We start from the raw sequence: 247,057 nt of genomic DNA on the forward strand, positions 1-247,057 counted from the left end.
GAGGTGAAGCGTTTTACCCCTCCTTCCCACCATTCCTGCTCTTAAATCTGAGCAGGCTTTGTGACTAGCTTTAACTAATACGTAGAATGTTCTGGAACTTCTATGGTACCTCAGGCTTTAAAACTGTTAGCTTTCACAGTGTGCTTCTTACCTAGCTACCATGCTATGAAAACTACAGGGCTCATAGAAGAATCCTGAGACAGGCCCAGCTGAGCTCTCAACTGACAGCACTAATTACCAACCAGAGAAGTGGGCCATCTTGAATGTTCCAATCCAGTAGCACCCACAAATTACGATAGTCTTAACTGGTGTCATATGTAGCAGAGAATTGCCCAGATGAATCTAGTCAACTCAAAGAAACGTTAAAAGAACATGACTGTTGTTTGGGAATAAATTCCACTAAATTTTAGAACAACTGTGTGTCAACAGAAAACCAAATCAGTCAATGCAATGCTTCTCTAATTAAAAGTGTTAGCAGTCAGTTAAAACCAATACTGTTTGTCCAATAAAAAACTTCTGTTGACCTTATATAATCTAAGGTTGCAAGTTTACACTGTGTCCCAGGGCATTTCACAGGCAATGTCTCATGGGACCCTATGAGGTAGTACTCTGATTTTACCTACTTTGAAATGTGGGAACAAGCTCAAGGCAGTTTCATGGTTTAGTCAGCTTTACTGACTGCTCAGTGATAAAGTCAACATTTGCTCTCAGGCAGTCTTAACTCCAAAGCCTATTTTTTAAACTTAAAGTTTTATAGCAGAAAAGGGATTTTTATGAAAAAGAGGTGGGGTATCATAATCAGAACTGGGTAAGGTTAGAGACTAGGTTTGGAAGCTACACAGCCAAGAACCTCACCTAAAAGCCTGCTCCAGAAGTGGTCCAGTGAAAACAGCAGTCACTGCAGCTTGCAGTGCTGACACAGGGACGCTGCACAGGGTCTGGACACTGGCACCAAGCCAACTTGTGCCAGAATGGAGAAAGTCATTACCTAAGAGTCAGAGCTCTGGGCTGAGTACTTCTAATAAACATGGCCTGGGTCATGTTCCCATGCTGGTCAGAGGCGGCTGGGAAAGCAAATACTTTGTCATTCATTGAATTTTATTAAGCTTCTAGTAGTTTGGCCACCTCATGCGAAGAGTTGACTCATTGGAAAAGACTCTGATGCTGGGAGGGATTGGGGGCAGGAGAAGAAGGGGACGACAGAGGATGAGATGGCTGGATGGCATCACTGACTCGATGGACGTGAGTCGCAGTGAACTCCGGGAGTTGGTGGACAGGGAGGCCTGGTGTGCTGCGATTCATGGGGTCGCAAAGAGTCGGACACGACTGAGCGACTGATCTGATCTGATCTGATGAGGCAGGCACTTCTAGATGCTAGGGAAACAGAAGCACAAGTAGTATAGGTCAACCTTTCCTCTACTCATCAAAGTTTCCATTCTAGAAAGGGGCAGACAGACAATAAGCAAATAAACAAGCAGAACATAAAATTTATCAAATGGTGAGGAGTGCTATGAAAAATAACTAAATAAAGCCAGGGGCCAGGGATTAAGCCCTATTACGGGTTCTGGGCGGTCCTTCTGGATAAGGTAAGGACATTTGAGCAGAGACCCAAATGATGTGTAGAAACTGCATCTTCAGCTTGTGTTTGTGTGTGTTTGTGTGTATGTGTGCCCACATTTTAAGTAGAGACCCTGCCTCCATTTCCCACCCATTGTGAGGCCACCGCTATTCTGTCCTTCAAGCTCTGTGAGGTACAGGAGAAGTTCTGGGACAAGTTTTCTATGCCCAGAGAAAGGAGGTCTAGTCTTAACTCTGCAACTACAGCAGTGACTGGCTACCTGGCCATGCACGTGGGAATCTGGAGGAAATTTTAGTGGGAAAGAGACGGGACTAATGAAAGAGGGTGATTCTGAGATGAGACATACATAGGCACTTGCTTCCATCAGTCAGTGATTTCTAAACTTCTTTGTGTATCCACAGTGGTAAAAATCTTGTGCCTCCCCATAAGTCTTTGTATTTATTTTAAAATCACATACATGTACTATTGATTAGTGTAGAATATATATTTAAAACATGCACAAAGTAGAAATAAAATTTTTTAAAATGAAAAACAGTATTTTGAAAACATTTTTGTTATTTATTAACAGTAAAAAACAAAGTCCTAATTTCTCTCAGTAAAGAAAGATGAACATACTTTATTGAAAATGCAGTGTAATACATTTTATTATTTTTAAAATCTTGGTCTAACACATTTGGGGCAACAAGATCACATAGTGATAAACATTTCTAAACATCCATTTTCAAATTTCTCTCTTCATTGCATGAGCTTCTTTTAAAAAGGCAGTCACTTACAGTTTTAAAAAATTACTTTTAACTTAAAGGGAACCTTTAAATATGTTCATTTCTTTCAGAAGATCAGCTAGGCAGTTGTATCCATCAGGGAAGAATCAGAAAAAGAGAAACAACTGCAGGCTTTTCAAGCAGAAAGCAGTCAAGTGCAGGGCACTGAGATGCCCGATGGCGCTATTAGAGGACCTGCAGGAGCCAGGGGAAGTCGCTACTCACATTCAGCAGTTCAGAGTATCAGGAGGTTGCTGCTCTTACATAGGTCAGAAAATAACAGGGAACCCCCCCAGTGCTGATCAGAGCTGCTCACCCCACCCCCAAGTACTCATATAGGAGCTGACAGGAGATTACATGTGAGCTGCGGAGAACTTTTAAGTCTCCCACGGATGGCCCATTTTGCTAGGCGCTGCCGCTTTTCCCTCCCATCCACAAAATAGCCTATGAATACATCTGGCAGAAAGAAATCACATCCAGAACCTGGAAGGCAAGGAGTTTGGGAAATGTTTCCATAATTCTAATCCCTGTGATACATAAAAGGATGTAGGAATGAATGCTGGCTGCCAAAAACCAGGCTGTAGCCCACACAGCAGCATACTCCTGAGCCTCTGGTCATCACAGAAAGGGACAGCAAGTGAGAAACACTCGCCCCTATCGTATAAGAAAAATAGGTAAATTTTAAGTTAGACAGCTCTTGTAAATCCTTTTAAGCAAGCTAATCACTGCATCAGTGTAGCTTATGTATTTTTATGTAGTCTACTTCCCATTACATGGTAGTTTCTGCTTTTTAAAGGTCTTACTTTAAACATTAACCTTACCAATAACATCCTGTAGCATATAGACTGCAGTATGTTATAACACTCAGAAGCAAAGGTGCCTATTAACCAGCAAGCCAGACTTGCTAGATGTAAGCAGAATGCAATTTATCCCTCCCACCACTGCTGCTCATGGACTTCTTCCTCTCTGGCATGAAATCCTGGGTGGTTCACATAGCTTTTCCAGGGAATAACAGGCAGTTGGCTTTTTTTTTTTTCCCTCCCCTCCCCCCACTGACCCTGCTTTGGTTTTTTAAAAAATTCAACCTGTTTAACATTAAAACTCCAAACTTGTTTCCATAAAACTTTTCCCCGTTGTCAGCTGCGGCTGCCACAGGCTGAAGGTGAGCAGTTAGGACTGCAGGATGGAGCTGACTTCTCCATCTCCCCTGAACTACTCTCCCACTCTTCAAATGTAACCTCTTCCTGGAACAAGCTGGATTTGTATAAACAGAAAGCAAGTTGTTTTCTCAGGAGTGCCCCTACACACTTGCTGTAATGATTTGTTATGCTTGGATGAAATTCATGGCTTTTTTTCTTTTAGGTGACAAACAGGTTAAAGAGTTATCATTTTAAAAACAGTCTTCTTTTTAGGTATGAACCAGTCTCATCCAGTATCAGATCAAAACTGCAAACGCCAGTTTTGATTTAACATTTCTCTCCTCCTCCAGCCTGGAAATGTGAAGAGAAGGGGGACCAGGGTCAGTGTCATTTCTGTTTCTCACCCCCTCTTGCCTCCTTGCTGGCTGCTGTTGCAGCAGCAGTTGCAGCAAGGGAGAGAAGAGATGAGGTTTCTTTCCGTTGGTAGAGAGATAAGCTGGTGTCTGTGACCTCTAGGAGCAGCAGATTGCAGCGTTGCTTCTTTTTTTATAGCTCAATAGTTCCTCTTTCTCTGGGGATCTCTCAGCTGCAGTCCCTTGTGGGCCGTGTCCTCTAGTTACTCAGGATGCCTGCACCCGCCGCTTAGTTTCCAGGATCCGCCCCTCCACTGAAGTCATTTCATCCATCCAGGTGTTCCCTTTGGCTGGGTTCCTTCTTAAAATGAGCAAATCTGATTCCCTTTCTTGAGAACCACATCGGACCCACAGGAACTCAGGAACTTTGGCATGCAGTCATGCCACACTCCCCATGCAGCCTTCTCTCCTCTAATGTCTTCTCCAGGAGCTAATCACCTACTCCTCACTTGTCTTTAGACTTTAAGGAGTAAGTCAGACTCCTATGTCCCTCAGATTCCACTGGAGATGGGTCAAGCCCTCCAAACAGTCCTGTGGAGGGGCCCCCTCATTTGGCACGAGTTGAAGAGGAAGCACCCTGACCCTCTCCTGCTTGGGCAGCAGAAGGGAAACGTCCAGCATATTGACAACTGCTTCCAGAGGAATCTTCTCACATTTTCTCATGGAGCCTGGAGGCAGGTGCCAAGCCAGCTCATCCGTCCCAGCACTGAGCTAGTGCTTCCCAGGATCCGCTTCACAGTCTCTTAGCACGTGGTGCACAGGTAATCTAGTTCCCTTTCCCTTTAGAACGTGGATGGACTTGGCACCTACTGTTTTGTTCTCGGCCTTTGGGGTTTCTGGTGAAACTGACACAGAGAGAGTCCCACTTTAGTAAATGAAGGTACCATTGTCAGACCTTCCTTATGGAACCCCTGTTCTTTCATCAGGATGCCTGAGGCACTGCAGGCAACACGACTAGTGAACTAGACTGCCTGAATGTACAGTTAATACAGAACTATTAATACTTGTCTTTTCGTTTTAGTGACTAAGTCATGTCCAACTCTTTTGTGACCCAATGGACTGTTACCCACCAGGCTTCTCTATCCATGGGGTTTCCCAGCAAGAATATTGGAGTGGGGATTGCCATTCCCTTTTCCAGGGGATCTTCCTGACTGAGAAATTGGACCCGTGTCTCCTGCATTGCAGGCAGTTTCTTTGCCCTTACATATTAATTATTAAGTATATCTTATTGACTTGTTAAATTTCAATATTATATATGTTTATGGGGCTTCCCAGGTGGTGCAGTGGTAAAGAATCCACCTGCCAGTGCAGGAGACGCAAAAGGTGTGGGTTAAATCCCTGCATCAGGAAGATGCCCTGAAGAAGGAAATGGCAACCCATTCCAGTATTCCTGCCTGGAGAATCCCATGGACAGAGGAACCTGGCGGGCTACAGTCCATGGGGTCGCAAAGAATCAGACACGACTGAGGACAGGGACCTTGACCTTAACATATGTTTATATAGAGAGATAGCTATTTTTATGAAAACTATGTATAAGACTTCTTTTTTGCGATATGAAATCATACCTTTAATCTCATCATGAAAACGTCTTAAAAATATCCTTATAAAAATTCTCCATAAATATAATTTAGAAGGAATTTTATTAATACTTCCTTTATTGTTGGATATTTATGAACTCTTTCTTGATTAAACACAGTGCTGGTGTGAAAATCTTTGTGCAAAGGTATTAGCTGACATTCTGAAATATTTCCTAGAAGTTGAAAATTACTGTAAGACTCGTTTTTCACATTGTGGAAGATTAGATGTGCAGAGAAATCTCAATATAAGACACCTTAAAGTGCTGGGTGAAATTTCCATACACATAAAAATATTTTTTCAACGTGGGAATGAGTAAAAGAAGCCAGAATAACCACAAGTCAAAAAGGAAGAAAGGGAACAATAAAAGTAGCATTTACCCTGAGGGATAATCCTGGTGGCCTGCTATCCCTGGTGGCCTAGAGTGTGGATTTTAATTTGCCTTAGTTAAAGTCACTTAGTCGTGTCTGACTTTTTGGGACGCCATGGACTATATACAGTCCATGGAATTCTCCAGGCCAGAATACTGGAGTGGGTAGCCTTCCTCTTCTCCAGAAGATCTTCCTAACCCAGGAATTGAACCGGGGTCTCTTGTATTGCAGGCGGATTCTTTACCAGCTGAGCCACAAGGGAAGCTCTAATTTGCCTTAGGCAGTCCAAAAAAAAGAGAAAGCCTCAGATCACCTTGGTGGGAGGTCAGATCATGTTGCTATGCTCCTCAGTCGTGTCCAATTCTTTGGGACCTCACAGACTGTAGCCTGCCAGGCTCCTCTGTCCATGGGATTCTCCAAGCTAGAATGCTGGAGTGGGTTACCATTTCCTTCCTCCAGGGTATCTTCCTGACCCAGGGATTGAACCTATATCTCCTGCATTGGCAGGCAGTCCTTTACCACAGATCCACCAGGGAAGCCCAAGTCAGATCATAAACTCTTACAAAATGATGGCACCCCCAACAATTAACCTTATTGCTGGGAATGAAAACAATATCCCCTGACCTCACCGAGAGGAGACTTTTCTGTCTCAGCTCAGGGCTGGGTGGCACGTGGGGAAAAGCTTCTATACAAGAATTCTTAACGACCAGCAGTAACCACTCATATACATCTGTGGCTGGAAAGTTATCCTATCTCTGTGGCCTTGAAATCCTTAAGCTGAACATTTAGTTTGAAATGGTCTTGGATTAGCAATGTCCCTAGAAACCTGGAAGCAGCAAACTCAAATACTCTTTAGAGGAACACACTTTAAATCCAGGCCTCAAAGAATGCACAAAGTCAAAGTGCAGGGGAGCATTAAAAAAAGAAGAAGAAGAAATCACCAAACACATGCAGAAATAAGCCAGTATAAGCAAGTTAGTAGAAAAACTGTAGGACTGGACCTACAGTTGGTTCAAGATCTTACTCTGGTGTCTAGAACTTTATGGGTCTGATGCTCCCAACCCACTAAGCACATGCTAGGGCCCTGACCTTGGTCTCTCTCTTTAGTACACTTTATGGGTCTGATGCTCCCAACCCACTAAGCACATGCTAGGGCCCTGACCTTGGTCTCTCTCTTTAGTACACTTCACCAGCTAAGAATACTGCTAAACCCAGGAAAAAATAAGCTCATTTTTTTGAAAATGAGATATTTGAGGAGTATAATCACAACAGAGACAATAAATGCAACATACCGTGCTAGACAAACCAGAATGGAACAACACTGATCAAAAACTTGAGCATAATAAAAGTCCTCACAAACAGGATAACAGTAAGAAACAAGCAATTATGTAGAACTAAATGGAAATATATATGAAATATGTAATAGCTGAACAAACCCAATACAGTGGATAAAAACAATGGCTACCTAGCTGAAAAATGAATAATAATCTAGATCAGCTCAAGGAATTTTCTTAGAAAGTATTGGAAAGGGATGGAAAATGTGAAAGAACATTTAAGAAATAATAATAAGTCAATATCTGAACAACATGAATCCCACCCAGAAAGAGAGAAAATGGATTTAGGGAAGAGATCTTAAATCATAAGTAAGAACTTTCAAAAATTAAAGATAAAAAGGACTCTAAAGGTCTCATGGAGCACCAAATAGAAGAATTATGGAAAAATCAAAATTTTGACATATTACATGATATTTAAGAATATAAGAGGGAGGGGATATGTATATACTTATGGCTGGTTCCCATCGTTGGACAGCAAAAACCAACACAACATTGTAAAGGAATTATTCTCCAATTAAAAATAAAAATTTTTTAAAAGACAAAATGCTAAAAGCTTCTGGAGAGAAGAAGCAGAAAGCTCACAAAAGCTTAAGAATTAGATTTATACTAGTCTTCCTAAGAAATACAATGGAGACAAGAAAACTGGTGAAGTGAATTCTAAGTGAATATAGAATATATTTTCCTAAGGAAAATAACCTAAGAGTATTATATCCAGCTAAACTATTACTTAAATGTAAGGACAGAAAGATATATTCAGACATACAGAAAGATATATTCAGACATACAGGGCCTTAGAAAATTTACAGCACAAAAAGTCTCTTTGAAAGCCCTCCTGCTTAAGTGAGATGAGTCAGAGAAAGACAGAAACTGTATAATATCACTTACATATGAAATTTAAAATATACAGCAAAATTGTGTATTATAAGGAAGCAGACTCAACAGATACAGAGAACAAACTAGTGGTTACAAGTGGGGAGAGGGAAGTGGGTAGAGTACAAACTTAGGTATAAAATAAGCTACAAGGATATACTATACAACATGGGGAATATAGTCAATATTTTATAATAATGAATATAACCTTTAAAAATTATGACTCACTATATTGTATACTATAATATACAGTATTTTACATCAGCTGGGAATGTAAAATGGTCCAGCTCCTGTGGGAAACAGTTTGATGTTTCCTCAAAAAAATGAAACATAAAGTTACCATATGACCCAGGAATACCATTCCTTGGTATATATACAAAAGAACTGAAGACATATACTCCACAAAAGCTTGTACACAAATGTTCATAGCAGCATTATTCATAATATTAAAAAAGTGGAAACAGCCCAAGTATCTATACTAATAAATGGATATATAAAAATGTAATACATTCATACAAAATACTATTCGGGATATAGATAGCTTGGATATTAAATTTAATATTAGGGCCAAATATAAAGAAAGATAAGCAACATTATATATTGTTGAAAAGAAAAATATATCAAAAAGATATAACCAAAACAAATACAACATTGTAAATCAACTATACCTCAATTGAAAAAAAAAAGAAAAAATAGATATAACCATAATGAACATATATTCACTCAATATATGCCAAGACCGAAGGAAAAGGAAGAAGATGCACATAAACAAAAACAGAGAATGAGAGCAGGAAAACAAGTACAGATGCAACAGAGATTATATAATAAAAATATTTTTAATACACTTCTAAGAAATTGTCTACAAGTGGATTGATTGTATATAGGTGCTATAGGACAAGCAATTGACATAATTCAACTCATACTTAACAAGATTTCCAGAAAATTAGGAATAGAATTTTAACTTCATAAAAACTATATACCAAAAATATAGAATAAATGCTATACTTAAAAGAGAAAATTTTCCCATTAAAATAAGAAACAAAGATGGGGACCCTGGCTGCCCAGTGGCTAGGACTTGGCACTTTCACTACGTGGGCCCAGGTTCAATACCTGAGGAGGGAGCAAAGATCCTACAAGCCACATGGCATGACCAAAAAAAAAGTGAAAAAATTGGAAGAGGAAATTAACGTGCCATTATTTATAATTATATGATCAACTCAGTTAAAAAATTAATAATCAGACAAGTAATTAGAAGAGAATAAAGCTGCTGGATTACTAACTCAATTTGTGAAATCAAAAGCATTGATCCCAAGAAAACCACTAGAAAATAGATTAACATAACCATTTCTAAAAACAACAAATCTAAAGTACCTAGAAATCAATACATAAACAATACCTTTACAGAGAAAATTTAAAAGGTTTACTAGAAGACATGAAAGAGGATTTTTAAAAATGAAGAACAAGAAGCGGAACAAGAAGCAAAACTAAGGGTGGGTACCTTTGGGATAGAGGGAGTGGGGAAGTAAGAAAGGAAGGAGAAACCTAATTTATCATAAAATGAGGAAACGAGAGCTTCTATTAAGAGATGAAAACCATGCGCTATGGATTAAGGCACACAATTAATGCACTGCTTTGCATTTGCGGTACAGTAAAGCAGAAATGAACTATATACAACACATACTGACACACAGTTTGAAAATGCAGCAGCAAACTATGATGGGAGAGGCAGTAGTTGTCAGAGGGTTACATGTGAAACCTGACACTTTGAGTGCAAGGGCAGAGACAGAGGTGAAACTGAATCACTGGATAAAGCTTTATTTCTCTTCATGGCTTCACGTCAAGCTTTACTTCTCTCCAATACAAGCGGAAAAAGTGGAAGTGGTGATTTGGACTCCAATCAGTGTGGACGGTGAGAAGCTATGACAAAATTAGACAGCGTATTAAAAAGCAGAGACATCACTTTGCTGACAAAGGTCTGTATAGTCAAACCTACTTTTTCCAGTAGTCATGTATGGATGTGAGAGTTGGACAGTAAAGAAAGCTGAGTGCCGAAGAATTGATGCTTTTGAATTGTGATGCTGGAGAAGACTCTTAAGAGTCCCTTGGATACCAAGATCAAACTAGTCAATCCTAAAGGAAATCAACCCTGAATTTTCACTGGAAGAACTGATGCTGAAGCTCCAATACTTTGGCCGCCTGATGGGAAGAGGTAACTCACTGGAAAAGACCCTGATCCTGGGAAAGATTGAAGGCAAAAGGAGAAGGGGGTGGCAGAGGATGAGATAGATAACATCACTGACTCAATAGACATGAATTTGAGCAAAATCTGGGAGACAGTGAAGGACAGAGGAGCCTGGCATGCTGCAGTCCATGGGGTTGCAAAGAGAATGACACAACTTAGCAAATGAACAGCAACAAAGCTAGGTTTACCTCTAGACTGCTCATTACATGAACCAAAAGATTCCCTTAATTGTTTTGCTTAACAGACTTTTAGAGCAGTCTCCCTTTACTTTATATGCCAAGGGACTGACACCTGTGATGGAAGAAATCTTAACTGGTATTTATCCACTCTTGTACTTTTAAATATATATTTTTTAAGATTTTTAAAAGTACTGGTTTCACTTATATATTTGGGAATATTAGAGCAAGAGGAAGCATGAATTTATGCAGGGGAGAAAAAAGAGGCAGAAGAGACAGAATAACAGTAGCCACCCTGTATTAGTTCTCATGTGCTAGGCACTATGCTAGGTGCTTTCCATACCTTGTCTCTTAATTCAACAACAAAACCCTCCACTGGGAATCATCCCTGCAGAAATGAGGAGGCTGAACGGAAAGCCACATCTTGTCTGAAGTGCCACCTTCATAAAGGGGACCTCAGAGCCCAAGTCTGATGTCAGCCTGTTCTGCACACTGTGCCATCCTAGTACAGAAACGATAGTGGGGAAATAGTGAAGGGACAGACACAGGGACACAGACGAGGTAAATATACACAGAGACAGAAAAAAAAACAAGCCACATCAGGGCACGTTCCGATGAGGAAGAACTACCGTATGAGCCAATACCCGTCACTGCCCTTTGAAAAGCTCGTGCCCTCACCTGCAATGTAATGCAATCCTTCGAGCACCCAGAATCAGCTCTTCTGCTTTTACTTCCAATTTTCAAAACTCTTTAAAAAATATTTATTTTCTCAAATATTCCTTAAAGCTTTACATGGATATGAAGCAATGTTGCAGATTCAGACACTGAGTTTCAAATCTGAATGTCAGGCCTATTACAAAACAAACGTGCGACTGCCGGTTTGGTTATGCAAACAGACACCAAATACCTAAAGGACAGCACAGTTAGACCTGTCATAGCTAGCTAACCGCTCATCAATAACTGTGCTACTGTAGCTATGCAATACTATATGAACTGTCAACAAGTAAAGACAGATCTCTATGTACTGAGGTGGAATAACCTCCAAGATAATGTTAAAAAGCTGGATACATGTTTATGCTTTTAACTGGAGAACTTGGTGGCAGTAGTTGGTCTGGGGAGAAAAAGGGGGACAAGGGTAGGAAAGATGCTTTGCACTCACTGTCAATCATGTATTTGGTGTTTTTTTTCTTCTACCCAAGTGCAAGAATGATCTTTCCCCCTAAAATCTTTATATCAAGCTGTTCAGTTGTGTCTTCCCTCTAAACCAGATCCAGTTTTGGGGTCTGAGTGGGAAGAAATAAATTATTTATTTCCCCTCTCCAAGTGATTAGATAGCAAGAGGCTCCTTCCCATTTTTTTCCCCTTTTCTCCAACTAAACCCACCTCTTTGTTTCTTTACAAAACTCCCAAACCAAAAACTTACTCACGGTATCCACGTTCATTGAAAACCCGTTTATGTAAAAAGATAAAGCATTTCTCTCACCACTCTGTATTTTGCAGTGTACGTCCATTTTCTTTCTGTGCATATGCATGTGCATGAGCAGTTATTAGCTCACACTTTTCTGCACTAAAGCTAAGGTTGGAGATGATTTCTTGACTACATGGACAAGTATAAAACACACTTGCTGCTTCAGTTTTCTGTATTCCTGTGAACCAACTCCTCTGGACATCTGTCCCTCATTCAATTCAGCCTCAGAGAACAGGCTGCATCTCGTGTTTAATTCTTGGCTCTAAATTGACTTGGTTAGTCTGAAATCCTTAACTCCTTGGGCCATGTTTTTTCTTCTTAAAAACTTCATATATATATATATATATATATATACACACACACACACATACATACACACACACCATACAATCAATAACAACACAGAACTAGTATAAATGATAATAAAAGCTAACATTTATCTAGTACTCACTATGAGTCACTGTACTAAGTGCTTCACATGCCTTATATATAATTTAATGTTAATCAAAGTTACATGAAAAAAAGTATTCCACAGTCGAAGCTTGAGGAAATTATGGCTTTAAAAAATCCTATTTAACAATGGCAGCTTTAATACGTTAATCCACATTTGCAAGATGGTAGTCAGATTACTTAGCTACAAATTTGAGGGGCTGTTACTCCCAAAAACACACTTTTGCAAAACTACTAGTTTTTCGTAAAAGCACTTGCAGCCTACCCTCTCCTGCCTGAGGACCATGTCTTTAAACTTCTTCATCTTAATGACAGTGCATTGAAAATACACTTAAATACCAGGACTGTTTATATTTGAGGGCATATGTTCTTTTCTGTATCTTATATGCACATATACAGTTATAAATGACGAAACTGTTCGATTTCTCTCACAAATTGCTACCTTTTCACCCTCTTTCCCAGTCCCTACCTGGATTTCTAAGGTTAAATTCTTTTTTTCACTTTTTTCTCATGCCAATATTTTCCCTAAAGAAGTCCTCTACAAGTAAGACTAAAAGATGCTCACTTATGCAACTAGGTGAGCATCCTGCATCTACAACTGCAAGCCCTGACCCTGGAGGCAGGCATACGCCTACACAGGCACACACCCTCTAATCTGAAGGAAGAACCTAGTAAGCCTGCGTTCCAGGACTCACACAGTCTGGCTTCCTCTAGTCACCCCAGCACCCACCTCACACCAGCCTGGCCGCCTTCCTGTTTCTTCCTGAGTCTGCTCAGGATGCTCCCTTTTCCTCCTTCCCAGTCAAATCCCATTTATCCGTGGAGGCCCAGTTCAAATGTCATCAACCTGACAAGGTCTCCTCAGATCTTTCCAGCCTATTTTCTCCCCTGCTCTGAACTCAAGTGGCAGGTGGCCATGGACCACACCTTTGTGACACATTTTGAACTGTAACTTGTCATATGATTGCAGACTCTTTGTAAATACATGGAGGGTAGGTAGGTAAATACATGCCTCTGATTTCTGTATCCCATAACACCCAGCACAGTGTGTTACAAGCAAGAGATACTTCAGCACCACTGAAAGAATGAGATATTAAAATTCAAGTTAACTCAATGATACAACAGACACAAGAATAATATGTACATTCCTCTTTATTTAATACAACAACACGTAACACATACAAAAAGAAAAAACACTCATGTAAAAGGCCCTGTCGCAAAGGATAGACAGGAAACATCTACACAATCAAATAAGGCTCCTGCTTTAAAACAGGGGTTTGCTTAGCTACACTTGGAATATGAGCAAGGCTGTTGCGAAAAAAAGAAAAAAAAAATCCCTGCACTGAAGGAGTATATATATCAATGGGGTCAATTTACTAAATTCACAGATCCACATCTAGGAATGTTTAAATCCTCTCACATATCCAAAAGTCATCAGGGTTTTATGAAATGTGATTTTTTTGGGGGGTTAAAAAATTTTACCTGTCCTCCTCTGTCTTTAGAAAATAGTGACAAGAGCTCTCTAAAAACTAGAGACCAGCAAACCACCCAAAGTTTGGAAAACTTTACCATTAAAGTCCAAAAAGTGTGTAGAACTGAGAATTCAAAGGCAAGATGGCAGTGGGAAGAAGAATTTAACTTAGTCATTTCCTGATCAGTCACTAGGAAACACAATGGAAACATCTAGGCTTAGTGCAGGGTTCGGTAGCAGCAGTTTTGTCCATATTCCTGCTCTTATTAGAGCCGGAAATTAAACAAGCACCAGTTCATCTCAAAAGAGCCTTATACAAACATACACACATACATACCCACACCCATTCACATCTCATCACCACCCCCTTTTATTTAAATTTATTATTATTATTTTTTTACTAAAATAATACAAAAAAGGGAGACAGGTATATTTACAAAAATCCATGGCTGGTACAGTACATAATTTTTAAGACACACTAAATGCTACAATCTTTCAGGTCCTGAGATTATTACAAATATCAACTCAAAGCTGTGTTCAGGTCCAGTTTTAAAGGAGGAAAAAAAAATTCCCAAAATATTAAGTCACACATTTATTTAAATTTAAAATACAGCATATCCCTTCAAGTTAGCAAAAACACACCTCCCTAAAAACAACTGCAATATGGTAGTCAGGGCCGTTCACCCAGAGGAGCAGCAATTATTTAGGCTCCTTCCTTCAAGATGCATTATAAAACCTGTTGGCATCTATATAAAGCGGGGAGGTGGCTCAAGAAAGAAGATGCTGTGTAACCAGAGGGACATTCCTCTATACAGTGAGCATTCACTGTATAAATAAGTCCCGTTTTTCCTTCTGTTACCAAACAAAAGTCTTTCCTTTATCAAAATTCATACTGCAAGAGTTGGAAATATGTGCTTACCCAGACTAAAAATCAGAATCCTTATTTCCAATCAGTTATAGCAAATCGGTCTGCAGTCCCACGATAATTTTTACAACTGCAAATAAATTTTCTTGCTTGTAATAAACGAGAAAACACTCATCATTTGGTTACCTTGGGAGACTTTGATTAACTTATTGTTTGGGGCACAAAATTTTCACCAGCCAGAGATTTCCTTTCCTTTCCTTTCCTTTTCAGCTTGCCAGTGTTTAGCAAGCAACAGATAAGGAAGGGCAAGCTCTAAGATTTACATACTCTTAAGAACAATTAGATATTTTTGATACATTCTGTAATATAATTTTTCAAAGACAGCCAACAATAGAGCAGTACAAAGCTTGAATCCCTTCTCTGGAGGCTGGCCAAAAAAATTGTGTGTATGTTGGAAACCTACCTCTACTGGTGCAAGGGCCCCTTGCTTATCTACAAGTCTCAGAAGGTCTATGTAATTAATTATGTAAGCATAGCCAGGATTTTAAAAGTTGGCCAAACTTGGTCAACTTTCCGACCACCTATATAAAACAGTAATAACTCTGTCAACTGAGAATAATTTCTCTTTTAATGCCTCTGGCCAAAATTGGGGGTAATTCTTGGTAATTTCACAGGTACAAGAAAGAAAACCCAATATGCTGGCACAGGGCACACTACTCCTGCAAACAGATGAGAGAAGCGAAAAAGGAGGGAAGTTTATAGCCAGAAGGCCATGAAATGTAATATAGCAGGCTGTCACATAGAAGAATATGCCACTTGGCTAGTCTTGGTTACTGCCAACTCCTAAATGTGCTTGGAGGGTAGATGGAACTGTTAAATTAAAAAACAGTACCTCCACATTATCTAAGGTAATAGTCACCTTGCTTGTGTTTCAATTAAGTTTCTGTTAGTGCTTTGTTATAAAATATTTTAAAACTAGACAAGATAAAATAGGATTATATTATTATTGGCAAAACAGTAACAAATAATATATCAAGAGTTTTCTGAGGAACCTAAAATTGGTACTAAGGATTCATATGGCCTTTCTGACGCAGAACTTTGTAAAGTAGGTTTATTCCAGAGGAATTAATGAAAAGAAGCAAGGCAGACTATTATGTGAAATAGAAGCCCAACAAATAATAAAAACAAATAAGAGTTCTCTTTTGAATAACCTTGAAAAGTATCAAGAAGAGGCCATGCAATGTAGCTACTACTATATTATATAGTAGAGAAATCTATTTAACACAAAGGAGAAGAGAAAAAAAAATTCAGGTCACCAGTGATGATTCTAAGTCCTGGACATATAGACCCCCTTAATTATACTACTGAGATTTATTTATTTATTTATTAAGTATTCTTGACCTGTTTGGGTAACAGTTCGGAAAAGTGTCCAAAATTTAAGTACTAACCTGCTCTAAAATGGACATATGAAAGAAAGTCTGAAAAGCATAAGTATTACATATTACAGTATGAGGAAATTAAATAAAGATCGCAAATAGCTACTTTCAAGCAAATGGTACTTTGGGAATATCTGAGAAAAATATCAAGTTTTTCAAAGGCAGCCTGATTAAAATCCTACCAGTCCCTGTCTGAGTGTGCTGGGATGTAAACAGTCTCCTACAACATGCCTGTAGTCTTTACTTTCAAATTCAGTGGGGACCCAGCGTAGATGACCAATGTGAATGAGAAAAGGAGGTGAAAGTTTAACCTTTCCTCCCCAGACTCTTAGCAACTTTTATTCTAGTGTAGCCACTGGTTGATGAAATGGTTGAGAGCTCAGACTAGAGAAAAGAAGAATGAAAACTAAAGAAAGTGAAGAAAGAATGAGAATCTGACATTAATATTTAATGCCACTTTATAATGATAGTCTGACCATCTGTTTATTAGCTCCACAAACCTGAACACTGTGCCAGAGAATCTAAAACTTTCTCAGAATTGAACACTGGGATGGTTTTATCTTAACAACCCGAAGACATTCCATGATTCTAACTACAGTGTGCACCAGAATCTGTACTTAGTTTTTGAATATAAAGTTCACATTTTAGGACAGATGGACACACAAAATATCTCTATTTTTATGTTTCCATTAATTTTCCCGAGAGGAACAAACACACATTCAACAAAACCCTTATGCCTTATTTCTTTGGGTAGAAGTCTTAATTAACATCTGTTATTTAAAGAATGAAAAAAAGAGGAAGAATGTGGAAAACATGTATATTTATCTGCATAGTTGATATTTAGAGGCTACTAACTAAGGCTTTATCTGGAAAACACAACAAAAAACCAAAAAGTGACTTTTAAGGAAAAACATCCTATCACTAGAGAGGGCCTCAGCCAGTTCTGGGAATTAACTCAGAGGCTTTGTCTTCTTGGGCCTGGGGCCTTCTCCCGACTCACTCAACACTGGATCATTTGTTCCTAATCACCTGACATTCTCTTTCCTGACCCTGAATATGTGCTACAAAATCTACACACATGTCCTCACAAATGGTGCTCAGCATCTAGCTCTAACAGAGAAGCAGCATCCAATGTTTCCTGTTGTTATTGTTTTAAATGATAAAAGGAAAATTCTATGTATTACTGCTTCATATACCCGATGGAGGGAGGGTAGGATAAGATGACCTTCCTCTCGTCCCTGGAGCCGGGCAAAATATATTTCTTTGTACCCCGACCCTTCCCATGGCTGCCCCAGCTAGGAAGAGAAACCTGCCTCCTCTCTCCCATTTTTCTACAACCTGAGCAGTTGATGGCTCCAACTCTTTCACGTTAAAGAAGCATAAATGACAAAGGTAGACTGGCTAAAGTACACCTAGCAGACTGTGTAGTGCTTGCCCCTTCAGTGCAAAGCTGGATAAACCTATGGTTACAGGAATAGTACACAATCTCTACAAGGAGACCCCCATTCATTCTTAGAAAGTTAAAACCTTAGCTATATTCATCACTGAACAAGTAATATAAGGAAATTAGGCTGAGAACATGGCAAAGTGAGGCAGATAAAACATTTGGGATCATTAATCAACTCTAGTAACCAATCATTCACACTTTAGCTAGCTTCAGCTCCACAATCTTGGCAAAAATCACACATGTAATAATACCATAAACAGCTTAAAAAAAACAAAAAAACTACTTATAATTAGGAAACTTAGTGTTATTTACCCCCTCCCCTCTTATTAACCTGAAACTAAGCATTTTATCCAACCACAAATATAATATGTTTAAATAACACATATGTATCTAAATTAGAATTCCAGTGATTTTTTTTTAAACCTAAAAATCATATGGTGCTTTTTATACCCATCATAGGGAAACATTTTTTTAGCCTCTGCAGGAAGATGATAATACTTTTTTAAATTATATAGGACATTTTAGAAAAACTCAAAATATTTTTGAAAAAGTCTCTGATATCCCTGGGAGGTAGGTGAATATTATTATACCCAATTTTCTAATGGGTAATCTGAGGCACAAAGGTTAAACAATATTCCCCCTAAACACAATAATTCAAGAGTAACATGACTGAACTGAGGCCACCTGATAACAGTCTTGCTATCAAGTAACACTGCCAGGAGCCTCTGCTTTCTCCTTTTTGGCCACCAGTCTCCTCAGTTAAAATGTATTTAAAAGGGGGCATTTATTAGATATATTTATACTGGGTTTTGAGGATTGGTTCAACTTAGTCTCCCTTCACATGTCACATCTGTTTTCAACAAGAAACAGATGAACACTAATTACTGATATTATGTTATTTTGCTCAAGGGAGAAACATAAATAACCATTAAATCATATTAAGCCAAATGTAATTATTTGGCAAATGAGAAAACTGAAGCTCTCTCAAGAATGCCATGGGTTATATGAGTGTTTCCCTCCATATCTGAAGTCCTTCTGCTTCTAAGTTTATTACCCTTTTAACAGATACGCAGCTATATGAATTCTTCAAAACCCATTTTCCAGAAGAGTATATGGTGCATTTTTAATATGGACAAAGTTGCTAACTTGCTTCGAAACTCAGAAACAATACCATGGTTCTAACTCTAGCTCTCCTGTGTCTTTAGTCTTGCCTGACATCAGGTACCTTATCAACTTGACCTGGAAAGACTCTTGTTATTCCAATGCTTTCTCTAGTATTACACATGCCAAGTCTGAAGGGCACAGACCAGTGGATTACATCCAGGAGCAGCCAATGAGCCCACTAAATTTATTTTAGTTATAGTAACTGACTTGTTTTATATGTAGTTGTTGTTCCTATTAACTTCTACAAACAGATATTCAAAGGGCGAACACAGTATCTTGTGAGAAGACAATTTCCCAATCTACCCATTCAAATCAACTAAAGGCAATGGAATAAACAAGGCAAAAATTTTGCAAACATTAAAAGGGGAGTGCTTGGAAAGGATGCAATGGTACAGCAGCTACCAGTTATATATATATATATATATATATATATTACATATGTATACAAATATACACACATATATATGTATGCATGTATGTGTGTATCTTACACATATATCCATATACATATAAAGAAAAAGAAGAATATTACAGCATGACATGATCTTGGCAACTCTGAGATTCTTCCTCCTGAATCCCCTGACGTTATTAGCCTTCACTTTAGGGTATCTGAGAATAGTTTCCAAAGAGGGGAAAAAAGAAAGCAAAAAAGGCACTTAACAAAGACAAAGGCCTGAATTGAATATGCTTTAGAGGAGTAGTATAAGCCATTTTACCAGAGCTAAGAAATGATTTACAGAGTTAAACCTTTCCTCTTAAATTTTATAAAATAAAACTGTCTAACATGTTTCTAATCATTTACCTACTACTGCATTTGTCTTCTGCATCATTATTAGAAAAACAAAAGCCCCCTAAAAGCAAAAACCAAAACAACAAACAAACAAAAACAACCATACATACACAACAGCAAGTAAAAGTGCCCTTCTGAGAACGTAAAGTCAGCAGAAACTGCAGCGCTGCAGCACGGGGGCAAGGTCTCAAGTTTGGCCCGACTGCAGATTTCTCTCACTCTTCTAATTTAAAACAGGACAAAATGAACATCGACCAACAAAAAGAGCAAACAAAAATCCAAAACCTCAATGATGAAAAGAATACAAGGACCAGTGTGCTTTTATGGTACACCCTTAAAGTATCCTAGTTCTACACATGGGTCAAATTATATGACAAAGCCTCCCAGAAATAAAGAAATGTAAATTGAAGTTGAACATTACAGGCAAAGTTCATTTTACAAATGTAGCAGCAAATCTGATAGATTAATTGGAGTGCTAAGAGATGATCCCAAGGGACACAGTATTCGCGTAATCAATGGTAGTTTGAATAACAGTAGAATTCCATTTCAGAAAATGTCTTGAACCAAGTAGAGGTGGAAAGGGGGTGTGGTAGAGGGCAACGATAGGAGAAAGATTAGAGGTGTCTGCCCTTTCCAAACCTGGGTAGTAAACAATTTAAATCTGCTTTGGGGGTCGGGGGGAAATCCTGGGTTAAATATCTTTTCGTAGAAGTTGTTTTCATACAGGTGTCAAACCCACAGCATTCAAACAGGTGTGTGCCCGGTTCTTCCGTCTAGCTGGGTGATATGATAAACCCTATTCAGCTTCTATGATGTTAAAAAAAAAAAGAAAGAAAGAAATTTGGGCTAACAACATCCATCAAAGGGGTGGCAGGCATGAAGGAATGTGCTGACACAATGCTCTGAGTCCCTCAAAATCAAGATTTGGGGACCTCAGATGAACTTCACTTCTTCCCCCAATACTTAATCTCTTCAGTTGGTTTTAAAATCATGATTTCTTTTACCCTCTGATCTCAGAAGCAGATGAGAAAGACTTATAACCAACTGGTAATGAAATTATTGCTTACATCGATTGTGGAGGCTCTGAATGAGCTTGACACTTTGCTCTCAGTCTCCAGCCGAGGCTCAGCACTGCTATCTCTGGAGACAGCTCTGCTGATCATTCATTATTGCTTGTGAATACTGAGGATTAACTTGTATGTACAGTAACAGCTTATACGTCAGCGAAGGCAATTTAAAATACAAGACCGTTGAAAATAGCTTCCTTTTCCTGAATCAAGAATCCCATGGCATGGGATGTAACTGTGCTGATTACTTTTACACTGGGATGCTGCTAATGCTCTTCAGAAAAGACACATTGCTCTATAGCCTTTCCAATTACTCCCCACTTTAAAAAATAACATAATTTGATTTTCAAGTGCAAAAATAGAATATGAGTTGCAAGCCTCTGTGCTAAAAAATAACTGATTTGTATGTATGTTTTTAGTAAGAAAAGCTGTAAAAATAGGTGACCGTACAGTATGGACACCATTTTCAATGTTATGATCTAGGAAAGAAACAGGTATTTACATGCAGTAACTCTCTGATCATACTTTTTAAGAAATATAAGGATGTTTATTTGATTTGTACAACATAAACGGGCAGTCTGATTGAAATGGATGAAGGTAATGAAAATGTGATGGGGGTGAGGCAGCAGTTCTCACAGAATCAGGATTGAAGAGAACAGAATAAAATCTCCACAGAGGAGGCCTCAGAGCCCAGAGCCCTCAGGTGTTTCGATATGGGGGAGGAACTGATAATCCCACTCTTCTCGAATGAAGACAGAATCATGGGGGGTCTTCATATGGTGTGACTGAGTTGATGGGTTTAACAAAGTTGTCATTCCTCAACTTAAACTACCACTGAACTCATCTATCGATAAATATATGTGTACAAAAATACACACACAGATGAATACACGCACCACTCTCCACCAGAAGAGAGATGAATCTGCATTGTGTTCTCTCCTTGTTCAGGGAAGTAAAATGAAGGTGGCTTCTCAAAGGAAAATTCCTAAAGATTAGCAGACTTTTTTCCCTCTCTAAATTAGATAAAAGCAAGAGGTATGCTACATTGGAAGAACTCAAGAACTGGATAAGCTTCCCTAGTTAAAAAAACCGAACAAACTTTAATCAAACATTCTCCATTCAAGTCAAACCTATCTGCAACATCCCAGTATCCTTCCAAAGTATCTACTAGGGTTGACAGGACATTCTTATTTGCTTTACTGATTAACTAAATTCTTAGAGGCAAGTAATTATATCAATGATTCCTTTGAAATAACCCTTTCCCCTTATTGTAACAAGTTCTTGGAACTAAAGTTTTCAGTTATTAACTTTTTTTTCCACTGTAAAGTAAGCCAATATGACTCTGAAGTCAAAATATGGGCTTACAGATCTAAAGCATTGTGTTAATTTATTCAGTCCTAAAGCCTATTTGCAACTTTTGCTTATGAAAGTAAAAAAGGGCCCGATTAATACCCTTATCTGGATAAATATTAATGGTACTGGGGGACTTGTAATGAAAACATATGTAAGAAATCTTGCTACTACCAATCTGGTGCAGTTTTTTTAGGTGTCTGGCATTATTAATGGACCAAGCTTACACCATTCTTGTGAACAGTTTGAAAACATTCGGAAGCCTAAACAGGAAGAAAAAGACTAGAACAATGATGAGGTGAAAAAAGTCAACAAAATGTATCTAAACACTATAAATCTCTCCCTTAACATCCTTTGTTGAACATGCAATTTGCATGAGGAAGCTCTAGTAACGGAGTTTTATTATCTGCAGGTTTACTCATATATCAATACTCTAAGTATTAGTAAAACTTTAAAATCTCAAATGCTCCAAATCAGTTTCACTACAATGGATATAGGGAGTAAAAATACACTATGATTGTTATAAAAATAATCCCCTGTACACAATGATCCTAATTTAATTCCTCCCTTTAAAATACCATCTTCAAAATTCCCCCCAAATACATATATGCCATTTGAATGACCAATGAAGAAGCACTGCAATACACACTTATACCTGTTTATATCAATAGTTAATAATCACCTGAAATACCACTAGCTAAAAGAACAGAAGGAGAGGTTGTGAACTAAAGTGATGTTGGGGGAAATTGACAGTTCATACTGGCAGGCCTGCAAAGGCTAAGTGGACCAAAGCTGCAGTCCTACAACAAAGATCCCCATTTCTCAAGAGGAAAATGTGAACACAAGTCACATTTTAACATCAAGAATGGAAATAAGAATTAACCAGTCAACACCAGATGCACAAATCACCTGAAGAAGAGAGTTAAGTACCTGCTTCTGAATGGAAGATGTAATTGACCCTTTTACAAAAAGGGGACATCTAAGTTTCATCTGTTATGAGCAACAGGCTCAATTTTTTGACTTAAAAAAATGTAATATATATCACTGTGCTAAAATAACTTTCCTGAAACATCTTTAGTCCACTGATTTACACAGGAGTTGCTACACACTGGAGAAGATTCAAGTTTGTTCAGGATTTTTGAGGGTACATGATTTATACTCAGCTATTGTCTGCATCAGACATAGGGCCATTAAATATTTTTTGTGGCAAATTAGCTGCATAGTCCACTCAGACATGACCATTACTCCTGACAAACGCCTAATTTGGGGTATACTGCCTTTTATTATGCAACTATGTCTACAAGTGTTCAGATCCAACCCCCAGGATGGATGGAGTTTACCCAAATCCTCAATTTCCTTCTTCCTGCCCAGGGAAAAATCAAATTTGTATTTCTGTGGGTTTGACAACTGAGTCTCTTTCAAGTCAGTTAATATGGTAACTTTGTCTTTCTTTAGAAGAGACTAAAGGTCACACTTAACTTTGCACAAAAGTATTTCTTCCTCCTGCACCTGGCTTTACTCAAGTAATGTTTTCTTTTCTTTTTCCTCCTCACCACAGTGCTTGGGACGAGAGAATGTAAACATCGACAGAACAGCAGCCCTATGACCACACGAGTACTTTCCCATCAGGTAGGTTCCAACAGCCAGCCAAGTGTGTCATCTCCTTCGCTTGCTGGGAAGTCACTGAGATTTCCGTGGTAATTTAGTGTCCCCTTTACTTTGGCCTCCATCTGAGAAAAGAGGTGTTTAATCAGTATGGGTCGGCATGTCATAAAAAATAAAAGCATATGAAGCAAAACATACAATTAACTTCTAATTTTCACGTGGATGACGACATTGCTAGAAAGATAACCTTTAGTACCTTACATGTTACAACACAGAGAAGTTGACATATAAAGAAGAATGATTCTCTTATCTCAAAATGACTATGGTTTAACTGGTTTCCAGTGTCCTACAAATACTATTTCAACAAGTATTTGTTATCTACCTTATAGTCAACTGTGTCAAATGCTGCGAGGATTATAAAGAAACGCAAAAACACAATCAGTCCCCCTCCTTCAAGGAACTTATCACATTTTTTGATTCCCTTAGAAAACAAGGTCAACTTCAAGGTCGATTTCATTTTCATGCAGGTGAAAATTTCTTGCCATGACATAGTAATTAATAACTCTCAATTATTTATGTAAATGATTGGACCACACTGGGAGTGAAAACTCCAGCTGCATCTTTTAGTCCTAACCTGGCAAACATTGTAAAAGGTAGGAAAGCCTGCTATGGGAAGAATGATTTTTCTAGTTTTACATATGGCTATGTAACTTATATTGGGAAAATGCTAATCACTCTACTTAAACTGGACAAGAGTAGGACTGGGTGACCTCGAGGGCCCAAAAAAAATGTAGAAAATCTCTTATCATTTGTTGCCTTATCAAGGAAAATTAAGCTCCACCAGGCCTGAGTATTCTTGCCTGGAGAATCCCATGAACAGAGGAGTCTGGCAGGCTATAGTCCATGGGGTCACAAAGAGTCGGACACGACCGAGCGACTCACACTTTGTTCCCACGCTGGCACAACTATGGTCCTGTGTTCATTCTCTCAAGGAGTTAGTCTGGGGCAGCTCAACACTCGGGTGTCTTAGAGCATTTAGTACAACCTACTGCCTCATGATTGCTCTGAAGCTCCCATTTCCACTTTGTGGTCAGCTGTAAACTTGCTCAACAACCATTTTAAATGCAGTGGCCAAAAAGAACAGTGAGGCCCTAGTCAGCTTTCAAAGTTAAGAGAGCAGCTGAGCTGCTCAAAGATGCTGAAAATGGCCCTCAAAATAGTTTCAGCATTTTACTGGGGTCAGCTGCTGATGAGAGCGAGAATCTGGAGGCCAGGGTTGGGTGCAGTGTCCACTGTCCAACTCCAGATCTCAGAGAATCTAGATGGGCTGCAAGTATATAACACAGAGAGTCTGAAATCACATTGGTTTAATCAGGGCTAAGACGCAGAGAAGAGTGATAGTTAAGGATACAGGCCATGGAGTCAGACTTCCTGGATTTGTATCTCAGATTAAACACTTATTATCCCATCAACTTGGGCAAGTTGCTTACCTCTGATTCCATTTCCTGATCTGTAAAATGGGAACTGTGATCTCATTCACAGGTTTATTTTAAGGATTAAATTAACTAATATGTGTGTCACAAGACTATCTGGCACTTTGGAAAATTTCTATAAAGGTCAAGTGTGATTAACTACTGGACATGATTTTTGTATACTGTCTTATGAATCCTATTCTTTGTCCTCATTCCCATATAACAAACACCTTCAAAAAGGCTCTCTGCACATGTAACAAAAGATCTCCTTTACCTGTTTCCTTTCTCTGAAAAGGCGTTTGTTGCCGATGAGGATTTGCTCATATGAAAATTACTTTTTCCAATCTTTGTCATTCTCTCACATTGTTTTCAGGAAAGATTTAATATATTGGTAAATCTGTATAAATATTAGATAGAGGAAGAAACGGGGGGCTCTCTTACCATTAAATGTTTGCTGTACATGTGTAGGCAGAGGTGCGTGGGAAAGCGCTGCTGCGTGCTGAGCTCCTGGCTGTAAACCCTTTAGTAAATCTGGGGGAAGAACACACTTGTCAGTGATCTTCTTCAAACTAAGACCTGAGCACTCTTAGATACAAAAATAAAAATAATTTATCCAATGCAAGCACAGGCCTCGACTTCAAAGGTTTTTTTAAACTAGAGCACATACATTATGTGTATAAATATAAATGTGCATGCAAATAACCCAGGAAATCTGACTTTCTCTTACTATAAATTTCATTAAGATAGAAATGTGGAATAGCCAGTTCACTTTAGAAACTATAAAAAAATTTCAGAGTCCAGTAATTCCACTTATTTTATATATACACAAGAAATAAACTGGATTTCTTTTAAAAAGAAATTCTATAATCTCCACTAACTCCAACTAGACTGCTCTCAATTAGTATAAATTTGTAAGGTTTCCTGTTCTCTCAAGACTAGGCAGCCATGTAAGAAAAAGAGCCCCACTTACTCTGAGTTAGGCTATGGTGGAAAGCGGCTGAGGTAGATCCCGAGGTGGTTGTCACTCCAGCTGTGTCCGTTCCAAAGCCAAGTAGCTCCAAGGGAAACTGGAAGGGCATGGTCACTGGAACAAGGCCACCCAGCATCCCAAAAGGAGTCACATTTTGATTTGTTACAGACAAAGGTGATGTCATGAGAGTCAGAGGTGAGGCATTAGCCAATAATGATGCTCCTGCTGTGGACTGCAGAAACCAGGGGTCAAAATACATAAGAAATCAAGTCTTTAACCTGAATTGATTTATTTTACTTAATATCCTCATGAATGTGAGACTGTGTCTTACGTCTACTCTAACACAAACTCTGGGAGACAGAAATGAAGGCTGAAGTGTAAATTACATTTCAAAGAGTGACCAATACTGGCTTTGGAAATACTTCTACGTTTCAGCACCAGTTAAGCTTCCTTAACTGTTATTGCAATGTCTGTATTAACACCCATTCCTCTCTTAATTTCTAAACTTGGATTTCCACTTTTGCTCTTATCTCTACATCTGACACAGGGAATTAATTCCATATAATTTCAATTCGGTCTCTGATCTGTAATTTAACTGTCTTTCTGGGCACAATCTCTGCAGCTTCTGTTCTAGACTATTACTCTCTCAGATCCCTCAACTCAGTACCCTGTACGTTCATCGTTAATGGCCATCCGTGTTTTCCTCTTCAAAAGCTTTATCTGCCTCTTCCTCAAAAGCTAACCACCTGACCTATGCCATGAATACCACCCCTGCAGAACTTTCTGTCACAGATGTCAACCAAGCACTGCACCTTCTCTGCATTTCCTCTGCTTTTGCATATACAGAGACTGCTGACATATCTTAAAACCAACTGTCTTACAACCAACCATTACTCTTCCCTAACCCCTAGCAACAACCTGACTTATGTATCTTTCTTTTATTATCAAACTTATTGAATGGCAACCTTCATTTTCCACACTATCTCATCTCTTCTTAACCCCTGAAAGCTGATTTTCAATTCCACTACATTTCTGAACTCAGACTCCTAAGGCAAAAGGTAAATTACAGAGTGTTTTGACACTCCCCAACTTGGGCTTTGATGCCATCATTATGAAGAAAAACACTTCAAAACATGCCAGCACTGATAAGCTTTCATTGAGAAATTACTGAAATATACTTTATAAAGCTAATTTAGTTCTTTGAACAATTTCCTATACAGCAAGTAGACATTTTTTTCCATTCCGACTTTTTTTGTGTACTTAATAAAGATTATAACCAAAATTTCTCAGTATCAGATATTACCAACTACATCTGCAATTGTGAGCTTTTTTTTATAGCCTTATTTTATCAACTCCAAATTTCTGTGGTAAAAAATTTTCACAGTTCGAAGTTTGGTCAAGAAAACTGAATTCTCTGAATATTTGTTAATCAATAACAAGCATTAGCAATTGTTACTTTTATTTTGTATACTGATGATTTCTACCAGTAAATATTATTAATAAAGGGCTGGTCATTTTATTTCTCAGTTAATCTATAGGGAAAATGTAGGTGATTTTCCCATGCAAAAATGCCACATCATCTCACATATTTATACACTCAATGGTCCACACCACTGCTGAATGAAAAAATGAAAAACATTCTTAAAAAGCTTTCTATTGTTTTTTCACTAGTTCTCCAATTGCCTTCCCTTACCTCCTTTATTTATGTGTCAAATTTGTACCTATAGTTCTGACCTCTCACCTCAGTTGCAATCCTGTTTAGCTAATGGTTTAGTGAAGAATTCCACTTGGATATCTAACCTCACCAAATTGGTATGCCCAGAATTGAACTCATCATCTGTTACAATCATTTCCCTCCCATATATGTTAACTGCTAAGATCAGTAGTTTCAATTCTTTCCCACCACTCAAGGCTTGAAACCTTAGTTTTTAAGCAACACAAAATGAAAGACAAGATGATCTCATATTCAACATATCCTTTTTTTTTTTTAATCACAACTTTCTCCCACATTTAAGTGCAAATCTTTACAAATTTACACTTGGACTTAACTGTTTTTCTTACTTGCCAGTTGTTCCCCTCTACTGTGCCAACCATGATATTAAAAATGGGTGATTTGGGAACAAATTACTGACTTAGAAACAACAGTGGTTTGAAGCAAAAAAAAAAGGATCAGTATCAAGAGTTAACAAGGGTTTTCTCTTCTTTTTTCATCAACATTCTACTACTGTCTCAGGATAATATGGGGAACACACTCTAAAACCATGTTCCCCAAGCAGAGCCCTCCTGGTGAGGAACATTAAATACTGCTAATAAGGAGAACTCTTATGCTTTTCTGGAGCAGGTTCACTGAAGCATTAAAGCTGACAGAAAATGTAAATTAGGGCAACTTCCAAAATTAAGTTATGTGTATTAGCAAAAGAAAAAAATGGCACCAGGTCCTAACTGTCTGACATTTTATACTTATAAAAACCTTCCATATCCACTTTTGTTTACAAAACTAAAATCAAACACCAGATTATCTAAATGTTACATCGCAGTTATAATTTTCTCTCACAGAAGATGGAGACCTTTTAAAAGCGGGGTATCCCATTGTTGGTATTATTCAGAAACATTACAGGAGAAGCTATCAACATGAAGCAGGCAAACAGTTCAGGATAATGCCCCATAATCAGAAATATTTTCCATGACCTCCACATTTCATTCCCAGGGGAAAATATAAAGGAACACCTTGCTCTTCGTGGTGGGCATTAGACTTCTTTTTAAGGACATGTTTCATTTTGGTGAGTACATCTGCCCCCCACATTCTCTATAACACCCAGGGTGGTTTTTTGAAATGTGTATCAGACCATACCACTCCCCTCCAACGGCTTCCCACTGAACACGAAGTAAAAGCCCAAGTCCTTATTGTAGCCCCCAAGGTCCCCAGTCACATGGTCTGGAGTTGTTTTTTGACCTGTCACCCCCCATCTTTCCCAACTGTCCAGCCCTGTCAGGCTCTTTCCTATCTCAGTGTCTTCACATCTACCTTCCCTTTCTTGCCTGGGCTGTTTGCTCTTCTCTCCAAAAGGCTTGGTCCTAGTCATTCAATTATCAGCTCAAACGTTGCCTCTTCCAAGAGGCTTTCTCCATCTCCCTTATCCATGTTAGCAGCAATCGCACTTTATCATATTATTCTGTTTTTATTTTTATAGCACAAAGTATTTTTAAATACTGTGTTTTGCTTATCTTCGTCCTAGAATATATGCCCCATGAGAGGGGGCATATATTGATCTTGACTCACCCCAATTTTCCCAGCACCTAGAAGAGTGCCTGGCACATATTAAACACTTAGTAAATATTTGCTTAGTGAATTATTTTGGAAATTATAGAGTGGCAAAGACTGGATTCACAGAAAATCAATAAGCTGAAGGGCAAGAAAGAACAAGAAAGCCTTCAGTGCAAAGTTATTAAATACAAAGCAGGTAGAGATCAATCTGAACCTATAAAGACTTTAACTTTGGCTAACCTCAGGACCTGTCATTTTCACATCTGCACACAGCTAAAGACATCTTTCAGAGGCAAGTGGAATATTTTACAGACATAGATAGGAAATCTGTTTTTCGTGTTGGCTAGCTTTAGAAAGACAGGATCTAGGGGCCACAGGGTAGCTGATAAGACATCAATAAGATGTTCTGTTAAAAAAGAGAACAAAAGTTAGGAATAACCTTATTCAATTACTGATCTTTTCTTCAGTCAAACCAATAAGAAAGACAAAAAGGATCAGATATGAGGCAGGAACATTAAGGTCTCCAAATCATAAAGCCATTTTGGAGAGGAAGAAATCAGAAGGAAGGAGTTACATTTTAGAAACACAAATTTTGCCATGTAGCTTCCTTGATAAGAAACTAACCGGTAAACAATAAACCAAATTGTTCTTTTGGGATAAATGATCAACTGTAGGAAGTTTTCCAGGGTCGGGGTGGGGGTGGGGGGGCGTGGGGAACAGAACTGATAGATTCTGGAGATGATAAAAGACAGAGGGAGATTTAACTTTAAAGAAAACAAAGTAAGTGAAAGAAAAAAACAAGCAAATTTTAACTCCAGGAAACAAGCCAAAAATTTATGACTGAAACCACAGTTCACAATAGATAGCTCAACTAGACAATCTTTTACAAAGTCACAGATTTAACCAAAAGTTGTCATTTTAGTCTCTGAAGAGAATGGGAGAAGTATAAGACAGTTAAAAGCCTTATTTATCACAATGAGAAGCTGAAAGATAACACTAAAAGAGACTTCCATTCATTCTTATTTTTAAAAAACACAAGAGAAAAAGCTAACAGTTAAAGTAGTTGACAATAGGAAGGAGGATATGGGCCATGGAACTGTCATTTTGGTTATAATCCTCTCATCAAATTAAATCAAACTAAAGATTGATTTCAAAAGCAGTCAATATTTTAACAAAGATAATAAAATAAGAATGCAGACGAACTCCTAGACCTTAGTTATAACTTAAATTTTAACATACGATCCCTAGGGGTTTTTTTGGCTATTTTCTTATTTCTGATAAAAGCAAAATCATATGGCTAAAATATCTATAAATCCTAGATTCAATTAATGAAGTGTCAGTTAATGGAATTTTGTTCTATATTAGAATTTTAGAATTCATTCATTCCTAAGCCTATAGTAGAGGCAGAGTGATGATCTGGGTTTTAGGTGTACATTGAATACCAACACTTAGCTTGTACTGAACAGCAGGAAATCTCTCAGATACCATGGGGAAACTTACTTCATTAGATGTTCCTATTCCACATAAATAAGATGCAGTACAAAGTTAGAGCACTTTCTTAGACAACAGAGTTTCATAAATAAGTCGTATTTTCAAAGAATAATTGAGAAGCTAAGAAATAACATCATAAAATGCTATTTTTAGAAAAGCTTATGAAACATACTATTATATAAAATCTACTTTCTTGAAGAGTCTAAAAAAAGTATCTGGAAAACATCAACACTGGTGAGATGATACATGACTTTTCTTTCTTTTTTAATTTTTTTCTGAATTTTACCAACTGTGAACATGGATTATGTTTCAAGGGAGAGGGGAAAAAGTTAAAGAAACCAAATGAGTAAAGTGAAGAACAAATCTGAGAAAACCTCAGAATACAAATACGTGGTGGATAGATGAAAATAATAACAGAAAAGATGACATGAAAGGCAGAGAGATGAAATATATGAGCAATAGAGCTCTCAAAAACCTAGGCAAATGGATCAGAAATGATAAGCAGGCCCATAATAGAATAAAATATTCTTGAGCTGAAAAAATGGGTGGGTCAGAGACTGAAAGATGTTACTATTTTCTAAGTACAAAATTACTGAAAACTATCTAGATAAACCTAGCCATTATCTGGGAACACTTGATTTTCAAGGAAAAAGATAAAATGTGATTAGCATTTAGGCAGAGAAAATATGTTACTTATAAGGGAACAAATGTCAGAATGGCCTCAAACTTTTTTATAACCTTAAATAGTAAGGGTCAGTGGAGCAGTATTTATAAAATCTGGAGTGAGACACTTAGTGACCCAAGAAGTCTATCTATTCAAGTGTGACAGAAATCATCAGGTATATAAGTGCTGAAGTAGAACAACTTTCACATTAGCCTTTCTGAAAAGATTCCTTGAATTAGGTACTCCTGTTAACTGAGAGAGAAATTTAAATGAAAAACTCATGAATGGGGAAAGTATGGTATAAACAGACTACTGATACTAATTTGACAGATAATTATACATGAACAACTGCAAAATTTATAAAAAATAAAAATTTTATTCAAAAAGACGCAGTTAAAGGAAAAAAATAATATGAATGTATAAATTTGATTTTAAAAGTTATGAAAGTTGACAGGAGAAAGGGACAAGGACAGGGAAGAGAAGAGACAAGCGAAGGTATGTTAAAATCATAAGTGATGATTTTGTTCTGGACTTTGATAAGATACAGTTTTAAATTGTGTTTTTCAAAAATTTTGAAAGCAAACATGTGATTAAAAAAACACACCCCAACAAAAGTTTTGTCCCCAAGATTATCCATCACTGTGATGTCAACATCCATAAGTTATAAATTATAAACAATTGACACATTATAATAAGATCATTAAATGGAGAGAAATTACACCACCTTAACGTTTTCATCACGTAAGTGCATCTAACATACATACCTGCACACTGGCTGCTACCACTGAAGACCCTGAGGCAGAGGATGGTCTATGTGGAGTAGACAACGGTTTAGTAGCACCCTGTGTTCCACTTCCTGTTCCCCCAGATAGACTAGTCCTATTAGCTCCGCTTGAGTTAAGGTTGCTACCTCTGCTGGCAGGTACATTCATTGCAATTCCACTCAAGCTATTCTTCCCAACAGTTCCAGTGGATGGTGAGTTTGTTAGCTTTGAAGGGGCCTGAAGATTTTTTGTAGACGGAAGGCCTGAAGTGCGATTCAAGGGCAATAAATTCAAGGTGGGAGACTGTCTGCTGATGTTCATTCCACTGGGCTGTTTATGGACTGGGTTGTTACTGCTTGAGTGGCTACTCTGGGCCACTAGTGCATTTGGACTGGAAGAACTTGGGGATACAGTAGGTTTGGGAGTTGGGTTGGATTTAGAAATAAGTTTAGTTGATACTGAAGGCTTAGCTGACTGAGAGGGCTTGGGTGAGGCAGAAGGCTTAGGTGAGGGCAAGGGTTTAGGAGACGTGGCGGGTTTTGGAGATGAGGCAAGTTTTGGGGATGCAGCCATTGAGAAGGGGGACTTGAAACCCTGCGTGGAGATTTGTGACACCATCGCCTTGGCTAAATAGTTAGTGGAGGTAGTGGTGCTAGGTACTGTCCTAGAAACCAGGGAGTGGGACCCTTGAGAACCATTTCCAGGTGGGGGTGTAGATAAGGGAAGGCGGTACATAAGTGGCTTGTCTGAAGTCTTAGTAAGTGGGGATGAACAGGAAAGCTGGGGATTATTACTTAACTTCACCACTGGGTTGGTCTGTGATTTACTAATAGTCGCTTGTAATGGAGACACATAGTTCTGCTGGACAGCTGAATGCTGGTGCACCTTTGTTACTTGTGTTAACGGAGAAGCGTCTTGGGCCTCTGATGTTCCCAGAGTATGAGAAGAGGCAGCAACTTGGGCTTGGGAAGAGGAGGAGACATGGGTCTGTGAAGAGGAAGAAGCATGAATCTGGCTTGACCTCTGTAGTCCTTGCTGAAGCAGCCTGGCTGGCAAAGGTTCTAAGGAAACTTTTGGGTTCTGAATTGAAGAACCAGCAATAAGGCCTGAAGAGATGCCAGTATGAGCTAAATCCTGGGGTTTCTTTGGTACTGGCCCCGTGTGGCCAGCAATGAGACTCGACGAATGTGCAGTCTGAGTAGAATCTAGTTTTTTGGGTGTAGCCAGTGGCAGTTTACTCATGATACTTGCTAATTTTTCTTCTCTCAGTCCTGGACGAGGTTTTGCAGTTGGCATACTTATCCTTGAGCCAGCTGGAGGGCCCTTGTTCCCATTGTTGATAACAGCTAAGGCTTCAGAAACAAGATCCAGTGCAGGGGGATGAAAGGAAAGCTCTTCATCTAGTGAGTCATCGAGGCAGATGGTCTCCTGCACTGGCGTGGAGCCAGAACTGGTAGAGGCCACAGCCGATGTGCTAGAGCTTGTTGAAGGACCACCAACTGAAGCCACTGAGGATGCAGGAGTTTTCTGGTCCTTTTTTGGACTACACTCCTAGCATAAGAAGCATTATATTGGAAAAATAAAAACAATTAATCAAAATTTACACAGTATTAGTTTTTAAAGCATTAGAATTTTCATAATTAAAATTCTACAGGTCTCTTTGCCTTTATCTTAGGATTTTACGCATCTTATGTAGTATAGTTTGCGATGATACAGACCATCACTCCCTGCTTCCTTGCATTTTGGCCTCTTTGTATGCCTGTCTTACAGCTACCTACAGACAGTACATAGAGAAACCGGTACATCAAACTGGTAGATGATTCAATTCAAGCACACTTAAATTATGTTTTCTATTCATTATGGTAGAAGTCATTCATAATTTATTTCATATATATTCACTATGAGCAAGGTACTATGCTCAGAAAACAAGAGTATTAGAAATTAAAACTCTAAATACCTAAGAGAGAATTAATAATTTAACCTTCTTAAAATTCAAGGAAGAGATAGAATTAGAGCAGTTTAAAATACTTAAAGAGCGAAAGCATTAAAAAAGTGTCTTTCTCAAGAAAAATATGAAGTACTTGACATTTTATTTTTATAATTAAGAAGAAAGAAAACTACATAAAAATCATTTCAAAGTTTCAATTAGTTTTTAAAAAAGAGACAAATCCAAATAAAACCAAAGCCTTATCTATTAATTTATACCACCATAGCACTTACCTTAACTATAGTGGGGAAAGCATGGAGAAAAAGAGTCTCTACCATCTACCTTCTAAGGTTTTATGATAACAATAAATAGGAATAGTAAATTCTTATTTCTCTTAAGAATGCCACTGCACTCTAACTTTCTTAGCAATTTCTCTAAAACTTCTAAACAGCCCTGACTGAAAGCCTCAGTGCCTTTCAGCAGTCTGAAGTGTAGCTACATTAAGGCCAAGCCTGTCTGCTAAGACGAAATGCAGATGAGGCACGATGGCATTGACATACCAAAAACTCCATCACTATAAAGAGGACAGAAACTGAGAGTGAGGGAGGGTATCAAAATAATATTGGTAGTGTTACCAGTATAAAACTGCCATTTTAAAGTAAGTTCTTTAATATTTTTCTTTATAAAAATAACATTTAATCCACCCGAGAGTACTGTGTAGATTTATACTGGCAAATTGTTTAGGATATATATTTGAGTGGAAAAAACATGTTATTCCTTTTATATAAAATGTTAATTCAATCTGGATAAATCAATGACTGGATGGGCAGATGGATTCAGAAGGAAGGAGGGGAGGCAAGGACAGAGGGCAGATGTGTACCAGAAAGTAAGAAGCTTTTTTTCCCTCTGTGTGAGCAGAAATTTCAGGATACTTTTACTTTCCTCCTTCACTTTTCTATATTGTTTGCATTTTCTCCTGTAAGCATTCCTTGTATTACCTTTATAACTGAAATAGGTATTGAAGGGGCATTAGAGCAGGAAAGAAAAAACAAATCAGAATACAGTTTTTTCCATTTGGGGAAAAGAAAAGGTAAATTCATCCAAAGATGAACAAAACAGAACTACCCTGGTGGTTCAGTGGTTAAGAATATGCCTGCCAATGCAGAGGACATGGGTTTGATTCCTGGCCTGGGAAGATCTGACATGCCTTGGGGGCAACTAAGCCCATGCCCTACAATTACTAGCATTAACTACTGAGCCCTTGTGCCCAGAGCCTGTGCTCTGCAATGAGAAGCCATAGCAATGAAAAGCCCGCATACCGCAATGAAGAGTACCCCCACTCAAAGCTACTAGAGAAAGCCCGTGCACAGCAACAAAGACCCAGTGCAGCCAAAAATAAATTAAAAAAAATTTTTTTTAAGATGAACATAACGGACAATCCCACTGTACCATCCCAACACACCCGTTATCGGAGTTCTGGTAAATTCAATTGTATGTTTAAATAGATGTATCAAAATTTAACCAACTCTTTATGGTGGGTATTAGGAGTTTAAAAATAAGTCAAATGTCAAAACAAAGCATGAACCAATAGATTTAATCAAATACTGGCTCAATATTATTTGGATCAGAAGTTAAAAGAAGGTTAACCAAGAAAAAGAAGACTACTTCATCTGTATTCAAAAAGCCTCTGACACTATTAAGTTAAGAAGACCATAGAGTAGCAAATACAGATCTTCTGGCCATAACCTCACAAGCAAAGAAACTCTATGCAAAGAGTGAAGGCTATGGGAAAAGTCTGAAATCTAAAAGGTGTGGGCTTTCATTACAATTTTAATTTCAAATGATTATAGTTTTCACTTCTAAAGGTTATTGTGGGTTGGCCAAAAGGTTCATTAGGTTTTTTCCATAACAGCCTACAGAAAAACTCAAACTTTCTGGCCAACCCAATACTTGGTTCAACTCTGCCTTGTCTATTTTGATGTTTTTCCCCCCGCTTCTACATTTTTAAATATTAAATAACTTAAGTTATTTTATGTCCTATACATAATAAATTCATCACTTGCTGTTCTCAGACAACCAATTCTATTGGTTGTCTCTGCTGACCCACTCATAGGAACACTTCCTCACAATTTTCTCACGTATCCCATATTTTCAGATGTTTGACACAGTATATACAGTGACTAGGATTTGGCGCTTTCACCACCATGGTCTGGGTTCGTTTCCCAGTCAGGGAAACCTTTCTTTGGGCTTTCCCAGCAGCTTAGCTAATAAATAATCCTCCTGCAATGCAGGAGACCCCAGTTTGATTCCTGGGTCTGGAGGTTCCCCTGGAGAAGGGATAGGCTGCCCACTTCAGTATTTTGGGGCTTCCCTGGTGGCTCAGATGCTAAAGAATCTGCCTGTAATGTGGGAGACTTGGGTTTGATCCCTGGGTTGGGAAGATTTACTGGAGGAAGGCATGGCAATACACTCCAGTATTCTTGCCTGGAGAATTCCCTTGGACAGAGGAGCCTAGCAGGCTAGAGTCCATGGGGTCGCAAAGAGTGGGATATGACTCAGCAACTAAGCACATATGTAATAAGCCTTTGAGGTCTGGGATGAGGGTACGTTATTCCAGAAAGAATGTGATTTGCCAGTGTCCTGGGTTAATACTAATCTAACAACTTTTAAGTTAAGGTTTTCCTAGATCACGCAGGTTGTATAAACTAATCCATGGAAAATTTTCAGGAAAGACTTTCTTTCCCTAATTCAGAACCAAGGCCAAAACACAAATTTCTTAATCTTTCTACTGGTGAATGGATTCCTTTTCTAGTCCTTTTACTAAAAATGTCATCCTCTCAGAGTCCCAGGTTTATGGAGAGCTTCATTCCAATTCCCAATCTATTTAAGTCTAAGAAAATCTTATCAGCTGTGCTGTGAAAGGTGACAGAAACCAGCAAATGCACCTAAGGGCAACTGAAGTTTCAGTGACAGATTAACTTTCTGGCAGCTTCTCCTTTGTTTTGAGACATGGATTTCACTCATTCAAGATCCCAGCCATGCTTTTAAAAGCTATTTATCATATTAATATTTTATTCAACATTTCTAAGTAGTACTAAGCCTTAGAATTCAATTAATGTATATAAACCTCCCATCGCCACAGTCATCTGTTCTCCCAAATACAATGGTTCCAGGATTTTTACAATGCTTAAAAATACCCATCTTAAGAGAACAGTACCTAAATCTATGCTAAATGCCATATAACCTTTTCATCATAAGAACATATTTCAATAGTCACCAATTATCACTAACTAAAGATTTGGTTCAATACTTACCTTCACTTTGGGTTTAGGTGCAGGAATCACCTTTTTCTTTGCCCTAAGAGAAAAGATTAAAAAGGAGGTTATCTCAGTAGCAGTTAAGTCACTCATTAGGAAATGGTAACACATAATCTCATATGTAAGTATTCAGTTTATATGTGAATATACACCAATATTTTTACTAATCTCAATTAACTACAATAAAGGTCAAACCATTAGTAAAATGTAGATAATAAAATTTTTTTAATCAAATATAATTACTAAAAATAAAAATTAAAACTCAAAACAGGGTAATGAAGGTGCCTAAAGGAGACTTATTTCAAAGAATTGGTAGGAATTTGTAATTATTTATAGAAAAGAGCTTCAAGGAACTTCAAGCTCAAATGAAACCATGCTAAGAGGTTATAAACGAGATACTATTTAAAAAACAAAACAAAAAAATCCTCAAGTTTTTTAAGAAAGTTATTTTTAACATAATAGTTCAAATAAAAAATTTCAAAGCTGACAGAAAAAGGGCAATAAAAAAATACCATGGACGCTTAGAACATTTGTGAACCAGTGTGAAAAAGTGAAAAGATTAAAAAACTCTTACAGGTTCTTCAGCACAAGAAAGTACTCATATGTTTGCTGAATAATTAAAGGGTTGTAAAGCTAAAACTGTCTGAATATTTCTACTTCACTAAGTTAAATTAACAAATGTCTTAATTAAAAGTTTACAGTCAATCTACAACTTCATTAAGTTAACAGTAATATTCATGACTTCCAGGCCTACATTACCACACAGATTCCTACTTTCTGATACAAAACAAAACAAAAAGTTAGCCATAATAATGAGGTTACTAAAAAAAAAAAAAAGACAAAAAAATGAGGGAAAGGATCTATGTAAATTCTATGTTTTAGAATTAAAGAAATAAATTATTTCTATACTTAAATTGTAATGGGATTTTAGGACTATAGGGAAATTAAAGGCCTAGAATACTGACATAAATACACCTAAGTGCATAAAAAAATACATTTACACTGACCCTAGGATATGTAAATCACCTGCAACAAAGTAAACCTATAACAAATAAAACCAAACTACTCCAAATTTATACCCCAAAAAAACAAAAATAGCAAGATCTGAAAACCAAAACCAACTTCAATATATCTACCATAGTATACTAACAAAGTGTCCTTCCTAAAAGCTGTAAAAAAATTCTATCTACTACAATTATATATAAGGAGAGGGGGAATTTTGTAACACTACCCAGATGTTATCCAGACCTCTTAATGGAGTACTGAACTAGAGTTGTTCAGTAACTTCTCAGTGACCTGATAATTTTATATTTTATTAACCCTTAACACTACACTTCTAGGCTATAGAGAAGGAGCCTTAAGTTGTAACTAAAAATAGAATCCTTGTCAAGATAACCAGTATTCACCCAAAAATATAACCACAGAAAAATCTGCCTTTTTACTAGAGACCTTTCTTTAGTAATTACATCACTAATGAAAAGATCCACTTTGGGACAGAAGGAAGGACATGAAGAGTACATAAATCTTGTGGAATAAAACACTCTGCAAGGCAAGGCTAGGTAGGATATATACAGAACTGTAGTGGAAAGCAGGAGGCTAACAGATGACCTTTGTAGATGGTCATTAAGAGGACAAGAAAAAGGATACAGAAGAACTGGAGGGCAGACTGTCCAGGAACAAAGGAAACCACTGAAGCCTTCCTATTTAAATGGCTTCTCACCACCAGATTTCAAGCCAATATGTTACATTATGGATTCAAGTTTTTAGAGACTAGCCTGAGAAGTTTTTTAATAGAGAAATGTGTCCTTAGGTCTAGAGAGTCAACAGTTAAAATGGTTTTTTTAAGCTGTGTTAAGACAGATTGTATGTTTAAGTCTTATTTTACCTAGCATTTAATGAATATTTTGTTTTCTAAATATCATAATGTGAATAAAAATAAACGAAGAAATCTAGGGTCTGCATTTACTCACGGAGCAGAAGTAAGATGATTATGTACACTCCGACTTTCCTTAAAAAGCATTCTGGAAAAATTAAAAAAAAAAAACAGTTATTTTCCATAGCAGACAATAACAGGATAATCATTTTGTCATTTTAATCATTTGATACTCAATAGGCTACTACTTGCTATTTACCAAATAAAGACTTACAATGGTACAGTAAATTCAATAACCTATATTATGCAAAATTTTATATTACCTCTTTATTTAAATATTTTGACAGATTTCTGTTGATTTAAGATGAACACTTTAGGATGACAGGTTGAGACAACCAGGCCTATTGATTTTAACATTCTATATTTAACTCTTTAAACTGAGCTACCCTTAGTTTTTGAGATACCACTCTACACTGACTATATTTTCAACAGAACTAAGGCTGTGCCTCTTTTTTTGCAGTCTAAATCTTGTATTCAGTTACTTATCTTCAAGATATCCATATAAAGTCCCCCTCCCAAAGTTCATAACCTTCTTCCCCCCTCCATTTTTCTCTATTAGGAAGATTTAGGTGCAAAAAACAAAAAGTGGTCGGTTAAAGAGAATCACTTTTATGTGTATCTCTATGTCCATATGACATTTTTCTTTTAAGTGAGTGAAGCTTTCAGAGTAGGCATCATCTGAGATGACTTACAGAATGTTAAACACACTAGGTTCTTAGGAAAATCAATGTAATGTGTGTGTATATATGTGTCTTTAACAACGGCAATAAGAGAGTAAAATAAAATCTAGGATGTCACATTTCTTACCTTGCCTGCATCCAGCCCTTAGGCCACAATGGTTTCACCTCTGTCTCCATAAAGGATTTAAGATAATCCTCAGCAGACTGGCTTTTATTTGGCTCTAACTCATAGCATCCCAATTTGATCTCAACAAGGTTACATAACAAAGTTCTAAACAGATTAAAAATATATATTTATATATAAATCTGACTGCAAATTGTAGAAAATTAAGCTTGAAACAGATTTTTTTTAAAGCACACAAATCTGACAGCAATAATAAAGAATATTATCTGAAGAATTCAGAAGATGACATGAAGATAAATAATTTCTAACATACATCATTCAGTGTACTATAGCCAAATCCCCAGTATGAGATAATTCCCTTCGGTACCTTTAATCCAGGCACCAAAGTTTAAAAGGAGTAGTCCTACAACTAAACCCTCTACTCGGAGTACAGAAATACTGGTAAGAAAGATGATGCGTTACACAAACATATTGAGTACTTCACCTCTCAAACCAGTATAACTTACTCAATAATAAGATTGGTTTATGAAAAGTACTATATGAAAATAAAAGTGATAGAACTGTATGGATATTAGAACCAAATTAATTTCTCTTGAATAAAATTTTCCTACACACTAACTTTTGGTTGCTTCTAATCGAATTTTCCATTTACTATAGAGTCTTTTTTAATGAGAAACCGTAAACACTGTACTTCTGCATTATCTATTTGGTTGAAAATGAAGGTTTTCGTTAAACCTTACCTAATAGTGTCATCCCAGTGGAATTTCTTCCTTGGTCCTATGACACGTTTCCCTGGTTTCTCCTCGTCATCTTCCTCGGACCCATTTTTTTCTCGTTCTTCATCTGTCTGAAACCTAAAAATGGAAAACATTTTATGCAGTAAAGTTTTAACCCAACATTGCTATAATATGTTCCTTGGATACTTGTTGAATTGCTTCAAAGACAGGGTAAATAAGGAATTTAACTTTCCACATAATACTTTGAATTTGAAGTGCATTATATAGCACTCTGGTAAATAAGATCTTCAAATTCTAATATAAAGGCATGAACACTTATCTTTTGTATCCAACTGCAACCAGTCAAGTAGGTCAACCTGTGAAATGTCTTACCAGTGTCAGCTTTAGCTTTGATCACACACATACACAACATCAAAAGATCTTTTGCCTTTTACCCCAAAGCAACTGAGTGGGAAGTGATTTACCATTTAGAAAATATTCAATTATACCACTCTAGTGGTTTAGGTGGATTTCTACCTAAGACCAATCCCTAACAGCAACAAGTATTTCTCAAGTGCAAAAGCCAGTCCAAATAGAAGAGGTACATACTTGGCACACTTAGCCTGATTACGAGCCTGGCAGTCCTCCTGGTATTTGAATAGCTGTTCAGGCATGACATTGCTGACAGCCAGTTTCAGCTTTTGCAGAGGTTCTCTTAAACGATCATCCTGAGGGAAAAAAAACTAAAAGTTTTTTCAAGCATATTTACATAGCCTATTTTGTAAGCAGATCCTCAAAAGATGAAATCTGGGTTTTAGATATTGATCACACAATTGAAATGTTAGCATACTCAAACATTTCTTCTACAACGCTGACTTTTCATAATGTACATTAGATATAAAATTAGGATAACCATACTTCTCAGACAGCCAGACAGAGTCCCAGTTTTTGCCTGTTCAGTTCAGTTCAGTTCAGTTGCTCAGTCGTGTCCAACTCTTTGCGACCCCATGAACCGCAGCACACCAGGCCTCCCTGTCCATCACCAACTCCCAGAGTCCACCCAAACTCATGTCCACTGAGTCGATGATGCCATTCAACCATCTCATCCTCTGTCGTCCCCTTCTCCTCCTGCCCCTAATCTTTCCCAGCATCAGGGTCTTTTCCAGTGAGTCAGCTTATCGCATCAGGTGGCCAAAGTATTTGAGTTTCAGCTTCAACATCAGTCTTTCCAATGAACACCCAGGACTGATCTCCCTTACGATGGACTGGTTGGATTTCCTTGCAGTCCAAGGGACTCTCAAGAGTCTCCTCCAACACCACAGTTCAAAAGCATCAATTATTTGACGCCCAACTTTCTTTATAGTCCAACTCTCACATCCATACGTGACCACTGGAAAAACCACAGCCTTGACTAGACGGACCTTTGTTGGCAAAGTAATGTTTCTGCTTTGTAATATGCTGTCTAGGTTGGTCGTAACTTTCCTTCCATTTGCCTGTTGCCTCAGCATAATTAATAGTGTTCAATTACATTCTTAAAAATACTCCATGTTTGGGCAGTAAATTATATGGACACTTTAACAGTAATAAAATGATTAAATAGAGACCAAAATCTAATAAAAATAAAACACAAATATTACTAACAAGCATTTTACTTATTTCATGCATACTAATTAACATTGCAGCACACATGACAGTGTTTGCTATAAAATACCATTCTTAAAAATGCAAATCCAGTATCATGGTTTCTTGATGATCTTAAGAATTATATAGTTGAGACTATCTGCCTGGGAAAACGTCAAGTATCCATCAACAGTTAAATAAATAAATTAACTGAAATATATTCATATAATGGAACACTGTACACACATCAGTAAAAATAAGAGTCCCACTACACGTAAAGACAGATAAACCTGAAATGCATAATGTTGAGTGTAAATTAGCAAGCTGAAGAAGAAAACAGACACTCTTTCTCCATTTATATGAAGGTCAAAAACATGCAAACCACATAATATGTTTAGGGATACAAAGGTACATAATTATACCACATGAAGAAAAGCAAGGGTTAGATAAATGTCTTCTTCCATAGCTAACACTCCACAGTCCAGGAAATCTGCGACCTCGAATAAATTTCATTTGTTCATTAACCTGCTTGAACTGAGAAAGAATTGAATTGTTTCTCAATTCAAAAGAACTATTTTATTAATGGAAGTATACAACCTGTAACACAGAATTCCATGCCAAAAGCAGAATTAGGGTCGAAAGGAGGGAAAGGACTTGGATCTGGCCCAGTGTATGGAAGAACTTCCTGATATTGTAATGAAACACTTAGAGGGGTTGTAGTGGAAAAGAACCTAGCAAAACAACGATGATCACAATGAATAACCTTTGAGTTTACATGCAACCCTGTGATTCTTTCCACTGGTCTTCATACCTGTGTGAGTGAGTATATCTATACAGGTCCATTTCAGGAATAAGAAAATTGAGTGACACATGTCAGATTATTTGTTGAGGATAAAGTTGTGTCACCTGTGGAATGAAGTTATTTACCTCATCCAGGAAGCATCAGAAAACATTATTTCTGACTGAAACTTACCGATTGTTGAAAAGCAATTGTATCCCAGGCCTTAAAAAGAACATTCTATGCTTATTAAATACATATACTATGACTATAAAGCAATTAATATGCAAAAGCAGCAAACAGAAACCAGTCTCCTTACAGGTTCTAAAACCCCAGATGCAGCTGTTATTGTTCCTCCTCTTACCTGGACATTGAGATGTAACTTCTTCAGACGTTTTACCAGTGTTTCTTTATTGCATGGCACGAAAGCTTCAAGGTGGGAGTAGACACCACTACGAATGACAGGGCCTAGTTCCTGCAGCTGTAACTCAATGCTGACCAAAAACAATAACAAATATGTAGCAGAGAATTTCTTTTAGGTAGTAACAAACAGGCAAGGAGACAGAGGCAGATTCTTTTCTCATTTTATACTTCCCTGATTTCCCAGACAGCATTGTTCAAGTAAAAAAACAAAAAAACCAACATAAATAACAATGCTATAAAAAATTTTCAATGAATCTAGTTTAAGAGTAGAATTTATAACCCTAAACAAGATAGCAAATAATTTGCTTTCCTTTTTTAAATTGAAATATAGCCATTTACGATATTGTGTTAGTTTCAGTTATACAGGAAAGTGATTTAGTTTTATATATATACTTTTTCAGATTCTTTTCAACTATAGGTTATTATGAGATATTTAATATAGTCCCCTGTGCTATACAGTATCTTTATCTATTTTATGTATCATCTTCATGTTAGTCACTCAGCTGTGTCTGACTCTTTGCAACTCCATGGACTGTAACCTGCCAGGCAAAGAATTCTCCTTGGGACTATAGCCAGCAAGGCATGGAATTCTCCAGGCAAGAATACTGGAGTAGGCAGCCATTCCTTTCTCCAAGAGATCGTCCCAACCCAGTGACTGAACCCAGGTCTCCTGCACTGCAAGCATATTCTCTACCATACAGCAGTGTGTATCTGTTAACCCCTAAATTCCTGGAAATTCTCTGGTAGTCCAGTGGTTAGAGCTCCATGCTTCCATTGCAGGGGGCAAAAGTTTGACCCCTGGTTGGGATCCTAACATCCCGCAAGCCACGCAACATGGCCAGAAAAAAAGTCCTTAACTCCTAATTTACTCCCCTTCCGTGCAAATAATTTTTGGGGGGGTCTTTTACTTTTAATTGGAGAATAACTGCTTTACAACATTATGTTGGTTTCTGCTGTACACCACCACCACGTGAATCAGCTATAACCAGATAATTTCCTAATGACAGGGATAAAGTCTCCATTTTTGCATAAAGCACAGGAACTCCACTATTAACCAAAAACTCATTTCATCAAAGAGATTTCATAATTCCCCTCACCACCCTGCAGCCGCTATACTAGAGTTACAATTTCTGTAAGTTCTCAGAGTAAATTTTCCTTAAAGGTGTTTGAAAAAATTATAGATTCAGAAGAGGCTACACACACAGATCATTTTATCCATCTTTTATTGGCCTTATTGTGCCTCCACTGCACAAACTAGGTATTTATTAGTTTATTCAATATATTCTAATTCTCCAGCTCCTAAAGGTTATTTAGCCAAATAGTTGCTTAAAAAAAAAAAAAAGATTTTGTAACAGCCACCATATTCTTAGCAGGACAGGTCTATAATAAATAGTTGAGGTTTCTTTAAGATGGAAGACATTATATCTGGCAGCTGCTACTGTAGAAAGGTGAGAACAGATTTTAATTTGAAGGCCAAGACCAAACTGGGGCCCTTGGTAGCAAATTATGTCCAAATCATCATGTTCTTCTATAGAAGGTGCTGACAGACTTAAATACTTTCACAAATGTAGGTGCATCCAAAGATTCAATTAACAGCTTTTGGAGAAAAAAAGAAACCAGAATCCCTGCCAGATCAAATGTACCTAACACTTAAAATATACACTGCAATTTCAGAAACAATGAAATGTGGAAAACTAACTATACGCCTTAAAATCGACAGTATAAAATTTTCAGTATTAGAGAAGCCAACCCAATAAAGAAATAAACGAACAAAAGTTTAAGACCTACTAGAGCCAGAGGGTCAAATGCAGAGGAGGTACATATGGAAGATAATCACTATGGTCATGAGTTCTGTGTATAAACATCTGGTTAAATAATGTGGTTAGAACTTATTAAAAGTCTAGACTCTGAGTAGGAGGCATTTTAGGCTTGTCCCATCATAAAAGGTTAGTTAAAGCTGAAAATAAAATAGAAACTTCAAATAGTAAGAGAGTCCAAGTAAGAACAGATTAAATCAATGACCTACTTATAAAAATTAGTGGTTTCCAAAGAGGGGGTAACTCAGAAAGCACTGACTCTGCTCCCAAGCCCCTATTAGGCAAAAATTAGAGAAAAGGATTAACCCTAGAGGTTTCTGACTGTATTGGTCTATCCCAAATAGATACAAATTCGTATCTGAGAGCAGTTTAAGTACACATCCCTCACATATATACTTTAATATTTTTTTCTAATAATTCCAGTCTTTTAGTATATGCTGCTGCTAAGTCACCTCAGTCGTGTCCAACTCTGTGCGACCCCATAGACGGCAGCCCACCAGGCTCCCCCGTCCCTAGGATTCTCTAGGCAAGAACACTGGAGTGGGTTGCCATTTCCTTCTCCAATGCAGGAAAGTGAAAAGTGAAAGTGAAGTCGCTCAGTCATGTCCGACTCTTAGCGACCCCATGGACTGCAGCCCACCAGGCTCCTCCATCCATGGGATTTTCCAGGCAAGAGTACTGGAGTTGGGGTGCCATTGCCTTCTCTGCTTTTAGTATATGGGGATGACTAAAATTTATCTGAAAAAATTCATGGAATTACTACCCCAAATAATCGTGTATCATATGCCCTTAGACAATCAACTCAGTACAGAGAAATAAGGGATTGTTTGTTCAGGAAAGTGTAAGAAGACAAGAGAGCGTAAGAAAGTTACTAAAAGGGAAAAAAATTCAAAGCCTGAACACTAAGGCTTGTAGAATTACAGGCACACTCTCTGTCACAGTAAAAAGACCTAATCTAGTAAACTTGGGCTATTAGGTAAAAAGAAAAAGAGCTAGTTAGATCCCTGATCCTGGAATCTGGGGCAGCTCTGATGATTAATGGTTACACTGGTTGTTGAATCTAAGGTTTAGAGGAGAGCTAGGTAAAAGGAGGTGGCACTGACAGGAAGCATTTGCAAGCAAACTGAGTAAATCTGAAAACCCCTGGCTAAAATAAATAATAGGAACAAGAAATTCCTCTGTCTCCATGCTAGCAGCATACTAGGTTATGTGTTTTATGAGTCCATGGGACCAAAATGATTTTTTTAAGTACTTCAGGAAAAAGAGAGAATGTATTATTTAAAATAGTTATCAAAACCAGTAAACCAACTCATCCTTTATATCTCATGAGAAACTATCTCCATTATACATTTAAAAGACAGGAATCACAGTATTGGAAACATTGCCTCGTTTCTGTATATATGATGCTACTAAACCACCAAAAGTAGGCATACATTATTTTCATCAGAAAGGAATTTACTGCTTTCCCCAGGACCACTTCTCTTTTGCCCATTCCTGCCTGTAGCCAATTATATACTCAATTTCTGGAACCATGGTCAAAATTTATAAGCCAATAGGTTTATAAATACAGCTTATTTGACCACAATCTTAGAACCTGCAATTTCATTAACATCAAATTCTACCTAAGGGTGAAGATTATCACTAATTTAAATACTGTTTGCATCATACAGCAGCTTTTACCCTTTCCTTTCCAACTGAACATCTGTCGTCTCTACACTGCTCCACTCTATCCCATAACAATGATTCTTCGTTAAACCATACTTTCCATTTGGATATAAAATGTTTGTGTGAATTTTAATGTAAACAATCAGAGATGTCTCAAAAAGATATCTTCATATAACATGACAAAGAATGCATTTAAAAGTAGGATAACATTCAACCCATACAGTGGTCACTTGCTCTGGCGGTTTTCACATTGGAAGCTTTGATTATACTAAGGGGTCACTGTACACAGACACATAGTTTTGCTAAGAAACTTTATCACACATGTCGTGAGGCCAAAAGGAAAGAGCTAAGGCCTGAGACTAACCAAGCAAGCAGCATCTGCACCTCAAAGGTCTACAATATTTCTCAAAGAATTCTTACAGTTTTTTAATCAAAGAAGAAAATTACTTACTCCAGAAGAATATTATTCATATCCTGTGTAAAGAATTTTTTCCTTCCTTCTTCATCAAAAAGTTTGGCAGCCTACAGAAACACAAGATTGTCAATATAACTCTCAATAAACACATTTGTTTCCATATCTATTTACTTTAGAATAAGCTCCTTGAGGGCAGGGCTAGGATTAGTTTCACTTCACATCCCAGCTATTACCTGGCATGACAGGCAATTAAAGGGTGCTGAAACAAAATTTAGCATACATAACATTCTTTCCTAATTTTATGTCTATATTTCATTTTTCTGAATTTTCCCAAATTCAATAAGTTTTACATATAAGATTTTTTAGTGCTATGGGTGTCTTGTGTATTTTGAATATCTGTTAGTTTTATTAATTCTTTCTGTTATCTCTAAGATAACAGAAAGCAGCTGTCTCACTTTTTACTAGACAATACTGTCTAACAATATGTCTGATATTCTATATACTGTACACATTACCATGTGTAATCTTCATAACAGCCAATGACACTGGTATTATAGCTCCCATTTTACAAACAAGGAACCTAAATCTTACAGAAATTACGTGATATGCCCCCAAATCACACTGCTAGTAAGTGGTGGATCCAAGACTCAGACCAGAAGCTTTCTGACTTCAACTGTATAACACTGTGACTCTATACAAAGATACTCAGCTTCTGCAGCCGGTCTGTGAAGTGAAAGTCACTCAGTCATGTCCGACTCTTTGTGACCCCATGGACTATACAGTCCATGGAATTCTCCAGGCTTGAATACTGGAGTGGGTAACCTTTCCCTTCTCCAGGGCATCTTCCCAAGCCAGGGATTGAACCAAGATCTCCCCTATTGCAGGCGGATTCTTTACCATCTGAGCCACAAGGGAAGCCCCGCAGCCAGTCTGGGTTCCACTTAATTACTAACAATGAAAAAACTGGCCACGGTCATTACCAAGGAATAAACGAAAATCAATTCAACAAGGATAAGAATGATATTTTCATCACTGTGTCTCTTAACCAGTTTACCAGAAACAAAGAGTATGCAAACCAATACACTACCATAAGTAAAATTTACTGGGGAAATCACAAAAGACAGTTTATCTTAAGACACCCAAGATGTAAAACATCCTGATCCAATAATCTGAGCAAGAAATATGCTGACTCTGTCAACTTTGTTGATAATTTTACACTGTTTGACGACCTCAAATGCTATAAATAGATGAACACAATTTGGGGGATGTGCCTCAGCATTTCTTAGAAAGGAAGAAGACTGGGTATGTGTAGGGAGAAGAAATATAGAAAGAAAGCCAGAATGAAAACTAAACTTTCCAGAGGCTGAACAGTGGAAGAATGTTACAAAGTGAGAAAAGAGCTACAAGAAGAAAGTCCTTATCAGACAGAGGTGAGCACTGCAGGCAATGATGAATCCTTACTTTATGAGGAAAAATACTATGTCCTATTTGAAAGAGAAAAATATGGAGAATTTACAGATACTAGCAAATGAAATTAACCTTCTTACTGATCACTTCCTAAGAGGTTAGGAAGTAGGTGTTTCAGTCCTGCCATGGCTACTACAGAGAGTTTTATATGACAGCACCTGACAAAACTGAAGCACACTCACTGCTAATCAGTTTTGTTTATTCAGTGGGAAAGAATGGCACACAACACAGTGGGCAGAGTGCAAGTTATATAAAGCTTGATGGGCCTCCCTTTCAATTCTGACTTTGCATCACAGCTTAGCCACTTCCACTCAGGGCACTGTCTCCTCAACAGTAAGTGGGCTCCTGTGAAGTTGTGGGTCCCAGGAGCACTACACTCAGTGGACAGTATAGTTATTTGCTAATAACTATTTGCTATTTCTTAATAATAATAGCTGTTATTATTAATTACATGTTGAAAAACCTGGATTACATCCCTAGCACTTTTATATTTAAACCATCAAAGAAACTAAAGATTTTAGGAGCCATATGGGATAGGAAAAAGCACATACCTTGGAGACAGGTGAACCCTTGTGTTTAAATTAGGGCTCCACCGCTTACTAGTTGTGGGACCTGACCAAGCTACTTAATCTACCTCCACTTAAGTTTGTTAACTATAAAAAGGAAACAATACCTGTACTTCATACACTGGTTAAGAAGATTAAATAAAAAAACTATATGATGATAAGCACAGAAAATAGCAAGAGTGAAAAACAAAAGAGGGGGAGGGAATAAAACAGAATATAAAAGAAAATGACAGAATAAAGATTATGTCATTATCATTGTAACAGCTGTAAGTAAGATAAAATCTTAATGAGAATCTTAAACAAATGAACTCAAAAAAGAGCTAAAATGAAGGGAAATGATGGGAAAAGCTATTCCATGCAAAAATAAAGAGAAAGGAATCCACAGTAAAATCAGACAATACTGAATTTGCGGTAAGAGACATTAATAGCACAGACAGGGCCATCTTCAAATGATACACATCACAACAGAGACCTAGCCAGCAAGAACCGTATGGGCCAACAAATAACACAGCATAGACATAAAGCAAAAATTACGGTAATACAAGCCATAAGCTAAAAAACACTGGCAATGAGATACTTGAACACACTTCTGTAAGTCCTGAACTAACAAATTACCTTAAAATAAGTAAAAATTTTAGGGAATTTAATAAGTGATGAGCTCAGAAGAAATGCTAAAGAACAAAAAATAGAAAAAAAATAAAATTGATAATTAAAACCATGAGTCACCTGTTGGAAAAATTAGATAGATCTCTTGCTCCCCTAATCAGATACTTAAAATTTAGAAAGAGTTAAGAGAAATAAATACAACATGGAGATGATTAATAAATTTACAATGTGATTTAAATGGCTACTATAACCTTAGAAGAAACAAGTTATAGAATATACTTCTGTTAACAGTAATTAATAATTTTAATAATCACAATAATTATTTTTAATAACATATTTGCAAATGCATGAAATAAAATCCAGAAAAATAAGTAGTTTAACTTATTTTTAAATTAAAATTTAAATATAAATTTTGGGTTGTCCCATACTGGAGGTGGAAAATGTCTGATTATCGGGCATGTTTCCCTCCCTAAGTGAAAAATACAACTTATATTGAATATATAACTTCTGTAATCAGGGGGGGAAAAAAAGAGGACTAAAAACATGGCATGGGTTTAGACAAACATGCCAAAGGAGTAACAAAGGGGGGGGGGGCATTTTAAGCTATGTTTGGAACATTTTAAGTCAAAATAATATCTCCCTGAGATTAAAGGAAAAAGTGTACTCACATACCTGAACCTGCAGCTAAACAAAGATTATGTATCCAAGTCAATCGGCAGAGGAATCCACTGTGAAATGCTAAAAGCTCAACTCTTAAAAGTTTGTCTAGTGAGAACACAATGTGTGCTTACTAAAGCTGATTAGTGGGTCAGGACTAGCTGGTAAAATCAACTGTAGAATAACTAGTCAACAAAGTTGGACCAAGTTCAGGTACAGTTATTTGTTCCTACCTTCCCTGTATTTTCTTTACCAGGCTATGTAAGCCAATAAAAATTATATTTATGAAAATTATACAGAAAAATAAGATGAAGTGAGGTAATAAAACAGTGAACTATATCCATGTCATGTGTGCATTTGTGTTCAATCACTTCCGACTCTTTGCAATGCCCTGGACTGTAGCCCACCAGGTGCCCCTGTCTATGGTATTTTCCAGGCAAGAATACTGGAGTGGGTTGCCATTCCCATGTTATAACTATACTTAAAAAGCCTATGCACAGATCCAATGCTTAAAAGGAAATATAGAAAATAAAGTTACTTAAAAGTATGTTAGGATTACAGGTTATTATTTTTGCTTGAAAATAAGTATTTATTGCTATGTTTATGCAGTAAATAAAAAAAAAGAGAATTATCCCACTTACTACACGGAGGTCTTCAATACGTTTTTCAAGGAGGACAGGCAGACCCTCTGGGAGTGTAGGTACCACCTTGGGCATAACTTGAGAGGCATAGGTTGGCTGGGTGGTGTTTCCATTCTCTCCCCCTGACTCCGAGAGGGGGCTACCATTAGAAGCAGCATCCAGTAATCTGTCAAAGTCGAAATCATCTAGCATCTCCAGGGCATTTTCAGCTTCCTGAAATAGTTCATGTTCGTTTGTGCTAACAAAGATGGGGAGGTCCGGATCAGCACTGGTCAGATTCAGGTCTGAGACATCATTTCCCAACGCTACAGCAGCAGAGGGGGGTTTATTCAGAGAGGAGGTTGAGAAGTTCAGTGGGGTTTTAGGGTTAGATTCCTTCTTTAATGCATCCTTCTCTTTCTGAAATTTTCTTATCATGGCAGCTAGAGAAAGAGAATCTTTATAACGTTTCTTCTTTTTTTCAGATTTGTGTGAATTTAGAGCCATAACTCTGTGAAGAAAATAGTGATCAGTTAGGCTATGTATGATTTCATAGGTTAAAACCTCATGGAAATAAGGAGGCATAGACTTAAAGGAACATCATCTTCATCATCTGGACTGTCATTTATGAAAGGCAGATGGGTAAATGGCCATTAGAGTGAATAAAATGAAAGGGATAAAGTCAACAGAAATAAACAACACTGAATAGAGCTCTGGTTTATTAAGTACACAAAGTTAGGGAAGTCCCTCTGGTCTAGTGGTTAGGACTCTGCGCTTTCACTGCCAAGGGTGCAGGTTTGATCCCTTGTCAGGGAATTGAGATCCCGCAAGTCAAAAAAAAAAAAAAAAAAGTAAAGTATATGAACTTAAACTTCTACACCTTTTGGAATGTTCTTTCTTTGCCACATCTATAAAGTAGTCACCTAAAGAATTAATGAAGTAAAGAATTGCACTTTTGCTGAAAACAGAGCTGACTTTAATCACAACCAGAGAAGCCTACATAGTATACCTTCAAACTGGTACCCCAGGTGGTTCGTGCTACAAACTGCCAAAGGAATGCAAAATCCTCTGTGTCAATCTGTGAGCCTTCATTCATCACCATGTCATCTATCCAGATCTCATTCTGTCTGCTACTACCTTCTGATACTTCTTCACTTTCCATTCTCTCCGAGGGTGTCGGATAGATACATGTAATTTTCAGTGACAACTTTCTCTCTGTGGGGATTATAAGGCAAGGGTGGTCTTGGTTTAGCCATCAGTTTCTCTAAAAAATCTTTTCTAATTTCATTGGCTTATATGCTTCTATGGGCACTACAGAAACTAAAAATGATGATTAGTGCTTTGAAGGTAGGCCAGTGTTTCATTTCATACTATTATATATCCAAAACCCAGACAGTGTCTGGTATGCAGGAAGTGTGTTTGTCGCTCAGTCGTGTCCGACTCTTTTGTGACCCCACCAACTGTAGCCTGCCTGGCTCCTGTGTCCATGGGATTTCCCAGGCAAGAATACTGGAGTGGGTTGCCACTTCCTCCTGTAGGAGATCTTCCTGACCCAGGGACTGAACCTGTGTCTCCTGCATTGGCAGGTGGATTCTTTACCACTGCGCCACCTGAGGGGCTAAATATGTTCTTATATTAACTCTTGGGATTTTGAGAGTCTCAAATTCAGATGTACCTCTTCCTCTGCTAAGGAGGGGAGAAAAATCCAGCCTCTCACAAGTTTTTGTCCCTGGGCTCTATTTAAAAAAGCCATAGAGAAGTAGGGACAACTGGTAGTTTCATAATTGCAAGGTACATTTTATTCTTATGACTTTTTATTCCATTTCTCTCCCTCGCTCTCCTTTTTTTTTTTTTTTTTTTTTTTTTTGTGGCTGTGCCTCTCGATGTACAGGATCTTAGTTTCTAACCAGAGATTGCATCCAGGCCCTGGCAGTGAAAGCACCAAGTCCTAACCACTGGACTGCCAAGGAATTCCCTCTTATGACTTGTGACCAGCATTTAGAATAGCTAAATAAAATGAGTGACTTTTAAAAAAATATTAAAACGACCATCAATCATTAACACAAAGACTACTGCCAATTCTCAGACCCCGGGTATTTGTTTTAGTGCAAAAAATTAAGAAAACGTGTTCCATTTTTCAAACTGGTTCTTGTTGATAAAATGTTGTAATGAGCAAAATACTTCATGAACAAATATGTAAATCTGATCTAAAACACCTAAAGTCTCTAAGATGACTGCTACTTAATAATAAATACTAAAATATAAGTTAATAGGTCACTGACATTTATAAATACTGTATTAAATTAGATCCAGCTAAGTTGAACTAATTAATGTTAAATATATCTTTCTAAAAAAGAGTGCTTGTCATGCTACAATACTAGTTCCCTCATTACGTCTATTTTCACTTACCCCAGTTGTTTGGGTACTTTTTTTCTTGGCTTCTTCTCCTTTTCCCCTTCCTCTTTCCGCTTCCTCTTCTTCATCTCAATATCATCTTCTTTTATTTTGGGAATCTATAAAATGATAAAGTACATCACTTACCTAAGTATTACTGCTTTACTCTTTGATGGTATCAATCCAGCATCCAGGGAAAATGGTTTTACTCAAATTTAGGGGTGCATTAGAATTACTTATTAAAAATGCAAATTCTTTGGGTCCATGAGAATTCCCAAACCTTGGTTTTGGTTATCTGGGGGACAGCCTTTTAATCTGCATTTTTAACAAACATTTTGATAATTCTGGTGAAAATATGTCTTTGGCTCACATTTCAGGAAACATCTAAAGACATTTTAGTCATTTCTTAAATACAATATACATATTCTATAAAATTTGCTTTACATCATAGAACAAGCAACTGCTAAACCAGTCATTTCCATATTAAGTCTTAAGCTATCCTAGAACCACAACCTTATCCAGAAATAGTGGATTATTAGACTAGATATGGAGAGAGAAGTTTTAACAGAAAATATAACTTATTATGATATAAAAATATATTTCCCCATATTTATATAATTTTACTTTAAAGCATGTAATTAACTATAAATTCATTAAAAAATGATTAGCATTTTACTTTTCCTTATATTCACAGCTGTAAAGCACAAGTAAAATTCAAAAACCACATCTTTTTAATTGAATCCTCTCATTGCTGTTGCAGTATTGGATAAACTCACTTTGGGTGGCTTGTGCTTTTGGTTGTCTGTGGTATCGTCTTCTTCAGTATCTGAAGCTTGGCGAAACTGGAGAGTGCCAGTATTTATATAAAAGCCTCCATATTTTGTTGTTAGAGAAGCAGGAACTAATTCGTCATACTAGATTGAAAAAAATTTTTCAGATGTATCTTACTATCTTTAATTCTATAAATACGTCAAAGAAATTCAATCCTGTCAGCATCTTCCTTACATCTTAACTACAAAACTAACTGCAATGAAGATGTCTGTGAATAAACTTAGAAAAAGTTAGTATCTGGAACAGAAATGAGCTCTGATCATCATTCAGTATTTGTCAAAAAAAGAAACTTCTCAACACTGAAGCTAATTCTAAATATATTGTCTGCTGAGAAAAACTTAACAATCACTGCTATTCTTAATGACAAATGGTTCTGCTCAGAAATCAAAACAAGTTAAAAAAGACTAAATGGCCAGACGACAAATGAACTTCATTTCTTACCAATATTGGTATTAATATATAATTTTATTCATAGATAGATTGTAAAAATTAAAGGTTATTTCTTCTGCCTTAGTTCTAAGCTTTTAAGTAAGGAATATTTTTTAAATATATAAAACAAAAATAAGTTTTAAAGGGAAGTAGAAAAAGAACTGTCCTGTTCAGTAAGCATACACTGAGAATCCAGGTACTGCTTTGAAAAAAAGATTCAAATTGTATAAATCAATATGAAGATCTGGTCTAGAATATCACAGTAAGCTGATGTCCTCTAAGCTTCAATTTTTTAAAATGTTATGTATGTATGTATTTATGGCTGCACTCGGTCTTTCGTTGCTACATGGGCTTTCTCTAGTTGTGGAAGTCTGGATTTCAAGGTTTATCTTATCTCACCTGAAGAAGAAAAAACAAGCATTAAATGGAAGGTCAATCTTAAGTAAATGAAGGTGTTCATGGCAAAAGAGAAAAAAAGGAACTACTTGTCTAACAGAAGCAAGATACCCGCTACCTGAGGTCCCCAGAACTCTACTTAAGGGTTCTCTTCATATTATATAATTAGTCTTTAAGAAAGTCGTATTTGTAAGGAAAATTTTTTCGCCACGGGCAAAAAATATACATAACATATTTGTTAAACATATTAAGGCTAAGTACAAAACTTGTGATTTTAAACTGTATCCTCTTAAGTTACATGGAGAATGGAGAAAGACTGTACATTTAATGATTTTGAACCAAAACTGAATGATGTTAGAAAAAGAAAAAAGGAATGCACTCCTTTCTTGTTGCTCCACTTGAGGGGTTACTACAAAGACCTACAGCTAAGACCTTCTGATAGGGCCCAGTACTATCTGTAAGTAAAGGAGTGATGTGAGGAGTAAAGAATTAAAAGTGAAAAGATCAGACTTCCATGGTGGTTCAGTGGTTAGGAATCTCCACATTTATCTGGAGAAAAATATGATCCTAAAGAATATATGCACCCCAATGGTCACTGTAGCGCTGTTTACAAAAGCCAAGGCATTGAAACAACCTAAATGGCCAACAGAGGAATGGATAAAGAAGATGCGGTACAAACGAGAAGGCACTGCAATGGGAAGCCTATGCACTGCAACTAGAGAGGTGCCCCGGCTTGCTCCAAGTAGATAAAGCCCACGCATAGCAATGAAGACCCAGAGCAGACAAAAATAAATAAATTTTTTTAAAAAGTGAAAAGTGTCTGTAGTAATTATTTTGAAAATGTGTAATTGTGATAATATAAATACACCTGCACTTTTTGCTTACATAAACTTGTATAATGCTTTACAATTTTTAGCTTCCTCATATAAATTATTTCACTTGGTTCCCCTGATCCCCTTTTGAGGCAAGGAAGGCAAATATTACTCCCATTTTATAAGTGAAAACCAAATTCAGAGAGGTTAAGAACTTTGCCACAGTAACTGTATTGGTTTATGGCAGTGTCACTGACTTTTCCCAACCTATCCATTATAGTAAGCAGCATCTCGCGTTAGAAACACACTCATCACCAGGCTACCGGACAATGTGGAGGTGCTCAGTGCCTATCTTCTGCAGTATTCTGCTGAGCTTTCCCTATCAAAACACTCTTCAGGAGAACAAACTCTTTATGGATATTTTATTTAGCCTTTTTTAAAAAATATAACCAGGTGGACTACAGTTGTGTTTGATAAACCTGGCAACCATACTAAAATGACACAAGCAACGTGACAGAGCAAGGATTAATACACAGCTTCTACTGCACTGTGAGTTATAAACATGCCAAGCATTTTTTTTTTCTTGAAAGGTACAGGATATATTCTGGGGTTGTTTTTGTTAAGGTAACACTCGTTTATAACCTTACATAAGTTTCATGAGTATGTGACATTTCTACTTCTGCAATAATTTTAGCCTTTTAAGTACAATGTATTAAGAGGCAATGGATCACTGAACCTGCAAACCACACTTATTAGATCCTTTGCCAACAGAGATGCCTAGCTATTGTGACCCAGAATAAATCACTTCACATCAATACTTTGCAGCTGTAAAAAAGATTCAGTATTACTTACTTCACTAAGTTCTAGAGAAATTTAAAAGACATAACCGAAATAAAACCATTAATCATGTCTGGTATTATTTCAACAATAAAAAGATTTCCCTTGTTTTTTAAAAATTTGGCAGCATGCTTGTTAGACTAAAAATAATCTTCAAAAGCATTTATTTTCAGATATTACAGTAGTAAGTATTAATAGTACACAATTCTTAAAGTGAATCAGAACCAGATTATTTTTAATCCCTATTGAATAATATACAAACAGAGAAAGCCTACTAGTGGGAATTTCCTAGCAGTCCAGTTGTTATGACTCTGAACTTTCACTTCCAAGGGCCCAGGTTCAATTTCCAGTCAGGGAACTAAGATCCCATGAAGGTGACTCAAAGGGAAAAAAAAAAAGCCTATAGGCAATATACCCATTGAAAAAAAACAAGAAAATCATTTGGTTGGCTCATAAGTGTTTTATGTTTGAATCACTGAATTATTTCATGTAAAAATGAAATAATCTGTTAAAGAAAATGATGCAAAATTATTTTGCAAGTCAATAAACAACCTGTGCTTTAGTTCAATTTCCTCCTATAAAATAGGGACCAAAATTGTCCTATAAATGTCAGTAACTGTGTAAGTTATATACACATATATATAACAAATATATATATATATAACAACAACTTATACCTACAAAAGTTATCCTCATTTATTAAAGCAGTGGCTTGCAAATTTTCTTCACCAGCCCAAGTGGAAAATACACTACCCATCAAAACCCAGTGCATGTGTATAAACACACACACATAATAAAAACTGCATAACGTATCAGTGGATTACTATAACACCTCCTACTCTTATTTCATTCTCTTTGAAAATGCTGGCCAGTCTTTAAATCGATACATAAAGAAATTACAGTTCGCAAAAATCAGTTTGAAAAACACTTTTATTCAAATATTTGGAATGCTACAAAAGGAAAATACTAAAAATGCTCTTTATGAAAGGCTACATACCATGTGATTCTAACTGTATGACGCTGGAGAAGAGGCAAAACTATGAAGACAATAAAAAGATTAGTGGTTGCAGGTGTTAGGGAGGGATGACTAGGTAGAGGATTTTTTTTTAGGGCAGTGAAACTATCTTGTATGACAGTATAACAGTGGATACATGTCATTATACATTTGTTAAAATCCATAGAACGTACAACACCAAGAGTGAATCTGAGGTCAACTGTGGACTCTGGGTGATGATGTGTTGATGCAGATTTTCCCCCTGTGACTAGTATACCACTCTGGTGGGGGAACACTGATAATGGGGGAAGCAGTGCATGTTGTGAGGGCAAGGAGTATATGGGCAATTTCTGCACCTTCCATTCAATTTTCCTGTGAACCTCAAACTGCTCTAAAAAAATTAGGTTTACTAATTAAACTCAAACAAGGGCTCTGTATCAACTGGGGGCGGGGATGGGGAGGGACATGGGAGGGAAGTTCAAAAGGGAGGGGATATATGTATTCCTATTGCTGATTCATGTTGAGGTTTGACAGAAAACAACAAAATCCAGTAAAGCAATTATCCTTCAATAAAAAAAATTAATTAAAAAAATTTTAAATGCTATTTATGTAAGCCTGAGTACATGCAATATTCATTTATATATGGCCATGGCTGAGTTTCCTCTTGGGTTATTTAGAATTGAAAATCTACTTTACATAGAGTGTTAACATCAGTACCGTTGCTTTATACTTGCTTTATGCTTTTCGATGGGCCTCCCTGGTGGCACACTGGTAAAGAATCCACCTGCAGGAGCAGTAGGAGAGATGAGTTCGATCCCTGGGTTGGGAAAATCCCCTGGAGAAGGAAACGGCAAACCCCTCCAATATTCTTGCCTATGAAATCCTATGGACAGGGGAACGTGATGGGCTACACGGTCCATGGGATCGCAACAAGCTGGGCACAAATGAAGCGACTGAGCACCTACGCAGGCTTTGCAGCATGTCATTATCTTGAGTCTCAGAGTACATAATTGTGCTGGGCAAGTCAGTCGTAACAGAGAAAACTGGGTGATGCTAAAATAAAAGACTTGCTCCTGGTCCATAGTGAATTAGAAAACAAGTGGAGTCTAGAATCTAGGACTTTTGACTTCAATGTCAAATCAAGGTCAAAACTCTTTGAGACCATTCCATGCCCGAACCTACAAAAAGGCTGACAACCTTTTTGGTAACACAAAGTCCTCTCAACTCCAAAGGATACTGTCAACATTTTACTCCTACAGAGTAGGCTTGCAAACCAGTTTATGTCAGGAAACCAAAGTAACATAGGAGTATGACAGGGTATGTACGCCTCATGCTGGAAGTCCTTCCTATCACTTCCCTACCACTACACGCCTTGTCATCCGCTACACAACCAAGCACTGTAGTAACAGGAAAAAGAGGTACGAATTTGTGGGTAGTCCAACGGCCACCTTACTGTCACTTTCTGTATATTCTAAGCAGTCACTACACAGTGCAGGGGATATCATAATGCAGGGATTAGATTATTCCAGCACGCTGAGAAGAATGTAAGAACATACAACTTACCAACCCCTAAACATGACATGCCTTTATTTATTTGCTATGTGACCAATGCACTGTTGTAGTTGTGAAATGCTCTCCTGAATTCCTCTTCCTTTATAAGAGAAAGAAGATTCCAGGGGGAAAGCTGTAGGGCTTCATCAAAACAGACTGTGATGAAGGACAGCATTCAACTATCACCACTGTAGTAAGGATTGGCAGCAATAAAACCATGAAGCACAATTTCAAGGTATTTGCCAGATTAACTACAACCCAGCAGCCCCAGTCTTCAAAATCTCATGGTTCTGATCTGGAAGGCGTTTCAAAACACACCTGCCCCTGGGAACGTCGATTAAAAACTCAAGATGGAAATACTCTCTGATCAATAAATCCCACTACTAGAAACTTAACCTATACATATAATTTTAACTATAATTATATTACATGCATACTCAAGTACACAAAGAGAAATGTATATTACTGATGGCTCAATTACTTATAAGCACATAAAACTGGAAACTTATTTTTTTCTTTGGCTACACCATGCAGCTTTTGGGATTTTAGTTTCCCAACCAAGGATCGAACCCAGGCTCCGACCAAGAAAGCACCGCATGCTAAGCAGTGGAATGCCAGGGAATTACCCAAACTGTAACTGATTTAGACATACATCAAAAGGGAATTAGTAAAAACACTTGCTGAAACATTTACTTTAACTTTGAATTCCACTACCCAAATAAACAAAGAAGTGCTATTATATTAAAGACAAATTACTCACAGCCTCTGAGTTATCAATAAACGGATCTGTCTCATCATAGCCAAAGCCTATATCGATTAAATCTTGTAGCCGATCCCTCCGGTGTTTACGGGGCTTCCCACCCTGTGAAGAACAGATATGTTAGACTGAATCAGTACTCATGTTGTTTCCATTAAATTATAAAATACCTGTCAGAAGAATCTGCAAATGACTTCTGTAAATAATACCCCTCAGGAGGTTGAATTTAAATCCCCTCACATCTTGAACGAAAGCTGTACTTAGGGACTCACTTTCAAAGTAAGTTTGCAGTGAAAAACCTGGCTAACGTTACTCAGCCACATGATCAAGGTCGACACCAACAGTATAAGTCATACTGATATAGCGTTACTCTTGACACGATGCGACACAAATGGCACTGAAACTTTGCAGTCTTCCTCTCAAAAGCCTGTCGCCTCAGTTATCGGTAAACCGTGAGATAAACATCATGACAAACAGAACCACAAGAAAAACACCAAACTCAACTGAGGGACATTCTTATAAGCAACCAGTATTTGAGGAATTCTTACAAGTATTCCTCAAAGTGGTCAAGATTATAAAAAACAAGAAAAATCTGAAAAAATGTCATAGTCTAGACAAGCTTAGATAGAAAAACGAAATGTGATCTGCTCTCCTGCCTGGCGTGCAGGCACTAAAAAAGGACACTGGGGGAAATAAGCAAATCTTGAATAAACTGCAACATCGATTAATAGTGATGTACCAAAGTTGGTTTGTTAGTTGTAACAAGTCTGCTATAGAATCATAAGATGTTATAGGGGAGAGTGGGTGAAAACTATATGAAAATTCTTTGTATTTTCTTTTCAACTTTTCTGTAAATCCAAACTATTCTTAAAAGTATTTTTAATGTCCTAGAGTTAATTATACACATAGACATACAAGAAAATAAAAAATGAATGCATGGAGAAACTGGTGAAATCTGAGTAAAGTCTGTAGTCTAGTTAACTGGACTGTGCCAATGCCAATTTCCTAGTTTTGGTAACTATAGTTAAGTCACTACTGAGAAAAACCACGTCAAACCTGCTGTGAAGCAGGAGTCAGGAAAAGAAGGCTCAGAAAGCAGAGAGAAAACCAACAGTGCTAAGGGTACTGCCTGCCCACATGCCACCACTGAGTGCGAACGAGCCCTGTAGAGGCTGTAATACATGAGACCTAACTCTCCTATGGCTTATATTTCCACAGTGCATGTGTCTCTCAATGCACAGTTCATTTCACCATTTCTTCCACCGGTGAAAGATGGCTGAGTTTTTTGCAACATGGCTCTCAAATGAAAGCAAATTACTTCATCTATTTCCACGTGAAGAAATGGGGATCTCTTCCAGTGTTCACATTAAAAAAAAAATTATGACAAACTTACTGAGAAATGTCTCCAACATAAAATATTTCCTTTTTAGGTAATTTTGTAAGGTAATTCTGAGTAAATGCTTTGTTTGTATTGCATATTAATGTTAAAAAGAACCTACCCCCCATAACTATGACTTCATTGTATGCTTTTCATTGAATAAAACCATTACAATACCATCACCAGCAAGAGTGTCATTTTGGTGTGAGATAAAGTAGTTGCTCACGTTTCAAGATTTTCAGTTCAGTTCAGTCGCTCAGTCGTGTCTGACTCTTTGCGACCCCGTGAATCGCAGCACGCCAGGCTTCCCTGTCCATCACAAACTCCTGGAGTTCACTCAAACTCAAGTCCATCGAGTGAGTGATGCTATCCAGCCATCTCATCCTCTGGCGTCCCCTTCTCCTCCTGCCCCCAATCCCTCCCAGCATCAGAGTCTTTTCCAATGAGTCAACTCTTTGCATGAGGTGGCCAAAGTACTGGAGTTTCAGCTTCAGCATCATTCCCTCCAAAGAAATCCCAGGGCTGATCTCCTTCAGAATGGACTGGTTGGATCTCCTTGCAGTCCAAGGGACTCTCAAGAGTCTTCTCCAACACCACACTTCAAAAGCATCAATTCTTCGGTGCTCAGCCTTCTTCACAATCCAACTCTCACATCCATACATGACCACAGGAAAAACCATAGCCTTGACTAGACGGACCTTTGTTGGCAAAGTAATGTCTCTGCTTTTGAATATGCTATCTAGGTTGGTCATAACTTTCCTTCCAAGGAGTAAGCGTCTTTTAATTTCATGGCTGCAGTCACCATCCGCAGTGATTCTGGAGCCCAAAAAGATAAAGTCTGACACTGTTTCCACTGTTTCCCCATCTACTTCCCATGAAGTGATGGGACTGGATGCCATGATCTTCATTTTCTGAATGTTGAGCTTTAAGCCAACTTTTTCACTCTTCACTTTCACTTTCATCAAGAGGCTTTTGAGTTCCTCTTCACTTTCTGCCATACCAACACAGAGTGGAAACCCTTTTATTTTGCTGGATAAGATGACTGAGTTCAGTTCAGTACAGTCGCTCACTTGTGTCCAACTCTTTGCGACCCCATGGACTCCAGCATGCCAGGCTTCCCTGTCCATCACCAACTCCTGGAGCTTGCTCAAACTCACATCCATTGAGTCAGTGATGCCATCCAACCATCTCATCCTCTGTCGTCTCCGTTTCCTCCCACCTTCAATCTTTCCCAGCATAACGGTCTCTTCAAACGAGTCCGTTCTTCACACCAGGTGGCCAAAGTGTTGAATCTTCAGCTTCAGCATCAGTCCTTCCAATGAATATTCAAGAGTGATTTCCTTTAGAACTGACTGGTTTGATCTCCTTGCAGTCCAAGGAATTCTCAAGAGTCTACTCCAACACCACAGTTCAAAAGCATCCGTTCTTCAGTGCTCAGCTTTGTTTATGGTCCAACTCTCACATCCATACATGACCACTGGAAAATCTACAGTTTGACTAGATGGACCTTTGTCATCAAAGTAATGTCTCTGCTTTTTAATATGCTATTTAGGTTTGTCAGAGCTTTTCTTCCACGAAGCGAACGTCTTTTAATTTCATGGCTGACAGTCACCATCTGCAGTGATTTTGGAGCCCAAGAAAATAAAGTCTGTCACTGTTCCCATTGTTTCCCCATCTATTTACCATGAAGTGATGGGACCAGATACCATGATCTTCATTTTCTGAATGTTGAGTTTTAAGCCAGCTTTCTCACTCTCCTCTTTCACTTTCATCAAGAGGCTCTTTAGTTCTTCCTCGCTTTCAGCCGTAAGGGTGCTTTCATCTGCATATCTGAGGTTATTGATACTTCTCCTGGCAATCTTGATTCCACCTTGTGCTTCATCCAGCCTGGCATTTCTTATGATGTACTCTGCATATAAGTTAAATAAGCAGAGTGACAATATACAGCCTTGATATACTCCTTTTCCAATTCAGAACCAGTCTGTTGTTCCATGTCCACTTCTAACTATTGCTTCTTGACCTGCATACAGATTTCTCAGTACAAACAGTATGTACAGTATGAAAAGGCAAAAAGACAGGACACTGAAAGATGAATTCCCCAGGTCAACAGGTGCCCAATATGCTACTGAAGACCAGTGGAGAAATAACTTCAGAAAGAATGAAGAGATGGAGCCAAAGCAAAAACAACAACCAGTTGAGGATGTGACTGGTGATGGAAGTAAAGTACGATGCTATAAAGAGCAATACTGCATCAGTCAGTAAGTTCAGTCGCTCAGTTATGTCCGACTCTTTGCAACCCCATGTACTGCAGCATGCCAGCCCTCCCTGTCCATCACCAACTCCCAGGGTTTATTCAAACTCATGTCCACTGAGTCAGTGATGCCATCCAACCATCTCATCCTCTGTTGTCCCCTTCTCTTTATGCCTTCAATCTTTCCTAGCATCAGCGTCTTTTCAAATGACTCAGTTCTTCACATCAGGTGGCCAAAGTATTAGAGTTTCAGCTTCAGCATCAGTCCTTCCAATGAATATTCAGAACTGATTTCCTTTAGGATGGACTGGTTGGATCTCCTTGCAGTCCAATGGACTCTTGGAGTCTTCTTCAACACCATAGTTCAAAAGCATTAATTTTTCTACACTCAGCTTTCTTTATAGTCCAACTCTCAGATCCATACATGACTACTGGAAAAACCATAGCCTTAACTAGACGGACCTTTGTTGGCAAAGTAATGTCTCTGCTTTTTAATATGCTGTCTAGGTTGGTAATAGGAACCTGGAATGTTAGGTTCATGAATCAAGGCAAACTGGTAGTGGTCAAACAGGAGATGACAAGAGTGAACATCGACATTATAGGAATCAGTAAATTAAAATGGACTGGAATGGGTGAATTTAACTCAGATGACCATTATATCTACGACTGTGGGCAATCCCTGAGAGGAAATGGAGTAGTCATCCTGGTCAACAAAAGAGTCCGAAATGCAGTACTTGGATGCAATCTCAAAAATGACAGAAGGATCTCTGTTCCTTTCCAAGGCAAACCATTCAATGTCACAATAATCCAAGTCTGGGCACCAATCAGTAACGCTGAAGAAGCTGAAGTTGAACGCTTCTATGAAGGCCTACAAGACCTTCTAGAACTAACACCCAAAAAAGATGTCCTTTTCATTATAGGGGACTGGAATGCAAAAGTAGGAAGTCAAGAGATACCTGGCCTAACGGGCAAGTTTGACCTTGGAGACCAAAATGAAGTAGGCCAAAGGCTAACAGAGTTTTGCCAAGAGAACATACTGGTCATAGCAAACACCCTCTTCCAACAACATAAGAGAAGACTCTATACATGGACATCACCAGATGGTCAATACCAAAAGCAGATTGATTATATTCTTAGTAGGCTTCAGCAATATGTGAACCATGAACTTCCAGATGCTCAAGCTGGTTTTAGAAAAGGCAGAGGAACCAGAGATCAAATTGCCAACATCCACTGGATCATCGAAAAAGCAAGAGAGTTCCAGAAAAACATCTATTTCTGCTTTATTGACTATGCCAAAGCCTTTGCCTGTGTGGATCACAATAAACTATGGAAAATTCTGAAAGAGATGGGAATACCAGACCACCTGACCTGCCTCTTGAGAAACCTATATGCAGGTCAGGAAGCAACAGTTAGAACTGGACATGGAACAACAGACTGGTTCCAAATACGAAAAGGAATACGTCAAGGCTGTATATTGTCACCCTGCTTATTTAACTTATATGCAGAGTATATCACGAGAAACGCTGGGCTGGAAGAAGCACAAGCTGGAATCAAGATTGCCGGGAGAAATATCAATAACCTCAGATATGCAGATGACACCACCCTTATGGCAGAAAGTGAAGAGGAACTAAAAAGCCTCCTGATGAAAAGTGGAAGAGGAGAGTGAAAAATCTGGCTTAAAGCTCAACATTCAGAAAATGAAGATCATGGCATCCAGTCCCATCACTTCATGGGAAATAGATGGGGCAAGAGTGGAAACAGTGGCAGACTTTATTTTTTGGGGCTCCAAAATCACTGTAGATGGTGACTGCAGCCATGAAATTAAAAGATGCTTACTCCTTGGAAGGAAAGTTATGACCAACCTAGATAGCATATTGAAAAGCAGAGACATTATTTTGCCAACAAAGGTCCGTCTAGTCAAAGCTATGGTTCTTCCAGTGGTCATGTATGGATGTGAGAGTTGGACTGTGAAGAAGGCTGAGAGCCGAAGAATTGATGCTTTTGAACTGTGGTGTTGGAGAAGACTCTTGAGAGTCCCTTGGACTGCAAGGAGATCCAACCAGTCAATCCTAAAGGAGATCAGTTCTGGGTGTTCACTGGAAGGACTGATGCTGAAGCTGAAACTCCAATAGTTTGGCCACCTCATGCGAAGAGCTGACTCATTGGAAAAGACCCTGATGCTGGGAGGGATTGAAGGCAGGAGGAGAAGGGGACGCCAGAGGATGAAATGGCTGGATGACATCACTGACTCGATGGACATGAATTTGAGTGAACTCCAGGAGTTGCTGATGGACAGGGAGGCCTGGCGTGCTGTGATTCATGGGATTGCAAAGAGTCAGACATGACTGAGCAACTGAACTGAACTGAGTCCCAGCCATGTGGGTTCAAGTCCCAAGCACGGTTCTGGTTGAGTTTGAGTCACAGCCATGTGGATTTGAGTCCCAAACTGGGTTTTGGCTGGGTTCAAGTCCCAGTACATGGGTTCAAGTCCCAATCTGTGATAAATGGTTTCAAGAGTATACCAATAAAACTCTTGGAAAGCAATCGAAAAGAATCTGCAAAGATTCTTCCATACTCTTAGCTCTGGCTGCAGTAGACCTAGGACATGCAGCTATACCCACCACAGAGCTGCTGAGCAGATGACCCACAAACTGCAGAACAATTATATCAAAGATATTCTCACACTGTTAAGAAAATTCTAGGACCCACAACAGATTTCCCAAACTGGGGATCTGGCAAAGGAACTGAGAACCCCCAGGGAATCTGACTTTGGAGGCCAGTGGGATTTGATTACACAACTTGCACCGGACTGGGGAAACAGACTCTTGGAGGGCACAAACAAAACCTTGTGTGCACCAGTAGCCAGGAGAAAGGAGCAGTGTTCCCAAAAGAGACTGAGTCAGACTTGCCTAAGAGTGTCCAGGAGTCTCCAGTGGAGGCACGGGTCCACAGTTTGGCCTCAAGCCAAACAAGAAGGATGGAACACAGTTCCACCCATCAACAGAAAATTGGATTAAAGATTTACTGAGCAAGGCCCTACCCATCAGAACAAGACCCAGTTTCCCCCTCAGTCAGTGTCCCCATCAGGAAGCTTCCATAAGGCTCTTATCCTTATTCATCAGAGGGCAGACAGAATGAAAACCACAATCACAGAAAACTAATCAAACTGATCACATGAACCACAGCCTTCTCTAACTCAATGAAACTATGACCCATGCTATGTAGGGTCACCCAAGATGAACAGGTCATGGTGGAGAGTTCTGACAAAACATGGTCCACTGGAGAAAAGAATGGCAAACCACTTCAGTATTCTTGCCTTGAAAACCCCCTGAACAGGATGAAAAGGCAAAAAGATATGACACTGAAAGATGAAGTCCCAGGTCAGTAGGTGCCCAATATGTTACTGGAGAAGAGTGGAGAATAACACCAGAATGAATGAAGAGATGGAGCCAAAGCAAAGACAATGCCCAGTTGTGGATGTGACTGGTGATGGAAGTAAAGTCTGATGCTGTAAAGAACAATACTGCATAGGAACCTGGGATGTTAGGTCCATGAATCAGGATAAATTGGAAGTGGTCAAACAGAAGATGGCAAGAATGAACATTGACATTTTAGGAATCAGTGAACTAAAATGGATTGGAATGGGCGAATTTAATTCAGATGACCATTATATACACTACTGTGGGCAAGAATCCCTTAAAAGAAATGCAGTAGCCCTCAGAGTCAACAAAACAGTCTGAAATGCAGTACTTGGGTGCAACCTCAAAGATAACAGAATAATCTCTGTTCGTTTCCAAGGCAAACCATTCAATATCACAGTAATCCAAGCCTATGCCCCAACCACTAATGCTGAAGAAGCTGAAGTTGAACAGTTCTATGATGGCCTACAAGACCTTCTAGAAATAAAACCGAAAAAAATATGTCCTTTTCATCATAGGGGACTGGAATGCAAAAGTAGGAAGTCAAGAGATACCTGAAGTAATAAGCAAGTTTGACCTTGGAGTACAAAACAAAGCAGGGCAAAAGCTAACAAGAGTTTTCCCAACAGAATGCACTGATCTTAGCAAACACCCTCTTCCAACAACACAAGAAATGACTCTACACATGGACATCACCAATGATCAATACCAAATCAGACTGATTATATATTTGCAGCCAAAGATGGAGAAGCTCTATACGGTCAGACTCAGAGCTGACTGTGGCTCAGATCGTGAACTCCTTATTGCAAAATGCACACTGAAATTGAAGAAAGTAGGGAAAACCACTAGACCATTCAGGTACGACCTAAATAAAATCCCTTATGATTATACAGTGGAAGTGACAAATAGATTCAAGGGATTAGATCTGATAGGTGGCTCAGATGGTAAAGCATCTGTCTACAATGCAGGAGACCTGGGTTCGATCCCTGGGTTGGGAAGATCCCCTGGAGAAGAAAATGGCAATCCACTCTAGTACTATTGCCTGGAAAATCTCATGGACAGAGGAGCCTGGTAGGCTATAGTCCATGGGGTCGCAAAGAGTCAGACACGACTGAGCAACTTCACTTTTCACTTTCAGAGTGCCTGATGAACCATGAACAGTGGTTCATGACATTGTAGAGGAGTCAGTGATTGAGACCATTCCCAAGAAAAACAAATGCAAAAAGGCAAAATGGTTGTCTGAGGAGGCCTTACAAACAGCTGAGAAAAAAAAGAGATGCTAAAGGCAAATGAAAAAAGAAAAGATATACCCATCATAATGCAGAATTCCAAAGAACAGCAAGGAGAGATATGAAAGCGTTCCTAAGTGATCAATGCAAAGAAATAGAGGAAAACAATAGAATGGGAAAGACTAGAGATCTCTTCAAGAAAATTAGCGATATCAAGGGAACATTTCATGCAAAGATGGGCACAATAAAGGACAGAAACGGTATGGAACTAACAGAAGCAGAAGCTATTAAGAAGAGGTGGCAAAATACATGGAAGAACTGTACAAAAAGGATCTTCACGACCAAGATAATCACGATGGTGTGATCACTCACTAGAGCCAGCCATCTTGGAGTGCAAAGTCAAGTGGGCCTTAAGAAGCATCACTATGAACAAAGGTAGTAGAGGTGATGGAATTCCAGCTGAGCTATTTCAAGTCCTAAAAGATGATGCTGTGAAAGTGCTGCACTCCATAGGCAAGCAAATTTGGAAAACTCACCAGTGGTCATAGGACTGGAAAAGGTGAGTTCTCATTCCAAAGAAAGGCAATGCCAAACAATGTTCAAACTACTGCACAACTGCACTCATCTCAAACGCTAGCAAGGTAATGGTCAAAATTCTCCAAGCCAGGCTTCAACAGTATGTGAACCGAGAACTTTCAGATGTTCAAGCTGGTCTTAGAAAAGGCAGAGGACTATCTGACATACATCACAACAGGATCCTCTATGACCCACCTCCCAGAATATTGGAAATAAAAGCAAAAATAAACAAATGGGACCTAATTAACCTTAAAAGCTTCTGCACATCAAAGGAAACTATCAGCAAGGTGACAAGACAGCCTTCAGAATGGGAGAAAATAATAGCAAATGAAGCAACTGACAAACAACTAATCTCAAAAATATATAAGCAACTCCTACAGCTCAACTCCAGAAAAATAAATGACCCAATCAAAAAATGGGCCAAAGAACTAAATAGACATTTCTCCAAAGAAGACATACAGAGGGCTAACAAACACATGAAAAGATGCTCAACATCACTCATTATCAGAGAAATGCAAATCAAAACCACTATGAGGTACCATTTCATACCAGTCAGAATAGCTGCGATCCAGAAGTCTACAAATAATAAATGCTGGAGAGGGTGTGGAGAAAAGGGAACCCTCTTACACTGTTGGTGGGAATGCAAACTAGTACAGCCACTATGGAGAACAGTGTGGAGATTCCTTAAAAAACTGGAAATAGAACTGCCTTATGACCCAGCAATCCCACTGCTAGGCATACACACTGAGGAAACCAGAAGGGAAAGAGACACGTGTACCCCAATGTTCATAACAGCACTGTTTATAATAGCCAGGACATGGAAGCAACCTAGATGTCCACCAGCAGATGAATGGATAAGAAAGCTATGGTACATATACACAATGGAGTATTACTCAGCCATTAAAAAGAATACATTTGAATCAGTTCTAATGAGGTGGATGAAACTGGAGCCTATTATACAGAGTGAAGTAAGCCAGAAGGAAAAACACCAATACAGTATACTAACGCATATATATGGAATTTAGAAAGATGGTAACAATAACCCTGTGTACGAGACAGCAAGAGACACTGATGTATAGAACAGTCTTATGGACTCTGTGGGAGAGGGAGAGGGTGGGAAGATTTGGGAGAATGGCATTGAAACATGTAAAATATCATGTATGAAATGAGATGCCAGTCCAGGTTCGATGCACGATACTGGATGAGTGGGGCTAGAGCACTGGGATGACTCAGAGGGATGGTATGGGGAGGGAGGAGGGTTCAGGATGGGGAACACATGTATACCTGTGGCGTATTCATTTTGATATTTGGCAAAACTAATACAATTATGTAAAGTTTAAAAATAAAAATTAAAAAAAAAAAAGAAAGAAAAGGCAAAGGAACCAGAGATCAAATTGCTACCATCCACTGGATCATCAAAAAAGCAAGAGAGTTCCAGAAAAACATCTACTTCTGCTTTATTGACTCTGCCAAAGCCTTTGACTATGTGGATCATGACAAACTGTGGAAAATTCAAGAGATGGGAATACCAGACCACCTTACTTGCCTCCTGAGATATCTGTACACAGGTCAAGAAGCACCAGTTAGAACTGGACATGGAACAACAGGCTGGTTCCAAATTGGGAAAGCAGTACATCGAGGCCGTATGTTGTCACCCTGCTTATTTAACTTATATGCAGAGTACATAATGTGAAATGGCAGGATGGATGAAACACCAGCTGGAATCAAGATTGCTGGGAGAAATATCAGTAACCTGAGATATGCAGATGACACCACCCTTATGGCATAAAGCAAAGAGGAATGGAAGAGCCTGTTGATGAAAGTGAAAGAGGAGAATGAAAAGGCTGGCTTAAAATTAAACATTCAAAAAATGAAGATTATGGTACCGGTCCCATCACTTCATGGCAAATAGATCAGGAAACAAGAGGAACAGTGACAGACGTTATTTTGTTGGGCTCCAACGTCACTGCAGATGGTGACTGCCGCCATGAAATTAAAACACGTTTGCTCTTTGGAAGAAAAGCTACGACAAGCCTAAACAGCATATTAAAAAGCAGAGACATTACTTTGATGACAAAGGTCCATCTAGTCAAAGCTATAATTTTTCCAGTAGTCATGTATGGATGTGACAGTTGGACCATAAACAAAGCTGAGCACCAAAGAATTGATACTTTTGAACTGTGGTGTTGGAGAAGACTCTCAAGAGTCCCTTGCACAGCAAGGAGATCAAACCAGTCAATCCTAAAGGAAATCAGTTCTGAATATTCATTGGAAGGAATGATGCTGAAGCTCCAATACTTTGGCCACCTGGTGTGAAGAACTGACTCATTGGAAAAGACCCTGATGTTGGGAAAGATTGAAGATGGGAGGAAAAGGGGACGACAGAGGATGAGATGGTTGGATGGCATCACCGACTCAATGGACATGAGTTTGAGCAGGCTCTGGGAGTTGGTGATGGACAGGGAGGCCTGGCATGCTGCAGTCCATGGGATCACAAAGAGTCAGACAGGAATGAGCTACTGAACTGAGAACTAAAGTTTTAAAACTTCATATTTGACTTGATAATTCAACTTACTCTGAACCACTAGTTAGATCCAAAAGTATCAGATAAAAGTGCATGGTATGGAAAGAAACATGTAATCTACAGATGCAATGGAGTTCCTATCATAACCAACAGCATTTTCCATAAAATTAGAGCAAAAGATTTTACAATTTTTATGTAAACACAAAAGACCCTGAATAGCCATAGCAATATTGAGAAAAACAGAGCTGAATCAATTAGGATTTCTGACCTCAGACTATACTACAAAACTACAGTCATCAAAACAGTATGGTACTGCCATAAAACTCCAGCGATAAATACACGCACATATGGTCACCTAATCTGTGACAAAAGCGACAAGAATATATCAATATGGAAAAAAGACAGTATCTTTAATAAGTAGTACTAGAAAACTGGACAGCTACATGTTAAAGAATGAAATTAGAAAATTTTCTAACACCATACAAAAAATAAACTCAAAATGGATTAAAGATCTAAATGTAAGACTGGATACTATAAATCCCTAAGAGGAAAACACAGGCTAAACACTCTCTGACATAAATCACAGCTAGGTCTTTTTTGATCTACTTCCCAGAGTAATGAAGATAAAAACAAAAATAAATAAATGGAACCTAATTAAACTTAAAAGCTCTTGCACAGCAAAGGAAACCACAAGCAGGATGAAAAGGCAACCCTGAGAATAAGAGAAAATATTTGCAAACAAAGTATTAATCTCTAAAATACACAAACAGCTCATGCAGCTCAGTATCAAAAAAATAAAAAACCAAAGAACCCAATCAAAGAATGGGCAGAAATTCTAAACAAACAGTCCTCCAAAGAAAACATACAGATGGCTAAGAAACACATGAAAAGATTCACAACATCACCAATTATCAGATCAGATCAGATCAGATCAGTCACTCAGTTATGTCCGACTCTTTGCGACCCCATGAATTGCGGCACGCCAGGCCTCCCTGTCCATCACCAACTCCCAGAGTTCACCAAGACTCACGTCCATCAAGTCAGCGATGTCATCCAGCCATCTCATCCTCTGGCATCCCCTTCTCCTCCTGCCCCCAATCCCTCCCAGCATCAGAGTCTTTTCCAATGAGTCAACTTTTCCCATGAGGTGGCCAAAGTACTGGAGTTTCTACTTTAGCATCATTCCTTCCAAAGAAATCCCAGGGCTGATCTCCTTCAGAATGGACTGGCTGGATCTCCTTGCAGTCCAAGAGACTCTCAAGAGTCTTCTCCAACACCACACTTCAAAAGCATCAATTCTTCGGTGCTCAGCCTTCTTCACAGTCCAACTCTCACATCCATACATGACCACAGGAAAAACCATAGCCTTGACTAGACGGACCTTGGTTGGCAAAGTAATGTCTCTGCTTTTGAATATGCTATCTAGGTTGGTCATAACTTTCCTTCCAAGGAGTAAGCGTCTTTTAATTTCATGGCTGCAGTCACCATCCGCAGTGATTCTGGAGCCCAGAAAAATAAAGTCTGACACTGTTTCCACTGTTTCCCCATCTATTTCCCATGAAGTGATGGGACCGGTTGCCATGATCTTCGTTTTCTGAATGTTGAGCTTTAAGCCAACTTTTTCACTCTCCACTTTCAGAGGCATGCAAATCAAAACTACAATGAGGTTATCACCTCACACTGGTCAGAATGGCCATCATCAAAATATCTACAAACAGAAAATGCTGGAAAGCGTGTGGAGAAAAGTGAACCCTCCTACTCTGTTTATGAGAATATAAACTGGTAGAAGCAATATGGAGAAGAGTATGAAGGTTCTTCAAAAAAAACTAAAAATGGAGCTGGCATATGATCTAGCAATCTCCCTTCTAGGCATATAACCAGAGAAAAACCATAATTTGAAAAGGTACATGTACCCAGATATTCATTTCACCACTGTTTACAATAGCCAAGACATGAAACAGTTATACATATACACAATGGAATACTACTCAGCCATTAAAAAAGAACAAAATAATGCCATCTGCAGCAACATGGATGGATCTAGAGATCACCATACTGAGTGAAGTCAGACATAAAAAGACAAATACTATATGTTATCACTTATATGTGTAATCTAAGGAAATGGTATAAATGAACCTATTTACAAAAGAGAAATAAAGTCACAGATATAGAAAACAAACTATGGTTACCCAAAGGGGAAAGGCTGAGGGGGCAGGGATAAACTGGGAGACTGGGATTGACATACACACATTACTATGTATAAAATAGGTAACTAATAAAAACCTACTGAATATCACAGGGAACTCTACTCAATAGTCTATAATGACCTATATTGGAACAGAATCTAAAAAAAGGTGAATACATGTATAACTGATTCACTTTACTGTACAGCAGAAACTAATACAACATTACAAATAAACTATACCTTAATTATTTAAGAAAAAATAATTTTAAAAAAAGAAGAAAGCAGGGCTTCCCTGGTGGCTCAGTCGTAAAGAATGCACCTGCCAATGCAGGAGACACAAGTTCGATCCTTGATCCAGGAAGATTCCCACATGCCATGGAGCAACTAAGCCTGGGTCCCAGAACCACTATGCCTGTGCTCTAGAGCCAGGGAGCCACAACCACTGATGCCCCCCTGCCCTAGAGTTTGCTCTGCAACAAGAGAAGTCACCACAATGAGAAACCCGTGCACCGCAACTAGAGAGTAGCCCCTGCTCACCACAACTAGAGAAAAGCCTATGAAGCAACAAAGACCCAGCACAGCCAAAATAAATAAAATTTCTCTTAAAAAGTGAGTATATATTAAAAAAAAAAAAACAATGTTAGACGTCAGAAGGACCTTAGGTTTAAGTAAGAAGTCTTTGTCCTGAAAGAACCTGAAAATAATCTCAACAAATTAACTGAGCACCTATCAAATGCCAGCCTTCATGGATTTTATAGTATTGTGGAGAAGAGAAAGATAAATAAATGATAAATAGGAAAATATAAGTAGTACTGGGTTTTTTTCTTAACAGAAGACAAAATCAAGCCTTTCCTGAGATATTTATGCCCAGACAAGGATAAGAGGAAGTAATCACTTGTGGAAGCCCAGTTCACTTGGGAAGTAACCAGTTCACTTGGAACTGGGAAATAACCTAGAAAGATCAGTGCTTTAACAAAATCACTCTGGCCACAGTGGTGGGGAATGAACACAGTTGAGGAGATCAATTAGGAAAGAAAAACTGCAGAGATTTGCAAGAAAGTCACAAGTTACTGGGGGCATAAAATATATACTTAAGTACCAATCATGATAAAGACGATGGCCACCATCCACTGAGTGCTAACTTGCATCAGCACCGACACTAAGTACAACTGTGTATTATTTCACATTTAACAAATGGGAAAAACTAAAGATTGGAGAAGATAAATAACTTGTCCAAGATCATAGAGAAAGTAATAGAGTCAATGTTCAAACTCATGACCATCTGACTCTAAAGTATTATTCTATTAAAAGTTCTGTAAGAAAAGGAGGGGGCATATGTATACCTATGGCTCATTCATGTTGATGTATAGCAGACACTAATACAGTATTGTAAAGCAATTATCCTCCAATTAAAAATAAAGTTTTTTTTTAAAAGTTCTGTAAGAGAAGTTATAGAACCTCTGGGTCATTTTTCCACTCAGAGACACATAAAACTCAATACAAAACACCAGTGTTCCTACCGTCAATCATCTCCAAATTAGCTTCCCCACTAGACGTTCCATTTTATTCTTCTATTTTTCTGCCTTAAAGTTTCATTATTAACTAAAATTACACAATTTGATGACACTGGGATGTTTATTATTAACAAGGATGTGGAACAATTCAAACCCTCGTGGCTGGTGCAAAATGATACACCCACTTTGGAAAAGTTTGACAGTTTCTTATCAAGTTAAACACACACTTATCATATGACCTAACAATTCCTCTCTTACTATTTCCTCAAGAGAAATGAAGACATATGTTCACACACACACACTTATGTTCCAATGTTAGAGCAGCTTTACTTTTAGCAACCACAATCTGGAAACCACCCAGTGCCCATCACCCAGTGTTACATCCACATGCTTTGCACCAATAAAAATAACTACTGATAACATGCAACACTTGGATGCACTTCAGAAGCATTATACCACGTTAAAGAAACCATATACAAAAAACTGTAAGAGGACATTTATAGGAAACACTAGAAAAGAAAAAACAAAACCCGAAAATCTATAGTAACACAAAATAAATCAGAGGTTGCCAGGGGCCAGGGCTGGAGGGGAGAGGGTTATCTGTAGAGAGGTAGAAGTGAACTTTCTGGGATGTTGAAACTGTTCTGTATCATCATTGCTGTAGTGGTTATAGGACAGCATACATTTATCAAAATTCACCAAACTGTATATTTAAATGAATGAATTGTATCTAAATTATACTCCAATAACAATTTTTAAAAACTCTTCATTAATACTTCTACTTCAACTCTTTCTCCCCACAAACCTTTGTTCATATAATTATTCACATCTACAGTTTCTTCTCCATTCTAACTGCCATTGCTTATAATCCTGGCCATTGTTTTCACTTAAATGTAATGAAAACCTTAACTAGCATCTCCTTCCTCATATTAAGGGGTTTCCCTGATAGTTCAGATGGTAAAGAATCTGCCTGTGATGAGGGAGACCCAGGTTCAATCTCTGGGTGAGGAAGATCCCCTGGGGAAGGGAATAGCAACCCACTCCAGTATGCTTGCCTGAGAATTCCAAAGAGTCTGGCAGGCTACAGTGCATGGAGTTGTAAAGGGTCAGACATGACTGAGCGACTGACTACTAATACAACACTTACTAAACCACTGATACTTCCTGTATAATAGTAGAAGTTCCATCTCAAAGTCTGTTGTATCAGCCCTTCAGAGAAATAAAGATTCTGCTCATTGACATACTGACAGGGGCTTTGGGAAGCTAGTCATATATACAGAATCAGTGCTTGTCTCACAGTTCCCATTGATGAGGTTTACATTAGAGTGTGTTCAGTGCGGTTCATCAAACATTTTATTTCCCCATTCAGTTCAGTTCAGTTACTTTGTGAGCCCGTGGACTGCAGCATGCCAGGCTTCCCTGTCCATCACCAACTCCAGGTGATGTCAAACTCATGTCCATTGAGTCCGTGATGTCATCCAACCATCTCATCCTCTGTTGTCCCCTTCTCTTCCTCCCTTCAATCTTTACCAGCATCAGGGTCTTTTCCAATGAGTCAGTTCTTCTCATCAGAAGGCCAAAGTATTGGAGCTTCAGCTTCAGCATCAGTCCTTCCAATGGAATATTCAGAACTGATTTCCTTTAGGATTGACTGGTTTGATCTCCTTGCAGTCCAAGGGACTCTCAAGAGTCCTCTCCAACACAGTTCAAAAGCATCAATTCTTCAGCGCTCAGCTTTGTTTATGGTTCAACTCTCACATCCATACATGACTACTGGAAAAACCATAGCTTTTGTCCGCAAAGTAATGTCTCTGCTTTTTAATATGCTGCCTAGTTTTGTCACGTTATTTCCTCATATTAATCCTTCATTCATCCTGCTTAATATCATTTAACATTTCTAAAATATCATTTCATATTCATTTCCTTGCTCAAAATACTTCAGAAGCATCGTATTACAAAATAAATCCAAAACTCTTACTATGGCATTAATTAAATGCCTTCTACATGCTAACTCAAAACTACCTTTCCAACTTTTTTTTCACTTGAGCACTTTAATCCATTCAGTTTATATACCCACTCTCCTCCCAAACATGCTGGCTTATCTTTCCTCATGCTTTCCCCTTATTTGGAATAATCTCTTACTCCTCTCTGAATACTCCCACCCTTTACAACTTAGCCCAAGTTGTAAAGCTTTTCTCCTAGATGTTTTCCACTCAAAATCACAATGATCTTTTTCTGCTCTCCTAATGTATTTTTTTGTCTAGGCACAATTATTTGCCTATAAAAGATTTATCCAGGGAAATCTTGAAAAACAAATAGGTTCTATTTTAATGAGCACAATGAGACTTATGCATAAGTCTAGTAACTTACACATAAGTAGAGAGATTTAGGAACATTTAAGTCTAGTCAAAGATACCAGTAATTACCAATGGAAATGATAGCGCTGAATCCCTATTATATTCAGTAAAATGGTTAAATAAGGAAATGTGACACTTGTCAATGATAGCAACCAAAATGGCTAATTCTTTACCTAAGAGTATTAATCAAACTAAAATGCCTCTAAAAATAGGATCTTAGAAGTATAAGGATTTTCCCAAGCTCATATCAATTATAGCACCATAACAATGATAAAGGTATAAATTATACTATGACAAACCTATTCAATATTAACAGCCATTTTAAAACAATGTGGTAGAAGACTATTCAATAATATAGAAGGTAACAAGAACAATTTACCAAGTGTTATGTATAGTTCAGGCTATTCACAGAAAAACTAATACTGATATTCACTAAGTATCTGGAAGTGCTCAACCTAACTGGTAATCACAGAGACAACATTAAAAATAACAAGTTGTTTATTCAACTATCATACAAACAGAAGGATTTCATTTAAGAAAAACACAACAATATACATCTATAGCTATATATATAGCTTTATATATATAAAGCTCAAAGAATTATAACCAGTGGATAACCATGGTTATTACCAGTGTGGAAGGGATATAATTGGAAGTAGCAGTGAAGGGAGACTTTGGCTGGCAGGATCTCAGTTCCCCAACCAGGGACTGAATCCAGAACTACAGCAAAGAAAGTCTGGAATCCTGACCTCTAGGCCACCAGTGAAATTTCTTTTTTTTTTAATCTAAAAATATTAAATTCACCTAAAGAAACTCAAGACAGATTGGCAAAGGACTGTATTATCATGTCTTTCCTACTAGGCCTATTTTGAGCTGCTCTCTTGTCCAGTATCTTTAGCAAAAATACTTCTCAGTAGCATCAAACCCTTACCTGATAAATTGTCTGGCCTCCTGCAATTATTGATATTATAGTTTACACAGTAAATGCATCTTAAAGCAATGCAAATTTTATTTTCCAAATTTTAAAAGCCTTTGAATTTTGCTACATATAAGATGAAGAAATCCCTTTAAATCTATTCCTAGAGGGCACTAGTTCACATACCATGACTCAGAAAAAAATGGCTTACCGAGTCATTAGTACTTAACCTGATAATCAGTGTTTCAAGCCAATGAAGTCTAATTATACTGGAACACCAAAATGGAAAACAAACTTACAGAACCACCTATTGCCTCCAAGTTATAATAACCCTAAACTAATAACCAACTTTCATTGATCACCTACGGAAGACAGAAGCATGACACTGCCAAAACTCCAGTTTGATAACCAAGAAGAAAATATCTACTGGTCATACAGATAGTTGCTGCAGCCCTATCACAACCTTATCTTCCACCTTTACTAATTTCCTTAACCTACCAACAGAAAAAGGCAGAGATTTAAGTCAGTGGAAAGTCAGTCAAGAGCTGACTTAACAACAAAGAAACAGTATACTCAGATTTCTATAATCACCACTTATGGATACAGAACCTTCCTCCCAAATACCCTAAAACTGCTGATTCTCAACTGTTCCTATGGGATTTAAAGAAGATGAAGAGAAATTTATTTAGCTTAAAGAGGCCAAGGACTTAAAAAGGCATGTCATGGCAAGCAATTAGAATTGTTAACTGCAATAAAGAAACTATTATTTGAGGGGACAATTCTCTCTTGCCCTTTGAAAAACCACACCCATCAGACTGCTTTAAAAGGCTATTATTTTACATTTTTATTGTATTTGCAGTACCACACTATTACTGGTCAACAGAAGTTAAATATACATGTGCTTTTTAAGTAGAATTCATTTTGTGGTAGTATTAACAAGCTGGCCCAAACTGCTTTACCAAGTTGATTCTTAGGGACAAGATTTAGTATAAGGCCAAAACAAATAGAGGAAAACCAGCCCAGGAAGTTCTCTGCTGCTGCTGCTGCTGCTGCTAAGTCACTTCAGTTGTGTCTGACTCTGTGCGACCCCACAGACGGCAGTCCACCAGGCTCCCTCGTCCCTGGGATTCTCCAGGCAAGAACACTGGAGTGGGTTGCCATTTCCTTCTCCAATGCATGAAAGTGAAAAGTGAAAGTGAAGTTGCTCAGCTGTGTCCGACTCTTAGCAACCCCATGGACTGCAGCCTACTAGGCTCCGCTGTCCATGGGATTTTCCAGGCAAGAGTACTGGAGTGGGGTGCCAGTGCCTTCTCCCAGGAAGTTCTCAAGGAAGCTCAAATGCCTCAGCAAGTGTGGATGATGATCTAATAATATGAAGAGCAGACAGAATCCTTAAAATTCCCAGACAGGGCACATAAATGCTTTCTGATATCCACTTACATCACTCTCACATTTGAGGACACTTTTCAAACAATTTACAATTATTTTAAGTACAAAAATATATTTCCTTTCAACTCAGTTTAGTATATACTATGAAGAAGCCAATTTCATTGAAAATTAGTTATGCCAAGACATTGCCATTCTTTAAAACATAATTGAACAAAATCAGTTTTAAAAGCCATACCAAAAGAATGACTTTTTATATACTTTTTTACTAAAAAGTGTTAACTCAACTCCATCAAATGCCTTACTTATAAGACTGCTCATAACTTTTACACCATCAAATCTACCCCTATCCTCTCTTTTAAAATAAATATGAAGCCACTTAAGGGTTCAGAAAGTCCAAAATCAAAGCACTAGAGGTGGGTTCAAAATCTTTGTGGTATAATAAGCAGATTTTAAAGTCACAATGTGACTTTATAAAGGCTAATAAATGCCTGGAAGAATACATGTCTTCCTGTTTAGAGAGTCATTGAGATTCAAACAGTTTTAACTGCAAGGTATCAGATATTGGGTTAAGCACTTCCCTTTAGATTATTGAAGTTATATCCAGTTCTAGGACAGCATGATCTTTCAAGATGCTGGGGTAAGAAAGTGAGAAAAATCACTAAAACAAATCTTCCAACCATCACATGTCATCCTATGGCCTCGCAGGCTTAGAGAACAAGTCTACACCCATCAAACCAAACTTCATTACATGCTCTAATCTAGAGTATACATGGCCTCAGAAAAACATACACAATCCAGAAATATCTAAAAACTGAACTGGGAAGTACTATACATATTTAGCCTCAACATGTGGAGTCTTAAGACTGGGAATGAGGAAGTTATGGTGGTCTCTTTAAACTGTATTCTACTTCCTGCCTACAATAACCAACACGACAAATGTCAAATGTCAAAACTTGGACTTAACTATTTATCATGAGTGTACAACAACCATTTTGATATATTCTAGGTAGAAGTAAGTGCTGAATACCTATATCGCTCTTTTTCCAAAAAATAATTTAGCAACTGATGCTGAATGCATACCGTCACATACTGAGGAAATACATACTGTGGAAAATTCTTCAAGAGATGGGACTACCCAGAGCACCTGACCTGCCTCCAGAGAAATCTGCATGCAGGTGAAGAAGCAACAGTTAGAACTGGACATGGAACAACAGACTGGTTCTAAATTAGGAAAGCAGTATGTCAAGGCTGTATATTGTCACCCTGCTTATTTAACTTATATGCTGAGTACATCATGCAAAATGGCGGGATGGATGAAGCACAAGCTGGAATCAAGACTGCCTGGAGAAATCAGTAACCTGAGATATGCAGATGACACCACCCTTATGGCCTAAAACGAAGAGAAACTGAAGAGCCTCTTGATGAAAGTGAAAGAGGAGAATGAAGAAGCTGCTTAAAACTCAACATTCAGAAAACTAAGATCATGGCATCTGGTCCCATCACTTCATGGCAAATAGATGGGCAAACAATGGGAACAGTGACAAACTTTATTTTCTTGGGCTCCAAAATCACTGCAGATGGTGACTGCAGCCATGAAACTAGAGGATGCCTGCTTCTTGGAAGAAAAGTTATGACCAACCTAGACAGCATATTAAAAAGCAGAGACATTACTTTGCTGACAAAGGTCCATCTAATCAAGGCTATGGTTTTTCCAGTAGTCATGTATGGATGTGAGAGTCGCAAACAGTTGGACATGACTGAGCAACTGAACTGAACTGACACACTGTCACATTATTTGACAAGTAATGTAACAGGAAATACAACAGACAATAAAAATAGGACAGAAGGGGGGAAAAACACAAACCAATCATTCAATACAGGGTTCTATATGCCCCATAATTTGTTATCACTGGTTTTCAACTACCAAAGCTGTCTTAGTCCTTCTATCCACAAGCAACGGCAGCAGGATAAAGTGCATCCTATACGCCACAGGCAGTCTTCCTTTCTCCCTTAGGTGGTCACCTGCTCCCCCTTCACATAACTCCTCTCCAGCATAAGTAACAGCTATATATACAAAAAGCCCACAAACTGGCCTCACAGGCTTTCCAACAAATCACAGAATTTATCACTAACATCTCTCTTGGACCCAGCCACATCTCAATGCATCCTATTTTTCTCCTTATCTGGAAATCCCCAACTGAGTTTAGCTTGCCCAGTTCTCTGAATCTTCATACAAATGCATGCTCCATCACAGTAGAAATGGTATAGGCCCCCACACGTACCACCAGCCACCCTGCTCACAGAAGAGAAAAGGCAGAATGTAAAAAGTAGATGAACTGACAAGTTAAATGTATTAGGGAAAAAAAAAAAGGTGAACCAAGTATACAGAGGTCTCAAACAAAAGCTTGAGAGCCAAATACGGCCCTCAGATATATTTTGGCCAGCCCAGGAGGTGTTTTAGTTAGAAGCCAACATTTAAAAGTAAGAATAATAGAGTAAAATGCAGATTTCAGCATTCTTTTGAGAAATGGAAAGATTTGGCAACCCTAAGGCCAAATTCCTGCAAAGTTAACAAAGGCTGGAACCGAGCAGCAGTGTCCCCTTCAGACAGGGCATGTGCTGTCTGTCTTCCGTTTGGAAGAATCCCCCACTTTCAGTGTCCATCAGACTTGCTTCACTGATTGATCAGTGCACAACTGAGGACATCTGAATTTGCTACTCCTGAATTTCAAACACTAAAATAACTACAGGACAGTATAAACTATAGGGCAATAATATCCCCATTTGTTGTTTAACCGTACTCTTTTTTGTGAGAGTCTAGGCTTGGAAAAGATATCTTCTCCCAAGTCATTGTTGGCCAATAATTTTTCTTAAAGGGCTCCAAATAATCTGTTGTGGTCTGTAAGAAGACAAAACAGTTAAGAAGAATATGTAACAAGTGATTGGAGGACCAAAGATAAAGGCTACATGGAACAAAATTCCTGAAGGAGATCAAAATCAGTGGGGTTGTCAATTAAGAGGTTAAAACCACACAGATGTTTATGTACAAAGAATTTACGACAAGTACAGAATAAAGCAACTCTCCACAAGAATGATAAGCTTTAATTTCTGTTTTATCCAATGAAGTAATTCTCTGCATAGGTCTAGCCCTCTGGGTAATCAGGAGGCCAGGTTAATATATCTGCCTAAAAGAGAGAGAAAAATATTGGTGTTTTAATGTCTTTTTTTGCAAAATTAATCTGTTACTTGCTATTTCCTGAAATAAATTATTTTTCAGAGAAAAGAATGATATGTTTAAGTGACTAAACAGCATTTCGCATTTAGATAGCACTTTAAACATTTTAAACATTAACAATCTATTTTTCATCTTATGTTGACAAAACTTTTGTGTTATAAAGTTGACTAAGCAGACCTTACTTTCACCTCACACATACTAAAGCACAAAGAAGCCAAGAGGTTTCACTAAGGTAACCCAGCTAGTTATGGCAAAGAGAAGATTAGAATGCAGCTTCATTAAATCATAACCCTGGGTTCTTTCCACTACAGCCCGCTGCTGCTGCTGCCTCTCATCCAGTGTAAGTCTACAAAGGGTGGAAAGGAGGTTCAAAGGATCCATTCAAGTCTCCAAAATTCCTCCCAATTTCAAGAATGAGACTGGCTCTTCTACTCAATTTTAGGTCCCCAAAGGAGAGTCATTCATTTCCACAGACACTGCATTTGTGTGTCATATGTTTTGTCTTCCCAATTATTTTTAAAGTTTCTCCAGGAGGCGGCAAATAACATGATTCTTTGTATGTCCAACATAAATACTCAAATATTTCATTATTTATATACAGAATTTAACAAATTATCTCCATCTCTTGTTCCAAGAAACAAAAGGTCAGAAATAACCTTAAGTGATTTTCAGAAATAATGACAAGGACATCTAAGTTATATTACAAAAGGGAAAAAAGTAAGAAGAAAAGGTAGCTAGGGATACAAGTTTTATTTGTGTTTTATAAACCTCAAAAAACTAAGTCATTTTTTTGTCATATGCACAAAAAGTAATCGAACTTTGGTGGGTTAACATTTTGCAAATATCTAAAAGATTTTCTTTTAGTTAAAATATAAATACACATATGGTGCTTATATAAACAATTGTCATATATGTATAACTATACATATAGACATCTACATATACTGTCTTTAAACACCAATGAAAATCTCTGCTGTTTAAGAGTGATCTTTTACAAAGCCTGGAGCCTAGAGCGGACAAGGTATCTTCTCACAGGTCACTTAAGAGTCTGATGATTTTCTTAAAAGGTTCCAAATAACTTGTAATAATATGCATACATAACATTCACTGTTATGATATTCATGGCATGCTTTTAGATTTATGTACATAAAACCTTGATGAGGCAGAATATTTTAAATCTCTACTTAGAATGAAATAAAAGAGTCAGCAGTCAAAATAAAACACTAGGGAAGAAATATAGTCCATTAAATTCAATGATAACAAGAGTAACATTTTATCCTTGCAAAATGACAGTGCTTGAGTATATCCTAATCACATAAAACAATTTTACACATCAACCAACTTCTTTTGGACACTGGTTTGTCTATGCCAGGAAAGATCTCCAATAAGATTTAATGCAAACTGTGAGGTTCCTTCTTTATAGGATATGCTGGGAGTCTTCCATTTTCAAAGGGCAATTGTAACCCTTGGTTTTATAACCCATGGGGGAAAAAAACATTTTAATAAGAGTGTTGGAGGGAGTAGAGAGTAATAACTGAAACTCCTAATTTGATAATACAGTATATACCAAAAATATATATGCATAAATGTTTTGACCTAAAAAATCCCCTTCTAGGAATTTGTTCTACAGATAAACTTGAAGTAGTATGAAATGCCATGCTACTAAATAATTTACTGTAGCACTATTAGAAAAGCAAATTTTTGGAAACAATTTTGCAATTATGTGGGGACTAGTTAAATAAACTGTGATATTTCCATACAACCGAATACCATGTAGCTCTGAAAAAGAGAGAAAGCTCCCTTTGCCTGGATATGAAAAAAAATCTCCATGATATAGGAAATGAAAAAAGCAAAGAGCAGAATCATGTATTCTGCTATATGTGTAAAAGGGTGGCGGTAGGGGAAGGAATAATGTATACAGAAAGATACACATAAAATATCTTTGGGAAGGACACTCAAGAACACTATTTGCCTCTTGGAAATGAGATTAGGTGGGTGGACAAGAGAATAAAAGGAAGATTTTTCATTCCATACTTTTGAATTTGAACCATGTAAAATGTACTAGCTGGTTAAAACACTAAATTTAACCCAAGTATTTATTAATTTGTATAAAAATTATAAACAGCTATTTCAGGATTTATAATCTGAGAACACTGCATTATAATTAACACTACAAATCAGTGTAACAACTTTGGCTATTCTTTCCATCAGTGCACCCCTCAGGATATTATACAGCCACAGAATACAGAGCCAGAGAAGGATGGGAAAAATCTGAACTTCTCAAATTTACAGGGAAGAAAACTTTGGCACAAAGAGGTTAAATAAACTCACCAATGGATACAATTAGCAGCTGGCAAAGTATGACCTAGAACCTGACCCACATTTCAAAACATTCTCATCTATTTTCCTCCCCTCAAACTGTTTCCTCACAAGTGCTCACCAAGATCACCAAGAAATGACAGTTACTACTACTGCCACCCTAACTGCACTCTGAAGATAACACGAATGACGGGGCTAGTGTGAGCTGATGTCCTATCTCTGTGAGATACTTTCCAGTGCTCTCAGGGGAACCACAAGAGAGGTAAGGTCTTGCTTCTCTTGGGTCAGGTCTGAGCAATGAGACAGGGGTAGTTAAAGCCATAGAATAAACACGGGAAGGGTATGGGAGGGATTTTCCAACCAAGTCAACTATATCAGAAAAAATGAGAATAATAGTAAGCAATTTCACAATCAGGAAATTCAAATTTATTTTTATATTAAAACAAACACTAATCTATTGTGGCACAGTTTATAAAATGCACATGGATTTTTAAGGTAGACAAGGCACTTATAAAGAAATTTCATGCTGCTTCTTGACTGATCCTGTAAGTGGCCTAGAAGGACACACATTCAAAATCTCTTAAACACTTAAGAGGCAGGAAGGCTTAAGAACTACTACACCAAAGGAATTAAAGCAGTGTTCTCAATGGCAGTGGAAAGAGCAAAGGATTAAGCTAAACAGACCTGGAAATGCAGTCTCATTTCTGCCATCAGTACATGTGACCTTAGATCAGTTATTTAACCTTAAGCTCAGACCTCTTTCCTCATCTGTAAATGTGGTCAATGTCACTTACCTTGCAGTGCTGTTACAAGGATTGTAGGTAATGATAAGCAAACTGCTGAAACTCCAGAAGGAGTACAAGAAATGACAGTTACTACTATAGCCACCACAAACCTATTGGAATCTTTATTTGATCATCTAACCATTCATCTGGGTTCAATTTATTAGAACAAGATAATGTGAGCAATGGATGTCATAAGCCCTCCCAACCAGTCACAGGGAAAAAAAAAATAGGCCAATAGGATAAAATTACCTGAGTGAAGTTTATTATACTCACATATTTCATTTCAAACTTCTTAGCCAACATTTCCACTTCTTGCCTCTCTTGATGATCATCATTGAATGGGTCTTCTGTGTAAACAGGCTTTTTCTGATTCAAAGTGAATGGTAAAAGAAACAGAAGTATTAGTATTACTTCAGTTACAGTTGACTATATCTTTAAAATTTAGTAAATAAGTCAATTTTTCCAAATATTAACAAATAAATTAGAAGCATTAAAAAGTAATTAAAAAAGAAACTAACACTGTAAATCAACTACACTTCATTTGAAAAATCCATTTTAATTTTTTAAAAATTCAAAAATTAAAAAAAAACTAATTAGAAAGACATGTTGGTTTATAGCAAAAATATTTGCAGTTTTAATGGACTCTTACACATTTTAAAGTTTTTCAACAGTTAAAAACTCAACAATTCAAATTGTCTTCAGTCACAAAATGATCTATGGTTACCCTATCCAAAATAAAAAGGCCAAAGAAACCCAAGAAAATTAGGTTAAAAAAAAAAAACAAAACACCTATAACTTCCCAACAAAGATTAACCAATTTGGTCAGAAAATCTTTTGCTTCTAAAAGTTTATTACAATTATCATTTAATCATCTGCCCTGAGTTAGCACTGGAGTATCTATAGCTGCTACAGCTTTTTGCTGAGGCCAAGCACAGACAAGCTCTATATCATCTACATCCTGTCAATGAATATCCATTCAAGAAATTCATACGACTTCTAAACAAGGCAGAAAAATTTGATAGCTACAGCTTACATTATCAAGGCTTCCTTTTAGCAGGTAGAGTTAAAATCTACTATAAAGCACAGTTTAAAACATACAGCTAGGATCCTGCATTTACCACCTACTGATCAAAATAAACAAAAAGACACATCACATCTTTTACTCAAGCTTACTATTTCACAGACACACTTCATATATATAGATAGATAGATAGATAGATAGATAGATACATTTCAATATACAAAAAAAAAACAAAACAAGGAGCTACACATAATCTAATTATGAACAACTGACTAGAAAGTTCATGGAAAAAAAGGCTAAATGCTTTAACTGACGTACCATCTTCAAGCAGTAATTAAAGTGAGAGTACATTACAGCTGAAATATTAGACACAGATTTGCCCTGAAGGTCAAGAAAAAATGTAGAAGGGATGACGTTTTGCAAACTTTGAAACCAAGATATTTTATCCTGGCTATAAAGGCTGAGACATGATTAATCGAAAAATATGGACAGAATGAATACAAAACAATTCATCATACTTAGGAGGCATTAGAATGAAAGGATACATTTTAAAGCTTAAAGGAACTTTTAAATCAATTTTGAAAATTATCTATTAAATAACATGTACAGTCCTTTATCCCAACAGGAGTTATCAAAGGAAAATATAAATATGACCTGAAGGAAACAAAACAGCAGCAAGGTGATGAAACAAGAAAGGAAAGAAACAAAACATAAATGACAGAAATAAAAAAAGCAAGCAAGCAAGCAGAAAGGTGATGAAACAAGAAGCACCAGGCATGTGCAGGGGACAGCCTTAACATGAGATCAGAGTTAAGGACAGTCAACAACCACTGTGCCTTGCCATTATAAACTGTTCCTCATATCACGATGGAGTCCAAATACTACATCTCACTACTGATCTGACCCACTTCTATATGAGCAAATATAAACACATGGATAGATATTTTAAATAAGAATCACCTTATAAACCATTATCAAATATTTTATATGTGGATTTTTATATAGGCAGCAAAATTAAATCACTTATTTACTCTTGATAATCTATAAAAGTAAATTTAAGGAAACTGACTCACTTTCAAAATTAAGGCTCTAAGCTTTACATTTTTGGGGTGAAAAGACCTAATAATTAGTAAATACCGAAATAACCGATCAACCCATAGGCAAAATTGATGCAACAATTCTTTCCTTTGATTAACTAATTAACACCATTTTCAGAAGAGCTTTCATATATGTTATCCAAAATATGCAGTATGACAAATAATGGAATACCACAGAATGCTCTGGTAACAGTATAATCACATTACCACTGTAATCATTTATTTTTATACAAAATGCTCAATTAATCATGCTTAAGGGAAGATGTTTTCTGGTTAAGTGATTCTCTGGTTTACTAAGAGTTAAAAAAGAATTTCTTGTGTATCAATTCCCCTGAGCCAGAAAAGGTGAACAAATTACTCTTTCAGGATAGAGATGATTACAGTGCCTCCACCTCAACCAGGATCAATGCTCTGCAGACAAGGTTAAGGGTTTAGCTAATCTGTGTTCTGACAACTAGAGCGGGTTTTGTTTTCCATATTTTGCCAACACCTGCTCATTTGATTATGTTTTCCCTTATAAATAAGTAAGTTTAGAAAAATTCCTGACTGCATTTAGTTAATAGGGGTTTTACTGTTATATATTTATGAAAGATGGTTTAAATTCACCCCAGTACAGATTGTACTCACATGTAACAGGTTTTTTATACTTACATATCTATCAAGTAAAATCTTACTGGGTAATAGACAGCTATCTCAATATTGCAGAAAGTTTCCTTCTTTTAATTTTACAAGATCTCTTTTCCTTCCCTTGCTACTCTTAACCTGCTACATAGTATGTTGTTCAATTACAATAAGGCAAAATGAGGGCTTCCCTCATAGCTCAGTCGGTAAAGAATCTCCTGCAATGCAGGAGACCTGGGTTCTATTCCTGGGTCAGGAAGATCCCATGGAGAAGGAAATGGCAACCCACTCCAGTATTCTTGCCTGGAGAATCCCATGGACAGAGGAGCCTGGCAGGCTACAGTCCATAGGGTCGAAATAGTCGGACATGACTTAGCCACTAAGTCACCACAAAATTTAAAAACTATTTTGAAAATATTCCATCATCACTGAAAATAAACTGGACTCCTCCTGAGGGGAAGAAAAACCAAAGCTGGGAATCTCCACTTTGCAGATTAATTCTATTGCTTACATTTTGCCTTTTCCTGGTTTCTCTTCCCAGGATTTCCTTTCATGGAAATGTGACAACTTCATTTAGAAAGGTGTTTTCTATACTTCCTTATGTAATAAATATGTTCACTGGGAATAATCATAGGAAAATCTGGCAAATATTTGTTGCAAAGGCACACTGTATGTATAAACAATGGATATTTTGGTTAAGTGGAATATGTCAAATGATATATGGCTGAATGTACAAGATAACTAGACTAATACACCACAAACTGATAGTGTAAAAGAAAAATTAAATGAATTATTCACCTTTCTCCTAGTACATTTAATTATTAGTTCTGATATTATCAAATTAATAGGGTAGGGTGTCAAAATCAACTTAATAATTAAAAGATACATATCTATTATTAGTCTATCATCCCATGAATATTATAGCATAAAGATCATAACAGAGGTTTTTGTATTTCTACTATAATTCCTTTTTCAGTTCAATTGGGCAGGACTTTCTAAATTTATACTATATGAGTAAATTGTAAGAATTCTGTTTTTATTAAGAATTGGTACTAGCATATGGGAAAAAGTACTAATAAGATGATATATGAGCACTCTGGGAACCAGCCACCTCTTTGTAAATTGGGGATGAAGGTTTTTTCTCATGCAGTTCTGCTGGACTTAAACTCCACAAGCCACAATTAGAACTGTGTTTAGCACACAGTGAGAAATCAGTAAATGTTAGTCATTATTATGTATTTTTTCCCCAATATAATCACCTATAATTTATGAAGTAGATTAGGGAGTACAACTGCAAACCTTCTTTAGATTAGAAGATCAAATATAGCACAATTTTTTGGAAAAATGCTTCAGTCCAATATTCTCAAAATTCTTTGGAGGAAAAATATGCCATCACTTTATGAATAACATGGGCACTAAAGTGAGTCTAAAGGGCAAAATGTTGTGTAGAAATGACCAAAATGATCTCTATCCTTAACAATTCATTTTGGTTGCAAACACTTAGTAATGATTTGATCACACAACAGTATTTGTAAATAATGATCAAAAGATTGACCGGCTTTACAACAAACAAAATCTAATGACACTGTTTAATATGGTATTTTTAAACTAAGTTATTCATTTCAACTATAAAGATAACCAAGGATGAAAATAAAACAAGTGATTTCTGGGGTCCATTAGACGAGTGCTAAAGCAAAACCTAATAAACAGAATAGTCTCTAAACAACAGAGGAAATTGTTCTTATTACACTTACTCCATCATTTCCCTTTCTAGCTTACTTCTGAAGATCACCAACCAACAATAAAAATTACAGCTACCAACAAGCCCCTCTCCTATCTCCATTGTTCACCAGTTCCACCAAAGGCATACCTAGGTATTTTTAATAAAGTTTTTAGAAATTCAAAGCTAACATTATTTTCATCATCCAAAAATCACAATGGCCAAGTGCAATATCCTTCAACTAGAACCAATAAACTAATGATATGTACACTCAAATAAGAATATGATGGTAAGCGCCAAATAAAACGAGAGACACCCTCCCATTCAATTGCTGCATGAACACTAGAGAAAACAAAGCTTAAAAGGTTTACCAATATCAACACGAAAGAGAAAAATAAGGAACCAGATAACTAGCTCAGGTATCCTTCATTCCTAAAGTGGAATCCTTAGTCTGAAAATGTTTAGATTACTTTTAAATCCCCTTCAATTAAGAAAAATACCCCACGCTCAGAAGCACATCTCAGCGCCCACAACAACAAACAGCGACGAAGGTGAAGATGATCCTGGAGGGGTTACACAATGTCTCTGCTTCACACTGGGGGGCGTGTCCCCCAGGTTTTCTCTTCCTTTCTACCGACTGCTGGAGGTCCGCAAGCAAAACCCAACAACGCAACTTGCAGGGCCCCCAGGTTTTTTTTGTAGAAGGCACAGAGGAAACCTGAGGTTTCGAAAGGTGCAAGGGAAAGCCAGATCCGAACAGCCTTTGGAGCGGGAGCGAGAGCAGGATGCGGGGGGTAGGGGAGGATGGTCGGTGGAGCGGGTAGGAGCCTCGGGGCCAACCCAGGGGAGCAGAGAAAAGCACACCCGCTCGGCCCCTGCCCTTTCCAGCCACCCTCTGCGGAGACCCGAGACGCACAAGGTGGGCGTCGGAAGGTGCAAACCACTGGGGGGAGGCGGACGGGTCTCGAGGCTCCCGGGGTCTGGGGGATGAGGGAGGGATCTTCTGTACCCGTTGTTCTCCACACAGCAACAGCTCCGGGTAACTGAACTCCACGCAGCTCTCGTCGGTGGGATCTTTGAGCACCAGCTCCAGGCGCACCGTCTCCCTCGGCGGCCTCGGCTGCGGCTCGGCCCGGGAAGTCGACTCCCGCGGCGGGGGCGGCTGCAAGTGCAACTGCGGGAGCGGCGGTGGCGGCGGCTCGGGCCGCGGGGGCTCGCGCTGCAGCGACATGGGCGGCTCGGCGCGGCTGACCTCGCGCTGAGGGAGCGGCTTCTCCCGCGGCGGGGGCTGCGCGTCCGACCTGGGGGCAACCTCCCGCGGGGCCGGCGGCTCCGTCCGGGCCGGCTCGCGGTACGGCTGCGGTTCCAGCCGGGGAGGCTCGCGAGGATACTCGGGCTCGCGTTCGGTCCCTGGGAACTCGGCCTCGCGCCGCCTCACCGGTGACAGGCTAATAAACGCTACTCTGCGTGGCTCCGCCATCCCCACTGTTCTGGCCCTCTGCCTTCGCTCGAGCCGGCGCTCGGTTCTACGCCGAGTTGTTTGCCTGCCTGCCCTTCCTTTTGCTCTCTGTAGCTTTTCTTCCCTCCACCACCCTCAGCCGTCTCCGCCGACGCCACCGTGAGTGCGGACTGTGCCCCCTTCCCCGCCACTATGTTCTGACGGGCTCCACCGCCATCGTCAGGGTCGCCGCAGCCGCCATGTTGGATCCCCCACATAAATAGAAGCAGGCCGCTGAGCGGGCGCATGCGCAGACAGGAGACGCTCGCATCCACCGTCGTGGCTGTGGCTCAGTTTTCCTCTTTTCCTCCCAACAGTCTGGAGTCCAGACAGGTCAGCGGAAGTGACATCATGGCAGGACCGGTTTCCATGGAAACAGAGACGCTGTCTGCGCCCTTTCTAAAGGGGAGGGGTCTGGGGGTTCGCGAGAAGCTTCCTGTTCGCACCTGGAAACCCGAGGGGCGCTCAGTGGCGAGCGTGGAGATGTGCCTGGGACCGACCTAGCTATGGCGCCCGGTCATCTCTCTCTCTCTGTCTCTGTCTCTCTCTGTCTCTGTCGCTTCTAGGGAGTTGGGGTTGTCAGCTGGTTAGTCAAGGCAGATGCGGGGAAAGAGTAGAAGGCCGCAAACACCAGCCTCGGTGTCTGCCCGCCCAGCGCCCCGGCAGCCCGAAATGTCAGGGGAAGAAAGGAAATGGCTAACTCCAACCTGACTCACCCTGCAGCTTCATTGCGCAAAGCGCGACGTTGACTCCCACAGGCCTCCCTTTCCTAAACCGACTCCTCTGTTTTTTTTTGGTCGGACTGCGCCGCGGATTGTGTCACAGGGTCATAAAATGCCCAGTAACGTTTTGCAGTTGGGAAATTGAACCAGCCAATGAACACTTCTGGACTCATTCATAAAGTCTAAACTGTTTAATTTACAAAAAACCCTTCTCAACAGAGTGTGGTGGTATTTTATGAAACTCTCTTGAAAGCGGAATGCTACATGACCCATTTCTGGTAGGAGAGGAACCTTAGTTGGAAACGACTCACAGGCACACCTGTCATAAACTAATTGAAATTCACCTTTAAAAGAATGAGGGTTACGGTCCATTTGATTAATAATACATTTAATGGAAAACAAATCTGATAGCTTGCCCTCCACGCCTTCTGTTAATTCCATTAACCAGGTTAACAGTGTTAACACCTGTGGGTGACTTTGAGTCAGTGTGATGTTGTAGACGAGTTATGAGTTGGTTCTGGGTTTTTTGCCTTCTTATTATTAATACTTTCGTATTGTATAAAGATGGTGTTGGAATCGATCGTTCTGATGTTCCCTCCCAGCTCTCAACTGCTAAGCTAATATGAGAATCCTAGTTTTGGGGTCATTTGAAGAACCTGGGAAGAGGTCAAAGTCAATTCTCATTCAAAGTCAAAATATCTTTGTCTAAAATACTAGATTACCTAAAATGTGTCAGATACTCATGTTATCTAACTGTAATGCTGTGAAGTGAAAGTCCCTCAGTCGTGTCCAACACTTTGCAACCCCATGGACCATACAGTCCATGGAATTCTCCAGGCCAGAATTCTGGAGTGGGTAGCCAGTCCCTTTTCCAGCGGATCTTCTCAACCCAGAGATCTAACCCAGCTCTCCCGCATTGCAGGTTGATTCTTTACCAGCTGAGCTACAAATGAAGCCCACATAGCGGCTGTGAGCGCAGGCATTCTTTGTTATCTCTAAAATATCCATGAGATCAAGCTACTCATACCTTTTTAATGGATAATTACTATCTAAAACATCTTCACAGCAATTTTGATAACTTTACAGACTCTCAAATCTCAGGTTGAGGATTAATATTCTGTCCAGGGTGCGGTAATCTTACACTTATGGAGAACTGTACTTATAGAGAAAGAGCAGGTCAATCTGATCCTTAATTTAATGCCTTTCCCTTAATGTTCTGTCCTAGAGGCAGAGCAGCAGGATTGTCCCCAAATCCATGTCTTCCCCAGAATGAATTTAGCAATAAGCTTAAAACAGCTGCTTTGTGGAGTTAAATAGGAAAATCTTAAATGGTAATAGCAGAGACAAACAGAATTAACATGAATAGGTAGATTTAAAGACAGTTCAGTGTCATGTTAGTTCCTTTTATGTTAATCCTCTCTGAGAATGACAGGTTTAAGACTAGAATGTCTTGGGAAGATCCAAAGGCAGAGTATCACTGAGAAAGAAACGCAAGTGCAAAAGGTCTGTGTAGGGAGTAAGTCGGAGAAGGCAATGGCACCCCACTCCAGTACTTTGCCTGGAAAATCCCATGGGCAGAGGAGCCTGGTAGGCTGCAGTCCATGGGGTCGCTAAGAGTCGGACACGACTGAGCGACTTCCCTTTCACTTTTCACTTTCATGCATTGGAGAAGGAAACGGCAACCCACACCAGTGTTCTTGCCTGGAGAATCCCAGGGACGGGGGAGCCTGGTGGCTGCCGTCTGTGGGATCACACAGAGTCGGACACGACTGAAGTGACTTAGCAGCAGCAGCAGGGAGTAAGTGGGACAAAAGGTCAGAGTGGCTGGAGCACAGTAAGCGAGATGGGGAAAGAGGCAAGAGACAAATCTGAGACAAGAATAAAATTTTATTTCACACCTTACAAAAGGATAAATACGTAGTGAATCAAAATTTTAAATGTAAAAAAAAGAAAAGAAACTTTAGAAGTAATCAGCTGAGATGTTTTTAAAAACTCACACTAGGAAAGGCCTTTCCAATTATGATTGATAATTTTGACTATTTAAATTTTATGAAAGAAAAATAGCCTTAGTCAAAAGACAAATTGGAAAGAAACAATTATAACACATTTCACAAAGGGTGAATTACCCTGATAATAATCGAGGAGAAACAACAACAGTACCCTGGCAGCTCAGTGGTAAAGAATCTGCTTGCAGTGTAGGAGCCTCAGGAGAAGTGGGTTTGATCCCTGGGTCAGGAAGATCCCCTGGAGAAGGGAATGGCACCTCACTCCAGTATTCTTGCCTAGAGAATCCCATGGATAGAGGAGCCTGGCGGGCTACAGTCCATAGGGTTGCAAAGAGTCAGACACGACTGAAGAGATAGCACGCAGGCACACAATAACCTAATAGAAAAATGGAGAAATACAAGAACAGATAGTAAAGCACAAAATTCAGGAGCTAATTTTATGAAATTAAATACATGTCTGAATACTTGAATGACAGTTTCTAGTTGGAGACAGTTTTTCCTCAGAATTATTAAGGCTTTGCAACACTGTTTTAAAGCTTCCAGAGTTGCTACTGAGAAGTCCAAGGCCATTTATCAATTTGATTTTTGGATGCTGCTGCTGCTGCTAAGTTGCTTCAGTCGTGTCCGACTCTGTGCGACCCCATGGATGGCAGCCCACCAGGCTCCCCGTCCCTGGGATTCTCCAGGCAAGAACACTGGAGTGGGTTGCCATTTCCTTCTCCAATGCATGAAAGTGAAAAGTGAAAGGGAAGTCGCTCAGTCGTGTCCAACTCTTAGCGACCCCATGGACTGCAGCCTACCAGGCCCCTCCGTCCATGGGATTCTCCAGGCAAGAGTACTGGAGTGGGTCGCCAGTGCCTTTGTCTGCAATCTGTGCCGACCTTCCCCATCATAAGCTTTAGTTCTCTTTGTCACCAGTGTTCCAGTAATTATCTTTTTTAGTTCCACTGACACACTGGACAGATGGCCCAGGTCTCATGCCAGTTTCCAAACAGTGGTTGCAACCATAGCAGGTGAGCATGAACTTATACCTGGGATTCTTTTTTATTTCTATTTTTTATTTTATTATTATTTTGGCTATACCTTGCAGCATGTGGAATCTTAGTTCCCCAACCAGGAATTGAACTCACACCCCCTGCACTGGAAACAGAGAATCATAACCACTGACAACACCAGGGAAGTCCCCTGTATTCTTTTTTAAAAATAGCTTTTTTATTTTTAAAAAAAAGCATATATATATATTAACAAATCTATATATAACATATATATTTTATTCATCGGAAGGACTGATGCTGAAGCTGAAACTCCAATACTTTGGCCACCTGATGCGAAGAGCTGACTCATTTGAAAAGACCCTGATGCTGGGAAAGATTGAAGGCGGGAGAAGGGGATGACAGAGGACGAGATGGTTGGATGGCATCACCAACTCAATGGACATGAGTTTGAGTAAACACTGGGAGTTGATGATGGACAGGGAGGCCTGGCGTGCTGCAGTCCATGGGGTCACAAAGAGTCAGACACGACTGAGTGACTGAACTAATGACTGTATACATTTGGCAAAACCGTCGAACCATAAAAAACATACATTTGGTGATTTCCCCAGTCCTTTCCCAAAAGGACCTATGGCCATTTACTCAGATGACAGTAAACTGAGGAATACTTGACTTTTCTGAGGACTGGGAGACTCAAAGTCATAGTTGACATTGATACAGAGACCCAGGATGTACCATTGCCCTTTTGGTACAGCTTTGGAGTCTGGGAACTAAGTAATAAGTGCAGCCCTGGTCCAAGTCCATCTTACTGTGGGTCTGCTGGTTGGCAGACCCACTTTGTGGTCATTTCCCCTTTCTTTAACATATAATCAGGATCTACAAACTTGACGGAGAAACCCCAATGACTTCTTACCCTGGATATTGGAGCCTTTAAGGCACAGTGGAGTGTGAATTATTGTGTCAAATTAGATGTCAAAGCTTCATGCTTATTATGTAATAACAGTGTAGTAATTCTAGAAGAACACAATATGTCACATTTCCAGATTAAGCAGTCCCCACACTATTTCCAGCTCACAGGAAAGGAAAGTTTGAAAACACAGGAAAATTTAAAACAATGTTTCATTACAGCAGAATTTCTTCACAAAAATAAAATGTGAAAATGAGGCTGCAGTGGTTTCTGAGTGGCTCATCTGTTAGTCAAGCAAGGAAAGCCATTTACCAATGGAGAGTTAATTAAACTGTGTTTGCTTGTAGCAGTTGATGAAAAATGTATGCAAATAGAATAAATCAGCCTTTTGTTCAAGGAGCTAAGATATTGGGAGCAACATCAAGAGTCAGTCCAAAAACAAGGCAAATGATTTGAGTGGTTTCTGTGGGCTCTTTGGTCTGAAGTGTACTTTGAAGTGAAAGTGAAAGTTGCTCAGTTGTGTCCAAATCTTTGGTACCCCATGGACTATACAGTTTCTCCAGGCCAGAATACTGGAGTGGGTAGCCTATCCCTTCTCCAGGGGATCTTCCCAACCCAGGGACTGAACCCAGGTCTCCCACATTGCAGGCAGATTCTTTGTCAGCTGAGCCACCAGAGAAGCCCAAGAATACTGGAGTGGGTAGCCTATCCCTTCTCCAGGGGATCTTCCTGACCCAGGAATCAAATTGGGGTCTCCTGCCTTGCAGGTGGATTCTTTACCAGCTGAGCTACCAGGGAAGCTAAAGTCTACTTTGCCTGGTTATTAATATAGACACGGCAGCTTGCTTTTGATTATTATTTGTATGGTATATCTTTTTACATTCCTTTTTTTTTTTATAGTGATTTTAAAAATCGCATAATATTGATGATCTTAATCATTTTTAAGTGTATAGTTCAGAAGTACCTTCATGTTGCTTTGGAACAGATCTCCAGAACTTTTTTATGTTTTATTTACTTTTTATTCTAGTTTTATTGAGAGACAGTTGATGTACAGCAGCACTGTAGAAGTTTACAGTATGCAGCATAATTTGACTTCATCATGAATTACCACAAATTTAGTGAACATCCATCACCTCATATAGATACAAAAATTAAGAAATAGAAAAAAATACTTCTCCTTGCGATGAGCACTCTTAGGATTTACTCTTTTAACAACTTTTATATATAATATACGGACTTCCCTCATAGCTCAGTTGGTAAATCATCTGCCTGCAATACAGGAGACCAGGGTTCGATTCCTAGGTCAGGAAGATCCCCTGGAGGAGGAAATGACAACCCACTCCAGTATTCTTGCCTGGAGAATCCCATGGACAGAGGAGCCTGGCGGGCACTGTCCATGGGATCACAGGAGTCAGACATGACTGAGTGACTAACAGTTTCAGCTTAGCGACTAAACCACTACCACCACCATACATAATGTACACTCCAGAACTTTTTCTTCTTGGAGAACAAGAAATTCTATATCCATTAAACAATTCCCTCCCTGCCTCTGGCAATTACCATTTAACTTTCTGCTTCTGTGAATTTGACTGCTTTGGATACTTCATGTAAGTGTAATTGTGCAGTATGGGAGCTCAGAGAAGTCCCAACAATTTTTTCAAGCAACCACACCTTGCTTGAAAGTTTCACTTGAGGAAAATAAGGTAATATTCTAGGGCAAGAGTCAAAGAACTCTTTCTATAAAGAATCAGTTAGTAAATACTTTAGGTTTTGCAGACCAAGAGGCAAATTGAGACTATTCAGTAGCTATTTACTTAACAAGAGAGAAAACAAAGCTTCCCAAATTTCTTATTGATGAAATTAAAAATAGAAACTGACCACAATTTTTTTGGTAATACAAGTCTACTAACAAGAATAGAATTCTTCTCAAGTGGGAGAGTCTACACACCACGTGTTTCCTGACATGACAGGCGTCTCTTGTTGCAGAGCACAGGCTCTAGGTGCTTGGACATCAGTAACTGTGACACACGGGGTTAGTTGCACCATGGCATGTGGAATCTTCCTGGAACGGGGATCGAACCCATGTCCCCTGCACTGGCAACAGATTCTTAACCCCAAGACCACCAAGGACATCCAAGAGTCTCTCCTGAACATTTACAGAAGAGTGGAATTCCTGGGTCATAGTATGAAGCTAAAGTTTGCAAAAAAGGCCATACTGTTTCTCAAAGAATAAATGAAAGTAGGTAAATAGGAACAATTAAAGTTAAGATTAAACATCTTATAAATATTATTCAAGCCTTCATTTATGTTATCTTCATTGGACATAATTATTGACTTATTCTCTATGTGGTTAAAGTCTGTACTTCAAGTTTCATCTTAAGATGCACTTCCCCTATGTAGCCTTTTGTGTGTGACCCATCCACAGTATTTTCCCCTGTTACATTTTCTCAGTAAATGTATTAATATAAGCTATACTATCCTATCATTTCATTGCTTTTACAGTACCTTGCAATTATTCTTTAGATTGCTGTTATCTACATTTTCATCCTAACATACACTTTCAATTTTTAAGACTTGAATAACATGTCTCATCACCACCATATTAATAGCTACTTCTCAGTTTAAAACTAGCAAAGGAGGGTATAATTATATGTCTATGGAGGAAATGAAAAATTGGAAGGGCTCATGTAATTAACTGTACATAATATGTATGTGTAGTTTATACATAGTGGGAAAGACTTATACATATTTAGAGATGCAATAAGATTCCCTTGAAATTTTTGTTACACATATAGCTATGTCTAAGTTATGATGCAGAAACCCAACTCAGAACCCCATCAACAGAGATCTCAGTTTTTTTTCCCTGTAAGGAGAAAGGGTTCATTTACACAAGTGGACTGAGTTTTTTATCTGCTTGTATTTCTCTTTTTGCTTTGGTTTGTGGGAAGCTTGAAAGTAGATTTACAGCCCATTTTTCATAGTTCTGGTATGTATTTTTGTGTATTAACTTTACTCATGCCTTCCTTTTTTTTGACCAGACTGCATGGCTTATGGGATTTCAGTTTCCTGACCACGGATCAAACCAAGACCTTCCGTAGTGAAAGCACAGAATCCTAACCACTGGGCCACCAGGGTATTCCTTCTTTTACTCTTAAATGCCTTCTATTTGTTATATATATATGTATGTATATATATATATATATATATATATATATTTGCTAATTTATCTCTAATTGTTTCTTGAACACAGTAGAAGTAACTGACCAAATAAATACATGAATCATTACACACACACACAAAGGTGAATTAAATCAAATGCTTCTGTAATTTGCAGTATGGATGCTCACATCTGCGTTTCCCACTGCCCTCTCTCCTGAGGTTCACCTAGCAGCCTCCTGCTTTCCTGTATCTGAGGTTTGTAAGCTGTGTTGCCTTGTTCGGTAGCCTGAGTGGTGGGCCTGCTGTGTCTGCTTCCATTTCTCTTTTTGCCCCAACCACCAAGGCAGTCCTTTGGCTGCTGCTGCTGCATCACTTTAGTCGTGTCCGACTCTGTGTGACCCCAGAGACAGCAGCCCACCAGGCTCCTCTGTCCCTGGGATTCTCCAGGCAAGAACACTGGAGTGGGTTGCCATTTCCTTCTCCAATGCATGAAAGTGAAAAGTGAAAGTGAAGTCGCTCAGTCGTGTCCGACTCTTAGCGACCCCATGGACTGCAGCCTACCAGGCTCCTCTGCCCATGGGATTTTCCAGGCAAGAGTACTGGAGTGGAGTGCCACTGCCTTCTCCGAAGAAGGGGTTTGATGCAGAAAAGAGTGCAAGGTTGTCTATACACTACACAGTCAATACACATGCATCAGCTGATTGTGTTCACACATCCTTTTGGTGTGTGGCTGCCTCATAATATCACATATTCCTCCAGAGTCGAGGCAGGTTGTGGGCACATCATCAGGTCTCTAGCTCTGCTTTTCTGAGAGCATCTCTAAATAAGCAGATGACTGTTTGGACATTATCATAAAATACACACAAACCTGAGAAGTATTTTATAGGATGAAGAAGAAAGATAACTATTTATCTAAGTCATATTAAGGGAGTCATAAATACAAAAACTAGTAAATCACTAAAATTAGTAAAAACTAAGATCATAGCATCTGGTCCCATCACCTCATGGCAAATAGAAGGGAATAACTGGAAACAGTGACAGATTTTCTTTTCTTGGGCTCCAAAATCACTGTAGACAGTGACTGCAGTGAAATTAAAAGATGCTTGCTACTTAGAAGAAAAGCTATGATAAACCTAGACAGTGTATTAAAAAGCAGAGACATCACTTTGTCAACAAAGGTCTGTATACTCAAAGCTATAGTTTTTCCAGTAGTCATGTGTGGATATAAGAGTAAGTCCATAAAGAAGGACCCCAGAGACCTCAGAATTGATGCTTTTGAACTGTGGCACTAGAGAAGACTCTTAAGAGTCCCTTGGACAGCAAAGAGATCCAACCAGTCAATCCTAAAGGAAATCAACCCTGAATAGTCATTGGAAGACTGATGCTGAAGCTGAAGCTCCAATCCTTTGGCCATCTGATGCGAAGATCGAACTCATTGGAAAAGACTCTAATGCCGGGAAAGGTTGAAGGCAGGAGGAAAAGGGGATGACAGAGGATGAGATGGTTGGATGGCATCACCGACTCAATGGACACGAGTCTGAACAAAGTCTAGGCGCTAGTGAAGGACAGAGAAGTCAGGCGTGCTGCAGTCCATGGGGTCTCAGAGTCATACACAACTTAGTGACTGAATAAAAACAACAAAGGAAATCACAAATTCATTTTTGTTATTAGAAAGTAGATATAACTATTGTGATTTAATGCCCACTAGCTTGAAACTTTTTAAGTGTATCAAGCCATAAAGAAGGAAAGCAGTCCTTTGGCTTCTGTGTACTTGGATATATGTTGCATGTGCTGCACAAACGGCAGAGGTCTGGGCGTCTTGGTAGCTGTTGAGTTCTAGGATCCATTCTGGTTGCTTCTCCCAAATGGGGAAGGAGGTGTCTCCTATATAAGGATACAGACATTCCCACTGCCTTATTATATCTCTCAGTAGCTTGTTCCTATTGAGACAACAATCACATGTTACTGTGTTTCGGTGGGTATACTTCTTTTAGACTGAGTTTCTTAAGGATCAGGATTGTGCGTTCTCTGCATCTCTAGCACCTAGCATATGCTTGCTGTGCTATGCTGTTCTTAGTCGTTCAGTCATGTCCAACTCTTTGCAACCCCATGGACTGTAGTCCACCAGGTTTCTCTGTCCATGGGGATTCTCCAGGGAAGAATACTGGAATGGGTTACCATGCCCTCCTCTGGGTGATCTCCCCAACCCAAGGATCAAACCCAGGTCTCCCACAATCCAGGTGAATTCTTTACTGTCCGAGCCACCAGGGAAGCCCAGTATATGCTTGGCACACCAGAAAACAATTACTGCTATATTTAAAATGGATAACTAACAAGAACCTATTGTACAGCACAGGGAACTCTGCTCAGTGTTATGTGGCAGCCTGGATGGGAGGAGGGTATGGGGGAGAATGGATACATGTATATGCATGGCTGAGTCCCTTCACTGTTCACCTGAAACTATCACATCATTGTTAACTGGCTATATCCCAGTACAAAATAAAAAGTTCAAAAGGAAAAAAAAAATTAGATGGGAACAAGAATCCATGAGGTCAGATCTCACAAGTACCCTGCTCTTCCAGTTACTACGTTAAATTATTCAGTCAAGTATTTGGAAGCTTTCTATATATGAGACTTGTATAGTGTTGTATAACATTTGTTAATGTTGTATAATGAACTTCTGGAATGCACTGTGACTTAGTAGAGAGCCAAACCTAACATGGCTAAGCAGGAAATACAAGCCTTAGTAGACAAGGCTTCTTAGGGCTGTCTATTCTCCTCTCAGAAAGAGTAACTTGTGGAGAGTAAAACTTGGTGTTTCCCCCTTCACTCTGAGGTCAGGAAAGAAAGGGGAGAAGGCACATTATAAACCCACCACCCTTACTCACGGCACTTAAGAGAATACCATAAATAACCAAATAATAAGCTTTAATTTAAATATGTTACAGTGGAACATAACAATTCTTTTGAAGTATAAAAATAACATTTTTTCCATTTGCAAGTAGTATCTGCTACAGAGTATAAAGAGCACATTGATGCTATGAATTGTACACATTATCACTCCATTCCCAAGCCTGGACCCTCTCCTCTCCATGCAACACTACTCTGCAATCTTGAGGCCCCGTCAAGGGGCCAAGCTACTTCAGAAGTAGCAATCCTTAATAACAGAATTGGGCAGTAGCTCTCTTAAACTAGTCTCTATGGGGTTTTTTTTGGCGGGGGGGTCGGTTCTACAGATAAAAAACTTTTTTAAAAAGTTAATCTAAAATTCTGGGAATTGCTCTTTTTGGAATATGTTTTTTCCAGGAGACAGAAAAATGGCAGGGAGAAGCTGGAGCATTAAGATCAACAAGAGCTCATTTAAAAGTAAATCACTATCCGTGGAAAAGCTTTCCAAGTATAGGAAATTTGAAAATAACAGCAACTAACTGGAAGACAAATTTCATTGCCAAAAACCACTGAAGAGGTCCATACGTCTTTCTCTACTGTCATGTTTCCTAATATTTTGAGTGAGGTAAGTAAGAATCACAAGGATTCTAAAGATTATGGCAGGTTCTGTCCAGATCTGACCCACCTAGTAACTTAGATACTGAGGACCAACTAGTGAAAAAACAGAAACAATATAATAAGGAACAGAAGCTTTTGTATATAAAAAATTGCGGTGTAATTTTGTTTTCTAAAACTCAGCTATTCTGGCCAGTTTATTTTGATTTGTGCTTTGACTTGATTAGATCTGGGTCTAATAAAAGACTGGAGAACTGGCCACCTTCCTGAGTGGAGGTGGGAGAACCCTCATAATCGTCCAGAAGGCAGAACCCTCTGCCATCACTGACCTCACCTCCGCTGCGCTGACTTCTGCCACGTTCCCGTCTCTATCCTATGCAACTCCTTCATCCTCAGTGGATGCTGGGGTGGGGTGGAAAACCTGACTCAGTGCTTATAGGAATTCTTGTCTTTAGTGCTTCAAGGAATGGTGACCTTGAGTTCTCCTGCTGGAGAGGAATGGCTCTGCGCTTATGTAATGCTGGTACCTTCAACTGGCAGAAACAAAGTATGTAATATAGAAACAAAGTAACCTGGTACATAAAATGTGTAGGTCGATCTTCCAAAAATGGGTTGTGAGCCTAAAAATGCTCAGTTGTATAAGTTGTGTTGCGAGAGCTCAGCAACATTGAGCTGGAATAGGACTTAGGACAAAGTCCATCCATTAGGGAGGGAATCCCTCAAAGAACTTTACATGATTCATATTCTATTATCATTGCATTAATAAATAAAATAATCTTTGGAGCCCTACTTTCAAAAATTGATATTTACTTAGTGAGATAGAGGAAGGAAAACCTAACCTGTAAGACCACCTAAAATATAACGGAGAAGTGACTGATGAGACCTGTATACTTTGTTTCCTGAATATCTTTAAAATGTCCCACACAGATTTTCTTCATATAGAACTCACCTTTTAAAAACTGCAATATACATGTTACTCTGCTGTAACATGTTATTATCATCAACAATTCAACTATCAAAAGAATAACCCCATAAGTCTATTATCTATTAGTGCCTGGACAGTTTGATGAAGGTTCTTACTGCCATTCTTAGAACCAGGTAGCTATTTATAACTTCTGCTCTCCTAAGATTCAGAGATGCATTACAAAACTTTTTATGGATTTCCCCAGTAACACAGGATCACGTACATAGATGGCTAAAATTAAGATGACAGAAATGATGTGACCCTTGAGCAGTAAAGGCATCTGTTATTGCAACTTGGAGAAAATGCCATGGAATGCTAATAAATAAAAAAAGTTTATGTCATTCTCCTTTAAGTCAGTAAATTACATAAGAGTGCTCTGAGTATTTTTAGAATAAAGGCACTGGACAAGTCCAAAGTCTTATTGCTCATGGGATCATATGGGAGCCACAGCCCAGACTACAGCTCTTAACTCAGCCAGGAGGCTTGGTCTAAGCTAGCCTGTCACTGATCAGGAGGCTTGGAGACCAAGGAAGGAGATGTCAATAAACAGAGCCTTGTCTCTAACATAAACTTGAGGGAAATGATCTCCAATTTTATGTCAAAGTGGTGATGGGTTCTGGAGGACTTGGGGGCTGTTTTAGACAGGCACTCTGTTTTCTTTGGCCCATTTCTTCATGATCCGGACGATGTACTCGACTTGCGGGTTACCCGTGCTTCTCAGTAAGTGGAGCACTTCTCGAAGGGTCTCTCTGAGGAAACGGTGTGAAAGGACAAGAATGCAAATTAACAGCTAAAATAACTTGTGACGGTTCTTCACATCCTTCTAGCAGGCATATCTGCCTACCCTTTTCCTGTGTTTTCATAAACCAATCACAGACTTCCTAGCTTTCTATTCTTATGGTGCCATAGTAAAATGGAAATTCTGTGAACTCCTCACCAATCTCAGTTTTCTTTGTTTGCATACACACACATATACACATATTTTTTTTGTCTGAATATGACATAAATATTTCTGTTTCTATCGTTATTCTGTAGGACAGAATAGAAAGTGTGTATTAAGGAGCTGGGTTCAAATTCTAGCTCTGTGCTAACAGGTCACTTAACTTGACTGAGTCCCAGAGTTCTCCTTTGTTTAATGTGGTAATCACCCCAAACTGGGTGTCACTGCCATAAATGGAAAATGTCAGAAAGCTGGGGTAGATGATCTCTTCAAGAAAAGTGACACATTAATAAATACAGAAGAGGGGAAAGTTAAGGACCATGATTTGGCAAATATTCAATATTTATATCTAACTAATTTAAATTTAATTTAAATTAAAACTCATGTTTTAAGTAATACATACTAAATCTTCCCTGTTACATCATCAGATCTATAGATGACTGCCTACTGATCCTCTTCCCTAAGGGTTCGCTCATATTTTATCCTTTTTCCCTCAAGTGTCTTCTTTCAACTACCCAAATTCTTTTAAACTTTTAACAGTACTAGAAATATATACAAGGTAGGAACTAATTTTTGATAGATTATTTACTTATAAAATAGTCATTATCTTCTATCATAGATCAGTAACAAATACATTCCATGAAATTACTTTCAGAAAATGGAATTTAGTTTTCAGTAGTTTAACTGTTATTACAAATGGAACTATATGCCATGTAATTTTGTGTGGTCTAATGTCTCAGTATTTCCTGAAATATGAGAAGGCAAAAAAAATTAATTTTTAACCACACTCACTCCATTTCTAATTCTTTGAGGTCTAAACTAAGAGACACAAGAAAAAAACCAACAGGCAAAGAAAAGAGCAGAAGAGATTGAAAAAGACATTGCTTGTGAAAATGGCAGTATAAAACTTAAACTTTCATTCATCATTCTAAAACGTCATTATTTTATTGCATTGAATCTATAGGTTGCTTTGGGTAGTATACTCGTGTTATTGCATTGAATCTATAGGTTGCTTTGGGTAGTATACTCATTTTATTGCATTGAATCTATAGGTTGCTTTGGGTAGTATACTCATTTTATTGCATTGAATCTATAGGTTGCTTTGGGTAGTATACTCGTTTTATTGCATTGAATCTATAGATTGCTTTATAATTTTTAGTTTTCAGAGGATGTTAGCCAGGAAAACAATTGTCACCCCCCCAGGAAACCAGCAAGTGCACAGAATAGCGTCTCTTGTCTGTCTACTTACTTGGGTTCCCTCCCAGCCAAGATCATCTGGAATATGCCCACACAGGCACCCCGCTTGCCTTCCCAGTATTCAGGGTTGGGGTCCAGCCTCTCTAAGACATCAAATGCTTTGGCTGAATAGTAAAACTGGCCCATCTGAATAAAAGAAAGTATTGTGGTAATACTTGTAGTCAAAAGATCCCACAAAATGAAACTAAATGTAAAGATACCATGAAACATAACATAAGTACATAAAACACGTGTATGGGTAATGACAACATTCTTAGTTAGCAAATTAACTTCTATTCCTTATTAAAACGAGAAGGGAAATCACAGTTTGTGTACATGGGTTCAGTTTAAATCCCCTTACCTTCATTAAGTTTTCAGCAATACAACATTTCTTCTACATATAGTCAAGTTATGCTATAATCAACACATTTGTCATTTCTTCTAATTCTATTCTTCTGTTCTTGAGGATAAATACTGATGACTGATCCAGACTGGTTATTTTTCAAGTTTCCTCAATACATTCCAAAGCTGACTACTTTCATTCATTTTCTGCTTATTTGATCATGTTTCACCCAAGAGAATGATCTTTCCCTGACCTTTGCCCTGTCATCTCAGAATACCTAGATGTATACTGACTCCTAAACAGCAAACCTCTTAAATATTTAATTCCTTTTGACAAACTTCTTTCCCAAACACACTACACACTCCCATGGCCTTGTACAGTATGCTATCATTAAATTTTGCTTAGATGTTGCTGTTGTTGTTCAGTTGCTAAGTTGTGTCCAACTCTTTGTGACCCTATGGACTGCAACACACCAGGCTTCTCTGTCTGTCACTTTCTCCTCGAGTTTGCTCAAACTCATGTCTATTGAGTCAGTGATGCCATCCAACCATCTCGTCCTCTGTCGTCTCCTTCTCCTCTTGCCCTCAATCTTTCCCACCATCAGAGTCTTTCCAAAGAGTCAGCTCTTTGCATCAAGTGGCCAAAATATTGGAGCTTCAGCTTCAGCATCAGTCCTTCCAATGACTAGTCAGGGTTGATTTCTCTTAGGATTGACTGGATTGATCTCCTTGCAGTCCAAGGAACTCTCAAGAGTCTTCTCCAGCACCACAGTTAAAAAGCATCAATTCTTTGGGGCTCAGCCTTCTTTATGGTCCAACTCCTCATCTGTACATGGCTACTGGAAAAACCATATGGACCTTTGTTGGCAAAGTGCTGTCTCTGCTTTTTAATATGCTGTCTAGGTTTGTCATAGCTTCTCTTCCAAAGAGCAAGCATCTTTTAATTTCATGGCTGCAGTCTCATAAATATATAGGGTTACCAATTTCACTGAAGTCTTCAAGTTGCTTGGAAATCCTCCCTTATTTAGTGTGGTTTAATTACTTCTCCTTTTCCATAAACTGTTGCTTTAAACCTTTCCAATTTCCTTAAGATCTCTATTGCATTCTTAGCTTAGCTTTTTTCTCTACTTCATAGGGAAGACACAACTTTCCTGCCTTCCATTCAAATTATACTTCATTACTCTGCCTATCTCACAGAAAGAAGTGTTCTTATTCCTTTTCAAGGTTAATCCTTCTTCCTATGTTCACCTAAAATATTTTTTTTGGTAAAGAAACACACCAAATGATGTGAGAAACATACATGCACAGTTTAATGACTATAATGTCAATACAAGTGTAACTACCACCCATGTCAAGAAACAAAACATTGAGAGCAAAACCAAAGCTCTGTGTTTCACTTCTATACCACAGCCCTCTCTTCCCATATTTTCATAACTACTAGTCTGACTCTTATGGTCATCAGTTCTTTGACTGTATAGCTGTATCAGCTTTGTATATATGTTTAGACAACATAATTGAGTGCTGCCTCTTAGTATGTTAACTATATGAAATAATGCTGTAAATATTATTTTGTATCTTTGTATATGTTTTTACAATTTGTCTATATTGTTGGATATAGCCCTAGTTGGGTCATTTGCTAAAGCCTTTTTTATTTTGGAATAATTATAAACTGACAGGAAGTTACAAAGATAGTACAGAGTGGTCCCATGGAACATCAAACCCAGGAAACTGACATCACTACAATGTATGTGTACATTTCTGTTATTTAATCAAGTGTGTCAGACTCATATAACCACCACCCCCAGCAAGACAGAACTATTACATCACCACAAATCTGTACCTCCCAGCTGACCATTCCTAACCTCTGGCAATCATCAATTTTTTCCTACGTCTCTATAATTTTGTCATTTCAAGAATGCTTTATATATATATATATATGTATACATATGAAATCATATATCAGTTTTTTAAAGATTATGGGTTATGTTATTCTCGTTCAATCTGTCTCCTAGTCCAATTCTCTTCTGTACCTAGTAGTGTTTTCTCAGGCCTCATGCAAGTCAATCTAGCTGCAGATTCGACATTTTCCTTCCTTGGCATTTGATAAAATAGAAACAAGAAAAAGAATAAGGAAAAAGGCTTTTTTTCTCTCTCTCCTGGTTCTTCTCTTTCCCTTCTGTTCATCCTCATCGTCTGTTTCTTTTACTAACTCCTCTGTTTCTATCCCTTAAATACTGATTGGTGTTCCACATGGTTCCTCACCCCAGTCACTGGCTACTCTCATTCTTTCCCATACTCTGCCGCTGCCACAACCACCTCCACCATTAACTTCTGTTAACTTCTGAAGTCACATATTTAATCCAAACCTTTCACATGCTTTCCTGAGCTCTGGGTTCACCCTGCGTATTTCCTACTATAATATCTCTACCTGGGAGCCCCAAACATACTTCAGATTTAATACATTTAAAACTGAACTAAATTCCTGTCCTTTAGTGTTTTCTTTCCTTCTGCCTTCTCTAACTTACTTAATATCATTGCCGTCCACTAAGTTATATTAAACATTTTCAAGTTTCCTATGTTTTAAAACCTTTTCCACTGATGGTGATTTATTTTTGTAATGATTTACTTTGCAATGAGCAAAGTAAATAAATCACTGATGGTGATTTATTTTTGTAATGATTCACTTTGCAATGAGCTATTATTGATTAAGTTGATACTAGACTTTCTTTACCTAATGTTTTCCTGTCTTTTGAGCAGGAAGAAATATTCACCAAATAGTTTTCAGAATTTGAGGTTAGTTTTGTAAAAAGCTTTTAATCTATAGGATAGGGCCCCAAACTCTTCCCTGTCTTTCCAACTCCCTACACACACACACATACACACACACATACAAAGCTCCTCTTTTACTAAATCTGACTCTACTTTTTTCTGGTTCCTTTGTCCTTCCTGTCTACTATTTACATCAAGGTTTCCCAAAGGTTTGGTTTGCAACTCTTTATTCTTCTTACTTGACTCCCTTATCTGGGAAATTTCACTATTTTTCAGGGCATCTATTACTATTGATGGAGAAGGTAACGGCACCCCACTCCAGTACTCTTGCCTGGAAAATCCCGTGGACGGAGGAGCCTGGTAGGCTGCAGTCCATGGGGTCGCTAAGAGTCAGGCACAACTGAGTGACTTCACTTTCACTTTTCACTTTCATGCATTGGAGAAGGAAATGGCAACCCACTCCAGTGTTCTTGCCTGGAGAATCCCAGGGACAGAGGAGCCTGGTGGGCTGCCGTCTATGGGGTCGCACAGAGTCGGACACGACTGAAGAGACTTAGCAGCAGCAGCAGCAGCATTACTATTGAAGTGGTGATTTCTCCAAATCTGTCTCTCAGTGTCAGAGGACACTGTTGTTTTCTCTAATGTGTTTATTTTTGGCTGGATTGGGTCTCCATTGCTGTGCATGAGCAGGGGCTACTCTCTAGTTGCAGTGTGCAGGTTTCTCATTGCGATGGCTCCTCCTGTTGTGGAGCACTGGCTCTAGAGCAAGCTGGCTTCAGTTGTTTTAGCAGGTAGGGTCAGTAGTTGTGGCAGCTGGGCTTAGCTGCCCGGCAGATGTGGAGTCTTCCCAGACCAGGATCGAATCTATGACCTCTGCACTGGCAGGCACATTCATAACCACTTGACCATCAGGGAAATCCAGAGGCCATCATTCTTGAGCTTCAGAACCAAACTTCCAACTACCAGATGAATATCTCTACCTGCATGATACCTAAAGAGTCATAGCCTTTAGAAATCTAAAACCTCCTATCTAAACCACTATTTCCGTACATATGATTTTCAGATTTCATTTATATGTATACATGTTTTATATATACATAAAATCCTGCCTATCTCTGAGTTCAGTTCATTTATAAAAGGGATGACATTTCTGATATCACTATGTGAATTCTCTCACCTATGACCATTTAGTCTCTAGGACACTTTCCCCTAACATTTAGTCAATGCACCAATGTAATACTGATCTTCACTTTCCCCTTAGATTTCACTCAGACTCACCTTGTAGCAGTCATTAGCAATGAGCTGTAGGAGGCTAAAGGACTCGCCAGAGGTTTCCATCTTGAGATAAAGCTCCCAGGCTAGTCTTGGCTTCTTATTCATAATGTCTACAAAGAGAAACAAAGATTTATGTTTTCTAAATGTACAAGAAGTACACTTCTGCATCTTGCTAGTCTATGGATTTGGTTTTATGTTAGAAACATACTAAGTAATAGTAGACAGTGAACATTTTACATGGAAAGCTTGCAATGTTGGCATTAAACTGGTTCCCCATCAGGACTCTATATACAGTGCTTAAAATACTTGTTAGGCTTCAGGTAAGTATGTCTTTTTAGACTGAGTTGATTTTCAGTAGTTCTCACTTTGCTCATCTGCTTAAAAAGTCATCTATCATTCATTCAATCCGACTCATACAGTTTCAGCCTCACTTAGAAGATCTAATTGCTAAAATTTTCCTAAGACGTCAAAAACTTAGTGAACATTTTAAATCCAAGTGAAAAAAAGGAACAAGAAAAAACACTGGAGAGAGAGAAAGACAGAGGTGATAGGCTATATATATACAGCACACAAAAATTACGTTTTTGACATTTTACTACTTTTCAGGCCTGTACCATAGTGAAAAGGTAAAATTAACATAACAATATCATTTAGCAAAAAAAAAAAGCAAAGTAAACTGAGATTCTGGAAGGCGGAACACGCTAAAGAAAGAACTTGGCATCTTTTAGGCCTGCTGGTGCTAGGTCACGGCCATATGGAAGAACTAACCGCAAGGCACACTCGTATACATACACACACATGGCCACCTTTACTGAGCAGCACTAACAACACAATCTCAGAGTTTAACCATTCTACAAGACAAAACCAGAAAACACTCAATAAAAGGAAGATTCGTCTATAACGTTTAAAAGAAGACTCACAGCACCGAGCTAACCAGCTGAGGTAAATGTAGTCATTTTTCATCTTCTCACTTTGGATTAAAAGGAAAACCTGCAAGAGGAGGGAAAAGGGAACAAACATACAGAAGCTTTTACAGTGAAAATATCCACAGCAGCTTGCCTTAGACTAATGAGCATTATAATGACCAAATTCTACACAGGCTGCTGAGAAAAGTGAAGGATAAAATTGTGGTGATTTAAACACATTTCTCTCAGTTATTGAGGCTTCCCTCGTAGCTCAGTCAGTAAAGAATCTGCTTGCAATGCAGGAGACCTGGGTTTGATTCCTGGGTTGGGAAGATCCCCTGGAGAAGGAAATGGCAACCCACTCTAGTATTCTTGCCTGGAGAATCCCATGGACAGAGGAACATGCGCTACAGTCCATGGGATTGCAAAGAGTCAGTCACGACCTAGTGACTAAGGACGAGCACTCAGTTATTGATATCATAAGGTGACATGAGGTTAGTAAGGAATAGAAGATTTGAACAGAATAATTAACAACTGCAGATGCTACTGGGCAATAAAGTAAGTCTTAACAGATTTTAAACGATTCATGTTATACAGACCACACTCTATGACCACAATACAATTAAGTTAGAAATCAAAATAACCTGGATATATATATTTCCCCTTCTGATTCATGTTGAGGTTTGACCAAAAACAGCAAAATTCTGTAAAGATTGTCCTTCAATAAAAAATATATTAATAATAAAAAAAAAACCTGGAAAAGATAACATACATAACTTGAAAATCATGAAACATGTTTTAAAATAACTCACACTTAAAGATAATAAAAAGATAATTTCTAAACACGATAGAAATTGGAAAACACTTAGAATTTCAAATAATAATAAGTTGAGTCATTTGTTGAGTAATAACAAAACTGAATTAAGTAACTTAACTGAAATATTTTGAATCATTTGGATAATCAATCTATGGAGTTAGATATCAAGATAGTGGTTAGCCTTGTGGGAAAGGGATTGACTCCAAAAGGGATGAGAGGGTTCCCTGCTGCTGCTGCTAAGTCGCTTCAGTCTTGTCTGACTCTGTGCGACCCCATAGACGGCAGCCCATCAGGCTCCTCTGTCCCTGGGATTCTCCAGGCAAGAACACTGGAGTGGGTTGCCATTTCCTTCTCCAATGCATGAAAGTGAAAAGTGAAAGTGAAGTCGCTCAGTTGTGTCCGACTCTTAGCGACCTCATGGACTGCAGCCTACCAGGCTCCTCTGTCAACGGGATTTTCCAGGCAAGAGTACTGGAATGGGGTGCCATTGCCTTCTCTGAGAGGGTTCCCTAGGTTATGATAAAATTCTGTTTTACAATCTGGGTGCTGACTATTTGGGTATGTTCACTTTAAAAATTCATCAAGCTGTGTACTTTGATTTGTATACTTTTCTCCATGTATGTTATGTCTTTATACAATTTATCCAAAAAAGGAAAATATGAATGTGGTTATACATGTATGTCTCTCAATATGGACTGTAGCCCGCCAGGCTCCTCTGTCCATGAGACTTTCCAGGCAGGAATACTGGAGTGGGTTGCCATTTCCTTCTCCAGGGGATCTTCCCCACCCAGGGATCAAAACCCGCATCTCTTATGTCTCCTGCACTGAGAGGTGGGTTCTTTACCACCAGCACAACCTGGGAAGCCCCATAAAATTTATCCAAAAAGGAAAACATGAATGTGGTCATAACCTATGTGTTTATTTATATTGTACTTTTTAATGTAACCTAAGAACAATGGAACTGTCAATAATCCTTTAACTTTAAACATGTATTTCCGTGAGAAAAAGATAATGTTTTTAGATAGAATCATTCAAAAGTCTTCAAAAGCAGGTACCTACCTCTTCACCCTCACTGGTATTGCCAGTTGCAGCTTTGGCTTGGGCATAATTAAAGTTAAAGATGTCATCGTTATAGAAGTAACTCTGAAAAACATCCCAAGAACAGGTCACATTGAGCTTTAACATATAAAATATAAAAACAACAGTTACCACTACTACTCCCACAGTAAAAGGGTCATCTCCAAAAGTATCTTATCTGTGACATATTAGAGTATTTTGTATACAAAATCACCTAGAAAACTACACTGACCTTGAATGAGTTGAGGTAAATCAAGACATCATCAAATTGCTTAAGCAGGAAGAAACAGGAAGCCATGCACTGCCTTCCTGGTATTGTATCTGAAATGGAATGGGAAAAAAATCAGGTGTATTCCTGAAACTAAAAGTTCTCTTTAGCTGAAATTTGAGTTATTTCATAATTTAGCAATAAGAAATGTATTCCAAGACATCTTTCTAGATTCTGAGATTAGATTCTGTTCATTGGACAGAACCTCGGCATGTGGAAGTCACAGTACTCAAGAATGACCAGCAATCTCTCCTGCGAGTCCCACATGAGCATGTGTCCTTCGGGCTACAGTTTTCCCTAGGTCTTTTTTCCAGGGCTTTGATTCTCTCATTCAGCTCCAACACCTGCACATTCAACGAATATGAATTAGTATCCATCATTACTCACCTAGGACAACCTAACACTTCCGATCTCAAATGGAGAAATATTTGGCCATGGAACCATCTGATCCTGATTCTGACCAACTTGTCTGATAACAGATTCCTATTTGAAGTGGCAGAGGATTTGTGTAATACCCTACCTTCACCATGGTCACTCCTGATCCTCCTTCCTCTGTTCAATTTTTTCTCCTGTAACACTTATCACAGTCAGATATACTAAATAATCTATTTCTTATGTCTATAGTTTGTTCTCTCTAGACTGAACACTGCACAAGGGTGGGGGAATTGGCTGGTTTTGTTTACTGCTGTATCCCTAACACCTCAATAAATTTTTGTTTTAAAGAATGAAGTGAAATTGGGAAAGAAAATATTATCCAATAAATGGTTTTGGTGAAACATTTGAAAGAAAATGAATCCCCGGGGTGATCAGAATATTTAATAATAACTTCAGCATGAACACTGTTTGTCAGAATAGATGCCAGCCATTGAAGACAGGTACAGCCAGCCATACTGGTTTATACTGGCTAACTATCAGTCCTGTTTAGATGCCTTTTTCAAAACTTGCACTGAATTTTGAGTGATGAGATCAATAGTTTAATAACAAAAATGAAGCCACAAAACTACTGGCAAAATATAGGTGAATATTACATAACTTCAGGAATAAAAAAGCATTTTCTAAGCTTGATACCCATGTAATAAATCATTATAGAAAAGATAAATAAGATTTAAATGTTTTCATATGGGAAAAATACCATAGGCAAAATTAAAAGCAAATGACCTTCTGAAAAAATATCTACAGCATGACAAAAGCTCTATACCTAAAGAGCTCTTGAGAAATCAATCAAAGTGAACATTTCAAATAAAAAACAGAATCAAAATTTTAAAACTCTTATGAACTACAGAATATACTTATTCTCCTCTGTTTATGTATCCTCTCATCCCATTTTAGCTGAGCTGCTAAGAAGGGCTAATCTAATATTCTCTCCTATGTCTGGGTTCCTGCTTTATAATGGGAAACCTAACAGATATATCCCTGGACACAGAATCAAACTTCACCAGTCAATATACGACCAACTCCAGTGATAAATCGTGCTCACATGTACAGATTCAAACATACCACATTCGCTAGCTGATCCTCCCACCAACTGGAAGAACTGCTGGGCAATTTTCATATGATCCCTCTAAAAAACCAAGCAGAGCTGATAAGAGGAATAAACTGAAAATACATTATTTGTATTACACTCTATGGTTTCAACATATCTGTCAGGATCTAACAAATTTTAAATTCTCAAATCAGCAGTACTAATTTTTATTAGCATCACCAATTAAAAAGTAACAATCTATAATTGAATTAAAACTTAATTAGGATCAGATAGAAAAGAAGAGAAAAAAAAAATTCAATTCCCAAATCCTATTTTAAAAGTACCTTTATTAAATGAACTCATTCATTCATTTAACAAATATTTATTGCTTTTATCATATATCAGACCTTGTGGTAGGAGCTATGGCTAGAACAAGGAGTAACTTACTAAGTAGAATCATTAATTTATTCAATAGCTATTTACTGCCTATTTGAGGCAATCTGGAGTGAGCTGGAGATAAAAAGATTTATTTACATCCCATTTCGTTCCAAAAAGAACCTACTATGCCATATTCAGGTGAATAAGAGCTTAATTTTAGTCAGCGTTTTGTATTTATAAAAAACTTTCCCAAAGAAACAATTATTCTCATTTTACAGATGCCAAAATTATAGCTCAGAGGTATACAAGGTTAAAAAAAAAGTCAGTGAAAGTAAGAATGAAGTTTTGCAATGATTTGCTGTTGTTATTAGATAAACACGTTGTTCAACAATTGGGCTTTTTTTTCCCCTTAAAAAGCAGTAATTCTTAAGGCTATAGCTTTCTATTTTTTTTTTTTTTTCAGTTTTTATTCTATTCTGCTTTATATTTTGGACAAGCCACCTGGTTTGCGGGATCTTGTTCTCCATCCAGGGATTGAACCTGGGCCCTTGGCAATGAGTGTGCCAAGTCCTAACCGCAGGACCACCAGGGAATTCCCTTTTTTTGTCTTCAAATAACACAGAATTCTGTCACAATGGAATCTGGATTGGTGGATATGGAGAAATAAAAGGAACTGCAGAGGAGCCTATAGTAAGCTTATTACTAGTTGAACTTTGAAAGTCATTTTTATTTTTTCCACACACTGTAACTTTACAAACTATAGATACCAGTGGTTTTATACTCACTGAACACATTTCCTGGCCAAGGGCTGCATTGACCACTCCTTTGAGGATATACTCCTGGAAACGTGAAATATCAGTAATTAATTTAAAAGGAACATAAAACTAAGAGATATCACTCAAAAAAATCATTTGCATCAACTCAATGCTTTATATATATTATCAAAAGTTACCCAAAGTCACTTTGCTCTGTTCTATCCCTGGTTAGAATAAAAGAATTAGGAGACTTTCATTTGGTTCTCAGGAAAGTGTTTATATAACAGAATTAATCATATTTGTAAATTCTCAATCATAAGGGGAAAAACTCAGTGGACATGCATAGGAGTTTTGTTTTTATTTCAATTCAGTGGAAAAATTAACCATAAAATGTTTATGTAATAATTTTTACACTTTATCAGCCACTGCCATTTTCTGTGACCATATCACACACACACACACACACACATACACACACATATATAATTTTCCCTTTCCAATGATATAATAACCTTCCTTTGCTAGTGATTCCTTTCTTCAAAAATAAATTAATTAATAACAATAATCCTCTGACTCTCATTTGTAAGGTATTCTCATTTTGGAGTCCTGAGGCCTTATCTGTATCTCCTTTAGACTTGGTTCTATTCTTTAACAGATACTCTCCTTAGCTTTATGAATTTTTTTTTTTTTTTGCACCGCACAGGATCTTAGTTCGATGAACAGAGATCAAACCAGTATCCCCTGCAGTGGAAGTATGGAGTCCTAGTGACTGGATCACCAGGGAATTCTGATTTTTATGTGAGTACTATTTTTATTTAAGACAGCTCTTTAAAAGAATAAAACAAAAAATGCTGAAGCTTTTAATACACTTGAGAAATATACCAACTTAGACCTGGAAATATTTTTCAGCCTTTCACCCCATGAGTGGGACGCCTAGTACATGCTTAGCGTTCGTATCACTGGAGACACAATACGAACTCAGTGCCTGCCTTCAGGGAGTGGACACGCAGCAGGGGACACAGACACAGCACAGACAGGCATCCTGGTGACTGAGTTCCCGTGTCTAGTTTCATCAGAATTCTAGATTTCAGTATTTTCAAACTTCCACCCTTTTGAGGAAATGACCATATTTATGGGAGTTTACAAATTTCAAAAAAGCCCAGAATATTGATTCTCATATCAAAAGTCTCATGTAATATTCCCAGATCAACATACACAAACTTTCCTGAGAGTCTACAAGCAGGAATCTTCCCTAATATGCCTTCCAACTACCTTTCAACAGAAATTCCACCTTTAACAGAACTTGGTTAGTAAAAATGTAACACATTGTCAATTACCTGAGGAGTAGTAGGTTCCAGATCCTTAATTAAGTTATAAGCTTCCTGTACATCATCTGAAATATAAGAAATATGTAGCCATATTAGTCTGTATCCTAGCAAACAGTTGCCCCAAATGATAAGGTCCTTCAAATATTCATGAGAAGTATGATTTGCTTTTCTTGTCTCTTAACTCTCCATGAAGTTCAATGCTTAGTAGTAGATAACCAAATATCTGTAGGAAACCTGTATTAAGCCACGAAGCACTTAAGGGTTCAAGCTAAAAATAAGGAACAGGGAAGTATATGTTTATGGCATTATAATTATATAAGAAAAACATCCATTTTATATGTGTGTGTGTGTATGTGTATATATATATATATATATATATATGTATATATATATATATACACACATAAAGTACATAGGAGTAAAATGACACGAAGGCTGGGATTCGCTTTAAAATATTTCACAACAAAACTGGAAGAAGGAGGATAAATTAAGAAAGACTGGCAATATCTACAAAACTATTGTATCTGGGGTTATTATTTGGGTGTTCATACTATTAACTTGTTTTGTTTGTGTTTGAAAGTTCCTAGAATAAAAATTAGTTTGTAAAATATATAAGGTGTTTCTTTAATTCTTGTCCAAAAGCTTATTTCTTTGCGCTGATGTACCAAATTAGAGAACTATTTGCAAGTTCACGGTCTCCTGTTAATAAACACTTCACATTTCCCTCAGTGAGGAATATGTTGCCTGGTTGGTTCCTACCGTGCACCTTAAAAGGCCCACACTTAGTCTGAGGCCCATGACTGAGTGCCAGCGCCTCTGCGTGGGAGCTCCCACCCCGCGTTCACAACTGTGAGACAACACGCTGCTTGGGCCTGTGCCTACAATTTATCCTTACTCAGGGCAACAAATACCATGCTCATTTTGCATCTTCATATTTTGCAGGAGCTGGGGGTACAAGGAAACAGAAAGACAGATAATTAGAGCAAATAAAAAAGTTAATGATGGGGAAGAAAAGACCCAAGGAACAGTAGATGGACTTTACACACAGAGGAACACACAACAAAGAAGAAATGAGGGAGGGAAAGGAAAAACAACAGAAAACCTGAAATAAAATGAATAGAGGACAAAGGGCAGAAAAATAAGAGGGAAAGCAAAAACCAGAATGGGCGAGAGATTGGAAGCAACAGAAGAGGAAAGAGGAGATGAAGAGAAAAGGCACAACAGATAAATATCAATAAGTTTGCTCTGTCCTGAGAACCTGCTGCAAATATATTTTTGGGTATTATGAAGTGATTTTAAAGGTTAAACAAGTAGTTCAGTTGGAGAGTAAATGTTCTAAAATATCTTACATAGGCAAGATCAAGACATATTTCTCTTACCTTGACGAAGATAGTAAATCACTAAGTTTAGCCTAGCTTCAGGAATGACATCAACCAGGGGAGGCAAAACTTGCAAAGCCCCTTCTCCTCCTCGGAAGACTACCTAAAGACAGAAAAGCCATTATTATGGCAGCAAATATGAGTACGTTTACTGGTGGAAATACACACGGACCTGACACAACAGTTACTCTTTGAAGGGAGGAATATATTTTTGAAGCTTTTTCTATACACACATGACCTTGACCTCATTAAAAAAAAAAAAAAAAGGCATCCTAGGGACTTCTCTGGCAGTCCAGTGGTTAAGACTCTGTGCTTCAAATGTAGGGGCTATGGATTTGATCCTTGTTTGGGGCGCTAAGTCCCATGTGCTTCACAGCCAGGAAAAAAAAAAGTCATCCTAAATGTAAGAAATAGAATAAAGGCATGGCCCTATTGCATATATTTCCTTTTTGCCTCATAAGAACTATACGAAACTCTTAAAGTACCCAATAATTAATGAAACTTCTTTCTAGACAGATATTCTACATTAAAAACTCCATGAAGGAATTTATGAAATCCTTCTGAGATTATTTCCTCATCTCTAAATGGCATTAGTAATGTCCATCTAATTAGTAATGGCATTAGTAATGTTCAGAGTTATCATAAGGATGAAATAAGTTAAAGTGGGCTACATGCATGGCATATCATACGTTATATTTTGTTTTATTAAAATATTAGTAAATATTCATTAACACCTACTATATGCCTGGTATTGTAATACCAGGGCTACACCAGGAAAAAGTCCTTCTCCTGTCTATGACTTATAGTATAGTTATGCTATACTATATGCTGCTGCTAAGTCGCTTCAGTCGTGTCCGACTCTGTGAGACCCCAGAGACGGCAGCCCACGAGGCTCCCCCGTCCCTGGGATTCTCCAGGCAAGAACACTGGAGTGGGTTGCCATTTCCTTCTCCAATGCATGAAAGTGAAAAGTCAAAGTGAAGTCGCTCAGTCAGGTCTGAGTCTTAGCGACCCCATGGACTGCAGCCTACCAGGCTCATCCATCCATGGGATTTTCTAGGCAAAAGTACTGGAGTGGGGTGCCATTGCCTTCTCCGATATTATACTATATAGTCCTGTCTGTATACTCAAATGAGGAGAGACCTTCAAAGAGCAAACTTAAGTATGTTGTCATATAATAATAAAAGCTACAGAGGACAGCTAAAACAAAAACACCATCCATGAAAGGACTGTTTACATGCTGTTTTGTACCCACAGCCTAGCACAGTGTCTGACACATAGTAAATTATATCACAAATATACAGAAATCAAGGCAATCAGGCATAAACTACCTAATCTCTTCTTTCTATATCAAAATATCCATCTGGTCATTTTTTTTTTTTTTTTGGTTCTCTTTGTCTAAGATGCTCCCTTCCCTTGCCAAGATTAATTCCTACAATTGTCTTCTTTGATGTCATGATTTTAACTCCATTTGGATTTTGTTTCTGCATTAATATTCTATTTCATTAATCCTGGTCCCACTTCTCAACTTTAAATATGCACAAAGGTTTCTACTCTCTTGAAAAATCTTCTCTTCACTTGGTGTCACTGTTACCTCTGAACAGCATCGTACTTTTTCTCCTTTTTTCAATGCCACACTTGAAAAGTAAGTGGCTTGCTGTTTCAACTTCTCTTCCTCTCCTTAACCTCCCAGAAAACTTGCTGCTGCTCTCTGCACACTAATAAACCCATTCTACAAGTCACAAATATCAACCCCTTTGACCAAATTCAATAGACTTTCCTCTCTTGTTGCTCCATGACATATCTGCAGTTTTGACACCGGTGGCCATAGCATGACAATAAAAGCACTAGTCACTAAATGCTGACTGTATGCTGTATGCTGCCTGAGGCACCTTACATATATTACCTCCTTTCATCTTCACAAGGAAATGAGGTAGGTGCTGTGATTTCCTCTATTCTACATAGAGAACACAGAGACTCATCAGTGTTTAGTGACTTACCCAAAGTTACAAAGCTAGTATATCGTGTACTTGATTTTGACATCAGGTCTGACTGCAAAAGCTGATGTCAGTAACAATTTATACTGCTTAATATTTTTTTCAGGTTTTGTCTTAAACTATAAAATTAATCTGTATTTACTAGAAAAAACTTACATATAGTATTACAACAGGCAAAAGGGAAATTACCATTCTCTCACTTTTCTTTTTAATCCCACCCTCCAAGTATAACTCCCATCACTAGCTAATATGCACCTTCCAGTTATATGTATATATAAAGGTTCTTTACTCTGGCTGTATATTATATCCACTTGGAAAACTTTTAAGAAAAGTATTGATAGTTGAACCTTAGCCCAACCATTCGATAAAAATCTCACACATTAATATTTTTAAAAATCCCCTGGGTGATTAAAATGTGTAGTTATAATGACATTACAACTTCCATGATGGCTTCTCTGGTGGCTCAGACAGTAAAGAATCCACTACAATGCAGGAGACCTGGGTTCAATCCCTGGATTGGGAAGATCCCCTGGAGGAAGGCATGGCAACTCAGTCCAGTATTCTTGCCTGGAGAAGCCTCATGGACAGAGAAGCCTGGCAGGCTACAGTCCATGGGGTCACAAAGAGTCGGACATGACTGAGCGACTAAGCACAGCACAACACAATGACATTACAGTCAGAAGCAACCTACGTGTCCATCAACAGATGAGATGAATGGACGAAGAAGATGTGGTCTGTATATACAATGGAATATTGCTCAGCCATAAAAAATAATGAAATTTTGCCATTTGCAACATGATGGACCTGGAGGGCATTATGCTAAGTGAAGTAAGTCGGACAGAGAGACAAATACTGCTTGATGTCACTTATATGTGGAATCTAAAAAAGATGCAACACATCTGTGAATAGAGCAGAAAAGAAGCAGACAGACTCACAGATATAGAGAACAAACTAGTGGTTACCAGTGGGGAGGGCAGTATGTGGGGGCTGGGGGAAGTACAGACTATTGGGTGTAAGATAGGAATAAAGATGTATTTGTACAACACAGAGCACATAGCTGATATTTTGTAATAACTGTAAATGGAGTATAACCTTTAAAAATTATATAAAAATTAGAAAAATTTTATAAAATGACTGTTGACCATTGAACAATGGTGATGGAGATTGTTTAAGGACACTGACTCTCCACACAGTTGAAAATTCAAATGTGATTTACAGTCAGCCGCCCACATGCAGGGTTCCTCCGTATACGAGGATTCAACCCACCTCAGATGGTATAATATTTACGACTGAGAAAAATCTGTGTATGAGTGGACCCATGCATTTCAAACCTGTGCTGCAGAAGGGGTTGTACATTATGTAGGTGTTTTCTCTTGCCTGCCTTTTTTTATTTTCTTATTCTCCTCTTTCAGCCCCTTAAATACAAACACTCTCTTGGAACCGTATTTCTCTTTTTTTAACCTTTTCTTCAGCTATCCCTACTCTTATGAAAACTCCTAAATCTTAATCTCTTAATCTTCCAGTCTTCATCTCTTTCCAAGTTTAATTTCCAGACTACTCTCTCTAACATCATATTCTCCACAAAAATTAATCTGGCTTTAATTTATAGACTAATTAGAAGAGAAAAGGTTAGAGGCAGAAGCTCATAATGCAAAATAACCTCAGAAAACCCTGTGATGGAGGCCTGAGTTAGAGGAGGAATAGAATAAATAGAAGAATTAATAGGATTAAGCAGCTGAGTATCAGAAATAAAGGGGAAGAGAGAGTCTAAACCAGCTACGGTTTTCAGCATTGGTACTGGGAGACTTAGTGCTAATGAAGGTGCAGAGAAATCAGAAGGAAAAGGTGTAGTTATTACTACTGCCATATTCACACGAGGAATCTGAAACTCAACAATACTGAGTAATTTGCTCAGTGTCCCCAGGTGTCTGAGTTGAATACAGCTGCTCTGCACCCACTTTACTGCTGAGTCAATTGAATCCAACTTGAAACTTCATCTGAATCTTTTTTTTTTTTTAGCAACTATCCCCGTGCAAATTTTCTGTCCCAGTAAATTCAGTCTGCTCACATATGTCGTCTTCATTCATTCATCCATGTCCTTGCCACAAATGAACCCTTTAAATCCAAGTCATTCTTCAAAGACCAGCTCAAGTTTTACTTTCATCAGAAAGTAAAGGATTTTCACTTTCATCAGAAAGTAAAGGATATGTTCCTTTGTCTTTGCCAACAACATGAACACTTGGATCTCACTGCCTCACACTTCTTTCTAAACGTTAAGTATGTGTTACTGCCTTCCCAGTAAGGAAAGAACCTGGTATCTTAAACTCATTCTCTCTCCTCCACAAGAAGAAAGAGTTCACTTAGAGTAGAGAAATACTTGTCGAGATATCTCCCTTCATTCATCTTCCCAACCACTGTAATGTACCCAAAATAGGGTAGGCCTCAAATCATCAAGACTAGAAACTCTTATTCACCAGATTGTGCCTGATGAGCTCTTTAGCAAATTCAAAGGAAGAAGAAGCGTTGTCCATCAAGCTTTTGAGTTCTGCCTGAAATTAAAAAAAGGAAAGGCTTATGAAAACGACAAGTGTATAGTTCTTACATCACCTGTAAGAATTACAAAGTTTTATAGCTTACGAAGAATTTAACATGCTGCTTCCTTTGTTCTGCAGGGCTCTGAGAAATAATGTAATTATTATTCTCCTTATTTTACAGATGAGAACCTTGAGGCTTATAAACGTTAAACAACTGAACCTCTACGCAGCAAGTCTGAAACTGGTGAACCCAAGTCTGAAGACTCCTAGAGTTAGTCTTCGGAGAAGGCAATGGCACCCCACTCCAGTACTCTTGCCTGGAAAATCCCATGGATGGAGGAGCCTGGTAGGCTGTAGTCCATGGGGTCGCTACGAGTCAGACACGACTGAGCGTCTTCCCTTTCACTTTTCACTTTCATGCATTGGAGAAGGAAATGGCAACCCACTCCAGTGTTCTTGCCTGGAGAATCCCAGGGACGGGGGAGCCTTGTGGGCTTCCATCTATGGGGTCGCACAGAGTCGGACACAACTGAAGCGACTTAGCAGCAGCACAGTTAGTCTTTCCTTTTGGGTGATCAACTTTTAACAACTAAGGTTGGTTATTTTTCTTTATTTAACATTTTAAATTAATTAACTTATTTATTTATTACTTATTATTTTTTACTGCCCTAGGTCTTTACTGCTGCACATGGGCTTTCTGTAGTTGTGGTGAGAGGGGGCTACTCTTCACTGAAGTGTATAGGCTTCTCTTGCAGAGCACGGGGTTGAGGCACTTGGGCTTCAGTAGTTGCAAGGCTTGGGCTCAGTAGTTCAGTAGTTGTGGTCAAGGGCTCTAGAGCTCAGGCTCAGTAGGTATGGCACACAGGCTTTAGTTGCTCAATGGCAGGCAGAATCTTTCTGGACCAGGGATTGAACTTGTGTCTCCTACATTAGCAGTTGGATTTTCAACCACTGTAACACCAGGGAAGTCCACTAAGGTTGATTCTTCAATCTGACCATTCCACCTGTGTCCTGAATTTTCCTATACTTTCTTCCTGCTGAATTGGCCTTTATTTACATGATGCAATTAATGTACCTTCTCCCCTCTATGTTACTATTTATCAGAACTATCAGATCTCTTTTGTTTTATCCTGTTTCTTTAACTTCCCCTAGAACAAATGGTCAGCCATTTCTACAGTGTCTTTAGTAATGTCTGAGGCTTATTTATCCACTCCCTCAGCTTTCTGCTATTCCCTCTTGCCAGTCTATAATTTTGACTAATTCTCACCTTCTTTTTCTACCTCCATCGTGGATACCTAAGATTTTCTGGATAAAATAATTAAATTCTTGACTGTTCTCACTAAGCACTACAAACTTGTTCTACCTGATATCATATGGGAATGCACACCTATTTAGCAACCTTTTACTAATCTCCTCTTGTCTACAGCAGGAATTCCAAAGTCTTGGGTAATATTAGGCTAGTTCAGCAGTTTTCAAGCTTTTTGATCTCAAGATCTTTTTTAAACCTTAAAAATTACTAAGGATCCCAAAGAGTTTTTGTTTATGTGAGTTACAGCCATTCATATATATTGTATTAGAAATTAAAACAGAAATTTAAAGTATTCAATTAATCAAAAGTACTAATAAACTTACTACACATTAACACAAATAACATATTTTTCATTAAAAAAAAAACTGTATTTACCAATACATAAATTTAGTGACAAGAATGGTACTGTTATCTATTTTTGCAAGTCTCTTCAATGTCTGCCTTAACAGATGACAGCTTGATTGGCATATCTGTGCCTGTAATCAATCTATTTTGAAATCATGCTGTCCCTGGAAAACATCATTGCACACTCAAAAGTGAATGAAAGTGAAAAGAAAATCTTTTAGTATTATGAGGCTAGCTTTGATCTTTGGCTAGCCAGGATGAAAGGTGAGGCAAGTGAGATGCACAGGGCACAAAATTCAAAGCAGTGCTCACTGCACATGAAAAGATGCTCAACATCATTCCAGCTGTCAGGAAAATACAAATCAAGATTACAGTGAGATTCCACTCCACATCCCCGGGGATGGCTAGAATGAAAAAGACAGATAATAACAACTGTTGGTAAGGATGTAGAAACATTGAAACTCGAAACTCTTACACACATTGCTAGTGGGAGTGGAAACTGGTGCAGCCACTTTGGAAAATAGTCTGAAAGTTCCTCAATTAAATATAGCTACTATATGACCCAGGATTTCCATTTCTAGGTATATGCCCAAGATAAATGAAACTTATACAAAACGTGCCCCAAAACATGTATATACCTGTTTACAGCAGCATTATCATAATAGGAAGCATGTGGAAACAATCGAAATATCCATCTCTGACAATTGGAAAAATACAATGTGGTATATCCATACAATGGAATATTATTTGGTGATAAAAATGAATGAAGTACTGAAACATGCTATAACAAGATGAATTTCATAGACATTAAGCTAAAGTAAAACAGGCCAATCATAGAAGATGATATATTATTAAAATATGACTCCTTTTTAGAGGAAATATCCAAAACACACAAATCTATAGAAACAGAAAGTGGATTAGTAGCTGTTTGGGGTTGGCGGGATGGCAGTTGATAGCTATAGATTATGGAGTTTCTCTGTGAAGTAATGGAAATGCTTTAGAATTGACTGTGGTGGGAATTCCCTGGCAGTCCAGTGGTTAGGACTCAGCACTTTCACTGCCAAGGGTGTGGGATCAATCCCTGGTTAGGGAAGTTAGATCCTGCAAGCTGCATGGTGTAGTCAAAAATAGGGGGCGGGGGGGGAAGTGTTTAAAAATAAATAAATAAGTGAGTAAAATTCACTGTGGTGAAGATTAAACACAGTGGTGAATACACTAAACCCCACAGAATTGTATATTTCAAAAGGGTGACTCCATGGTACGTTAGTTATACCTCAATAAAGCTGTTAAAACATTGAGGTATAAATAGAAGACGTAGGTCATCTTATTTTAGAGTTAAAATGTCAAAAATATACAAGCAACTCCTACAGCTCAACTCCAGAAAAATAAATGACCCAATCAAAAAATGGGCCAAAGAACTAAACATACATTTCTCCAAAGAAGACATACAGAGGGCTAACAAACACATGAAAAGATGCTCAACATCACTCATTATCAGAGAAATGCAAATCAAAACCACTATGAGGTACCATTTCACGCCAGTCAGAATGGCTGTGATCCAAAAGTCTACAAGCAATGAATGCTGGAGAGGGTGTGGAGAAAAGGGAACTCTCTTGCACTGTTGGTGGGAATGCAAACTAGTACAGCCACTATGGAGAACAGTGTGGAGATTCCTTAAAAAACTGGAAATAGAACTGCCTTATGATCCAGCAATCCAACTGCTGGGCATACACACTGAGGAAACAAAAGGGAAAGAGACACATGTACCCCAATGTTCATCGCAGCACTGTTTATAATAGCCAGGACATGGAAGCAACCTAGATGTCCATCAGCAGATGAATGGATAAGAAAGCTATGGTACATATACACAATGGAGTATTACTCAGCCATTAAAAAGAATACATTTGAATCAGTTCTAATGAGATGGATAAAACTGGAACCTATTATACAGAGTGAAGTAAGCCAGAAAGAAAAACACCAATAAAGTATACTAACACATATATATGGAATTTAGAAAGATGGTAACAATAACCCTGTGTACGAGACAGCAAAAGAGACACCGATGTATAGATCAGTCTTATGGACTCTGTGGGAGAGGGAGAGGGTGGGGAGATTTGGGAGAATAGCATTGAAACATGTATAATATCATGTATGAAACGAGTCGCCAGTCCAGGTTCGATGCACGGTACTCGATGCTTGGGGCTGGTGCACTGGGACGACCCAGAGGGAGGGTAGGGGAGGGAGGAGGGAGGAGGGTTCAGGATGGGGAACGCGGGTATACCTGTGGCGGATTCGTTTCAATGTTTGGCAAAACTAATACAATATTGTAAAGTTTAAAAATAAAATAAAAGTTAAAAAAAAAAAGTACAAAAACATGATAGAAATCATGTAAGAAATATTCCTCATGATATACATGCTTTCACATTCAAATTTTCTGTGTCCTATATTTAAAATGAAAATCCCTTATGATTATACAGTGGAGATGACAACTAGGTTCAAGGGATTAGATCTGGTAGACAGTGTCTGAAGAACAATGGACGGAGGCTTATACATTGTACAGGAGGCAATGACCAAAACCATCTCAAAGAAGAAGAGACGCAAGAAGGCAAAGTGGTTGTCTGAGGAGACTTTACAAATACCTGAGAAAAGAAGACAAGCAAAAGGCAACGGAGAAAGGGAAAGATATACCCAACTGAATGCAGACCTCCAGAAAATAGCAAGAAGAGATAAGAAAGCCTTCTTTAGTGAATAAAGAGGAAAACAACAGAATGAAAAAGACTAGAGATCTCTTCAAACAAACTGGAGATAACAGGGGAGCATTTCATGCAAAGATGGGCACAATAAAGGACAGAAATGGCAAGGAATCACAGAAGTAGAAGGAATTAAGAGGACGTGGCAAGAACACATAGAAGAACTGAACAAGAAAGGTCTTAATGACCCAGATAACTACAGTGATGTACTCATTCACCTAGAGCCAGACATCTTGGAGTGCGAAGTTAAGTGGGCCTAAGGAAGCATTACGATGAACAAAGCTAGTGGAGGTGATGGAATTCCAGCTGAGCTATTTCAGATCCTAAAAGAAGATGCTGTTAAAGTGTTGCACTCAGTGTGGTAGCAAATTTGGAAAACTCAGTAGTGGCCACAGGACTGGAAAAGGTCAGTTTTCATTCCAATCCCAAAGAAAGGCAATGCCAAAGAATGTTCGAATTACCATACCATTGCACTCATTTCACATGCTAGCAAGACTATGCTCACAATCCTTCAAGCTAGGCTTCAGCAGCAGATGAACTGAGAACTTCCATATGTTCAAGCTGGATTTAGAAAAGGCAGAGGAACCAGAGATCAAATTGCCAATATACGCTTGATCATAGAAAAAAGCAAGAGAATTCCAAAAAAAATCTACTTCTGCTTCATTGCTAAAGCCTTTGGCTGTGTGTATCACAACAAACTATGTAAAATTCTTAAAGAGATGGGAATATCAGACCACCTTAACCTGCCTCCTGAGAAACCTGTATGCAGGACAAGAAGCAACAGTTACAACTGGACATGGAACAATGGACTAGTTCAAAATTGGGAAAGGAGTATGTCAAGGCTGTATATTGTCACCCTGCTTATTTAACTTATACACAGAGTACATCATGTGAAATGCTGGGCTAGATGAAGCATAAGCTGGAATCAAGATTGCCAGGAGAAGTAGCAATAACCTCAGATATGCAGATGATATCACTTTAATAGCAGAAAGCAAAGGGGAACTACAGAGCCTCTTGATGAAGGTGAAAGAGGAAGGTGAAAAAGCTGGCTTAAAATTCAGCATTCAAAAAATGAAGATATGGTATCTGGTCCCATCATTTCATGGCAGATAGATGGGGAAAAGTGGAAACAGTGACAGATTTTATTTTCTTGGGCTCCAAAATCACTGTGGACGGTGACTGCAGCCACCAAATTAAAAGATGCTTGCTCCTTGGAAGAAAAGCTATGACAAACCTAAACGGAGTATTAAAAAGCAGAAATATCACTTTGCCGATAAAGGTTTGCATAGTCAAAGCTATGGTTTTTCCAATAGTCATATACAGATGTGAGAGTTGGACCGTAAAGAAGGCTGAGCATCGAAAAATTGATGCTTTCAAACTGTGGAGCAGGAGATGAATCTTGAGAGCACTTGGACAGCAAGGAGATCAAACCAGTCAATCCTAAAGGAAATTAACCATGAATATTCATTGGAAGGACTGATGCGGAAGCTCAAATTCTTTGGCCAGCCAATGTGAAGAGCTGACTCTTTGGAAAAGACCCTGATGCTGGAAAAGTCTGAGAACAAGAGGAGAAGGGGGCAACAGAGATGAGATGGTTGGATGGCATCAATGACTCATGGACAGGAGTTGGAGCAAGCTCCAGGAGTTGGTGATAAACAGAGAAGCCTGGAGTACTGCAATTCATGGAGTCCCAAAGAGTCAGATAGGACTTAATGACTCAACAACAGCAACAATAATATTTAAAACATGTATTAGGGTTTTGTCTTTTCAATCTAACTTGTCAATCTTTGTCATTAATTGAGAAACAAAACCTTGTAGATATAATTACAGATAATTTGGATTTGTAAAAGGCAAAACAATAGGCTTTTAGAATATCAGAGAACAACATTTGGGCTAGGAAATATTTTTTTAAACAAAATACGAAAAGCACTAAACATAAAAAGATAAATCTGACTATGTTTCAGCCTATAAAATCTTTGATAATTGCTCAGTTCACTATCTACCAAAAACCTACAATAATTCAGTACTGTTATTTTGCATACTTTGTACTGAACCACATAGCTAGTAACCTAAGATTGGAATTTGGATAAAATTTCTTTATCCTCTGAAACTATTCCTTCCTTTCACAAGCATCCTATACTCACTGCTTCTGTTTCTTCATCATCTACTTGTCTTTCTTTTGCCATATCCCTCAGGACATTTCTCAGTCCAAGAGGTTACTCATTCACTCCTTATCTCCTTGACATCTAGCTTCAACACTCAATAATAATGATACCCTAATCAGCATAGGAAATACCAGTTATGAAATCCAATGGCCTTTTCTTAATCTTCATCTTTATTGACCTGTTTTGAACGTCCTCTTGTTTTTAAACATGACTCGCCCTTAATCTGTTAGTCATATTTTAAATTTCTCATTCAACCATTACTTCATTGGCATCAACTTTGTATATACATTGTGCCAGGTCTTGGGATATAAATGTCACAAGGCTCAACCCTCAATAAGCTTATCTAGATTAAAGATAATTAAAGCAGGTTCATGAGGCCTTGCTCCAGTAGGACTCACCACCATCTGGACCCTAAGGGCCCCCATGCAGCTCAGTGCCACGGCTCTGTGCTACCCCATGACTGCGGGCATCAGCAAGGCCTACAGGATGAATAATAACGTGAGCCAACAGAGCTATAGCCACTGTTCCTGTGGGCACCTCACCAAGAACAAGCCTCATGATCTGAGAGGTCTGCAGCTTCACTCTTTAGGAGTGGCAAGCCGTGGAGCTGCTCAAGGTCTCTGAGAACAGAGCCTCAAGTTCATCAAGAAAAGGGTGGGGACACACATCCATGCCAAGAAGAAGGGAGAGGAGCTGAGTAATGTCCTGGTAGTCACGAGGAGAGTCGCAGCCAAGGACAGAGCTCCTTCCTCTCTGTGAATAATAAAACTTGTTCAGGAAAAAAAAGGTAATTAGGCAACTACCAAATAGTAAGCATGATTTTATATATAGATATAGAATCATATATAATAGCCATATTATTACCAATTATCTGTTGGTAAGATATAATAACCATATTGTTTGATATATATATATAAAAATCATTCTTGTTATTTGGTAGCTGTATTATTACATGTGTATGTGTGTATACATATATATGTTATATATATATAAGTTTAGAGCAGAGAAGAAGAATGCACACCTAAATTTGCATTAAATTTTAGTGGTTAAGTCTATGGGCTTTATTTTTTGTTTTGTTTCTTTTTTTTAATTTATTTTTTAGTTGAAGGATAATTGCTTTATAGAATTTTGTTGTTTTCTGTCAAACATCAACATGAACCAGCCATCTATGGGCTTTAGAGATCTGAATTTCTCACTTGTTAGTTGTATAACTTTGAGTGAGTTATTCAAAGGACTTTAAGAATTGAATGAATCATTACATAATATTTCATGCTTACTATAGAAGAGCAGAATGCTTTGGTGTTTGAGAAGAGAATGAATTATACAATATAGAGCCCATTATAAAAGATTCTAGAGGAATGCTTGCTTTTAGAAGGTTTAATAAAACTATCGTAAGTAAAAACAAACTATATCCTATTGCTGTCAAAAAAAAAAAAAAAAAGAAAGAAAGCTCCTTAGGGTACATTTGTTACAGTTATCTACTGCTGGAGAACATTATACAATCAATATGTAATCTGCACGGACACACTTTCAAATGAAAAAGCATGCTTTTAGTGAACAAGAAGTACAATTTGCTGTCCTGAGTTGGATAGCATTAGATAGCATATTGGTTAGCCAAGTCACCCATTCCAGACTATGGAAAGAACATGTGCAGACAAAATATAAGCATTTAATAGGTTGGACCTTATGCCAAAATTGGCAAAGCCCCCAAGACGGACTTAATATAGAAAGACAAAAACATACTTCTTTTATTTATTTTAACCAAAACTCTAATTAAAGATCAAATTGCAAATCCAGTTTACTATTAAACTGCTGATGCTGGGAACTAGTCAATTAGGCAGGGACTTTAGCTGAAATGAGGATATCCAAGAATGTATTTTATTTCATACATAAAGCAACCGTTCCATTGCATACTAAGCAGTTTAACTGTAGGCATTTCTTTTGCCTCAAGTGAGCACCTTTATCAACACAAGCCATGAAAAGTGAACCTGAGCAAATGTTAAGGATATGTGTTCTCTATCCACCAGGTGATAAATGCTGTTTCACTCACCAACTCAATCTGCTGTTAGTGTAAAGTGTATTAATAGTGCTTCCTACTATTACACAATAAATTTTGCTTTGATATAGTAGTTAATTTTCCAGTTTCAATTTCTCCCTTCCTCCACCTATTCTGGACTTCCCAGGTGGTGCAGTGGTAAAGAATCCATCTGCTAATGAAGGAGGCGCAGTAGATGCAGGTTTGATCCCTGGGTTGGGAAGACCCCCCTGGAGGAGGAAATGGCAACTCACTCGAATACTCTTGCCTGGAAAATCCCATCGATAGAGGAGTCTGGCGGGCTACAGTCCATGGGGTCACTAAAGAGTCAGACACGACTGAGCACAATCATTCCTTCCCCTACTCTAGGCTGATACGATGCCACATACACTACCTTTTGGGCAGGGTATTGACACATAAAGAAATTTTGAATTTAAATTTTGGTGGCTTCTGACATCAACTAAAGTAATGGCCAAGGAAGTAATTTGTACTCATGGACCCCCTCGTAGGGTTAACCTAAGCATATCTGTACATAAAGTATATTCAAATATATATACCTGAATCTGTATAGATATAGTATAGAACATGCTATCTATATATCTATTTATAGATCTATTTATATCTATGTTTATGTATATATGTGTGTATGCATGTGTTTGTGTGTAGTTTAATAAAATGAGATCATAATGTATGGACTCCTGTATATTCTGAGTTTCAAATAAAACAAGAGCTATAACAACAAGGGAAAAAATTAAAAAAAGAAAAAAAGAGAGAGCTGTTTAACAGAATTTATCCACAGGATTGTCAGGGAAACTAAATAATGGATACAAAGTACTCTGCACAGGGCCTATAAGTTAACTTTCTAACTACTTTTAAATAATGGATACAAAGTATTCTGCACAGGGCCTATAAGTTAACTTTCTAACTACTTTTAAATAATGGATACAAAGTATTCTGCACAGGGCCAAAAGTTAACCACTTTCTAACTACTTATAAAATGCCTCCCACTATTGCTTCTTGGCAACCTTAAAGGAGATACTGCAGTATCACTGAGCAGAGAAAGGCACTCCAGGAAACAGAAAGGAGTGTACAAAGCCATGGCAGTGGGAGGATATGGGTGTGTGAAACAAACTCAATGACTGGACTGAAGAGAACAAAGACGAGAGGCAGGGAAATTATTTAAGGAGTTGAAACAAGAGGTAAGGAGTGCCGGAACTAGAGCAGTGGCAAAGGAGACGGCACAGGGAAAAGAGGTATCTAGAACCGAAATGACAGGAACCGGGAGAAAATTAGAGTGCGGATGAAGGAGGAGAGAGCGAGGGACACTCCAGCCTTCTGATTACATGTTGATGACTCTGAGCCACAAACGTATTTCAGAGAAAGAAGCAGAAGTATTTGGTTTTTAACATGTTTAAGGTAATGTAAGACACAGATAAAGATCATCTACAGCATATCAGATGCACACAGAGAATTCAGAAGTCAACATTCTTTTTTAGAATATCTGGTAAATATAAATACTTATACAGTTGGGTTCTTATAGAATCACACTGGCAATAACAAAGGGATATTAATCAAGAGTAACAGATACTAGTTTTATGAATAACCCAGGAAGTACAGGGTAATTCAAACTGGAATTAAGTGAATTAAGAACAAATTTCATCACTACCTCAGCAGCTTTGCCGTTGTAAAGGCGAAAGTGATTACAGGCCTTAAGATTGAGTGCGATGGTGCTATCAGGAATTTGCTGAAGATAAACAGCCAGAACTTCTTGAGACACGTCATAGTAATCCAGCTTATAGTAACACAGGGCCACATAAACATTGAGGGCAAGGTATTCCCTATTAGATGAAAAAATTAAGGATTAACAATTTAAGTCTACTTCACAAAAATGTTGTCAAACTACAGACATTTTTAATGGCTCAACTGGACAGTAAGGCAAAGAGGACATTTCTTTTTTTAAAGAAAAAGGCAGTATGATCAGTGTAGTCTTTTTCTTTTTGTGTTATAATATTTGAGTGTTTTGATATAAGTAGAGTAAAAAGTGACAACTAGAGGAGAAAGGGAAAAGTTCAACTACTACCTGTTCATGTTAGGAAAAAAACCAACAAAACTAATATAATCAGTAATGAAGTATAAATGCAAATAAGCTGACACCGTACAGAAGATGGACAGACAAGGCAAGTAGGTTTGATGACTGAGAATGGGAACAGGTGGGAGACTATGACAGTAATGCAAAAGGAGGGAGAAGGGAGATGGACGAGATACTTTGGGATACAGAAGAGAGACCAAGTAGTCAGTGATAAAGTTGGAATGCCAGTTCTTTAGAACAGTTTGTTTCTAATTTTGTCAGCAAATTACCTTCAATGTAACTACAACACTGAAATTGATACATCTAGACCATGCATTTTCAACAGGTGTGATATCACCCCCAAAGGAGCGAAAATTGGTTCTTATGGAGAGATGAAAAATATTTATTTTATATATATATACATACATACATATACATACAGTACTTATACATATATCTGTATACAGATATACATATAGTACATAACCAGATATACAATATACCTGTGGTACTGAAACTTAATAGGAGGGCAATTAAGAGGGGGAAAGACAATCTACACAATGAGTCTAGACTATAAGGAGTTCTTAATCTCACCAGATTATTAAATAGACTTGAATACACGGTGATATTAGAACCAAAGGACACTAGGTTCTCAGCCAAACTGGGGTACAGAAGAAAGTAACAAAATGAGAGTTCAAGGAGGCGTAACAGGACACACACCTGTTATCTAGCAGTATTCGCTTGTAAATATCAATAGCTTCTTGGTAGTGAGATCGCATATAGTGGATTGAGGCCAAACTGAGTTGATCTTCTGTGATATCCTGAAGATTCTGATGGAAGTTCATCAATTTCTTCTCATCGTTAAACTAAAATTGTAAGAGAGAAAAAAGACATAAAAATTCATGTTAGAGAATGGTTAGAGAAACCAACACTTATGTAACACAAATTTAACTCCATCCACCCTTCAGCCACTTGCCTCTGTTCTCCCTATTTCTCTTCAGCTCCCAGTCTTCTTTATCTCTCCTTCAGACACAGAATAAAATAGTCTCTAGAGGCAGAGCCTTAGTCTTTAGTTACAACTCATTAACTACTTGACCCCCCCTATTCTTACTTTGTTTCTTTTCTATTTCTTTCTTTATATCTTCTCCCTCCCTTTTTATCTTCTATGTTTCTATCTTTTTTATATGCTGTTTATAAGAGAGACATTTAAAATAGGACATAGAAAAGTAGAGAATGAACAGATATAAAAAGATGTAATAGGCAACCACTAACCAAAGGAGAGCTGATAGAGCTACACAAACATGACAAAGTAGTGTTTACATGAAGAGAGAGTTTTAGAGATAAAGATAGGCATTTCATAATGATAATGATAAATGTTTCCATTTACTAGATGGACATAACAATTCTATATCTGTATGCACTTAATGAGAGTCTGTAAAACATGTAAAGCAAAAATTGAAAGAACTAAACAAAGAGAGATAATTACAGCATGAAAATTTTAAATACACCAAGAACAATTATTTTCAAATACTACCTATAGATAAACTTCCTGTAAAACAGTTTAGCACTATCAGTTAACAGCTTTAAATTTTTATTGTTCATACTCAATAACTCAATAAGTCTATTTCTAGGGTGTTAGAATTACATTTTTATAATTAAAATCGAAACCAATCTTGAAGCCAAATAACTAGGAAATGCTGAATGAATTGTGGCACACACATATGGTGGATTGTTATTTAAAAAGGACGGGTTTGAAGACTAGTGACTCAGGGATACGCTCATAATTTAAAGGTAAGTTGTAGAATACAAAAGTATATATTTAACATAAATCCCATTCTGCAAAACAAATGAACAAAAATACAACTATGCATATAAAAAATAATTATCCCTAAAGGGATATGCCCAAAGGTTGAAATATAGTTAACTTTAAATATGGTAGATGTTTGAACAAACTCCGGGAGATAGTGAAGAAAAGGGAAGCCTGACATGCTGCAGTCCATGGAGTCACAGTCAGATATGACTTAGCGACAGAACAACAACAACAACAATATCTTTTTATTGCATATTTATATTTTGATTACTAGAATGTGTGAATTTTATAATATGAAAAAGTATTCATAAATAATTTGATGATGATGATCAAAATTATTGCTATAAGGCAGGCAATTCAGAAAAGTATGTATTTATTTTCAGGAGTCAGGACAAGCATCTTTGCTTCTGTTTCCTAAGAGACAATAAGATGGTGGAAACAAACTAATCATAAAAGACTACTGCTTAAGAAGAACTAAAACCTAACATCTCTGAATAAATTACCAGGGTAAAAAACATTAATGGGGGAGAAAAATCCTATAAAATTAATACCTGTATTCTACTTGCTCTAAACATATCATTAACAAGAATTTCTACTTAATTCTCTTTCACCCATGCTGGTAACAAGAAAGAAAGAGAAAAATATTTTAAAAACAAAAGCTTTAATTTATGTCAATTAAAAAAGAAAAACAAAATTTTACATTAAAAAAAAAGTGTGAAATAAGCAGAGAAATACCTTGTGAGCCAAGTGGAAGAGGAGGCGGTTTTGAAGTCGGCTTTTTGGAGCTGAGGAAAGAATCCAAGGTGCTTATTAAAGATTTCAATTGTCTATGGCACTTAGTCCCTTGTAGGAGTGACATGAGACTCAGATAAGGATACTCCCAAATCCTTACCCATGGGATCCTGCTATGTCTCTGTATAATATATATTATTTTAGTCTAGTCCTACTGCAGTAGAAGGAACATCATCAAGAACCAGAAGAAAAACACTCTAGGGTTCTGCTCGTGCCCACACTGGTTCCTCCTGACTCTCGTGGTAAAGCACAGCCTGCACTCTTCACAGTGCCCGCAGCAGCCCATCCTGTGTAGTTCACACGCAGAACCAAACACAGGAAGCAAACGTTGTGGTCCTAGCAGTACATGTAGGAATCCAGTGCTGTCAATTCCTTCTGAACTCTTCTTTTCATAGTTACACTGCCATGTTTTCCTAAATGGGGCTTCACAGGTGCCTCAGTGGTAAAGAATCTGCCTGTCATTGCAGGAAACGCAGGTTTGATCCCTGGGTCATGAAGATCCCCTGGAGAAGGGAATGCCAACCCACTCCAGTATCCTTGCCCAGAAAATCCCATAGACAGAGGAGCCCAGCGTGCTACAGTTCATGGGGTCGCAAAAAGTCAGACACAACTGAGAACACTCATATGCATTTCCCTAAATACTAGCCCATTCTCCACAGATCTTCTGGCATGATAATAGTACCATCTAAAAGAGGTAGCCAAGCAAAAAAGTTAACATCTTTTAAATTCCAGATCCGCTTTGTGCTCTTGGAGAATCTTCCTAATTCTGGACACTCAATATTATTAATCTATCTCTTTACAACAAAAAGTCATACTTCAATGTTAAAAAAGAAAAAATATGCATGGAAAGAGAGATAGGTACCTTGATCATCTCACATGCATCTAACTGTTCTACGCACAAAGTCTAGAAACATGAGATAAATAACTCACAGACCATTATAAATGAATTGGGAAAAACTACATCAGTAAATTGAAACAACTTGGGTACAAATCAAGAGATTTTCCATGACCTTGAACTGGAATTCTATCTAAATATGTATGTGCCAGTTAATTCTCTAAGAATTCTACCCTGGAATACACTCATCACTCACATATTTCCTAACAAACATTCTTTTGCCCACTTTCTCTATTTTTCTTTGATTTTAATTTGATTCATACTCTAATTATTCTTAATCTTTCCTCCCATATTTCCATTCTGCCCTACACTTATTTGCAAATTTGAATTCACTTCTCCTAAGATGACTGACTTCATAAAACAAACAAAAGGGAAGAAATCTGGATTCTTCAACCTCAAATCACTAGGCTTCTCATTTCGAAGTAGGGCAAGAAGCGATAAGATCCACATTCATGAGAGCTTGACCAACTATACCCAACTGCTACCAACATCATGAATGTCCCACCACAGGAGGGCCTAAGAAAGGCACCTTGTCTTTTTCTTCTCTCATCCTTCTGCTTTTTGGCTGTAGATTCTGGGGAAGTGAAGTGGGGAGGGTACGGGTAAGGCATACAGAGATTAACTCTGTCTTTAAATATAAAGTTGCTAAGATCCAATATGCTTTGAAGAGTAGAGCTTTTCTTTCTTTTTTTTTTTTTAGCTTTCTAATGTCACTTGATTTTTCCTCGAGAAAGGTATTAAGTTTAAAAATCTCCAAAATGACTCTTAGTATTAGTGGTGAATTTCAGATATTAAAAGGGCTCATTTACCTTTAAATCCAGCTGCTTCAGCTTGTTTATACATTCCAAGAAAAAAGTACGTACAGGCTAGGTTCACCCAGACTTCAGGACTGCAATTTTCGTCTTTTGTTGCATTTTCATATTCCTGAAATATACAATAAGCAATGATCCCATATAGCAGTAAAGCAATCAATGGGCCATTCCTTCTCCTGTCTATGACTTATAGTATAGTTATATTATACTACACGCTGCTGCTAAGTCGCTTCAGTCGTGTCCGACTCTGTGTGACCCCGTAGACTGCAGCCCACCAGGCTCCCCCGTCCCTGGGATTCTCCAGGCAAGAACACTGGAGTGGGTTGCCATTTCCTTCTCCAATGCAGGAAAGTGAAAAGTGAAAGTGAAGTCGCTCGGTCGTGTCTGACTCTTAGCGACCCCACGAACTGCAGCCTACCAGGCTCTTCCGCCCATGGGATTTTCTAGGCAAGAGTACTGGAGTTCTTGATTGGGCAACTTCACATTTAGGAGAATTCTATATACTCCTTAGGGCTTCCCAGGTGGCGCTAGTGGTAAAGAACCTGCCTGCCGACGCAGATGTAATTTCAGTCCCTGGGTCGGGAAGATCCCCTGGAGGATCGCATGGCAACCCACTCCAATATTCTTGCCTGGAGAATCTCATGAACAGAGGAGCCTGGAGGGCTACAGTGCACAGAGTCACAAAGAGTCGGACACGACTGAAGCGACTTACCACGTACACACATGTGCTCCTTATATTCTATACCTGTAATATTAAATACTGCAGTTAGGGCTCAAGCCTACCCATGTGGGACTGTTGCCCATAGAACCCTACACTTGTTTTTTTTCTTTCCCTTTTAATACTGACATGGGCTAACAAACTGCAGAAATGAAAAACAACTAAAATATTTTGTTTTTGCTAACTTAAAAAGATATTAAAAATGCATAGTTTCAGCTAACTTAAAATCCGATACCTTAATATGCTACAAATTTGATTTCATTCTAATTGTTTTCTGGCTTTGTTTACTTGGCTTTACATTTTAAAAATTTGGTCTTTGAGGGTTTTTTTCCTTCCCTTTTAAGGATAGTTTCTGAAATTCACTTTGTCAACTACATTTTCCATATACTCTTTTACTATCAGTGTTTACCACATGCCTATTTTCTTTTTTACTCCATTTGAACTACTCTCTCTTCTCCTAAATCTTTCACAAATACTACCAGCTTCTATTCTGCCCTCTTCACATCTTCACTTTTCCTTCACTGATTTTGTTGCTTTTGTTCATATCAGTTTCTCATTGTGTGATCTTGGATATTTTTCATTTTAGTAGTGCAGGTTTTTAATATCCTTAAATTACATTTTGAGAGTGAGAATATGTAAGAAAGGTCAAAACAATTTCATTTATGAGTTAAAAATCATTGACATAAGGCATCTACAATTTTATGTACAGCCATAATTCTATAGATTGTTAATTACATTGTAGGGTTTACAATGACCAAGAAAAACAACTTTCAAAACTCTATTTTTAAAAATATAAAAAATAAATAATATATTAAAATATTTTAAAATATAAAGATAAAATAATATTTCCTATGTCTAAAATTAACCTTTAAAAAATAACCATGAACTTTTTTTGAGAAAAGAATCATAAAACTTTTAATCAAAAGGGCTTATTTTTCTTCTCCTAAAGGTTTTCTTAAGAAAGACTAATATTAATATATTGAACAATCTCATTAGTATATATCTAAAAGGAAAAAGTAAATAACATTGCTATATATATTTGAACATATATAGAAGATTTCTGAAGCAATACATCAAAAAAGATCCAATGTTTACTCCTGTTAACAAAGAAATAGGATGGAGGAAGGCAGACTGGGTGACTTTTTTCCTTTTTCCTTTGTTCCCCTCTATATTGTTTGAATTTTACCATGAGTATGTATTATTATAATACAAAACTTAAAAACATTTCAGAACCCTACAGTTATTTAAAAAAAAAAAAAAAAAACTTTAAACTAACCTCCAAAGCTCTCTTGTAGTCACCCAGATGAAAAGCACAGTATCCAATCCACAAATTAGTATCCTCTTCTTGTTCCCCAACATGACGTTTGAACTTGATGTTAAAATTTCATGAAAAAAAAAATCATGAATACTTTGAATGGTAAGCCCTTGTTTAAAAAACTATGTTATTAATGAACAATAGGAAATTGCAAATTATGGAAGCAAGATAATCTCAGTTTAATCAAACTATACCTACAGAACTCAGCACAATTAACTACCTTTTCCTCAAATATTTCACAACTGTTTTTGTGTTTATTGACACCCTACTCCAGGAAGTATCTAAGAGTTATCCTCAAAAAATTCTGGGTGATTTATAAAGATCATAAGAACTCTCTGAAATATTTAATGCCAAATAACTGAAGGTTAGAGAAATTAAGCAATGACCTCAAGGCCACACACAGCCAGTAAGTGTGGTGGAAGGGACCACGTAGCCAACTGACTCCAAAGCCCATGTTTTCACCCCCTATCCCATGTTCTACTGCATTTAACTTCACACTTTAAACCTGTCCCATGAGCACACACATATATTTATTCATAGGTTATAACTTTTCACTGAAGACAAGGCATTAAATCATTCTATTACCCTTGAACAGGCTTGCCAGGGCCTATAAGAATTAAAGATTTTAGAAGACCACCTAATCATTTATGTCCATTGTGAAAAAATATTCATGAATTCATCATCCATGAAACAAAAGTCCTGTTTTGGAGGAAAGGTGTGAGATCCTGAAGAAGTCTGAATTACCATGAGCTTTTTTTTTTTCCACTCTATGTGATGATAAGTCAAAAACATAGGTGAAAAAGCAAAAACTAAACAGATCATTGTTGATTTGTAGTGACCTAAATAGAAATGAAATCTAAAAAACAGTGGAAATATGTATGCATATAAGTGATTCACTTTACTGTACAGTAGAAGCTAACAACATTGTAAAGCAACTATACTCTAATAAAAATAAGATAAAATTTTAAAAAACCAATCATTGTTACAAAACTTAAGGTGCCTTGACCAGTACAAGATGAAGATATCTATTGATACTCTGTCTAAATAAAAACTTACTCTTGTAGCTAACTCTATAATATTAGAAATTCTCCTCTCACCTAGAGAAGGAAATGGCAACCCACTCCAGTATACTTGCCTGGAAAACCCAAAGGACAGAGAAGCCTGGTGGGCTACAGTTCATGGGGTCTCAAAGAGTCGGACACGACTGAAGCGACTAAACAATAACAACCTCTCACCAAATACTGTGAATCTGAGTGCAGTGCCTTAAGTCTGAAGAAACTCTTATTTGAGGTCTCCCTGAATCTGCTCCTGGAATTCCCTGGAGCCACAGTGAAAAGAGAGAAGAGAAAAAGAGACTAACAAAAATCACACATGTATCTACCACTCACTCCACTGATTTACAGAGCAGGAGGGCCCTTCCAAGGCAGCTCCCCTGATTTAAAGATAAGAAATCCAACACCAGAAAAGTTTAAGCAATGTGCTCAACACCAGGGGACTAGCAAGAAACACAGGACTTTACATGCAAGACTGAGAAAGATATATAAAGCTGATTAAAACACTTATTGTTGATAGAGTAATACAGCTGTTGTAGTGCTTTAGAGAAATGATTATGGCACAACACAACCAGGCTGTGCCGTCAAAACTCCTCCCCTCTTCGTTCTTTGGTGAGCCCCATTCATTTCTCCTACAACACGTGCTTCCCACAAAGCACGTATCCTTGGACCATCTACATCAGCACTTAGGCTATTTGCCCAAAATACTGGGTTCTTGAGTCTCCCTGGTGGCTTAGATGATAAAGAACCTGCCTGCAACTTGGGAGACCCGGGTTCAATCCCTGGGTAGGGAGGATCCCGTGGAGAAGGGAAAGGCATCCCACTCCAGAATTCTTGCCTGGGAAATCCCATGGACAGAGGAGCCTGGCGGGCTATAGTTCATGGGGTCGAAAAGAGTTAGGCACAAGTGAGAGACTAATACACACACACACAGGGTAGGAGTCCAGAAATGCACATTTAAACAAGTACCACAAGTGACTCTGCTGCTGCTAAGTCGCTTCAGTCGTGTCCGACTCTGTGTAAGCCCATAGACAGCAGCCCACCAGGCTCCCCGGTCCCTGGGATTCTCCAGGCAAGAACACTGGAGTGGGTTGCCATTTCCTTCTCCAATGCATGAAAGTGAAAAGTGAAAGGGAAGTCGCTCAGTCGTGTCTGACTGTTCGTGACCCCATGGACTGCAGCCTACCAGGCTCCTCCGTCCATGGAATTTTCCAGGCTAGAGTACTGGAGTGGGGTGCCATCGCCTTGAGTATTAAAAGTTGAGAACTACTGCCATAGAGATTTGAAATATCTTCTGAAGATAGAGTATTTCACACAATAAGCATGAAACATGGTAGAATTATTTAAATTTGATCAAAATGTTATAACATATTAATAGGAATAAATCATAAACTGGTCAGGGGGTGGAATAGGCAATGTGTGAACTGACACTGTATTAAATGTCCCTCTACATTTTTAGGCTAGATTTGCCATCAGTGGAACTAGACATAATTAAAAGTGTCCCTCAAGAAATAAGTCTATCATGTAAAAAAAGAGAGAGAGAAAGAAGTCTATCTTTTTAGTTCATCTTTAGTCAGGTTTATAGTTAACCTGGAATCTGTGCCTGACTAGATTTACAGGAAGTCCCAGAATGCACCCACCTGTTCCATGCATAGCAACCAGCATTCACCCATGCATTCCTCTATATTCTGGTTATTTACGTCCTAAGAAGCAACTTTCTTTGGACATTACCTCCAACAGGGTAATAGCTCCAGTGAAATCTCTTTGTGAAAGTAGCTCCTCCAGCTTTGGAATCTTCCTACCTTTCTTCTTCCTTTTGTCAGTGTGCGGTGGGTCCCCGCCTACAGCAGGTTTGGCCCTTGAAAGCATCTGTGAAAGAAAAAACAAAGATAGCTGTATGATCCCAATCCCGTGGTCAATTTTAAACTGAGAGTGACGGCTCCCGGATTCATAAGTCAAGTCCTGAACAACGAACCCCTTGTAAGCCTATTTAAACTCTTTCCGTAACACGTATTTTACTAAAAGGTCCGTCACCCGGTGCTTGAGCTGAACGAAACCGCTATTCCCTACTTCTTCATCTCCTCCAACGAGAATGAGGTAAAAGATGCTTTCGCGGAGCTGTTGTCATCTCAGCCTTCCCTTGGTCCACTTCCCATCTCACGCGCAGCTCAGGAGTGGGAAAACGGAGAAACAGGAGGGAAGAAAGCAACGATGTATCTACAGTTGCAGCCCTGTCCCCGGTGGGAACACGGGAGCGGGCACAGACACCTGCCTCCGCTAACACTCCTAGACTTAAACCAGAAGTGTGCTAGGAATCTCCAATCTCCAGTCCCAGGACCTACTCAAACTTATTCCTCACTATTCGACGCCACTAACCATCTTGGCGCCGGTCCTGTGAACACCCTCTGCAGACAGACAACAGAAGGCCTGGCTTCAGCTCGCCTCAGCATCCATGAAGCTCGCTTGGTCTCCACGGCAACCCCGCCAGGGGACTGGTCCTGCCCGGAGTAGCGCTCGCCGGAGAACTGGTGCCCTGCGCATCTTGGTTCCCATAGGCTTATCGCTGCTGCCGGGCGTGAAAGGTTTTCTTTCCGGATGAAGGTGTCTTTCTCTGTTCTGAGAGCGACAGTTTGTCTGTATTTCTATGAGTTCATATTAGGAAAAGCGAATTAAAATGACACGGTTTTTCAAAAACAGGTTTCCCGGGAAAGTCATTTTCAAGGAACCACTTCCGATTTGTTCCGCGTTGGGCTCCAGAGCAGCCTTGGGCGCCGACTGGCGCGTGATCGCGGGTCTCCTGTGCTGTGCGGCTTAGAATCAAATTTCTGCCGGAGCGAGGATGCTGATGTTTGGAGGCGGGAGTTCCCCTGAATACGATTTCTGATTTCCATAGATACATCTCCATTGTGATGTGACATTGTAATTCCTACTTCGAATTTAGAATGGAACCTCTCGTTCGTTAGAAATAGGGAAACACAAGATAAAGTCACAGTGGCCAATGCAGCACCCGTCTTGTTTCTAAAGGTCTGATGTAATATTTTGAATATGTAAATTAAGATAACTAGAGTGAAATAATTAAATTTGTTTTGGCTGTGTGTGGTGTGTGTGTGTGTGTAAGTTTCGTTGTTGTTTGGCTGTGTCACGGAGCTTGTGGGATCTTAGTTACCCAACCAGGGATGGAGCCGGGACCCTCCTGAAGCGAGGAATTCTAATCACTGGTCCATCAGGGAATTCCAGGAAAAATTTTTTAAAGATGTGGAGAAAGGGTTTAAAGATGTGTAAGTTGTAGTAAGTTTAAGTTTAAGTTTTAGTAAGGCTCTTTCTAAGGACTAAAGCCCAAGAGACAGCCACTTAGGCACTCCGAAGCAACCACTCAGTAGAAGTAAGGGGAAAGTTAGTTCATACATTACTTTTGGCTGGGGGATACCTGCAGTCAAGCATGTATCTTGGTACGATTACTGCTAATCGTAAAGAACAGATGTCTCCAGTTAATCTTTTTAGCTTTTCTATGTATGGAGGATTGAAGAATCTAGAGACATTAAAATTCTTCCTGAGATATACTTTTGACTACCTATGAAAGTGAAAGTGTTAGTCACTTGGTCCTGTCTGACTCTTTGCAACCCTATGGACTGTAGCCCAACAGGCTCCTCTGTTCGTGGGATTCTCCAGGCAAGAATAAGCGGAGTGGGTTGCCATGAGTATCTCCAGGGATCTTCCTGACCCAGGGATGAAACCCAGGTCTCCCACATTGCAGGCAGATTCTTTATTGTTTGAGCTACCCAAAGCCTGGGACCTGTCTATATTCATGTGCATCCAAAGCACAGATGCCTCATCCTGTTTTTGCCTTAAATTCCTCCGAGTCCTACTGTCAGTCACGAAATGTGGTGAGTTTACAAATGAACCCTTGTGGAAATGGGTGCTGAGCAATGATCTTTGTCTTAGCAATCCTGATTTTGGGGGGATCTATGCTTGTATGTTGGAGAAGGAAATGGGAACCCACTCCTGTATTCTTGCCTGGGAAATCCCATGGACAGAGGAGCCTGGCAGACTATAGTCCATGAGGTTGCAAAGAGTCGGACATGCTGCTGCTGCTGCTAAGTCGCTTCAGTCGTGTCCGACTCTTTTCGACCCCATAGATGGAAGCCAACCAGGCACCCCCGTCCCTGGGATTCTCCAGGCAAGAACACTGGAGTGGGTTGCCATTTCCTTCTCCAATGCATGAAAGTGAAAAGTGAAAGTGAAGTTGCTCAGCCGTGTCCGACTCTTAGCAACCCCATGGACTGCAGCCTACCAGGCTCTGCTGTCCATGGGATTTTCCAGGCAAGAGTACTGGAGTGGGGTGCCACTGCCTTCTCCGGAGTTGGACATGACTGAGCAACTAAAACACACATATACACACACATGCACACATACATGCTTGTATGTTGACTTTAAAAAGTGCACAACCTAAAAGTTGAGAGTTATGTTTATTCAGGGAAACTTATGAAGGACTATAGCCTGGGAATTAGCCTCTCAGATGGCTCTGAGGAACTGTTCCAAAGAGATAAGCGAGGAGCCAGGATATATAGGGGGTTTTGTTGGAGAACAAAATGTAGTCAAACTTCAAAAGATTACTGTTAAATACAAAAAAAACCCCAACATCTCAAAGACTTCAGTGCTTTTTTATGTATGGGAAAATGGAAGTGACTGGGCTCATTGAAATTATTCCTTTGATATGCATCTTCACTATCTAGGGCCAGTGTCCTCTTTTTCTCCATTCTGAATTCCACTTAAGAGGCACTGTTAGGACAGCTGCAATGACTGTTGGTTTGATGGCAGACAGCACTCTTTACTGAAATAGAAGACAACATTGTTTTGTCCAGAGGTAAGGCTCCTTGTAGCCAGGATTGTAACTGTTGCACCCTACGGACTGTACCTTACAAAAGATAGGGTGTGAACACATAAAGAAAGCTGAGCGCCAAAGAATTGATGCTTTTGAACTGTGGTGTTGAAGAAGACTCTTGAGAGTCCCTTAGACTGCAAGGAGATCCAACCAGTCCATCCTAAAGGAAATCCAACCCTGAATATTCATTGGAAGGACTGATGCTGAAGCTGAAGCTCCAATAATTTGGCCACCTGAAGAACTGACTCATTTGAAAAGACCCTGATGCTGGGAAATATTGAAGGCAGGAGGAGAAGGGGGAAGCAGAGGATATGATGGTTGGATGACATCACTGACTCAATGGACACGAGTTTGAGAAGGCTCTGGGAGTTGGTCATGGACAGGGAAGCCTGGTGTGCTATAGTCCATGGGGCCACAAAGAGTCAGACATGACTGAGCGACTGAACTGACTGAACACATTTGCTGAAGAAGGGTCTCAGTGGAGCATACGTACTAAAGTGGAGACTGCCCATGTCAGAAGCTGCCAGAGTAGAAGGTAACTGCAGAGAAAAGCCAGTGCCACACTGGTTGCCATGCCTACATGCAGAACCTGTGCCTGCCATCTGCATTGAGAATGCCTCTTGTCCCTGATCCCTCTTCAGAGTGGTTCCTTAAATCCTGTATTTTCTTTACTATTGGGTGTGACTAATTTGAATATATTGAGTGCAATAAGCTGAATGATTTGAACTTCTTACACAATTGGCTCATGACATGTTTTATGACTTCTCAATCCCATGATTCTTACTTGGCCTTGTTGCTTTGTCTTACGACACCCACACACAGTAAGAAACTATAATATGTGTTGTTTGGGTGACTTAATTTATCTTACTCCTGAACCTGAAACAGGAGAGAAGGGGGCAGGGCACAACCTTTAAAAGAATGATATAGCCATAGGACATGACAAAGTCTGGTTAGAACCAACTGGATCCAAGATGATGGAACAGTCGACTTCCAGTAGACCTTGGAGCCGCATAATTTCCTCCTTGTAATACGCTGTTGTTGCTGTTTAGTTGCTAAGTTGTGTCCTACTCTAATATTAACATAAGCTAAATGACACACCCACTGGTGCCATGACAGTTCTGAGGCTGAGCATAAAAGGCTAAAAAGTGGGTGGTAGCCCAATTCCAGGAAGTCCCTGTCCCTCCCCCAAAATAATTGAAATAAACCTCCGACTCATTAACCTATGAAATTATGCAACTCATAAAAACTAACCATGCCATATATTGAAGCTCTCTTGCACCTTCTAAGGTGCCCATACTCTGTCTGTGGAGTGTGTTTCTCTCTAAATATATCCACTTCTTCTCCAAATTCTTTGATGATGATGCAAGAACCTCAGATTCACTGGGAACAAATCCAGTAAACACAGCTGCAAGGGTAATCTAAAATCACTAAATCATGGAATATTAGAGCTGGAAGGGACCTTTAAAGGACATCTAGTCCAACCCTCAGAATTAATAGACTAAGGAACTAACATCTGGAGAAGTGAAGTAATTCTCCCAAGTGTATAGACTGTTGTGTTATAGTTGAATTACATTACATACCCCCCTGAATAACTTGCCTATATAAAGACTCAGGTGTACCATAAGCTCACAGAGTGGCCAAGTCGCTTCAGTCGTGTCCAATTCTGTGTGACCCCATAGACAGCAGCCAACCAGGCTCCCACATCCCTGGGATTCTCCAGGCAAGAACACTGGAGTGGGTTGCCATTTCCTTCTCCAATGCATGAAAGTGAAAAGTGAAAGTGAAGTTGCTCAGTCGTGTCCGACTCTTAGCGACCCCCTGGACTTCAGCCTACCAGGCTCCTCCGTCCATGGGATTTTCCAGGCAAGAGTACTGGAGTGGGTTGTCATTTCCTTCTCCAAAGTTCACAGAAGGAAGGTATGATTTCCTAGATTCTTCTTCATCCTCTTTGTGCTCCAGTTCTTGCCCCCCATCCCATTCCCAAACACTTGGAGAGTAAATGAGTGTCTACTTGTCTTCATTCATTGATAAATACAGCTTTGTATACACACAAACGGGGCTTCCCTGGTAACTCAGCTGGTTAAGAATCCACCTGCAATGCAGGAGACCCCAGTTCGATTCCTTGGTCAGGAAGATTCCCCTGGAGAAGGGATAGGCTACCCATTCCAGTATTCATGGGCTTCCCTGGTGGCTCAGATAGTAAAGAATCTGCCTGCAAGGTGGGAGACCTGGATTCGATCCCTGGTTTGGGAAGATCCCCTGGAGGAGGGCTTGGCAACCCACCCCAGTATAGTTGCCTGGAGAATCCCCATGACAGAGGAACCTGGTGGACTATAGTCCATGGTGTCTCAAAGAGTCAGAAACGACTGAGTGACTAAGCATGGCTGCTGCTGCTAAGTCAAGTCAGTTGTTTCTGACTCTGTGGGACCCCACAGATGGCAGCCCACCAGGCTCCTCTGTCCCTGGGATTCTTGAGGCAAGAATACTGGAGTGGGTTGCCATTTCCTTCTCCAGACTAAGCACAGCACATACACACAGACATGGATAAAGACACATCAACAGGCATATGCATAGTTTCCCCTTCTTCCCCCAGCTTTTGGCAACCACTAACCCATCTCTCTCTATGGATTTGCCTATTATGGACATTTCATAAAAATGAAGCCATACAGAGGTCCACATACCATATGTCTAAATACTGAAAAATTTTAAATCATCCTCAGTTCAGTTCAGTTGCTCAGTCGTGTCTGACTCTTTGCGACCCCATGAATCACAGCACGCCAGGCCTCCCTGTCCATCACCAACTCCCAGAGTTCACTCAGACTCATGTCCATTAAGTCAGTGATGCCATCCAGCCATCTCACCCTCTGTCGTCCCCTTCTCCCGCCTTCAATCTTTCCCAGCATCAGGGTCTTTTCAAATGAGTCAACTCTTCGCATGAAGTGGCCAAAGTATTGGAGTTTCAGCTTCAACATCAGTCCTTCCAATGAACATTCAGGACTGATTTCCTTTAAGACAGACTGGTTGGATCTCCTTGCAGTCCAAGGGACTCTCAAGAGTCTTCTCCAACATCACAGTTCAAAAGCATCAATCCTTTGGTGCTCAGCTTTCTTTATAGTCCAAATCTCACACCCATACATGACTACTGGAAAAACCATAGCTTTGATTAGATGGACCTTTGTTGGCAAAGTAATGTCTCTGCTTTTTAATATGCTATCTAGGTTGGTCATAGCTTTTCTTCCAAGGAGCAAGCATCTTTTAATTTCATGGCTGCAGTCACCATCTGCAGTGATTTTGGAGCCCCCATAAATAAAGTCTGACACTGTTTCCACTGTTTCCCCATCTATTTGCCATGAAGTGATGGGACCAGATGCCATGATCTTTGTTTTCTAAATGTTGAGCTTTAAGCCAACTTTTTCACTCTCCTCTTTCACTTTCGTCATGAGGCTCTTTAGTTCTTCACTTTCTGCCATGAGGGTGGTGTCATCTGCATATCTGAGGTTATTAATATTTCTCCTGGCAATCTTGATTCCACTCTGTGCTTCATCCAGCCTGGCATTTCTTATGATGTACTCTGCATATAAGTTAAATAAGCAGGGTGACAATGTACAGCCTTGATGTACTTCTTTCCCAATTTGGAACCAGTCTTTTGTTCCATGTCAGGTTCATGGTCAGTGCTATTATACATGCCTCCATCTTCATATTATTTTTTTATTGGAATATCATTTTCATGTCATAAAATTCACTATTTTTAAGTGTACAATTTAATGGTGTTTTGGTATGTTTGCAAGAATGTACATCACTATTATCTAATTTAGAATATTTTCATTACCTCTGAGAGAAATGCCCCTGTACCCATTAATGGTCACTCTACATTCACTCTTATCTTATGCCCCTGGCAATCATTAATCTATTTTCTGACTCTGTGGACATTTCATATAAATGGAATCATACAGTGTGTGACCCTTTATCTTTGGCTTCTGTCACTTAGAGTAATGTTTTCCAGTCTCAATCATGTCACAGGGCACATTCCTTTTGATAGCTGAATAATATTCCACAGTACGACTATGTCACATTCATTAAAGCACTTAACACAGCAAATGCTTAGGGCCTGGTGGTGTTATCAACATCCCACCCATACCATAGGGTTCAGGGTACCGCTCCAGTCCCATTTTATCCCAAGTGGATTAGTACTCAAGGAAGAGGCCCAAGCTGTGAAAGGTCACCCACACACAGCCTGTTGGGCTGTCACTCTGCCTTGCCCAGTCCTGCCTTGATCTTCCATAGGGTGTTCTTACAAACCATGAGTTCCCAGTTGTCTCTCCCCAGCCACACACAACCTGATAACCTGTTGTTAATCCACTCCCTGTCATCCGCTCTTCACTAATCTGTCCTTTGATTCCTCCTCTGGGTCTGATGATCGCCCCAGATGCCTTCTACAGTTCACATTGCTTTTTGTTTGGGACCTTTGTTACTTTGTGTGTTTGGGTATATTATATTAATTATCCATGGCTGCATAACAATTTCCCCCCAAACTTAATAGCTTAAAGCAATCAATATTCTTATCTCCCATAGTTACTGAGTAGCTCCTGTACTGCTGAGTAACTTAGCTGGGTGGTTCTGGCCCAGTGTTTCCTCAGGTTCAAACCAAGCTGTTAGTTAGGGGCTCTAGTTATTGGACTGCTTGGCTGGAGCTGAAGGGTCCCATTCTATGGGGCTTATCCATATGCCTGGCAAGTTAGTGCTGGCTGTGGACAGGAGGCCTTTGTTCCCTGTCATATGGACCTCTCCAAAGGCTGCTTGAGTGTCCTCATGACATATCAACTGGCTTCCCCATAGCAAGTGATAAGAGTGAATCAGGAAGTCACAATGCTTTTTATGACCACACTCTCATTACTGTCCTACCCCACTGATGAATTATGCAGATGAGTCCTATAGAGTGTGGGAGGGTGCAAATATCAGGAGGTGAGATTCCCTGAGGTCTCTCTGGCTGTCACATCAGGCCCTTGTCTAAACGCCTGTTTCCTGTGCTTTCAAACCAGTGTTAACAACAAGATTTGCAGCCTGAAGTTCCTGATTTTAACACCACCAGAGCAAAGCCTAGAAATTCATTCTCAGAGAAAGAAATGACCCTTCTTACTCTGAAGTCAGCCCTTCCACCTGTTTATGCCAGCTCCATCCCTTCCCAGGTCTTTTCCTCAGAGGGAGCCTTGCTGCTGCAGTTTCAACCTAGGGAAATCCCTTCTGCCTGCTCCCCTCCTCTGCCCTCCCCTGTCTGGCTGACTAATGCCTCCTCTGACTCCTCTAGCTCCTGGAGAACACCTGTTTGCCGTGGACTTTGAACACCACATGTGACTCAATCCTCCAAGGCTTATGTACTTTACATTTCTATGACTTGGCATAGCTGACTCATCACTGCCTTGTGTATGTTTTGCTTCCCTCCCCGATTGGTGGTTCAACTGAATCACGTAGCCTGATTTCTTGCTAACATGTCAGAGCAACTGTAGTTTTGCTCCCTCCCTAGATGTATTTCTTTGAAATTTTCACACTTGCCTCAGGTCTGCCAGTAAAACAACAGCAATAAGTAGGCAAGCAAACAAAAAGTCTCTGTAGGGATTTCCCTGGTGGTCCAGTGGTTAGGAATCTGCCTGCCAATGCAGGGGACACAGGTTTGATCCCTGGTTCAGGGAGATTCCACGTGCCTTGGGGCAACTAAGCCAGCCTATACACCACAGCTTCTGAGTCTGCACACCTAGAGCCTGTGCTCTGCAATGAGAGACGCCCCTGCAATAAGAAGCCCACACACCACAACTACAGAGTATCCCCCACTCACCACAACTAGAGAAAGCCTGTGAGAAGCAATGAAGACTGAGTTCAGTAAAAAAAAAAAAAAATCTCCCTGGCTATGCAAATAATTCCTCTCCTCCCCTCTCCTCTCCTTATCAGTCCTCTAAAATGAGTGATGTATTTTGATTTCTAACCTGACCAGTCTGAGAAATTGCCTCCATCAAGTAAGCTGGAATATAAAACTGTATACAGACTTTATTGACAAAGGAGCACTCTCTCAGGATATAGGATTTAAGGGGGCGCGGTACAAGGAAGCTGTCCCAGGTGGCTCAGATGGTAAAGAATCTGCCCACAATGCAGGAGACCCTGGGTTCGATCCCTGGGTCAGGAAGATCCCCTGGAGTGGGGAATGAGAGTATTCTTGACTGGGAAATCCTATGGCCAGAGGAGCCTGTCAGGTGATAGTCCAGGGGGTCACAACGAGTCAGACATGACTGAGCGATTAACACTTCCACCTCCAAGGAAGCTGTATGAACAGATAGCCCAGATCTCTATATCACTCATTACACTTGCACCAGCAACCACCCCTCCCCCCTGCAACCAGATACACCAGCTTTTCCTATGGCTATATGAGGGGGCTCCCATATAACCAATAAAGAAAGAAGAAAAATTCCAAGCTGGGAGTGCGCATGAGTCACCTCAGCATGTGGGTACCAGCTGAACAGGGAAGGCAGCTACATTAAGTCACACTCAGGGGGGCCCTTGAAAGACGGTGGTGACAGAAATCTCTCCAATAGGAGGAACCCTGAGGTGTGCACCTGGTCATTTGAGTTGCGTGTAAGGATGATGGCCTATGGTTTGAACAAGTGTGGACTCATGGACAGTGATGTGTGGTCTGGCTGGTGGGTGGAGGACCTGAGAGAAAAAGATTGTAAAATCGAGAGACAAGAAGAGCTGGCGTAGAGACTTGTGGATGGACATAAAGGAGTGGGCGCAACATGGGAAGTTGTTCGTATCCCATGTTAAGCCCATTTGTAAATACCTATTCCAAAAGATATGCCAAGTAGACAAAATAACTTGGCCAGCTGACGCAGTAAGGCTTTGTCAGAGCCACTCTCCCACCACTGCTGAATGATGCATACCAAATATAACTACTGCCAATTCTAGATGTCTAATCTGATAGACTGAGGCTATTCTACTCCTTAAGGAAACCCACAGGATACTTGGTGACCAGCTAACTGCACTGTGACCTCTTTTTTCCTGGAAGGGCCAGAGTTTTGCTCTCTCGGGAACAGACACTGATTTCAGGTATGGGGGTTGCCTTTCCTGCCTGCAGGACCTCAGTAGTGCCATTCTCTGGGTGCTTAATCCACAGACATGTAATCCCACATAACACAGTATTTGACCAGAAAACTCTTTCCATCACAGGAAGTAGGAGGGGCCCATGAACATGGGATCTGCAGGTCACATCACTGTGTAAACTCAAAGCAGCTGGGTATGCATGAAATATTGGAATAGCCAGTTAGAGACACAGCGGAAGCTCCATCATGGAGGTGATACACTGCAGTGATTGATGCCAAAAGCTTAGGTGCTGGCACACTGGTGCTGAATCAAGTCTCAGAGACAGCGTTTTGGGTGATGCAGAAAAGGATAGTTTTATTGCTTTGCCAGGCAAAGAGGAATTAATGCCCTCAAGAACAAGTGTCCCAACTTGGGGAAGATAGTGACAAGTTTTCTAGCAATTGTTCACAGAGGGTATGATCAGCTGGTAGACTTTCTTCTGATGAGTTGGTGGTGAGTTAAGTAGCAGTGAGTTCACACTGTCAACCTTCAGGTCTGACTACTCTGGGTCTATATGCTTGTGGGCAGCATACCATCATGAATCATTAACTTCTCCCACCTAGAGGGGGTTTCAGTATTTGCAAAATAGCTCAAAGATATTGTTGTGTGTATCCTTTGATGGGGAAATGGGACTTTGTCCAAGGCTGCTCTTGACTGCTTCTCCTTGGTCTCCCATTCCCTTCCTTCCCTAATTAACAATGGCTTGAATCTGCCCATTGGAGCTCAGGGAAGGTCATGGAGGCTGACTGAAGGCTGTTCCCTATAATCAAAGAAATTGGGGCTTAAAGACCTTGTGCTCAGGATCCCCACAGAGCTCTGCACCATATCATGATGACATTTCCTCCAGGACATCAGAGCAAACCCCTTCGATCAGATAACATAGGATGGTACTGTGTCCACCATAGAAAGAATACTTGTATCTTTCACAATAGGTGGAAGTGTGAGTGACCCCAGTTAGTATCATCCCAGTGACCCACTGGGGAGGAAGAAACTTCCCTCTCCCCTTCTAGGTTCTTCTGGTTGGTCTAATAATTACACTGACATGAGACAAATTCATAAGAAAATTAAGCAACTTGGAGTAACAGGCAAATTTGGCCTTGGAGTACAGAATGAAGCAGGGCAAAGGCTAATAGAGTTTTGCCAAGAGAATGCACTGCTCATAGCAAACATCCTCTTCCAACAACACAAGAAAGACTCTACACATGGACATCATCTGATGGTCAACACCGAAATCAGATTGATTATATTCTTTGCAGCCAAAGATGGAGAAGCTCTATACAGTCAGCAAAAACAAGACTGGGAGCTGACTGTGGCTCAAATCATGAGCTCTTTATTGCCAAATTCAGACTTAAATTGAAGAAAGTAGGGAAAACCACTAGACCATTCAGGTATGACCTAAATAAAATCCCTTACATTATATAGTGGAAGTGAGAAACAGATTTAGAGGACTAGATCTGATACAGTGCCTGAAGAACTATGCACAGAGGTTTGTGACATCATACAGGAGACAGGGAACAAGACCATCCCCATGGAAAAGAAATGCAAAAAAGCAAAATGGCAGTCTGAGGAGGCCTTACAAAGCTATGAAAAGAAGAGAAGTGAAAAGCAAAGGAGGAAAGGAAAGATACACCCATTTGAAAGCAGAGTTCCAAAGAATAGCAAGGAGAGATAAGAAAGCCTTCCTCAGTCATCAATGCAAAGAAATAGAGGAAAACAATAGAACGGGAAAGACTAGAGATCTCTTCAAGAAAATTAGAGATACCAATAGAACATTTCATGCAAAGATGGGCTCAATAAAGGACAGAAATGGTATGGAACTAACAGAAGCAGAAGATATTAAGAAGAGATGGCAAGACTACACAGAAGAACTGTGCAAAGGGATCTTCATGACCCAGATGATCACGATGGTGTGATCACTGACCTAGAGCCAGACTTCCTGGAATGTGAAGTCAAGTGGGCCTTAGGAAGCATCACTATGAACAAAGTTAGTGGAGGTGATGGAATTCCAGCTGAGCTATTTCAAATCCTGAAAGATGATGCTGTGAAAATGCTGCACTCGATATGCCAGCAAATTTGGAACACTCAGCAGTGGCCACAGGACTGGAAAAGGTCAGTTTTCATTCCAATCCCAAAGAAAGGCAATGCCAAAGAATGCTCAAACTATCGCACAATTGCACTCATCTCACACGCTAGTAAAGTAATGCCCAAATTCTCCAAGCCAGGCTTCAGCAATACGTGAACCATGAACTTCCAGATGTTCAAGCTGGTTTTAGAAAAGGCAGAGGAACCAGAGATCAAATTGCCAACATCCACTGGATCATGGAAAAAGCAAGAGAGTTCCAGAAAAACATCTATTTCTGCTTTATTGACTATGCCAAAGCCTTTGACTGTGTGGATCACAATAAACTGTGGAAAATTCTTCAAGAGATGGGAATACCAGACCACCTGACCTGCCTCTTGAGAAATCTGTATGCAGGTCAGGAAGCAACAGTTAGAACTGGACATGGACCAACAGACTGGTTCCAAATAGGAAAAGGAGTACCTCAAGGCTGTACATTGTCACCCAGCTTATTTAACTTATATGCAGAGTACATCACAAGAAATGCTGGGCTGGATGAAGCACAAGCTGGAATCAAGATTGCCGGGAGAAATATCAATAACCTCAGATATGCAGATGACACCACCTTTATGGCAGAAAGTGAAGAACTAAAGATCCTCTTGATGAAAGTGAAGGAGGAGAGTGAAAAAGTTGCCTTAGGCTCAACATTCAGAAAACTAAGATCATAGCATCTGGTCCCATCACTTCATGGCAAATAGATGGGGAAACAATGGAAACAGTGTCAGACTTTATTTTGGGGGGCTCCAAAATCACTGCAGCCATGAAATTAAAAGGTGCTTGCTCCTTGGAAGAAAAGTTATGACCAACCTAGATAGCATATTAAAAAGCAGAGACATTACTTTGCCAACAAATGTTCGTCTAGTCAAAGCTATGGTTTTTCCAGTAGTCATGTATGGATGTGAGAGTTGGACTATAAAGAAAGCTGAGCACCAAAGGATTGATGCTTTTAAACTGTGATGTTGGAGAAGACTCTTGAGAGTCCCTTGGACTGCAAGGAGATCCAACCAGTCCATTCTCAAGGAGATCAGTCCTGAATGTTCATTGGAAGGACTGATGTTGAAGCTGAAACTCCAAACTTTGGCCATCTAATGCGAAGAGCTGACTCATTTGAAAAGACCCTGATGCTGGGAAAGATTGAGGGCAGGAGGAGAAGGGGATGATAGAGGATGAGATGATTGGATGACATCACTGACTCAGTGGACATGAGTTTGAGTAAACTCCGGGAGGTGGTGATGGACTGGGAGGCCCTGTGTGCTGCAGTCCATGGGGCTGCAAAGAGTGGAACATGACTGATGGACTGAACTGAACTGACTGAACTTTTGCTTGTTTTAAGTCTTTGTTGAATTTGTTATAATATAGCTTCTCTTTTTACACTTTCATTTGTTGGCTACAAGACATATGGGATCTTAGCTTCTGGACCAGTGATTGAACCCACATCCCCTGCATTGGAAGGCAAAATCTTAACCACTGGACCGTCAAGGAAGCCCCCAAGAAAATTAAGCAAAGTTTAATAACATGAATATGTTGGATTCAGGCTTCTTACGTGGTGCTACTGGTAAAGGACATGCCTGCCAGTGCAGGAGACATAAGAGACTTGGGTTCGATCCCTGGATTGAGAAGGTCCCTTGGGGGAGGGTACAGCAACCCACTTCCAGTATTCTTGCCTGGAGAATCCCACAGACAGAGGAGCCTGCCGGGCTGCAGTCCATGGGGTCACACAGAGTGGGACACGACTGAGTGACTTAGCACGCATGCATATGTGGAAGACACCTTGAAAGAGACTTGGGAAAGCTAAGTAACTCCTCCAAATAGCTGAATCCTTCACCTAAAATATTATCTTTAGCTTAAGATAAAAGAGGATGTTGAGGGTGGTGATTTGGAACTTCAAAGGGGAGGAAGGCAATTCACATGGAGATGGAAAAACAAATATTTGGTAAATAAATGTTTGCTGGGTCACGGAGACAAGGGGTCACAGAATGGACTCTGATCTCTAGGCCCTGTTTAGAGTTCCCCCACCAGCCACAGCCTGTATTCTCTACAGGTACCTCTGGTGATAGCCCTATTCCAGAACATACCCTCAATTGAAATTTTTTTAGGCAGTTGTGGGAAGGTCAGAATTTCTTCCTGAGTCTTTTGGATCTTAATTATATTCAACTGGAAATGATCCTCATACTAAGGAGATATTTTGGGGGTGTCGAGTGTGGGTCTCCTACAAACCCACTGGTCTCCCACTTTTCCTCACAAATCCAGGCTCTGCAAAATTAGAGGTCTTGGTCCCAAAAAGGACACATTCTTGCCTGAGGATACAGCAAATGTCCCACTGGATTGCACATTATGGCTGCCACCAGACACTTTGACCTCCTGATGGTCAGAGACCAGAAATAAGATAAGAAATGACTGTCTTATCAGAGATACCTTAATGTGGTCAGCAGGAGGAAGTAGGGCTGCTGTTAGAAGGGGGAAGGAGAAATATGCATGCACTCCAGTGACCTATTTGGGTGTCTGCTGGTACCTTTTGCCCAACTGTGACTGAGAATGGACAAGAAAAGAGCAGCAACTGTGGTCTGTGAAGGTGTTCGGACCTCTTAGGAATGAAGGTTTGGGGTACCCACCCTGGTGGACTACTGAGAGTCACCTCACCTAGGCTGAGGGAAATTGGAAATGGATAGTCATCAAAAAGTCTACAAATGCTGGGCAGGGTGTGGAGAAAAGGGAACCCTCCTACACTGTTGGTGGGAATGTATTGAATAAATTGGTTGCAGCTACTATGGAAAACAGTAATGGAGGTTTCTTAGAAAACTAAAAACAGAAGTACCATATGGTCAAACTATTCCACTCCTGGGCATGTATCTGGAAAAGATGAAAGTTCTAATTTGAAAAGATACATGTACCCTGATGTTCTTAGCAGCACTATTTACAATAGTTAAGACACTGAAGCAACCTAAGTGTCCATCAACAAATGAATGGATAAAGTAGATGTACATACAATGGAATATTAACCATAAAAAAAATGAAATAAATCCATTTGCAGCAACATGAATGGACCTAGACATTATCATACTAAGTAAGTCAGAGAAAGACAAATATATAATATCACTTACATGTGGAATCTAAAAAAGAGTACAAACAATCTTACTTACAAAACAGCAACAGACTCACATAGAAAATAAACTCAGTTACCCATGGGGAAGGGAGGGAGGGATAAATGAAGAGTATGAGATTAACAGATATACACTACTATATATAAAATAAACAACAAGGATTTACTGCACAGCCCAGGAAACTATATTTAATATCTTGCAATATATAATAACAGAATCAAAAAAGAATATATATATATATACACATATGCATAACCATATCACTTTGCTGTATATCTAAAACTAACACAATATTGTAAATCAACTATATTCAATAAAATAAGTAAAAAGAAAAAGAAATGGATAGTGGTGGAGGGAAATGAGGACCAGTTGCAGTTTCTACAACCAGCTGCAGTGGCAGAAGCTATTGTGTGTGCTCAGCCACTTCAGTCCTGTCTGACTCTTTGCATTCCTATGGGCTGTAGCCCGCCAGGCTGCTCCATCCATTGAATTCTCCAGGCAAGAACACTGGAGTGGGCCCAAGCCCTTTTCCAGGGGAGCTTCCCAACTCAGGGATCAAACCCAGGTCTCCTGCACTGCAGGCAGATTCTTTACCATCTGAGCCACCGAGGAAGCCCTTCACTTCATTAACTTCCCTCTTCTAAGTTTCTTTTCAGGAAGAGTGGCCCAGTGAGCCCTAAAGAAGCTGTTCCCTGAGTACAGGTGGAGAAACAGGATCCACATGGTGCAGAGGGTGGATATGGCGTCACTCAGATTTCCCTTCAAGCCAGGACTTGCTCCCTGGCTGCAAGGAGTGTGTTTACCTGAGAGCACCCAGCTTCCACTCTTTCAGGCTTCACCTCAGTGACTGAGCTGAAGTCACGTACTTCTCCAGCGGCCCCTGCCAATTGCCATCTCAGACAGTGGTATGAGGGCCTAGGCTACCTCCTGTTCAAGTTGGACTGGCAGAGACTTGGTGACGTCTACAACGAAGCCTGATAGCTCCCACAGACCAATCTTGGCTTCTTCCCTTGACTTTGTGGTGTTACCCTTCCAGCAATCTTCTGTATTTTTAACTCCGTAACAGTGTCTGCTTCCTGGAGAATCCAACCTGTGACAACACAAATTTCCTAAATCTCTGCTTTTTTCCTCTCCACAGCCCCTTACATTTGTCTCTCAGATCTTCAAACTGAGGGGAATTTTATATCTCTATTCCCAACCACTCTCACCAAACTCTATTCTTCTCCAGTGTCCTGTATACCTGTCCCAGCATTTAACCATGGATTCCCTTTTATTTTAATGTTTGTTATCTCTTTCCAAACATAAGGTCCTTGACTATAGGGATGATTTCTTAAACTTCTATATGTTCATGTTACTGCTCCTTGCATGACAGGCCAATGAATCTAAGAGACAGGTGTTGAGGCAAGGAATATGACTGTATTCCTAAAGCCAGCTGACAAGATGGCAGACTAATGTCTCAAAATAACTTTCTTCTTGGGGTCTTGATGCCAAGTTCTTTTATAGAACTAGAGAGAGAAACATTGAGGAACTGAAGTCAAGGGGCAGAACAGAGGAGGAGAGGTGGTGAGGAAGTAAAGTAAAAAAAAACCATCAGTCTTGAAAAACATCTCTGGGAATGGGACTGGCCAGCCTTTGGAAGGGATGTGTTAATCTCCTTTTCACAGGTGGGCAGGGTCAGATTATCTATCAACTGAACAAAGACACTTTAACAGTCAGGCAGAGGGGCAGGGGCCATAGAGGCAGGCCACTATGTTTGATTATAATAACAACAGCAATGAAAAGCAAGTCAAAGAATCAGTTCCAACATGGAGTTAGAATTGATTCTTCTCTGAAACATTCAGAATGACTAAGTAAAGTAAAAGCCACAGGGAAGATATTGTGGTGAATTTAACTAATTTCATATGGAAAGTCCAGTCCATATGATTATATGTGGAAACTGAAAAAAAAAAAAAAAGGTACAAGTGAACTTATTTACAAAACAAAAACAGAGTTACTGATGTAGAAAGCAAATTTATAGTTACCAGGGGGTAAAGAGGGGAGGGATAAACTGGAAGATGGGGATTGACATATACACACTACTGTATATAACATAGGTAACTACTAAAGAACTACTGCATAGCATAGGTAGCTCTATTTAATACTCTGTAGTGGCCTATATGGAGAAGAACCTAAAAAAGAGTGGATATACGTATAACTGATCCCCTTTGGGGTACACCTGAAACTAGTATAACATTGTAAACCAACTATACTCCAATACAAATGTGAAAAAAGAGAAAAGTCTATGGGAACCTGTCAGACCACAAATCAGGCCAAGTGAATCAAAGGCAACTATAAAGTAACAGCTAGAAGGAACCCAGATTTTCCTGGTTTTCATACCAAAGTACTGTATTTCTAAGACACTGTTCATCAGTCATGAATTACCAACCTGAGAATGCCCATTCATCATTTTGAAGAATTTTTAGTTTGACTACTGAATTCTGTCATTTAAAAAAAAGCTTTATGACTTGTCTGATCAATGACGTTCCACTCAGGGGTGTTAGGAGGAAAACCTTTTTCCTATTCCAATTTGAATCCAGTCATTCAGTTCAGTTCAGTTCAGTCGCTCAGTCATGTCCGACACTTTGCGACCCCATGAACCGCAGCACACCAGGCCTCCCTGTCCATCACCAACTCCTGGAGTCCACCCAAACCCATGTCCATCGAGAAGATGATGCCATCCAACCATCTCATCCTCTGTCGACCCCTTCCACTCCTGCCCTCAATCTTTCCCAGCATCAGAGTCTTTTCCAATGAGTCAGCTTTTTGCATCAGGTGGCTAAAGTATTGGAGTTTCAGCCTCAACATCAGTCCTTCCAATGAACACCCAGGACTGATCTCCTTTAAGATGGACTGGTTGGATTTTCTTGCAGTCCAAAGGAGTTTCAAGAGTCTTCTCCAATACCACAGTTCAAAAGCATCGATTCTTTGGTGCTCAGCTTTCTTTGTAGTCCATCTCTTACATCCATACATAACCACTGGAAAAACCATAGCCTTGACTAGACGGACTTTTGTTGGCAAAGTAATGTCTCTGCTTTTTAATATGCTGTCTAGGTTGGTCATAACTTTTCCTTCCAAGGAGTAAGCGTCTTTTAATTTCATGGCTGCAGTCACCATCTGCAGTGATTTTGGAGCCCCCCAAAATAAAGTCTGACACTGTTTTCACTGTTTCCCCATCTATCTGCCACGAAGGGATGGGACCGGATGCCATGATCTTAGTTTACTGAATGTTGAGATTTAAGCCAACTTTTTCACTCTCCTCTCTCACTTTCATCATGAGGCTCTTTAGTTCTTCTTCACTTTCTGCCATAAGGGTGGTGTCATCTGCATATCTGAGGTTATTGATATTTCTCCCGGCAATTTTGATTCCAGCTTGTGCTTCATCCAGCCCAGCGTTTCTCATGATGTACTGTGCATATAAGTTAAATAAGCAGGGTGACAAAATACAGCCTTGACATACTCCTTTTCCTATTTTGAATCAGTCTGTTGTTCCATGTCCAGTTCTAACATTTGTTTCCTGACCTGCATACAGATTTCTCAAGAGGCAGGTCAGGTAGTCTGGTATTCATTCCCATCTCTTTCAGAATTTTCCACAGTTTATTGTGATCCACACAGTCAAAGGCTTTGGCATAGTCAATAAAGCAGAAATAGATGTTTTTCTGGAACTCTCTTGCTTTTTCCATGATCCAGCAGATGTTGGCAATTTGATCTCTGGTTCCTCTACCTTTTCTAAAACCAGCTTGAACATCTGGAAGTTCATGGTTCACGTATTGCTGAAGCCTGGCTTGGAGAATTTTGAGCATTACTTTACTAGTGTGTGAGATGAGTGCAATTGTGTGGTAGTTTGAGCATTCTTTGGCATTGCCTTTCTTTGGGATTGGAATGAAAACTGACCTTTTCCAGTCCTGTGGCCACTGCTGAGTGTTCCAAATTTGCTGGCATATTGAGTGCAGCACTTTCACAGCATCATCTTTCAGGATTTGAAATAGCTCAGCTGGAATTCCATCACCTCCACTAGCTTTGTTTGTAGTGATGCTTTCTAAGGCCCACTTGACTTCACATTCCAGGAAGTCTGGCTCTAGGTGAGTGATCACACCATCGTGATTATCTGGGTCATGAAGATCTTTTTTGTACAGTTCTTCTGTGTATTCTTGCCATCTCTTCTTAATATCTTCTGCTTCTGTTAGTTCCATACCATTTCTGTCCTTTATTGAGCACATCTTTGCATGAAATGTTCTATTGGTATCTCCAATTTTCTTGAAGAGATCTCTAGTCTTTCCCATTCTGTTGTTTTCCTCTATTTCTTTGCATTGATGACTGAGGAAGGCTTTCTTATCTCTCCTTGCTATTCTTTGGCACTCTGCATTCAAATGGGTATACCTTTCCTTTTCTCCTTTGCTTTTCGCTTCTCTTCTTTTCACAGCTATTTGTAAGGCCTCCTCAGACAGCCATTTTGCTTTTTTGCATTTCTTTTTCATGGGAATGGTCTTGATTCCTGTCTCCTGTACAATGTCACGAACCTCCATCCATAGTTCATCAGGCACTCTGTCTATCAGATCTAGTCCCTTACATCTATTTCTCATTTCCACTGTATAATCATAAGGGATTTGATTTTCTCCACTTTCTTCAATCACTGGGTCTTGCAAATTAACTGGCAGTAGACAGATTAAAAAGAGAAAGAAAAAATAAAAAGAGAAAAGAGATTTAGTTAGCATTGGTGGGGGGAAGCTTCCAATAATGGAAACCTCCTGGAATTGCCTGAAATCACTTTATATATCTCAATTAACAAAAGGGTTTCTTTTTTAGGACTTCAGTAGAGGGGTAAGGCAATGGCAACCCACTCCAGTACTCTTGCCTGGAAAATCCCATGGATGGAGGAGCCTGGTAGGCTGCAGTCCGTGGGGTCACGAAGAGTCGGATACGACTGAACAACTTCACTTTCACTTTTCACTTTCATGCATTGGAGAAGGAAATGGCAACCCACTCCAGTGTTCTTGCCTGGAGAATCCCAGGGACAGAGGAGCCTGGTGGGCTGCCATCTATGGGGTTGCACAGAGTCAGACAGGACTGAAGCGACTTAGCAGCAGCAGCAGCAGCAGCAGCAGAGGGGTATGGGAGGTTCTATCTGGCTTTTTGATGCTAACTGCAATGGATATTTTGTCTCCAGGGCAATTGAGTTAGCAGGAAACTCCCTTGGAAGGGGGTGAAAGGTAGCTACATTTTTTGGAGGCCTTTGCTTTACTCAGATTAAGAGAAATTCAGATAAATTTCTTTCTGCATCCTCTGTAGCTCAAACGTTTTCACTTTAATCTCTATTCGGTGGCTCAGATGGTAAAGACTCTGCCTGCAAATGTGGGAGACCTGGGTTCGATACCTGGGTTGGGAAGATCTGCTGGAAAAGGGAACAGCTACCCACTCCAGTATTCTGGCCTGGAGAATTACATGGACAAACGAGCCCGGTGGGCTACAGTCCATGGAGTCCCCAAGAGTCAGACAGACTGAGCAACTTTCACTTTCACTTTTTTCTTTTATACCAACTCTACAGGCTTAAGGGAGTCCCCACCAAAGGGGAAAAGATCGTGTCCAAATATTCAAAGACAGGAAATCTAGATGAAGTCCTGGGATCTGTCTAAGCATGCCCGACTGTGACTAATTGCCATCAGAAATTAAGCTGTGTCTGGGGCACCTCTGTTAATGGTTATAGACAGGCAAGAATGTGTCAAGAAGTGGTTCTTCAAAGAGCTTAAAAGAAGGTGAAAAAGAGAGAGCAATAATGATTGTTCTTGGAGAAGGTCGGATGCTGAGGGAGACACTACCCAGCGGTCCTGGCCAGGCGGACCTCGACCTGGAGTCTGGGCGCCAGATTTGGGAAACCTTGGGTAGTATTCAGGCTCCAGCTTGTCGGCTGTTTGCTCAGATTACTTCCTGGAGGAGAGTGAGGATAATATTATCTAACTCGTGGAGCTGTGAAGATTACTGATGCCTAAGCTGAAGCTCCAATACTCTGGCCACCTGATGTGAAGAGCTCAATCACTGGGAAAGACCCTGATGCTGAGAAAGATAGGGCAGGAGGAGAAAGGGGCGACAGAGGACGATATGGTTGGATGGCATCACTGACTCCATGGACATGAGTTTGGGTAAACTCCAGGAGATGGTGAAGGACAGGGAAGCCTGGCGGGCTGCAGTCCTTGCGGTCACAAAGAGTCGGACTGAGCGACTGAACAACAAACAACAACTAATATCGGGGGCAGGGCGCGGGGCTCAGAGCAGGCGCTCTCTTGGGTCCGTTCTTTCCGGGGATGGGTGGGGTAGAGAACAGAGGGCTCCTCAAGAGGGCTCCCAAGACTCGCGTCATTCGCCGCTTCGTCTGGCTTATAAAAGCTCTGCCGGAGCCCAGAGGTCTTTTTTTTTTTTTTTTTCCCTTCCCCTTTTAGTTTCTCTTCTTTCCGAAGAAGACTCTCGGCGCCCATCTGGGGAACCTGACCCTCCAGAAGACTGGAGACGAGGGGGCAGCCGTCCGGTGGTCTCCACGGTCGCCCGCAGACAAGCCCGCACTCGTTCGCTCTCTTTGCACGAGGTGGCCGTCGCGATCTGCTTTTGCTCTGACGCAGGGACCGGGGTCGGTGAGATCTGGCCTCTCGACACGAGCTTTTCTGAAACCGAAACCGCCAGGCTCGGCTAACGGGCGGCGGACAGCGCACGCTCGCTCGCTGGCCCCGGGCGCGCCCAGCCCGCGCGGCGCCCGCCCCCCGCCCCAGGGACTCTAGTAAGTTTCGATTCTCCCAGCAGCCGAGTCCCGCGCGGAGGTCAGGCCAGTGAAGCGCGCCATGGCGGACCCCGGGGTGTGCTGCTTCATCACCAAGATCCTGTGCGCCCACGGGGGGCGCATGGCCCTGGAAGAGCTGCTCCACGAGATGCAGCTCTCCGAGGAGCAGCTCTGCGAGGTGCTGGAGGAGGCCGGGCCCGACCGCTTCGTGGTGTTGGAGATGGGCGGCAAGGAAGGGGTCACCCGGTCCGTGGTAGCCACCACTCGAGCCCGGGTCTGCCGTCGCAAGTACTGCAACAAACCCTGCGGGAACCTGCACCTCTGTAAGCTCAACCTGCTGGGCCGGTGCCACTATTCGCAGTCGGAGCGGTGAGTGCCCTGAGCGGGAGGGGCGGCTCCCCCCGGTCCCGGCTCTGGGAGGACCGCGGCTGCTGCTCTGGGAGGGGCGCGCCCTAGCTGGGACCGCGCGCTCTATGCCTCTACCTTGCTTCTCGCGGCGCGCTTCTTCTCTTGGAGGTTTCCTCCCCTCCAGCGCCGTCGGACCTTTCCTCCAATATGGCTAGGGCACTATTGCCCCGGTGAAGACTACGATGAGCTCCCCACTTCCATAAGGCTCTGTCTGCAATGCGGAAAACCGGGTTCGATCCCTGGGTCGGGAAGATCCCCTGGAGGAGGGCATGGCAACCCACTCCAGTACTCTTGCCAGAGGAGCCTGGGGGGGCTACAGTCCATGGAGTTGCAAAGAGTCGGACACCACTGAGCAACTAACACTTTCGCTTTTCTCGTAAGAATAAATTTCTTTTGGGCATTCCAGGTTCTAGAGGGTTTAGAGGCAGGTTTGGGAACGACCGAAAATGCCTCCACTCTCTGGAAGCTTGAGTCTCTCCCTCTCGGCTACCTTACCCGCTAGGGGTTTTTGTGTGGTCTTCCCAGACCCCCAGGCGCGCCTGGGCCCCGGGATCTGTCTCTATCGCTGCGCCTGCCGGGCTCTGCTTGGCCCTCCATTCCTAGACGCCTCTCTCACCCCTCTTATTATCCCTTTTCTGATATCTGCCTCTAGACCGCTCCACCGGACCAGAAGGGTCCTATCCAAGGTTACCAACGATGGTCCGCTCAGAGATCCTTCCTCGTGGTCGCCAGGGTGGCCTGCACCTTTGGCCAACCACCCTTTGACCAAACCACTCTTGGGACCACTTTGAGACAGTGCTGCAGTGTCTCCCAGGCAGCCGCTTCTGTGTTTCCACTTGTTTCGTCTCCTGAAATATAGGTGTGCCCCAACGTTTGGGTTAACCTTTTTGATTGGCCTGTCTTCCACTTCTCTCCCCGAAAGCCCCGACTCCACTGGATTCAGTTGTCACATTTACAAAGATGGCTTCCTTGTATACTTCCACGGGCAAAGGCTCTAGGTTCTTCATCTCCAGGTGTCTGAGAAGTATCTGCGTCTAAATATCCTGCCAATGAATCAAACCCATTTTCTTTTCCCCAGGGCAGAGTTTCTGACACTCCTCTCAACCTCTTCTTCCTTCTTCACATTACCTTAATCATTAATCAGTAAGTCCTTTCATTGAGCACTCCTGAGCCTTCCCTATTTCCTACTTTTCAGTCTCACTTCTAAATGAATGTCTTGTTGAATCAGTGAATGATTTTCTCTGACCACAGTCCTTCTCCCCATCTTTCCTATCTGTATGTACTTCTGCTCTATTGTTTTTCTTGATGTAGCACTTGTCACACTTCCTCCAGTGGTGTCTTAGTGTCCAAAATGGTGGTCTTCAAACTTTTTAGCCTGCACATATTCACCAAGAACTTTAGATTTCTCACTCCCAATATTCGTGTGATAAAACATACAAGACAGGTTGTAAATGGATGAGATTAGATGAGGCGATTTTTTAAATATTCGTTTAGAGCAAAGTTTTCAAAATATGCTCCATTGTTATTAAAAAGAAATATTTATTATGTTGCGAGGCAACAATTTGAAAGTCTGTTTCTGAGTTTTAGGAAGGTATGAGTTTGGAAGAAGTCATCTAAATCAGCAACAGATGAAACCAGGAAGGAGTAACAGGGTGGAGAGTAAGACAGAAAAAAAAAAAAAAAAAGGAAGGAACATTCTAGTGCTCTACCAAATAACAACGGGGATGAAAGGCTTTGTGATCTTTTCTGTTCTGTTATAAAAAATTCTTCACCAGTTAGTGCTGGCTTTTAGTTTTAAATACATAGGCTTCTTGTCTTTACATTTTTTTTTTTTACTATGAGTATTTTCAACATACGCTAGAGTAGAGAAGAGAGAATGATGAACCCCTATGTACCCATAGTTTCAACAGTTTTCAAAGTAAGGCCAGTCTTGGCTCATTTATTCTCCCCTTTCCATCCCCATTCCCAACACCAATGTGTTATTTTAAGCCAAATGCCAGAGTTTAGTTGCTTTGTAAATAGTATCTCCAAAGATGAAGGACTCTATTAATATAACTGCAGTGCAATGATCACTTTTTTTACAATTATAATTTTAATATCATATAATATCCAGTCGGTTTTCAAATTTCTCTGCTGCCATATATTCAGACTTGCATTTACAGGGAATAAAACCTGTGCAGACATAATCCATAATTGTTTTAATATGTTGCAATATATCTAATATACTTAGAAACTTAGTTTTATCACACACAGTACATTTAGAAACTTTAGTTTGTTGCTTTATAATTATCATTCTTTGTTGTTTGAAACATCAAAACTGTTTTAAGTTCACAAATTGGGTAGTTGACCTGCACTTTTCTATATTTTAAAGGGGGAATAATATGTTCTATATGAATAATATGGTCTGTAGGAATAATTTAGTTTATGCAAGTTTGGGTGGATTTTCTGGAGAATTCATCAGTCTTTTTTCTTTTTTTCAGTTGAGTGATAAAGTCTTATTTCTTAAGTTTATTGGTCTAGTCATATTTTAAAATTGTTTATATATCACTTTTGAGTTTGAGGATTAATCTATTAATGTAAATCATGTCCTCATAATAAGGACCATTGGAAGAATTCTTTTTCTTTTGCCTCAAAGTCTAGAAAATATATTTTTCCCCAAGTATGTTTTAAAATATTCTCCCTTTCTTAGCAACTTATAAAACCTCATCTTCTAAAAGATGGGTTTGACACATGGGAGTCTAAGGGTTTTCTTTGTGGATTACAGGGTGATGGGCTCTGTTGACCAATCGATGCCCAGGTTGAGATTAATATTCAGTTCAGTAACTGTTCTCTGTTTGCATGAGGACTGTTTGCCTTTTGCTGGGCTTATAAAATTTCCTCTGTATTACTATTATTTATAGATTGGATTTCTCCTATAAATTCTGCAGTTCTGATCTTTTAAGTTGCTTTTAGGTAGACATTTTAGTTGATGACAGGGCTTGCTTCAGCTTCAGTTTCAGTTTCAGTTTGATGTAAGGAAACTCAGGCCTAGAGCTGTTTAAAATTTTACCAAAGGTCACATAGCAGATAGCTGACAAAGTTAGTGTTGAACCCAGATGTACACAACTTCTTCTTTTTTAAAAAATATTTGTTTATTTACTTGACTGTAGTGGGTCTTAGTTGTGGATTTCAGGATCTTAGTTCCCTGACCAAGGACCAAACCCAGGCCCCCTGTACTGGGAGCACAGAGTCATTGGACCAGGGCAGTCCCCTGTAGGACTTAACTTAGCTACTGGCATTGTCAGGTAGCTGTAGGAAGTGTGATCTTTCATTAATTCAGGTTCAAGATATTTTTTTGTAAGCATGTTTTCTGTTTAACTGTTTAAAGCAGACTGAGTGCCTTCAACTAGCTTTGCGGTTTCTGCTGCTGTGGGTGTATCCTCTGGGCTCTTCCTGTTTGTATGACTTTCCTGTTTGCGTAATTGAAACTTTGGGTGGGGGTGGGTAGATAGGAAGAGAATGAATCGATTATTTCATAAATTTAAAAAAATGCAAAGAATAGTATAACAAGCATCAGAGTCTATATATCCTGAGGATATTGCAAAAGCTACACTATGTAAAACAATATATAGTATAATAAGCTTATAATTCACCTCTCAGAATAAATATTTACATTTTTTATTTTTGCTTCTTTTATTTTAAAATAAGATGAAAACCATAACATGCCTAAGGTTATTGTTTTTTTCGCTTCATCTTATTTACCTCTTTACCCAGAAACAATGATTTTGGTGTGTGTCCATGATTTTAAAATTTCCTCTCATCTATGTTTTTATTCATAGACAAAATGTAGTGTTGCTTTATGTGTTTTAGAATTTTTACTCAGTGTTATGTTTTGAAGATCGATTCATGCCGTTACACGGATCTAGTTTATTCCTCTTAACAGCTGTATAGCATTTCATCAAATGATTTGTATCTATTCCCACAATAATGGACATTTAGAATATTTCTAATTTTTTGCTACAAAGAAGCATGCTGCCAAAAGGATACTTTTCTCTTGGTGCACATGGCAAAAGCTTCTCCAAGGTATATCATTGTGCTATGCTGTACTTAGTTGCTCAGTCGTGCCTGACTCTTCACGACCCCATGGGCTGTGGCCCACCAGGCTCCTCTGTCCATGGGATTTTTCAGACAAGGATACTGGAGTGGGTAGCCATGCCCTCCTCCAGGGAATCTTACCAACCCAGGGATTGAACCCAGGTCTCCTGCATGTCTGGCAGATTCTTTACTGTCTGAGTCACCACAGAAATCCATTAGGAAATGGAATTGCTGGGTTCAGTGTTTGCTTCACCTTTTGCAGATTCTGACAAATCAATGTAATGAAAGTACTTTTACCTTGAAAGTGTTAGTTGTTGGGTCATGTCTGACTCTTTGTGACCCCATGGACTGTAGCCCACCAGGCTCCACAGTCCAGGAAATTTCCCAGGCAAGAGTACTGGAGTGGGTTGCCATTCCCATCTTCAGGGGAATCTTTCTGACCCAGAGATCAAACCTGGGTCTCCTGCATTGCAGGTAGATTCTTCACCATCTGAACCATGGGGCCAGTTTACATTTTTCATGTTTGGTAGTCTCACTTTCCTGATTTTATAGACAATTAGCACTTGGTATTATCAGATTTTTTCTTTTCTTTTCCTTTTAACTTTTTGACTGCACCATGCAGCATGTGAGATCTTAGTTCCCTGACCAGACATTGAACCTGCAACCTCTGCAGTGGCAGCGCAGAGTCTTAACTGCTGGACCGCCAGGGAATTCTTTTTCTCTTTTCTTTTTAACTTTTTGATGGCACCTCGCAGCATGTGAGATCTTAGTTCCCTGACTAGGGACTGAACTGCTGCCCAGACTGTATTTGTGCTAATCTGAAGGGTATACAATCGTATCTCATTGTTTTAATTTTATAAAATTATTTTCTTATGAAAATTTTTAATATGTGTTATTTATTTGCTTATGACACTATATACATACAGTGAAAATCTGTGTACCCACAAATCAGCTTCAGAAATAAAATATTACCAGTTAAAAGCCCCAGAATTCTCACCTTTGATCAGTTCAGTCCAGTCGCTCAGTCGTGTCTGACTCTTGGCGACCCCGTGGACTGCAGCACACCGGGCTTCTCTGTCCATCACCAACTTCCGGAGCTTGCTCAAACTCATCTCCATCGAGTCAGTGATGCCATGAGATGGTTGGATGGCATCATCTTTCATTATCTCCCCCATTTTACAGGTGATAACTGGTGGTAAACAGAACAGCTTTAAGTACGATTGACTAATAAACATTGTGCATATTTAGGATCTACAATGTAGTATTTTGTCATATGTATACATTGTGTAGTGATTCCCTCAGTCAAGCTGATTAACCTATTTATCACCTCATCTGTTTACCCCCCATTTTAAAAAAGTTTGTTTATTTATTCATTTGGCTGCGCTGGGGTCTTAGTTGCAGCACGTGGATCTTAGATCTTCATCGTGACATGCGGACTCTTAGTTGTGGCATGAGGGATCTAGTTCCTTGACCAGGGATTAAACCAGGGCCCTGCAAGTTGGGAGTGGGAAGTCTTAGCCACTGAGGCCACCAGGGAAGTCCTATTTACCCCCATTTTTTTAAATGATGAGAACTTTTAGTAACAACTCTCTTAGCAAGTCTCAAGTATACGATATTTATTATCAACTATGGTCACCAAGCTGTACCTTAGAGATCCAGAACTTCTTCATCTTATAGGTGAAAGTTTGTACCCTTTGACCAACGTCCCTCCTCCCGCGCTCAAATCCCTGGCAGCTACCATTTCACTCCCATATTTGATGTGTGTGACTTGCTTAGATTCCGTGTGTAAGTGAGATCATGCAGTTTTTGTCTTTCTGTGTCTGGCTTATTTCATCTAGCAGAAGGTCTTTTAGGTTCACACATGTCACAAATGGCAGTTTTCTTGTTTTTATGATTTAATAATGTTTCATTTTATACATCTAAACCACATTTTCTTTATCCACGCATCTGCAGATGCACACTCAGGTTGTCTCCATGTCTTGGCTATTGTGAATAATGCAGCGATCAACTTGGGAGTGCAGATATTTCTTCAGGATACTGATTTCATTTCCTTTGGATATACACCCAGCAGTGAGATCGCTGGATCACATGTTGTTCTATTTTTAATTTTTTGAGGAACTTCATTCTGTTTTCCATAATGGCCATACCAGTTTACAATCCCACAACACGGTTCTGTGTTTGATATTTATTTTTTCCCACATGTTTATTATCTTTCTACACATGTATTTATTTCTAAGCAATATTGAGGATTGTTTTGCCTGTTTTCAAGGCTATAGTTACATCAGTGATTGGGTATACAAATATTTGCTTTATTTCGTCTTGTTTGCACAGCTTAATGTTTGAGATTCACTCCTGCTAACAAAGCCCTGTTTCTATACCACCCTGTGGCCTAGGCAAGACAAATTTCTGCCCTGTGCCCTCTGCTGTATGGTCCTAGTTCTAGCCCAAGTGTATACCCACTCACCTTTTGAGGAGTCTGTGGAGTTAAGGAATCGTGCTCATCTGGACCGTGTGGCCTCCCTCTGGGGCCCTCCCCCTCCCCCTCATCGTTCTAGACTATGCTGTGGGTTCCCAGAACCCTAGAATTCCCAAGCCCGTTTCCAGGGCCTGAGTGGGCCTCTTCCCTGGGTCTTCTGACATGCGGAAGGAATTTGGATGTACAGGCTGGCATGTTCATCGCCTCTGTCTGATGGCACTAGCAACGTGGGACAGAGCCTGATGGGGAGAGGAGAAGTGATGGGCTGGAGGTGGGAGCCAGGGCTGACTTTCTTCATTTTCCTGTTAATATATTCTATCACAGCACTCAAAGGAGTCTGAGAGTTCTAAATTTGAACTTGGCCTTCCAGGTCATTATAATAGTGCGTTTGTCAAGATAGGAAGAGAGAACATATTTTACTGAACCATTTCTTAGCTTGATTAATTACTTCTAAGTGTTTAGGTACTTGAGTCCTGGATTGGAAAGATTCCCTGGAGAAGGAAATGGCAATCCACTCCAGGATTGTTACCTGGGAAATCCTGTGGACCTAGGAACCTGGCAGGCTACAGTCTGAGGGGTCACAAAAGAGTCAGACACGACTTAGCAACTAAACAACAACACGGGCCTCCACACCCCATCATTTTCAGAGAGGGACTGCTCTAGTTCTTTCTTGTATAAGCAATTGCTTTCTTTGGTACGAATGTACCCGATTTTTGTATCAGTTTTCTTGTTATTAAAATATAGGTTGTTTTCAGTTTTTTGTTATTATAAACTAATAATTTAGAATATCTTCCTTTGTGTATACATGGAAGAGTTACCTAGGTATCTAGTAGCAGAATTCCCATGCTTAAGTTTTAGGGGCCAATACCAAACCTCCAGGTGTGCACACCAAGTTTTAGTCCCACCAGGAAAATATGAGCATCCCTTTGTTTCACATCCTTGCCAATTGATGCCATCAGCCTTTTACAAATTGTGCCAATACAAGGAATGAGAAGTTGCACCTCATTATGGTTTCAATATTATTAGTTTATATATTATTATATAATAATATATAAAGACCTACTCCCCAGGTCAGTAGGTGCCCAGTATGCTACTGGAGATCAGTGGAGAAATAACTCCAGAAAGAATGAAGGGATGGAGCCAAAGCAAAAAGAATACCCAGCTGTGGATGTGACTGGTGATAGAAGCAAGGTCCGATGCTGTAAAGAGCAATATTGCATAGGAACCTGGAATGTCAGGTCCATGAATCAAGGCAAATTGGAAGTGGTCAAACAAGAGATGGCAAGAGTGAATGTTGACATTCTAGGAATCAGCGAACTGAAATGGACTGGAATGGGTGATTTTAACTCAGATGACCATTATATCTACTACTGCGGGCAGGAATCCCTCAGAAGAAATGGAGCAGCCATCATGGCTATGAAAAGAGTCCGAAATGCAGTACTTGGATGCAATCTCAAAAACAACAGAATGATCTCTGTTCGTTTCCAAGGCAAACCATTCAATATCACCGTAATCCAAGTCTATGCCCCAACCAGTAATGCTGAAGAAGCTGAAGTTGAACGGTTCTATGAAGATCTACAAGATTTTTTAGAACTAACACCCAAAAAAGACGTCCTTTTCATTATAGGGGACTGGAATGCAAAAGTAGGAAGTCAAGAAACACCTGGAGTAACAGGCAAATTTGGCCTTGGAATATGGAATGAAGCAGGGCAAAGACTAATAGAGTTTTGCCAAGAAAATGCACTGGTCATAACAAACACCCTCTTCCAACAACACAAGAGAAGACTCTATACATGGACATCACCAGATCGTCAACACCAAAATCAGATTGATTATATTCTTTGCAGCCAAAGATGGAGAAGCTCTATACAGTCAGCAAAAACAAGGCCAGGAGCTGACTGTGGCTCAGACCATGAACTCCTTATTGCCAAATTCAGACTTAAATTGAAGAAAGAAGGGAAAACCACTAGACCATTCAGGTATGACCTAAATCAAATCCCTTATGATTATACAGTGGAAGTGAGAAATAGATTTAAGGGCCTAGATCTGATAGACAGAGTGCCTGATGAACTATGGACTGAGGTTCGTGACATTGTACAGGCGACAGGGATCAAGACCATCCCCATGGAAAAGAAATGCAAAAAAGCAAAATGGCTGTCTGGGGAGGCCTTACAAATAGCTGTGAAAAGAAGAGAAGTGAAAAGCAAAAGAGAAAAGGAAAGATACAAGCATCTGAATGCAGAGTTCCAAAGGATAGCAAGGAGAGATAAGAAAGCCTTCTTCAGCGGTCAATGCAAAGAAATAGAGGAAAACAACAGAATGGGAAAGACTAGGGATCTCTTCAAGAAAATCAGAGATACCAAAGGAACATTTCATGCAAAAATGGGCTCGATAAAGGACAGAAATGGTATGGAACTAACAGAAGCAGAAGATATTAAGAAGAGATGGCAAGAATACACAGAAGAACTGTACAAAAAAGATCTTCACGACCCAGATAATCACGATGGTGTGATCACTGACCTAGAGCCAGATATCCTGGAATGTGAAGTCAAGTGGGCCTTAGAAAGCATCACTACAAACAAAGCTAGTGGAGGTGATGGAATTCCAGCTGAGCTATTTCAAATCCTGAAAGATGATGCTGTGAAAGTGCTGCACTCAATATGCCAGCAAATTTGGAACACTCAGCAGTGGCCACAGGACTGGAAAAGGTCAGTTTTCATTCCAATCCCAAAGAAAGGCAATGCCAAAGAATGCCCAAACTACCGCACGATTGCACTCATCTCACACACTAGTAAAGTAATGCTTAAAATTCTCCAAGCCAGGCTTCAGCAATACGTGAACCATGAACTTCCAGATGTTCAAGCTGGTTTTAGAAAAGGCAGATGAACCAGAGATCAAATTGCCAACATCCACTGGATCATGGAAAAAGCAAGAGAGTTCCAGAAAAACATCTATTTCTGCTTTATTGACTATGCCAAAGCCTTTGACTGTGTGGATCACAATAAACTGTGGAAAATTCTTCAAGAGATGGGAATACCAGACCACCTGATCTGCCTCTTGAGAAATTTGTATGCAGGTCAGGAAGCAACAGTTAGAACTGGACATGGAACAACAGACTGATTCAAAATAGGAAAATGAGTATGTCAAGGCTGTATATTGTCACCCAGCTTATTTAACTTATATGCAGAGTACTAGCAACCCACTCCAGTGTTCTTGCCTGGAGAATCCCAGGGACGGCGGGGCCTGGTGGGCTGCTGTCTATGGGGTCGCACAGAGTCGGACACGACTGAAGCAACTTAGCAGCAGCATGCAGAGTACATCATGAGAAACGCTGGACTGGAAGAAACACAAGCTGGAATCAAGACTGCTGGGAGAAATATCAATAACCTCAGATATGCAGATGACACCACCCTTATGGCAGAAAGTGAAGAGGAACTAAAAAGCCTCTTGATGAAGGTGAAAGTGGAAAGTGAAAAAGTTGGCTTAAAGCTCAACATTCAGAAAACAAAGATCATGGCATCCAGTCCCATCACTCCATGGGAAATAGATGGGGAAACAGTGGAAACAGTGTCAGACTTTATTTTTCTGGGCTCCAAAATCACTGCAGATGGTGACTGCAGCCATGGAATTAAAAGACGCTTACTCCTTGGAAGGAAAGTTATGACCAACCTAGATAGCATATTCAAAAGCAGAGACATTACTTTGCCAACAAAGGTCCGTCTAGTCAAGGCTATGGTTTTTCCTGTGGTCATGTATGGATGTGAGAGTCGGACTGTGAAGAAAGCTGAGTGCCGAAGAATTGATGCTTTTGAACTGTGGTGCTGGAGAAGACTCTTGAGAGTCCCTTGGACTGCAAAGAGATCCAACCGGTCCATTCTGAAGGAGATCAGCCCTGGGTGTTCTTTGGAAGGAATGATGCTAAAGCTGAAACTCCAGTACTTTGGCCACCTCATGCGAAGAGTTGACTCATTGGAAAAGACTCTGATGCTGGGAGGGATTGTGGGCAGGAGGAGAAGGGGACGACAGAGGATGTGATGGCTGGATGGCATCACTGACTTGATGGACATGAGTCTGAGTGAACTCCGGGAGTTGGTGATGGACAGGGAGGCCTGGCGTGCTGCGATTCATGGGGTCGCAAAGAGTCGGACACGACTGAGCGACTGATCTGATCTGATCTGATATAATAATAGTATTTATATAATATTATATAAATATATTTTATATATTGTTAGTTTATATATTGTTTATATAAATTTATTGTTTATATATTGTTAGTTTATATACTGTTTATATATTGTTAGTCTCTAGTACTTTGAAGTCATACTGCTTGTTTTAAAATTTCGTTTTTAAAAGTTTTATGCAATTTTTAAAAGTTTCTTTCCATTTATAGTTATTACAAAATATTGACCCTGTTCCCCATTTTGTACAATATATCCTTGAGCCTATCTTACACCTAATAGTTTGTATCTCCTACTGCTACATTTCTCCTCCCAAACCCCCACTGGTTTGTTCTCTCTATATCTGTGAATCTGCTTCTTTTTGTTATACTCACTGTTTGTTGTATTTTTTTAGATTCATATATATGTGATATCATACAGTACTTTTCTTTCTCTGTCTGACTTATTTCACTTAGTGTAAAGTCCTCCAAGTCCTTCTGTGTTTCTGCAAATGGCAAAATTTTGTTCTTTTTTATGGCTGAGCAGTGTTCCATTGTGGTATTCCAAAGTATACTACATCTTCTTTATCTGTCTGTTGATGCCTACTTTGGTTTCGTCCATAACTTGGCAATTGTAAATAATGCTTCTATGAATGTTGGGTATGTATCCTTTTAAATTGATGGTTTTGCTTTTTTCGGATATATACCCAGTAGTGGAATTAATGGATCATGTTGTAGTTTTTATTTTTAGTTTTCTGAGAGACCTCCATACGCTTCTCCACGATGGTTGCACCAATGTACATTCCCACCAACAGTGTATGAGGGTTCCATTTTCTCCACATCCTTGCCAACATTTGTTATTTGTGTTCTTTTTGATGATAACCATTCTGACAGGTGTGAAGTGCTATCTCATTGTGATTTTGATTTGCATTTCCCTGATAATTAGTGATGCTGAGAATTTTTTCATGTGTTTGTTGGCTACCTGTATTTCCTCTTTGGAAAAATGTCTATTCAGTTCTGCCCATTTTTAAATTGTTTGATTTTGTTTTGATGTTGAGTTGTATGAGCTGTTTATATGTGTTGGATATTATATACATTGGCTATTAATCCCTTGTTGGTCATAGTGTTTGCAAATATTCTCTCCTGTTCAGTAGGTTGTCTTTTCATTTTGTCGATGGTTTCCTTTGCCGTGCAAAATCTTTTCAGTTTAATTAGGTCCCATTTGTTTCTTTTTGCATTTATTCCCTTTGCTTCAAGGGACAGATCCAAGAAAAATATTGCTATGGCCTAATGCTTGTTTTTTAAGTTTGTCTTATGTGGTGTCTGATTCTTGGCAGTTGTTTCTTATTTACGTTGTTCTTTTTCTGTCCTCTTAGCAATATATTTTTGCCTGTAATTGCTTTTATTGTATTTTATTTTTTATGGTAAACTGTACAGTTCAATGGCAATAAGTACATTCACGATGTTGTGCAACCATCTCCACTTTCTGGTTCCAGAACATTTTCATAATCCCAAAAAGAAACCCCACACCCATCCATGGGCACACCTCATTTTTTCCTCTCCACAGCCTCTGGTAACCTCTAATCCACATTCTGTTTGCATGGATTTGGCTGTTTTGGAAGTTTCCTGTAAATGGAAACATACATTATTTTTCCTATTGTATCTGGCTTCTTTCACTTAGCATAATGTCTTCAAAGTTTGCCATTTACTTCTGCATGTTACATGTCTTTTGTGAGGGTATATACCCAGGAGGAATCTCCCTGGAAGTTCCCTTTATTACTAATTGTGCTCTGCCTGTGGAGTCTTCCTGAAATTTTAAATAAGTGACCAAAAAATATATCTGATAACAAAATATTTTCTGCTTTTTACTCAATGTAGCGGTGGCAGAATTAAACGTTTAAGGTAAGTATAGATTTGTTTACATAAAAAGGTTCTAAATTGATTACTGCTCCTGACCACATTTATTCCAAACTAGTATCTGTGACCTTTGGGCTTCTCTGGTAGGTCAGATGGTAAAGAATCCACCTGCAATTCGGGAGTCCTGGGTTCGATCCCTGGGTTGGGAAGATCTCCTGGGGAAGGGAATGGCTATCTATTCCAGTATTTTTGCCTGGGGAATCCCATGGACAGAAGAGCCTGGCAAGCTACAGTCCATGGAGTGACAAAGAATCAGTGATCTTTACCTACAGACTACTTTAGAATTGGCAAGGTCCCAAGATGGTTTTAGAAAAGGAATAAAAGAAGAACTTCAGCTCTCAAGTCCAATGAGAAATCAATTTAACCAAATTGGGGCACGAAAGATGGACTCGGTTTGGGAGAAGAAAGTGGAGACCTCATTCATGATCTTTGAATGCTTCCTCACTGAGAAAAAATTTTAATGTGTTTCAGACCAAGGACTTACCTGGTGGTCCAGTGTTTAGGACTCCAGGCTTCCTCTGCAAGGGGGGGCCGGTTTGATCCCAGGTCAGGGAACTAAGATCCCACATGCTACATAGGACTTCCTGCTCTTCACTCTCTTCACTTGCTATGCTTTTTCTCTGTCCTGATGTGGACTTAGGGCAATGATGCCAAACTTTCGCTGCACATTGGAATCACTTGAGGAATCTTTTAAAGATGCTGGTGCCCAGATCCTACCCCTGGACGTTCTGATTTAATTGGTATAGGGTATGACTTGGGCATTGGGGTTTTTTAAAAGGCCATGGGTGGGGCTTCCCTGGTGGCTCAGTGGTAAAGAAACTGCCTTGCCAATGCAGGGGACAGGTGTTCGATTCCCAGTCCGGGAAGATCCCACATGCCTTGGAGCAACTAAGCTTGTGCACTGCAACTATTGAGCCCGCGCCCTAGAGCCTGTGCTTTACTACAGAAGAAGCCACAGTAACGAGAAGCTCTCGCCCCTCAACTAGAGAGCAGCCCCTGTTCTCCGCAGCTAGAGAAAAGCCTGCACAGCAACCAAGACCCAGCACAGCCAAAATAAATGAATAAAATTATTTTTTAAAAAAAGGCCATGGGTGGTTCTCATGGGCAGTAGGGTTTGAGAACCCCCCTAGTTAAAAGGACCAGAGAAATAGGTCAACCTGGGGAGTTGTCTACAGTGTTGTGGCACCTGTACAGTTCGCCTTGCTTTTGGTACAGTCATAGATTACAGTCAGCTCCTCCGCCCTGCACCTCTCCCATTCTGGGAACCTTGGCCAACTGCACCTGCGGCTCACCACAGTCAGCAGTCAGGGGGCGCCTCTTCTTTGCAGCCGGTATACTCTGGGTAACACAGTTGTGGTTAAAGCAGACCAGTTTCTTCGGCTCCACCCTTTCCCTTCCCGCACACTGTACCTTAGACTGCTCCTGTGTTCTCCGCTGGTCTACTCTGGTTTTCCCCCATCTTACTAGGGGTTCCAGATTTGGTGAATCATTCCTGCCTCTAGTAACTGGCAGTCGAATCTCAAACATGAGGTACAGTCGTATAGAGAATAGGAGTCTCATGACTTGGATATTTTTCAGGGTTGGTTTGATTGACGCCACTTTATACTGCAGACTAATGTTCTCTAGATTTTTATCTTTCACAGGTCTTGGTTTCTTTCTCGCTTGGCTGGCATTGTGGTGAGCTATTTCCTGTATTCTACACAAACTGACTAGCTCTTTGATTCTGTCCACCCTCCCCCCATGAGGTGTTGGGGAGCAGAGCAGGTGAAAGGAAGAGGTGTTTTGATACAAACAACTCTTGAAAAACAAGACTCTCTAGAGAATGGATGTGTGGAGACAGTGGGAGAGGGAGAGAGTGGGATGGATTGAGAGAAGCACTGACATCTATACACCACCACGTGCAAATTCGATAGATTGTGGGGAGCTGCTGCGTAACACAGTGAGCGCAGCTCAGGGCTCTGATGACTTACAGGAGTGGCATGGGAGGGCGGCTCAAGAAGGATATGCATATGGCTGATTCACGCTGCTTCACAACAAGAGAAGCCACCGCATAAAGAATCCCCCGCAACTAGAGAGTGGCTTCTGCATACCGCAACTAGAGAAACGCGCTTGCAGTAATGAAGACCTAGCACAGGCGAAAAAAAGAGAGAGAGAGCGAGAGAGAGAGAAATAAAATTATTTTAAAAAATAAAAATAAACTAAAACCAAGACTCTCCCTAAGGTTATCGTTTTCTCGTTGGTCTGGTTGTGGAGCCCAGGGTTGACCCTATGTTTATTGACTTGCGAAGTGCCAAAGCTCACACGTGTGAATATCTAGTTCAGGAACCTAGCTTAGAATTTCATCCAACAGGCCCAACCAGCAACTCCCAGCCTGACTGCACACTGAAATCATCTGCGGTCCCACCTCCTGTCAAATTAAATAACCGTCTCTGAGGGTGTGGCCAGGCTTAGGTATTTCTCAGCACTGCCCAGTTGGTTATTATGTGTAGCCAGGGATGAGAACCTCTCTGCAGGCTAGACCTCATCTGTGGTTGGGGAGCACTTCCTGCCAGGGTTAAAATAACCTTTCATTCAGTGGCTGAAAGAAAAGAATGAAAAGATCATTTGTTTTTAGGCTTTTGGCTTGAGATTCCTGAGAGACCTTCTTGCCTCTCCCAAGGCCATCTTCACTCTTTTTAGCAAAGTTATCATTTCCTGTCCCAACTCATGCTCTTTGAAGTTTATCTGCTCCAAGGGCAGGCAGCCTTCTGCAAACGCTTGTCTCCCCCTGGGCAGCTCATAAGGGCTTATAAGGGTGAGCTCTTTTCTGTGCTGGGAGGTGGGGAGTCCCATGGCTGTGAGTCACGAGAAGGTCACCTTGAACATGCTTATCCAGGTGTGCCCTTTGGTCCAGCAGCATTAGCATCACCTAGGAGCTTGTGAGAAATGTACGCTCAGCCCTCATCCCAGACCTCCTGATCAGGGACTCTGGGGGTGGTGTCTAGCAATCTGTGCTCTAACAAACCTTCTCAACCATTCTGATGTGAGCTAGAAAGTTGAGACTCACTCTGTAGGTCTGGGACAGGGCCTGAGAATTTGCGTTTCTGACAACCTCCTAGGTGATGCTGATCGGGGGACTTCACTTTGAGAACCACTGGTTTTGAGAACCCCAAGAGGCCTTGGGAGATTTTCACACCGTTTCCTGGCTAAAGCCTCATAGCCAGTATTAGGGACCTGGAACTGAGACAGAGTGATCAGAAGAAAGTGAGAAGGAAGCTTCTGCATCTTAAACCTAAACATGACCTCCATCAAGCCCTGACCATAACAGGTTGGGCTAAAGGTTGAATCAGTCAGCTGCTGAACTTGTCTCCTCAATGCCAATCATGAGAAACAGTTTCTTTTCTTTTTAAAAAAATAATTTATTAAATGTTCATGTTTGCTTGATGAAGTACTAGACATAGCCTTTATGGATCTGGGAACTGCCATAGAAAATAGACTAGCATAAGTGGGCTTGCTCAGTTGTGTCTGACTCTGCAACCCCATGGACTGTAGCCCACCAGGCTCCTTTGTCCATGGGATTTCTCAGGCAAGAATACTGGAGCGCGTTGCCGTTTCCTATTCCAGGGGATATTCCTGACCCAGGGAGCAAACCCTCGCCTGTTGAGTCTCCTGCATTGGCAAGAAGATTCTTCACCAAATGGCACCACCTGGGAAGCCTGAAATAGTTTCATTTTTTCTTTTGGCCTCTCTGCCATGTATGCAGGATCTTAGTTTTCCAACCAGGAATTGAACCTGTGCCCCCTGCAGTGGAAGCATGGAGTCTTAACCACTGCACTGCCAGGGAAGTCCCAAGAAACAGTTTCTATCATTTATTGTGTCCCTCCTACACCATATTCTTCCTTGGTAGCTCAGATGGTAAAGAATCTGCTTGCAATGCAAGAGACCCAGGTTCGATCCCTGGAGAAGATCTCCTGGAGAAAGAAATGGCAATCTACTCCAGTATTCTTGCCTCCCGTGGACAGAAGAGCCTGGTGGGCTACAGTCCATGGGGTTGCAAAGAACTGGACACAACTTAGCTACTAAACAATAACAGCAACAAGGGAACAGTAACTGGGATAATCTAGCATGGCTTTCTTTTTTTTTCTTTTTGGTTTGGAAAATTTTCAGTCCTGTTTGTTTTTATTTTTCCAGATTGTGTTTTTAATTTTCTTGAGTTCTGGGTTCAGTGATGAGCTTTTCCTCTTATATGAGTCACCTTTTATTTCTCATGTTACCTAGCCTCAGTTTTCCAAAATAAAAAGTAAAATATTTCCTCATAGGCTATAAATAACAAACAGATCCAGTACCTGTCACTTAGAAAATATGTGATAAGTGTTAGTGTCCGTACTTCTGGTCTTACTTGCATGCATATGGGCTGCTACGGCTGCTAAGTCGCTTCAGTCGTGTCCGACTCTGTGCAACCCCATAGACGGCAGCCCACCAGGCTCCGCCGTCCCTGGGATTTTCCAGGCAAGAGTACTGGAGTGGGGTGCCCACTAAGTCATTTCATTTGTGTCTGACTCTGTGGACTGTAGCCCACAGACTTCTCTGTCCATGGGATTCTCCAGGCAAGAACGCTGGGGAATGCTGGGGATCTTCCCAACCCAGGCATCAAACCCGAGTCTCTTATGTCTCCGGGACTGGCAAGCAGGTTCTTTACCACTTCCCAGTGCCACCTGGGAAGTCCTTGGTCTTAGTTACTCCCCAGATAAGTGAGTGAGAACTGCCCCACTTTTTTGAAATTAGGGTGGAGATAAATCTTCTAAGAAGCTTGGAAAAGTCTAGGAAATGTGGGAAAACAGATCAGGGCCTCCCAGGGATGGAGCTGCAGGTCAGAACCCAAGGCTAGATATGACATGTTGCTGACTGAAGCTGGGTTCAAGGTGAGGATTATAGAATCTAGAGGAATGAATAGTTTGCCTGAGGATGGAGATGAGAAATGAAGAGTGATCTGGGCCCTCAGACAGGCAGCATCAAGGACCCAGCCAGCACCATGTGTGCTGGATGGGCTCCTCCTATGGGCATGAGTGTCTTAGGTGGGCTGGGAAAGCCCAGACTCTTGGGGCTCCAGGCAAAGGGCTTCTCCATAGGCTTGCCTGGCTGCCTTTAGTTCTTTAGAGGAAATACTGACTTCCAGGACCTTGGAAGTGCCCCACTGCCCCTTGGCAAGGGCAGAGTAGGTGCAAGACAGGTAAGACCAAGGCTGTATGTTGCTGGAATCTGGAGAGGAGCTGGATCTTCAAGTATGACCTTAATTTGGCCATAGGTGAAGTACGATTGTCTTGGCACTGTGACCATAACATCTGGACTGAAGCTCAAAGGAAAGAAAGGTTCTTAATTCCTCCCACCTACCCGCTGTCCGATATCTCTGAGCTGGAGGGTAGAAGCTGCCTAGCGGTGGGGTGTTTCAGTGAGCTCATTTTCTGCTCTGGATTGAGAGGGTCATTAGTGGCAATGCCCAGGGGAGTGAGAGGTCTAGAGAGGTAGGGAGGCTCACACATGTCTGGTAAAAGCTGTACTGGAGGGGTTTCCTGCTTTGGGGTGGAGGCTGGGCCCCTTCCTGCTGTAGAATCTCTTCATAGATGCCCCCCTCCCGTGATGGTTGGGAAAGAGATAAGGTGTAGTTTTGCCTAGCCGCTGAGGGCTCTGGGGAGTGGGGGCTGTGGGGGAGCAGTTATCTGAAACCACAAACCCCAAGAGCAAGCAGAGAGCTGATGTCAGCTTTATCAGGGAGTGCCAGAAACACACTAAAAGCCAGGACTCCTGGTGAAGAAAACCAGGAGAGTGCACGCCCTAGAAAATGGCTGGGATACACGCTGTCAACAGAGCCTGACCACCTGCCCTTGACTTTTACATGAGGCAGGAAGTGTGGGAGGGCTGGCTGGGTTTTAAGGGCTCGGGCGGTGGCTGCCATGGTTGTTGATTCTGACTTTTCTTTTGGGGTTCCTAGAGCTAGATCCAAAAGCAATGCCAGAGTGTTTCAGAAATGCCCTACACACAGATAGTGGCATTTGAATAGTGACTTTCAAACACCAATTCTTAGAGAATAACTTTTATGTAGGTGTTTACATTACAAAAATCACTGTCAATTTCAATAAGATAATTTTGCAGTCAGTTGCATTTCTGTTTACAGTGACAGTGAAAAACAATGGTGACAACTGATTTATGTTTAATATTTGGGAAATGAAAGAGAACTATGAAAAGAAAGATTTTAATTCTCAGTAAGAAAAATAGAATAAGACTTGAATAAATGAAGAGATTTTTTTGGTCCTAGAATCAGAAGATTTAAAATAGTAAGATGACATAATATATAATCTAATGTATGGAGTTAACACAAATTAGTTTCCATATGATATTTTGTGGAAATTGACAAAACAATAATACAGTTTCTATAGAGAAAATAATAGTTAAGCACATTAAGGAAATTTTTGAAAAGAAATGAACCAATAATAGGCTAGATTATTCTGTTAACATTTAAAATGTGGTACAAAGGACATTTATATTGTATGGTATCAGATGCAAAGCAGAATAGTAGATTGATAAAAACATAATAAGGATTCCCTGCATTCTAAATTTACTAAAAAGTTAACAAACAATAGTTCTGGACAACAAAATAGTAAGAAAGAAATCCTATTCAATAGACATTACTGAGAAAAGATATAAAGCACTTCTGTCCTCCTCTGAAGCTGGTTTTCAAAATAAGCTCCAGATATTTTAAAGTTGAAAATATCTTTTTTAAAAGTGAAACAAAATGATATATTATAGTTACCCAGCTGTGGTGGAGGAATTAATTTCTCAAGTATTAAACAGTGGCTAAATTACAAGTGGTGAATTGGAAGGATCTGATTGCATAAAAATTGAGCAATAGAAAGCTTAATAAGTTCTTGATAAAAAGGGAAAAGTGCAAAACTATTTGAAATAAACAAGGCTGGTAAAGATTAGTATTAAAATATAAAGAACAATTATAAATTATAAACAGTTAAAAGATATGAACAAATAGTATAAGAGGAAGTATGAGCATCAAACCTACATTTGGAATATTTCAGTCTTGCTAATAAAGTGCAAATTAAAAGCATGAATCTATTTCTTAGTTAAGTAGCAAAAGTGATAAAACTCTATATTAATGTGTTTGGAGGGAAAGAGACACACTCTCTAGGTTTACTAATATGTTTTCTGCAGAGCAGGAGATCAAAATGAAACACAAACCACATAGGCAATACTCTCAAATAAATCTCAAGAAAATAATGTGAAAGAGGAAAGGTTTATAAAGGTGGTATAGTGAATATCTGTCCATTACCTAACCACCTGACAATTTGATAATGGTTGTACAAACTGGAAAATATTAAGATCCCATCACATTAGCAACTATTAAAACCATAAATCTGAGGATGGTGATGATATTATAGGGAATGTACGTATATAAGTTAAGAAGTAGAAGACATTCGTTAAAGGGAACATTGGTAATTGTCAAGTTATGTTTGTCTGATGAAAACATCAGTGCCCATCAGTGTCAATGTCTCAGTGCTTGATCTAATAAGTCAGTGCTTGTGGGACGTCAGTGTGATTATAATTTGGGGGTCTTGTTGAAAGGCAGATTTTGATTCACTTGACCTGGGGTGGGGCCTGGGATATTCTAAATCTGTGATAATGGTAAAGCTACTCCTCCAACATTTTTAAGAGCAAATGTTTAAATCTCTGCCATGCAGTCTTGTGACCACTAGTCATATGAGGCTATTCAAATTTAGATTAATTGAAATAAAATGGAAAATTTAGTTTCCTAAGTCTTACTACCTATATTTCAAGGGTGCCTTAGTCATGCATGGCTTACATCTCAGAAAGCTCGGATTATAGAACAAGTCCATCATCACAGAAAGTTCTGTCAGACCTGAATCATCAGTCTTAAAGTGAAGGGGATTTTTATCACTTTTTTGGTAAAGTTGTTTGAATGTGATATAAGCTTGTTCCATTCGTTTGTAGTCAGAAATCACATAGGTATACATTCATAGAAGTGATAAAGCAAGGGACAGTTTCGTCTAGTCTAGTTTGATCAATGAAATTCTTTTATCCCATTGATTTTATTGTCATTCCATAAATGTGTTGTCCTAATTATTATTTGCCTCTCAATGGGCAGTCATTTCCACTAAATTGGTTTCAGTTCCTTTGCTACTTTTTCCTCATCTTACGTAATTAACATATACTAGAGGAGACGTTTAAAGAAGGATTGCGATAAATTAAAGCATAACGTGTGTGTTGTTAATCAGCTATACCCCAATACAAAATAAAAAGTTAAAAAAAAAGAATACATGTATATAACTTATGAAGAGATCCTCATATTCTCTTTTCCTATCTACGTGTTTCATCAATTTATATTTTTAAAGTGTATTCTTGAAGCTGGACCAACCTTGTGTTAGTTACCCAAGGATGTGAGCATTGATTTTCATTTGAAAGGTTTCCTGGATGATTGCTTTTTCTTTATTTTCTGTGAAGTGGAAATGCTGACTATTGTTATTTTCTTCCAGGAATTTATGCAAATATTCTCACGAGGTTCTCTCAGAAGATAACTTCAGGGTCCTGACAAACCATGGGCTATCTGGACTGAACCAAGAGGAATTAGCTGTGCTCCTTCTCCAAAGTGACCCTTTTTTTATGCCCGAGGTAAGTTCTGATTCCTCAGTTTGAAAAGCAAGGAGAATGCCCTTGGCAGTGTGGTGTCCTGTGTGTGTTGGAATGGGGGCAGAGAAAACCTGGCACCAGGGCTCTGTAGGTGGCAGTCAGCAGGTGGTTGTTGCTAAGTGACCTGGAGATGCCAACACTTTCCTTCTTATTTGAAGTTTAATAAGTATTTGAGTCTGGAATGCCTCCTCCCCTGGGCTGCTAGGGAACCCTGTGTGAGCAAGTGTGATCTGAAGAACTAGCAATAAGACTAATTGATGCCTTACATCCGAGTGACTTCCTGGAAGAGGTGGGCTTTGAAGCAAGATTTTGGAAGGTGACAGGGTACATTGCTTGAGGCTAAGTTGTAGCAAAGAGATCTCAAAATGTAGTGATTCAAGTAAAATATTACTTTGTTTCTCCATCTCTCAGTAGTCTAGATCTGAGGTCACTAAACTGTACTCCATGGACCACATCCCACCTGCCTCCTGTTTTCGTAGTTTAATTGGAACACAGCCACACTCATTCATTTATATATTGTCTATGACCACTTTCTCATACAAGAGTGAGATGAGTATTTGCAACAGAGATTGATGGCCTGCCAAGCCTAAAATATTTACTATTCGATCATTTATGCTAATAGTTTGCTGACCTTTGGTCTTGCCTAGAGGTAGGCAGGCAGGTAGTCTGATGGTTAGGCAGCTGAATTCCATGATGTCATGTAGGGACTCAGGCCAGTAGGTCAGCCTTGTTATCTTATATATAATAGATCTGTTTTATTACTGGACCAGTAGATATCTCTTTTAACATATGGCTTCCTCCTCATGGTACAAGGAGGCTCTTCTCAGTGTCATCATTTTTCTAGCCAACTGGAACGCAGAGAAGGAGTAAGTAAAAGACAAGCTGCTTCCTTTTTAAAAAGATGTGAAAAAAAAAATAAAAAGATGTGACTTGGATATTATATCTCATTTATTGTATGCTCTATCTCATTTGCCAGAACTTATCACATGACTGCACTTGGGGAGAAGGCAGGCTGGCAAATGTAGTTTTCTGGCTGGATAGCTATATATCCAGCTAAAACTTGGAAGCTTCTATTATTAGAAGAAGGATAAGAATAATCTCAGATAATTAACAGTCTCATCCACCTAGGAATATTGACTTGAAAATCAGATGATTCTGCTTAAAGAATGGTATCTGAGAATGATCTAAGAAAAATCCTTGTGTACAGAAGTTAGCCTCACATTGGAAGAGAGGCCCAGAAACGTAATGGAAGCCTCAGGTTGAGAGGGTGGAAGGGACTGAGATAAGATAACAAGGTTGAAATTCGGTCGTGCTTTTATGTATGACAAGATAGCTATTAGGGACATCTGGAGGGTTAAACATCTTTTGACTCTAAGCTCAGTGTGTTTCCCTGAGGACTTAGGAAAACTTAGGACATGTGGGGTGATTTTGCGTTGATTACTGAGCTTAGGCAAGATAGGAATGCAAGATACTCTGTAAAAATGTCTTCAGAGAGGAAGGGTGGAGGAGAAATATTTAACTATATGTAACTCACTTCCCCAGGCATTCTTTCATTTATGTACGTGAGTTTCTCTCTCTCTCTTTCTGTTTCCAGGAACCCAAGGTTCAGAGGTCTTAGGATCTCTATAGCCCCTGGCCTATGTGCCAGCCAGCGCAGTCCTTCCTGGCTACCAGTATGGGGAAAATGCCTTACACCCTAACTTGTTAAAGGTCACGTTGACTAACAGAGGCACCCTCTCCTTTCCCTTTCATGTGGAAGAATGATGACAGTTGAATGCTTATCATGACTCTCGAGAGTCATGGGGTTGCCCGGGGTCCAACTTAGTGTTAAACTTGCAGGGTTGGAAACGTCACTCACCAGGTCAGCTCTCTGCTTCTGTTCTCCAGAATCACCAAGGACTTGCTATATCACGTCCCTGGAGAATAAGGACTGGTGGCTCTTCCTTTCTCTAGGAAAGAACCCTCCTAGATGGTGCTGTTGCTGACTTAGCCCAGAAAAAGCCCATCGACAAAAGTGCTGGGAGGCTTCTCGTAGGAGGACGCTGACGTTAATCACACAGAGTCTTAAGTGTCACCTGAGGCTCCCTTACAGTGTCCGTGGATTTTAAGAATTCGGTACCGTGCTTAGAGGGTAGGGTGGAACGGTTTGTGCTTGAAGTTTATTTTTAGCCGATAACTTAATTGCCTCTTGCCACATGTTGGGGTAGGATCACAGACTAGCAGACTGCACTGTTTCCTGGGACCAGAGGTCTGAGAAGCTGGTTCCTGTGATGGGGAATCAACTAGAGCATCGATGACCTAAGTCTCTATTTGACTATTCTGGGCAAGAGTTGTCTCTAAAGGAGCGTTTTAACTTGGGGGAGTAGGGCGGAGTATTTTCAAGGTTTTAGAAGGGAGGGGAGTGGTTAGCCAGAGTTCAGCTAGTTCCAAGGATAGTTGATCAAGGATGGTTCCTCCACGTCTCTAAGTTCTGTCTTTGCCACCAACTATGTATGTCATCTTGGACAAGGCATTTCATCCTTCAGGGTCTCACTTTACTTACTGTTTGCTTTGCACTCATTCAGCTAACACTCAGGAGTGCAAAGGTAGCACTGAGTTAAATCCTGAAGCCAATGGTGGACAAGGCAGACGCCTGCCCTCAAATACCGAACACGTTCACACTTTTCCACTTTGCTTAACCTGTGAGAACATAAAAGCATAAACCTGAACTTCCTGGTAAATAAACATGGATAATTGAAGTGCATTTATTAAAAGGGAGAAATGGGTCTCATTTGTTCTGGCAGGAGCAGTCTTTCTTAAACATCAGAATAGTACTAGGAATGTTAATCAAAGTATCATTTGTGAAGTTGCTAATAATCCTTGTTTTACTTGAGCCTCGAGAATTCTGGCTCTCAAGCTTTAGTGTGGGTCAGAATCACCAGGAGTGTTTGTCAAACCCAGATTGCTGGGCTCCTCCTCTGGCCATTCTGACTGTAGATACGGGGAAGGGCCCAAGGGTTTGTATTTCTAGTTAGTTTTCGGTTGGAGCTGATGCTGTTGGTTCAGGGACCACACTTTGAGAACTGTTGGCCAAGAGTCTCGATTCTGGCTCATAGACTCTATTACAATGATATGTATTTGCATCAGGTTTAGAAGTTGTTTGTATGGCTCAATCATGGTTGAATCCATGTCTTTCCCACCTGGATACACCACAGTGGCCCATGTTGATCTGGTTTGCTCAGAGTCTGTTGAAACAACTTACAAATGCGTTTGTGTTTAAGCCTCTTTGTGTAATGATTCAAACATTTGCATCACATTTTGTATTGTGCTCAAGACATTACGTATTTTATTATTTAACCTGCTCTACAACATGGTTAGGTGAGGGGAGCAAATATTTTTGTCTTTTACAGCAAGGGCAAGAGGCTGGGAGTAAGTAAGTAACTCAGATGTGAAGTCATGTATAGCTGCTTCCAGCTGCAGACTTCAACCAACATCCTCTAGTCCTGTATCACAGGGTCTGGCCTCACTGACGATACTTCTCCTGCTTCCCTTTCAGTAAGAATTACATCTCTGTAGAGCTAGATATGTAGATATACCTATTTACATATAAAAATGATCAGCTATCACTTGGTCTTTTGAGAAACTGCCACATTCTGCCTAGCTCCCAGCAGCTGAAGACAAGACCTCACATCCTTTTTTTTCTTCCTTTTGACTGTACTACATGGCACACAGTGCCCCCTGCAGTGTTCTTCTAATTGAGGATGGTCTTTTAATTGAAGATGTGTTGATATCCAAAGGTGGGCCTTCCTCTTTGGGATTCCTTTATATGTAGGGCTCCCTTTGATTCCTGTTTTGTTCTATCTATACCTGGCCGTCTTATATTGATTCTTCCAAAAGAGGTTAATAAAAGTCAAGTTTCTTTAAGTTAGTTTGTAGACCTCTTCTACCCTAAATAAGTCACTGATTGAATATAACTCAATAGAGATTATAGAGTTATGCACATACATTTTTTTCCTTAGATATGTCTCTGCTTCTGCTCACGTGCTCAGTCGTGTCTTGACTCTTTGCGACCCCATGGACTGTAGCCCACCAGGCTCCTCTGCCCATGGGATTCCCAGACAAGAATACTAGAGAGGGTTGCCATTTCTTTCTCCAAGGGATCTTCCTGACACAAGGATTGAACCTGTGTCTCCTGCAGCTCCTGTATTACAGGCAGATTTTTTTACCTGCTAGGTCATCAGGGAAGTTTATATCTGTGCTTCTGTTTTTTTCTTTTTCTTCCAGGAAATAAGAAAATATGAATTTTTTTCTTACCAGGAAGTAAAAAAAAAAGAATTTTTATTTTTTATTTATTTAATCAATATTTGTTGGAGTATATAGTTGATTTACAATGTTGTGTTAGTTTCAGGTGTACAGCAGAGTGAATCAGTTATACCTATACATAGATCCAGCCCGTCCATCCTAAAGGAAATCAGTCCTGAATATTCATTGGAAGGGCTGATGTTGAAGCTGAAACTTTAATATTTTGGCCATCTGATGGGAAGAACTGACTCATTTGAAAAGACCCTCATGCTGGGAAAGATTGAAGGTGGGAGGAGAAGGGGACGACAGAGGATGAGATGGTTGGATGGCATCACTGACTCAATGGACATGAGTTTGAGTAAACTCTGGGAGTTGGTGATGGACAAGGAGGCCTGGCGTGCTGCAGTCCATGGGGTCGCAAAGAGTTGGACACAACTGAGCGACTGAACTGAACTGAACTGATACATAGATCCACTCTTTTTTAGATTCTATTCCCATATAGATCATTATATTTATACGAACTTTCCTTAATGTGTGGCATATAGAGAAACATGTTTTCTTTCTGGCGCTTGTTTCTTTCTTCTGTAGATATGCAAGAATTATAAGGGCGAGGGTGGAAGACAGATTTGTAACCAGCAGCCCCCGTGTGAAAGACTCCACATCTGTGAACATTTTACCCGAGGGAACTGTGGTTATGCCAACTGCTTCCGGTCCCATAACCTGATGGACAGAAGGGTGCTGGCCGTCATGAGGGAGCACGGGCTGAGCTCAAGCGTAGTACAGAACATCCAGGACATCTGCAATAGCAGGCACCGCCAGAAGAAGCCCTCAGCATGGAAAGGTAAGCGTGGTGGCCTTCTTAACAGGATAAACGGAAATAAACAGAAATCACAAGGAGAGGAAATCTCTACTTATACTCACCCTACCTCATCGTGTAAAACTATTTTGCCTTTCAGACCTTGTCGATATGCATACACAATTTTTACATAATTATGATCATAGTATATGTGTGATTTTGCAATTTGATTTCATGCTCTTCCATGCATCCACACCACACAGACATACTTCACACTCGGGCACGTTGCCAACATATATGCACCTCTCACTAACGGACATGTGCCACACACCATATGTGCAAACCTCACGTACACACACATAAACCCCTCACATGTCCACCATGTATGCATATCACACACACACGCACACACTTCATATAAACATATGTGAACCCCACATATAAACATCACATACAAGCACACCACACTTTTTGAACACACGAACACACTTGCTCACTCCCTCGCTTCTCTCTGCTTCCCAGGGCTGTGACTTAACATGTTTCTAGAAAGAGGTCAATTTTTTTTTTTTAAATTTTGGATATCGCTGACTTAAGCTTGGGCATTTGGGGGCCAGATGAACAACTCTGGATAATTCCAAGCTTCAATGAAATCAGACCTTTCCTTATTTTCTTTTTTTGTTGTTGTTTTAAGTGTTGTGACTTCTTAGCTTAGGTACACCTGTGTCACAATATGGGTGAACTCTTAGTGATTTGGGGGCACTCATCTCTGATGAGCACTAGTCTGTCTCTCCATTCACCCTAGCGGTGAATGTGGACTTGAACTTGAGGACTGTGGACAGCCCCACCTAAGACAGTGGGCATTGAGGAGCTACCTCTAAGTCCCATGAGAGAAGCTGAGCAGAGCCAGGGTTGGCTCAGCCTTTATCCTAGGCCAAAGGTGGTGTTTTCTGCTGGGCTGGCAGAGAGCGGGGATTCTTCCATTGTCATAACCACCTTGTCAAGATTTTCACACAAATTAATTTTTTTAAACTTCTTATTGGATTTTGGAGAATAGTCAATTAACAATGTTGAGATAGTTGCAGGTTCACAGCAGAGGGACTCAGCCTTATATATACATGTATCCATTCTCCCCCAAACTCTCCTCCCATCCAGGCTGCCATAAGCACTGAGCAGAGCTCCCTGTGCTACACAGTAGGTCCTTGTTGGTTATCCACTTTAAATATAGCAGTGTGTATATGTTGATCCCAAATTCCCTAACCATCCCTTCCCTCCATCCTTCCCCCGCTGGTAATCATAAGTTCCTTCTCTAAGTCTACGAGTCCTTTTCTGTTTTGTGAATAAATTCATTTGTATCATTTCTTTTAAGATTACCCATATAAGGCATGTCATAGGATATGTCTCATCTATTTGACTCACTTCACTCTAGTATGAAGTAGTATGACCCTCTAGGTTGTCATACAACCTACAACAAGCAACATACATACTGTGTTGCTGCAGATGGCATTATTCCATTCTTTTTTAATGGCTGAGTAGTATTCTGTTGTGTATATGTACCGCATCTTCTTATTCATTCCTCTGTCAATGGACATTTAGGTTGCCTCCATGTCGTGGCTGGGCTTCCCTGGTAGCTCAGCAGGTAAAGAATCCGCCTGCAATGCAGGAGACACTGGTCCGATTTCTGGGTCGAGACGATCCCCTGGAGGAGGAAGTGGCAACCCACTCCAGTATCCTTGCCTGGAGAATCCCCACGGAGAGCAGCCTGGTGGGCTACAGTTCATGGGGTTGCAAAGAGTCAGACACAACCGAGCGACTAAGCACAGCACAGCTCAGGTCTTGGCTGTTGCGAGCCGTGGCGGCGTTTGACTCTACAGGATTGCCGAGTAACGGTGCCTGGTTAATTCACTGCTTCTCCAGTGTGAAGGTTTAGGGCTCCGAGGTGGAAAGAGTGAGATCCCTAAAAGTGGTCTTGGGGAATTCCTGAAAAGACTTTTAGACCTCCAAATATACTTACCCAAGAAAACATCTGAACTTCTTTTGCCCGCTGACGAAGTCCCTCCTTTTCTTCTCTCCTGCTGATACTGTTTCTGCTTTACCCCACTCTCACTTCACTCGGCCCCTCTGAGGCCGAACGGGAGGCGGGTACAGAGTTAGTGACGTTAAAGTTACCTTTTGTGGTTTGATTTTTCTTTCCCAGCTCCTCCTCCCCATCGTAGAGACCTGGCATTCAGAGGGAGGAGTAAGAGCAGAGACCGGGGCAGCAAGGAATTTCTTCCAGCAGCTTCAGCTCCTGCCCAGAGGTCCTGCTCACCCAGCCCAGAGCCTCCCGGCCACCGCGGCTCTGTCGCAAGTGACGGGCCTGTCGAGGATCTTGCCCGCCAATTCTCGCATCTGGGAAGTCAGGAGTGCCCCCCGCCTGCCTCCAACCCATCTGCAGCTGTCGTTCTTGGAGGAACCCCTCAAGGAGGAGGAAACCAGAGGCTTGCAGAGAACGGCAGTGCAAAGGATCTTTTCTATGGGAATCATAGCCATGCTCCCCTCACTTTTGATTTGAAACCAGCCTTCGACTGGAAGGGCCCTGCATCCTGGCAGAATGACCAGGACACCGGTAAAAAGAGTTGGCTTCCCTCCAGTCCAGTCTTCTCCTCTTCTCCTGGTTCTCCACAAACACCTGAAACCATCACCACCAGAAAGACCACCGCTGTCCTTTCCTCTGACCATGTGAATGCGGAGCGCAGGAGTGGGAATCAAGATGGCCAGCATTTCCCGCTTTTTGCTGATAAGGCTGATGGCATGGCTGTAGATGCCACTTCCACGAGACTGGCAAATTACCAAACTCCAAGCAGTAGACAGAGAGAAAAATCGTTACCTAGGAATCCAGACACCGGAACACCTCGGAGTCATCTGCCCACCGCTGGCCAGATGACTGGGGATGGAGCCGCAGCCTTTGTTAACGGTAATCACACAGAAGAGACCTTCTGGGCTAGTCAGTCTGTCCACAGTGCCAGTAGATGGATGGATAAAGTGATGGATAAAACTACCGATATAGGTAAAACTGGTGCCACTGGGCTTGGCTTCATGGCAGCAGTCAAAGGGAAGAAAGATGTGTTATGCTCTGGAATTCAGGGGTTAACAAGCAGGTCCTGCCCACATGTGGGGAGCCCTCTGCCCCCGTACAAGGCACCACTTGCTCTCCCCAAGGTCCCTTCTTTTTCTTTTCTATAAACATAATAGTTTATACAAGGATGTTATAATATTATTAATTGATATTAACGTAAGTAAAGACACTGCAGTTACACAAAGAAATGTACAATGAACTTTTCATTTATATTCTTTAACGTTTTTCTATACCTAGTTTGTTTATAGCTAAGATGATACTGCATAAGCAATTTTTTATGTTACATACATTTTTTTTACTGATTTATAATTTAGCACGTCTCACCTTGGTACAAGGATTCATAAACATCATTTTTACCAAGGTCCCTTCTTTTACACTTCCTTAAGCAACAGAGCTGCAGCCTAGGGGACCCATGGTCAGAATGCAGCTCAAATCCCAGTTACCCACGCCAGTGAGATGACCAGGCGGGCTCCAGGCTGGGTTCTGTGTGATCACTGAGGGACAAAGTGGGGCCCCATGTCTCGTGTTTGAGCAGAGTGGCCATGGCTGGTGGTTTCTCTTTGGATGTTCCTTAGCAGTACTAAAGGGCAAAGGGTTTTGGTTAAGGAGTGGTACTGATGAGGACATAGGAAGACAGGGGGACCAACCCTAGAACTGTGTAGAGTAAGTTGCTCCATTTACTGAGAACAGGAGCAGTTCAGCCATGGTTTAAGAAAGCAGCATGACACTAAGTAACCCTGACTTTCATGTTGGTTTTCATGACTGGGCTCTCATGAGCAGCACATGAATCTTAAGAATTTTCTTGAACTTGGCCCCCATTTCAGATGCTCTTTCCCACTGTTAGACCAAATATCTTGTTTTTTTGGTTTAAATGTTATAATTCGTTTACATGCATCCTCTTCTGTTTTGTAGATTCTGTACCTGATGTTGCCAGTACCATATCTTCCACGATGAATGAACACAGCTCAAACGAAATTTGTCTTGACCATCTGTATAAGAGTTGTCAACTTAGTGAGTAACTACCTTAAGGACTTTCTAGAAGCAGAAACATTATTAATAGTAGCCTGGCTAGCATTTATTGAGTGTTTCCTATGTGTGGAGTGCAGTGCTGAGAATCCTACATGCATCTTCTTTAACCTTCAAGTCAACTTTAGGTTCTGTTGTTAATTCATTTTACACATACACAAATAGAACTTGGGTGTTCATCCCAAACCGCTTCACCACTGTGTTATATTATACTTTCTCCTTTTACAATTCAGGTTTATTTGAACTCTTACACTTAATCAGGGACCCCTCGTCTTACATACTAAAACCAAACAGAAGTAACAGTTGTTTTTTAGTCACTAAGATGCGTCCAACTCTTTGTGACCCCAGAGACTGCAGCAGCCAGGCTTCCGGCATCTGTTTACTGCTCCCTCTCACCGAGCCTCGTGTAGAACTGTTTCCCACGGGACTGCTTGGGACACAGCGCTTCCCTGTCACTCTTGAGCCACACTGTTCCTTTCATGTCTCTACCCCAGGCCTTCTCAGCATGTCTGATTCATTTGTTTGATCACTTAGTGGTCTTAGAGTCATTCGCCTGTGTCTAAGGAGGAGATTCTGCCCTGTGTTCTCTTAATCAAAAATCTTTAACTTCAACAAAATTTATTTTTAACTAAGATAAAACACATCACATAGATTTTACCATCTTAACCTTTTTAAGTGTACTGCTCAGTACTGTTGCTGTGCAACCAATCTCCAGAACTCTTTTCATCCTTTTAAACTGAAGCTCTACCTCAGTTCAGTCGCTCAGTCGTGTCCTACCCTCTGTGAACCCGTGGACTGCAGCGTGCCAGGCTTCCTTGTACCTCACCAACTCCCAGAGCTACTTAAACTCATGTCCATTGCATCGGTGATGCCATTCCACTGTCTCATCCTCTGTTGTCCCCTTCTTCTCCCGCCTTCAATCTTTCCCAGCATCAGTTCAGTTCATTTCAGTTCAGTCGCTCAGTCGTGTACGACTCTTTCTGACCCCATGAACCGCAGCACACCAAGCCTCCCTGTCCATCACCAACTCCCGGAACTTACTCAAACTCATGTCCATTGCGTCGGTGATGCCATCCAACCATCTCATCCTCTGTCATCCCCTTCTCCTCCCACCCTCAGTCTTTCCCAGCATCAGGGTCTTTTCCAGTGAGTTGGCTTTTGGCATCAGGTGGCCAAAGTTTTGGAGTTTCAGCTTCAACATCAGTCCTTCCAATGGATATTCAGGACTGGTCCTCTGTAAAACAACACCTCTGTACCTATTAAACAACAACTCCTCATTTCCCCCTTCTGGCAGGGAAGCCCCTGACAGTTGCCATTTTGATTTCTGTCTACGAATATGACTCTTCTATGTCCCTCATATGAGTGATCTCACACAATATTTGTCTTTTCTGACACTGGCTTATTTCACTTAGCACAGTGTCCTCAAGGTTCACCCATGTTATAGCCTTTGCGAGAATTTCCTCCCTTATGAAGGTTGAACACTATTCACTTGTATTCTATCCCATTTTGTTTATCCACTCATCCACTGATGGGCACTTGAGTCGCTTCTACCTTTTAGCCATTGTGTATAATGCTGCTGGGAACACAGGTGTACAAATATCAGTTCTTGCTTTCAGTTCTTTTGGGTATATACCCAGGAGTGGAATTGCTGGATTATGTGGTAAATCTGTGTTTAAGTTTTTAAGAAACTGCCACACAGTTTTCTATAGCAGCTGTATCACTTTACATTTTTATCAGCAATGCGCAAGGGCTCCAATTTCTCCATATCCTTGCCAACATTTGTAAATTTGTTCTTGTTTGCTTATTTATATCAGCCATTCTAATGGGTGTGAGGAAGGTTATATTTTTCAATCAGTTAAATTCCTGGCAGTGACATTTCAAAATGATTTAAACAATGCAAACTGTGAAAAATAGAACTGTTTTCTGTTCTCCTGTATTATGAGCTTCTAACATTAATTCATTATTCAGCAAGCAGTCATTGAAAGGGCATCCTTTGCATGCCTACTCCTCTGCCAGTGAAGCAAGGAGACATAAGCTAAACAATGACGCAGGCCTTTCTTCAGTAAGTTTGTCATTAAGTGAAAGTAGCTCAGTCGTGTCTGACTCTTTGCAACCATGGACTATACAGTCCATGGAATTCTCCAGGCCACAGTACTGGAGTGGGCAGCCTTTCCCTTCTCCAGGGGGTCTTCCCAACCCAGGGATCGAACGGAGGTCTCCTGCACTGCGGGCGGATTCTTTCCCAGCTGAGCCACGAAGGAAGCCCAAGTTTGTCATTAGAGCTGGGCATCAAAACATCCACAAATTTGGGAATTCCCTGGCAGTCCAGTGGTTAGTCCCGTCTGTGCCCTCTCACTGCCAAGGGCTTGGGTTCAATCCCTGGTCAAAGAACCAAGATCCCACAAGCTGTGCAGTGTGGCCCAAAACAAACAGAACATCCACAAATTAGAGAACTAATAAAGCACAAAGTGTGTCTAGAGCACTGGTTGAGGGAACATAAAACACAAGTCAGGTCAGAAGAGCACAAGATCAGTGAGGGAATTCCGGAAGAGATGAATTCTAGGCCAGGGCTTCCTAGAAAACAGGCAGTTGCCTCCAATAGAGAGCAGTTTGTCTCAATAAAAGCATATAGAGGGAGGTGCAGAAAGGATAATTGGAGAAGGAAATGGCAACCTACTCCAGTGTTCTTGCCTGGAGAATCCCAGGGACAGAGGAGCCTGGTAGGCTGCCATCTAGACTGAAGCGACTTAGCAGCAGCAGCAGCAGAAAGGATAATTGTAAATTTCTAATGACCTCAGATTTCCATGTGGGTAATATGGTTCTTTTTTTGAAGGTGAGAGGAGAAGGGGACAACAGAGGATGAGATGGTTGGGTGGTATCACCAACTCAATGGACTTGAGTTTGAGCAAGCTCTGGGAGTTGATGATGGACAGGGAAGCCTGGCGTGCTGCAGTCCATGGGTCGCAAAGACTTGAACACAACTGAGCGACTGAGCTGAACTGAACATAGCTTTTGGGGGAGTGGAGAATTTTGTTTTCTGACGAGTCTATGTGGGTAGTAAATGAATGTGGAGAGAGGGGCTTGACATGATGCAGGTAGGGGCTGGCATGAGCACAGGTGTAGCTGGAAAATGTGCCTACAGGGCTGGTAGGGTGAGAAAGGCAGGCCTTGATGGGGAGAGTCAGCAGTGAACTTGGTCGAATTGCTTAGACCTCTTTTCTCTCTTTGTAGAGAGCTGCAACAAAGTTCATTTCCACCTGCCCTACCGGTGGCAGATGTTACTTGCAAACAGCTGGGTGGACCTTCCGTTCATGGAGGATATTGAGAAGGCCTTTTGTGACCCCAAAAACTGCAGGTAAGTTGGTGGCAGGTCTGGCTTGTGAAATCTACAACATCATCAAAGGAGAGCCTAGTGCTGTGCTAATGGGAAGAAGAAAAAACAGTTTTCCTTCAGAATCCCATTCAGGTTAACTCCTGAGATTAAAATGGCAAATGACTTCTGAGTTAATAAAGATAAAGGAATAAGTGGGGCAGGTTTGAAGTCACCCAGAGCCTGGCTAATACGAGGGACTCTGGGAATATTTGCTAACTCAGGTGAAATAAACAGGGACACAAATATTTGTTCAGTTAATATGTATCTGAACAACAAAAATGCATAGGTTGGTTTGCAAACCTATGAGCTCAGAAGAGCCTTTGGCTTAATCTCATTGTTTGAGAAAATGATTTGAGTCATTTCATATAGTTCTAAGGCAGAATTTTGTTACATACTTCAGCATTTTATACCTGCCTCTATTTTTGCTATTTTCTCTATCCTGGAGATTTCTAAAAGGCTACTTTATATTTCTGCTTCTGTTAGGGCTGATATGGGTGATACTACCCATGGCCATATTTATAAGCTGCATCCTACTTTATAAGGAAATACTTTAGGAGGGAAAATAAGGACTTGTCACCCTGTTCAAATTTAGTGACTTTTCTGGTGGAGGGTGTGTTGCTGCATTTTGCCACTAGAGGGTGGTGTCAGCTGTTTTGTTTCCCCCAGCAGGTAAATCTGAAGCAGGGTTTTTCGACCTTAGCGCTGTTGACTTTGGGGCCCAAATAATTCTTTGGTTTGCTGGAGTATTTTAGCATCATCCCTGGTGTCTACCCACTACATGCCAGTTGCGAGAAACAAAAATATCTTTTGACATTGTCAGTGTTTCCTGGGTCTGATATCACTCCTGGTTGAACATCGCTGATCTAGGAGGTATTTTGTAGAGCAGTAACTCTCAAACTTTTTGGTTTCCGGAGCCCTTGATACTCTTAAAATGTACTGAGGATCCCAGAGATTTCAGTTTATGTGGATTTATAGCTATGGATATTTACCATGTTAAAAATCACAACTGAGAAAAATTATTGATTCATTAAAAATAATGATAATAAACTCATTCGTGTTAACATAACATTTTTAGATAATTATATATAGTTACATGCATACATAAATGTATGTAAGTATAGCTATAAAAATAACTTTTCCAAAACCAAACCAAACCAAATTCACTGAGAAGAATGACATTGTTTTATATTTTTGCAAATCTCTTTATTGTGAAATCAAACATTGTGTAGCCTTGAAAAACTCCACTGTGTACTTGTGAGGGTATGAAAGTGAAAAAGGTGGATAATGTCCTAATATTATTATGAAAGAACTTTGACCTTGCTGACTCCTTGAAAAGATCTCGAACTACGCTTTGATAATGGAATTCTCTGGGCAAGGATACTGAAGTGGATAGCCATTCCCTTCGCCAGGGGATCTTCCTGACCCAGGGACTGAATCCCAGTCTCCTGCATTGAAAGTAGTTCTTTATAAGCCTTCGCCACCAGGGAAGCCCAACTATTTAAATAATGTGTAATAATTGAAAAAACTGACCTATTGTGAGTTTCAGAGTTTCTGACATTGAGCCAATCATTTGATTTCTTTTGGGAATATTTTTTGAGGGAAGAACCCATTCTGCGATACCATTAAATATGTGGCAGGTTGCCTTACCTCTCTGTATTTCAGTTTTTTCTTTTGTGTGTAAGACCGTAAGCTGTATAAAGGGAATTCAGAGACCACTTTCAACTCTCAGTTTTTAATTCTGCCCTCTTATTAAGAAGATCAGAGTAGAGAAAACAGAAGCATTTTGCTTCAGTGAAGCATTTTATTAATGCTAAGCTTTTCCCTCTCAGCGTTTCTGTTCGCACTTATAACATCAATTTCCAGAAGATGATTTGTGATTTTAATCCTGTCCGACGTATCTCCACACCTTCATCCGTCACACAGCCGCCCAGTTCTCTCTTGACCACAAAATGGATTTGGTACTGGAGGAACGGAACTAAATGGGTTCCATATGGGGAGAAGGTGAGTGCCGTTCCTTTTTGTGGACACTCTTGTATAAACTTGACAACTTCAGAAGAATATAGTGGTACAGTGTCTGACACCAGTGTGATTACCCATGGAGCATGGATGTGGTAGAGAAAGTGGTGTTTTTTTGTATTATACTCGGCAAGCATGTATTCCGATTGCATTATAAAACATTATAACTATTTTTAAGAAACTCCTTGATGTACGAGCCAGTCAAATATCCCTCTTTCCTCATTATCAGGGACTGTGGCAGAACCTTGAGATAGCTTTCTATGTACTAGTATATAAATGGGCAGAGACTACCCCTTTCAGCCAGAAAAGTAGGCAAGAGTGAGAAATCGGAAGACTTACACCTGTAAGTCTGAACACGGGGACATAGTAATAGGGGAGAGAAATTTAGACAGGCAGAGGTTCTGTCTAGTGTGCCTTTTCCCTTTTGATTCAGATGATTAAACAGAGAGGGAGGTAGCTAAAGTAGGCAATGAAATTGGAGTGATGAGAAAGAGAAAAGAAAAGCAAGAAATGGAAATGAAGCCAAAGACAAAAAAGGGATGAGGATATCTCAGCATAAGTTGCTGGGCCATACATTTGGTTCTGAGCTCCCAAGCTGCCAAAGCAATCAAAGAAACACAATCTATTACAAGATCCCTGGGGCTTCCCAGATAGTTTAGTGGTAGAGAACCTGTCTGCCAATGCAGGAGATGCCAGAGATGCAGGTTCGATCCCTGGGTTGGGAAGATACCCTGGAGAAGGAAATGGCAAACTGCTCCAGTAGGAGCCTGGTGGGCTACAGTCCATAGGGTCACAAAGAGTCAGACACAACTGAAGCGACTTAGCATGCAGCACACAGTCAAGCTTAGTAGCGTGCCTTGAGGGGCAGGAGTGCATGCCCTGAAGGAATTGCCCAAGGTGAGGGCGAGCCATAGCTCTAGAAAGCCAAAATCAAGGCTGTCATGTAGGCCCAAGGCAAAAGTAACAAGACCTGGTTGCTGAAACTGAGGTATAAATTCAAGTCTTGGAGAATATGTAATTGAAGGCTCTCGTTCAGAACTGGAGTTCAGTGAGGGCAGGGCTAGAGGAAGGTCCTGGAGATGGCTGGAGATTATATCTTTACATTTTGGGGGTGTTCCTTACCCCGGCCCTCTCATTTGGACAGCGATACACCTATAGGATGGAGAAGGAAATGGCAACCCACTCCAGTATTCTTGCCTGGGAAACCCATGAACAGAGGAGAGTGGTGGGCTACAGCCCATGGGGTGGCAAAGAGTCATGACTTAGCAGCTAAATAACGATGCACCTGTTGGAATTTTATGTGCCTTCTTTCCAGCTTTAGACTGTTCTTTATCATTGTGTGATGAGACGATAGCTGTGATGGTCTACTTCATGACGTTTTGGGTTTGGTTAGACATTCTTGTATTGGGTACAAGTTGCTCTGTACACTTGGGTCATATTTTATGGAATATGTGAAAGGACTATTGCAAAACAGCTCTATTTTTCAGGCCTCCACCTAGGGTATCGTCAGTTTCAGTAGCATAGACCCCGTACAGTGGAGACTACAGAAGGGTGTTGACTTGCCCCCACCAGGAATCCTTTACAATCTGGTTTGGATGGCAGGATGCATTCCTATTCAAATCCCAGAGCTGAAATAAAGTTACATAAGATATCATGATAGAAATTTCTTAAAAGCCTATCCTGAAGTTTTTACCTTTTTATTTTTAATAGAAAGACAATGAGCAAATTTCGAGCATTGACTCTTCATACCTTGAGTCTCTTTTTCTATCCTGTCCGAGGGGAATTGTGCCGTTTCAGGCGGGTTCACAAAACTACGAGCTGAGTTTTCAAGGTAAGTGTCTGCATTTGGGAGCTGTGCCTGTCTTTTCAGTCTGGCCTGTGGCATCCATGGGGGAGTGGGAATAGAGCCATGGGGACCCTGCACTCGGGACCAGGTTCTTTCTAGCACGGCAGGACCAGTGGGTGGGAGCCGATGGCAGTCAGAAGGGCTGTGCTCTAAGCCTTGACTGTGACACACAGGAGCTGGGAGCAGCACCTGGCACCCTGTAAACCGGGGAGGATTGGATTACATGGTCTCTGTGGACACTTCTGGTTCTGCCATTCTAAGTTTCTTATTCTAGGTGGGCTGCTTCCCTGACACAGATTTCAGGTGTTAACAACTACAGGAGAGGCCTTGGGACTGTGGGTCCTTCAGAATTTTAGACCCATGCTGTCCCTTTTAGACTTCGTCATCTAGGTCAATGCTTTTATCCGTCACCTTTTCTAAAGACTTTGCATTCTGCCATGTTTACTGGAGCCCCCATAGAAAGATTTGGTTACCTTCTGCCTGTCTGCCTGTTGTGTTTAGTAAGAAACCAGGGCAGAAACTGTTCTCCCTCAGAATGTAGTGTCCCATGGGCTGCCTCTGTGTCCCCCTGCCCCCAAATCCCACTCCCCACCTCTGCACCCCCGCCAGCCCTGTATATGGTCAGATATGTGCCCTTTCAGGACTATCCTCATAGATGCTTTGAAAGAGATGAAAGAGACTTTTTCAGCTCCTTGACATTCCCAGGTGGTACCCGAGATTTGGACCCTGTACCAGTTACTGTGTTAAGTCACATAACTTTTCGTTCTTTTTCTTTTTTTTTTTTTCGCTGTGCCATGTGGGATGTGGGAGCTTAGCTCCCCAATTAGGGATTGAACTTGTGCCCCACACATTGGAAGTGCAGGGTCTTAACCACTGGACTGTCAGGGAAGACCCCAAGTCACAGAGCTTTGAGGGAGCATTTACTAACTACTGTGGAAAGCATCCTGGCAGTACATATCAAGAGATATTCAAATATGCTTACTTTTTTATTATCAGGAATCTTTCTAAGGAAATAATTCACAAGAAAAAAAATAAGCTATAGAAATAAAGGTCTTTATTAAAGCCTCCTTATAGTACTAGCAAATAGGAATAGCCTGTGTACCGGTAGGATTGTGACTGAACACATAAAAGTAGTACATTTCAGTGGGGTATTAGGTAGTTGCTAAAAATTATGATTGTGAAAACTGTGCTGTAAAAGCAAAATTTGATATTGTTAAGTGAAGAAGGCCAAACCCCAAGTTTATGTTTCTGTAATTAAAACAGAGATAAATATTTTTTTTCAGGAATGAATTTTTTTAAAAATTTAATGTGTGTGGTAAGTGCAACAATGTGTGCATATGAACCAAGACTAGAAAGCAGTGGACGAAAGTAAAAATTTCTTCTGTTGGGTCGTCAAATTAAAAATGGACTTAAATTAAAACATTTTTTTTGAAGTGGTATTCTATTGTTCTGACTGTTTAAAAAGGTGGTGGAGAGATGAAAACCAATATATCTTGTTCCTGAATCTGGAGAAATTTTAATCCCATATATTTGTTCCCTTGGTTCATAGAAGCCAGTCCAGAGAAGTTTTCAGCATTCCAGACTATTTCCTTTCTATTTCTAATATGCTCTTGTTCATTAAACTAGTATTTGAGCTCTGTTGCCAGGCACTAATCGGAATGCTGGCAAACCAGGCACCTTCAGAAAAGAATAACAGCTACAGGAAAGATGAAGCAATGTGATGAATCTGCAAGAGAATGGAGGGCTCGTGGGAGGGTGCCTGCTTTTATCTGAGGAGGACACTTTGGAAGGGAGTGGGCAGCCCATGCATGTGGCAGGGATGTGTGTAAGAGCTGAGAGTAGACATTGAAACTTAAATATTTTACAAGCTGGAAACGTCCAGAAGGCTTTGAGCAGAGTTGTGGCAGGATCTGATTGCTCTTTTCCTTGTTTTTTGTTTTGTTGGTGTGGATGTAAACCTATGGTGAGGCATAATTGCTACCATCAGGTATATCCATTTTAAGTGTCTAGTTGGATGAGTACTGACAAATGCATGCAGCTGCTATCCTAATCAAGATCTAGAACATTCCCATCAATCCAGAAAGTTTTTTCATGCTCCTTTGTGGTCAGTCTCCCCTCTGCAGCCAATTTACTTTCTGTCACTATAATTTAGTTTAATCTATTCTAGAACTTCATATAATAGAACTTTGTGGTGTGTACTCTTCATATGGTTGACTCCTCTCAGAATACTGTTTTTCACTCATCTATATTATTGCATGTAAAGCGGTCCTTTTTCGTTGCTGAGTAATATTCCATTGCATGGATATACCATGGTTTGTTTAACCATTCATTTGTTGATGGATATTTGGATTGTTTTCACATTTTGCTTATTATAATGCTACTAGGCACATTGAAATGCAAATCTTTGTGTGGATGTAGATTTCTCTTGGATAAATAGTAAGGAGTGGATTTGTTGGATTGTATAGGTAGTGTATGTTTAACTTGGTAAGAAGCTTCCAAATTCTTTTCCAAAGTGGTTGTGCCATTTTATGCTTTTATTCACAATGTATGATGATTTACTTTTTAAAGAACTCATGCTGCAGTGTAGACCCAGGTATACAACATGCATGAATTAAAACTAACATTTCACATTTGAGGTAGGAAAATACTTTCAAAATATACCTACCATGTTCCAACTCATAATCACTGATGCCTGGTTGAGGCCAGTGGTCATGGGTGACGTAATCTGGCTGCCCTAGTTCCCTTTCCCACCTGACTTTGATTGAAAGATTTGATTAACTGCAATTTGCCCATGTACCTCTTTGTTTTCTGGATCTTATACTAAGGCCAGTGAAGGATATTCATTTTTATCATGAGCGGTTTCCATCTGAAAGGATTTTCTCGATTCATGCATGTATAGTTGAGTCATGAATACTAGCTATGTTAGTAGTCTCTGAAAAATAAAGATAAATCATTTCCTAGGACCAATTCATGATTTGTGTTTTCTCTTTGTTTTTCTGTCTGAAGGGATGATTCAGACAAATATAGCTTCCAAGACCCAAAAGGATGTCATCAGAAGGCCGACGTTTGTGTCTTACTGGGACGTGGAGCAGGTGAAACGCAGACAAGAGTGAGTGTCTGTGCTTGCTGGCACACGTTGCAATGTTCGAGTCACTCATGAATCTGGACCCTGTTTTCTGAAATGTTCATGCTCACATAACACTGCAATTTCCTTTTGCTTTAACTATGAGTAAGGTACTGACCAAGTAGTACAGTGTGACTAAAAGCATTCTAGAGTAGGAACTTTGTCTTTTCCTCAGATTCACGGGGGACTTTGAGCAGACCTCTTACTCTGGGTTCAGTTTCTTCAGCTGAGAATGGCTGGCTGTGCCTAGGAAAGAATCAGATGCACAGTTACTGGGTTTTTGTTCTGTTCTGGGTTCTTCTGAGTATCTTTAGTTTTGTGGAATGGATTTACAGGGGGTGGGAGTTTGAGGGAGAAATGGAGAGAAAAAAGGGATGTAGCAGCTGCCTGGTAAAGCCTTTGAGGAAAGATAAAGTTGATGAAAATGCATTTTTAAAGGAAATTTTGCTAAGGGATTCAGTGTGACAGCTCTGTCTGCTCACAGAAACCCAGTCAAAACGACATTGCTGGGACTTCTCTGGTGGTCCAGTGGCTAGGACTTCATGCTCCCACCGCAGGGACCTCGGTTTGATCCCTGGTCCGGGGACAAGATCCCACATGCCACAGCTAAAGATCCTGCATGCTGCGACTATTTGGTGCATCCAAATAAATAAATATAAAACAAAATGAACTGAGAAAACTGTTTGTGGGTGTTTGTGGAAAGAAGTAGCTTGAATCCAATACTTTGGCCACCTGATGTGAAGAACTGACTCATTGGAAAAGACCGAGATGCTGGGAAAGATAGAAGGCAGGAGGAGAAGGGGACGACAGAGGATGAGATGGTTGATGGCATCACCAACTCCATGGATGTGAGTTTGAGCAAGCTTTGGGAGTTGGTGATGGACCGGGCAGCCTGGTGTGCTGCAGTCCACGGGGTCACAAAGAGTCAGACACAACTGATTGACTGAACTGAACTGAGCTTAAATCCTGCTATGACAAACCCAGAGGAGACACATGGCTTTAGGATAGAATAAAGGCTGTGAGTGCTACTCTGGACAATCTGAAGAGAAGTGAACGATAGCATTTTTGATGAGCTCCTTACAACATATTGAATGTTTTGTACTATACTAGTACAGTATGAAAATCAGAGCTTAACATATAAACTGGGGCCAGCTTCTTTCATTCCAAAAGAATTTTCATTTTATGAAAGGAGGTTTTTAAAGAGTTTTTTCCTTAAAGCATTTTTTAAAATGTAATGTTCTCAAAATGGAAAATATCAAACTTAAAGAAAATTATGTGATAAACCCCTATGTACATGTTGCTGCTAAGTCGCTTCAGTCATGTCTGACTCTGTGCGACCCCAGAGACGGCAGCCCACTAGGCTCCCCTGTCCCTGGGATTCTCCAGGCAAGAACACTGGAGTGGGTTGCCATTTCTTTCTCCAATGCATAAAAGTGAAAGTGAAGTCGCTCAGTCGTGTCCGACTCTTAGCAACCCCATGGACTGCAGCCCACCAGGCTCCTCTGTCCAAGGGATTTTCCAGGCAAGAGTACTGGAGTGGGTTGCCATTGCCTTCTCTGATGTACATGTTAGGGGTTCTCTATTTGAGGGTGGAGAACCCTCAAATGTATGGTTACTCTTCCTGAAATACAGTTCATACAGGAAAGGCAGGATTCTTTTCCCTATACCACTAAAGTATTTAAATATTTATCATTTGGAAGAGAAGCTGTAAGACAAACTTACTTTTTTTTAATATTACTTTTTGGCTATGCCTGGAGAATGCTATGGACCGAGGAGCCTGGTGGGCTGCAGTCCGTTGGGTCGCAAAGAGTTGGACATGACTGAGTGACTAACACAACACAAGGCACATGGGATCTTAGTTCTCCCACCAGGGATCAAACTCATGTCCCCCTTGTATTGGAAGCATGGATTCCTAACCATTGGACCACCAGGGAAGCCCCCTAGCCTTACTTAATGCTAACACATTAGGACTTAGAAAATTCCCAGAGGAACCTCAGCTTAGTTGAAGTTAAGCAAAGAAAATCACTTGGGTGTATCAAACAGGGAGCCAGATGAATTTCTTTCTCTCTCTTGTTTCCAGCCCTCAGCAGGGGCAGACCTCATCAGAACCTTTCATCAAGATATATCTTCCCCAACCGGACACAAGCGTCCCAGGCTCGAATGGCTTTGAGGTACTTGCTTTTTACTTTGTACTGGGTGAATTATTTAAAGATGAAACAAAGTACTTTGCTACAAATGTGTTTAGTTGAATGAATGAATGAGTGAATGAATCATTTCTGCAAAACTCTTGAAACGAGATTCAAAGGCTAACATCCAAATGGTGACTGTGTCACGTGCCACTTTCCCAAAGTAGAAGGGCACCTCACTGTTTCCAGAGTTCTGGCGCACACGATCTGCTTGGGACAGATGCTCATGACAAACTTGTAAAATAGATATTTGCTTCTCTACCTTACAGATGAGCAAACTGGAACTCACAGTAAGAGCAACTTGTTCATTAATTGGAGTTAAAAAGCAGGTTTCTATGGGACTCAAAGTGGGCCTCAGCTTACCTGGTTGGGGGGACTCTTTTTTAAAAAATTTTATTTAGTTATTTATTTTTGGCTGTGCTGGGTCTTTGTTGTTAGTTTTCTCTAGTTGCGGTGAGCAGGGGCTAATCTCTAGTTGTGGTACACAAGCTTCTTACTGCAGTGGCCTTCTCCTGTTGCAGAACACGGGCTCTAGGGCATGCAGGCCTCAGCACGAGTTCAGTAGTTATGGTGCCGGGCTACGTGGCCCTGCAGCATGTGGAATCTTCCTGGACCAAGGATTGAACCCATGTCCCCTGCATTGGCAGGCGGATTGTTAACCACAGGATCACCAGGGAAGTCCCAGGGCAAGGTTCTTCCTGGATCATTTAGCCACATCAGAGGCTAGGTTTGGGTGCAGCCAACTCTGCTTGGGCTCCTTGGGTACCTCCATTGCCTCTGCCCCCGCACTGGCTTTAAGCAAAGAACTCACCAGGTCACTGGTGAGTCACAGGTCACTGAATCACACACCTGGGGGTGTGGGGCGGGGAGGAGTGTTTGCCTTCAGGCTAATGCTCTGTTAGCCTTGAACAGATGGGCTCCGGGCCATCTAGTTCATCACTGGAATGAACTATCAGATGTGGAAACCCTAAGCCAGCTTATCCTACCTGCTGTCAGAGGCCTGGCAAGGATACTCCATGGCATAGACGGCCACACATATGGACGTGTGCTGTGCTAAGTCGCTTCAGTCGTGTCTGATTCTTTGTAACTCTATAGACTATAGCCCTCCAGTTTCCTCTGTCCACGGGATTCTCTGGGCAAGAATACTAGAGTGGGTTGCCATGCCTTCCTCCAGGGGCTCTTTCTGACCCAGGGATCGAGCTCCCAGTCTCTTGGATCGCCTGCATTGGCAGGCAGGTTCTTTACCACTAGCGCCACCTGGGAAGCCCACAGAGGGACATGAAGTGAAAGTGAAGGTCGCTCAGTCGTGTCCGACTCTTTGCGACCCCATGGACTATACAGTCCATGGAATTCTCCAGGCCAGAATACTGGAGTAGGGAGCCGTTCCCTTCCCCAGGGGAATCTTCCCAACCCAGGGACCGAACCCAGGTCTCCCGCATTGCAGGCAGATTCTTTACCAGTTGAGCCACAAGGGAAGCCCCATCATGCCTTAAGTGTTTCCTGCTTCACATTTACATATTTTAAAATTTCTTTCAGTTGCTTGAAATCCCTAGCAATACTCCAGAATATGCTAAAGTGAGTGATCATTTTAAAGCTTCCATGAGAAATTTCAAGATTGAAAAGATAAAGAAGGTCCAGAACGCACAGCTCTTGGAGGCTTTTAAAAGGTGGGTGGCCACCGTAACGGGCTTCTCTTGACATAAAGTTTGAAAGGATTAGTGAAGACCTATCTTTGAAGATTTATATTCACTTTTTTATTTTAGTGGTCAACAGTTTCTTCAATCTCTAGTTGTGTTTTCATAGTGTAAGCTCAAACTTCTCTGTTTCAGTTTTAGCTTTACAATTAAATGCTTTCATGTGTCTATCATTTAAAAGTTTTCATATATTTATTTTTTTTATAGCTGTTGCCTTAATGTTAGTAGCTCCATTCTGAAAGCTGGTGGAATACAATTTTAAGATAATTAGACTTTAGTTGGGATTTACGTTATTAACTGGAGTGGGTGAGGAATGTTCTCCATGTTAAGTCTCACGTTTTCCGTATTAGCAAGAAAAACGAGATGAAGAAAGAAGAGCAAATCCTATTTTGTGCAACAGAACGCAGCAACGTGGCGTCTATCTGTAAGAATAATTTTGACTGGCTCTTACATGGAAGTCACGACACCAAATATGGAAAAGGTTTGTATGGAATAGAGAAGCTGAACAAGTAGAGCCAACACTTGGCTCTACTATACACTCTCCTATTATGAGATATATTATTTTGTATTAACCAGTACCTGCAGGCTTTTGCATTCCTGGAGAAAAAATAAGCTCATGTTAATCTGAAATTTCCAAATTAGAGTGGGAAATCACGGTGGGACTTGATTCCTGCACTTTAGCCCGGCTTCCTTCCTGTCTTCTGTGTTTTATGGGAAGGGTGGGGTGCGGAGACCAGAGCACCTCATATATCTTGCAAAATCTTCTCTTTTGTTGATGACTTTGTCTACCACTGCTACTCAGTTCTGGCCATGGCTCTTCCTGACCTATGTCCATCCCTTCTCTTTCCACTGATGGATTCCAGTCAAAGATGGAGATGAGGTCTTTTCCCATCACAGGCCGTGCTGGTCACACCAAATCTTTTTGGCTTTCTTTTTGTTCCTAAATTCCTTCATGCATCTCAAAATCCAGAAACCCACCAAACAAAAACCAAAGAATCACTCACCTTAAGGCAACAAGTAATAGTTTATCAATATCAATTAGTTTTTTCACAGAATATCAGATTTTGCAATATAGACTCCTTTCCTTCAACGGGCAGAAAGACATTTTCTGTTGTTCAGTTGTTAAGTCATGTCTGATTCTTTGCAACCCTGTGGACCGAAGCCCGTCTGGCTCCTCTGTCCTCCACTATCTTCTGAAATCTGCTCACATTCATGTCTATTGAGTCAGTGATGTCATCCAACCATCTCATCCTCTGTTGCCCCCTTCTTCCACCTTCAGTCTTTCCCAGCATCAGGGCCTTTTCCAATGAGTCAGATCTTTGCATCAGGTGCCCAAAGTATTAGAGCTTCAGCTTCAGCATCTGTCCTTTCAACGAATATTCAGGGTTAATTTCCTTTAGAATTGATTGGTTTTATTTCCTTGCAGTCCAAGGGACTCTCAAGAGTTTTCTACAGCACCACAATTGGAAAGCATCAATTCTTCAATGCTGTCTTTTTTGTGGTCCAACTCTCACATCTATACATGACTACTGGAAAAACCATAGTTTTGATTATATGAACCTTTGTCAGCAAAGTGGTATCTTTGCTTTTTAGTGCGCTTTCTAGGTTTGTTATAGCTTTTCTTCCAAGGAGCAAGTGTCTTTTAATTTAATGGCTGCAGTCACCATCCACAGTGATTTTGGAGCCCAAGAAAATAAAATCTGTTACTGTTTCTTTTTCCCCATCTATTTGCCATGAAATTATGGAACTGGATGCCATGATCTTAGTTTTTTGAATGTTGAGTTTTAAGCCAGCTTTTCCACTCTTCTCTTTCACCCTTGTCAAGAGGTTATTTTGTTCCCTTGGCAATAATAAAAATAAAAATAGGAAATTTGAATTTGTCAGGAAATGGTTGTTGCTCTGGTGAGTGTGGAGATATCAGTGATTATCAGAGGTTGTCTTGTAGTTGAGGACGATAGATTGAGTGTCTGACCAGCTCTGCCAGGGTCAACTGTTGGCTCATGTCACATCTCTCATCTCTCCCTTTTCCTTTCCCCAAGACCTTCGCACAGTAATAAATGATGTTTCTTCCTTAAAATGTACACAATATAAAATGGCCTTTGTTGGAGTATCTTTGGTTTATTAGTTACAACTCAACTTGCTTGCATGAACTGGACCACTGTGATATCAACAGTTAGTCATTCTACCCAGTGGCTCAACATTGTACCTATGAATTCTGCAGAGTTACAAATGTTTCTGTTAATTCTGTCAGGTTATACACTGTATTCAAATGTACTTGCATAATAAATATTTTCCTAAGTACAAAGGAAAGTTATTAGTATCAATAAGGTATTGCTGACATATACTTGGTCAATGCCTATCATCTGATTATGTGTAAATAATCTTATAACTACATACCTTCTTTTATAATAATTCTTAACCTTTTTCTTCTGATTATTTCTAGGAAACTACTTCACAAAAGATGCCTTTAGTTCCCATAAAAATTGCCCGTTTGATTCCAGAAACATCGTTATGTTTGTAGCCCGAGTCCTGGTTGGAAATTTCATTGAAGGCCATACAAGTTACCGGAGTCCCCCTCTGCAGTATGACAGCTGTGTGGATACAAGATTGAATCCCTCTGTTTTTGTCATCTTTCAGAAAGATCAGATTTACCCAGAATATGTGATTGAATATACGGAACCAGAGAGATCAGAGAAACCCTGCTTGATTAGTTAGAAATGATGGCTACAGCCTCATATAGGATGCCATAACCATTTTGTTACAGGACCCGATCTTCCACAAAGATAATAGTTAAACTTACGTTTTCTCTCCTATAAATGCCTTGGATTAGTGGTTCCCAAACTTTGCTGCACATTTGAATCATCTGGGAAGCGCTAAACAACTTCACTGTCCAGGGGACTTCCCTAGTGATCCAGTGGTTAAGATTCCGCACTCCCAATGTAGGGGGCATGGGTTCGATCCCTGAACTAAGATCTGGCATGCTGCACAGTCCATGCAGCCTTAAAAAAAATTTCCGCTGTCCAGATTACACACCACCCCAACTAAATCACTTTTTTGGGGTTGACAGCCAAGAAGAGGATTGAAATGTGTCATAAGTTTGGGAATCACTCATTACCTTAGATGTAACCGGTAAAGACTCACTTCTAAAACTTCTGTTAATGCTGCAACCTTTCTCCCCCAACTACTCTTAATTGATTGCATGATTTGGTTTTGTTTTGGTTAAACTGAAAGAAAATTTATTTGGGAAATTTAAGTGAAATCTAAAAATTACTATTGAAATAAGGACATAAGACAGTACAGCCTTGGAAAATTGTGGAAAGCTGGGGGAAAATACATAGGAATATAGTTGCGGGGGGCAGAAATGTAAGGGCAATTTAAATGCTAGCAAGACATAACTGCAGTACTGTACCTTATCTCTGTGGTGACACTGATTTGAGGGCATGCATTTCTTTATCGCTACGTTTATTTAGGGTATTCATCCAAGTTGACGCTTTCTGAAATGCAATAAAAAGAGCTGCTAAATATGGCTCAGAGCGCAGCAACCAACTGGAATTAACTGCCCATTTGGGCAAAGTAGACATTTATATTCTAACTAATATGATTACAGAGAAGGCTTTTTTTCAGGTCAGACATATATAAAGTGCTGGTATTTTGAGTGGACCGAGTTGCAGTAACCAGATTCACACAATCACGACTGATAAATCCGAGTGCTGTTGTAGTCGTTCGCTATGTTAGTTGAAGCTCACCAAGCAATTAGGGCCATTCAACTAAAGCACAGGCCCCCTAAGGAGGTGAGGTTAGTTTCCTAGGGAGACAGAATCAGAACGAAGGGAACAGTGCCGCAAACTAGCCTCGCGCCTGCGAGGGGCTTCTTTTTCTAAATATAACAGATTGTGTGGAATTGTAGCACAATCAGTTTTTAGAGCAGCTGAGGTGCCTGGACCAAGAGTGCCTTTCTTATTATGAATGAGGGTTTTCCTTCCAATTTTCAACATTCCATACCAGTCGCCAACATTTCATGTTATAATTACTTCCAGCAGATAGGTTATAAAAATTAATTAGCATTAGAGTTGATTTTATATTAGGTTTTACATCAGTGCAAAGATCTCTACAACTCTCTGGCTTAAAAGGGCTCCAACAGGGACTTACTTCCCTGACAGTCCAAAGGTTAAGGCTTCAGGCTTCCACTGCAGGGGGCACGGGTTTAAACCCTGGTCAGGGAACCAAGATCCCATATTCCACGTGACCAGACCAAAAAAAGTTAAAAACCTTAAAAAAAAAAAAAAAGGAAATCTACAGATTGTCGAAATGGAGATAATGAGGAAGTACTATATTCTTGCAGGCGAGCTGTAGGTCATACACGAATGTCTAGGGAGACATTCTACATTCGTATAGGGTGCAGAGTAATTCCTTTCTGTGAGCAGCTGTCCAGTGTACTGCAAGATAGTCAGCATACTTGGCTCTCACATACTAAATGCCAGTAGCGCCCTCTCCCCCACCCCCATTATGATGGCAACAACAAACCTTATCAGATCTATTCACCATTTTCAGAGCAAATAATTTGTATGATAACATCCCCTTTGCTGTCCTGAGATGATTCAGATACTACCATCTACATGAATTTTTTTCTTAAGAAATCAATTTATTGCCCTAACTATTATAATGGAGAACCAGAAGGCAAGAAGTTTGTAATAATGATAAAATGAATATCAATATGTAAATGCTCCAGCATGACCACGCTATACGACATCATGAAATAGATATTTACTTTTACTGATAATGAATAGGTTTGGATTTAAGGGTCGATTGGAGGCTACTTCCTATAAAGAAGTACTGGAAAGATTAGAAGTATAAGTGACACCAGAATGAGAACCAGTATTAGGGTAAGTTACAACAGACCATATACCTTTTCTGTATGTAGTTAGGGGAAGAACGAAATTATCTTAATTGAAATTAGTTTAGCAGGACAAGACAAATGACAGATTGTCTAAGAGGAAAAAAAGAATTATATCCTTTCAGGCGAGCTATTGGTCCTATATAAGTGTCTAGTAGGACCTTAGGAAGTCGTATAGAGTACCGAATAAGTCTTCTTTGTATGGGACTGACCCATACACCATAGGGGCATCTCTTATCCCTAGCCACATCCACTCAATGCCAGTAAAAGCCCTCAATTATTACAAAACCAACAAGTCGTCAATTTCCAAAAGACCACAGTGAGACTCACTCAGTTAATATCTAGCATCTTTAGATTAGCTTACTAGCCTCCATAAGGAGTCCTCCTATAGATTAAATTGGATGCTTGCCTCCCAAATCCCTGGTTTTTAAAACACTTTGCATCTTGCTTTGATCATTTTTAGCACCTGACTTAAAGTTGTCCGCTTTTTGCATTAGCGTGTAAGCTCCATGAGAGCTGAGTCAACCTGTCTTGTTCACTGTGCCACACTGCATACCCAGCTGAATGCTTGATACACTGGATAAAATTTGTTGAATAAAGTTCAACTTCTTATAATTCAGTAGCTGAGTTGTATTTCTTCTTATTCTCCTCCCAACTCCATTTGAGATTCTAATACAAGAAAATAAATATTAACTTCGGCTCCACTGCTTGTATTTGCTCTATTTCCAGGTATCTCCTAAAAGATAGTCACCTGCAGACATCTGTTTTTTCAATGGGGCGGGGCGGCTAAAGGATGTGAATTGCCCCTTCCGGCTTCATCATTCCTGGACTCAGTGACCAAGGAGCCTTTAGCATACCGCCAGGGGAAGACTGGGTGGTGGTGATGGAGAAGCCCACAGTGGGTTGGTACATCTTCTGTTTAGGGGAGAGGGAGACAGTGGAAACTGCTGACACCCCTTAGGAGTGGGAACAGGGCCAGTGGGAGGCAGCTAAAAATGTAAATGATCAGCAGAGTTGTCCAATTAGTAACGCCTTCAAAAGTCCTTCTCCATTCTTTTTTTTTCAGGAAGGAGTATTTTTATTTATTTTTGGTGACACTGGGTCTTTGTTCTGCATGTGTGCCTTCTCTAGTTGCAGAAAGCGTGGGCGGCTCATCATATTGGCTTCTCTTGTTTCGGAGCACGGGCTCTAGGCACATGGGTTTAGTTGCCCCAGGCCATGTATAATCTTCCCGGACCAGGGATAGAACCCATGTGCCCTGCACTGGCAGGCAGTTTCTAGGGCTTCCCGGGTGGCGCTAGTGGTAAAGAACCTGCCGGCCAATGCAGGAGACAAAAGAGACACGGGTTCGATCCCTGGGTTGGGAAGATCCCCTGGAGAAGGAAATGGCAACCCACTCCAGTATTCTTGCCTGGAGAATCCCATGGACAGAGGAGCCTGGCAGGCTGCAGTCCGAGGGGTTGCAAAGAGTCGGACACGACTGAAATGACTTAGCACTAGCACTTCCTAACTTCCAGGAAGTCCCAACCATTTGTTTTTAATCACAAAGCTTTGGGTGGAGACAGAAAACATCTATATGGCAGCATGTGCTGCTCAGTTGTGCATGACTCTTTGTGACCCCATGGACTGTAGCCTGCCAGGCTTCTCTATCCATGGGATTTCTCCAGTCTAGAATACTGGAGTAGGTTGCACCTTCCTCCTCCAGGGGATCTTCCCAACCCAGGGATTGAACCCGAGTCTTCTAGACTGGCAGGCTGATTCTTTACCACTGAGCCACCTGGGAAATACAGTAGCATTCAGTTCAGTGCAGTTCAGTCACTCAGTTGTGTCTGAGCCTTTGCGACCCCATGAACCACAGCATGCCAGGCCTCCCTGTCCATCACCAACTCCTGGAGTTTACCCAAACTCATGTCCACAGATATAATTAAAGTGAAAGTAAAACTGCCATTTGATTTGGACCTCAATGGAAATAATATATAGCCAACTCATCACTGTCAAAGCACCCACACTCAAATATATAGAAGTGACATCAAACCAAGCAAATGCTTTGAGTTTTTCCATTTAGTTTACGTTCTATTTGATTATTTGTCATAGCAGGCTCTCAAATTTTTCAGAAATGTTTGATGTTGCTACTCCCCAAGGTTCGATCCTCCCACCTCTGCTTTTCTTTATTTGTGCTGAGTGAGCTTATCAACTATCAAAGCTCCAGTTTCCTTATTCTCTGATGACACTCAAATCAATATTCTCTTCAATCTTTCTTAAGCTGTTGACCTGTAAATTCAACAGCCCACTGAGCACCTCCCCATGGACCATTCACTGCAAACTCAACACAATAAAAATTAAGATAATAATCCCTCAGCTGTTTCTCTTCTGTTTTTTTCTTAATTTTGTCTTGGTTTTCTAGAAATCCATTCTTTATTACGGCCAGAGATCTTTCCAAAACACCTTTCTATCCCACATTAGAAGTGTTCAGGAAAATGACAGATACTTTTGTTAATTATGAAAATAAAGATTATGTAGGGAAATCTACCATTTTTAAAAGTCATGCCTAATGAAGTATTTAGGATTGAAGTATCTAGAAATATCTACAAATTGAAACTTATAAATTCTCAGCCAAAACAGTCAGGCACATAAAATAGGACAAAGTGTTAAGATTTTATAACTCGAGGAAATCGATATATATGGGTGCTTATTTCACTATCTTCTAATTTCCTGCTTGAAAAATTGTCTACTACTAATTAAAAAAAATAAAAATAAAAACACCTACCCTGGGACTTCCCTGGTGGTATAGAGGTTAAAAAACTGCCTTCCAGTGCAAGGGACAATGTTTGGATCCCTGATCCAGGAAGATTCCACGTGCCAAGAAGCAACTAAGCCCATGTGCCACAACTACTGAGCCTGTGTGCTGCAATTATTGAAGCCTGTGCTCCGCAACAAGAGAAGCCACTGCGGTGGGAAGTTTGTGCACTGCAATGAAGAGGAGCCGCTGCTAGCTACAACTAGAAAAAGCCCTCGAGTGGCAATGAAGACCCAGCACAGCCAAAAATAAGTATTAAATCAAATAACATTTATACGTAATATTATATATAATAATTTAATAATAGAACATTAAATAATCATAAAAAAACACTTATCCTACAATATAGCCAAGCACTGTTTTTTGGGATTTTTTAAAAGGATTTATTTATTTATTTATTTTTGGCTGTGCTGGGTCTTCACTGCTGCGTGAAGGCCTTCAGGTGCAGTGCGCCGGCTTCTCATTGGAGTGGTTTCTCTTGTTTTGGAGCACAGGCTCTAGGCGCACGGGCTTCAGCAGTTGCCACCTGTGGGCTCAGTAGTTGTGGCGCATGGCTTAGTTGCTCCTTGGCACATGGGAATCTTCCTGGACGAGTGAGAGAACCTGTGTCCCCAGCACTGGCAGGCGGATTCTTTACCACTGAGCCACCAGGGAAGCCCCTAGCCTGGCACTGTTTTTAAGTGCTGGGGATACAGCAAGGAACACAAAATTTCTGCTCTCACAAGCTTGAATTCTACAAATATATAAATAAACAAGAAGAAAAACATGAGCGGTAAGTTCCATCCAGAGACCAGGATGCTACTTTAGAGTGGGAGGTTAGGAAAGGCCTTACCAAAGAGAAGACATTTAAGCTCAGTTTTGAATGACAAAAAGACTACTAGATGGTGATAGGGATGCCTGGGAGCATTCTAGCCAGAGGGTCACTCCCCAGCTGAGATTCCTTCAGTTGCTTCCCAAAGTCTTCTGAAGTCCAACTTTCTTAACATGGCAGAAAAGATCTTTGAGCATCTGGCCAGTGGACTTTCTCTTTAGCTTCTTCACATGCCATTAACTTATTTAATCTTCACAACCACCTTGCAAGATAGCAACTCGACCAGGTGAGTTCCTCAATCATGTTTTATCCATCTCAGTACTCCATGGCTGCACTAAGAGTTGGCTCAAAAAATGCTCATTAAATCAGCATGGCCCTGGGCAAAAAGCTCTTTAACAAACCTTCCCTGGTGGCTCTGACAGTATAGAATCTGCCTGTAATGCAGGAGACCTGACTTCAATCCCTGGGTGGGAAGATCCCCTGGAGAAGGGAATGGCAACCCACTCCAGCATTCTTGCCTGGAGAATTCCATGAACAGACTGTATTCCTGGCAGGCTACAGTCCATGGGGTTACAAAGAGACAGATAGGACTAAGCCACCAACATTTAACAAACCTACAGGTCTAAACCAGTGCTGTCTAACAGAAGCATTAAGTGAGCCTCGTGTGTAACTTTACATTTTCTCATAGCTGCCTTAGAAGTGAACTTAAGAAACAGATGAAATTATAACATTTTATTTAAATATTATCAATTTAACATCGTTAATATAAAATTTTAGTTTCTCCATTCTAAAGCTTCCAAATCCAGTCTTTGTATATTTCACACATCCCACTTCAAACTGGTCACATTTCAAGCACCCCAAAACCACCTGTGGCTAGCGGCTAAGTCCTGAGATCGCCTCCTTAAGGCCGCCCAGCTACCACACCTTCTACCACATTACCTGTTCCATCTTCTTTGCAGCCCTTGCTAGTATCTCCCAATTCCCTCCGACTATACAAGTCCCTCGAGGTGAGGACTTAACCTTCAAGGGTGCCTGACGTAGAGCAGGCGCCGGATCAGGATTGTCCTCGCCTGATCTGCGCCCCAGGTGGCCCCGGGCCCCGGGGCTGTTCTCTCGCACGGCCGCCCCTCGCCCGCCCTTTCCCAGGCCCTTCCCGGGAACCGGGTTTGAAGTCGTGGACGTGACTGGGAGGAGTCTGCCCGCCTCGGATTTCCGCACAGGGAGCCGGGCCGAGACCATGGCGGAGCCCACCGTGTGCTCCTTCCTCACCAAAGTGCTGTGCGCCCACGGCGGCCGCATGTTCCTGCAGGACCTGCGCGGCCACGTGGAGCTCTCCGAGGCCCGGCTGCGGGACGTGCTGCGCCAGGCCGGGCCCGACCGCTTCCTGCTGCAGGAGGTGGAGGTGCGGGAGGGCCCGTGGGACGCCGAGGCCGAGGTTGCGGCCGGCGCGGGCGGCGGCGGCGGCGGCCCTGCGGCCTGGCGGGTGGTGGCCGTGTCCTCTGCGCGCCTCTGCGCCCGCTACCAGCGCGGCGAGTGCCAGGGCTGCGACCAGCTGCACCTCTGCCGCCGCCACATGCAGGGCAAGTGCCCGAACCGCGACTGCTGGTGAGGCTGCGGGCCGGGCGGGGCGGGGCGGGGCGGCGGGCGGGACGCGAAGGTCTCGGCGCGGAGGCCGCGGGCCTGACCCGTCCAGCCGGGAGCTGGACCCAGAAGGAAAGGAGAACGAGGGTCGTCGATCCGGGCCGGACGACCCCTTCTGGAAGGGCAGAAGAGAAGCCCGGGGAAGGGGCCCCTCCGCGTCCTTCGGGCGGAGGCCTCCCCCGCGCTCCCAGCTGCGGAACGAGACGGAAGATCGTCTCAATTTGGGTTTCTCAATCACCTCTCTCCGCCCCAAATTTGCAGCTTCTTCTCCTTCCCCGCCCCCCGTCCTCCACATCAGGGCCGGGATAAATCTGGACTTTTGAGTTCCTTTCCTTCAGGGGCCCTTTTGCCGCCATTTACGGACCCGTGGAATTCACGGATCCTTTGTCGAAGAAATCGGCTTTTCCCACTTAAACAGTTTCAGCAGAAGAGAGTCTGTGCTCTGTGGGTTTAGAACGCGCGATCTAGGTCGACCCCCGCCAGGAAACGGAGGGTGGGGTGATTTGTGTGAGGTCGTTTTAGTCTGCCTCCTGACTCCAGTCTTCCTTGGTCGTCTCGAGCGCCCCGAAGTGGGTGGGGGAGGAGGCATGCATTCTTTTTAAGGTTGGGGGATGGTGGGCTGGGCAGCCGTTTGGGGTGGAGAAGGCCAGTGCAGACGTCTGCAGACCCCACCGGCTGGGACCCTCCGTCAAAGCAGGTGACTGGGGGAGAGGGTCCCCTTGGCCGTAAAGTGTCTTTGTTCAGCCTGAAATGGCTTTGGGAGGGGAGTTACTTTATCCCAGCTTTCTTATTATCAGAGCTTACTAGACCGTAAGGGGGTCCAGGGTTTCCCTGGTGGCTTGGACCGTAAAGAATCTGCCTGCAATGCAGAATCTGCCTGCAATGCGGGAGACGGGGATTCAGTCCCTGAGGCAGGAAGATTTCCTGGAGAAGGCAATGGCAACGGGCTACAGTCCATAGCGTCGCAAAGAGTGGGACACGACTGAACGACTAACACACAGGATACACGCCAGACTGTAGTTGAAAGCCACCCGAGGACAGGGATTTGACGATCTGGCTCCATCCTCATCTGGGCCTCTGATCCAGACCTTTGTGGTTCTAGGTCTACCTGCACGCTTTCTCATGATATTCACACGCCTGTCAACATCCAGGTTCTGAAAAAACAGGGACTGTTTGGTCTCAACGAGGCCCAGCTTCGGGTCCTGCTTTTACAGAATGACCCCTGCCTTCTACCAGAGGTGAGTCGCCCTCATATTGCCCAAATTCGTGAAAAGAGTCGGAGAAGAACATCAAATGTTTGCTTGCCCAGGACAGCCTGAGGGGAAGGGGGCGGGTGTGGTACAGTGGTGACCTTCCTGGACTCTCAGATTTTATTGGGCTTTGATACATCTTGACATACAAGGAATGATGGACCTGTGTGGGATAGAAATAATAATAATGGTTTGTGGAATTTTTTTTTTTTGAGTTCTTACTGAATGCTAATTATTGATAGTTCAATTATCTTAAGCTATTAGTAACTGGTGAGTGAAGTATGCCTGTTCCCGTTTTACAGGTGAGGCAACTGAGGTTTGATTAAATAACTTGCCCAAGGTCACATAGTAAATGGCAGATTTGAGTTTAGTTTTGTCTGATTATGAAGCCTCGGTTTTGTAAATTACCTGTTTATACTTTTGCTGGTTTTTCTATCCAGGCATTTGTCTTTTTCTGTTAATTCATAAGATATCTTTAACTACAAATCCCTTTTTGGGTCACATTTGTTACAAGTATTCACCCCCATTTATTTTGGGGGACTTTAGACATTAATTTCAATAACCTCAGATATGCAGATGACACCACCCTTATGGCAGAAAGTGAAGAGGAACTAAAAATCCTCTTGATGAAAGTGAAAGAGGAGAGTGAAAAAGTTGGCTTAAAGCTCAACATTTAGAAAACGAAGATCATGGCATCCGGTCCCATCACTTCATGGGAAATAGATGGGGAAACAGTGGAAACAGTGTCAGACTTTATTTTTTGGGGCTCCAAAATCACTGCAGATGGTGACTGCAGCCATGAAATTAAAAGACGCTTACTTCTTGGAAGGAAAGTTATGACCAACCTAGATAGCATATTCAAAAGCAGAGACATTACTTTGCCAACAAAGGTCCGTCTAGTCAAGGCTATGGTTTTCCAGTGGTCATGTATGGATGTGAGAGTTGGACTGTGAAGAAGGCTGAGCACCGAAGAGTTGATGCTTTTGAACTGTGGTGTTGGAGAAGACTCTTGAGAGTCCCTTGGACTGCAAGGAGATCCAACCAGTCCATTCTGAAGGAGATCAGCCCTGGGATTTCTTTGGAAGGAATGATGCTAAAGCTGAAACTCCAGTACTTTGACCACCTCACGTGAAGAGTTGACTCATTGGAAAAGACTCTGATGCTGGGAGGGATTGGGGGCAGGAGGAGAAGGGGACGACAGAGGATGAGATGGCTGGATGGCATCACTGAGTCGATGGATGTGAGTCTGAGTGAACTCAGGGAGTTGGTGATGGACAGGGAGGCCTGGTGTGCTGTGATTCATGGGGTCCCAAAGAGTCAGACAGGACTGAGAGACTTAACTGAACTGAACTGAGACATTAATTTTAATTGCTTCACAACTCCATAATGTGGTTTCAAATGGTTAAAAAGTACTCATCATAACTGCTATAATGGCAAAATTAGCACACTTATATCTGTTTAGCTATACACAAAGAATTTTCAAAAAAAAGGGTTGGAATCACCAAAGAAGATATTACAAGAAGTCTCCAATTAAAAGTAGAGTTTTCTAATCTAGCACAATGATTCTGTCATAGACACTTTCTATGTTGGTGGCGCTAGTGGTAAAGAACCTGCTTGCCACTTTAGGAGACATAATGAGACACAGGGTCCATCCCTGGGTCAGGAAAATCCCCTGGAGGAGGGCATGGCAACCCATTCCAGTACCCTTGCCTGGAGAATCCCAAGGACAGAGGAGCCTGATGGGCTACAGTCCATAGGGTTGCAAAGAGTCAGACATGACTGAAATGACTTATCACACACACACACCTTGCCAGAAAGGGGATGGGAAGAAGGGAGGATGTTAGGAAAACAGAGTAGCTCATGATTGTGGTCCCACTTTAACTCAGAGGAATTTCAGGGTCTACAGGGAAGAAATTCAGAAGGTAGTGGGGGGGTTTGAGCTAGAATCTTTGGTAGCTCAAAAATGGGTAGAGCTCAAAAATTGGTAATTGGTAGAGGCTGCCCACCAGGCAGCAGTCTATACTCAGAAGTCTGGAGTCAGCCTTAGGAGCCAACAGGCTTCTACTCGGTGTCCACGTGCTTTCTGATTTCAGGTTCTGAAGCCAGGTTTGGTATGTCATGAGCCAGATTCATTCCAGCCATGTTGCCTGATGCAGTCCCAGCAGCAGCTGGAGCAGGTGCTTGGCAGGAAGGGAGAGGAGGATGCGGCACCTAGGGGAGAGCGCACTTCTACTTACCTTTAGTGTTTATGGATTTTTTTGTTTTTGACTAATAGAAACGTAGCGTTTTTATATTGTTAAACTTACTGAATTTTTTTCTTTATGGCTTCTCCCCGAGTGTCTGGGTCCAGCCTCATTCTGTTGTATTAGTCTATGTCAGTGTTCTGTGAACAGCTGATGGGTTGGCTGCATTTATGACAGGAGCCTGCCTTCACGTTGATCATCTGAAGCTGGTAGTGTGTGTCATGGGGGCTTCCCAGGTGGTGCTAGTGGTTGAGAACCCGCCTGCCAATGCAGGAGACATAATGAGACCCTGGTTCGATCCCTGGGTAGGGAAGATCCCCTGGAGGAGGGCATGGCAACCCACTCTAGTATCCTTGCCTAGAGAATCTCATGGACAGAGGAGCCTGGTGGGCTACAGTCCATGGGGTCGCAAAGAGTTGGACACAACTGAGGCGACTTAGCACACAGCACAGTCATGTGATGCAAAACACGGCCACTTAGACAGCAGGGACCATGGACAAGCAGGTGGGTGAGGCAGAAATGGTACCTCGAGTCTCATGTGTGAAAATACCTGATGATCCCTTTTTACCTCTCTCCCAAAGATTCAGCACATAGTGCAGGTCCAGTGTATGTACAACATCAGTAAGGGGTGGGACTTCCCCAGTGGTTCAGTGGTTAGGACCCTGCACTTCCATTGCAAGGGGCGCAAGTTCCATCCCTGAATGGGGAACTAAGATCCTGTGTGCCATGTGGCGCCCCCCCCCCCACAAAAAACCAGCGGGCCCACATATCGCAGTGTGTATGGACATGTAAGTTGCTTCAGTTGTGTCTAACTCTGTACGACCCTATGGACTATGGACCACTATGGCTCCTCTATCCATGGGATTCTCCAGGCAAGAGTACTGGAGTGTGTTGCCATGCCCTCTTCCAGGGTATCTTCCCGACCCAGGGATGGAGCCTGCATCTCTTACTTCTTCTGCATTGGCAGGCAGGTTCTTTACCACTGGTGCCACCTGGAAAGCCCAAATATTGTGATATTATGATTTATAATAAGAAATATATATTTGCTCTTCATCTCTGTCTCTGGCACAGAGTTCCTAAAACTCTTGAAATTTCCTGAATGTTGAGAGCAATAAAATATTACTTTTGTTATGTTCATGTGATGACTTTTGAAAAGTTCCTAGGTGACATGGGGACTGGTTTCCTGAAGAACCGATTACGTGATTAGAAGGTTGGAACTTTCAGTCCCACCTCCAGTCCTGGGAGGGTAGTGGGTCTTGAGGTTGAGTTCAGTTACCAGTGGCCAGTGATTTAATCAAGGAAGCCTCCATAAAACCCCAAAAGGATGGGTTTTAGAGAGCTTTCAGGCTGGTGAACACGTGGAGGTCCTGGGAGAGTGGTGGCCATAGAGAGTCTGGAAGCTATACCCCTCCCCCATGCCCTTTGTGTCTCTTCCATCCAGCTGTTCCTGAGTTATATCCTTTGATGCTTCCCTGCTGGTGCTAGTGGTAAAGAACTGGCCTGCCAGTGCAGGAGGAGGTCTAGGAGACACCAGTTCGATCCTTGGGTTAGGAAGATCCCCTGAGAAGGGAACGGCGATTCACTCCAGTATTTTTGCTTGGGAAATCCCGTGGACAGAGGAGCCTGGCAGGCTGCAGTCTGCAGGGATAATAAACTGGAAATTTAGCAAATAAAATGTGTCTTTGAGTTATGTGAGCCTTTCTAGCAAATTAATTGGACACAGGGAAGGGGTTGTGGGAACTTCTAATCTATAGCTGAAAGATCAAAAGCACAGGTGTTAACCTGGACTTATGATTTGTATCTGAAGTGAGGTCAGGCTTGTGAGTGGTGGTTTAGTCGCTAAGTCGTATCCTTGTGATCCAATGGACTGTATAGCCTGCTAGGCTTCTCTGTCCATGGGATTTTCCAGGCAACAATACTGGAGTGGCTTGCTATTCCCTTCTCCAGAGGATCTTCCCGATCCAGGGATCGAACCCGGGTCTCCTGCACTACAGGCAGATTTTTTTTTTTTTTTGCCCACTGAGCTACCAGGGAAGTCCTAGGCTTGTGGGACCAAGCCCTATCCCTTAAACTGTGTGACCTGACGCCACTCCAAGTCTGTCTCCTGGAGATCATGTCAGACTTGAGTTAAATTTGTGGGATACCTGGTCAGTGTCCGCTGATAATTGCTTGGTGGTGTTGGAAAACACACACATTGGAAATATGAAAATATACTTTGCTGATACATTTGAAAACTTTCATGAAATGGGCAGATCTCTAGAAAAATATTGCATGTCAATATTTATTCAAGAAGAAATAGGAAACCAGAATCATTTTTTAAAAAAATAAAAGCATTCAAATAAAAATGTAAAAAACTCACAAAATCAGAATGTTTGGTAAGTCTTCTACAAGAGAGTATTAAGCCCTTACGGATCTATTGCTCAACTTTAATGTATCTTGAAGGAACAGATTATTCTGATTTGGGGGCTAGATCTGGGATCTATTTTCTTTGATCTCCTGTACATTCTGGAACCAGTATTATACTGTTTAATGAAAGTATGTTATATTTTAAGATATGATGTTGTAAGTCTCTATGCCCTTAACTCTTTTTCAAACATTTTTCCTTTAATCAATTCTCACTTGTTTCCTTTTTCAGGTAAGTTTTTACAGTCATTTGAATTCCTAACTGTTTTATAGGAATTCTTTGGGGGAAGTAGGAATTGCACTAAAATTGTGTGTTCATTTCAGAAAATTGGCATCACAATTGCAGGTAGGAAGCCATTTAAAAAATTTATTGATTGAGATATAATTGATGTACAGTAAGTAGTATGTTAGTTTCGCATGCATCATGTTTAAATACATTATGAAATGATCACCAAATAAGTCTAATAACCATCTGTCTCCATACAATTTTTGTTGTTGTTGTTCAGTCGCCAAGTTGTATCCGACTCTTTGTGAGCCCAAGTTTGCCCAAGTTCATTCATGTCCAGTAAATCAATGATGTGTTGGATGGCATCACTCCATACAATATTGACCATGTTTTTATGCTGTATATTATATTTGTGTGACTTCCTTTAAGATGGGAAGCTTGTACCTCTTAATTCCCTTGCGCTATTTTGCCCATCCTCCACCTCTCTGTCCTTGGGCAACCACCCCCTTGTTCTTTGATATCATTTGTGGTGTCAGTCTCTGGTCATCTGGTCATTTGTGTCCAGTAGAATTGCACACATTTTAGGTTTGACTAACGTGTTCCTCTAGTATCATTTAACATGTTCCTGAATTTACTGTAAATTGATTGATCTGGAGCTTTGATTGGATTTAGGCTTGAATTATGCAGCAAAAATTTTTTGTACATGTGGTATATTGTTAGGGTGACTAATGGTCCCCATTTACCTGGGACTGAGGGGTTTCCAGCCTTGTCAGATTTTCCTGCTAAAAGGTCCTATTTCCTATTGCATCTTGTCAGGAGGTACACAATGTCTGGTCCCAATGCAAATATTAATAGTGCTCCTTTAAAAATGCCCTTGTCTGGATAATAAATTATCTGATCACGCTGCCTGTCCAGATTGGTTTCCCTGGAGGCAGAGGCTGACATAGGGATTGAGGTACGTGTGATATATTGAAGAAGGGATCCTTGGGAAAAATCTGTAAGGTAAAATAGTGGGAGGGGAGAGCTACAAGCAAGATGGAATGGCCTTGACCTGATTCACACAGAGGCTTGGGAGCAAATATTACTAACTTTGAGGTTCTAACTTTGAGGCAGGGTCCAGCCTTTTGTACCTGCATAGAAGTCACTCATTGGCTACCAGCTTTGGGAGAGGAGGGCAGGCCAACTGTGAGTGAAGGTCAGAGAGGGGCAGCTGAATGTTAGTTGCAGCTAGGAGAGATGAGGGCCTTCCCAGGTGGCTCAGTGGTAAAGAATCTGCCTTCCAGGGCAAGAGACGTGGGTTCAATCCCTGGGTCAGGAAAATCCCTTGGGGTAGAAAATGGCAACCTGCTCCAGCCTGAAAAACTCCTTGGACAGAGGAGCCTGGTGGGCTACAGTCCCTGGGGTGGCAAAGAGTCAGACACGACTGAGCCACTGAGTCTACATGGGAGAGATGTGAGTGGAGGAACTGTTTTATGCCCGTCTGCCTTTCACCCATGGGGACTTCAACAGCCATCAATGATCAGAGGGCGCCATTTAGAGATACTGTCCTTTACTGTCTTGAGATACAGTGAAAACAAACATCCTAAGTGTTGCTTCATTTCTGTCCCAGGTCTGTTTGCTCTACAACAAAGGTGAAGCCCTCTATGGTTACTGCAGCCTCAAGGATAAATGCACCAAGTTGCACGTGTGCAAGTCCTTCGTCAGGGGAGAGTGCAGGCTGCAGAAGTGCAAGCGGTCCCATCAACTCATTCATGCTACATCCCTGGAGCTGCTGCAGGACCAAGAACTGGAGATCTCAAGCGTCGTTAATTTTCAGATCATTTCCACCTACAAGCACATGAAGCTGCACAAGATGCTAGAAAATAAAGGTGAGGCTATCAGAGATGAACAAAACACTATCCACAGTGTAGTGCTGAGCTGGAAGTGAGTCTGGGGAAAAAGCACTTTGTAGGTTGATGGCTGCTGGGTCCTTGGGAGGCTTCATCAGTCAGTGTTTTATGATATCGAACTGTGCTTCTAACCAAAGGAGGGAGGGTCGGGTTCGAGTTTATTTTCAGCACTGCCACCAAATGTTTGGACAGTGTAGCTTCTTGGTAAGTTGGGGATCAGGAAGTAGGAAGAACAGCCTTAACCTCTTTGTTAGGAAAAAAGAGGGCTTCCCTCGTAGCTCAGTCAGTAAAGAATCTACCTGCAATGTAGGATACCTGGGTTCGATTTCTGGGTCGGGAAGATCCTCTGGAGAAGGAAATGGCAACCCACTCCAGTATTCTTGCCTGGAGATCCCATGGACAGAGGAGCCTAGCAAGCTACAGTCAGTGGGGTCGCAAGAGTCGGACATGCCTTAGCGACTAAACCACCAGGAAAAAAGAGGAGGAAGGTGGGCTAGAAACATATATAGTTATCCATACTGGAAACATAAGGATAATGTAGAGATGGCTTTCTTTTATTAAGTTGAATTAAAAAATTTTTTATTAAATTTTTAGGAAATTTTAAGCACACTACAGAAGAATTTGGAAAATAGAGAGTAGAAATAAAAATCACATATGACTCACCCTAATCCACAATAATTCACTTCAGTTCAGTTCAGTTGCTCAGTCGTGTTCGACTCTTTGCGACCCCATGAATCGCAGCACGCCAGGCTTCTCTGTCCATCACCAACTCCTAGAGTTCACTCAAACTCACATCCATTGAGTCAGTGATGCCATCCAGCCATCTCATCCTCTGTCGTCCCCTTCTCCTCCTGCCCCCAATCCCTCCCAGCATCAGAGTCTTTTCCAATGAGTCAGCTCTTCACATGAGGTGGCCAAAGTACTGGAGTTTCAGCTTTAGCATCATTCCTTGCAAAGAAATCCCAGGGCTGATCTCCTTCAGAATGGACTGGTTGGATCTCCTTGCAGTCCAAGGGACTCTCAAGAGTCTTCTCCAGCACCACAGTTCAAAAGCATCAACTCTTCGGTGCTCAGCTTTCTTCACAGTCCAACTCTCACATCCATACATGACCACTGGAAAAACCATAGTCTTGACTAGACAGACCTTTGTTGGCAAAGTAATGTCTCTGCTTTTCAATATGCTATCTAGGTTGGTCATAACTTTTCTTCCAAGGAGTAAGCATCTTTTAATTTTATGGCTGCAGTCACCATCTGCAGTGATTTTGGAGCCCCCCAAAATAAAGTCTGACACTGTTTCCACTGTTTCCCCTTCTATTTCCCATGAAGTGATGGGACCAGATGCCATGATCTTTGTTTTCTGAATCCATTTAATTACAGGCCCTTCAGTCCTATTACTAGAAAATACCAGTCCAGTGGTGGTCAGAGTCTGCAGCAGTTTAGTACCTTTCGTTCTCATGTTATACAGCATCATAAATATCATCCCATATTGCTGCATAGTCTATCCTTTATTAAGGTCTATAAAGTGTGAGCTTCCCTGGTGGCTCAGCGGTAAAGAATCCACCTACCAATGCAGGAGATTTGGGTTCAATCCCTGGGTCGGGAAGATCCCCTGGAGAAGGAAATGGTAACCCACTCCAGTATTCTTGCCTGGGAAATCCCATGGACAGAGGAGCCTGGCGGACTTCAGTTCATGAAGTTGAAAAAGAGTCGGACACAACTTAGCGACTAAACAACAACCAAGTGTGGTTTGGTCTTTTAATTATAGTGTGAGGGTATTTATTCCATGAGATTTGCTTATAGCTGAAAATCAGGGGGTAGTAGGCTTGGAAGAATTGCTGACGGAAAAACCAGATATCCAGAATCAGAGCCTCTAAGCTTTAACATGGAAGTTCCTTGTGTTGGAATAGTAGAGAATGACCTGATGAGTGGTGGCTTGAAGGTAGGGAGGACTCTGTATGTATCAGTGTCAGAGGCTGTGTTGGTGGGTCCCTGAATGGTGGCAAGGCCCTCCCAAACTATTTGATGAGGAGGGCCTGTCCCTGTCTTCATCTGGTCTTGTTTAATGGGTCTCTCCTAACTATGAATTGTGACTTTCTGCTTGCTGTCGAGTATATAAGTACATATGTAATTTTTTTAATCCAGAAGACATGAACTCTCTAAATCCAGAGCGTTGGGAGTTTTACCAGAGATCTGACTAGCTTGGGCTGATGGTCCCAACATAAAATGAAATTTTGAGTGATAAAGGAGTATCTTAGGAAACCTCATCTCTTTCTTCTTCTGTTTTAATTCAGCTTCTCCTGCTGAGCATTCCCAGGACCTTGAGAAACGAGGAGGACACGTAGCTGGGGGTGCAGAGGCCCGACCTCTGGTCTCTGGCCCTGCTGCGTCAGCCAAGAAGCCGCGAGCAGGCAAACCTTAAGGGACGTCAGCAAGATAAGAAGATTGTCCAATCGGAAGGTCTAAAAACAAAGCTTCTGTTGAGATTCGATTTGTAACTGTTCATTCACTTAATCGTTTATTAATAATAGCCATAATAATACCTACCTCACAGGTTGTGGTGAGAAAGAGAAGATGGGAAAGGAGAAAATGTCAGATTGGGAGGATGAAATTGGGGCTGAGTGGTTGGGGGTGAGGTTGGATGTTAAACAGGCTAAGAGAGGTAAAACCTGGAGGGAGATGAGGTCAGTCTGGGCAAATCCTGCAGTTCTGGAGAGCCTTCCCAGGCTGGCTGGCTAGAGCTCTTAAAGAGACAGACTCCTGCTGACCTGTTCTGCAACCCAACCAAGTGCCTATCTATACGTCTGTATACAGAGTTCACCTTGTGTTCAGAGAGTACACACACTTCATGCTGCTTTTTTTTTTAATAGTCCATAAGCATTTCTCCATATGTGTTCACATTTATCAAGCATCATCATTTTTATGCACAGATACACTCATATATCATCCTTTGCTTCACTAGTCCCATTATTCTGGGATATTCTGATTCTTCCCAACAAATTTTGAATACAGTTCTTCTTAAAATCCACATAATATTAATTTTTAAGTTATTCTTTGCTTTTGCTTCACCTATATAGTTGCTGAATGATAACTCTTGATTTTAATTTCTTTAAAAATATATGCAGGAATTCCCTGGTGGTCCAGTGGTTAGGACTCTGCATTTCCACTGCAGGGGGCATGAGTCAAAAATATATTATCTATATCTGTACGCCAGTAAATACTTTTCTGTGTGTCTTCTTTCTATATGTCTTTATTTTGTACGGTTTGTACGTGCCCTTGAATTGCTGGAGCCCTCCTCTGTGCTGATGTGAGTTAGCCTTTAATTAGGCTCCTTAAAGTTTTTATAAAATGATGATGGCTGTATATGATATGATATCCAGCCCTTGCGGATCCACCCTCAGCCAACTCCGCAGAGAATTTAACTTTCGGGTGCTCACCGGAGATTTCTACCTCATTTTCTATTCTCCATTTCTTATTAAACTTTTACCAAACCTCAGATTCCTACAGTGTGAAGGAAGTGTAGCTCATACATTCCTCCAAGTTGTGTCCATTCTTTCTGTGATTAAGACAAACCATCAGAAATCTAAATACCTCGCCCATTCAGTACTGACTTCCTGCTTCCTCCTTTCTCTCTGCCCCTGCCTACCCAGCTGTCTCTGTTGAGTTATACCCCATGTTTGGTTCTTTGTTTTCACCAAGGGATACCACAGAGATCAGCTTTGTGAGTTTCTTTACTGTGTTTGTTGTCGTAATAGCCCAAATATTGGTGTGTAAAGTTGTTTTCTTTCTTTTTTTAAAAATTTAACTGTCTGGCAATAACATAACATTTGAAGAATAGGCCAAATTGGTGAGCTTTTCATCAGCTAAATTTATTTAATTTAGAAAACTTTTAATCATGAAAATTTTTCTTTTCCTTTGAGGGAAATGAGTAAATATGTCCTTTGTAAAGTGAGAAAGTGCTGTTTTCTTCTGATGGACAATAAAGAGCCATGCAACTTAATGCTAATCCCTTCACTTTGATTGCCAACAACAGTATTTCTGAAAACTCTTAGGTTTTGCATATCTTGTTTCTTTTTTCTTTGTTATGATTTCTTCTGGTGATAACTTTTTAAGAAAAATCTTCACATTTTATTATCACTTACATTTTATTATTTTACTATTATATTTCTTTTGTAAGCCATGTTAAATCCTTAATGGAAACAGTGTAGCGTATAGAAGCATATTCTTTACATCTTTGGTAGATTTGTACATTATTGTATTCTTTTTGTATATCTTTTTAAAATTTTATTTTTGTATTTCTTATAATTATGCCTTTATACATATTAGAGAGTCAAGTTATTGACTCTCTAACCTTTGTTGCAGTATTTTATTCAATTCTGTAATATTCCGTTGTAATCTTTGTTCCATTAGTAGTCATTCTTATAAACATTTTATGTGCTCGTACCTGTCTCTCTTATTTTAACTTGATGAGTCAGCTGTTGGAGAGGTATCAGGTTAGAGTTTGCTTTGGCAATCCATCAGGGCTTAGATGAAGCTGCACATCTATAGGCTCCCTCAATTCCAAATACCCTAAATTGAATGACTGACTTTCCTTCAGACTTGTTCCTCCTTTTGTTCTTAATGTTGAAGTGTCCACACCAAATGACTTGAGCGAAAACCCGGCAAAGTGTCCTATACTTTTCTTTTCTCCGTATTCCGTGTCAGATTGGTTACCCCATGTTGGAGGATTTTCCACCTTAAAAATCTCTCAAATTTTTGCCCTTCTCTACCCCTTTCTTTGCATCCCCAACCCACTGCCTTTATCTAAGCCCTCATCACTTCTTATATTTATTTTATAGATGGATAACTGTGGTTTTCAAGTCCTGTCTTGTGAGAATTTTGTGGTAAGAGTTGGTAGCCCCATTGTAACGTGAACTTCAAGGGTGGTAGTGCCATTGTAGTTTTTCATACAGCAGGCCTTTCCTGTTGTCATTGATCTCCTTACCACCCTTCTCTCCCTTTGCTGCCTGGTTAACCTTTTGAAATGCAGACCTAATGGCATTGCTTTTTTCTGCCATACCTTCAGTGGTCCCCATTATGGAGAGTAGAAGTCATAAAACTCAAATCCCTGCAGGGACTAGAAAGTTAAGGTAAATGGACAAAGTGAGATGGATGTGAGAGGAATGGGAGGAGAGAGGAAGTGCTGTGGCATATTGTCCCATCTGAAAGGGGCACCTGCCACCTGCTTCCACGTGGGAATGCGGGACCCAATTTGACATATCGTCCAATTTCTTAAAAGAAGCCAAAAATCCAGAAATTTTTATGAGCGGTTTGCTGATTTTTAAATATTGACTTTTAGTTGAGTTTTTAAAATGCAGGTCAGTATTTTGTGAATTGACCTACTTGCAGTTTTTGGAATGTGCCATTTTATCTTGTGATTCTGTTTGTAAGTTGATGCTTCTTCTAAATAACGCTCTTTCCTTCCTCCTGCCTCAAAACCTGGCAAAATTAGGTTCTTTAAGATTCCAGGTTAGCCTTTCCTGACCCCAAGACAGGCAGTTCTCCTCGTGTTCTCCAAGCTCTAGCACTTACTACATTACATTGCAATGCTTTGTGTTTTTATTCCCTGGCTTTGAGCAAAGACATTATTTATTCTTCTTGCAAAATTATACACTTGGTAGTTAAATATTTTTTGCCATACAATGAATTAAACTCTTCATTTTCATCTATTGAGTCAGTATCATATTGCTCTTCATTGATTCTCTTTCTCCTCACATATTTTTAATACTAAAAAATATTTTTCCCATAAGGAATGTCTTATATAAAGTAAACACCCTTTTGATACTTCAATTTGCATTGTCTAGGTCTAAAAGTACCTCTTTATGACCTATGTTTATGATGCTAATTCCTTCCATCAAGGAATAAAGTCTACATTATTGACATATTTCTTGATTTCTTTCTTTATAATTTGTTCATGTTTTTGTCTAGATCTCGAATATACCTTATTGCATAAATTCTGTCCTGGCTAAATATGTCAGTATTACTACTCAGCATGGGGACTCTCTATCATTAGAATGCTATTGATTTTCAAAATATTTGTCTTTAGATGAATTGTCTTCATCCTATCAGTATTAGATGGTTCGTATTTATCTTTTCATGTATTTCTGTTATATCTTTGGTTAAATAAAACTGTAATAGCATATTTTGGATATTTCTTCATTAAATATGAAGTTAATTGTTGGCTTTAAATAAATATTCTCTATTATAATAAGGGAAATAGCATCTTTTATTCTTGTTTATTGAAAGCTTTTGGTAGGAATTGGTATCTTTCGATATAATCATAATTTTAATCATTTAAATCACCTAATATTATTATATTAATGGTTTTCATGATATTAAAGCATCTTTAAATTCTTGAGTAAGCTCCACTTGGTATATATTCTTTTAATGTATTGTTTTATCTTATTTGGTAATTTTCAAGTATATACATCTAAACATTCATAAATAAAGTTCATTTATATATTATGTGTGTGTAGTAAGTTCCTTTTATTGCTATATTCTGAAAAAAATATTCTAGGTACTGTTTTGACTTTTTGTGAATTGATGTGTAATGTTATTATAATTTTTATTAAGATATTTGTCCAGCTTTATTGAGATGTAAATGACATATAACATTGTGTCAGTTTAAGATGTATAAGATGATCTGATCCATCTGTATACATATCTATATTTCAAACTGTTTACCACGATAAAGCTAGTTAGCACATCCATCCCCTCACATTCATTATTAACTTTAGAATAATGGATTACTGTATCGTTTAATTACTGTATTATTATTTGGGAATATTTTTCCAAAAGATTTTTTGGGGAGAAAAACATATCATTGTAGACGTTTTGGAGAGTACAAAAATTAAGTAGTAAGAGAGAAGACATGCTGCTGCTAAGTCGCTTCAGTTGTGTCTGACTCTGTGCGACCCCATAGACGGCAGCCCACCAGGCTCCTCCATCCATGGGATTTTCTAGGCAAGAACACTGGAGTGGGTTGCCATTGCCTTCTCCATTGTGTGAAAGTGAAAAGTGAAAGTGAAGTCGCTCAGTCGTGTCCGACCCCTAGCGACCCCATGGACTGCAGCCCACCAGGCTCCTCCATCCATGGGATTTTCTAGGCAAGAGTACTGGAGTGGCTTGCCATTGCCTTCTCTGAAGAGAAGACATATGCACCCATAATACAACCGTGTAGAGATGATCACTGTTGATAATTTAGGATATTTTCTCAATCTTGTTTCATAAACATTTTTTCAAGTATTTGTTTATTTGACTGCCTCAGGTCTTAGTCGTGGAACGTGGGCTCTGTGGTGTAGCAGGGGCGTCTCTCTAGTGGCACGTGGCTCAGTATTTGTGGCTTGCAGTCTTAGTTGCCCTGCCGCATGTGGGATCTTAGTTCCTCGACCAGGGCTTGGCCCTGCATCCCCTGCTTTGGAAGGTGGATACTTAGCCACTGGACCACCAGGGAAGTCCCTTATGCATATATTCTTAAACACTGAGAGTATACCGTAAGTGCAACGTCATATTATGCACTTCTGGATTGATGTTTTGTCAGCATTCCCCCCACACAATAGAAAGCACTCATATTTGATAGCTGCATTATATTTTTAAGGTATCATTTATTTAATCATAGTTCTATGGTTGGGCATTTATTATTATATTTTAGTACATGATTTTTTTTAGAGTAGTTTTATATTTATGAGAGGAAGGTAGAGATTTCTCATATACCCTCAGCTCCCATACATGCATAGTCTCTCCCATTATGAACATCACTTCCCAGAATAGTATATTTTTGAGCAAGAATGTACCTCCTTTCTGGAGAAGGAAATGGCAACCCATTCCAGTATTCTTGCCTGGAAAGCCACATGGACAGAGGAGCCTGTCAGTCTACAGTCCTTGGGGTTGCACAGAGTTGAACACAACTTAGAGACTGAACAACAACAAAATTTACTTTTACACATCTGAATCATCTAAGGTCCATGGTTTACCTTAGGGTTCACTCTTAGTGTTGTGTACTCTATAGGTTTAGATAAAAGTATAATAACATATATCCATCGTTATATTAATAATGTGTATGTATTCAGTCTCTTCAGTTGTGTATGACTCTGCCACCCCATGGACTGTAGCCTGCCAGGCTGCTCCATCTGTGGGATTTCCCAGGCAAGAACACTGGAGTGGGTTGCCATTCCCTTCCCCAGGGGATCTTCCTGACCCAGGGATTGAACCTGCCTCTCCTGTGGCCCTTGCATTGCAGGTGAGTTCTTTACCATCTGAGCCACCAGGGGCCATACAGAATATTTTTACTGCCTTAAAAAGTCTCTGCACTTTGCCTATCATCTCCCTTCCCCAACTTGGCAAACACTGATCTTTTGATTGTTTCCATGGTTTTGCTTTTTCTAGAATGTTATATAGTTGGAATTGTACAGTACATAGTTTTTTTAGATTGGTTTCTTTCACTTAGTAATATGCATTTAGGTTCCTCCATGTCTCTGGGGGCTCATTTCTTTATAGTGCTGTATAATATTCCATTGTCTGAATGTACCGCAGTTTATCCATCCACCTACTGAAGGACATCTTGGTTGCTTCCAATTTTGTAATTATGACTAAAACTGCTAAATATGTCCATGTTGAGGTTTGTGTGTGGACATACTTTTTCAACATCACTGGGTAAATACCAAGAAGTATAATTGCTAGATCATATGGTAAAAGTTTCATGAGAAACCACCAAACTGTCTTCCAAAGTGACTGTACCACCCTTTTCTTGCCTTACCACATTAGCAAGGACTTCAGTTCTATATTGAAAAGAAGTGCTGAGAAGGGACATTCTTGTCTTAAAGCTTTGAATTTCTCACCATTTAGTATGATGTTAGCTGTAGATTTTTTGTAGACAATCTTTATCAACTTGAGAAAGTTCCCTTCCACTCCAGTTTACTGAGAGTTTTCATCACTGAGAGTTGGATTTTATCAAATGTTTCTTCTGCATCTATCGATATAATCATGTGATTTTTCTTTTTTAGTCTGTCAATGTGATAGATTACAGTAATTGATTTTCAAATGTTGACCCAGTCGTCTTGTGTATCTGTGATAAATCCCACTTGGTCATGGTGTATAATTTTTTTGGACGTTTTTGGATTCAACTTGTTAATATTTTGTTGAGGACTTTTGGATCTGCATTTACAAGAGATATTGATCTGTGTATGCTTAGTCGCTCAGTCATGTTTGACTCTGCGACCCACTGGATTGTAGCCTACCAGGCTCCTCTGTCCATGCGATTCTCCAGGCAAGAATACTGAAATGGGTGCCATTTCCTTCTCCAGGGGATCTTCCTGACCCAGGGATCAAAACTGAGTCTCCTGTGTCTTTTGCATTGCAGGCAGATTCTTTACCTAATGAGCCATTCGGGAAGTTTTCTTATAGTAGCTTTATCTGGTTTTGGTATTAGGTTAATGTTGGCTTCGTAGAATAAGTTACTAATTATTTCCTCTGCTTCTATTCTCTGAATGAGACGGTACAGAATTGGCATAATTTTTTTCTTAAATGTTTGGTATAATTCACCGATGAACCCTTCTGGGTCTCTTGCTTTCTGTTTTGGAGGACTATTCATTATTGATTCAATTACTTTATTGTCTATATGATTTTTAAAAAATAATTACAATTATTTTTTTGATAAACACAATAAAAGTTGTTTTTTTTTTTTTTAATGGCATGAAATTGGAAAAAAGAAACCAAACCCAGAACAATGCCGGTGGTCACAGTCTACTGAGCATAATGAACTAGGATGTTCACAAACAGGACACAGAGATTTATTCCAGTGATTACCCTTCCACAGTTCAATAAGATCAGTCTGATATTTGACCAATTACTGGTGAAACTTCTCAGTAAGGAAAGGCTCTTGTGCAAGTAGGTGGCACAAAGAGCCAGTTCTCTGGAACTAAGTCTGTTCTTAAAAGGAAAAGAGCTGAAAACATTTTCCTTAACTGTGCTTCTTGGTTCATATTCATTTAGTTAAAATATTTTATAAAGATATTGATAGAATTAATTATGTTAATATTAAGAAGAACAATACAGTAATGATTCTACATTTGTTACTATTTTTTTTAATCTCAAAGGTTGATCACGTGAACTGAAGGTTTCTAACACGGTTGATGCCCTAAACAAGATTGAATTTACATTTTTTTTAGCTTGTTTCTGAGATAGAATTGATGCCCTACCGATAAAATGCAAGCACACTTTTTTTTGTAGTATCTGCTGAAACTGACAAGATCTCCTAAAATACCAGTGAAAGCATTTGAAACAAAAACCTCAACGTCAAAAAGCAGTAGAAAAACACTCAGAATGAGGGAAGGGAGAAAATAGCCTGAGGGGAAAAAAGTTATCTTACAAAAAGAACAATACCCAAAGTAATTATGGAAGTATTAAATCGTAAGCAGAATGTTAGATCTACTTGGGATCTCATTAAAATGCTAGAGGAAAAACAGATTAGGATGAAAAATATTTTAATGTATTTGTAAGTGCTATAAAAATTAAGATAATACTGAATTGTTTGTGCTTACTGACTCGATGGACGTGAGTCTGACTGAACTCCGGGAGTTGGTGATGGACAGGGAGGCCTGGCGTGCTGCGATTCATGGGGTCCCAAAGAGTCGGACACGACTGAGCTACTGATAGTAGCTGATACTATATCTAATCAGCAATGCTGAAGATTAATTAAAAATCAAATTTAAGACACAGAGGGATTGAGTAAGAAGAGTTATAGTATGACTAGCAAAATTAGGCAACAGAACACAGAAATACAACTGAAGATTAACAATTTCTGAGAAAGTGCTAATCTAGCTGCATAAACAGCATTGTAATAGAAGAGCATTTCCTAGGACTGGAAACAAATAAGTTGTGCTTGAAGTTCAAAAGTACACCTGGGGTCCTGTCAAGTACTATCATTTAAAATAAGAAACCTGAATAAATATTTTAACTTGCTGAACTTAGAAAGAATGCTTTAAGCAACCAAGAAGGGGTAAACATTGAAAGAAATATCAAATAGAATTATTTCGGGACTTGAAATCCAAATAAAAGGCCACAGGGACTGAAATCAGGATCTTTAAGATATGTTGAGCTAATGGGTTTCATCGGTGATGAGAAATAGTGATAATTATAACAGCTTCCCTTCATTGTACCTTTCCTGTGTGACAGGAAAGTCCTAAGTCCTTTTTAAAATATATTTAATTGATTTATTTTTTGGCCACGCAGCATGTGGGATCTTAGTTCTCTGACCAGGGATTGAAGCCTTGACCAAGATCCCGTGGAGGAGGGCATGGCAACCCACTCCAGTATTCTTGCCTGGACAGAGGAGTCTGGCAGGCTGCAGTCCATGGGGTCACAGAGAGTCAGACACGACTGAAGCGATTTAGCGTGCTCGCATGCCCTTGCGTTGGAAGTGTGGTGTCTTAACCACTGGACTGCCTGGGAAGTTCCCTAAGTCCTTTAAATAGGCTACCTTATTTAATTATCCAAACAGAGATGAGTTAGACAGAGATGAGTTAGATCAGTACTGCCCTTAGAACTGGGTAAGGGTGTCTCTGCACTGGGCCTCGACTTTAGAAGCTCCTCTCTGCTGACGATTTACATCTTTTTAGGTCCCAGGAAAATCTTTCTCTACCTCTCTTACACTATGTCCTCACACAAACGGTGATCGCAGAACCTCCCTGGTGGTCCCGTGGTTGGTTGAGAAGCCACCTTGTAAAGCAGGGTACTTGGGTCTGATCCCTGACTGGGGAACTAGGATCCCACATGTGGTGGAGCAACTGAGCCCACACGCCACAACTAGAGAATCCTTGCGCTGCAACGAAAGATCCCTCATGACCCAACAAAGTTCCGGGATGTAGCAACTAACTTGTTGCAGCAAAACAAAGTGATCGCTTCTAAACGCTGTGCAGGTCTGTGGGTTGTACCCCTGCCAACAGTGGAGACAGGTATGGTTTTAGGCTTTGCAAAGGATTTCACTTGTGCGAACATGAACATAAGCAAAAACAAACGAACTTGTCAAGTCCTGCTTGTCAGAGGGGATGCAATAGAATCTTTCAAAATAAAATAACATTTCCCAGTAGTTTCCAGTGTCCATTTCCCTTCCTCTTTGTGTTCCAGTCAGCAGTTCTGCAGACACAAATTAAATAGTATTTGCTGCTAGTGCACACAGAGGCTGGAGAACATTTTTCATTATTAAACAAGCCATACTACTCTTCAACATTTATAAAGTAGTTTTCCAGTAATATATGAGACAAGATATTGAGTCTTTAGGCATTACATGGACACTGAATTGGGTATTGAATAGTTTGATGTTTTATTTTTATTAAAGAATCCTTAAGATTTAACTAAATTTAACTAAAAATTGAATGGGGAGTTGCACTTGAACCTCGTGATGCAGAAAGTCGCAAGAAAAAGCCAGATCACCTACAAAATCATAACTTTTCTGTCTTTTTTAAAGCTTTCATTTCTTTTTTGGCTGTTCCACCCAGCTTGCAGGATCTTGTTTCCCCACCCAGGGCCTGGGCCTGGCAATGAAAGTGCTGGGTCTTAACCACTGGACCACCAGGGAATCACCATAACCTTTCTTGGGTTCGTAAAGAGAGCTGTGGTCACAGGTCAGTCAACTTCACTGAAATCCAAAGAGTGACACGATTCTGCGAAGAGAGACGTGACACAAAAACGAATTCACTTTTGAAAGAGCATGAGGGAAGGAATGGCCCCCATACAAATGGATAAGATGAAATCACATACATTTTAACAAATTCCTAAAGGCCAATTGTGGGCTAGCATGTCAATTTATAATAGGTGTGGCAGAGGAAAACACAGAAAGTTATGTAAGAACAGCCAAAACAAACAGACTGCGATGATTAATAGGTAATCTCTAACCCCAAAACACACTTTCAAAGATAAGATGACCTCCATATTATAGAAACGTTTACGAATGCAGCAAAAGATAGAGAAATTATAATACCCAGTTGGACAAGGGGCTTGAAGGCTGTCACTATCAGGCACTGTGGGGAAAGCGTCCACTGGAAGACAAGTTGGCAAGCTCATAAAAGGTCTTAAAAATACACATGTCATCGATCAAATAACTTCAGTGTCAGAAATTTATCATGTGATAATAATAAAAAACACGTAGAGGGATTTACTTACAAAGTTGTTTATGTTTGTTAGGGTTGTGGTGAGAAAGACATGGCACACTTAAACTGGATAAGTGGGGTGAATTTAGTGAAGGACTATTTACAGAAAAATGGTCAGGTGAAGGGAAACCTACCGGGGTCAGTGGAGTACATGGGCTAGCGGTGATGAGGGTGCCAACCTGATCATGAAGGTGCGAGGTGAGGGCCTGTTACAGGAGCCCAGGGAGAGTAGCCACAGGAGAGAACCTCCCACTGGGTACAGTCAAGTTCTTTCACTCATGGACACCAACAACTAGAAGCCCTTTAGGGAGGACCTGGGGAATAAATACCCTTGTCTCCCTTTTCTCTGTTGTCTAATTGCTTGTTCCCATTGATTGAACCCACAGGAGGCCAGATAAAAAGGAAGGTCAACGATGAAGTCTGGCAAAGGTCAGCTTCCTGAAGCAAATAGCATGGTGGAGAGTGCGGGATGGACACAGGCTAAAAAAACATCGAACACAGTGTCTGATGCAGCATTGCCTATAATGGTAAAATATTGGAAACCGCCTGTATGTCCAACATTAGGGAACTCCTGAACAACTTAGGTTCATATCTGGGAATACAATGCCACCATTAAAAATGATGTCTGCAAGTATTTACTAAGGTGGGAAGATATTCATAATATAGTGTTGAATGAAACAAAATCTTATCTACAGCGTGAACCCAATTTTATATTAGTATTGTGTGTGTGTGTGCACACACGTGCATGCATACATGCGCACACATATGCATTTGTAGTGTCTGGAAGAATATTCAGTCTAATGTTAACAGTGCTTCTTTTGGGGTGGTGAGATTATAGGGCATAACTTTGCTTTTTGGTATATTCTGCCTTTTCTGCAATGTGTAATAAAAAATTAAAGTTATTTTTTGAAAAGTGAGAAATACGGCATAATCCCAAATTAATTCTGTGAGTTAAATAGGTGCTATTCTTAAAACTGATAAGGAAAATTCATTAAAAATTCTATTAGAAGCCAATTTCACTTTTGAACATGGTTACAACATTCTTCAATGAAATTCTAGCAAAGAATTGAGCAACAATAATTATTGTATATAATTAGATGCAGGTAACAATACTGAGTGACTTACCCAACTCTCTATCTTTTTCATCCAACACTATCAAGTAGGTATTAACATTTTCATTTTTAGGCAGAGAAATCAAGGCTCAGAAAAGTCATGCTCAAAGTTATGTGGTTGCTGCTGCTGCTGCTGCTAAGTCACTTCAGTCGTGTCCAACTCTGTGCGACCCCAGAGACGGCAGCCCACCAGGCTCCCCCGTCCCTGGGATTCTCCAGGCAAGAACACTGGAGTGGGTTGCCATTTCCTTCTCCAATGCATGAAAGTGAAAAGTGAAAGTGAAGTCGCTCAGTCGTGTCCGACTCCTAGCAACCCCATGGACTGCAGCCTACTAGGCTCCTCCATCCATGGGATTTTCCAGGCAAGAGTACTGAAGTGGGGTGCCATTGCCTTCTCCGAGTTATGTGGTTATTAAATGACAAAACAGTATTCAAAGTCAGATCTGTCTTCATCTAAAATCTGTGTTTCAGGGAGCCCAGCCTGGCACTCTGTGATGACCTACAGGGGTGGGATGCGAGGAGGAGACAGAGGCTCAGGAGGGAAGGGATACATATATATATATATATATAATGATGGCTGATTTGTATTGTTGTATAGCAGAAACCAATACAAAATCATAAAGCAATTTTCCACCAATTAAAAAATAAATGAAAAAATAAATAAAATCTGTGTTGTTAACCACACTATGACTAAATAGAACTTATCTCCAAGTATAATATGAGCAGATCACAAAGAAAACTCTGAATACATTACTTCATGTCAACAACAGAATGATTAATGAACATCAGAAGATTGTAAACACCGCACAGGCATTGTATAATATTTAAAAGACTCTACGAAGCTAAAACCAGGTAGATACTTCATTAACTTGGCATCTATATCTTTAAAATGAGTTAGACTCACAGGCTTAGAAAACAAACTTATGGTTGCTGGGGGAGAAGGGATACTTAGGGAGTTTGGGAAGGTCATGTACACACTGTTATATTCAAAATAGATAACCAACAAAGACCTACTGTATAGCACATGGAGCTCTACTCAATGTTATGTGCCAGCATAACATTATGGGTGTTCCAACATCCATAACATATGGATGGCAGGGGGGTTTGGGGAAGAATGGCTATGTGTGTACGTATGGCTGAGTCCCATACATATACATGAGTCCCTTTGCTGTTCACCTGAAACTGCCATATCATTGTTAATCAGCTATACCCTAATGCAAAATAAAGAGTTTAAAGTTCGAAAAAATATCGAAAAAATAAAAATAAAAACAAGTTAAGATGTGTGCATCAACTATACTTCATTTAAAAAAAAGGTCAGCATCAGATTAACCACAAATTAACTGGTCAATGTCATAATTATGTAGAATATTTTTAGGGATTATTGTCATTGCTTTTAAGATGGCAAGAGTAGTTAGGAAAAAAATCAGAACATTCATATAGTATGGAAATTCAATCAGTAAATATTTACTGGGAACATACCATGTGTCAGGCATTGCCAAAACAGTGTCAAAGGATAATAACAGCTGACATTAATGTAGAGCTTGCTATATGCTAGACTGGACTCTTCTAAGTGCTTTAGATACACCAACTCAGTTCTTATACAACCCCACGAGATAATGACTGTTACTATTCCATTTTATAGATGAGAACACTGAGGCACAGAGGGGCTAACGCATCATACAGTTACTAAGTGGTGGGGCTGTGACACAAATATAGGTAACTCTGACCTAAGAGTCTGAGCAAATAACCATTGTGTAAAACGCCCCTCTCTAGACAAAAAGCAATGCCCTCTGTCCTCAGGAAGATTATGATGTAATGTCAAACACAGACATAAAACCAAACACAAAATTAAATACGTGGTTTCAAATAGTAAATGCTAAAAAAGGTAGAAGAGACTAACAGGAATGGCTTACTTAGATGGGGACAGAGCAGTCAGGGAAGGCTGGAGTGAGGAGAAGCCCATCAGAGGAAGGGTGGGTGAAGGGCCAGGGCTAGTGGGAAAGCCTGTGAAGGGGCCTGGGGCAGTGCCTGGAAGGATAGTCCCAGACACTGCACATCCCTGAAGGAGTCTGTGAACATTTGCTGGTCAGGCCAAGCAACTGGTTTTATTTGAAGAGTGATGGGGAGATTTCAAAGTTTCAGTTTTTTATTTATGGAGTGTTTTTGTTCACTACAGATGCTTCATCTGCAGGTGTCTTTTATTTTTTTATTCACCTGATGGCTAAGCCATTCTATCAATGGGACTCACACCAGCATCTTCTGTGGTCACAGGTGACGGTGGCTGAGTTCCTTTCTGGCTGAGCCTCAGGCACACAGCCCCTCATACCCAAACGTGGAATTTCAAATTGATTCTTAGAAGGTTAGAGAGGCAAAGTGGTGAGGGTTGTATGAGGTAGTTCAGTTTAGTTCAGTTGCTCAGTCACATCCAACTCTTTGCGACCCCATGAATTGCAGCACACCAGGCCTCCCTGTCCATCACCAACTCCTGGAATTAATTCAAACTCATGTCCATCGAGTCGGTGATGCCATCCAGCCATCTCATCCTCTGTCGACCCCTTCTCCTCCTGCCCCCAATCCCTTCCAGCATCAGGGTATTTTCCAATGAGTCAGCTCTTTGCATCAGGTGGCCAAAGTATTGGAGTTTCAGCTTCAACATCAGTCCTTCCAATGAACACGCAGGACTGATCTCCTTTAGGATGGACTGATTGGATCTCCTTGCAGTCCAAGGGACTCTCAAGAGTCTTCTCCAACACCACAGTTCAAAAGCATCAATTCTTCAGCTCTCAGCCTTCTTCACAGTCCAACTCTCACATCCATACATGAGCACTGGAAAAACCATAGCTTTGACTAGATGGACCTTTGTTGGCAATGTCTCTGCTTTTTAATATGCTGTCTAGGTTGGTCATAACTTTCCTTCCAAGGAATAAGCGTCTTTAAATTTCATGGCTGCAGTCACCATCTGCAGTGATTTTGGAGCCCCCCAAAATAAAGTCTGACACTGTTTCCACTGTTTCCCCATCTATTTGCCATGAAGTGATGGGACCAGATGCCATGA

General features: G+C 40.1%; 4 protein-coding genes and 1 long non-coding RNA gene across 11 annotated transcripts; 3 read left to right on the plus strand and 2 right to left on the minus strand.

The window, feature by feature from the left end:
- Positions 1–4,588: 4,588 nt before the first annotated feature.
- UBN2 (ubinuclein 2) lies at positions 4,589–93,403 on the minus strand. Of its 6 annotated transcripts, none has more exons than XM_086395306.1 (17): positions 93,282–93,403; positions 86,882–86,974; positions 60,535–60,636; positions 54,701–54,838; positions 53,940–54,043; positions 51,552–52,041; positions 47,651–47,721; positions 43,659–43,788; positions 41,506–41,624; positions 40,921–41,034; positions 40,184–40,327; positions 39,414–39,464; positions 37,441–37,483; positions 32,200–33,750; positions 26,016–26,247; positions 25,487–25,576; positions 18,317–23,698 (listed from the first exon to the last, which is right to left on the minus strand). In XM_086395306.1, exons 2-17 carry the CDS (start codon positions 86,909–86,911, stop codon positions 23,649–23,651), a joined length of 3,459 nt encoding a protein of 1,152 aa, XP_086251432.1. In that variant the 5' UTR covers positions 86,912–86,974; positions 93,282–93,403; the 3' UTR covers positions 18,317–23,648. The 6 variants fall into 6 exon arrangements, with proteins under 6 accessions (XP_086251430.1, XP_086251432.1, XP_086251427.1 ...); XM_086395301.1 differs by lacking the exon at positions 93,282–93,403 and adding an exon at positions 92,077–93,241; XM_086395300.1 differs by lacking the exon at positions 93,282–93,403 and adding an exon at positions 91,984–92,877.
- A 9,859-nt stretch (positions 93,404–103,262) lies between these two features.
- Positions 103,263–144,830, minus strand: IFT56 (intraflagellar transport 56). The gene is made up of 18 exons (XM_086395307.1): positions 144,724–144,830; positions 144,079–144,216; positions 141,257–141,349; positions 139,260–139,374; positions 137,499–137,548; positions 135,674–135,819; positions 134,552–134,723; positions 124,222–124,296; positions 119,751–119,853; positions 118,381–118,436; positions 117,074–117,127; positions 115,946–116,009; positions 114,413–114,501; positions 114,163–114,246; positions 112,302–112,371; positions 111,385–111,491; positions 107,009–107,142; positions 103,263–105,568 (listed from the first exon to the last, which is right to left on the minus strand). The coding sequence occupies exons 1-18, from the start codon at positions 144,724–144,726 to the stop codon at positions 105,457–105,459; spliced, it is 1,665 nt and encodes a 554-aa protein (XP_086251433.1). The 5' UTR covers positions 144,727–144,830; the 3' UTR covers positions 103,263–105,456.
- A 20,779-nt stretch (positions 144,831–165,609) lies between these two features.
- On the plus strand, positions 165,610–166,155 carry LOC147373715 (uncharacterized). The gene is made up of 2 exons (XR_015162011.1): positions 165,610–165,747; positions 166,045–166,155. It is a non-coding gene; the product is annotated as an uncharacterized LOC147373715 (long non-coding RNA).
- A 246-nt stretch (positions 166,156–166,401) lies between these two features.
- ZC3HAV1 (zinc finger CCCH-type containing, antiviral 1) lies at positions 166,402–217,068 on the plus strand. 2 transcript variants are annotated; one of them, XM_086395350.1, is made up of 14 exons: positions 166,402–166,745; positions 187,945–188,080; positions 192,968–193,220; positions 195,370–196,128; positions 197,203–197,301; positions 200,548–200,671; positions 202,519–202,690; positions 204,416–204,536; positions 205,367–205,501; positions 207,558–207,660; positions 209,756–209,846; positions 211,398–211,528; positions 211,906–212,036; positions 213,999–217,062. In XM_086395350.1, exons 1-14 carry the CDS (start codon positions 166,438–166,440, stop codon positions 214,268–214,270), a joined length of 2,835 nt encoding a protein of 944 aa, XP_086251476.1. In that variant the 5' UTR covers positions 166,402–166,437; the 3' UTR covers positions 214,271–217,062. The 2 variants fall into 2 exon arrangements, with proteins under 2 accessions (XP_086251476.1, XP_086251475.1); XM_086395349.1 differs by lacking the exon at positions 205,367–205,501 and having other exon boundaries at positions 213,999–217,068.
- Positions 217,069–220,784: 3,716 nt separating this feature from the next.
- On the plus strand, positions 220,785–236,210 carry ZC3HAV1L (ZC3HAV1 like). Its single transcript, XM_086395375.1, has 4 exons — positions 220,785–221,662; positions 222,801–222,936; positions 229,430–229,688; positions 232,001–236,210. Exons 1-4 carry the CDS (start codon positions 221,295–221,297, stop codon positions 232,126–232,128), a joined length of 891 nt encoding a protein of 296 aa, XP_086251501.1. The 5' UTR covers positions 220,785–221,294; the 3' UTR covers positions 232,129–236,210.
- The last annotated feature ends 10,847 nt before the right edge of the window (positions 236,211–247,057 follow it).

This window comes from Bos grunniens, chromosome 4 (genome assembly GCF_055505025.1).
Source record: "Bos grunniens cultivar Pamir isolate PY7600 chromosome 4, Bosgru_T2T1.0, whole genome shotgun sequence".
In the NCBI taxonomy this organism is placed as follows: Eukaryota; Metazoa; Chordata; class Mammalia; order Artiodactyla; family Bovidae; genus Bos; species Bos grunniens.

Coding starts and splice junctions, on each gene's coding strand:
- UBN2 (XM_086395300.1), bottom strand. CDS start 92,547: ATGGCGGAGCCACGCAGAGTAGCGTTTATTAGCCTGTCACCGGTGAGG. Junction 47,722..51,551: donor GTATTGAAGACCTCCGTGTA/GTAAGTGGGATA, acceptor GTGTTTCTGTAG/GCTGCCAAACTTTTTGATGA. Junction 40,328..40,920: donor CACTGGGATGACACTATTAG/GTAAGGTTTAAC, acceptor TAATCTGTTTAG/AACTTTGTTATGTAACCTTG.
- IFT56 (XM_086395307.1), bottom strand. Junction 117,128..118,380: donor TGGAACCTACTACTCCTCAG/GTAATTGACAAT, acceptor TCACGTTTCCAG/GAGTATATCCTCAAAGGAGT. Junction 112,372..114,162: donor ATACCAGTGAGGGTGAAGAG/GTAGGTACCTGC, acceptor CTCCTCTTGCAG/GTTTTCCTTTTAATCCAAAG.
- ZC3HAV1 (XM_086395350.1), top strand. CDS start 166,438: ATGGCGGACCCCGGGGTGTGCTGCTTCATCACCAAGATCCTGTGCGCC. Junction 196,129..197,202: donor AGCCGCAGCCTTTGTTAACG/GTAATCACACAG, acceptor TCTGTTTTGTAG/ATTCTGTACCTGATGTTGCC. Junction 202,691..204,415: donor GGGTTCCATATGGGGAGAAG/GTGAGTGCCGTT, acceptor TATTTTTAATAG/AAAGACAATGAGCAAATTTC.
- ZC3HAV1L (XM_086395375.1), top strand. CDS start 221,295: ATGGCGGAGCCCACCGTGTGCTCCTTCCTCACCAAAGTGCTGTGCGCC. Junction 222,937..229,429: donor ACCCCTGCCTTCTACCAGAG/GTGAGTCGCCCT, acceptor TTTCTGTCCCAG/GTCTGTTTGCTCTACAACAA. Junction 229,689..232,000: donor CAAGATGCTAGAAAATAAAG/GTGAGGCTATCA, acceptor GTTTTAATTCAG/CTTCTCCTGCTGAGCATTCC.